The sequence below is a fragment of the Carica papaya genome, chromosome 5 (genome assembly GCF_054855325.1).
Source record: "Carica papaya isolate Zhongbai chromosome 5, ASM5485532v1, whole genome shotgun sequence".
Classification (NCBI taxonomy): Eukaryota; Viridiplantae; Streptophyta; class Magnoliopsida; order Brassicales; family Caricaceae; genus Carica; species Carica papaya.
In genome coordinates this window covers 41,476,875-41,749,725 of record NC_142313.1, presented here as the reverse complement: position 1 = coordinate 41,749,725, position 272,851 = coordinate 41,476,875, and the positions used below count along the sequence as shown (strand labels likewise).

The 272,851-nt window shown below is 35.1% G+C and overlaps 32 protein-coding genes, 2 long non-coding RNA genes and 2 pseudogenes across 62 annotated transcripts; 16 read left to right on the top strand and 20 right to left on the bottom strand.

Annotated features, from left to right (window-relative positions):
• The first annotated feature begins 7,278 nt into the window (after nt 1-7,278).
• Nucleotides 7,279-13,158, top strand: LOC110821186 (Peptidase S24/S26A/S26B/S26C family protein). The gene is made up of 8 exons (XM_088221081.1): nt 7,279-7,455; nt 9,209-9,321; nt 10,718-10,789; nt 11,243-11,278; nt 12,016-12,061; nt 12,160-12,247; nt 12,446-12,503; nt 12,749-13,158. The coding sequence occupies exons 1-8, from the start codon at nt 7,377-7,379 to the stop codon at nt 12,797-12,799; spliced, it is 543 nt and encodes a 180-aa protein (XP_088077207.1). The 5' UTR covers nt 7,279-7,376; the 3' UTR covers nt 12,800-13,158.
• Nucleotides 13,159-13,706: 548 nt separating this feature from the next.
• On the top strand, nt 13,707-17,597 carry LOC110821108 (Tetratricopeptide repeat (TPR)-like superfamily protein). The gene is made up of 3 exons (XM_022050839.2): nt 13,707-15,742; nt 16,041-16,149; nt 16,764-17,597. The coding sequence occupies exon 1, from the start codon at nt 14,370-14,372 to the stop codon at nt 15,567-15,569; it is 1,200 nt and encodes a 399-aa protein (XP_021906531.1). The 5' UTR covers nt 13,707-14,369; the 3' UTR covers nt 15,570-15,742; nt 16,041-16,149; nt 16,764-17,597.
• Nucleotides 17,598-17,889: 292 nt separating this feature from the next.
• On the top strand, nt 17,890-22,305 carry LOC110821169 (Pentatricopeptide repeat (PPR) superfamily protein). 5 transcript variants are annotated; one of them, XM_088221075.1, is made up of 5 exons: nt 17,890-20,762; nt 20,864-21,054; nt 21,700-21,770; nt 21,857-21,945; nt 22,060-22,305. In XM_088221075.1, exon 1 carries the CDS (start codon nt 18,061-18,063, stop codon nt 20,524-20,526), a length of 2,466 nt encoding a protein of 821 aa, XP_088077201.1. In that variant the 5' UTR covers nt 17,890-18,060; the 3' UTR covers nt 20,527-20,762; nt 20,864-21,054; nt 21,700-21,770; nt 21,857-21,945; nt 22,060-22,305. The 5 variants fall into 5 exon arrangements, with proteins under 5 accessions (XP_088077201.1, XP_088077200.1, XP_088077199.1 ...); XM_088221074.1 differs by having other exon boundaries at nt 21,857-22,305; XM_088221073.1 differs by lacking the exons at nt 21,857-21,945; nt 22,060-22,305 and having other exon boundaries at nt 21,706-21,822.
• A 671-nt stretch (nt 22,306-22,976) lies between these two features.
• Nucleotides 22,977-27,805, bottom strand: LOC148266114 (O-fucosyltransferase family protein). Of its 4 annotated transcripts, none has more exons than XM_088221076.1 (6): nt 27,559-27,805; nt 27,212-27,291; nt 26,220-26,290; nt 26,033-26,121; nt 24,034-24,255; nt 22,977-23,918 (listed from the first exon to the last, which is right to left on the bottom strand). In XM_088221076.1, exons 1-6 carry the CDS (start codon nt 27,681-27,683, stop codon nt 23,186-23,188), a joined length of 1,320 nt encoding a protein of 439 aa, XP_088077202.1. In that variant the 5' UTR covers nt 27,684-27,805; the 3' UTR covers nt 22,977-23,185. The 4 variants fall into 4 exon arrangements, with proteins under 4 accessions (XP_088077202.1, XP_088077203.1, XP_088077204.1 ...); XM_088221077.1 differs by having other exon boundaries at nt 27,212-27,288; XM_088221078.1 differs by lacking the exon at nt 27,559-27,805 and having other exon boundaries at nt 26,220-26,324; nt 27,212-27,288.
• Nucleotides 27,806-30,665: 2,860 nt separating this feature from the next.
• On the top strand, nt 30,666-32,366 carry LOC110820997 (glyoxylase I 4-like). The gene is made up of 3 exons (XM_022050646.2): nt 30,666-30,990; nt 31,153-31,258; nt 31,960-32,366. The coding sequence occupies exons 1-3, from the start codon at nt 30,836-30,838 to the stop codon at nt 32,212-32,214; spliced, it is 516 nt and encodes a 171-aa protein (XP_021906338.1). The 5' UTR covers nt 30,666-30,835; the 3' UTR covers nt 32,215-32,366.
• A 22,560-nt stretch (nt 32,367-54,926) lies between these two features.
• PDF1A (peptide deformylase 1A) lies at nt 54,927-58,084 on the top strand. Its single transcript, XM_022050651.2, has 4 exons — nt 54,927-55,481; nt 56,259-56,348; nt 56,460-56,527; nt 57,598-58,084. The coding sequence occupies exons 1-4, from the start codon at nt 55,080-55,082 to the stop codon at nt 57,836-57,838; spliced, it is 801 nt and encodes a 266-aa protein (XP_021906343.2). The 5' UTR covers nt 54,927-55,079; the 3' UTR covers nt 57,839-58,084.
• Nucleotides 58,085-58,232: 148 nt separating this feature from the next.
• On the bottom strand, nt 58,233-62,004 carry LOC110821202 (Pectin lyase-like superfamily protein). The gene is made up of 9 exons (XM_088221069.1): nt 61,688-62,004; nt 60,599-60,730; nt 60,293-60,457; nt 60,180-60,200; nt 59,864-60,071; nt 59,311-59,392; nt 59,131-59,239; nt 58,904-59,020; nt 58,233-58,819 (listed from the first exon to the last, which is right to left on the bottom strand). Exons 1-9 carry the CDS (start codon nt 61,892-61,894, stop codon nt 58,538-58,540), a joined length of 1,323 nt encoding a protein of 440 aa, XP_088077195.1. The 5' UTR covers nt 61,895-62,004; the 3' UTR covers nt 58,233-58,537.
• Nucleotides 62,005-74,929: 12,925 nt separating this feature from the next.
• Nucleotides 74,930-75,822, bottom strand: LOC110821087 (MAPK kinase substrate protein At1g80180). Its single transcript, XM_022050809.2, has one exon. The coding sequence runs from the start codon at nt 75,652-75,654 to the stop codon at nt 75,211-75,213; it is 444 nt and encodes a 147-aa protein (XP_021906501.1). The 5' UTR covers nt 75,655-75,822; the 3' UTR covers nt 74,930-75,210.
• A 3,594-nt stretch (nt 75,823-79,416) lies between these two features.
• On the top strand, nt 79,417-83,585 carry PSF1 (partner of SLD five 1). Of its 2 annotated transcripts, XM_022050901.2 has the most exons (7): nt 79,417-79,713; nt 79,946-80,168; nt 80,615-80,682; nt 82,177-82,290; nt 82,398-82,569; nt 82,951-83,100; nt 83,207-83,585. In XM_022050901.2, the coding sequence occupies exons 2-7, from the start codon at nt 80,094-80,096 to the stop codon at nt 83,231-83,233; spliced, it is 606 nt and encodes a 201-aa protein (XP_021906593.1). In that variant the 5' UTR covers nt 79,417-79,713; nt 79,946-80,093; the 3' UTR covers nt 83,234-83,585. The 2 variants fall into 2 exon arrangements, with proteins under 2 accessions (XP_021906593.1, XP_088077194.1); XM_088221068.1 differs by lacking the exons at nt 82,951-83,100; nt 83,207-83,585 and adding an exon at nt 82,690-82,922 and having other exon boundaries at nt 79,422-79,713.
• A 153-nt stretch (nt 83,586-83,738) lies between these two features.
• Nucleotides 83,739-89,699, bottom strand: LOC110821024 (uncharacterized). Of its 2 annotated transcripts, XM_022050700.2 has the most exons (3): nt 89,554-89,699; nt 87,602-89,481; nt 83,739-85,971 (listed from the first exon to the last, which is right to left on the bottom strand). In XM_022050700.2, exons 2-3 carry the CDS (start codon nt 88,646-88,648, stop codon nt 83,878-83,880), a joined length of 3,141 nt encoding a protein of 1,046 aa, XP_021906392.1. In that variant the 5' UTR covers nt 88,649-89,481; nt 89,554-89,699; the 3' UTR covers nt 83,739-83,877. The 2 variants fall into 2 exon arrangements, with proteins under 2 accessions (XP_021906392.1, XP_088077192.1); XM_088221066.1 differs by having other exon boundaries at nt 87,602-89,696.
• Nucleotides 89,700-90,445: 746 nt separating this feature from the next.
• On the bottom strand, nt 90,446-91,718 carry LOC110821194 (F-box/kelch-repeat protein At5g43190-like). The gene has a single exon (XM_022050934.2). The coding sequence runs from the start codon at nt 91,628-91,630 to the stop codon at nt 90,512-90,514; it is 1,119 nt and encodes a 372-aa protein (XP_021906626.1). The 5' UTR covers nt 91,631-91,718; the 3' UTR covers nt 90,446-90,511.
• Nucleotides 91,719-92,940: 1,222 nt separating this feature from the next.
• LOC110821094 (uncharacterized) lies at nt 92,941-94,946 on the top strand. 3 transcript variants are annotated; one of them, XM_088221065.1, is made up of 3 exons: nt 92,941-93,171; nt 93,567-93,798; nt 94,473-94,645. In XM_088221065.1, exons 1-3 carry the CDS (start codon nt 93,080-93,082, stop codon nt 94,503-94,505), a joined length of 357 nt encoding a protein of 118 aa, XP_088077191.1. In that variant the 5' UTR covers nt 92,941-93,079; the 3' UTR covers nt 94,506-94,645. The 3 variants fall into 3 exon arrangements, with proteins under 3 accessions (XP_088077191.1, XP_021906511.1, XP_021906512.1); XM_022050819.2 differs by having other exon boundaries at nt 92,956-93,171; nt 94,463-94,946; XM_022050820.2 differs by lacking the exon at nt 92,941-93,171 and adding an exon at nt 93,256-93,397 and having other exon boundaries at nt 94,463-94,946.
• A 940-nt stretch (nt 94,947-95,886) lies between these two features.
• On the top strand, nt 95,887-101,799 carry LOC110821093 (aspartate-glutamate racemase family). Its single transcript, XM_022050818.2, has 2 exons — nt 95,887-97,571; nt 101,296-101,799. The coding sequence occupies exons 1-2, from the start codon at nt 96,858-96,860 to the stop codon at nt 101,575-101,577; spliced, it is 996 nt and encodes a 331-aa protein (XP_021906510.1). The 5' UTR covers nt 95,887-96,857; the 3' UTR covers nt 101,578-101,799.
• A 1,849-nt stretch (nt 101,800-103,648) lies between these two features.
• Nucleotides 103,649-106,050, bottom strand: LOC148266113 (zinc finger CCCH domain-containing protein 39-like). Of its 4 annotated transcripts, XM_088221061.1 has the most exons (3): nt 105,860-106,050; nt 104,928-105,696; nt 103,649-104,011 (listed from the first exon to the last, which is right to left on the bottom strand). In XM_088221061.1, exons 2-3 carry the CDS (start codon nt 105,640-105,642, stop codon nt 103,827-103,829), a joined length of 900 nt encoding a protein of 299 aa, XP_088077187.1. In that variant the 5' UTR covers nt 105,643-105,696; nt 105,860-106,050; the 3' UTR covers nt 103,649-103,826. The 4 variants fall into 4 exon arrangements, with proteins under 4 accessions (XP_088077187.1, XP_088077186.1, XP_088077188.1 ...); XM_088221060.1 differs by having other exon boundaries at nt 104,928-106,050; XM_088221062.1 differs by having other exon boundaries at nt 103,649-103,945; nt 104,928-106,050.
• Nucleotides 106,051-106,394: 344 nt separating this feature from the next.
• Nucleotides 106,395-108,636, top strand: LOC148266112 (uncharacterized). Its single transcript, XR_015819135.1, has 2 exons — nt 106,395-107,369; nt 108,415-108,636. It is a non-coding gene; the product is annotated as an uncharacterized LOC148266112 (long non-coding RNA).
• A 3,609-nt stretch (nt 108,637-112,245) lies between these two features.
• Nucleotides 112,246-120,526, bottom strand: LOC110825878 (Single hybrid motif superfamily protein). 2 transcript variants are annotated; one of them, XM_022056407.2, is made up of 9 exons: nt 120,323-120,526; nt 116,996-117,172; nt 115,478-115,557; nt 114,254-114,313; nt 113,898-114,140; nt 113,764-113,826; nt 113,008-113,076; nt 112,836-112,881; nt 112,246-112,745 (listed from the first exon to the last, which is right to left on the bottom strand). In XM_022056407.2, exons 1-9 carry the CDS (start codon nt 120,483-120,485, stop codon nt 112,675-112,677), a joined length of 972 nt encoding a protein of 323 aa, XP_021912099.1. In that variant the 5' UTR covers nt 120,486-120,526; the 3' UTR covers nt 112,246-112,674. The 2 variants fall into 2 exon arrangements, with proteins under 2 accessions (XP_021912099.1, XP_021912098.1); XM_022056406.2 differs by having other exon boundaries at nt 116,990-117,172; nt 120,323-120,525.
• A 2,350-nt stretch (nt 120,527-122,876) lies between these two features.
• LOC110825873 (Ran BP2/NZF zinc finger-like superfamily protein) lies at nt 122,877-124,335 on the bottom strand. The gene is made up of 4 exons (XM_022056398.2): nt 124,181-124,335; nt 123,672-124,060; nt 123,183-123,296; nt 122,877-123,040 (listed from the first exon to the last, which is right to left on the bottom strand). Exons 2-3 carry the CDS (start codon nt 124,037-124,039, stop codon nt 123,203-123,205), a joined length of 462 nt encoding a protein of 153 aa, XP_021912090.1. The 5' UTR covers nt 124,040-124,060; nt 124,181-124,335; the 3' UTR covers nt 122,877-123,040; nt 123,183-123,202.
• Nucleotides 124,336-127,519: 3,184 nt separating this feature from the next.
• Nucleotides 127,520-134,331, bottom strand: BRCC36A (Mov34/MPN/PAD-1 family protein). Its single transcript, XM_022056396.2, has 11 exons — nt 134,013-134,331; nt 132,602-132,727; nt 132,173-132,260; nt 131,974-132,059; nt 131,672-131,887; nt 130,015-130,199; nt 129,146-129,304; nt 128,956-129,036; nt 128,827-128,881; nt 128,339-128,576; nt 127,520-128,006 (listed from the first exon to the last, which is right to left on the bottom strand). Exons 1-10 carry the CDS (start codon nt 134,121-134,123, stop codon nt 128,370-128,372), a joined length of 1,314 nt encoding a protein of 437 aa, XP_021912088.1. The 5' UTR covers nt 134,124-134,331; the 3' UTR covers nt 127,520-128,006; nt 128,339-128,369.
• A 1,072-nt stretch (nt 134,332-135,403) lies between these two features.
• LOC110825876 (Pentatricopeptide repeat (PPR) superfamily protein) lies at nt 135,404-139,333 on the bottom strand. Of its 2 annotated transcripts, none has more exons than XM_022056403.2 (5): nt 136,885-139,333; nt 136,652-136,778; nt 136,524-136,557; nt 136,402-136,438; nt 135,404-135,830 (listed from the first exon to the last, which is right to left on the bottom strand). In XM_022056403.2, the coding sequence occupies exon 1, from the start codon at nt 139,251-139,253 to the stop codon at nt 137,187-137,189; it is 2,067 nt and encodes a 688-aa protein (XP_021912095.1). In that variant the 5' UTR covers nt 139,254-139,333; the 3' UTR covers nt 135,404-135,830; nt 136,402-136,438; nt 136,524-136,557; nt 136,652-136,778; nt 136,885-137,186. The 2 variants fall into 2 exon arrangements, with proteins under 2 accessions (XP_021912095.1, XP_021912097.1); XM_022056405.2 differs by having other exon boundaries at nt 136,528-136,557.
• A 229-nt stretch (nt 139,334-139,562) lies between these two features.
• Nucleotides 139,563-140,690, bottom strand: LOC148266111 (late embryogenesis abundant-like protein). The gene is made up of 3 exons (XM_088221058.1): nt 140,534-140,690; nt 140,221-140,337; nt 139,563-139,995 (listed from the first exon to the last, which is right to left on the bottom strand). Exons 1-3 carry the CDS (start codon nt 140,594-140,596, stop codon nt 139,747-139,749), a joined length of 429 nt encoding a protein of 142 aa, XP_088077184.1. The 5' UTR covers nt 140,597-140,690; the 3' UTR covers nt 139,563-139,746.
• A 1,310-nt stretch (nt 140,691-142,000) lies between these two features.
• Nucleotides 142,001-151,277, bottom strand: LOC110825874 (WD repeat protein). Its single transcript, XM_022056399.2, has 12 exons — nt 151,060-151,277; nt 148,921-149,025; nt 148,711-148,826; nt 148,203-148,357; nt 148,040-148,128; nt 147,426-147,954; nt 146,888-147,004; nt 145,342-145,583; nt 145,170-145,252; nt 143,939-144,050; nt 142,877-142,951; nt 142,001-142,783 (listed from the first exon to the last, which is right to left on the bottom strand). Exons 1-12 carry the CDS (start codon nt 151,147-151,149, stop codon nt 142,610-142,612), a joined length of 1,887 nt encoding a protein of 628 aa, XP_021912091.2. The 5' UTR covers nt 151,150-151,277; the 3' UTR covers nt 142,001-142,609.
• A 2,263-nt stretch (nt 151,278-153,540) lies between these two features.
• On the top strand, nt 153,541-156,051 carry LOC110825872 (laccase-17-like). Its single transcript, XM_022056397.2, has 6 exons — nt 153,541-153,730; nt 153,813-153,964; nt 154,079-154,323; nt 154,417-154,545; nt 154,639-155,598; nt 155,703-156,051. The coding sequence occupies exons 1-6, from the start codon at nt 153,611-153,613 to the stop codon at nt 155,831-155,833; spliced, it is 1,737 nt and encodes a 578-aa protein (XP_021912089.1). The 5' UTR covers nt 153,541-153,610; the 3' UTR covers nt 155,834-156,051.
• A 711-nt stretch (nt 156,052-156,762) lies between these two features.
• LOC110825875 (sarcolemmal membrane-associated protein) lies at nt 156,763-167,152 on the top strand. The gene is made up of 5 exons (XM_088221056.1): nt 156,763-157,178; nt 160,068-160,647; nt 161,024-161,169; nt 161,264-161,343; nt 166,417-167,152. The coding sequence occupies exons 2-5, from the start codon at nt 160,088-160,090 to the stop codon at nt 166,813-166,815; spliced, it is 1,185 nt and encodes a 394-aa protein (XP_088077182.1). The 5' UTR covers nt 156,763-157,178; nt 160,068-160,087; the 3' UTR covers nt 166,816-167,152.
• A 699-nt stretch (nt 167,153-167,851) lies between these two features.
• On the top strand, nt 167,852-171,543 carry GRX4 (glutaredoxin 4). 2 transcript variants are annotated; one of them, XM_088221057.1, is made up of 7 exons: nt 167,852-168,206; nt 169,219-169,328; nt 169,832-169,966; nt 170,103-170,202; nt 170,645-170,711; nt 171,106-171,184; nt 171,316-171,543. In XM_088221057.1, the coding sequence occupies exons 2-7, from the start codon at nt 169,257-169,259 to the stop codon at nt 171,370-171,372; spliced, it is 510 nt and encodes a 169-aa protein (XP_088077183.1). In that variant the 5' UTR covers nt 167,852-168,206; nt 169,219-169,256; the 3' UTR covers nt 171,373-171,543. The 2 variants fall into 2 exon arrangements, with proteins under 2 accessions (XP_088077183.1, XP_021906362.2); XM_022050670.2 differs by having other exon boundaries at nt 167,922-168,187.
• A 635-nt stretch (nt 171,544-172,178) lies between these two features.
• Nucleotides 172,179-182,825, bottom strand: PWP2 (periodic tryptophan protein 2). The gene is made up of 7 exons (XM_022050753.2): nt 181,278-182,825; nt 180,459-180,710; nt 180,243-180,335; nt 179,707-180,078; nt 173,284-173,628; nt 172,819-173,046; nt 172,179-172,711 (listed from the first exon to the last, which is right to left on the bottom strand). Exons 1-7 carry the CDS (start codon nt 182,484-182,486, stop codon nt 172,541-172,543), a joined length of 2,670 nt encoding a protein of 889 aa, XP_021906445.1. The 5' UTR covers nt 182,487-182,825; the 3' UTR covers nt 172,179-172,540.
• A 429-nt stretch (nt 182,826-183,254) lies between these two features.
• On the bottom strand, nt 183,255-188,082 carry LOC110821200 (alpha/beta-Hydrolases superfamily protein). 6 transcript variants are annotated; one of them, XM_022050940.2, is made up of 10 exons: nt 187,892-188,082; nt 187,176-187,273; nt 186,862-186,976; nt 185,687-185,723; nt 185,515-185,584; nt 185,087-185,191; nt 184,564-184,714; nt 184,358-184,440; nt 183,739-183,832; nt 183,255-183,649 (listed from the first exon to the last, which is right to left on the bottom strand). In XM_022050940.2, the coding sequence occupies exons 1-10, from the start codon at nt 187,942-187,944 to the stop codon at nt 183,562-183,564; spliced, it is 894 nt and encodes a 297-aa protein (XP_021906632.1). In that variant the 5' UTR covers nt 187,945-188,082; the 3' UTR covers nt 183,255-183,561. The 6 variants fall into 6 exon arrangements, with proteins under 6 accessions (XP_021906632.1, XP_021906634.1, XP_021906635.1 ...); XM_022050942.2 differs by having other exon boundaries at nt 187,176-187,225; XM_022050943.2 differs by lacking the exon at nt 187,892-188,082 and adding an exon at nt 187,726-187,856 and having other exon boundaries at nt 187,176-187,225.
• Nucleotides 188,083-194,376: 6,294 nt separating this feature from the next.
• Nucleotides 194,377-199,703, bottom strand: LOC110821090 (Rubredoxin-like superfamily protein). Its single transcript, XM_088221053.1, has 6 exons — nt 199,363-199,703; nt 198,848-198,933; nt 198,556-198,606; nt 195,776-195,842; nt 195,547-195,626; nt 194,377-194,711 (listed from the first exon to the last, which is right to left on the bottom strand). The coding sequence occupies exons 1-6, from the start codon at nt 199,535-199,537 to the stop codon at nt 194,649-194,651; spliced, it is 522 nt and encodes a 173-aa protein (XP_088077179.1). The 5' UTR covers nt 199,538-199,703; the 3' UTR covers nt 194,377-194,648.
• A 552-nt stretch (nt 199,704-200,255) lies between these two features.
• On the bottom strand, nt 200,256-211,841 carry UVR3 (DNA photolyase family protein). Of its 2 annotated transcripts, XR_015819475.1 has the most exons (16): nt 211,364-211,841; nt 210,009-210,080; nt 209,788-209,868; nt 209,388-209,567; nt 209,245-209,316; nt 205,762-205,848; nt 205,535-205,633; nt 205,379-205,462; nt 204,705-204,791; nt 204,426-204,497; nt 204,233-204,346; nt 202,491-202,578; nt 202,307-202,402; nt 201,317-201,541; nt 200,858-200,924; nt 200,256-200,542 (listed from the first exon to the last, which is right to left on the bottom strand). XR_015819475.1 is itself a non-coding variant. In XM_022050798.2 (15 exons), exons 1-14 carry the CDS (start codon nt 211,715-211,717, stop codon nt 201,363-201,365), a joined length of 1,665 nt encoding a protein of 554 aa, XP_021906490.1. In that variant the 5' UTR covers nt 211,718-211,841; the 3' UTR covers nt 200,256-200,924; nt 201,317-201,362. The 2 variants fall into 2 exon arrangements, 1 of the variants encoding a protein (XP_021906490.1); XM_022050798.2 differs by having other exon boundaries at nt 200,256-200,924.
• A 348-nt stretch (nt 211,842-212,189) lies between these two features.
• Nucleotides 212,190-214,378, bottom strand: LOC110821188 (BIIDXI-like protein At5g11420). The gene is made up of 3 exons (XM_022050924.2): nt 214,209-214,378; nt 212,923-213,435; nt 212,190-212,834 (listed from the first exon to the last, which is right to left on the bottom strand). Exons 1-3 carry the CDS (start codon nt 214,279-214,281, stop codon nt 212,296-212,298), a joined length of 1,125 nt encoding a protein of 374 aa, XP_021906616.2. The 5' UTR covers nt 214,282-214,378; the 3' UTR covers nt 212,190-212,295.
• Nucleotides 214,379-218,004: 3,626 nt separating this feature from the next.
• On the bottom strand, nt 218,005-218,967 carry LOC110825301 (plant/protein). The gene has a single exon (XM_022055747.2). The coding sequence runs from the start codon at nt 218,598-218,600 to the stop codon at nt 218,223-218,225; it is 378 nt and encodes a 125-aa protein (XP_021911439.1). The 5' UTR covers nt 218,601-218,967; the 3' UTR covers nt 218,005-218,222.
• A 703-nt stretch (nt 218,968-219,670) lies between these two features.
• LOC110825299 (putative histone H2A variant 3) lies at nt 219,671-223,505 on the bottom strand. The gene is made up of 2 exons (XM_088221051.1): nt 223,260-223,505; nt 219,671-220,213 (listed from the first exon to the last, which is right to left on the bottom strand). The coding sequence occupies exons 1-2, from the start codon at nt 223,365-223,367 to the stop codon at nt 219,917-219,919; spliced, it is 405 nt and encodes a 134-aa protein (XP_088077177.1). The 5' UTR covers nt 223,368-223,505; the 3' UTR covers nt 219,671-219,916.
• Nucleotides 223,506-231,664: 8,159 nt separating this feature from the next.
• LOC110821041 (uncharacterized) lies at nt 231,665-240,557 on the top strand. Of its 2 annotated transcripts, none has more exons than XM_022050739.2 (8): nt 231,665-231,800; nt 232,232-232,378; nt 233,151-233,286; nt 234,290-234,371; nt 238,773-238,948; nt 239,270-239,407; nt 239,486-239,625; nt 240,120-240,557. In XM_022050739.2, exons 2-8 carry the CDS (start codon nt 232,261-232,263, stop codon nt 240,380-240,382), a joined length of 1,053 nt encoding a protein of 350 aa, XP_021906431.1. In that variant the 5' UTR covers nt 231,665-231,800; nt 232,232-232,260; the 3' UTR covers nt 240,383-240,557. The 2 variants fall into 2 exon arrangements, with proteins under 2 accessions (XP_021906431.1, XP_021906430.1); XM_022050738.2 differs by lacking the exon at nt 231,665-231,800 and adding an exon at nt 231,823-232,164.
• A 352-nt stretch (nt 240,558-240,909) lies between these two features.
• On the top strand, nt 240,910-244,734 carry LOC110821159 (putative disease resistance RPP13-like protein 1 pseudogene; annotated as a pseudogene).
• Nucleotides 244,735-245,243: 509 nt separating this feature from the next.
• On the bottom strand, nt 245,244-247,005 carry LOC148266110 (uncharacterized). Its single transcript, XR_015819474.1, has 2 exons — nt 245,909-247,005; nt 245,244-245,790 (listed from the first exon to the last, which is right to left on the bottom strand). It is a non-coding gene; the product is annotated as an uncharacterized LOC148266110 (long non-coding RNA).
• Nucleotides 247,006-254,857: 7,852 nt separating this feature from the next.
• On the top strand, nt 254,858-260,956 carry LOC110821037 (putative disease resistance RPP13-like protein 1). 5 transcript variants are annotated; one of them, XM_088221046.1, is made up of 4 exons: nt 254,858-255,055; nt 255,854-256,023; nt 256,335-256,619; nt 257,125-260,956. In XM_088221046.1, the coding sequence occupies exons 3-4, from the start codon at nt 256,616-256,618 to the stop codon at nt 260,832-260,834; spliced, it is 3,714 nt and encodes a 1,237-aa protein (XP_088077172.1). In that variant the 5' UTR covers nt 254,858-255,055; nt 255,854-256,023; nt 256,335-256,615; the 3' UTR covers nt 260,835-260,956. The 5 variants fall into 5 exon arrangements, with proteins under 5 accessions (XP_088077172.1, XP_088077173.1, XP_088077176.1 ...); XM_088221047.1 differs by lacking the exon at nt 254,858-255,055 and adding an exon at nt 255,095-255,487; XM_088221050.1 differs by lacking the exon at nt 254,858-255,055 and adding an exon at nt 256,996-257,036 and having other exon boundaries at nt 255,095-256,023.
• A 7,801-nt stretch (nt 260,957-268,757) lies between these two features.
• On the top strand, nt 268,758-272,589 carry LOC148266109 (putative disease resistance RPP13-like protein 1 pseudogene; annotated as a pseudogene).
• The last annotated feature ends 262 nt before the right edge of the window (nt 272,590-272,851 follow it).

Genomic DNA, 272,851 nt, shown 5'->3' with positions numbered 1-272,851 from the left:
TTTCTTTCAAATGAGTAACCTTAAGAAACACCCAATCATCTTTCTCAAATTTCAAATCTCTCATTCGAGTATCCATATAACTTTTGTGTCTGCTCTGAGCCGTCTGAATGTTCTTCATGATCTTAACTATTTTGGTTGCAGTCTCATCTACAAGATCTAGACCGAATAATTTTCTATCACCCACTTCTTCCCAATATATCGGCAATCATCATGGACGGCCATACAACACCTCGTACGAAGCCATGCCAATACTTTCTTGGTAACTGTTATTGTAGGCAAACTTTATTAAGGGTAAATGATCATCCCAATAGCCCCCGAAATCAAGAACACAAGCTTAAAGCATATCCTCCAGTATGCAGATCGTCCTTTCTTATTATCCATCGGTCTGAGGGTAGAATGTAGTACTAAGGGACAGTTTTGTTGCCATAACTTGTTAAAAACTATACCAGAATCGAAAAGTGAACCTGGGGTCCCTATCAGACACTACTGTCACTGGCACTCCATGTAACCTGACTATCTCCCAGATATATATTTTTGCTAGCTTGTTCAGAGGGTCGGTCATCCTGATGGTTAAGAAGTGGGAAGACTTGGTGAGTCAGTCAATAATTATCTAAATTGTATTATGTCCCCAGTATGTCCTAGACAATCCTGTCACGAAATTCATTGTGATATGTTCTCACTTCCACTCCGAAATTGATAATGACTGAAGTAGCCTGCCTAGGCATTGATGCTCTACTTTGACTTGCTGACATACCAAACACTTGGAAACAAAATCGGCCACATCTCTTTTCATCTCGTTCTACTAAAATTGGAGTCGCATAATTTGATGCATCTTAGTCTTTCGGGATGCATGACAAACTTTGAGATATGGGCCTCTGTCATGATATCCCTTTTTAACTCACTGTCACCTGAAACATACACCATGTCCTGAAATCTAAGCACCACATCGGCAGAGACTCAAAATTTTGAATTAACTCCCTATTTTGCATCTTTCTTAAGGGCTACTAGGGTGGAATTGGTGGACTGAGCTGCCTTTATTCTCTGAATCAACTCGAGTTGAACAGTTAGGTGGGCCAAACATGTGACTCTCTTAAGGTCCTAAAGTCGTACTTGTTGTGCGGCGCCTATTACCTTGCATTCTGAAACCATCAAGTGAGGTAATATACCTGCACTTTTTCTACTGAGTGCATCGACTACCACGTTGCCCTTACTTGGGTGATAAAAGATGTTTCAATCATAGTCTTTGAGGAGTTCTATCCATCTTTTTTTACGTATGTTGAGATTCTTTTGAGTGAATATGTATTTCTAACTCTTATGATCGGTATAGATCTGAAAAGTCTCCCCATACAAGTAGTGGCGTCAAGTCTTCAAGGTATGAATAATCGCAGCAAGTTTTAAGTCATGGGTGGGGTAGTTTTTCTCATAATTTTTTAATTGTCTAGACCCATAGGCTATAATTTTCTCATGCTGCATCAGAACACAACCCAACCCTAGGTAGTAGGTATCATTATAGACTGTATATCCACTTGACCCGCTTGACAAGGTCAACACAAGTGCAATACTCAACCGTTTCTTTAGTTCCGAAAAACTCCTTTCACAGTTTTCGTTCTACTCAAACTTGACATTCTTCTTTGTGAGTCAAGTCAAATGAGCAATTAGGCTAGAAAACTCTACCACAAACCTGCAGTAATAGCCTATCATCCCTAGAAAGCTACAGATCTCATTGAGCGAAGTCAATTTTTCTCAGCTGAGCACTACCTCAACTTTTTTAAGGTTCACTGACACTCTATCCTTTGATATGATGTGCCCTATAAAGGTAGTCTGCTCGAGCCAGAACTCACATTTACTCAAATTTGCATACAACTTCTTTTCTTTGAGAACCTGCAAAATTTGAGTCAGATACTGAACGTGTTCCTCTCTGCTTTTTGAATAGAACAGAATATCATCGATGAATACAATGACGAACTAATCCATGAATTGTCTGAAAACTCTGTTCATCAAATCTATAAAGATGGCTGGTGCATTAGTTAGTCCAAATGGCATGCCCATGAACTCATAGTGTTCGTACCTGGTTCGAAATGTTGTTTTGAAAATGTCTTATGCCTTGATCTTTATCTGATGGTAAGCTGAATGCAGGTCTATCTTGAAGAAGACCTGGGCACCCTGTAATTGATAAAAAAGGTCATTGATCCTGAAGAACGAATACTTGTTCTTGATCGTGACCATGTTCAGACATTTGTAATCGATACATAACCTCAATGGCTATCTCTCTTTCTTGCAAATGTGACTCCAGCATCCCAAGGGGACACACCGTGTCGGATGAATCCACTATCTTGCAATTTATTGATTTGTTTTCTCAGCTCCTCCATCTCAACACGGCTCATGCAGTAATGGGCAACCGAAATAGATTGGGTGTCTGGCTGAAGGTTTATCGTGAATTCAACTTCTCTGTCCACTGATAGTCCTTGTAGTTTATCCAGGAACACATCTAAGAAGTTTCAGACTACCGGAATCTCTTGAATGCAAATTTTTTTATTTGGTTTGCCTAATTAGAAAAAACAATCGGGTTAAAGCATTTAACAATAGAAAAATTTACCATGAGGGAACAAATGTTAAAGAATTTTATTAATTTGTAAATGACTCCTCATTATGAGGGTTGAATTACAAGCTTTTTATGAAAATAATCTACGGTGACGTGATACGACGCTAGCCAGTTCATTCTTAGAATTACATCAAAGTCTCTCGTACCAATTTTTATTAGGTCCACATTCAATTTTCTATCTATTATATCTATGACACAGATTCTATATATAACATCCCCCCAGTAGTGTCCTACTCTCAAGAGTAGACACAAGCAACACAGAATCAAGTCTTTCAGGTAATATATTCAATTTTGATGCAAAAATATGTAAAACAAATGAATGTGAGGCGCCAGTATCAATCACAACATGTGCAAGACGATTACAGATAGTGTACGTGCCTTGTACCACGTCTAAGTTGGCTTCTGCATCTTGTTGAGTGAGGTTGTAAACCTTGCTTTGGATAGGAGGTCTGGCTTAGTTCTGGTTCCTCATGCACTCTCTCACATAATGTTGGACACTCCCACATATAAGATAAGTATTGTTGAGACGATAGCAAGGTTGGTCCCCATGATTCATGTCACAGTACTGGCAAATCCTACCGCATCTTGTTGTTGGAATCTGAGGGGGAGTCTGAGTCATCGGCCAAGGTCTCTTGTTCCATTGAATAAGTGCAGTAGACGCTAGTCTGCGGTGTGAAGCCGATGGCCTGAGGTTCCCTACTGCTTGAGGAAAAATGTGAAGGTTTCTCTCCACTAGCTATGCTTTGACCAGAACAGCCGAGTAAGTACTGAGCTCAAACACATACAGCTACTGTATGATCTCAGGACGTAGACCCCACTCAAACTTTTTTGCCTTTCACCTTCATCCATCATGCTCTTAGGGGAATACCGGCCCAGCTCTATGAACTTTCGAGTATATTCTGATACAGTCATGTCACCCTGGACAAAGTGTGCAAACTCCATTTCCTTCAGATATCGGAGATGCTTTGGAAGATACTCTGCATTAAAGGCCGTCAAGAATTGTTCCCAAGTGACTGGAACGGGCAGGGTGGCCTATCTCTCCCACTAGCATGTAGGTGGCAAGTATGACTCTCTGTTCGGGAATCACCCCAAGAGTCGTGAAGGTCTTCTCTATCTCAGCCAACCAGCATTCGGCCTCTTCAAATGATGATGCCTCTGTAAAAGTAGATGAGTTTAGTCTTTTATACCTATCAATATAGTCTGGGTCCATCATGGGAGGAACTAAGTCCTATGGAAGAGGGACTGAATTGTGATGAGGATGGACTGGATGGCCCTGCGGTAGTACTTGATGATATAGTGGAGGCACCAGATTGTACTGTGGTGGTTTTGGGTGATGCGGTTGGGGCACCAGGCTATACTGTGGTGATGCAGGGTAGTACTATGGTTGGGATATTGGATCATACAGTGGTGGTGCTGGATGGTACTGTAGAGGAGCAGGGTCGTACCGGGATGGCTCAGAATCCTCTTGCTGCAGGAGTGGCTCAACTTGTGGCAGCGGGAGAGGGTTAGGTATCTCCCTCCTTTCTTCCTGGGCCTACTGGGCAGCGATGAATCTCTCAAGCATTTCAAATAGCCGGTCAACATTCTCTCGAAGTGAACCCTCCCAAGCTGCTCAGTTTAGTGGGGGTCTTCATCTCCTCATCTATCTGTACCTATATTTCACAAGGAACAGTTGAGTGATAATTTATGATTTTTAATATTTCCTAAGGATTTTGTGTAAGGAATGGTTTTGAGAAACGCGACTCTGATACTAACTGAAATGACTCGTGAACTTGAAAAAAAATAAATTATGTATTGAATACAGAAGTGAAACAATAAATTAAGATTTATATTCCTTACATAATAATTCGGAAAACCTAATAGGGTTATGAGAATGACATTTCTAAAAGAACAACTAATAATCACATAAATAAATGAAAAGTAAACAAATTGAATGTCCTACTTGCAACTCTCTTGTGGATTGAACTCTGGATCTTGGTCCTCTTGATTTGAAATAATTAATGAAAGAGTGAGTTACATTAACCCAGTAAGAATATCACGCTACTCACCGACACAGAAATGAAGGTTAGTAGAAATCATAAAAATAACTAATGGAGCTCTTAATTTAAGTAAAATTCATTTATCATAAATAAAATCATTTACCTCATATTTACCATAACAATATTTTCAAAACTGACTTATAGAGTCAATAATATAAACAAAATCATAATTTTATTTTCAATCAGTCAGAACGACCACTTTCTCATTTATTAGCCAACTGATATCCATGGGGGTCCATAGGGATGTCCCTATTATGCGTGGACTCTTTTTCAATATTTTTAACTAACAGGCCGTTCTTATATCCCGTCCGGTATGAGCGCCAAGAAATATCATCATTCAATATCCCGTCCAGTATGAGGGTGAAATGGGCTGTCTCATACCTCTTCCAGTATGAGTGCCAAATTACTAATCTTCGATACCCCGTCCGGTATGAGGCAACGTTCACGGTAGGGTTCTCTATTTACTCAATCCGTCCACCATCTCCCAAGATACCCAGTAAAGCTACCATTCATTTAATCAAACAATTTTTCATTTATCTTTAATTTCTAATTTTTCAATTAACTATAAATCACGTAAAACGAACAATTCATGTATCAAGAAAACACAATCGAATTATCATACCAATTTCAATGTATTATCATACAGTCGAAACTATAAATCAATCAATTAGTGAAACATGGCAAACAGTAATAAATAACCAGTTCCGGCTTTTTTAATAAACTTTAATTATCAATATTTCTAAATTACGTAAAATACCATATTATTTATAATAAAACTTTAATTCCATAACATGAAATAAGGTGAGGGATTCTTACACAAATTGATGTCCGAAATGCTAAACTTTCAGCTGCACCTACTAGCAGTTCCCGGGTTCCCTGAATTTTCTTTCGGAGATTAAAACACACTTCAAGTACTTAAAAATACCTAAAAAATCCAAAATCAGTGTTATAAATCCTTTTTGGCCAATTCTGAAATTTTGGCACCGCGGCTCCGCCGTGCTTTGGTGACGGCACCGCCACCTGCAGCAGCAGTTTGCCTCGGGTTGGCTATTTTTGGCCAGTTTCGGCCGATTTTGGCCGGTTTTGTACTCATCCCTGCGAGAAAACATGTTAAGGGACCTCGTTGGCCGAAAAAAAATCGAAAAACCGAAGCATACCGGCAGTGAGGTTTTCCGGTGCGGCAGCTCTGCCGTCTCACCTTCGCGGTTGGGTGTTTGCTTCGATTAACCTGTAGAAAAAGGAATGATGATTACAATGGTGGAAAAATTATATGAAATGAGAATCGGAAAGGGTCTCATCGGAGGCAGTTTTTGCTTTTTCCCGCAGCGGCGCCACCGGGCTTTACCTGCAGTTTTCAGGTCATCTGCCGGTTCTTTTGCTCCGATTTGGCCATTGGGGTGTTCAAAATTAAATTTCAAGTGAATGAGAAATTTTTTACCTCTTTTGGCGGTCGGAAGTGGCTCCGATGTAGCGGCGGGCGGTGGTCGGCTCCCTTATTGGAGATTGGCTCTTCTTCTCCGGCTGGGGGTCTGGTGGATAGGGTTAGGGTTTAGTGTGAAGATGAGTATTTATATCCGTCTTTTTTTAATCTGGATCGTTTATCGTGTTTGATTTTGACCGTCCGATCACATTTAAATAAGAAGTGAATCTGAACCGTTCATCACGATTTGATCTGGATCGTATGATCGTGTTTAAATAGGAAGTGGATCTGAATCGTTCAGTGCGTTTAATCGCGACCATCTGATCGCGTCTGAAGAGGAAACGAATCCGGACCGTACACGCGCGCGTGAACAAATTTAGACCGTCTGATTGTGGGCATATGGATCATCAGCGTGGCCTCCCGCGTGGCACTGTGTCAGCGTGCCTTACCAAGTGGCGTGCTCCGGTTCGTCGGGGTTGCTAACTGGGCGTCCTACGTGGCTTATTTTTTTAAAATTGTATTTTGACTCCAGTTTTTTATTTTTCTTTAAAAAACACCCACAGAGTCCTAATTTTCATCATTTTCTCTTAAAATTATTTTCAATTTCATCATCTACCCATTTGTTTTCAAATTTTACATTAAATAATAATTTATAAAATTAAAAATTAAATTTTGAACATAAATTTTGAATTTTACAAATTAATTTCAGGTATTACAAATACAATCAACAAATGAAAAATCTAACAATTCGATTGAAGGTTTTATATATTAAAGAGACTTGGGAGGATGAGGTTTCTGTAATGAAGGAATCTAATTTTTGATTGATGGTGGTAGCAATTTTTGACCCGATGTTTCAAGATTGAAGAATAAAACGAACTTTAAACTTTTAAGTATAGAGAAAATAAAAAATAAAAATTAAGTTATATATATTTTTTATGTTATTATTTTAGTATTTGGGAAAGAAAAAGAAAATGAGATTTTTTTTACTTTTCTTAATAATTCAAATATTATTTTATAAAACAAATATAATATATTACATGTCATGTGAGAATCACATGACCACGTCAACATTTATTTTAAATAAATATAAAAAAACAAGAGGAAGATTTATTTGAGCAAATTTTTAAAAATATTGATTTAATTTAAAGACAAAAATATCATAAAAAGGAAAAAAATATATATTGAAAATGGTCAAATTATGTATTTAAGTCTTTTTATAAAAGCAATAGGTGCAAAACAGTGAGCCGAGACGAGAGCAAACCCCCAGAAGCCGCAGAGAGAAGGAGAGAGCGGAATCAGAGAACGCAAAGCAAAAATGGGTTGGATCGGGGATTCTATTGACTCCATCAAATCCATTCAGATCCGCCAGCTCCTTACCCAGGCCGTCAGTCTTGGTTCGCTCTCTCTCTCTCTCTCTCATACAAATCTATATGTGTATATATATATATATACACGCAAATGTACAGAAAAATATAATGAAGATTTTATATGCGCGTTATGTTTTAGGGTTCATCTTACCTGGAGGTTTTGTATTTTGCCCCATTTGGGTGCTGTGGGGGGTTGCTGCTCAATTTGAATTCGGGATTAATAGATGCCTTACCATGTCAAATATAAGTTTTCCAATTTTTCTTTAAATGGTTTCTGCAAAGCGGAAGGGAATTCTTTTTTGTTTCTTGGGCTTGGGCGGGGGTGGCTAGAATAAAGCGAAAACCTTTCTGATTAAGAGCATATCTCCACCGTGTAAAGGAGATCAGTTAGTCTGAATTGCCATTGCCCATTCTACGTTTAAATATTGGGTAGCTTCTTGGTGTTCTATTTTTTGATATCATTTGTTGAGAGAGCTTGACACTTATAATTTTTAATTAAAAAATATTTTTTTATGTAGTGTTTAATTTTAGAAGCAGGTTAACTTCGTGGAATGTTTAAGCACTTATAATAATTAAATTTTCAATATTTTTTTCTTATTTCTTCTAATTGGTTTATTTGCTTCCGAAAGATTGGTTTCATGCCACAGTTAGATCTCACTCAATAATTTTGTGTTCTGGTCAAGTCATATTATTTGCTTATCACAGCATTATTAGCAATTTAGCAAAGCCTCATTTTATCTAAAAATTTAAAGGTTGTTTTAGAGGGGGAATGGCAGGACGGAACAGAACATGGGTTGTTTATGTATCACAGCAAAACATTAGTTGGGATTAATTTTATCCAAATGAAAATAACACAGTGAGAAAAAATCACTAATCTGCCATGAGGATGAAATTACACTAATCCTTTCCTCTCCCTTCATTTGGATCCATGGAATGATAATGAATTGAACGATTCTGAATTCATTTAAAGAGCCATTTGTTAATTTTTTTAGTTGGACTTGTTAAATCAAATAACACTTTACCTGTTAGTATAATAGTAAGTCATTGTACCAAAAGCATGTGGCCGTATATAGTGATTTTGGATTAAGTTCCTTATCAAGTCTCTGAATGCTATACGGATTTCTATATATGTTGAAGTTTAGGAATTTGTAGTGTCGAGGTTATCATCTTCATGGTGTAAGTTCTCTCTTAATTTAAGCATTTGAATGTTCCTTATATGATGAGATTGTACTAATTTCCGAACCTTTTGATTTAGTAAAGTATTTAATCAATCTAAATACAACTATAGGAGGTGGGAGTTTTGAGCTTTCCTCATTCTATGTTTTAGTGTTTAGGAGAAGCTGCTTGTTAGTTCATATGCACATTATCGCATGATAATGGCAGCATTTGACAAAATTAAGAATTTATATAGAGAACTATCATTATTGCTCTGATCCAATGCTAAATACTGTCAGAAATCCATACTGGAGTCTAATCCCAGTGATTGAATTGATTATATTCATGCATGAAAGACACTTGATTATATGATATGAAGTATTCAAAGATCATTACAACTAATCTCCAGCTTTATATAGTATATAGTTAATCCCCATTAGTTAGTGATCCAGTTGTCTTTTCTATTTTGATTTACCTCCAATTACTCGTTAGGGGTAAAGCTAAGTGACCTTTCTTCCATTGGTTTACTTTCCGTTTTCTGCTTAACTAGCTGCAACTTAGAGCATTGTTCATATCAAATTATGGGAAGGCCACTTTTCAATCTAGAATATGCTTTCTGTTTCAGGAATGATTGTTACATCGGCCTTGATAATCTGGAAGGCATTAATGTGCATTACTGGCAGTGAATCTCCTGTTGTTGTTGTTCTTTCTGGAAGCATGGAACCTGGTTTCAAGAGGGTAACTTGATCTTCATTTGTAAATAATTTATGATATTGCATCAAATGGTTTCATCAGTGAGTAAAAATTCTAGGATTTTTGTATCAAAGATTGTGGTTGGATTGTGCTTCTTGTCTTGTAATTTTGGGTATAAAACAGAGCAATTTGCATGCGAAATGGCACTATAAATTTAAATCTTTTTGGATTTTGTGATTGATTATTTGCTCCTCACAGCGAATAGATTTCTTATAGTGCAATGTGCTCTTTTGGAAGTGGATATTTGTGGTTGAATCCCAGTTTAAGGTGCTATAACTAAGATGTGTAAGGCTTCTCGAGCGCCATACTTTTAGAGAAAAATAAAAACTTAGCAATTTTTTTACGAATTGTTATTCTGAATACTTATGGGGTTTTTGCCATATTGTTTGAAATTTCACTCTTCCATCGGAAGCTTCTTTTTATCACTTTTGAGCATGGAGCTTGCTTCTGGTATTGAGGCTAATGATCTAATATCACATAGCGATTGGTTTGCATGTTATGTGACAATATATCTACATATGTGACTGCTACTTAGTACGTGCACCAATACTTGCACACTTATTTAGAGAAGGTATACAATGAAATAAAAAATAACTTCTACTCTATTATCAATTGCAGATGGAACATACTATGGGATTGAAGAATTTTAGGAAATAGAGAAATAAAGTAGAGATATGAAGAGTAAGTAGGGAAAGAAGAACTTGAACCCGTCCAGAAAAAGCATAAAGAGATTATATAAGGGAAATTTAGAAACCAACTGCTTTCCTGCATAGCAATTAACAAGATGTCACTTGCATGCTGGCTTGCTGCTAATAGTTGCCAAAGATTAATTACAATTATTACTTTTGTCTGTATACAATCAATTATCCAAAAAAGAATCAGTTTGCCCAATTTCTTATTCTGGGTATGTTGTAAAATCCAACAACTGACGCTATTCTCCAACTTACTCATTTTTCATGTTTGATTATCTTTACTCAATTTTCATAGGATTAACCTCACTTCTAGGATTCCCATGTTTGTACTGTTTAATGCATTGACAAATAGTGTTCATCGTATCATATATAAGATCCTTGTTCAAAAAATATGTATATAAGATCCAACAAAAGCTATTCTGCTGTTTGCACACTTTTCATGTTTGATTATCTTAATTCAGTTTCATACTTAATTTCAAATTTAGGATTTCTCTGTTTGGCTTTTGATCTAATGATAAATAGGTTTCCTTATATTAATATGTAAGATCCATCAAAAGCTTGTTTGCGGTTTCCACAATTTTCATGTTTGATTATCTTAATTAGATTTTCATGGAATAAACCTCACATTGATTCCTATGTTTCTGATCTTTTCATATTTTGATAAATTATGCTCATTATATCATGTGCAGGGTGATATATTGTTCTTGCACATGAGTAAAGATCCTATTCGTGCTGGGGAGATCGTTGTTTTTAATGTTGACGTAAGTGCCTTTTTTGTTTTTTTTTTTCATTTTTTTCAGTTCTTGTTTGTTATATGATTCGGTAAGGTGGTTGTATTACTCGTACCAATTTATATCATCTTACTTATCAAAGACGCTTCAGAGTATTGCATTTCCACTTCAGTAGCTTATGGATATTTTTATTACTTGCTTATGGTAGTATTTTCAAAAGAAAAATTACTTGCTTATGGTTGTTCTTTTCAGTGATTAGAATTCTAGATACAGCAACTATTTGTTAATTACATTGTTTTACTGTCTACCATGGTCTTGTAATGGCTAGTTGTCCTAAAACTGTGCATGTTAGTTACCTTGGCTGATCTCTGATTGTTTTCATTTGAAAGCACTAGCTTTTCTTTTTCCTGCACCTAAAATCAGGAGATTTGCTTCTTCCTTTCTCTTTGTGCTAATTTTATTGTCTAAAAATGTTTGTCTCAGGGTCGTGAAATTCCAATTGTCCACCGCGTAATTAAGGTATTATCTCTTAAATCCCCTTACTTTACACGTCATGTCACAGGTGATATTAATTGATTACTACCTGGGATCATTTATGAACAATAAGTATAGGAATGGAAGCTGTCCTTTCCATGTGGGTACATGCACTATGTGAACATCTGTATGAGGAATGGAGATGTAACCAAATGCTACATTTTTGTATATAGTAAATATATATCACAGATTTGAAAAAAAAATAATGAATTTCTCAGATTGGCTGTTGGATAATTGCCAGTATGAATTGTCTGCCTCAGAGTTCATGTTTATAAATACACACCCATCTTTCTTTTACTGAGCCAAAAACCTGTTGACCTATGTCAAAGGGCAGAAACTTAACCGGAAATTTTGATTAGTTATGCATAAGTCTAATCTAACCTTCCTAATACTACATACCAAGGAACAAGCTTTATGGGCAACAATAAGGCGTGCACAAACAGATGGAGATTTACAATCGTATCATATGGACTATATCACTTTGTATTTGCATCTACATGGTTTGTTGAACTCACAATCCTGATTTGTTCTTCCTTTCTGTGTATGAAACTACACTGTTACACTGTCTTTGTTTTCAACTTTGTGGGTTTTATTAATTTTATTGGGATGATTAGATCTTTTGTAAAATTATTTTTCATTCTCCTATGCTGTTTGTTTTGAAATTTATTTAGTTGAGAATAGTTGTGGGGGTCTGATTAATCTTGATACTAACTGTATCTCAGGTTCATGAACGGCAAGATACTAGAGAAGTTGATGTCCTCACGAAAGGTATCAATTTCTTGAATATGAGCTAGTTTTACTAAAGACTTGTGGTGAGAGCATCTTTGACTAGTTATTCTTTCCTTTTATCTATTTTACTTTTATAGGAGACAACAACTATGGAGATGACAGACTTTTATATGCCCAAGGGCAGCTCTGGCTTCAGAGGCAGCATATAATGGGCCGAGCTGTGGGGTAAAACCTCTGTTCTTAGCCTTTCTTTGTGTTATTACATCCATTTAATGTGGACATGTGAAGTTTTCTGTTTATGTACTGAAATGAGAAGAGTACTAACACTCACATACCATGTTTAACAGGAAGTGACTTGCTAAGTTGTTGTACAGAAATGTTTTTTTTTTTAAATTTCCTTTATTTTTCTTATTTCTTGTGCAGGTTTTTACCTTATGTTGGTTGGGTGACTATTATCATGACGGAAAAGCCCATTATCAAGGTTGGTTTTCTACCGAATATGGTCTCTAACCCATACTAGTTTCTAACTGTTTCAACATTTGATTGCCACAAGCACTGATATGAATTGGGTTGCATCACAGCACATTATATCGCCATCTCAGACCTGTTTTCTTTCATCTTTTTCGTCTCGTTATCAATTATAATTAGATATTCAAAAAGAAAATAACATCACTGTAGCTCAAAATCTATCAGATAAAACTAACAGGAGTTTTTTGTTTGTTGCAGTATATTCTGATAGGTGCACTTGGGTTACTGGTTATTACTTCCAAGGACTGAGAGTTGAAACAGATGCGAGGTTTAGTTAAACTGGAGGAAATAGGTTAAAAATTTACAAGCTGGTGGCAGCCTCTCCTTGGATTTGGTAATTCCTGTGATTTATACACCGGATATAGAGTACTTGGTTTTTGATTTTAAAGGGTTAATTAGCCACAATACATGTGTATGACTCGGAAGAATTTTGTTTGGAGTGGAACCATCATCTGTCTTAACCTTCTTGCCCATTACCTCTGCTTCTAAACTTCCATTGAAATGTCATAAAGTTATGGTCAAGCTAAATATGCCCTTTGGGAAGAACTTTCTGATGAATGAATGAATGAACCAGACTTATATCATATATCCTCTTTGAGGGTATATTACTCTGAAGTAAATTCAAAATTTTTTTAGAATTTATTTGTAAATTCATAACTAGTTTGATTAGAAAATAGTAAAAATTCTTCTTGAAATGAAGAAGTGATTCCACATAAATTTTATGTAAATCTGGAATGTAATTTACTCAAAGTTCATAATATTTTTGAAATATATCCCTATGCCCAATTAAGATTAATATCTAATTTACATTAAATTTAAAATGGTAAGCAGTTTGAACTGTAAAATTTTATTTTTTTTTATACTTACATATAAAACATATGAACAAGAAAAATTAACACAATTGTTAAATATGATGTTTACAAATAGAACTTATGCAACAATTAAAAAAAGTTTCTAATAAAAATAAAATAAGTGCATTGACAGAATATTATATCATTTGAATTTATATAAACGTAGTGTAAAGTTCAGTTATAATGTTTATAATTTATATATATATATATATAGAGAGAGAGAGAGAGAGAGAATAATTATATCAGCCACTTTATAACAATTTTTGTTGCGTTCTGGACTGGGTCTGTCCTTGGCCTTCTAAGCAAACCATTTTAGGAGCCCAAATTCACGAACTCTGTATCATCACTTCATGGAAACTGCACTTTCTTGCCTCTCCGTAATAGAAAACCTAAAACCCCAAAACCCTCTGGCAGAGCTCAAAGACCGTCCAGATAAAATGAGCTCTTCCTCAGATCCGTTCGTTGGCTCTCGGTAATCCAACTTCCGCTCGCTTTCGGTTATTCTCAAATGCAAGAATACAACTTGTTCATCGTTTTAAATTCATATGGTCTCCAACCACGTAAACCTATTCATATATTCTATTTGGTGTATTGGGATCGATTCTAATTCACCATTTGACATGTTTCAGTCTTCTTATTTGAGGCTAACTTGCACCAGGCACTGCCTTGATTTGTTGTTAAGAGTTCTCTTACAAAATCTTCAATTTCCGAGTGTTGCTGTTTCTGGGTCCTTAAATTTGATACGTGGATATTGAGTGATTTCTCCAGCTAGTTCCTGAAAGCTTTATTTAGAACATGAGTTTGCTTATTTTTGAGGTTAATCGTCTGGGAGTTCTTCATTGTTTACGTTCATGTATTTGAGTTTGCCATTATTGTTTTGAATGGATAGCAAAAGTTTGAAAACTTTAGCGCATAGAATCTGGATTTCAGTATATTGGTATGTTTAGGTTTGTGGAAAAACCTGGAACATGCTCTTTCTGCGACTTATTCGCAGATTATGCCATGCCGCTGTTGCTGATGTTAGATCGAGTTATAGCCCTGCAGTTGTATCGAATCACGCTAAAAATTCGAAACCATTGGAAGAACCTGCTCTTCTTAAGCTCAAAGCTGAACGAGACCCAGAAAAGCTGTTTAATATATTCAAGGCTAATGCTCATAATCAGCTAGTTATTGAGAATCGTTTTGCTTTTGAAGATACAGTTTCTCGGTTAGCTGGGGCAGGTCGGTTTGATTACATAGAGCATCTACTTGAGCATCAAAAGACTCTGCCACAGGGTAGGCGTGAGGGCTTTATTATAAGGATTATAATGTTGTATGGAAAGGCAGGAATGGCGAAGCATGCTATTGATACTTTCTACAACATGCATTTATATGGATGCGGGAGGACTGTCAAATCTTTCAATGCTGTACTTAGTGTTTTGGCACAAACCCGTAATTTAGGAGCTATTGATTCATTTCTTCAAGAGGGCTCCGAGAAGTTTGGCATATCATTGGATATATTTTCAGTTAATATTGTTATTAAAGCTTTCTGTGAAATGGGCATTTTGGATAAAGCATATCTTGTCATGGTAGAGATGGAGAAGATGGGAATACGGCCAGATGTAGTTACATACACTACACTCATGTCAACATTCTATAAGTACAATCGATGGCAGATTGGCAATGGACTTTGGAATCTTATGGTGTACAAGGGTTGTTTACCAAGTATTGCAACATTTAATGCTAGGATTCAGTTTTTAGTCAATAGTAGACGGGTGTGGCAAGCTAATGATCTAATGCGGTTGATGCAGAATCTTGGGATAATGCCTGATGAGGTGACATATAATTTGATCATCAAAGGTTTCTGCCTGGCGGGATACCTTGAAATGGCTAAAAGGGTTTATTCTGCTTTACATGGCAAGGGATGCAAACCTAATGTTAAAATATACCAGACAATGATTCACTATCTCTGTAAGGGGGGAGAATTTGATTTGGCATATACAATGTGTAAAGATTGCATGAGAAAACATTGGTTTCCAAATATAGACACGATCTATTCATTGCTTGAAGGCCTTAAGAAGAATGGACAACTTGATAAGGCTAAGCTGATCATAATGTTATCTCATAGAAGAAAACCTCCTTTTTCTCCCAAACAATTCGGTTATTTGCAATCCATAATCACGAGTTAACTTCTTGTGATGGACTCATAACATTTGACAAGAGCTAGTATTCCTTCTATTCAGTTTGGTAAACACGCAACAAAAAGAACATCCTCCTCTTCTTTTTTCAGTTAATTTGTTGTAGCATCTCAATAAAGGTCGTGAGATAAGAGTTCTAAGGAGCATTGCTGACCTAAATTCTTGTAAGTTATTACCTTCTTTTCTTCTCTCTAGATTCAGTCAGGGTGCTTGCTTAGCATTCTGTCTGTTTGGATATTTGTAGCTACAACCATCCTTTTATGTACTATTATGCATGTATAAGTGCTGAATCTAATTTGGAGGAACTTTGGTTGAATGCCTTTGTAGGATATGAATGTCTATTTTCAGCATATAAATGTTCATCTTCCATATTCACCATCAATTCCCTTTAGACTGGATGTCTGGTATATAATATAATATGTCTTATTATTCTTACATCTTTATGTTTGATGGTTGAAATAGGTTTCTGAGATTCTGCATACTTCATTCGGGTGTTCAGCTTCAGCAATGAAGAACAGAATGGCTATGGGGAGAAGGAAAACTCATTGATTGTTATCAAATGCTAAAATCAGTGAGTGTCACATAGTTTGCTAATCTCGTGTTTGATTGTGTAATTGAATTTCCTTTTTTATAATGAACTGTGGGCCTGCAGCATTTTAAATGCCCTTAGATTTGGGATTTGGAGGTTAATATACAAAAAGTTGAAAATTGTCAGTTTGATAATTCTAGATGATGTTTGATTGTTAAGTTGCTGTGGCTAAAAGTTCCTGTGGTGTTAGCATACCCCTCTTAAAATCTTGAATGAAATAAGAAAAACTTGTCCAGTAAATTCATGTGGTTGTGTGTGATATTTATTAAGTTTGCATGTAATCTATACTTGCATGCTTGACTGATATTTTATGCTAATTCTTGTTGAACTGGCCAAAAGCTGTTTTTTCTAAAAGATGGGAGCACATTCTTCATGATAAAGTACGGTACTGATATTTTTATGCTAATCTTTTATGAATGTAAATTTCCTGGTATACAAGCAATCATTTCACCATCTTATAATAACTCCTGAAATGCGGTATATATTTTGTTGGCGATGCTTGTTTGGAAATTCTTGTTTTGTCATGAATAATCTTGTGCAGAAGTAAGAATAGAACAACGAAACTTTATAACTTGTGTTCCTGTTTCTATCTGCAGTATGAAAGTTTTGACTGTCAAGCAGAACTACCTCAACTGATGGAATTGCTCCAACAAAACAGCCCCTTCGATGGCACTGTAAACAAGGGAATATTAGCAGATAGCAGGATCTGCTGTAGCAATTTTTCTAAGCTAGAACTGAGTGCTGACGGGCTGCAAGGTGGGGCTCTAGATCATTTTGTACCGAACAATTTTTGAAACTGAATAATGCTGCTCTAGAAAGTAGATGAACTAGTGTGAATAGATAGACTTCCGGAGCACTGTCTAATTGTCGGCAGCACCATAGAAAGTGGTTCAAACATGTGAATAGATGAACCACGAGTGTAGTTTAGGTGCCTGAATAAGGGATGTATATTCCAAGATTTTGAATCGGCAAAGGTTAGTCGGTCTTCTCATTTGGGCAATGGGAGGTTTCAGAGGTCAAAAATATGAGAATGGCTTCCGGACCAGACTCTCTGTTTAAAGATCCTGGAAGGAATTGGGATTGCTGTTATGATGGAATCAACGAAGGATAATCGGAGATCATACGATCATACAAGACCACAAATTATAGGTCACACTTTTCTGTGTTACAATTGATTCAATTTGTTCAACATATTAATGATTCTTTTTTTTTTTTGGGTAATAAAGGAGATCATGTTGTTTCAAGGAGAAAACACAGTTTTGTTTAGCCTTAGCTTTTGATTTTGGATCAAATCCTGGATTTGTTGTAGAGTGATGATGTGTTTTTTCTTTTTCCTGATTAGTTGTTGAAGCTTATAAACTGAGAGGACCTCTGGAAAATTATATACTGATTGGAATATATAGTTCTATGTACAGTTTTTTTGTTTATAATTTTGCCCCAGTATACATACTTATTGAAGTCTTAGTAGTTTTCCAGGATGATCAACATTAAATATATGCTGTATACTAACACATAATTACTAATTTGTATTATAAATAAATTTTTTAAATAAAAAATATATATTTTATTAATTAAATCTCACACACATAATAATAATAAAAAATATAATTTTTTTACCGAACAAAATAAAATATATGTATTACATTGTAGTAAATAATAATTACCAGTTCATCCATGGTAAAAATCACAATTCATATCCTAAAAAGCTAAGTGAGAAGAAAATTGCAAATACCGTCTAGTTTTTGTTTTTCAGTTTCGCCCAGAAAAAAAATAAACGGCAATGGGTTCTGCAATTTGACTGAAGAATCACCCTTCATCCAATATCTTACAAAGTTGAAACGACCATGCGAATGTTGACTTCAAGAAGCCCCAATCCCAGTCATCGTGTGTCTCATGTCTAAAACCCTTCTCTCTCGCATTAAACCCCTTCACAACTCCAAACTCGGTTCAACTTCACCATATCTTGTCTCGCCACGGACCAAGAAACTCGTTAATGAAACTATCCACATCCTTAAAACTCACCAGCAATGGCAAGAGTCCATCGATGCTCTTTATGCTGACGAAGAAACCTGCGTTTCAGAGATTTCCCATCATGTTTTTGATCGACTTCATGACTTGCAGCTGGGCCTCAAGTTCTTTGACTGGCTTTTTAAACAGCAGCCACGGCGTTTTCCGTCAAATGGGTATGCTTATTCTTCGTTTTTGAAGCTTTTGGCGAGATTTAGAGCTTCTGATTATTTTGAAAATGTTCTGGAGAATATTAAGACAGAAGATATAAAGCCTACGCATGAGGCATTAAGTGCCGTAATCCGAGCATGTGCAGATTCTGGGTTGGTTGATAAGGCTATCGAGTTGTACTATTTTGTGGTTGAATTATATAATTGTGTGCCTAATGTGTTTGCTTGTAACTCCTTGCTTGATGTGCTTGCGAAAGCAAAGAGAACTGAAGTTGCACGCCAGGTGTATAATGAAATGGTTGAGCGAGATGGCTGTGTGGATAACTATAGTACTTGTATAATAGTGAGGGGTTTGTGTAATGAAGGGAAGGTTGAGGAGGGTAGAAAGCTCATGGAGGAGAGTTGGGGAAAAGGTTGTGTTCCAAACATCGTGTTTTATAATACACTCATCCATGGCTACTGCAAGAAAGGTGATGTTGGAAGTGCCAATTTGCTTTTTAAGGAGTTGAAAATGAAGGGTTTTTTAGCTTCCCTGGAGACATATGGAACAATGATAAATGGGTTTTGCAAGAAAGGGAATTTCAAGGCAGTTAATGGACTTTTAATGGAAATGAAAGAAAGGGGCTTAAAAGTTAATGTTCAAGTATGTAACAATATTATAGATGCTCAGTATAAGCATGGTTTTAAGGTTAAAATGGGAGAAACTGTCAGATGGATGATTAAGAATGATATTGAGCTTGATATTACTACCTATAATACCTTGATTAATAGTTCATGTAAGGATGGGAAAGTTGAAAAAGCAGATCAACTCTTAGAACATGCAATTAAGAGGGGACTAACGCCAAATAGATTTAGTTATACTCCTCTTATACATGCCTATTGCAGGAGAGGGAATTACAGTAGAGCTTCCAGTTTGCTAATTGAGATGACCGAAAGAGGACAGAAGCCTGATTTAGTCACTTATGGATCTCTTATTCATGGGCTTGTTACTTCAGGAGAGGTGGATGCTGCATTGACCGTTCGCGATAAGATGGTGGAAAGAGGAGTAATGCCTGATGTTGCTATTTATAATGTTTTGATGAATGGGCTTTGTAAGAAAGGAAGGATACCTGTTGCCAAACTCCTCTTCGCGGAGATGCTTGACCAAAAATTGCAGCCAGATGCATTTGTTTGTGCCACTCTTGTAGATGGGTTTGTTAGGAATGGTAATATTACTGAGGCAATAGAACTCTTTAAACTGACAATAGAAAAGGATGTGGATCCTGGTGTGGTGGGATTCAATGCCATGATTAAAGGTTATTGCAAATTTGGAATGATGGAGGATGCTCTATCTTGTATGAATAGATTGATAAAAGGACAATCTGTACCAGATGAGTTCACTTATTCCACAATTATACATGGATATGTAAAGCAGCATGACATGACTAGTGCATTGAGGATGTTTAGGCAGATGGTGAAACAGAAATGCAAACCAAATGTTGTCACCTACACCTCTCTTATTAATGGATTTTGCAGCAAAGGAGATCTAACCATGGCTGAGAAAACCTTTAAAGAGATGCACTCATGTGGTTTGGTGCCTAATGTAATCACGTACAGTATACTTATAGGCAGCTTCTGTAAGGATGGTAATCTCAGAAAAGCTGCCTTATTTTTTGAACTAATGCTGATGGCGAAGTGCATTCCAAATGATGTTACTTTCAATTATTTGGTTAACGGATTTTCAAATAAAGCACCAAGTTTAATTTCTAATGAAGCAAATGACTCTCAACAGGAAAAGAAACCTATGTTTCTGGAATTTTTTGAAAGGATGATATCTGATGGATGGGCTCAAAAACCTGCTGCCTACAACTGTATCCTTCTCTGTCTATGCCGACATCGGATGCTTCAAACTGCTTTCGAGTTACGGGATAGGATGGTGAGCAAGGGTTTTCTTCCAGATTCTGTTTCTTTTGCTGCTCTGCTTCATGGGATATGCTTGGAAGGAGAATCAGAATGGAGAGCTATGATCTCTTGTGATTTAAATGAACATGAGCTCCAAATTGCTGTCAAGTATTCACATATTCTAAACCAGTATATACCTGAAGGAGAGAGATCCAAAGCCTCACTTAGTTTGCAGGCATTGGTTGAACAAAACAAGTCTCAGAACCAACAGGTGCATGATCTGAGAGTCTTAGTGCAATAGAAGATTAAATGAGGGAAGGTCAAAGAAATTGTCTAAAACTATATAAGACAATGGGAAATCATCCCTGGTTGGCCCTTCAGTTGAGGAGGCCAAGTGATTTGGGAACCCTTTGGAATGAATGTTGAAAATGAGAAGCAGTGATCATGGATGTATCCTCATCATCTGGCTGCACAAAAATCAATCATCTCAAGTGACCCCGAGAATTTCAGTCCTGTGAGAATTCGGGATAGATCGTGGTAAGTGAACTCATATCAATTCTTCACCTTATTAAATTTTAATTGTGGGAACAAGTGCCTATGATTACACAAGTAACCTCCATTAATTCTGATTTTTGCAGGGAATTAAATGTACTAGAGAGCAAATATGCACATACTTACTGGAAGAGCTTTTTCTTTCTCTGCAAAAAAAATTTGAGGGGTATGGATTATTAACATGGTTAATCTCCATGAGCATGATCATTATAATGCCCCAGGAATGTATTAAGTGATACTTGCTCTTTGAGCAAGTCATTCACGTGTTGGATTCCGAGTAAGTAATCTCATTCCAAGAGGATACAAGACAACTTGAAAACTTGGATTACAATTTTCATATGTATGCTTCTACTTCAAAGAATTTATGGCTCTAGCAAGATAGCTAAGCAAGCACAAATATGTATATAGTCTAATTTGATTCCAGTTTAGTTCAATTTGATCATCCATAGTGGAATATGATAAAAGAAAGGCTTTAAGATGAATTTTGAGCTGGTGCTGCTGTTCAATGTCACTGGAAATATCTAGTCATCCTTGCTGTTAACTTTTGAACTGCAGTTGTCTTGGGGCTGGTTGTTGAATAGGTAGAAAAATTATACCTGATACTATCTTCTACATTACTCAGTAGATTTATACATATGCTATTTTCTTGTGTCTATACTGGGTGAATATTCATTCGCAAACTACTCGAGTGAGTTTTTGTCTTCTTTATCTGATACCTTATAAGAGGGACGTTGTCTGTTTAATTACCTTTTTAAGTGCATCTTCTCAGTTCTCAATTCAAAAATGATACTTTATCTCTTTTAAATATATAATTGATTTAACAAATTAAAAGAAAAACTATTATATCTTTTATTTTAAATTTTAAACAGAAAAATCTGCTTATTTATACTAACCAAAAGCTACTGTAACTCCTCTCTAATAGTAGCAGTTGGTACCAGAGAAGAATAGGCCCATAGATGACAGATGGTGCAACTCAATGAGAAGATAGTAGCTGTAAACCCAGTAATTTTACCTGGCAAGAAACGAGTTTCAAGGTTCCTTCCTCTTTAGTAACTTTATTAACTCTATTTTCTGCTCAGCCTTTTGAAGGACCACTTTGAGGTTTAACAATTCAAAAATGATTGGCAATTGAGAACTCAAAGTGAAAGGTTACCCTTGCATGAACCAGGTGAGATCAACACACTTCTAATCGACTTAACCTCTTACTTTGATTACATCTGCTGCTTCAGATTTTAAGTTGTCTTCTGGTCTTCCATCTTGCTAATGTCCTCTGATGTGACAGGTGTCTCATGTTCAACTCGTGATTTGATTTCCCTTATTTTTCCTTTCGGTATGTTTTGGTTTCCTCGTCCTTCCGTTTTGCAACCCAAGTCAATTTCTTTTATGACCTGCAAATTTCATGAAAAACTTCTTGTTTTTCATTTACCATTTAGTGATTTATAATTATTCTAACATTAGGTTAAGAATTTTCTAAGTGCTTTTACTTTGAGGTATTTAAGGGAGACTAAAAGGTGTTATTTGTTGGTTAGTTAGCATATTACTAACTCGATAGCGCATTTGCATGATTCATCAATACTCTTGGATGTTCTTCCTGTAGAGCAATATTGTTGATATTTTTACATGAACATCTTTAAACTATCCATTTTTGCTTTTTTTTTTTTTTTTTTTGTAAATTTGGTGTGGAAAAGAAGTTGTATCCAAATGATAAAGTTTATCATGATATCAAATTTAAGAAGAGTGCTACAAATATATTTCCTTCTTTACTTTAAAAATCACTGAAATACGAGGATAAACATTAAATTAATTCGTCTCTACTTCAGAAGGTATGTGTTTGATCAGTTTGGTCTAAAAATTTCAAATATACTTGAAAGATAGTGACCTCTATAAGGGTTCAAACACAGTGGAAGCTTGAAAATGAAGAAATATAGATGTGATACAGATTGATGGAGTTTTTGTTATTGAAATTCTTAAAACCTTCATTCTTAAAACCTTTATTCTTAGTGATTGTAGGCTTCCTAGTGGACGACCACCCTAACTTTGCCTTAATCATTTTTGGAGGAGAGCAGAACTTTTCTGCTGTTAGAGATTTTTTTGATACTAAATAGAAAATTATTTGTATTCATAACCACTATTATAGAAGGAGACTGAAGAAGAAATGAAAAAGAACACGATATTTGGGAAAAGAAATGAGCACTAGAGTGATAATAAAGATTCTCTAATAGCATAACAATCACTTCAATGAATGTCTTTCAAACACTTAAAAAGAGAAAAGAATGCTCCTCCAAAACTTCTCCAAGAGATCTCAAAAAAAAAATGCACCGATAGGGATTTCAGCCATGTCACCAGAGACTACCAAAGTAGTGTTTGTTTAGATTCAGAAAGACAAGCAAAATAAAGGGTGTGTAAAATTACAATTTGAATTCACAGAAGCAGTCAGGTAGAGCAGATCCCCTTCCCATTACAAAATCATCTTTGTGAACTTTCCATAGGGCTTGCGTCAACTTCTTTCCTTTTAATCCACGTAGTGTAAGCTCTGCAAAAGCTCTTCTGCTTAAAAAAAGCGTTTTGTAGAGACCTGCATATGCTCGCATGGCAGCAACCATTTTATCCATGTTTCCAAAGTAAGTAGCAATGTATGAGTTGCTATTGATAGATATATAATAATCCAAAGCTGCTTTTGTGTTTCCATGCATGCTTGTGAAATCCTCCCCACTAAGTAGAGCAGATTTTGTAACCACATTTGTGTAAACAGATGTTAGGCCCTCAATTTCCATCAAACCATCACCAGCTGCCAAATAAATATTTGTGTCTGTAGGGATTGAAAGTGCCTGGAGTATTAAAGATGTCTCATTAGGCGTTAGAGGACATTTCCCACGTTTTCTCCATATGTGGGCAAATTCCCCGGTCCATGGTTTCCTCTCTCCCCGTGCAGCTTCAATAGCCTTCATCGAGGCAGGAGAGAGGCCTGAATATTCACACTGGCTGTAGGCTACCATGTCAGGTTCAAATCGAAGGTGAAGTGAAAGAAAAGGCTTAGGTATAGCTTCGAGAAGCATAGTGGCTTTCTTCTCCAAGGACCTAGTAAGATGCAAAGCAGAATAACAAGCTTGGCAAAGGGCAGCTTTTGCATGCTTAGGATACCTACAAGATGTCATGTTATGAGAAGGCATAAGAAGGAAGGAAATATATGAAATCTCATCATGCAACTGGCTACTGAGATAACCAAAATCCAGGGAAGTATGAGAGACAATAATACCTGTCTCTCCTTTGGCTCATTGCTGGAGTGATTGAAATGTAATGATTTTCCAACAAGGATGGAAGGACACTCTCAATATAATCAAATTGGCCTTTACGTTTGCTACAATCTACTCGAAATGGTTCTTTAGATGCAATCTCTGGTGGCAGTTCTTTGACAACTTTAATAAAGCCATTCATCTGTTCAATGAAGTAATCAACATCAAAAACATCTGCAAAGCCACTGCACCCAAAAATGAGGAAACAATTGAGCTATATGAATGTGTAACTGATGACAAAACTGAAAAGCATGAACATATAAACGCAAGAGCAGCCATTAGCCTCTTAAGTGCTGGAAATATCTAAACAACAACCTTGATAACACTCTAAATAACTTCAAAAGAAACAAAAATGAAAGTTCACCAAATATAATTAGAATATCAATGACAAGTGCCCAAAAATTTACTACATTTCATGAATTTCTTTAGAATTTTAAACTAAGAAAAATAATTAAACGCCTTTTTACCCCAGTATAATTTCCTACCACAGTTAAATTTGGTTTCATTTTTAATTAAAAATTCAGAAAGCATTTAAGGAATAAATTACAAAAGATTTATTTTCCAAAAACAATATTGTGCTTTGGAAAAAAGCACTTGGAAGCACGACCAAAAGGAGCCCTGATCTATTGACAAACTCCAGACTGACCAAACAACTATAGTAATTCTCCTCTTCGTATAATTCCATCAAAGAATCTCCTTCGAACCCTTAAAAGTCATGGCGGCCCCATCTTGCAGCCAGTATTATTTGCCTCCTTAAAAAGGTCCACCCTGAACTCCGGATAACCAGGAAGACAAATTTTGATAACAAATTAATATGATTTAAGGTCATTCATGTGGTATTAAACTTTTTATATGCTAAAATCTTATATTGAGTATGAAAAAAGGGGTTTCTACCTGATCCAAGATTCTTTTGTTTTGCTCCTTCTAGATGGACAATATAATGGAAAGAGATGTCGCTGCTCTAACTTTGTCCCTTTCTCTTCTCTTACAGAGGCCTATTGAAGTAATGATCTTACCAAAAACTGGACCACCATTGCCCCTGTCCTACATCTGCCTAACCATTCTGTTACATTTCTCTCAAAAAAAAAAAAGTTCAAATCCAAATAAATCTTATCCTCAAACACTATATGCCCAAAGAAGGCCACACCATTAAGTCATATCCCATGTTTCTTCTATTTGACACCAACTTCTCTGTCTCAAATTTTGGATAACTGTATTCAGATACTTCTCATATTTAGTTAATTTCTGGAGAACACTGAAAATCAGCAACAGACCATAAAACACTCGAGGTTTTGAATTCCTTGTTAATTACATCCATAAAGCTTGCTAGTTAGGCCATTCTATAAGCCAAAAGGCATTACAAGAAGCTCATGTGCCGATATTGCACCCATAAAAGAGTCATAGTCACATCCTAAATCCTATTTCCAACTAATGAAACCAAGATGAAGGTCAATCTTCAAGATTACCATATAAGCAGTCAAATATGTGATCCTAAAAAGACATTGGACTACATCCTAAATCGCCAAAGGTCAGTTGACAGGACTGTTACATAAGTAACAAATATAACAAGGTAGAAGCAAGTTCATATTTCCAGTTCAATTTGAACATATGCTAAGAGAAACTAAGATAAATTAAGAGTTCAAGATATTTGCAGCACGCATCCATATGTGAGCTGATAAAAATTCTCTCTATATAAACAGATATAGTTAGTACCACCATCTTTCTGAAATTTATGTGGGTTGTCACATCAAAAACAATGATGTTTGACATTGTATTTCAAAGCTATTTATCACAGTGCTAATTCCAACAATGTTTCCATTTGCTACTAACAAAGAGAAAAACATAAATCACAGCTTAGGAAAGAAATCACTTTGCTACTTCAATATAATAAAACAAGAGAAAGACATCCTTAGAAAAATTATAAAAGCTTTATGAGAATTGATACTGAGAACCAGTAATTACCTTGATTCATTCCAATAAGCAGCCACTTCAAACTTTGGCAAAACTAGAGTAGCATTTAAAAGTCGGGCAATACCAACACCATCACACAACTACATTAATCACAAAATCAATTTTTAATTAATAGAAAAATTAAAATAAAGCACTGGATGCAGAGAAATTGAAAAACAATCATAAAAACCTAACTTACATCTCTTCTCATTTGATTGAGGCCACCAAAACAGTCCACACGGATGTATCCATTACTTTGGGCTGGTAGAGCTGCATGATTTCAACAAAAAACCAATGCAATTGTCTGCAATGAACACCGTGTGAAAATGACTCAGAATATCAAAAATCAAACAAAGATCATCAACCAAACATATGCCCCCTCTCTCCCAAAATGCTCTAGAGTTACCATGATCATTTCTTTGATTTCAAGCTCTCATCAAATGTTGGGTCACCTATTGAATCTTGATATGGAGAACCTTTCAACCTCGGAATAATAAGGACTCATTACAAATGAACCTTTAGATCTCTTGGGAATGAGAAGGACTCAAAATTTTTACTAATTGTCAGCACATCATTTTGTTTCTTTCAGAACCGATTATGAATACATACATTACAGGACAACACAATAAGAACATAAAACTACCCTCAAAGGAGTAGAAAACTTCTCATAACTGAAGTAACCCAATCCAAATATAAGACAAAAATGCAGCAGATAAACATAAATGAGAAATAAAATTGCAGCAGATATTGATAAATCAACAAACAGAACGTTCTCCACACAACAGCAGGCCATCCAGTTATTTCCAGGTTTAAATATCCTAGTGAAAATACTGTCACCACCTATTTAATTTTGTTATAGATTATAACATGAAAGCAGAAAAATCAAGCCTGAAATAAACAAAAATTTCACTTCAAATCCCTTGTGTCACTTTAAATCCCTTTATTCTTTTTTCTCCAAATTCAAGTGAATCATCTTAAGCTAATAACATTGAAGCTATATCAGATATATTTCTCTATCAGTACAAGGTGAAAACAAACAGTAATCTCCATCCTATGTCAACCAAGAATTTCCTCAAACAAATCCGTTATATAGCTTGAATATATAATTCTCCTTATTTGCTAAATTACGATGGTTGTAAAATTTATCAGGGAGATGCTCTAAGTACTTAAAGGAAAAAAGGTCAAACTTACTATTGAGATGTCCTTCAAGCCACCATTTGCACGGTCTCCATTCCACTATTCTCTTAACACTCCATATATCCGAGTTCCTGCTGAATAATATAATCATATCTGAAAAATCAGTGTATCACCCAACAACTTCTACAGAGAATTACGTGACTTCTACAGTTAGGTTTACTGAAACAAATTCGACCTGTTAAATAGCTTAATAACTGAGCTAAAGAGGTCCAACTAGAGGGACTTGATTCAGAATCAAATCAAATACGAAACTGGAAAGTATAAACTAGCTTTCCCCTTATCCTCCCTGATAAATCCCGGGAACCAGACAGAGATGCGAAGAAAATCAAGAATTTACTTACAGGGGTGAATTGGAAGTGATCCAGATCTGTGAAAATGGATTGGGTGGAGAGAGCAGAATGACAGCGATGAAGAGAGAGAACAGGAAGATGACAAGGAACGATGGTTTGACAGAGACCGCAATCATTTGATTAACGGTCTTTCCAATTTAGTTTCTTACAAGTAAAGATAAGCAGATCAATGGAGGGTGTCAGTGGAGCAAAAGAAAACGATGGCTCATGGTTCTCTTCGCTGCAAAGGGCGGTCGGACCCTGGAAAGAGAATTGAAAATTATATATACATATATATATATATATATATATGACCCCGTTTCATACGAGTTGCTCGTCCGTCAAAACCGGCCGCCCGGATGGGCTGGGCCGGTATGGGCCGGGCCGGATTTTCTGGGCTGAGTCATTGCGTGTCATACTGGACTTCTATTTGGACAATGTTTAGGCTCGTCAAAAATTAATATTTTTTTAATGAAATTGTAACAAAAATAAATAACATAACCCACATAGCCTCGATAAATTATGTTGAATTTATTTGTAATTTTATTTTTAATTTAATTAATAAAATATAAATTGTATAACTCATTTTCTTATTATTTTAGTTGAGACTTCTATTATTTTTTAATTAAAAAATGTGAATACACAAAGAAATTCTATACAAAACAAATTTTGAGTTTATTCTAAATATAAATTTTGTTTAAAACAAATGTTTAACTTTTGTAGTCATTAAAATTTTATGCTTTTCTCAAAGTTATCGCTTCATTAATCAATAATAAATGAAATAATCATGTAAAGAAATAAAATTATTATTTAATTGGGTTTAATATATTTTTAAAATATACTTGGGTTGTATGTAATAATTATTTTAATAAATTAAATCTTCTTTTGAATGGACTTTTTCTAATTAAACGTGATTTTACTAATGGTAAGTATAGAATATTAAACTTACAAGTATATATAAGATGCTTTTAAGTTTGATTATCAAGTATATGATTATTTTCATCTTAAGTTTTTAAAGATGAAAATGCAAGAGTATAATTTATTTGGTATAGTATGTTAATTTCGTAAGAACATTTTTTTTTTTATAAGAAAAATTATAAAAATAAAATAAAATAATTATATTTATTTTAATAAATTTAGATTTCTTTAGTCGTTTTTTGTATTATTACACTTGTAAGCACGGTGTATTGTCATAAAAGTTAGGAAAAGCTGGAAAACATAAAAATAAAAGAAATAAAAAAATTAGGGCAGTCATCCATAGAAAATAATAAAAAATGTGATGGAGCCAAGAGGATACGAAGACGATGACTTATAAGAGAATCTTTTAAGGATGTCGAAGTGTACGTTTTTAATTCTCTAGTGTATTAGTATAGTTTTTGTAACTACGTTGACTGACTTTGTTACATAACATATCCGAATGAAATAAATATTGTATGACGATTAAGTTTTATTAGTTGGTGTATTCTTTATTTTTTTTAAAAAAAATATAACAAATAATGATATAATTATAAAAAATTTATTGTATACATATAGCGAAACTATTCATACACTATTATAATCTAATGTTAGGCACCTTATGGATGGTGACTCCCTTAAATAATCTTATAATATATGAACAATTAAATAAGAGTCTTGTTTATCTCTTAATTACTCTTTGAATGTTTTTAAACCTTATTTATAAGTTCGTACTTAATTCAATTACAAATGATAAAAAAATTTTAAAAATAAAAAAGACATGAGCTCAACTAACAATTTATATAAAATTAAAATAATGTATTTTAAATTTTAATTTTATTTTAATTTAAAAATTATTGTTCGAATTCGAGATTAATTTCTAACGATATCACCATCGTTAATTAAACTAAGTACAAATTTACAAACAAACTTTACATTTTTTTTTTGTGGAAATTAATTACAATTACAAACCTTATACTACTCGTTAGAACTTTGTTTGGAATTTTTTTTTGGTTTCCTTTTTGAATTTAATGGTGGATGCCTTCCTATTCAAATAGCATGATGTACATTGCACTCTCGTGTACGATAGAAAGCATAACACATATATATATATATATATGTATATGTGTGTGTGGGTCATATTAAGTTAAAAAATTAAATTTAATTAGTCATACAACACTCAATTATTTTGTTTTACTCTTTAATTAGAAATCACATGCATATGCCGAATCCATCATTAGATTATTGTGCTCCAACAATGAAACACACCATCAAACAAATATTTATTTGAAACAAGATTAATTTATGTGGGTGGTTCTATTAATTAATCATATGTTTAGCACAAATCCCAATTCGCAATTAACTAATTTGGGGTTTAATTAATTTAATTTTTTTTAAAAAAAATTCATATTCTAATACTTTAAATCAATTAGGTTATGATAATAACACATAATCCATAATGATAATCATTCAATTAAAGAATGATTTATTTAATACTTTATTAGCTCAAATCCCGATTGGATTTTCTTTCTTAAAATAATTAAGATCATTTAAATATTATTATATTTTTTTAAATCTGAAAGTACAATCATAATTAAGAACACTAAAACCTATTTTTTTTTTCAAATTTAATTCATCCACTAATTATTTTAACGTGCAAATCATTTTACATGCATCTCAAGTGTGTGTGTGTGTGTGTGTGTGTGTGTACACATACATACATATTTTACACATTATATACGTAAATCATCTTGTTAAAATCATAATTATAGTATGGATAATAAATGTTAACCAAATATTTACAAGCTAATTGGCAATTTTATTACGTTTTATACAATTTTAAATTTAAGTTAAACTATATATTTAATTATGTTCTTTGTTAATGTACATGTATTTTTTCCTAAAAACATTTTAAGAAAAAAAAAAAAAAAAGGCCGAAAACAAAAGGAAGCACCAAATAGGAAAGTGCCGGATGGATTATAGAAACGGCAGAAAACAACAAATAGGAAAGCAATTGGATTAATGACGTGGCAACAGGGGTGAGTCGGTAGTGATGGTTGTCCTAGTCAGCACGTACAATGACGTGGCAAACTAATCGTGATGACGAAGTCAAAACGTGTCGTATAGGGACTACAGCTGTGGGGTCTATAAAATCCATCCCCCAACCCTTTCGCCTTCTAAGCTCTTCCCGTGAATTTCTGTCCTAAGCCAAGTCTTGATCTCTCCCTATATTACTCTTCTGCTCTGCGCACTTTTCTCTCCACTTTACTTCGAATTGCCCTAACTTAGAGAGAAAAACTCTTGTTTGGCATTCAATTTTCTCGGGAAAAACAATATGAAGGAAAGTGCTGGAAACCCTCTCCATCTCACGTCCTTGAACCACATCTCGTTGGTGTGCAGATCAATCGAAGATTCAATGAGTTTCTACCAAAATGTCCTCGGTTTTGTCCCCATCAGGAGGCCTGGCTCTTTCAAATTTGATGGGGCATGGTAATTAATTGATTCATTAACTTGGAGGTTTCATCGAATTTAAGGAATTAAGATCAAGAACAGGATAAAGAATTGAAAACGATGTCTTGATTTTGATCTCTCCGGAATCTTTTAGGGTTTCCTGTTTCGAGTTTGTTAATTTTCGATGTCTGATTTACGCAGGTTGTTTGGACATGGAATTGGAATACATCTCTTGCAATCGGAGGATCCATCATCATTGCCGAAGAAGAAAGAAATCAATCCCAAAGACAATCACATTTCTTTCCAGGTAAATTTTCAAAACCTAATCTCTTTATTTGTTTTGAGTTTACGTGATTGATTTGACATCACGATAGTTTATTTAATAATGCAATTCTTTATGATTTCGATTTTGATGTCATGTGGAGGCAAAGTGGATCACGACATTGACATGGCTTGATTCATGTATCACCATAATACGTACAAGAAAATAAGAGCCTCACAAATTTGCAGGCAGAGGAGTCTATGAAAATATTGTTTGATTCAGAATGCGAACAAATGGAAAAAGACAAATTTCAAGAAAAAGAATATGTTTACGCAAATCTTTCTTTCCAACAGCTTATAATGAATATATTGACTATTTTTTCTTTACTTTCCCATCACTCGAGAACGAACAAAACAAACATCTTGTTCTTTCTTTAATAAATTTCTAATCACTAGTGGAGTTCTCAGTGACATCTTGTTCTTTTTTAATAATTTTTTTTTTTATCTTTAATGGAACTCTCAGTAAAATTCGAACCCAGATGATGAATTTTTGATCATATGTCACATAAAAAAAAAGGAACGGATGAGTCTTGTAGATTTCTTCTTTCTGAAATAGTTGATTATTTGTCCGCTTTTCATGTTCTGTGGATAATATCATAACATCTCACGTACCCCCGCTCAGGTTTCCTTTCTTTTCTTTCTCACTTAAACAATCCCTCATTTACGTGAAAAATATTGAATGTGCAGTGTGAGAACATGGGAGCGGTGGAGAAGAAACTGAAAGAAATGGGGCTTGATTGCGTGCGAGCGATTGTAGAAGAAGGTGGAATAAACGTGGAACAGCTGTTCTTCCACGACCCAGATGGATTCATGATCGAGGTATGCAACTGTGACAATCTACCAGTGATCCCACTTGCAGGGGAGATGGTGAGATCATGCTCGCGGGCTAACCTGCAGCTGATGGCGCAGCAGCAACAGAACATTTCCATAATAAAATCATGAGCAGATGCTGTTTTGTTTGTTGAATTGATTTTGGTCGACCATGTAATAAGATACATTCCTCTAGATGTGATCCATGATAGAGAGAGATGATCATTTTTCCAGATCTACTATTTTCTTAATTAATTCAATGTGAACTTCTTCTTCCTTGCTTATTGTGGTGTTAATTGGTATTATTGTTCTCTCTCTTTTGCTACATTTTAGACCGTACCTATGTAAATGGGTAAATTATATTAATGATTAATTAGGAAAGGTAATTGGGTATTAGCAAATTCAAATTTGCTGTATACAGTTTTTTAATCTAAAACATTTAAAAGGGTGTTTACTGTTTTGGACTTAAACACTGTGATTATTAATTTGTATAAAAGTGATGATTTATAACTTTTTAAGATTAACAAAAAACTAATTTTTTAAAAATTTTTTTATAAAAAAGTAAGTTCTCGTTCATCTTTATATCTATAAAAATGTTCGTCAACATATCATCATATCATAGATCGCATCTACGAGTGCACGTAAACTCGTTACATGGTCGACCAAATCAATTCAACCCAAAACAGCAGCTGTTTGTGATTTTGGAAATGTTATATTGCTGTTGAGTTATTATCTGCAGTAACACCGTGATATTAAAATGTGCAAGGATCGGTCGAAGAAGAAGAAGATCATTGAAATGTGTAACATTGTAAATTTATATTAAAAAAAAGTAACAATGTAAATTGAAATGTGTAACAATTTAAAATTATATTAAATTTAATTTCTGCTTGATCTAATAATTTGGACTGATTTTTTTGGGTCTAATATGGTCTAGATTTCTTTATATTTTATTTAAAAATTTTATAAAGAACTAGGTTTACAAGGGATAAAAACAAAAGGCATAAGCATAATATATATATATATATGCACACCCACACCTATGTATATTTTTAGGACTAAATATCTCTTCAGTTTAATCCGACCCAAATGATCAGAATTTATGTATCTTTAATTAGGAATTTATAAAATTCACTTTAGTTTAATTATTTTATAGTACTACCTCAACAATCTTTACCAAGTTTTACTTTTGCCAAGAAGCGTGACAGGACAATTCAAATATTGATGCATGGAAAGATACCATCATTTATAATTATTTGAATGCAGTACATAATAATTACCTTAAAACTTATATATAAAATGAAAAATATTTAAAGTAGAAGAAACGTGAAATGAATGTAATCAAGTGGCTACCACAAACTTTAACATGGCAATAAATCTTTTTAAAATTACCAAAAAATTGGTAAAAATAATCTACAACAAAGTAAAAAGTTTGAAAGAATAAAATAACATTTACTATTACATATAATAAGGTATGAATAAATTAGTTATTTGACTGAAAATACAACCATATCATTTTATCATCCAAACATAAAAAAAAAATTTGTCATTCTCATCCTATGTCATTATCATTCAATTACTGTTATTGTCATACATTAATTACTTGTAACGGTCCCGAAATTCTAAAGAAAATAAATCATAAAATTAAGTGCATAAACGAAATAATTAGTTAGTGTAGCACCCGGAAAGGAGGAGGAAAAAAAAAAAAAAAGGGTCACGTCAGCAGCCACGTCAGCAGGCTCGGTCAGCAGTCCCGGCCAACCGGGGCCTGCCACGTGGCAAGACCACGTCACTCCGAAGGGTAGCCACGTTGGCGATCCGCGTGGGTGAAATCCGACGGCCCAGATCAATCGCACGATCGGACGGCCCAGATACAATCGCACGGACGGCCCAGATTCAATAAAAAACGAACAGCTCAGATTAAAACAAAATGGACGGCTGAGATCAAAAGGCAAGGGGTTATAAATAGAACCCCCACACCAGACCACAAACCCTAGCTGCCTGCCGCTCGCCGGAGAAGACGAACCAGAGGCCGACCGCCGCCACCCGCCGCCGCACCGGGGAAATTTCCGACCGCCGATCGAGGTAAATTTCATACCCCCGACTCGTTTTTCCACGCTGATTCCTCCTATGGCCAAATCGAAGCCGAAATCCCGGCCAAACGGCCGGAATACGCGGCCGAAGACCAGCGGCGCCGCCGCGCCCCCTCTCGGTTTTTGCCTCCGACGAGGCCCTTCCCGGCCTCCGTTCGATGCAATTTTTATATCACCGTGATCACAATTCTTTTCTCTACAGGTTAACCGGAGCCGAATCACCAAAACACGAACCTCGCCGGAGAGCCGCCGCACCCGAGAGCGCCGCCGCCGGTAAGCTCCGTTTTTCCGTGATTTTTTGGCCCCCCGAGGGCCCTAGGGTTGTTTTCTCACAAGGACCGATGCGAGTGTGGCCGAATTCGGCCGAAAACGGCCGAAAACAGCCAACCTGAGGCGACTCGCCGCCGCCAGCGGCGGCGCCGTCGCCGGAGCACGGCGAAGCCGCCGTGCCGGAGTTGCGATTTGGGCCGAAAGAGGCCCTGGGCCTAATTTGGGTTTTTTTTTGGAACACGTGCAGGTACTGTTAGTGTGTTTCAGTTCTCCGGGAAAAATTCAGGGAAAATTAGGGACGGCCTGCAGGCGCACTGTGAATCGTATTCGGATCCTGAAAACAAGTAAGGACCCCTCACCCTATTTCCTATCACGGTATTAACGTTCAAAATGATAAAACGGTATTTCTTGAATTAACGAATGTGTGAAATTGCTTAAGGTGGCTAATGGAGCCCGAGTCTAGTGTGATTGGTGATTTACTGTTATTTGGCCTGTTTACAGCTTTAAATGCAAAATGAGGTTTGATGTGTTCATTTTACAGATTTGTGTGCATATACTACGTTTTTATTAATCGTGGATTGAATGACTGAAAAACTGATACTGTATGTTGTCTGTTTGGCATGAATTACGATTTGCTTGTTTAAATGTGAATTGATGATGCTGACTGAGGAAAAGGAAAATGAAAGATTGTGTAGACTGATAATTGTATTATGGGGGTCAGCCTGACTAGATATCCTGGGAGATGGTGGACGGACCGGGTCCGTAGGGAACCCTACCGGGATTGTGGTCTCACATGCCGGACGGGGTATGGAGATCTTATGGTTTTGGCGCCCATACCGGATGGGGTATGGGGACGGCCCGTTTCACCCTCATACCGGACGGGGTATTGAGGTTTATGGTTTTGGCGCCCATACCGGACGGGGTATGGGGACGGCCCGTTTCACCCTAATACCGGACGGGGTATTGAGGTTCATGGTTTTGGCGCCCATACCGGACGGGGTATGGGGACGGCCCTGGAAACTGATTATGAATGTTAAAGGTTAACGGGTAGCGGAACCCCTATGGACCCCCACGGATACTAGTAGGCTGGTAAATGAGAAAAAGATATGTTGTACAATGATTGAATTACAAGAGGCGTGATAAGTGTTATGTTTTACAGCTTATATTATTCAATGATTATGATAATGTTATTGTTTTTCTTATATTGTTTTCATAAATTCCACCGAGGTAAGTGGATGGTAAAGGTTTTCATGTTAATAAACGAGTTTGTTGTAAATTATGCTCCATTGGTTTTTTTGTGTTTTTCGACCCACCTTTACCTCCGTGACGGTGAGATATCGTGATGTTCTTACTGGGCTAGTGTAGCTCACTCATTATTTAACCATTTCAAATCAGGAAGACATGGTTCCCGAGCCCGTTCCGCAGGAGGACGACGAAGGGGATGCCTAGAGACTCTGTAGTCATACTCATAGTTTTATTTTCGAGTTTCTCTCTTAGTTAGTTTAATCTTTTATATTTTAAGTACGTTTTTGATTTTTCGTGTAAGGGATGTTAACTGAAATTTTGATCTCGCTTCCGCATTTGATATATTTAAAATACTCATTTCATTTTAATATTTCTGGGGCCGTTACAGTTGGTATCAGAGCCGCATTTCCTCGGACCCATCCCTTACACTATAGTCCTTTAAAGAAATACTCACCGATTGTTCGTTACTCAACCATTCCTTGTAAATGCAGGTACACAGAAATGAGGAGAGGAAGGCCCCCACTAAACCGAGCGGCCCAAGATAATTCGCTTCGGGAGGATTTGGACAGATTATATGAGATGGTGGAAGCTCTCGTAGCTGCCCAGCGAAGGCAAGAGGAGAGAAGGGAGTTACCCGGACCTCCTCCGCTAGCGCAGGTTGAGCCCCCGCTACAGCAGGCTGATCCCGAGCCACCCCGGCAGGAGCCTGTTCCTCCACAGTACCACCCGGCACCACAGCCGCGGTACGACCCGGTACCACAGCCACAGTACCAACAGGTGCCGCCACAGCACATTCCAGTGCCCCCACCACATCAGCAGGCGCCACCACAGGGTCCCCCAGTTCACCCTCAGCCGGTCCTAGTCCCTCTACCTCGGGACCCCGCTCCTTCCTTGATCGATCCCGGCTTCATAGAGAGGTACAGGAGACTGAACCCTTCTACTTTTGCAGGGGGATCCTCTTTTGAAGAGGCCCAATATTGGCTGGCAGAGACTGAGAGAGCCTTCGAGACCTTGGGAGTAGTTCCTGAGTAGAGGGCTGCCATTGCCTCCTACATGCTGGTAGGGGAAGCAGTACGCTGGTGGGAGCTCAAGCGGGCCACCCTGCCTACACCAGTTACTTGGGAGCAGTTCCTAGCAGCCTTCCATGCGGAATATCTCCCTAAACACATCCAACATCTAAAGGAAATGGAGTTTGCTCAATTGGTCCAGGGAAATATGACAGTGTCAGACTATGCTCGTAAGTTCCTGGAGCTGGGCCGACATGCCCCGGAGACATTGATGGATGAGGGCCGAAAGGCCAGGAAATTCCAGTGGGGTCTCCGCCCGGAGATCAGACAGCACTTACTCGTGATGGAGCTCGAGACGTATTCGGCAGTCTTGGCTAAGGCGCAGATCATAGAAAGGAGCTTTGACACCCGCCCTCAGCTAGCGGGAAGTTCCCGACTCTCAGCCCCGCTCCGCAGGCCAGCACCTATCATGCCTGTCCAACCCAGTAAGAGGCCCAGACCTGCCGTCCAGGCCCCTCCTCAGGCTACGGGGGCAGCACGTGGGAAGATCTGCCAGTACTGCGGCAGGGATCACGGGGACCGACCCTGCTACCGCCTCAACGACACCTGTCGCATATGCGGTAGTGCCCAGCACTATGCAAGGGAATGCCCCAGGAACCAGAATCAGAGAAGGCCTCCAATCCAAGGCAGAGTTTACAACCTTACCCAGAAGGATGCCGACGCAGACCCGGACGTGGTACATGGTAAACCCAAGAAAGAAGTTTGTATCCAAGAGATTCCAGTAGTCCGAGACTTTCCAGACGTATTTTCGGATGAACTGCCCGGTCTACCAAGGGACAGGGAGGTCGAGTTCACCATAGACTTACAGCCAGGTACCCAGCCCATCTCAGTAGCTCCTTACCGAATGAGCCGCATTGAGATGGAAGAGCTAAGGAAACAAATCACTGAGCTACAAAACAGTAGCTTCATTAGACACAGCATTTCCCCATGGGGTGCCGGGGTTACTTTTGCAAAGAAAGGGGATGGAACGTTGAGACTGTGTATTGATTATAGAAGGATAAATAAGGTAACAATTAAAAACAAGTACCCTCTTCCCCGGATTGATGACCTTTTCGATCAGTTGCAGGGTGCACAGGTCTTTTCTAAAATAGATCTACGATCAGGTTACCATCAGGTAAAAGTGAGAGCAGAAGACATCCCCAAGACGGCATTCCGAACTAGGTACGGACACTATGAGTTCCTGGTTATGCCATTTGGGCTAACCAACGCCCCGGCCATCTTTATGGATCTAATGAACAGAATCTTCAGAGAGTTTTTGGATAAATTTGTCATCGTGTTCATCGATGATATCTTAGTCTACTCAAAAAGTAGAGAAGAACATGCTCATCATCTTGCCCAAGTCCTCCAGGTACTCAGGGAAAAGAAGTTGTATGCAAAGTTGAGCAAGTGTGGATTTTGGCTCGAGCAAACCGCCTTCCTAGGACATGTTATATCGAAGGAAGGGGTGTCGGTGAACCCCGAAAAGGTTGAAGCGGTACTTGGTTGGAAAAGGCTGACAACAGTTAAGGAAATTCGCAGTTTCCTAGGGATTGCGGGTTATTACCGCCGGTTTGTCGAAGGGTTCTCCAGTCTAGCGGCCCCTCTAACCCGACTCACAAAGAAGAATGCAAAGTTTGATTGGAATGAGAACTGCGAAAGGAGTTTTTCAGAATTGAAGAAGCGACTGACTACTGCACCCGTGCTGGCTCTACCGAGTGGATCAGGAGGGTATACAGTTTATAGTGATGCCTCCTATCTGGGCCTGGGTTGTGTCCTGATGCAGCATGGAAAGGTTATAGTATATGGGTCTAGACAGCTAAAGAATCATGAGAAGAACTATCCTACCCATGACTTGGAGCTTGCCGCAATCATACACGCCTTGAAAATCTGGCGCCATTATTTGTATGGAGAGACCTTTCAGATCTACACCGATCATAAGAGCTTGAAGCACATCTTCACTCAGAAGGATCTCAACATGCGTCAGAGAAGGTGGATGGAACTCCTCAAGGACTATGATTGTGACATCCTATACCATCCAGGTAAGGGCAACGTAGTAGCCGATGCCCTCAGCAGGAAGAGTGCAGGCACCCTAGCCCATCTAATGGTTTCAGAATGCAGGTCCATTGGGGCTACGCAGCAGGTTTGACTGCGAGATCTGAAGAGGGCCACATGTTTGAGCCACCTAGCAGTCCAACCCGAGTTAATCCAAAGAATAAAGGAAGCCCAGTCAATCGACCCCGCCCTAGTAACCCGCAAGAAGGATGCAGAACAGGGAGTGAACTCAGAATTTCAGATCTCTGCCGACGGATTGATTTGTTTCAAGGACAGAATGTGTGTCCCAGACGACAGTGAATTAAAAAGAGACATCATGGCAGAGTCCCATAGTTCAAGGTTCGCCATGCATCCAGGAAGTACAAAAATGTACCAAACTATGCGACCTCGATTCTGGTGGAATGGGATGAAGAGAGATATAGCCGACTTTGTATCTAAGTGCTTGGTATGTCAGCAGGTCAAAGCAGAACATCAACGCCCAGGGGGGTTGCTTCAGCCTTTACCGATTCCAGAGTGGAAGTGGGAACACATCACCATGGACTTCGTATCGGGACTACCCAAGGCACGATCGGGACACGATGCCATATGGGTAATTGTTGACCGACTCACTAAGTCTTCCCACTTCCTGGCCATCAGAATGACTGATTCTTTGGACAAGTTGGCAAGAATGTATGTCCGAGAAATAGTCAGACTGCATGGAGTCCCAGTAACAGTGGTATCCGACAGGGATCCCAGATTCACTTCTCGGTTTTGGAATAGTTTCCAGCAAGCTATGGGAACAAAGTTGTCCCTTAGTACTGCCTTCCACCCCCAAACCGATGGACAATCAGAGAGGACAATCCGTACGCTGGAGGATATGCTCCGAGCTTGTGTCCTTGACTCCGGAGGCCATTGGGACGACCATCTACCCCTGATAGAGTTTGCCTACAACAATAGTTACCAAGCAAGCATCGGCATGGCCCCATACGAGGCGCTATACGGGCGTCCATGCAGGTCACCGATTTGTTGGGAGGAAGTGGGCGATAGAAGATTGTTTGGCCCGGATTTGGTGGAAGATACCACGTCCAAGATAGTTAAGATCAAGAAGAACATCCAGACAGCTCAGAGTACGCAGAAGAACTATGCTGATACCCGGAGGAGAGACCTGGCCTTTGAGAAAGGTGACTGGGTGTTTCTTAAAGTCACCCCCTTCAAGGGAATTAGTAGGTTCGGCAGGAGGGGAAAATTAAACCCCAGATACATTGGACCCTTTGAAATCTTAGACAAGATTGGTACCACTGCCTACAGACTTGCACTGCCTCCTGAGCTCTCCCGGGTTCACAATGTGTTTCATGTATCTATGCTGCGCAAGTACAATCCGGACCCTTCTCATGTCGTGGCTCATGAACCGCTTTCACTCCGAGAGGACTTGTCTTATGAAGAAGTACCGGTCAGTATCACGGACCGAGAAAGCAGAATACTTCGTAACCGGGAAATATCATTTGTAAAGATCTTGTGGCAGAACCACACGCCTAGGGAGGCGACTTGGGAGCTGGAATCAGAATTTAGGGCCAAATATCTTCATCTGTTTGATCAAGAGTAATGAGGCAAATTTGGGGACCAAATTTCTTTATGGGGGGGAGAGTTGTAGCACCCGGAAAGGAGGAGAAAAAAAAAAAAAGGGCCACGTCAGCAGCTACGTCAGCAAGCCCAGTCAGCAGTCCTGGCCAACCGGGGCCTGCCACGTGGCAAGACCACGTCACTCCGAAGGGTAGCCACGTTGGCGATCCGCGTGGGTGAAATCCGACGGCCCAGATCAATCGCGCGATCGGACGGCCTAGATACAATCGCACGGACGGCCCAGATTCAATCAAAAACGAACGGCTCAGATTAAAACAAAATGGACGGCTGAGATCAAAAGGCAAGGGGTTATAAATAGAACCCCCACACCAGACCACAAACCCTAGCCGCCTGCCGCTCGCCGGAGAAGACGAACCAGAGGCCGACCGCCGCCACCCGCCGCCGCACCGGGGAAATTTCCGACCGCCGATCGAGGTAAATTTCATACCCCCGACTCGTTTTTCCACGCTGATTCCTCCTATGGCCAAATCGAAGCCGAAATCCCGGCCAAACGGCCGGAATACGCGGTCGAAGACCAGCGGCGCCGCCGCGTCCCCTCTCGGTTTTTGCCTCCGACGAGGCCTTTCCCGGCCTCCGTTCGATGCAATTTTTATATCACAGTGATCACCATTCTTTTCTCTACAGGTTGACCGGAGCCGAATCACCAAAACACGAACCTCGCCGGAGAGCCGCTGCACCCGAGAGCGCCGCCGCCGGTAAGCTCCGTTTTTCCGTGATTTTTTGGCCCCCCGAGGGCCCTAGGGTTGTTTTCTCACAAGGACCGATGCGAGTGTGGCCGAATTCGGCCGAAAACAGCCAACCCGAGGCGACTCGCCGCCGCCGTGCCGGAGTTGCGATTTGGGCCGAAAGAGGCCCTGGGCCTAATTTGGGTTTTTTTTGGAACACGTGCAGGTACTGTTAGTGTGTTTCAGTTTCCCGGAAAAAATTCAGGAAAAATTAGGGACGGCCTGCAGGCGCACTGTGAATCGTATTCGGATCCTGAAAACAAGTAAGGACCCCTCACCCTATTTCCTATCACGGTATTAAAGTTCAAAATGATAAAACGGTATTTCTTGAATTAACGAATGTGTGAAATTGCTTAAGGTGGCTAATGGAGCCCGAGTCTAGTGTGATTGGTGATTTACTGTTATTTGGCCTGTTTTCAGCTTTAAATGCAAAATGAGGTTTGATGTGTTCATTTTACAGATTTGTGTGCATATACTACGTTTTTATTAATCGTGGGTTGAATGACTGAAAAACTGATACTGTATGTTGTCTGTTTGGCATGAATTACGATTTGCTTGTTTAAATGTGAATTGATGATGCTGACTGAGGAAAAGGAAAATGAAAGATTGTGTAGACTGATAATTGTATTATGGGGGTCAGCCTGACTAGATATCCTGGGAGATGGTGGACGGACCGGGTCCGTAGGGAACCCTACCGGGATTGTGGTCTCACATGCCGGACGGGGTATGGAGATCTTATGGTTTTGGCGCCCATACCGGACGATGTATGGGGACGGCCCGTTTCACCCTCATACCGGACGGGGTATTGAGGTTTATGGTTTTGACGCCCATACCGGACGGGGTATGGGGACGGCCCGTTTCACCCTCATACCGGACGGGGTATTGAGGTTCATGGTTTTGGCGCCCATACCAGACGGGGTATGGGGACGGCCCTGGAAACTGATTATGAATGTTAAAGGTTAACGGGTAGCGGAACCCCTATGGACCCCCACGGATACTAGTAGGCTGGTAAATGAGAAAAAGATATGTTGTACAATGATTGAATTACAAGAGGCGTGATAAGTGTTATGTTTTACAGCTTATATTATTCAATGATTATGATAATGTTATTGTTTTTCTTATATTGTTTTCATAAATTCCACCGAGGTAAGTGGATGGTAAAGGTTTTCATGTTAATAAACGAGTTTGTTGTAAATTATGCTCCATTGGTTTTTTTGTGTTTTTCTACCCACCTTTACCTCCGTGACGGTGAGATATCGTGATGTTCTTACTGGGCTAGTGTAGCTCACTCCTTATTTAACCATTTTACATCAGGAAGACATGGTTCCCGAGCCCGTTCCGCAGGAGGACGACGAAGGGGATGCCTAGAGACTCTGTAGTCATACTCATAGTTTTATTTTCGAGTTTCTCTCTTAGTTAGTTTAATCTTTTATATTTTAAGTACGTTTTTGGTTTTTCGTGTAAGGGATGTTAACTGAAATTTTGATCTCGCTTCCGCATTTGATATATTTAAAATACTCATTTCATTTTAATATTTCCGGGGCCGTTACAGTTAGGGTTTACATTCCTTACACAATAAATTAAAGTACAAAATAGTGCTACGAAAATTACCCTTTTGAATGAAATACAAAAAAACTAAGGAAATAAACGGAAAATAAAATAAACTTGGCATCCTACTCGCAGCACTCTTGTGGATCGGATTCTGGATCCTGCTTCTCTTAATCTGAAATGGTCAAATAAGGAACGAGTTACACTAGCTCAGTAAGAATATCATACTACTCACTGATACAGAAATGAAGGTTTGTAGAAAAAATAAAAAACAACTTATAGAGTACTTAATTAAGCAAATTCATTTATCAATAATAAAATTATTTACCGTCCATTTACCGTGGCGAGATTTACAAAAACAATCTATAGAGACAATAGCATATCACTTATCATGATTTCATATTCAATCGATAACATGCACATATTATAATTTCATATTCCATAAATCAAAACAACAACTGTCCATTTTCATCAGTCTGCTGTTATCCATAGGGGTCCATAGGGATGTCCCCACTACGCGTGAACTCATTCCTTTAACATTTTCAATTAACGAGTCATCCCCATACCTCATCCGGTATGAGCACCAAATTACTAAATCTCAATACCTTATTCGATATGAGGGTGAAACGGGTCATCCTTATACCTCATCCGGTATGAGTGCCAAATTATCAAGTTTCGATACCTCATCCGGTATGAGACAGCGTTTACGGTAGGGTTCTTAATGGATGCGGTCCGTCCACCATCTCTCAGAATATCCAGTAAAGCTGTCGTTTCGTCCATTCACTTAATCACACAATCTTTCATTTACCTTTATTCTCTAGTTTTTCAATTCAATCGTAACCATACAAACAAACAATACATGCATTTAAAGCTATAAAGTTGATCAATCAAATACTATCATGCATTTAAACTGTAAAATAAATTAACAAAATCAGCAGTGAATAGTTTTCGGTTCTGGCTCCATTAGTAACATGTAATTAATTATAAATGTTTTCTAAATTGCACAAAATACCATATTATTATTAATTTGACTTCAATTCCGCAATAGAGAATAAGGTGAGGGATTCTTACTTAATTTGATCCCGAAAAGCTAAGTTGTTGACTGTGCTTACTGGTGGTTCTCGGGTTCCTTGAATTTTTTTCGGAGATTAAAACGCGCTACAAGTACTTACAAATATCCCAAAAAAGTCAAAAATAGTGTCAGGATCCCTTTTTGGCCAATTCTGAAATTCCAACAGGGCGGCTCCGCCGTGTTCTGGCGATGGCGCCACCGCCCGCAACGGCAGTCCGCATCGGGTTGGCTGTTTTTAGCCATTTTCGGTCGAATTCACCCAATTTTGCATCAATCCCCATGATAAAACACGTTAAGAGGCTTCGGTTGGCCCAAAGAAAAATGAAAATCGAAACTCACCAACGACAGAATTCTCCAATGCAGCGGCTCTGCTGGCTCACTTTGCAGTTGGGTGTTTTGCGCCAGTCAACCTGTAGAAAAGGAAACAATGATCACAATGGTAAAAAGATTACACATAACAGGAATCAGGAAGGGCCTCATTGGAGACAATTTTTGTAATTCTCCGTGGTGGCACTGTCGGGCTTTGCTCGTGGTTTTCGGCAAATCCGCCAATTCTTTTACTCCGATTTGGCCATGAGGGTATTTAAAATTAAATTCTGAGTAAATTTTTTTTTTTACCTCTTTTAGCGGTCGAAAAGGACTCCAGCGTAGCTGCGAGTGGCGGTGGCTTCCTTCTTGGCTACTAGGTCTTCTTCTCTGACGGGAGGGGGGGGGGGGGGTCTGGCGGATAGGGTTTGGTGTAAAGAGAGTTATTTATATCCGTTCCTATTTAATCTGGACCGTTCGTCGTATTTGATTTGGATCATCCAATGGCGGACACGCGGATCGCCCGCGTGCACCGCGTCAGTGTCCGTTGCCACGCATTGCATTCTGGTTTGTCGGGGCTGTTGACTGAGCATCCTACATTATACAACTTTTTTAAATTATATTTTGACCCCCAGTTTCTGATTTTTTTTTCAAAAATATCTTCAGAATCTAAATTTTCACATCTTTTTCCCAAAATTGTTTTTAATTTTGTCCTCCATCAAATTTTCTTCATTTTTACATTAAATTAAAATTAAAAAATTACAATTATAAATTAATTTAATTTACATTAAATTAAATTTGGGCATTACATTACCCATCATTAAAATTTATCCAAACATGACCTAAATAAAAGGTGGCAAAAGCATTAGGTTGGTAGGTAAAGTGGTGAAGTGTTGCATCTTAAATAGTGTGAGTCTAGTAATCCAAAATATCACTAGTTTATACTTTAATTCGAGCTAGTATGGGATACATAGGATCCTATGTGAGCCAGAAAAGATGACCTCACAAGGCTAGATACTTCAGATGACCAATATTGAAGTAGTATTGTAAAGGAATAATGAAAAGAACCTCCCAGCAATGCATGAAATAAAATATAAAACTATAAAATCTCAAACAGTAGGAGAATCCCAAAACTCGACTGTTTCCCTATTGAAGAATGAACAGACAACTCATAGGCAATGACTTCGTTAAGGGAACCCACCAGAGTCGTAACAAAAGTGAGTCTTCATAGAGCAATTATCATTACTTATGGATCTTAACCTTGGTGATTTATCCATAATTAGGGTGAAACTTAGGTGAAACTAAGTAAATATTCGAACCGACTTAAGTTACGACTAAGAGTAAAATATTACTCGAACCCAAAGTTAACTGGTTCTCTTTAAAATTAATTAAGATGCAACAGTTGACTGAACATATATAAATAAAATATTGTCTCGATACATGCTGCAAAAATTATATAAAAAAAAAATCAATAAATATAATAATTACTATCAGTAACCACATTCATACACCACAAAGTATTTATGGCATATTTTCAAATTATAAACTTAAAATATAATTACAGTCAATAATTATATATATATATATATAACGTGTTCTTGAATTATAAATTTTTGAAAGGTAAGTTTCATTATAGATTTTTCAAGAGAAAATCATTATCAACAATTAAACATGACTTTCACTACTTCCTAAGTTTTAAACATAAAATTTTACTACTTTATAAAATTATTCGTTCTTGTTCTCTAACCTTTATTTACTATTTTAGTTATTTTTTCTATTAATTTTGAAATATTTTATGTTATTTGAATGTAGTTTTTGGTGTCAATTGCATTTTGTTCATGTATATAATTTTTTTGGGTGTTAAAAAAATCACACCATTAGATTTTTCCAATTAATTTTTCACCAACGAAAAGTCATTATCATCCAATCACTGTTATTATCATACATTAATTACTTGTAACGGTCCCGAAATTTCAAAAAAAATAAATCATAAAATTAAGTGCATAAGCGAAATGATTAGTTAGGGTCTACATTCCTTACACAGTGACTTAAGGTACCAAATAATACTACAAGAATTACTCATTTGAAGAAAATATAAAAAAACTAAGGAAATAAACGGAAAATAAAATAAACTTAGCATACTACTCGCAGACCCTTGTGGATAGGATTCTGGATCCTGGTCCTCTTGATCTGAAATGATCAAATAAGGAATGAGTTACACTAACTCAGTAAGAATATTACGCTACTCATTGATACAGAAATGAAAGTTGGTAGAAAAAATAAAAAATAACTTATAGAGTACTTAATTAAGCAAATTCATTTATCAATAATAAAATTATTTACCGTCCACTTACCGTGGCGAGATTTACAAAAATAACTTATAGAGACAATAGCATAACACTTATCATGATTTCATATTCAATCGATAACATGCACATATTATAATTTCATATTCAATAAATCAAAACAACAACTGTCCATTTTCATCAGTCTGCTGATATCCATGGGCGTCCAGTCTGTTGGTATCTATGGGGTCCATAGGGATGTCTCCACTACGCGTGAACTCTTTCCTTTAACATTCTCAATTAACAGGCCATCTCCATACCTCGTCTGGTATGAGTGTCAAATTACTAAACCTCAATACCTCGTTCGATATGAGGGTGAAACGGGTCGTTCTCGTACCCCATCCGGTATGAGCCCCAAATTACCAAGTCTCGATACCCCATTCGGTATGAGACAACATTTACGGTAGGGTTCCTGATGGATGCGGTCTGTCCACCATCTCTCAGAATATCCAGTAAGGCTATCATTTCGTTTATTCACTTAATCACACAATTTTTCATTTACCTTTATTCTCTAGTTTTTCAATTCAATCGTAACCATACAAACAAACAATACATGCATTTAAAGCTATAAAGTCGATCAATCAAATACTATCATGCATTTAAACTGTAAAATAAATTAATAAAATCAGCAGTGAATAGTTTTCGGTTCTGGCTCCATTAGTAACATGTAATTAATTATAAATATTTTCTAAATTGCACAAAATACCATATTATTGTTAATTTGACTTCAATTCCGCAATAGAGAATAAGGTGAGAGATTCTTACTCAATTTGATACCCGAAAAGCTAAATTGTTGACTGCGTCTACTGATAGTCCCCGGGTTCCCTAAATTTTTTTCGGAGATTAAAACGTGCTACAAGTACTTATAAATATCCTAAAAAAATCCAAAAATAGTGTTAGGACCCTTTTTAGCCAATTCTGGAATTCCAGTAGGGCGGCTCTGCCGTGCTCTTGCGATGGCGCCACCGCCCGCAACGACGGTTCACCTCGGGTTGGCTGTTTTCAGCCATTTTCAGTCGAATTCACCCGATTTTGCATCAATCCCTATGATAAAATACGTTAAGGGGCTTCAGTTGGCCCAAAGAAAAATGAAAACTGAAACTCACCAGCGATGGAATTCTCCAATGCAGCGGCTCTGCTGACTCACTTTGCAGTTGGGTGTTTTACTCCAATCAACCTGTAGAAAAGGAAACGGTGATCACAATGGTGAAAAAATTACGCAGAACGAGAATCGGGAAGGGCATCATCGGAGGCAATTTTGAAATTTCCTACTGTGGCGCCGCCGGGTTTTACTCGTGGTTTCAGACAAATCCATCGATCCTTTTGCTCTGATTTGGGCATGAAGGTGTTTAAAATTAAATTCTGAGTAAAGAATTTTTTTTACCTCTTTTAGCGGTCGGAAAGGGCTTCAGCGTAGCTGCAAGTAGCGGCGGCTTCCTTCCTGGCAACTGGGTCTTCTTCTCCGACCGCGCAGGAGGGGGGGGGGGGGGGGGGGGGGTTTGGCGGATGGGGTTTGGTGTAAAGAGAGTTATTTATATCCGTTCCCATTTAATCTGGACCGTTCGTCGCATTTGATCTGAACCATCCGATCGTGGGCACGCGGATCGCCCGCGTACACTGCGTCAGCGTCCGTTGCCACGCATTGTATTCTGGTTTGTCGGGGCTGTTGACCGGGTATCCTACATTATATAATTTTTTAAAATTATATTTTGACCCCCAGTTTCTGATTTTTTTTTCAAAAATATCTTCAGAATCTAAATTTTCATATCTTTTTCCCAAAATTGTTTTTAATTTTGTCCTCCATCAAATTTTCTTCATTTTTACACTAAATTAAAGTTAAAAAATTACAATTATAAATTAATTTAATTTATATTAAATTAAATTTGGGCATTACATTACCCATCATTAAAATTTATCCAAACATGACCTAAATAAAAGGTGACAAAAGCGTTAGGTTGGTAGGTAAAGTGGTGAAGTGTTGCATTTTAAATAGTGTGAGTCTAGTAATCCAAAATATCACTAGTTTATACTTTAATTCGACTAGTATGGGATACATAGAATCCCGTGTGAGGTAGTAAAGATGACCTCACAAGGCTAGATACTTCAGATGACCAATATTGAAGTAGTATTGTAAAGGAATAATGAAAAGAACCTCCCAGCAATAAATGAAATAAAATATAAAACTATAAAATCTCAAGCAGTAGGAGGATCCCAAAACTCGACTTTTTGCCTATTGAAGAATGAGCAGACAACTTATAGGCAATGACTTCGTTAAGGGAACCCACCAGAGTCGTAACAAAAGTGAGTCTTCATAGAGCAATTATCATTACTTATGGATCTTAACCTTGGTGATTTATCCATAATTAGGGTGAAACTTAGGTGAAACTAAGTAAATATTCGAACCGACTTACAGTGAAAAATCACGAGTAAGTTACGACTAAGAGTAAAATACTACTCGAACCCAAAGTTAACTGGTTCTCTTTAAAATTAATTAAGATGCAACAGTTGACTGAACATATATAAATAAAATATTGTCTCGATACATGCTGCAAAAATTATATAAAAAAAAAATCAATAAATACAATAATTACTATCAGTAACCACATTCATACACCACAAAGTATTTATGTCATATTTTCAAATTACAAACTTAAAATATAATTACAGTCAATAATTTTATATATATATATATAACGTGTTCTTGAATTATAAATTTTTGAAAGGTAAGTTTCATTATAGATTTTTCGAGAGAAAATCATTATCAACAATTAAACATGACTTTCACTACTTCCTAAGTTTTAAACATAAAATTTTACTACTTTATAAAATTATTCATTCTTGTTCTTTAACCTTTATTTACTATTTTAGTTATTTTTTCTATTAATTTCGAAATATTTTATGTTATTTGAATGTAGTTTTTGGTGTCAATTGCATTTTGTTCGTGTATATAATTTTTTTGGGTGTTAAAAAAATCACACCATTTGATTTTTCCAATTAATTTTTCACCAATGAAAAGTTTTTTGTTTTTTTTTTCCCAATTGATGAGATTTGGATTATAAATAAAATTAATTATAACGAGATTGATAATAAAACAAGACTTATAACTCAAATTTATTAGTTAAATGTTAATGGTTTTCTTCCCTAGTAACTTTATATATTTTTTAATTATGTAATATATATATACACACACACACACAAACAAAATACTATTCGATTCGAATTCATAATTTCTTATAAATTAAAAAAATATAAGTATAACAACTATTCAAATAAACATTAATTGACGACGAAATTAATTCCGTGTTATTTTTGTTATTAAAATTAAATATTTATTTATTTTTTGAATTAATTCGGGCCGGATTGTTGTTGGATTTGGGCCATGCTACCAATTATAAACAGCAATTATAAACTGTTATTAAATTTTTTAATCACAAGCCAATTGAACAAATGGTTCTTGTGCACTATCAATATGTATATATATGTCTGTATGTAAGAAATGCATGTATTGCCAATTATAAAAAATGAACAAACCAACAAACAAGGAAGAAAGATGATAGACAATATAAACTACAAACTAAATAATCATACCATATATATATATATATATGTATATGAATTAAGGTAGAACAAGAAATATTTTTATCACACGAATAATATTTACATAGATCAAAATCAAAATAATCAAAGACCTCTTAAAAGCATTTGCTCATAGTTCTCCATAGATTCAAGCCTTTGAAGGAGAAGTTGGTGTTTGAATTTCTTGATAAATGCTTCTGCACTTTCGTTGATATCCATCGATGGTTTACTCTCTAGCTTATTTGCAGTCGCAACAGCTTCTGTCAGTGATGATGATGGTATATTCTTCGACTTGGTTAAAACTTTCTTCTCTCTGTCCGCCATTGTAGATCTACCATGAGAAGGACGCATGGAAAAGTTGCTCTTCGTTGTTGGAAATTGCTGCTTGGTCTGCTTTCTCTTCTGGCTTAGCTTTTTATGGTTCTTGTATGCTCGTGAACCCTCTTATTTATAGTGAAGCCAAGCCAATGATTATAAATTTTATATTATAATGTGTGTGTGTGTGTGTGTATATATATATATATGTGTGTGTGTGTGTGTATATATATATATATATGTGTGTGTGTGTATTACATGTGGGAATTTTTTTGGGATTGGGTGGCCAAATCTGAAAGTTGAATGATGACCACAATTTTCAAAACCAATGAATAATTACATAATTAACTTTTTCTTCTTATCGTTTTTGATTTAATTGGTTGACTTTTTTATGGGGTCAAACTAAGCAGCAGCCTCAAGTTACGCACACGCATGTGGCTTAAGCAAATTTTGACCCAAATATTTTGTTCTTGTCTACCAATACAAGTTTAATTAATTAATTAATTAATTAATTAATTTAATGAAGACCATTAAACTCTAATTATAAACACATCATGCATGCAAACAAACTTTATATCATCATTATCAAATTTATGTTTTATTTATATATTTCTATTCAAATTCATTAAAAGATATATAATACAGAAAAAAAATGTCGAAATTTATTATTTTACATAAATTAAAAAATAATTAACTACTAAATTAGGGATAATTAGTTCTTTATTTTACATATTTATTAAAATAAAACAATTAAATATCGTCAAATTCACTATTTTATTATTCAAAAATTAGTTTTTATTTTTTATTTTTTTTTTTTATTTTTTTACTAAAAAACTATTTTAATCCATATCAAAAATTATCGATTCGATCTAATAAGAATTAAAATTAAACTAATTTAACTTCTATCCTCAATATATTATTAATATTATTAGATCTATTTTGATTTCAGACTGATAAATACTTTTAACAAAATTATAATTTGATTTTTTTTTTATAAAAAATGTTACGATATTTATGTAATTAAATAACATGTTAAATAATAATTATACATGTAGTATATCAAATAATAGTTGCATTTTCAATATTACTAGTAAAGGTAGTCGTGGCAAATTAAAAATCATGGGAGGAAGCCGAAATATAAGGTGGTGAATGATTCCAAAAATAATTGAATATAATTAGAATTTTATAAAATGAACTACAAGAATTATTAGGTGTATGGCATCTACACCTAACTCTTGCCTAACTGTAAATGATTGATTAGTACACTATGCGCACGTGCTGTATTATTAAATTCTTAATCCTTAATTAAGTATTGTTAATTAATTAATTAGTTTATTATATAATATAATTAGATTAAATTAAATTGGTACATTGCACATGATTGCCCTCAAATTATGTTTGTGTCATGTGTGACAAGTTGTCATCTTAGGGATGGTTTAATTATGTTTATATGGCCGGTCGGTCCACATAAATTATGCAATAAGTTGCAAAACTATTGGTTACCAAACATGAGTTTAATATTATTTTATTATTTATTTATATTATTAATTAGTTTAAAATAAGAAAATTACAGTGGACCCTCTACCTAGTGGGTCCGATTGTTATGTATTGATTCGTTAAGGCCCAACTCCACATATATCTGCGAGCCCAATAATTATTTAATTTTTAAAAAAAATCATATTATTTTGTTATTTAAAAATAATAATTTAATTATTAATCGACTTAAAAATTATAAAAATTTAAAATAAAAATATTATTTGTTAATTAATTACAAATACATACAGTAATTATATATTAAAATTTTATTTAATCGTAAACCCTTAAATTATATATTATACAAACTTTTATTTTTTATATCTTATGTATCATACAAATTATTCATTATACAACAATGCATGGGATTTTTTTTTTTTATATTTTAACAAAAATATTTACTTCAATTTATTTTTTATACAATTTTTCTAGAATTAAATTCTATATATATTATAGACTAATCTAATCAAAATTAAAGTTAACTTTTTTAAAAAAAATACATAAATCCAGGAACAAGTTTTCAAGAATTGCTTCTAATTTTAGAAATACTATGTAACACCCAAATCATTTTTTTTTTGTATTATTTTTATTTTTATTTTTGTATTTGATTTTTAAGATTTTAATTTAATTTAATTTCTTATTTAATGAAAATAAAAATAATAATAATGATAAAATTGGGTAAAATTATTATTTGGATTTAATTGAAATTGATTTTGGGAAAAAATGGTGAAAATTTAGATTCTGGAGGTGTTTTTGAAAAGAAAATCGGAAATCGGAGGGTCAAAACGCAATTTGGAAAAGTTGTGCTACGTCATCAGCTACGTCAGCAACCCGGTCAGCAGTCCCGACCAACAAGGACACGTCGCGTGGCAAGAAAACGCTGACACGGGACGGGCCACGTGGGCGATCTGCGTGCGCGCGATCGGACGACCCATATTCGTTCCCGCGCGCACAGACGGCTCAGATTTCACACGTACGGACGGCCCAGATTCAATCAGGCACGGATGACCCAGATTTAATCTTGATGGAAGGTTGAGATTAAAAAGTGAATGGTATAAATAACCCCACCCACACCTGACCACAAAACCCTAGCCGCCAGTGCCTCGCTGGAGAAGAAGAACCAGACGCCGGAGGAGCCGGCCGCTGCCACCCGCCGCCGCACCGGAGAATTTTACGACCATCAATCGAGGTAAATTTTCTCTCCCTGGCTCGTTTTTTGATGCCGAATTCGCCTATGGTCAAACCGGAGCAAACCACCGGCCAATTGCCCGAAAAACCCCACCGAAGTCCAATGGCGCCGTTGTGGCTTCCCTCTGCTTTTGCCTCCGATGAGGCCCTTCCCGGTCTCTGTTCGATGCAATTTTTATACCACTGTAATCACCGTTCTTTTCTCTACAGGTTGACCAGAGCAAAACATCAAAACGCGACTCACGCTGGAGAAGCCGCCGCACCCGAAAGCACCGCCGCCGGTAAGCCTCGATTTTTCGTGATTTTTTGGCTCACCGAGGGCCCTAGGGTTGTTTTATCGCAGGGACCAATGCAAGTTTGACCAAATTCAGCCAAAAACGGCCAACCTGAGGCGGATCGCGGCTGCAAGCGACGGCGCCCACACTGGAGCACGACGGAGCTGCCGTGCCAGATTTCTGATATTGGTCGAAAGGGGGTCCTAGGTCTGATTTAGGATTTTTTTGGGATACGTGCACGTACCGGTAGTGTGTTTCAGTTTTCCGAAAAAATTTTTTAGGAAATTTAGGGATAGTCCGTAGGCGCACCGTAGAATTGATTTCAGACCCGAAACAAGTAAGGACTCCTCATCCTATTGCATATCACGGTATTAAAGCTTAATAAATAATTATACGGTATTTTGAGACTTGATAGATGTATAATTGATTGAGGTTGCCAATGGAGCCCGAATCTGATACATTGTTGGTCAATTGTTGTTTGATCTATTTTTCAGTATTAAATACAGTATGATATTTGATGTATTTATTTTATGGTCTTGTATGCATGAATCATTGTTTCTTTTATTATAGTTTGTATTATGCTGAACTCGATACTATGTTGTCTTGTTTGGTGCCAATTTCTGGTTTACATGTTTGTGTATGATTGGATAATTAAGACCAGAGAAAATGGGAAAAAGGATATGTGAAGTGATAAGTAGATAATGTTGACAGCCTGACTAGATATCTTGAGAGATAGTTGACGGACCGAGTCCGTAGGAAACCCTACCGGGAACGTGGTCTCTCATACTGGACGGGGTATGAAAACCTTATGTGTTTTGGTGCCCATACCGGACGGGGTATGGGGACGGCTCTGGAATCATGTAATTAATGTTAATGGTTCACGTGTAGCGGGGACCCTTATGGATCCCCATAGATACTAGTAGGCTAGTAAAAGATGAAATTTATTGTCTGATTATTGAAGTGCAAAAGTAGGATATGTGTTCTGTTACAAAGTGTATATGATTTTATGATGATTATCATGTTATTGTTTTCATAGGTTATTTTCATGAATCTCACCGCGGTAAGTGGATAGCAAAGGTTTTGATGTTAATAAATGAGTTTGTTATAAATTATGTTTCATTGGTCATTTTTATTTTCTACCGACCTTTACTTCTGTGGCAGTGAGATAGTGTGATGTCGTTACTGAACTAGTGTAGCTCATTCCTTACTTAACTATTTCAGATCAGGAAGACGTGGTTCTCAAGCCCGTTCCGCAGGAAGACGGCGAGTTAGACGTCTAAGGACCTTATAACTCTATTCATAGTTTTTATTTCGAGTATCATTTTTAATTAGTTTATTCTTTCATGTTTTGAGTACGTTTTTTGTTATTGTGTAAAGGATGTTAATCAAAATTTTTATTACGCTTCCGCATTTAAGATTTTTAATACATACATCTTCATTTAAATTCCATGGCCGTTACATAATATCTATATAGTTTTCTAAAATTATATTCATTAAAGTTTACTAAAATTTAAATTTAATTTTTTTAATACTGAAATTTATATTTATAAAATATATTTGCGTAGTAAATAATTAAATTATTTACTAAAAAAATAAATAGTTTTTAAATTAATTTCACGCTCACAAACACAAGCACCACTGTAGAAGCTGCGAAAGCTGCGCATCAGTGGCAATTTCGTAAAATCATTCCACGATCTCTCATCCTGAAATCAAATCCAACGGCCATGGAAATCCTCAACAAATTCTCACTTCTGTCTTCTACCTGAGCTTCTCTCAGCCGCATCAACGGCCATGGAAGCCCTCCACAGATTCTCACTCCGTCTCCTCCCGATATCTCTCGCTGACAAATGCATTAGACCTTCCAAATTCATCCCGACATCCCACCCGATTATAGTGCCCATTTCCACACCGGATATCCTTAATCGAAGTTCTAGAAGAACCTACACTTCTTCTTCGTCTTCGTCTCTGACTGCTAAAGCTGGTTGGCTTCTGGGTCTTGGAGAAAAAAAGAAAATGAGCTCGCCTGAGATTGTTAAAGCAGGAGACCCGGTCTTGCATGAACCGGCCCGAGAAGTTGACCCGGAAGAAATTGGCTCTGACAGGATACAGAAGATAATCGATGATATGGTTAAGGCTATGAGAATGGCGCCTGGGGTTGGTCTTGCTGCTCCTCAGATTGGGATTCCATTAAGGGTTAGTTTTCTACTATTGGTTTGAAGTCTCTTTTTTTCCCCTGTTTGGTTGCGGAGAAAGTTATGTAGACCTGTGATTGCTGAGAAGTATTTTAACTTCTATCTAACTTTCAATTAAATTACCGGTGATTGTGAGAGAATCTCTTGTCTTGAGGAGTCAAACCACGAGTGTCAATGTGGAATTCCCACATTAAAAATGGATGGAATTAGAAATGCATTACTGTAGTTCAATGTCGAATTTCACATTAGGTCAATCTTTGTCATTTAAAAGAAGATTTTCATCATTTTCTAGTTAAAGAAAACGTGAATTTACAATGAAGTTCACGAAATTCCTGGACTTTTTCCAGACATAGGCATAGTTGGTGACATAGCTAATTCGATTCATAATGCATGTACTGTAGTTAAGTATTATAATCCCATATGAAGAATACTACAAAAAATCAATTGAAAGTTTTGATTGCAAATTGACTATCAGAAATTATATGAATATAATTTGTAAATATTCTTAAAAAGAACTATTTTTTGGAAAAGAAAAATCTAATATAAAACCATAATAAATTCAATAAATGTTTTCAATTCTCCATTTTCTTATGCATGTAATATATTATATCATGACCCATGCAAAATTTTGAACTAAAATTTCGGAGTCAATTACTATGAGGCTACCATTTGAAATTTGTCAACAATAGCTGTGCAATTATTTATTCTTAAGAGGCAAAACCGGTGTTGAAGTTCGGGGATTTTTTTAACATGGTAGTTACTTTTTTTATTGGCATAGATCATAGTCTTGGAAGATACAAAAGAATATATTAGCTATCAGCCCAAGGAAGAGGCGAAAGCACAAGATAGGCGCCCTTTTGATCTCCTGGTATGTCAGTTATCTTAATATATATTTATCAAATTTCAGAATGTTTTAGATCATCAATACGTATAGCATTCAAGAATTTTCACGGTACTATTATTAGTTCTTCTGAGTCAGGTGATCTTGAACCCTAAGCTTAAGAAGAAGAGCAACAGGACTGCATTCTTTTTTGAAGGGTGCCTGAGGTAAGATGCCAGCAGCAAGCTCCAACAGCCTAGCTTGTTTTATTTTATTTTTAACCCTCACTTGCTTCTTTACATCATGAAAAATCTAGTCTTACATTTGATAGCATCACTGTTTATTTTGTTATTCACTTAGTGGCTTCCTTTTCCCTCAGTGACCAGTATTTGGGTGCAAGAGCTACTACTAAATAGCGTAGGAAACTAACGGGATTTAGTTCTAATGTAAAATTAGAACTGATAACATTTTTTTGTTTGAAAACTAGAAAATTTTTGTAACTCGTAGTTTCTTGGATAACATTCAGTATCATTGTAACAGATATTTGGGACCAAATGCAAGTTTGATCGCTTATAAAATATTTTTGTCAAGCAAAATTTTATGTTGTGCCTTTTTTAACTAATTGCTGAACAATTATCTAGTAGCTTGATCCGGATTATTCTATGCTCAATTTTCCTGTACATTCACAAAGAATAGGGTATCATGGACAAATGAAGTTGCTCACATCTTGGATAGCACCTACAAGAATTGCTACTGTTTTCACATGTAAATTTGTTGCACGTGATCCTTCACATTGATTTTTTTATCGCAGACTGATTTGCTTTTAAGGCACTCTTAAGGATAAGATTGAGTAGTATAATGGAGGAAATATTTTATCCAAACGTATAGAATATGGTACATAATTTGGACTCCTGATCCAATCAAAATACTTCCTTGGATATTTATGTTATTAGGATAACCGTTTCCATTTCAATCAATTTCCAGCACGGTAGGAACTGAGTTAAAATTGTTTGTGGATTGTCCAAATTGTGATCTCTGGACATCTCTAAATCTTGGGAATCTATTTTGTTTGTGGATTGTTGAAATCTTTTAATTCATAAGCAATTAGGAGTTCATAGAAAGAGAGATGTATTTTATATTTGAAAACATGTGGTGGAGATTTGGACTATGTATTAAGCTCTGAGGTAGTGAATGATATTGCTGAAGTTTTTAGTTGAACCTTGACGTTGATCTTGACTAAGATATCAGTTACTTTCTGCTTCAATCTTACAGTTCTCTTTATTGCTACTAATTTCAGTGTGGATGGATTCAGAGCAGTAGTGGAGCGATATCTTGATGTTGAGGTTACAGGTTTTGGTCGTGATGGTAAACCAATCAAAGTAACTGCTTCAGGCTGGCAGGCACGTATTTTGCAGCACGAGTGTGATCATTTGGATGGAACTCTCTATGTTGATAAAATGGTGCCTAGAACATTTAGAAGTGTCGAAAATTTGGACTTACCTCTAGCAGAGGGCTGCCCCAAGCTTGGTACCCGCTAGCTGATGATGGTCAAAATTGAGTTTGCAATGATCGAATTTCAACTGATGATGAGGAAGATGATGAAGGTTTAAGATTTTGTTGTTGCTGCTTTCCCTAGAATACAGAGGAAAGTACATGCTTTATCGTCAGTGTATTTTTTATTCACGAATTATGTCATTTATATTGAATGCCATCTGTAAATTTGATATTTAGGCTTCAAGTGCCTTTTTGCCATCTTTGGAATGATTTAAGAAGTTGGTTGATTATTTCGGTCTCTCCCTCTCTCTCTCTCTCTCTCTCTCTCTCCTACATCTCATAAAAAAAATAAATATATCAACTATTTAATGAAGTAAAAAATTAGTTAGCTAGACAAAAATTTAATTGATCACGAAAACCAAAATTTTAATATATATATAAAAGAAGCTAATAGATGATATAATTTTTTATAGATAATATCAAACGCAGCTCAATTATATACAACAGAGAATAACCACTAAACAAGGAATTTAAAGAATCTGAGGTGATCAACCATGGTAGGCTGCAGTTATTTGGAGGTAGTTTCCCTCTTGTTCTTTTTTTGCATTTTCATTCATTTGTCTATCTTGCCATGAGCTGTTTCTTGCCGTATTGAGGAAGGGAACAAATAAAAGAAATTGAATGAAACAAGGCAAAGAATCACTGAACTTTCTGCAGGTTGGCTTTCGATGTAAAAATATTCTTCAAAGTGATTGAACTGCAGATTTGAACCAGAATTTCTGGTTAATGAAGCTTGAAAAAGATGAGAAGCATGGGGGAGGATACACGAGGCCCGAAGATGAACCATAGGAATCCCAGCAAAAAGATTCCGTAATTCCCCCAGAGACTGATACAAGTTGAATGTCCTCTAAATATAACCCTTCACAAGGAAAGGAATCACTGCAAGCAAATATCATTGCCTCCTCTGTAGCAGAAGTTCCTCTGATGTGCACAAAAGATATATTCTCCACTTTAACAGCTGAAGACTGCATTGCATTCCATCCGAATCAATAAATTATAAGACTTCCAATCTGGAGAAATGTTTTAAGCAATTGTATGTTTGTTCTTACCTGGTTTGTACAAGGCAGCTCCGAATCACAGTAATATTGATCTATTATAATTGGGTTTAATACATTCTCCATCAAAATATTCTGGAATTTGATATCAGAAGCAAAACCATTACCTCCCTGGTATTTTAAGAAGAAGCAGAATTCAAGTCAACAACAGATAGATATCTCATTTTACCCCTCTAATTTATCTAACTATCCACATATATGAAGGACCTTGGGAATGGTACCTGCCATGTTTTAATCCGCAATCCATTATCAGTGTTGAACAGGAATGCTCCATCAACCTTTACATCATGCACCTGTACCCATGAGCCCGATTCCCCTAGGCTCCCAATGCTAATGGAAGCAAGACAGTTAGTTCAGAAGATCAGACTACCTTCAAGATGATTAGAGTAAGGTTTACTAGCCTTATGCCGTGGCCTGGCCCACAGAAAATGTTTCTGATTTGGATCTTTGAGGAATTGCTGACTATTGAGATGCAGTCGTCTCCTGGATGCATAATTTGAGTATCAAGTGAAAATTACAAAAGTCACAACATTCAATTTTTAGAACCATCATCTTCATAATCCACGTTTCTAATCTCATGATGGCAAAATATAATTTTGATCCCTAAGTTTTCATATTTCTGACTCTGGATTAGGGTTGATCTAACATGATATTTGCATCACGACTATAATAAATTTTTCGTATTAAATCCAAATAGAAGAGTGAATTGCAGTGAGTAAGCCCAGTAACACTTAAAATATGATTACAGAATCATGGCAATCACTCTTTGGTAGACACATTAGGCAAGAAATTTTCTAGTATCTTTGTTTAGCATGTTGCCTATGCTACAAAGACACTGCAAAGGTACAAAAAGATACGATTCCATTTGTTACAATACTTTCAAAACTCGGATGGAAAAGAAAGCATGTCGTTTCACAGCCAGCAGAAAACTTGTCAAGAGAGAATTTTGCCAACCTGTTCTGACGATGCTATTTTTGATCTTAACATTATGAGAATTACTAATGTGGATTCCATCCGTATTGGGGCTGGAAGCAGGTGCTATAACTTCAAGATGGGATGCCTTAACCTGATTGCAGGTAGTGAATGCTATGTGCATTTGCTGACTATTTATCAATTTAAGGTTATGCACTTTCAAATTCTTGCACCTGTGGAATGTCATGGCCTGCAGTATAATTGTTAACAATATGAAGCCCATGGCAATACCATTAGAAAGGGAAAGAAGAATCCAATATTGAAAAAGACAAATGGAACAACAAAATGAGGCTCTTACTGTTGGGGCACGATGATAAGGCTGTGAAAAATAACACGAGAGATGTTAGAAAACTGCACAGATTAAAATTCAAGAAGACAGAAGCATGGATTTAGGAATGTAAGGCACGATACACTTGTTTTATTGACTTTGCAGTCCCACCATTTTTGTCCCCTTCCGTTGATAGTCCCTCCCCCTTCCACTTGAAGATGGTTCACCCCATGGAAGTAGAGCCACTTCCGAGGGTTTAAGCCAGTCCAGGATTCAGGATTTTTCGGAGAAACAATAGCACCAGATATCTATTAAAATAAAACTCCAACATAATTACCCAAACCAAATAAAATAAAACTCCAACAAACCTTCGCTGGAGAGTAACGAAAAGATAAATTACATAGGAAAAACCAATAATCAATCCAATTAGCTTGGCATCCATAACTTACCTGCAGAGTCACTTTTGACCTACATGGTCCAGCAAAATCAATAGGATGGACTAGCGAAGTAAATCCAGCTGGTACTAGGAGAATTGACCGAGCAGGGCAAGAACAAGCCATCTTCCAAGCATTTTCAAAAGCCTAGAAGGGTGAAATTTCCATGGTATACGGAATTAGTTTTTTCTCGAACAAGTTACATAGCCAAATCTATTCAAAAACTGCCCAGTTGCATGTAACAATCTTCATTATTATCTCAGTATGCATAACATTGCCAGAAAATTATTTAACATGAGTGAAAGAGAGGGGAAAAAATATATTTAAGTTATTCCTTAGCCAAATTTCCTATTAGAAATAATGACAGCTACAACAATAAGGGATGTGAAGATGCTCTTTCCTTCATTTTCCAAGAAAGCATATTAAAAAATATGAATCAGTGATCAGGTGCTCTAAGAAATGCCAGTCAAAGCTCCAATCTCCATTCTCGGCATCAGATTTATATTTCTAAATTGTATAAATTTTAAAGAACTATATTTATGAGCCCCACCTTCAATGCAAATCAAGATAAGCAAAAAGATACTTTATTATCAGATTAAAGACAGCATGCCATGTTAGGAGTGTTATCTAACAATATTTAAGTCAAATATCAATAAATAACAGACAGCATATCTTCAATACCTTCATTCTATAAAAATATAATAATAGTTGAAAATATAAAAGAATTAATTGATTGCAGAATATAATATTAACATTTTTCCTCATTGTGCCAAGCATTTCAACCAATATGATCATCAACCCTCATTTGCCCAGACTATTTCAGAAACATGAATTTATCACTGTAACAATCAAATTTGCCAACTTATCATGATTCCAACAAATGGGTATCACATATAAACATCATAAATATACTTTACATGTTAATCCACTGAAGAAAAATGGAACAAAACTTACTTACATAACCGGAAATTAAAGTAATTTTATTTCTTTTTTTTAAAAAAAGATAACAAAAATCATCAACAGTTACCAGCATCATATATTTATATATTGAGAGATAGAGAGAGAGAGAGAGAGAAATAAATGGTAGGAGAAAGTAGTGGGTACCTGAGTATCATCAGTAAGACCATCTCCTTTGGCACCAAAATCAGCAATGGTGATGACCCGTGAGGATCTGGGTCGGATTTCGGAGGACCCAGAACGTGGGAGTTGTAGCAGAGTCTCAAATCCTTCAATTTTTGAGGAGAGAAATACATATAGATAAAGAAAAATAAGAAGAGATTTAGAAGATAAACAAAATCCCAAGTTCTTCATATTGTGTTTGGAGCAGAACAGATTGAAGACTCTTCCAAGTTGGGTTTGGCTCCAGATCCTTGGGGAGAGTGAAAAAGAGAGAGGTGCTTGGAGAATGTAACAAGTGTAAGTAAGTATTTAAAAAGAAAGAAAAGAAAAAGGGCATTGCTCTATAATGATTTACTAATTTAAAAATAAAATAATAATAATAATAATAATAAAAGAGAATCTCAATAAACGGGTCGGATTCGGGTGAATTTCATGAATTTTTTTTAGTTGATTGAATTTCATAAATATTTTTTTGTCATCTCTAAGTTCAAGTATACGTCTTAAGTTACAAGAAAAAATATATTAGTACACATTGTATTTTTCTATAAAATTTCTAAAATTATATTACAAGTTAAAAGAAAAAAATTAAGAATATTTAATTCATATAATATAATATTCTGATTATCGAGATAATGAATAGAATTTAAGTCACATTCATACCATGTCCTAAAAAAAAAAATTCTTATTATATAATTTTCACCTTCAACAGAATAATTTCATACTCTCGTTTATTGATTCTTCCTTCTACTGGTATTATAAATTTACTTTTACCTCTTTCTTAATCAATAAAATTTTAATTAATGCATTTCTAGATTTTTAATTTTGACCTATACTTTTCTCTTTATTTTTTCTTGGTTGGTTTTAATATATGGGTTGTCGAGAAAAGAAAGATAAAAGAAAATTCTACAATAATAATAATAACGAAAATAATAGTGAATAATAATAATAACAAAAATTTACCTTAATAATGATGGTGATGATGATAATAATAATAATAATAACCAGCGCCTTGTACTTTTATAATTATATTAAATTATACTATATAATTCAATTATATCAATATACACTTCACACTACCTCTTTGTATTAAATCAGCAATTATGTTTTGAATTTTTTATTTGTCATAACATATATATCATACATGCGATATGTGCTAGAGTTCAAGAAGTATTTTTATTTACTGGCCCTTTAAAAATATTTTCCATAATCATTACCAATTTTTCATATCCTCGGACCTCTAAATCGTCGAATCAAACCTCTTTGATCTCTAAGCCTCTCTAAGCTTATATCTCTCTCTCTCTCTCTCTCTTTCTAATTGGATAAAAAAATATTGAAACTAATAACTTTCGTAAGCAGAACGATCCTAACGTCTTCCTTACCTCTCTTCAATATAATCATCGGACACCTTAACTACATCATATTTATTATATAAGTTCATCGAAACTAAACTCATTTTAATCAAATAGTTAATTCTAGTTGAGAGCCCAAATATCTTCGTGATTGAGATATATCTTAATGATTCTTTGATATATCTTAACAATTTTTTTCATCCCGTTGTCCAATTTTGTGCAAGAAAGAATATAAAGATTTATCGTTCAACTAATAAGTCCTTAGTTAGGCAAATAAATAATTGATTGGCTAGCTAATTAACTGAAAAAAGAATTATTACTAGTATTAATAATTTAACATATTATATTAAATATTAATTGACTAGTTGTTAAATAAAAAAAATTAATAAAATAGATGCTTAGTTTTGGTAATTACATTTGAAAAACACCAATATATAACTTATTATAATACTTAGTTAATTAAAAAATATAAATCATATTATACATTTGAAAATTACTAAAACATGTGAAAACTTGATCAAGTCAAAGGGGGAAAATCACATGGCAAAAACACTGTTCAACCATAAAAGTAGTAAATAATTAATACGATTTGATGAAACTTATTATTTTCATCAATTAAGAATACTCACTATTTCTATTAGTTATCAAAATCTATTACCTCTATAAGTTACGAATGCTTATTCAAAAAAAAGTTATGAAAGATCAGATATTATGTTATGTCCAAATTTATTTAATTGTAAATTAAATTAATTATAAATATAATTTTTTAATTTTAATTTAGTGTAAAAATGAAAGAAATGTGATGGATGATGAAATTGAAAACAATTTTAGAAAAAAAATGTGAAAATTTGGGTTATTGGGGTATTTTTGAAAGAAAAATCAGAAATCGGAAGTCAAAATACAATTTAAAAAAGTTTTGCCACGTAGGATGCCCGGTCAGCAGCCCCAACAAATCAGGACGTGCCGCGTGGTAACGGACGTTGACGCAGTGCCACGTGGGAGGCCACGTGGGCGATCCGCATCCCTGCAATCAAATGGTCCAGATCCGTTCCCGCGCACACGGACGGCATAAATGCGTTCCCTCCCCAAACGCGATCGGACGGTCAGATTTAAATGTAATCAGACGGTCCAAATTAGATCGCGATGAACAGTACAGATTAGATCGCAATAAATGGTCCACATTCACTCCCTATTTATTCGCGATCGAACGGTCCAGATCAAACACGATTGACGGTCCATATTAAATAGAAACGGATATAAATAACCCCCTTCACACCAAACCCTAAACCCAACCGCCAGCCACCCTTGCTGGAGAAGAAGACCTAGCCGCCGCCGCCCGCTGTCGCACCAAAGCTGCTTCCGACCGCCAAAAAAGATAAAAAATTTCTACTTTACTCAGAATTAAATTTTAAACACCTCCATAGCCAAATTGGAGTAAAAGGACCGGCTGATTGGCCGAAAATTGCAAGCAAAGCCCGGTAACACCTCTGCGATAAATTTCACAAAATGCCTCCGATGAGGCTCTTCCTGATTCCCGTTCGATGTAATTTTTCTACTGTTGTGATCACCGTTTCCTTCTCTACAAGTTCACCGAAGCAAAATACCCAACCGCAACGTGAGTCGGAGGAGCCGCTGTACCGGAGAGCCCCGCCGCCAGTGAGTTTTGATTTTTTGTATTTTTTCTGCCAACCGTGGCTCTTTAACGTATTTTCTCGTAGGGATCAATATAAAATTGATCGAAAACAACCAATCTGAGGCGTAACACCGCCATGTCAAAATTTCAGAATTGGCTAAAATTGGACCTTGATGCTAATTTTGGATTTTTTTGGAACATTTGTAGATATTTATAGGGTGTTTTAATTCCTAAAAAAAAATTCAGGGAACCTAGGGACCGCTAGTAGGTGCAGTCAACAGTTTAGCCTTTCGGACATTAAATTAGGTAAGAATCTCTTACATTATTCCCTATTATGGAATTGAAGTTTAATTAATAATAATACGGTATTTTTTATAAATTAGAAAATATTCGTAATTAATTACATATTACTAATGGAGCCGGAACCGATTACTTATTACTGTTTACTATGTTTAACTTATTACCTGATTTTACAATTTTAATGCATAATAATATATGATTTATCGATTTTATGGTCTGAATGCATGTATTGCTGTCTTACATGACTACTGTTAAATTGAGAAATCGAGATATGATTGCATTCTTTGATGCATGTTTGTTTGTTTATGTGATTACGGTTGAATTAGAAAATGAAAACTAAAAGAAAACATAAAATTGTATGATTAAGTAAATAACTAAAACGATAACCTTCTTGGATATCTTAGGAGATGGTGGACGGATCGGTTACAATAGGGAACCCTACCATGAACGTTGTCTCATACCGAACAGGGTATCGAGACTTAGTAATTTGACGCTCATACCGGACGAGGTATGAGGACGACTCGTTTTAACCTCATGCCGGACGGGGTATGAGGATGACCCGTTTTACCCTTATGCCGGATGGTTTATTGAGATTTAGTAATTTGATGCTCATACCAGACGTGATATGAGAATAGCCCGTTAATTGAGAATGTCAAAGGAAAGGATTCACGTGTAGTAGGGACATCCTTATGAACCCCCATGGATGCCAGCAAACTGATGAAAAGTGACAGTTATTGTTTCGATTATTTGAATATGAAAGTATAATATGTGTTATGTTAATAATTACATATGAAATCATAATATGTATAATGTTATTGTTTCTATAGGTTATTTTTATAAATCTCGCTACGGTAAGTAGACAGTAAATAATTTTATTATTAATAAATGCATTTGTTTAATTAAGTGCTCCATTTGTTGTTTTGATTTTTTATCAACCTTTATTTATGTGTCAGTGAATTGCCGTGATATTCTTACTAGGCTAGTGTAGATCTTCCTTATTTAGCCATTTTAGATCAAGAGGACCAGAATTCAAAACCAGATCCACAAGAGGGTTGCGAGTAGGATGCTAGTTTCATTTATTTTTCTCTCATTTCCTTATTTTGTTATATTTCCTTTAAAAGGGTAATTTTCGTAGCACTATTTGGTACTTTAAGTTATTATGTAAAGAATGTAAACCTTAACCATTTATTTCGCTTCTCTAATTATGTTATAATTTATTTATTTGGACAATCTGAGATCGTTAGAGTCGGTATCAGAGTCATGTTCCTCGAACTCATTCCTTACACAAAAGCCTTAGTAAACCCCAAAAATAATGAATTGTCACTCAACCATTCCTTATAAAATGCAGATACAGATATATGAGTAGAGGAAGACCCCAACTAAATTGAGCAACCGGGTAGGGTTCGCTTAGAGAGGATGTTGACCGGTTATTTGAGATGGTGGAGAGACTTATTGCTGCCCAGCAGGCCCGGGAGGAAAGGAGGGAGCTACTTGACCCTCCCCCGCTGCCACAGGTTGAGCTACCCCTGCAGCGGGAGGATCTCAAGCCACCATGATATGACCCTACTCTTCCACAGTACAATCCGATGCCTCCATCGTATCATCAAGTACCACTGTAGGGTCATCCAGTCCATCCTTAGCTCAGCCCAGTCCCTCATCCACGGGACTCAACTCCTCTCATGATGGACTCAGGCTACATAGAAAGGTATAAAAAACTAAATCCTTCTATTTTTTTAGGGGGATCCTCCTTTGAAGAGGCCGAGTTCTGGTTATCTGAGACAGAGAAGGCCTTTAAGACCCTCGAGGTAATCTCCAAATAGAAGGTCATCTTTATTACCTACATGCTAGTAGGAGAAGTAGACCGCTGGTGGCAACTCAAGCAGACCACCATGCCCTTTCCAGTCACTTGAGAATAGTTCTTGACGACATTTCATGCAGAGTACCTCCCAGAACATCTCTGACATTTGAAGGAGATGGATTTTGTACACTTGGTCCAGGGGAATATGACTGTATCAGAATATGCTCGCAAGTTCCTAGAGTTGGATCGATATTCTCCTGAGAGCATGATGGACAAAGGCTAGAAGGTTCGAGTGGGGTCTCCGTCCTAAGATCATACAACAATTATTTGTGCTCGAGCTTAGTACTTATTCGGTTATTCTGGCTAAGGCACAGTTAGCGGAGAGGAGCCTTCGCACCTTCCCTCAAGCAGCAAGGAACCTCAGGTCCTCAGCCCCATACCGCAGACCAGCACCTATTGCACCTGTTCAATAGAATAAGAGACACAGTTCGATGACTCAGGCTCTCCCTCAGGTTCCGGCAGCAGGACGCCGCAATAACTGTCAGCATTGTGGCGAACATCATAGGGACCAACCATGCTATCGCCTCAACAACACATGCCGCATATGTAGTAGCACCCAACATTATGCAAGGGAGTACCCGAGGAACCAGAACCAAGTCAGACCTCTTATCTAGGGTAGGGCTTACAATCTTATTCAGCAGGATGCAAAAGTCAACCCAGACGTAATATAAGGTATGTACACTATACGTAACCATCTTATTCATGTCTTGATTGATACTGGTGCATCACATTCATTTGTTTCACATATTTTTGCATCAAAATTAGATGTATTACCTGAAAAACTTGATTTTGTGTTATTTGTGTCTACTTCTGGGAGTAAGACACTACTGAGGGGGATTGTATACAGAGCTTGTGTCATAGATATAGCAGATAGGAAATTGAATATGAACCTAATAGAAATTGACACGGGGGACTTCGATGTAATTTTAAGAATGAACTGGCTAGCGGTATATCACACCACTGTAGATTATTTTAGTAAGAAGGTTGTATTCAACCCTCATAATGAGGAGTCATTTACAAATTAATAAAATAGTTTAACATATGTTCCCTCATGGAAAATTTTCTTATTAGCAAGTACTTTAACCCACTTGTTTTCTCTAATTAGGCAAACCCAAGAAAGAAATTTATATTCAAGAGATTTCGGTAGTACGAGACTTTTCAGATGTGTTTTCGGATGAATTACCTAGACTGTCAGTGGACAGAGAAGTCGAATTCACCATAAACCTTCAGCCAGACACCCAGCCTATTTCGGTTACTCCTTACCGCATGAGCCGCATTGATATAGAGGAACTAAGAAAACAGATCACTGAATTGTAGGACAGTGGATTCATCTGATATAGTGTATTCCCTTGGGGTGCCGGAGTCACATTTACAAGAAATGGAGATAGGATATTCAGGTTATGTATTGATTACAGAGGTCTGAACAGGGTCACGATCAAGAACAAGTATCCCCTCCCTAGGATCGATGACCTCTTTTCGAAGATAGACCTGCATTCAGGTTATCATTAGATAAAAATCAAGACAGAAGACAATCCTAAGATAGTCTTTCGAAATAAGTATGGATAATATGAGTTCCTGGTCATGCCATTTAGACTAACCAACGCTCCAGTCATCTTCATGAATTTGATGAACAGAGTTTTCAGACAATTCTTGGATCAGTTTGTCATTGTGTTCATCGATGATATCTTGGTCTATTCAAAGAACAAAGAGGAATACGCTCACAATCTGATTCAGGTTTTACAGGTTCTCAAGGAGAAGAAATTATATGCAAAGTTGAGTAAGTGTGGATTCTGCCTTGAGCAGACTACCTTACTAAGACACATCATATCAAAGGATGAAGTGTCAGTGAACTCCGAAAAAGTTGAAGCAGTGTTTGAATGGAAAAAATTGACATCGATTAAGGAGATCCGTAACTTTATAGGGATGACAGGGTATTACCGTAAATTTGTCGAAGGGTTTTCGAGTCTAGCTGTTCCTCTGACTCGGCTCACAAAGAAGAATGTCAAGTTTGAGTAGAACGAGTACTGTGAAAAAAGTTTTTTAAAACTAAAAAGACAGCTGACTACTGCACCTGTGTTGGCCTTGCCGAGCGAATCGGGTGAATATACAGTTTACAGTGATGCCTACTACCTAGGGTTAGGCTGTATTTTGATGCAGTATGGGAAAGTCATAGCCTATGGGTCCAGACAGTTGAAGAGTTATGAGAAAAACTATCTCATCCATGACTTAGAACTTGTCACAATTATTCACGCTTGAAAACTTAGCACCATTATTTGTATAGGGAGACATTTCAGATTTATACCGATCATAAGAGCTTGAAACACATATTCACTCAAAAAAATCTCAATATGCATTAGAGAAGGTAGATAGAACTCCTCAAAAACTATGATTGTGATATCATGTATCACCCGAGTAAGAGCAACGTGGTAGCCGACACACTCAGCAGGAAAAACACAGGTATATTAGCTCATTTGATGGTTTCAGAATGTAGTCAGATAAGGACCACACAATAGGTACGACTTCAGGATCTGAAGAGAGTCACATGTTTGGGCCACCTAACTGTTCAGCAGAGTTAACTTAGAGAATAAAAGAAGTTCAATCCGCCAATTTCACCCTAGCAGCCCTTAAAAAAGATGTAAAATAGGGAGTTAACTCAGAATTTCGAGTCTCTGTCGATGAGTCGCTCAAATTCTAAGACAGAGTATGTGTTCTAGGTGACAATGAGTTGAAAATGACATCATAACGGAGGCTCATAACTCAAAGTTTACCATGCATCTTGGAAGCATTAAGATGTATTAAAGTATGCGACTCCGATTTTGGTAGAACGGGATGAAAAGAGGTATAGTTGACTTTGTTTCTAAATGTTTATAATGTCAGCAGATCAAGGCAGAGTATCAACGCCCAAGTGGGCTACTTCAGCCATTACCAATTCTGGAGTGGAAGTGAGAACATATCACCATGGATTTTGTGACAGGATTGCTTAATGCACGGTCAGGACATGATGTCATCTGGGTAATTATTGACCGGCTTACTAAGTCTTCCTATTTCTTACCCATCAGGATGACCGATTCTTTGAACAAGTTGACAAGAATGTACATCCAAAAAATAATCAGATTACATAGAGTGCGAGTAACAGTAGTGTCCGACAGAGAACCCAGGTTCACTTCTCGGCTCTAGTCTAGGTTCATCAAACCATGAGAACGAAACTGTCCCTTAGTACTATATTCCACTCTCAGACTAATGGACAGTAAGAAATAACGATCCGCACACTTGAGAATATACTCCAAGCTTGTGTTCTTGACTTTGGGGGCTATTGGGACGATCATCTACCCCTGATAGAGTTCGCCTCAACAATAACTACTAAACAAGTATTGGCATAGCTTCGTATGAGACATTGTATGGCCGCCCATGCAGATCGCTAAATTATTGGGAAGAAGTGGGTGATAGAAAATTGTTCGGTCTACATCTCGTAGAGGAGACTACAACTAAAATAGTTAATATCATGAAGAGCATTCAGATGACTCAGAGCAGACAAAAGAGTTATGCGAATACTCAGATGAGAGATTTAGAATTTGAAAAAGGCAATCAAGTCTTCCTTAAGGTCACTCATTTAAAAAAAAATCAGTAGGTTTAGCAATAAAAGAAAACTAAGCCCCCAGTTTATCGGGTCACTCAAGATCATAGACAAAATTGGTATCATCGCTTACGGACTGACACTACCTCCTGAATTTTCAGGGTCCATAATGTGTTTCATGTGTCCATACTATGCAAGTACAATTCGAACCCCCTCTCATGTCTTGGCCCGCGAGTCACCTTCACTCTAAAAGGATCTGTCATACGAGAAAGTACCGGTCGGTATTGTGGACCAAAAGAGCAGATTACTCTGCAACTGGAAAATTTCTTTCGTTAAGGTCATGTGGCAGAAGCACACACCGAGAGAAGCCACATGAGAGCGAGAATCAGACTTCATAGCCCAATATCCCCAGCTATTTGATTGAGAGTGAGAGAGACAAATTTGAAGGACAAAATTTCTTTTAAGGAGGGGAGAGTTGTAATGCCCAAATTTATTTAATTGTAAATTAAATTAATTATAAATATAATTTTTTAATTTTAATTTTATGTAAAAATGAAGGAAATGTGATGGATGATGAAATTGAAAATAATTTTGGGAAAAAAGATGAAAATTTAGTTTCTATGGGTATTTTTAAAAGAAAAATCAGAAACCGGAGGTTAAAATACAATTTAGAAAATTTTTACTACGTAGGATGCCCGGTCAGCAGCTCCGACGAACCAGGACGCGCGACATGGCAACGGACGCTGACGTGGTGCCACGTAAGAGGCCACGTGGGCAATCTGCGTGCCCATGATCGAATGGTCCAGATTAGTTCCCGTGCGTACAGACGGTTTGGATGCGTTCCCTCCCCAAACATGATCGAACGGCCAGATTTAAACGTGATCAGATGGTCCAAGTTAGATCGCGATGAATGGCCCATATTAGATCTTGATAAACGGTCCAGATTCCATTCCTATTTAATTGCGATCAGACTGTTCAGATCGAACGTGATGGATAGCTCAGATTAAATAGAGACGGATATAAATAACTCCATTCACACTAAATCCTAACCCTAGCTGCCAGCCACCCTCACCGGAGAAGAAGACGCACCCACTGGAAAGGAGAGCCGCCGCCACCTGTCGCCGCGCCAGAGCTATTTCCAACCGCCAAAAGAGGTAAAAAAAATTTTTTTGCTCGAAATTCAATTTTAGACACCCCCGTGGCCAAATTGGAGCAAAAGAACCGCTCAATTGGCCGAAAACTGCAGGCAAAGTCCGGCAGCCCCGTCGCGGGGAATTTCAGAAAACGTCTCCAATAAGGCTATTCTCGATTCTCGTTCGGCGTAATTTTTCTACCGTTGTAACCATCGTTTCCTTCTCTACAGGTTAACTGCAGCAAAACACCCAACCACACGTGATTCGGAGGAGTCGTCGCACCAAAGAGCTCTGTTGCCGGTGAGTTTCGAGTTTTTATATTTTTTGGGCCAATCAAGATCCCTTAACATATTTTCTCGCATGGATCGATGCAAAATTAGCCAAAAATAGCTGAGCTAAGGTGGATCACCATTGTGGGTGGCAACATTGACGTCGGAGCATGACGGAGCCATTGTGCTGAAATTCCATAATTGGCTAAAATTAGACCCTGAGGCTGATTTTGGATTTTTTTGTGACATTATTAGGTACTTATAACACGTTTTAATTTTTGAAAAAAAAAAATTCAGAGAACCCGGGGACCGCCAGTAGGCGCAGTCAACAATTTAATCTTTCGGGCATCAAATTGAGTAAGAATCTCTCACCTTATTTCCTGTTATAGAATTGAAGTTTAACTAATAATAATATGGTATTTTTTATAAATTAAAAAATATTCGTAATTAATTACATGTTACTAATGGATGTGGAACCGGTTACTTATTACTGTTTACTATGTTTAATTGATTGCCTGATTTTACAATTTGAATGCATAATAATATCTGATTTATCGATTTTATGATCTGAATGCATGTATTGATGTCTTACGTTACTACTGTTAGATTAAAAAACTGAGATATGATTGCATTCCCTTATGCATATTTGTTTGTTTATGTGATTATAGTTGAATTTAAAAATGGAAACTAAAAAAAAAAACATGAAATTATGTGATTAAGTAAATTGATGAAACGACAGGTTTACTGGATATCTTAAGATATGGCGGACGGATCGGGTACAATAAGGAATCCTACCATGAATGTTGTCTCATACCGGACGGGGTATCGAGGCTTGGTAATTTGGTGTTCATACTGGACGGGGTATGGAGACAATTCGTTTTATCCTAATACCGGATAGGGTATTAAGGTTTAGTAATTTGATACTCATACCATACGGGGTATGGGGACAACCTATTAATTGAGAATGTTAAAGAAAATTGTTCACGAATAGTAGGAATATCCCTATGAACCCCCATGGATACTAGCAGTCTGATAGAAAGTGATAGTTGTTGTTTCGATTATTTGAATATGAAAGTATAATATGTGCTATGTTACCGATTACATATGAAATCATGATATGTATAGTGTTGTTGTTTTTATATGTTGTTTTTGTAAATCTCACTACGGTAAGTGGACGGTAAATGATTTTATTATTAATAAATGCATTTGTTTAATTAAGTGCTCCATTTATTGTTTTGATTTTCTACCAATCTTCATTTCTGTGTCAATGAGTTGGCGTTATATTCTTATTGGGATAGTGTAACTCATTCTTTATTTAACCATTTCAGATCAAGAGAGCCAAGATCCAGAGTCCGATCCGCAAGAGGGTTGCGAGTAGGATACTAGTTTCATTTATTTTTTGTTCATTTCCTTATTTCGTTGTATTTCTTTTAAAAATGTAATTCCCGTATCACTATTTAGTAATTTAAGTTATTGTGTAAGGAATGTAAACTTTAACCATTTATTTCACTTTCACATTTAAGTTATAATTTATTTCGTTAGACATTGCGAAGTCGTTATGTATTAACACTATAAATATTAGACATTTTAAAAATAGAGATCCTTAAGTTGTCATTATATTACTTAAACTATATCTTTTCTATATTAATCTATTATTAATTTTGAAGTTAGAATAATCTCGGTATTGGAATGATCTATTTTGCCAAAGGGTTATTGTCATTGTTGAAGTTACATGACATAACTGAGCTCACTCATATTTATCATAGTACATTATTTCATATGTTATATAAACTTTTTATTTTTAGAGTTTGTAATTTTCACTCTAGTATAAGATTTCAATTTATTAGATATTATAGCTTTTGTGAGGTTTTTTTTTTTTCTTCCCTATTCATTTACTTTTGCAATTATTATTATTATTTTTTATTTTGAAATTAGAAGGATAAGGTTGTAATGGATGGCATACATGGAAGTCCATATTTGATATGATTGATTTACTTGATTCATTACACCTTTAATAAATTAAATATTAAAAAATTAATTTTCATTTAACACAAAATTAAAATATATATTATGTTATAATAAGAAAAAATTATATTATTTTTTATTATGTTCTAAAGATGATAAATAGTCAATTTTACAACAAAAATATTGTAATATTTTAAATTATAAATGCTATTAGTATACTATTTTAATTATTAAATCTTATTGTAAAAATCAGAAATCAAGATGATGAATAAAGTTTAGTTAGTAACAAAATCAGAATTCAACACAACCTTTTTACCAACATTAATTTTAATAAAATCAAAATTCAACTCTAAGAAAATAGTCATAGATTCTTATAATTGCACATTTAGGTGCCATTATATATATATATATATATATATATGTATGTATATGTATATGTATATGAGTTAAATATAATTAGCTGTCACCTAGAGATTATAACTTGTAAGAAATCAGAACATGACATGATGATGTTTTCAAAGATGTGGATTTTCCTAAATTGACCAATCTCACATTCCCACCTTGCCAAATCCAAATGTTTTTTTTTTTTAATTTTTTTAAAATTACTGTGGTGTATTACAAATTTGACCAAATTTAAAAGAATTTAAATTAAAAAATTCTTAATTATTTATTAATTATGCTATTAAATTTATTATAATTTAATAATTATTCTCAAATTATTGTGTTTGTTACCCCCAAAAAAAAACCCCCTTTGTTGATCCCTAAGAATACCAAAACCAGTTCTGCTTCAGCAGAAGCTAAAGCTGGGAAGGAAGATTCTAACATATTCTTTTTCATTCCAACTTTTTAAAGTTTTGAGAAATTGTAATTAAAAAGATTTAAACCATTTTAATTAGTACTAATCAGATGATTATAATTAATTACAAACAAAAGCATGGATCCCATCAAGTTCAAGTTGAAAATTAATAACCCAAGAAAGATGATGATGATGATGGTGATAATATATAGTTACTAGGGGAGAAAGAGAGACCCAAAATCAAGATTTTCTTTTGTACAAATTGGAATTTTCTCAGGAACCAAACAAGGGTATACACACATACATACATACATATATATATATATGTATAATTACATATAACCCAGACAAAACAACAAAACCCATATGCAGAATCTATTCAAAAACAGAACAAGAACATGAAACCAATAGAGTCTAAAGTAATACCCACAGAGAAATCAAAGCATCCCATGAACTTGTTTTTATGTTTTCCAGAAACTCCTACAATCTCTCAACTTTATGTAGATGAGATATGCAACTTTTGAAAAAGGAAACCTGCTAAACTAAACCGTTTCAAAATAGGAAACAGAAATTAATATTATATATCTCACACTAACGCTAACGGAAATCGAGGTTTCATCGGCGGAATATCCTACCTCGATCTACGCTTACCGGACTTGGCCGCCGTCCGACGATTATTTCCTTTAGGTTTGTTTCCAAAGGCGTTGCAAAACCCACATGCAGAGACTCTGGGGGAAGGCGGTTCTATCGCCGGAGACACCTTGCCGGTGCGGTAGCCTCGTCCTCCGCCGTTGGATCGGCTTCTATCGATGGTCCTGATTGGTTCAAGTCCTCTGGATGGCTTGCCATCTTTGACATCAACCGATTCCTGCTGTGAAATTTCTTGGCGTTGATTTAATTCTTGTTGCTGCTGCTGCTGCTGCTGATGATGATGATGATGATGATGATGATCTTCTTCTTCTTTTTGCTGATTGGCTACTTGATTCAGCTCGCCTGAGATGAACCGATCATCCCAAACTAGTCCTGAAGATCCCTGCCTCCTGAACGAAACTGCGGATCTCTGCAGACCAGCCATGGAGGAGACTTTCTCTCTTTTTTCTCTCTAGAAATTTTCTTGGGAGCCAAACGTGGTTTTCTCTAAGCCGTTAGCTGCAGAACATGACAGTTTTGTCAAGCACATGTATTTATTTACAGAGAGAAATGGTGGAGAGTGGAAGATGACAAAAAGATATTGCGGAGAGCGAAAAAGTCAAAACAAGGCAACTCGGTCAACATTTTCCTGAACTAATTTACTTCAACTGCTTCTTCCTTTATTAATTTTTAAATATTAAAAAAATTAAATAAAACACAAATTTATAATTACTTATTTATTTATACATAAGTTTAATGAATACTTTGGCATTTCCACCCACATAATTTATTTGAATTTCTTCTATTATTATTATAATTATATCTCAAATATTTGCTGTCTTTTTTGTTAATTAGTGGGTGTGTATTATGTATATACATATACATATATATATATATAATTATATTTTAAAAAAATAAAAATAGAGAGAAATTCCCGCATGCCTTGTAATCTAAATCACCATCATTTAAATTTATAGTGATTTTTGGCAATTCAACATCATCATTAGAAATCATATTATGTTTTCAAATATATAATTTATTATAATTTAGATAATAAATAAGTACAAACAATAACATAAAAATACAATATTTTACGTAAAAAAAATCTTAAAATAAAAAAAAAAATTACGAGTCAAAATATAAATAAAATCCCATCTTATATTATATAAATTAAAATATAATATTATATCATACCCTTATGATATTTTATTCCATAATTTTTTATCATAATCTTATATGTGTGTGTATATATATATATATATATATTCTAATCATGGTCGTATTGGTGTGTGATTGTTGGTATACAAATAAGAGCCATGATCTCAATTCAATATATCTAATTATAGCCATAATATTCACATAGTGACTCCCATTCAAACATCTCATATGTTAATTTGCTTTCACTCCAACTTTGTATCACATATACTTTTAATCATATATCAATATTACAAACTATATTTTAAAACTATTTTTAATATAATCAAAATTTTATGAACTAATTTATAATATATATATATAAAATAATAAATTTGTATATTTTTAATGAAATATAAATTTGTAATATTTAAATAAAATATAAAAATTTTAACTATTAAATTATTATATTAATATTTAAAAAATATTTATAAATTAGTAATAACTTACGTGACACACATACATATATGTATATAAATGTTCTTGGTCCCATTAGCACAATTGACATCGCAATTTTTTCTCCCATTTCCTTCAAGTTTCCTTTTCAAACATGGCAGCTATTAATATCTTGAATGAAGTCAAATAATGTTTACTTTTAAAGATTGTTATGCTTATATATATATATATATTTGGATATATTCATATACATTTATCCATCAAACTACATGAAAGTTTTATTATTTTGAATAGCACTCATTATGAGGGTTTGAAATTTGGTGAAGTAAACACGATCAAAGTCAATAAATACTTTACATACACACACATATATATACATATATATATAGATAAACAACTATTATGAAATTGTATGTGATCCTACACTTTCTTTTTTTCAATTTAATTTCGATATTTCGATTATCATAATTAATTTTTTTATTGTATTTGAAATCATTCATTTAATTAACATATATAAAAATGTAATAAATTTTTAACATACATTATCACGATTATATTATCAAATTATTACATGGTATTATCAAATCAATAGTTGTCGTATAAACTATTTAAAATCTTACTTTATTTTAAAATTTTCAAAACTTTATCGGTTAAATATATATATATATATATATATATTTTATCTTATGCTTTTACCCTTTTCAATTCAAAAATATATAAAAATACTTTATTTAATTTTTTATAACATAATTATCAAGTAAGGTGATATAATTAAAAATATTTATTTTATTCAATTAAATTACTTTTTTTTTTCAATTAAATCTCTCTACATGCATGTATATGTATACACTATACGTGTATACCTATATATATATATATATAATGAATTTGAAGTCAGGAAATACCATAAATCACCCTATCTCTAAATGTCTTTCTCATCATTATCATCATCACATCATCAACACTATCATTTTGCATATAAAAAATGAACAATCCCTCTACAATATACATGCTGGTTGCCATGATTGCTCAAATAATGATTGTATGTATACGTACATATATATATATGTGTGATGGTATGTGTCTATATATATATATATATATGTATAAGCAATAATAAGAAGATGAAGAGGCTAATTAATGTATGGTATATGGGACCATAATGATAAAGAGCAGCCATCAAGTTGACCATGGTTTTGTGTTTGTCTTTTTACACACACCTACATGACATGACCAAATAATAATTATGAAATGGAACGATATATTGAATGATAATTTTATAGATTTATTTTATGTTTGCAACCCATTAATGGTCGTTTAAAGCTTATACAAACTATTATTTTTAGATTTTTTGAAATATAAATTTAACTTAATTTGTGGTTTATATTAAAATATAATTTAGATTGATTTTTTTAAAAAAAAATAATTTGTACGTAATTATATTATATATATATATATATGGAATTCTAGATATAAAAACTAAATTTTATTTCTATAAACAAGTTATTTGGCAACTAAACTTGCATAGTAAGCTTTGGTTGCCTTTAAATTTTACTAGAAGTAGAATTTTATCTCTATTATTAAAATATAATATCTTTAATTACATATGTCTCGTGTGAAATTTTTTAATACGTAATTTTTTCTGATAGATTTACTTTCATTTTAGATATCGTGGTAGTTGAAATATTTTTAATTTAATTCTCGGACCTCCTTCTCCTCCTTCTTCCCATGCTCACTCCCAATCACATTTCATTCAATATCGTTTTGATGGTCGAGAATTTTAGCCACATTTTGTACACATCGCATTTATAGAAAAAAGTGTTATAATTTTTCATTAATTATGTTATATAAATGGAAAAAAAAACAGGAAAACACATGACTTTAGAAAGAGTTTGAGCAACATTGTAAGGGAGAGAGGCATAGCATGGCTCTAATGACCACATAAACTAGACTCTCTATTATTCTCTTGTTCTCTTTCATTATAAATACCGAGTCTTTACGAGATTTGTGTTTACTTTCATTGGATCCCTCCCATTCGGAGTGTGGGAGAAAGAAGAAGAAGATGAATTTTAGGAATTTAAGAAAATTAGATTTTTTTTTGTTTATTTTTTATATTTAGATATGTTTAAATTAATCCAAATTAAATAATTTAACTGTTAAGTAGAATTTAACGTGACAATTTATCTACTGAAAAAATATTATGTGTTAAAAAATTTCATAATAGTATATGAAGTTAACAGTATTAAATCTTAATAACAAGATATAACTAATTCAAATCTTATATGAAAAACAGATAGATTAAATTGACATAAAATTAAACATAATAAATAATAGGTGAACAAAATTTCTATTTTAACTTTATTTTTTCTAACATTTCGTCGCTCACAAAAAGTGAAATATTTTTACAAAATTTAAACCTCATAAAAATTTCGCAAAATACACACAAAAAATACAATCTGATTTGAATTCACGACTTTATAGAGACGGGTGCGAGTACTAAAATCTCAGTTAAAAAATAATTAATACTTTATGCAAAGCAATAATTAACTTTACTACTGCATAAATTTGTAAAAAATGAGCTATTTAAATAAGTTTATATCTAATTATGTCATGTATAATTATAAAATAAAATAAAAACTTGCTAAAAAAGAAAGGATCTTTGTTGAATCCCAGGTCTCATCTCATGAAATTCTGCAAAATTAGTCCATCTTCGTCCTGTCTCGACATAACTTGAAGTAACCTGCGATGCGGTGCAAAATTCCTAACTTTTCAAATACCCCACAACAAAGAGAACCCCTTAATCATCCCCGCTTTCTTCCCTAACTGAAGTGAATTTCCTGTATCTCCCTCTTATTAGGATTCTTGGAATGGAAATCCCCATGGAAGGAAATTCAAGAATCGCATAAGATCTTAAGTAAGTGTCTCTCTGGACTAGCTAATACCTCTCAAATTTGCATACTTTTGTGGTAATTGTATGGAATCTTACTCCCACTCTGTCTTCATTGTCAGTTTTTTTTTTTGGTTGTTGGTTGTTATTGGGTCTAAGGAAGAATTCTTAGATGTTTTAATTTTAATGTTCACATGCGTAAGTAGATGCTTATATTGATAAAGATCGAATATTTAGCGAGTACATGTTCATTTTGCAGATCAAAGTAGCGACTTTTGCTTTTAATAAGTTGGTCTAATAGCGCACAACCCGTTCGATAAAATGTTCCAAAGAATATTATGATTTGTCTTAAGTGGTAGTAGATTTGAAGACTAAGGAAAGTTGCTGGCAGCTTGTGGTTTCAAGAAATGTACGGAAGAAAGGGATACCAACTGGTGAAAGAATTTGATAGTGGCGAGAAAGGGCAGCTCAAGCCTTTCAATGTAAGTTTGCTGCTTGCTTTCGCAACCAGGGTTTCTATTGTTTGTGTGTAAAATTGTTAGAAATGTCAACTCTGCTAATTCACCTATTTCTTTTTTTTTTTTTTCGAAAGGAAAGGTTCTCTTGCTTGTGAATCGCTAAATGGTTAGCAATGGGGTTATTTCTCAAATTGTTTCGTCATATTTACTTGATGGCTTTGTCTCTCTGTGTAATTGGTGATTTAAGTGGCGATGCGATGATATTCACAATTTCCTAATATAATTCCAAATAATTTCTTACATTTACATTTCTGGTTTTCATGTTTTTTATGTACTGTGGTCGATTCTTTGTCAGCTTCCTTTTTTTTCCTCCTTGAACCTCCTGTCTTTGGATCTTCATCATCAAAGTTCATATTACTGTGGGTATGAAATTTCTGATTGATTTTTAGATTATCTATATAACCTTGTAGAGCAAGCTCTTTGACGAAGTAGTAGAAGAATGCAGCCAAAATCATCTTGTGCTCCAGTCCTTGATAAGGTATTCCTGTTTCGCCATTTGGTATTTTGCTTTTAACTTTATTGAAAAGCACTGCAATGTAGGCAGTATCTGAAAGGAGCCTCTTGGAGAACCTGATGAAACTAATATATTTTGGGTGGAACAAGTTTGCAGTCTTTCATATTTTGTATGTCAAAGATAATTATGTGTGTAGAATATAAAAGAGCTTTAGATATACTAGAGCTTTAGATTTCTTGAATTTCTTGTAAGGTTTAGGAATTAAGGATTTCAGGAGTATGTTTGCTTGTTATAGAGGATTATGAAGTCTGTGAGTTACATAGTGAAAGGTTGCCCTTTCCATTCCCTTATTGTTCCCAATTTCAGCTGCTGAGTAGTGACAGTTCATCAGATGCGTCACAAGTGACATTATTAAACAAAGTTTGTAAGCACTTATATTGAGAATATAAGGTACTTCCTGTAAGCAATTAGGAGTAATACTGAGATTCTCTTTGCTTTGTTTTTTTTTTTTTTTTCAAGACTACTCACCTTGGAAAAGAGGAATGATGAAAGAAATTCTTGAAAAAATAAAAAGAAAGGCACAAAGAGGGATGGAAATGTTAAGAACCATGCCCTGGAAAACACTATACCAAAGGTAGATGTTTTCATCCCCTCTCTTACAGCTAGACTCATGGTTGGAGGGTGGAGCCCTCAGAGGTTAGTATCTGCAGATTTTTGCCACAGTAAGACAGAAAGACACTCTGGTGAATGAATCTTTTAGGGATATAGGCGAGGGGGTGACTTAAGGAGTGGCGGGATGTATAGAGACACCTCAATTATTGGAAGATCAACGAATATGAGAACCTCCAATGTACCTTGTCTCTCATTGACTCGGATCGTAGTAACGATCAACCTATATGGAATCTTACTGAATGTGCATCCCTTTCGGTCAAATCATTTTACAAGCATTTGACTAAGCAGGAAATTGAAGATGGTGAGTTTCCTTTTAGACAGATTTGGAAGGCAAATGCTCTTCCAAGAGTGGCTTTCTTTGCGTGAGAAACCAGTAGAGGTTGCATTCTGACGGTTGATAAACTGATGAAAAGGAGAATGGTATGGCGATCAGGTGTTACTTACGTAGAGGAGCTGCAGACGATTCATTAATGGAAGTATGATTACAAAGTACCAAAAAAATGATCGACTGTTACCTTTTTCTCTCTTGCTCATGAGGCATTGAGTAATTAAAGATGCAGATCTTTCCTATTAATTAAGGCAATAGTACCTAGCCTAGTGAAGAAGAGATCTTGGTTTTAATTTTTGGGCCTCAAACACTTATTTGAAGGAAGGAACAAGAAAGAGAGATCTTGGTTAGAAATATCAGGATCAAGTGCTCTTAAAAGGAAAAAATATTTCTTTTTTTTCTTTCACAATTCAATATTATACTAATGAATTGACTTGCAGTCTCCTGGAAACACACTTTTGAACATGTTTTATCATCAAATAAACCTTCATGTGATTCAAGACATGGTGTTGCAACAGGAAAATCCAGCAGGAAGGATTGGATGTTCAGACAACTAGAAATGCGGACCACTATGGAGCACTCATCCATCACCTTTCTTTAACTCGTAACAAACGCTGCCTAATGGCTTATGTGTAAGTATTCATTGTACATTGTTTTCTTATTTTCTGAGGGAACATTTCTGAGCTAGTTTATATATGGCAGGAGGTTATCAAACTGATTGAAGTTTATAACTATGTAGGTTCAACCGAGCAGAAATTATACAAGATCTGGCATGGAAAGTAGGGCTTGAACTTCTTGACCTTCCAACAGAAATTCAAGAGAAGCTCACTCAATCGGAGAAAGAGTATTTTAAGAACCATTCTATCGCTCTAAAGTCATGCATGGGGAAACTAGGCATCGAACTGAATGTGGTAAGTCATTTTTCTGTGTCTCTCACATGAAAGAATTTGCTGCTAATAAGCGTTCGTCTGGAAGAAACGGGCATGGTGCACATAACAGTGTAAACCCTTTCTTGGTGTATGACTTTCTAGGTTATAGTTAAGATGATGACGAAGTTTGTGGGCAATTCACCTTCAAGGGTGAGTTGGCTTGAATTTATTGTTTATTCATCTTAACAAGCTGCCTGCTGTTAAGCGGTGTTTGCATCTCATAGGAAGGCTGCTTGGTCATGCTCAGCTAGTAAATAATTATTTTGCTTGGAATATAGTTGCTACACTAGGCGCCATTATTTTGTATCCACAAGACCTACCCTTAAACCAATTGTCTAGATCATCACTTATATTCTTTGCCAGGATATGGTGCCACCCAAGGATCCTTACATCAAGGTCAGAGTTGTTGAGAATATTGATGAAGGAATAGTGCTCAGTGATAAGACAACCAATTTTGCGAGCCACTCAATGCACTTCCTGAAACGAACTGATGCTGAGCCATACATTGCTCGGGTGAGTTTAGTTACTCATTTGATTCAAGTAGCGTATCAAATGGATCATAAGAAAAAAGGATTAAAAAACATAGGTCCTTCAACTTTTCATTTCTCTGCACCAACAGGGCTTGATGGAGGAGCTTACAGGATGAAATACCAGTAGTAATTTCCTTGACCATCTAATCAAATTTGAATGTTGGTCAAGCTGTTCCTCACTAACAGGCGTGGATAAGCTGATTGACCTCAACTGCTTTGCACTTCGATGGGGTTGGCCATTCAATATGAAATCATATCCAATTTCCTCATTTGCCCCATGTAAATTTAATTAAGTACTACAGAAACAATTGCAAAGAAGAGATTTAACTTGTGACTCTGTTTTTCTTTTTCCCCGTTATGTTTTCTAAATTTGGTTTGTATCTTAAGGTGATAACAATTGGAACAAACCTCAAGACATTATTATTTTTATGATGAAATCTTCTCAAAGTCATTCATAATTTCAAGTAATTCATATATATTCTTTCTAATTATTAGAGTTTAATGAATAATTCATAGTAAGAATCGAAAGTATTTGTTTCAAACTTTACTTTTTACTTTCACTGAAAAACAATGTACAATTTACTTTTTAGTCAACAATAATTGGGTATATATTATCATAAGTTTAAGTTTAATGATCATAATGGTATGCATTAAAAGTAATCATTACACACACAAAGTTTGAGATACAAAATAACAGAAAAAAATAATTTTCTGTTTTCCTTCTTCAAGAGGAAAGACAAAAAATAATTTAGATATACTTTTACTTTCTATATCTATTATTGCCACCACTACTACTACCTTTTGAGTTTTCGTACACACAAGCATCAACGGCTACTAATATACGAGTTTCAAACTTGTGGCCTTTCAATGCTGTCCTAATCTTCTTCACTGCTTGTTGCTTCATCAGCCTCCGTTCCGGCACAGTAAGATGCTTACATTTATCCATTCCCTTGAGGAATCCAACCATAGTTTCTCCAGAACCCCCACTGGCTTTTTCCTGTTTCACTAGCTTCTCCACCACTTGCAAAGAAAACATCTTCTCTAAACTGCTTTTGTTTCCTAGCTCAACAAAATCCAATATGCAATTAGTGGCTACTTCCCTTGTCTTTACTGATCTGCTGTCAAGTGATTGAGCTATTCTGTCTACGAGACCTATCTGAAAGATCTTATTCAACACCAGGACTCCACCATTACCGACTAGCATTTCGTGGAGTGCTGTATATGCTGAATCCTGCAGCTCTGCAATTTGGCATTGCATCATCTTTACCAGCTCAGGAATGATACTATACTCGAGAAATTTCCTGATGAAGGGTTCGCCACCAGAACATGCTAGTTTCATCAGTAAAAAAGCCGACTCGGATCTTATTGAGTTTTGTTCTAGATGCCCACGTTGCAGAAGTTCTGACAGTCTTCTCACAAGGGGACTTTGTATTATCATTTCTCTGACTCTCGAGTCCCCTGCATTTTCAAGAATTGGTATCAGATCCTGCATTGCCTCCAGGATCCGCTTACTATCACTTTCTAGCACCTTATGAACGAGGCCTTCAAAAGTTTGTGGCTCTGGAGAGGGTTGACCTGCATTACTGTCTGACAGAACAAATCTTTCCAAACGAAGCCTCACTTGCCATGGAAAAAGGCTTAGATTTGCAGGTCGTAGAGAACCATTTGCAGGACCACTCAACTCATAAAATGCCTTCAAAGTGACAATTGCATGGTGTTGCACGACTTCAGACCCATTCTCAAGAAGTTTAATTAAATTCTTATCAATTTCAAAGGCAAACATTCTCTCAACAGCTTTTGATTTTCCGGCTTTCATCAATAATGTCAATATTGTAAAGACACTCTCGTGCAGTTCCTCTCTGTCAAGAGAGAGCAACTCTCCAAGATAGTTAAAGGGAATGCTTTGAAGCACCTTATCGACAATATCCAGGCTTCCAAACTCAGCAAGCTTTGCAAGGACAGTTAAGATGTTAGCTTGGATAGTTGGATCGTCACAAATCTCCAACACATTTGCTAGCTTATCAACTGCACCACTGGTTTCAAGCAAGGGAAAATACTTCGAATAGTCACTCCCACTAAAAATATTAGCGATCGCACTTGCAGATGTTGCAATCAAACCATGCGAATTAGCTGATATTAAGTCTGCAATTGTTGGTCCAATTATGCTACTAAAGCTTGCTCTGCTAGCTTCAAGCTCAGAAATGGATTTGCTAGCCATTAGGGCCTCGACAATGGCTTCCAAAGTGATAACAACTAGCTCTTCTTCTGAAACATCAAGGAGAAACTCTATCCTTTTCTGAACAATTTTCTTTATGCTCTCTTTCCCAAAAATAAGAAGCCATGGACAAATAAATGCTGTGCCTCCAGATGTAGGTTCACTTAGCAGAATTTCAACTGAATTATCTATCTTGCCATCAAGGTACAGAGAAACCATGTCATGTACTTTATACAAGGGGTCTGTATCAGTTTTCATCAGCAAGGAGCCTTCAACAAGCTTGCACACTACAAGAGGGAACAAGCTCTCCTCTCCAAGCACTGACCAAATGGACTCTAGACAAGATTCAGGTACAGGTTCTACCCAGCATAGAGCAGCAAGAGCTATGAAGAATTTTCTAGACTCTCCGAGCATAGCTTCTAGACTGAACTCAAATGAACCAAATATGGTCAACGTGTTCTCTGCTTCTTTCTCATTCACATAGGAAACAGGACCCGGTGCACATGCTGCGTAAGTAGATAGGTTGGAGATGGCCTTCTCCCATTTCTCAGCTCTTGTTTCTTTCCTCAGAGCCTTACCCATAACAGCAACTGTTAGAGGGTGGTGCCCACATCTTTCAAGCAAATTACTTGCCATATCCTATAGATAAGCAAATATTAGGCCATAATAAGAAAATCATCATAGAAAAATTGCAAATATCAGGGAACATTAGGAGCGCAAATGGCATAATATTATCCAGATGACTGCATCTAAATCAAACTTGATTTTCATGTTTTCATTTAGTTTACTTTATTGTTTCCAGTTTTAACTTGTATCTTTTTCAGTTACTTGGGAAGCATTTTTAGCTTCCAACTTTGATGATGGTTTTTTTCAAGTTCACAAAAAAGCATTCAATTCACGTCGAAAAGTTGGTGGAGAAGTTTCCTTGAGGAAGGGCTGCCACAGATGAAAACTTTATGGAAATGCCCTCATCAAATGTTTGTTACTCCTCTCCAGAGCACATAATCCATCATGCTTCGAATTTGCTCTGGATTTTCTTAGGAGTGAGATTTCTATTTCCTTAATAGGAAATTAAATAAATTAGATAAAGAAAAGAGGAGATACGATGTATCTCAAGGAGGGTAAGCTATCCTTCAAAAATGAAAGTAACAGAAAAACAAAAACATTGCAATCAAAACAAAAGCGTATAGTTGCTACAGGCTCAATGCAAATTAGAAATTAGAGATTTCCAATTTTTACTTCTCCATACAGAAGTTGCAGATGACTTGCACATAAAAATAAGATTGTAATTCTACATACTAAGACTAGAGTAGCAGATAGATTTAGGGATTATTCCGGAATGGAATTTGAATTGAATAAAATAAGAACTTAGGAAGGAAAATTTATCTGAATTATCCAAACAACACTCATTCTGGTTGATTTTACTACTTCTATACAAACTTTTTAGAGCATTACCGTAAAGAGATTGTCAAAATAAGACTCCAGAAACCCTTTGCTAGATAAAATTATTTTGTAATTTCTATTTTCTTCAATGCATATTATTTTATTTTCCAAAAAACTGTTTTCATTTTCAAGGGACCATTTCTATGTTTTTTTTCATTGTATTGGTAGAGAAAATGAAATTAGAAAATTCTCATGTAACAAACAGAGTTTTAAGGTTTTTATTTCATATCAGATAGAGAATCAAAAGCCAAAAAAACATATAAACTAAAACAGTTGGGAAAAAAGAGGCTGAGGTAATAATGGGGATGGATAACCAAAAGGACGCTTAAGAGGGAAGCAACTCAGAAATTCCTTTTGGCCCTGCCTCGTGACAAATAAGGAGAGAACTAGAATTTTTGATTCATTACTGTCTACTAAATGATCCTCAACGATCCTGTTGAAGATAAGATAATAGCATAGGATGATGAGAAGAAAACACTTAGCCTATGGATGGGAACCAGAGAGCAGCTACTACTGAGTTTGTACAAGTGAAAGGTTTGAAACCTGTATGAGATACATAGATGGAAAATTAAGAATGGAATGGTTTGGCCTAACAAATGCTGGAAAAATGTCAATTTCTGTCCACATGATGTCATTTTCAACTTCCGAAACAGATTCCCTTATTTAGATATGAATTATGTAATGAGGAGCTGCATTATAGATTATGTAGCTTAAAATCTACTAAGGATATATTGAAACAATATAGAGCTCTTTAGTAATGATAAATGCATCCTAGAAATGGATATATACGTATATGTTTTATAAACGTTAGATTGATATTCCATACCGGAAGTTCTTCTTCACCAAGGAGGCTATGGTAGAGTAGGATTGCCTTGCTTATCTCCTTAGTGTCATCTTTGCTTAATTCAACTTTCTCAGCCTCGGTAATTTCATAGACAGCTTCATTTCTTGTTGTTACTAGATACTTGGAATCATTATCATACAGATTTGCAAACCGTTGGACTATGTCCTGCTCCCATACATCATCAAGAAGGATTAAAATGCTCTTTCCATACAAGGCTTCTTGAAGCTTAAAACAAACATATTCAAGATCTCCACTGTTTTCATCTTTAGTGTTTTTCCAAAATCCAATCTGTACAAGAAATCTACTGATTTTTCTTGCTAAACGTTTTTCATACTCAGCTTTGCTTCCATTGCAAGCAGCTCGACAGCATGCTTGCCCAAATCCAAGTTCAACTGCACCATCCACAAATTTCATTGGCAGATCAGAAGCCACTTGACGAGCCAAACATGACTTCCCAATACCAGATAGTCCAACAATTAGAACAACCCGATGAGAATCTTCTTTTTCCAGTAGATTCCTCACCAACTTACATTTACTAGAAAGTGGATAGCCCTGATCAGTTTTTATTTTCCATTTAATAGGCGTATCTTTTGCTGTTGACTCTATCACTTTACCTATATTTTGGGCCAATGTTTGAGATTCAAGCCACCAATCCAAGTCATTCCTCATTGAGTTTATAAACTTTGTGAGTGGGTCTCCAGCCATAGAACTCCATACTACCTTAGCTACATTTTTAATTTTACTCTTCGAAATAGTCCTTCTAGCCTTTGTTAGATTCGTGCGCAGCTGTTTTATCAAGGTATTCAAACTTTGAATTTGGTAATTCAACTGTGGGTTATGAAGCTTATGGCCTTGTTTATTCTTAGTTAGCCGTACTAAATTTTCGAGATCTCTCAAAAATTCTTCTATGTATTGGATTTTTTTTGGAGCTTCATCAAGATCCCTAGATGCTTGCTCTAGGGCACCAACAGCCCCTACCATACATGAAATTATTTGGGTAGCTGAAGAAATGACTTGCAGGACGTCCATACCACTCAAAACACAGATTGGCAGTGGCACACAAATTTAATCAGTAAACTGAAGTTCACCAGAGCGCCAATGTAACTACCAAGTGCTCCCTAGAACCTGAGGCAAACTCCCAATTCATATAATCTCAAATGCCCTTAAAAGAAATATCATCTTTACATGGTAAGAACCATTGAGATGGGAGTAAACCAAGTGAGAACCTGTTTTTCCCAGCAACAAGAAAAACCAAGTAACCACGCAACTTTGCCAACATAAAACACAAGACTGGAAACAGAGATTTAATGAGCTCTCCACACTACCAAAGATGCCATTATCCAGAAACCCAGATGCCTCCATAATTGTTACTTCAGAATTCTTTGACCAATCAATCCAGCGAGTACAAAAATTAGAAGGTCAAACTCCAGGCACAACATTGCAAGTAAAGCTTCAACTAAGTAGCGGTTGCTGAGAGTTAGGATCAAATCCAACTCATCAAATTGGTAAAAGAAAATGGCAAGTTTGAAGAAATCGATGTCTCCTTCATCAAAAGACTACCTAATTGCAGTCAGAATCTATTTCCAGCAAATGAAGATATAAATGACCCCCAACATAAACACGCTTAAAGTAGATCACTTAGCATCAAAACTCGTGAATTTTAAACAACAAAAACTATAAAGCTCAAGAGAAAACTTGCGTGAAATGTGACATGTGATCTTTGGGAGTATGAGAGAAGCAGTTTATTCTTACAAGAACACCCACAAAAGTCAAACCCAGTTCTTCTTTTCCCTCAAAGGTCATCGAACACGAGCAGAAACTATAATTAGAACAAAGTCAAGCCAGTATCCGGAAGAAGAAATCTGAGAGCAAGCAGGTTTAAGAATCAGAAAATTGTAGTGAGAAGCGTAGCAGAGCGCAAAGAAAAGAAGTACCTTGGGTGGGTTAAATGCTGAAAGGAAAAGGTAAAGAGGAGATTAGGAGTGGACTGCGCAGAGGATTTTTTTCAAAGTTTACAAAGAAATGAAGAAGAAGAGCAGACGGCGAAGAAGAAAAGTCTGCGTGAGCATCAGGAGGAAAATTTAAAGAAAAAAGAAAAGTGAAGATTTTTTATTTTTCTTAATTGACTATTTTTACAAAGACAGATAGTTAGTACTAATTATTTAATTAAATAATAATAATTTAGTATTATTAATTTTTAATTTTTTCTATATTAATGTTTAGTTTTTTTTTCTATAAAAACTGCTTTAAATGAAAATATACCATGTATACATTTTAAATTGTATAAATATTCTCTTAAAAAAATTATGAGTCTAGTCAAATATGAAATAAAAAAATTATATTAAAGCAATTAAGGTAATATCAATTATTTGAAATTAATTAGTAAATTAAGTATAAAGTATGTAAATTATATAATTATGGAAAATAATATGTAAGATTTAATGCACCTAAAAATTTTTAAATAATAAATTATTACTAACTAATAGCAAATATTGATAATTCTTTACTACGATAAATATTGAGAGGGTAATAGATAAAATATTTTATTTATTAATTAATTCATATGTTAAGATAAATAATTTATATACAAAGAAAAGACGAGTAAATAAGTAAATAAATGAAATTTCTAAATTCATTGAACGAAGATGGAAGAGGAAGTTGCGGTTAACCTAAAGTTTGAGTGAATTAAATATGTATCGGGTTTGAATTTCTTGCAGATATTTTTATAATCCTCCTTGTATTTTTTATTATATATATATATATATTTTTTTATATTTGCAATCGGGGTTTTTAATCGTATATTTTCGTTTAGATTTATTTTAGATGTTTGTTAAAATATTATGAAATTTATTGATAGAAATTTACCAACTTATACAATGTAGATTCACTTGTTCAGAAAATGGAAGATTGGGAAAGATTAGGATTAATCATAACACCTTTAATTCCAAAGTTCAAAACCCTTTGACCTTTCACAACTTCACACCCTTCCACCCAACACCATTCCCATTTCCTCTTCTCTCCATCTTCTTCTTCTTCTTCTTCTTCTTCTCTCCAAACCACCATTCCACATCCAACTTCTCTGTACAAACATATTCTCCCTTCACCCCTCGCACACTTACTACTACTCCAACTCTTCTTTCCCTCCAAAAATCTCATCCCCAATTCAACCGGCACTGTCCCAATCATCACCCATTTTTCGCCCTCATCTAGTTCCCACACGCAACACCTGTCCCTCCACGTCCCCCCCACCACCGTCAACCTCTTTCTCCGCCGTGTCAGTGCCGCGAACTCGAGCTTCTCCGCCATCGGAACTCCCAACTCACGCCAACTATTCGACTCAATCTCCACACCCATCACGCTAAACGCCCTTGCAGATGTCATCCAGTAAAGAACCCCGTTACAGTACACGCTCTCGTTCGGTGTCCAAACCGTCAATCTCACCGCGAATTCCATCGGCATCGGATCAACTCTTACCCACTTGTTTTGCTCAGAATCGTACATCTCCATTGTCGCCTCGTACTTCGCTCCACCTCCCGCCGCCGCCGATGACATTCCACCCGCCACGTAGATTCTAAACCTCGGAATTTGCTCATCTAAAATTACAACACCAATAGCCGGGTTGGTCCTCGAGATGTTCAATAGCGGAAGGTATTTATGCTGCCTGGTGAAGGGGTTACATATAATTAGGTGTGGTACAGTAGAGTTGGTGGATCTGAGGAGAACGAGGCTGCCGAGTAAGGAAACGGGTCGGGTCGGTTGGGGTAGAAAGTCGAGAGATAGTTGGTGCCAAGAATTCGTAATCGGATTATGAAGATAAGAAAATAAGCCATGGCTGCGAGTGGGAAGAGCGAGGAACCATGGTGGGTGGCGTTGTGGGGAGAGGGAGTTGAATGGGTAGGTGGCAGCACAGACATGCCAATGGCGGCAAGTGGATCTGGCTCGAGCTAAGGAGTCCGGCGAGAGGAAGGAGAAGATGTTGGCTAAGAGATCGAATGGAAGGTTGCTCCACATCTGTGACTGGAGGAGATGATGAAGAGTTCTCCAGGAGAATTATATATGAACATATTTATAGCATATTCTGGATTAGTGCTAATTAATCTTTCTTTTTTAATTATACGAGAGTAGGCGTGTTTGTGTATATATATATATATGGTTTTTGCATAACAATACAAATATAAGTAATTAATGTGTAATATTTTATATTTAATAAATATACATACATTGTTAATTTTTTTATCGTAAAAATTTTAATTTAAAAAAAAAAGTCAAAACAAAAATATATATTTAATATAATTAAATACGTAATGGTGTATGAAAAAATTATTTAGTACGTACATATTTTTTTTGACGGAATAAAAGTAGAAAATAAATAAATAACTATCTTTTTTATAACTGCAATTATTGGTGGGGTGATAAATAAATAAAATAAATGATGACATGATGTGACGTTGGAATGCGGGACCCACATCCACGTGCGATTTTGTTGTGGACAAATTCTTTATGTCGTTTTGCGTTTATTTGATGGTCGTACGTTTTAATATGTTGAACTTTGGATCCTCTGCTTGAGTGTGTACAGTCAGATTCTCGTCGTCTTAAATTATTTATTTATTTTTATTTTTTAATTTAAAATATTACGTTATTTTTAATTATATATATATATATATTTTTTAAATTTTAAATCCAATTAGTTCTATATTTTTTTTAAAAATATTGTTTGATAATATTAAATATTTTATTTATAGTAATTCATTTGAAGAACACGAAAGCTAGTTGAAGTATTCAGCCACCTAATATTCGAATGAATGCTGATTACTTCAATTAAAATAATAATATTTTATTTAGTTAAAATTTTAAATAGTTTAAAAAATATTATAATAAAAATTGACCTTTAAAATCGATACTAAAAAGAACATATAAACTAATATTTAACGAGTTCGATCGTTGTTTATAATTACAACTTCCGTATATATTTTATTTATTAGAATGATCCCCTCTCGATAAAATATAAATTAATTTCTGAATTTTTCTCATTTTTTTTAAATTTTCTTTTCGTACTTTACTTTAATTTGTATTTATGGACTAAGTATTATCCGTAATAAATTATTAAAACAAAATTATTGAATCTTATATTTTAATGCACAATTAATGAATAAAACTATTAATAAAACTTTATATCATAACTAAAATAAGTATATAATTTAATATTTTTGTATTAAAAGTCAAACCTTTGACTCCCGCCTTCCACGTGTGTGTATATATATATATATATATATATACTATAAAAAGAAATAATCTTGGGTTTTCCTTCCTTCCAAACAGAGTCTGCCTAACGAACCACTATCACGTAAAAATAGGCAATACAGATTCACTACAAACAACAGACGTAGACGATAATTTAAAAATTTCCCGGCTGCCATTTTCACATGTTGGCCCCCAAATTTTCTTCCGATTTTGAATCCAATGGCTTCTTCGAAGAAAATGGCAACCATGATATCTTCCATTGCGTCATGCGTATATTTCCTTGTCATCGTATTTCAGGTCCCTCTTTTCAGGTTCTCATCGTTTTAACCCTACAATACAATCATCTTCATGATAATGATAACGATGGCTGCCTCATTCATTATCATCCAAATAAATGGTATTAAAAGGAACGAAATGTTGCTTTCGTTTCTTCTTTTTTCTTTGGCGATCCTCCATTTGTTTTTAACCACATTTTACTGGAATGCTACATTTTCTCTGCGAATTTGTTAATGAATACGACTCTGATTTTGATTTTAGGTATTTCTACCCCCTTTACCCTGTCAAAAATATACGAAAACATCTTATTCTGCCCTGTATATACTTGTAATTAATATATATATATATATATATATGTTATGGTGTTTGAATTTGTGTAGCGATGTGTGGGAGATTTTGAAATTAGGGTTTATATATATGATTTTTACAGAGTACCGTGTCGAAGAGGAACGTGTGCAACACCAATGGAGGTAGCATCGTGCCAGTTGATGGCGACAAGAGTTTTTCCTGAATTTGTGATAAAGGCTCTTCTGTATCCAGGCGCCATTGCGAAGGCTATCATCACTCACACAACTATCCCCACCTTTGACAGAATCTTCAAGTTGTATAACTTGGCCTCTGTCAAGAGACCCTCTTCTGCAACTGATCTCCATCGCCTAGAGGTTCTTACTCATTCTTCCAAGGGTGTCATATATATATATATATATACATATATGCATGTTTATTCATACACCATCTAATTAGGCAACCATGTAAGTTTCATAATTGGAGTTGAATTACAAAGATCTTTCAAGCGAAACTTCATCTGTTGCAATAATAGAGTATTACTTACATATCAATATTTGCATGAGAACAGAATTTAACTCTTAACTTACACCCTCACAAACAGGAGTAAAATTACTAATTCTTGAAGTAACGGATAGTTGGTTTTCATTAGATAAATTTTGTGCAGGTTATACCCGAAAAATAATATTGAGTAGGCTATATCTATGTTGTAGTTTTCTTATTATGTTAGTTTTTAAAGTAGATTACATCCCCCAAAAAACAATATTTTGATTCCCCTTGAAGAGATGAATTAGAATATAATATTAAAAATTAAGCTATTCTTGTCAATTTAATCCTAATAATCAATCAAGAAACTAAACTATGCCGCACAGACACCTAGTTTGCTATCAAATCTGTTGCACAAGAGAAAAATCAGTTCATTTGAACTCATGCCAAAACGGATTAAAAGCTCTAGCAAATTAATTACCAATTTCATGTGCATTGACCAGAATGATCTCTTACCTTACAGAACTCCACTGGTATATTGATATCATGATACAGGTTCTTGCAGGAAGCTACTTGTGTGTTGCAGGAGCATTTTTGAGTCTGATAAAGCCTGGAAGAATTAGTTTATTTGGAACACTTCTAACCTTATGGGGACTTGCAAGAGAAATTCTTCTCAAGAAAGTGGGTGAGACAATATTCCACAAAACTTCAACAGTTGATATCTATCCAATGATGTTAGTTTCTGTGTCTTGTGCTTTCTTGTCCGTAAGGAGGTACGTAAGAAGAATCGTCGGAAGTTCGAAAGCAAAATTAGACTAAAATCATTTAGTACAACTTCTAACACATCTTCGTAATTTATTTAACAGTACGAATGTATTCTTGAAATTGTTTCGAATTCAGAGTAGGATGCCAGTTTTTAACTTGTGTTAACCTTCAATTAGGAGGAATGGAAAAGGTTTTTTTCATATGAAGATATGTTTTGGGTGCCTTGTGTTAGACACTTTCTGTTTTACTGGTTATAATTTGGTTATTTGGCTTAGAGTGCCTTGGGATCTTGCTCTTTCAATCTATTTAATCCATACACACACACACACACACACACATATATATATATATATATATATTTCTTTTTTTCTGTCTTAATTTATTGAGTAATGATACCAAAGCATGGAAGATATTTAAAGGGTTGTATGAAGTTAAGGATGCCCAATAAAATAAATAATGATACAAAATTCAATACTTGTATTAACAAAATGAAGAAAACAATTATATTAAAATAAATAATGTAAATTATTTTAAATATTTTTCAGAAAAATTTAATATTATTTAAGTAATTATAATTATGTAATTATTTTTCATCATTTCCTTATTATATTATAATAATACTATATAATATTATAATATAAATAATATAATATAATATAATTAATAATATTAATTTATATTAATAAAGAGAAATTAAATTAAAATTATAAGTAATAATTTGATGAAAAATTGAGTCAGGTGACTAATTTAAACAAAAATAATATATAAGGATAAATAATTATTTTAGTCTATACTTTTTGATAATTTAACCATAATCATTATTTTTATTAAACATAATTCTAACTTTTTTAAATTAATAATATTTTTATAATTATTTTTATTATATATTAAATAATTTTTTAATAATACTTTTAAAATTTACAGCATAAACTATACATGATACGTTTTTTCATACATAAATATATTTAATTATATATATTTTTATTTATTATTTATTATTACATAAAATAAATTAAAAACAAAACAAATAATTTAATTAAATATACCATTCTACTAACACAAACAAAGATAATAATAATTATTATATGTTAATACATTATTTTTTAAAATATAATATAATTTTATTATTATCATATTTTATTATTACTATATAATAACATATATTAATAAATAATTATGAAAGTCATCCAACCATCCCCTTGTTTATACCAATGGAGCAATAAATGGAATTGGAGAAAAGAAAAAGAAAAAAATGGGTGGCGGAGGTTCGCTGAACGAAAGAGCCAAAAATCTAACAGAGGCATTTCACTGCAGCACAAACACCTTCCAGCTCCCCAACCCAACAAGGTGCAGATTTGTGGATGCAAAACACACAGATGGGGACATTTTTATTTCCATATTTTCCTTTTGTCTGTATATATGATTCTCTCTCCTTTTTTCTTTTGGAGTACATAAATTCTATCTGAAAATGAGAGATAATACTTACTTAGATTCCTTACACTTGCTATGACTAGTTTGCATGATTGATCCATCAATTATTTTTGCGGCATGTGACTAAGAGAAAGTCATCTGATCAAAATCCCACTTGCTAAAGCTCATTTTCGTCTTCCTATTATCTTTTTTTTCCTGTTCGTTGCAAGTAGCTTTACAATTCTCAAAGATAGACAGAAAGATTTCAGGGTTTTAGGATTTTGCTGTGTATACGATTTGTGGAGGGGGTATCTATTGCTTCACTTTCCTATCCTTGTCGTCTATTTTGAGACTTTGTTGAGAGGACCCAGTTAGAAATTTGCATTCTTGAGCTGGGTTTTTGGTTATATGGTTTCGCCTTTCAATTTATGAACCCTAATAAAGTTTAGGGCAGGAGCAGTGTTGAAGTTTGACGCTTATTTGGAATTGGTTTCTGGGTTGGAGGGCAGATTTTGAGTACGAAGACACATATAGGGTCTCTTGAGGATTTTCAAGCGAATTGGAGATCTTATTTCAAAATCCTTTGGCTTCCCTTAGATGGGTTTTTTTTTTGGTGTTAAATAGAAACTTTGCTCAGTGCTAAGAGTTCATCCGGTGCTAAGAGTTGTGTTTTGGTCGTTGCGAAGAGCTGATAAGTAAATTGAAGTTGAATACCTGTTCATAAGAAGTGGAGCTTGAAAAGTCTTAATTGACTGGTTTGCTTTGGCCCTAAGAGATGTTTGATAGAAGCTTGTCAATGTCGTTTCATTCATTGACTTATCCATCTAATACACTCGGTGTAAATGTGCAGAGAAATTCACATAAAAGAAGTTTGAATCCATTACTAGCTATGCCACCATCATGTATTCTCTTGCCCACAGGTGATGGTAATTTTCCTGAATCTAAGAAGGGTTCTGGTTTAAGTACAGGTTCAACAGTCAGTCTTTCTAATTCTTTACTCGGCCAAGCAAATACAGTAGGTATAATTGGAGGGGTATCAGTTGTTTCTACTTTAACCTTTTTGCGAAACCTAGTCGAGTGGAGTTCAAAGGACAGTCAAAATTCCTTGCCTTTTGTGCTTTGTTCTGATCCTTCCTTAAATAAGGAACTTATATCTCACGAGAAGAATTTATTTCCTTCCTTTAATAGAAGTGATTCTAATCCATTGGATCAAATGCTCATTGTGGAGAATCTAAAGAGTAAGAGAATTTTTCTTGAGAAATCAGGAGCTCGTTGCATAGTAATGCCGTGTCACATCTCACATATATGGCATGAAGAGGTTTCTAAAGGGTGCTCCGTTCCTTTCCTTCATATGGGTGAATGTGTTGCAAAGGAGCTCAAGGAAGCCAAGTTGAAGCCGCTTGAAGCTGGGAGTCATTTACGAATAGGGGTGCTTGCGACAAATGCAATTTTGTCTGCGGGATTTTATCAAGAGAAACTTCAGAATGAGGTAATCCTGCAACTTATTACATTTTCTTTTTGGCTGCATGAAATGTGCTTAGGATGTGATGTAGAGTGCATCATCTGCAGATATTTGTAAGCTTGTTATGCTGAAATGTGTTTGTGGTAGAAGCTTTGTTGTATGGTGGAAAGTTGGTAACTACTACTCAAAGATAGATATGATGCAGTGCGGCTTTTGTTTGATAAGTAGCATTTGTATTAAGAGACCAAAAGAGGCATCTCAAGTGTGTAACATGCATATATAGAAATTCTATGGCAGGAGAAACAGAAAAGATAGAGAGCGGAAGTGAAATATGTTAGGACTAGATTAACCATCAATAAAAGGAAGAGGATATATGAGAAATTCCACCATCCAAGAAGTTCACACAAACAGTTCTTTTAGTATTTCGCTGCATTCCTCGTGACTAAGTTCTCTTGTTCCTTTATAAAGCCACCAACCGAGTGTTACCATAATGCTTGAATTGAATGGAAGGTTATTCATGCCTTAAAAACCAGCAATCATTTGGTATAAACACAAATTGAAGTTTTTATGGAAGGAAAGCAGGTAAGAGTAAAATCTAGTGAGCTTTAATAATAGACATACTCAACACACAGATTTATCTTTGGGCCTGGCATGGATTGACTGAGGTAGGCATATAAAGTTCCGAGAATGGGAAGTATGATCCTTGATAGTTGAATATCTTTTGCCATCAATATTCCTATCCCTCTCTCACTTCAATGTTGTATATACGAAAATTTATCAGGCTTGGAGAAGAGGAGGGAACAAGAGAGAGGTTAATCACGGAATTGATCTTTTATGGATCCAAAATCCAGATATTTTATTCGAAATTCTGGTTGTCCAGAAACTAGGAGAATATTCTCTTGAACTTGCCTGTTATGTTAAAACCTGAAGATTTTAGAAACTTATGGACCTCCACTAATTCTACTCTTATTAAGAAAAGAAAATAAGATAGCCTGTCATCTCATGCTACTTTAATTCCTTCAAATATTTACTTCTTGTAATGCGTGATGCCTTTTTCTCGTAGTTCTTAAGTATTTGGCTGTGATGCTAAAGGAAGTTAGACTTTGAACCTTGTAACAATGTTGTTGCAAAGACTCCATATACATTGGCAGAATATGGGAGAAAGTCAAAGTTTTATGACAAAATTCATTTCCTTTTCTTTTTTTCTTCTTTTAGATTAAATTGGTTTTAAAAGAATCTGAATACCTTGAATTACACACATTTCCCATGTCCCTATTTATCTGCTAGCCTGCTGTATGGTTTCTACCTAGGGTATCCCCTTGCAGAGGAAGGCTATATGACATTAGCTAAGTTTTTTCTCAGAGCTCTTGAGTCTGGAGGTCCAACTCTTATGTTTGACAGAAAAATTTAGGTGTATTATTGTAATGGTTTTCTTTATCTAGTAAGAACTAGTGTTTCCTGATCAAAGGTGAAAAGGTTGGAGCCCAACTGATCAGATCAGAATAATATGTTAAGATTCATGAGCCTATTTGGATCCACAACAAAAGCTTCTTATTGGCACCCAACTCATCTGCCAATGAGCTTGTGATGAACTGGCACACAACTCGATTTCTCTGTCTTACCCCAGACTAGACAAGCAGATTATTTCAAAATGAAAAATAAGTATTTTCTCAAGGATGTTACGGAAGTTCCATTCTCATGTAGAAACTCAGAGCTTGTAACATCTTAGAAGAAACTCAGAGCTTGTAGCATCTTAGAAGAGCTTGTTTCTTTCTCTCAAGTCTTCTCTGGGGAAGAGGTTGATTTAAGGTTACAAAATTTTTAGTTTGTAATTCTCAATCCTGCTAATAGGTTTATGACAGTTTCATTTCTTCATATTGCCAAATAGGGGAAGCGAGAATTCTGAATATTGACCAGGAGCTTTGAATTACTACATTATGATGATTAGGGTCATAGATTTGAGTTTTTTTACTTCTCTACCTTGCTCATCTTCAATACAAATTATTGTCTTTTAATTTTCAGTTCAGAACATTTCAAGAGGAAAGAGAAAAAGGATAAGTCAGGACTTGTGTGATGTATATTATATTAACAAGGTACCAAAACAGGGGTATCGCTCATGTACAAAAGATTTACATAAGAGTTAGTATATCAATGACATTTTCAAAATCTTTATCACTAATAATATCATGACCTAACAAAATGGTTCCAAAATAATGCATTCATTTATCTTTTAAAGTATACAATCCACTAATTTTATCGTCAAAAGCCTCTAAAATTCCTTTCTTTTCAAATAACCCAAAACATAGTCAATAGAACAATATTAGCAATATTTCTTTTTATGCATAACCCTTCCCAAGCTCAAATTTCCCCATAAACCGAACCCGTCATAACCCACTCGATTCCCAGTAAGCCATAGATCATACTCCATAAGTTATGTGCAGCAGGACACCAAAACAGTAAATGGTTGCAGGATTCCTCACCCTTCAAACACAGATAACACCCATTCACAAGGATCTGTCCTCTTATTCTAAGTTTATCAATGGTGAGAATCTTCTCCCGACAAGCTTCCCAAGTAAAAAATGCAACCCCCAGAGGGATCTTGGTTTTCCAGATTTGCTTATAGGGAAAATTCAGACAACCCTCAGTAGAATCCTCCATTAAGAATTTGTAGTAAGATTTGACAGTGAATTTTTCAGGCTTCTCCAATTTCCAAACGAATTTGTCAGATGAAATTGTGATCTGCTGTGATGATAAAATCTTAAGTGTGTCCACATAATCACTGATTTCCCAATCATTTAAATTTCTTGCCATATTTATGGACCAATTTATGTTTCCATTAATCTTTTGGTAAGCATCTTCAATCAGCATATTCCTGGATTAGACAATACTGAATATCTCGGTAAACAACACTTGAGACAACCCAACTCCAGCCATTCGTCAAGCCACAATCTAATCTTGTTCCCCTTGCCAAGTTTCCATTGTGAGCAAAGTTTGAAAAGAGGCTTGCCGGATGGAAGCGTAATTTCCTCTCAAAGGGAGGAAGATACACTTTAATTAAGAGCACAATGACCAATTTTCCTATCTACTATCTTTCTACTATTTCATTTCCGGTGAAAGTGGCTAGGAAACTGGAAACAATTCAATGTCGCTTTCTTTGGGGAGATGACAATGAGAAACATAAATATCATTTGGTAAATTGAGAGGACATCAAAAAACCAAACAGAATTGGAGGGCTTGGTATAAAATCTATGGTGAAAATGAATGAAACTCTTCATGGTAAATGACTCTGGAAGTATATGAGTGAAGATAATAGACTGTGGAGAAATATTGTGGATGCCAGATGGGGTGACCCCAACCTGGCCATTAGGGGCATATCAACTGCCCGCATGGTCGAGGCTTATTGAGGAAAATCTTAACAGTCTATCCATCTTATTTCCTCTGGGACTAAATATTGTTCCCACATTGTAGTATGTTGCTTCTCCATGTAGTTTACAGTTTCCACTTTTTACAAGCTTCTATTGAGTATTGACTTTCGTTTTTGGTTTTATTGTCTTGTAGAAGATTTTTTCATCTGTTCTTTGTTTATATTAAATTTTATGTGAGTTCTTTAAAATTCTGGGACGCAACAGACCTTCGCTCCTTAAAAGACTAGATCTGTTCTTTTCTTAATTTCTGCAAGAAAATCATGATATCTATAACATCATCTAGGAGTCTAAATTGTTTTAGTACTTACTCCCTTTTGTATATGCAGGGATTTGAGATTGTGCTGCCTGATAAAGCAACTGTGGAGCGTACTGTAATACCTAGTATTGAAGCTTTAAACAGAAAAGACATGGAAGGGGCTCGCAATTTACTGAGAATTGCGCTCCAGGTTCTACTGTTGAGGGCAGTGAATACCATAATCCTTGCATCTGATGATATGAGGGATCTCCTGCCACGGGATGATCCTCTTCTTAAGAAATGTACTGATCCAATGGATGCTTTAGTCCGCTCAACCATCAAATGGGCACAAACTGTCGAAAAAGATATGTAAAGAAGATGCAGAATATAACTAGCTTTCTCTCTTTCCTTCTTTTTTCTACCCTCGTTCTTGCCACATATTCTTGATGTAGAATTTTAGCTTTACAAAAATTTACAGGGAAAAATGTATCTAAAACTTTCCCTTGCAATATTGTGCATATCTCTGCTTTGATTGTTGTAAGAGTGGAGGTTTTTGATTCTTTTCAAGAAAAAGAAAGAATAGAACTTTGCTTGATGCATTGTTGCCTTTTAGATCTTTCAAAAGATTGTAATCTGCAATCTTTGAGTTGGTCAACTTGTAGAACCCAGTGTTAGAGTTAATTGCTAAATCTATGTTTCTTCGGGGAAACATAAATGTTTCTAAATCTTAGAATCTGGAAACAATCATCAAGAAAGCATCATACAAACACATGGCTCCGTTATAATATCTGGACGCATCATAAGAGATAGTTTCCAACAACTATTTCGGCTGCTTAACTTCATTCTTATTTTCATTCTTATCTCAAGTTGTTTATGTTCTCAAGGATTGTCCTCTCACACTAAGGATAAATGATGTGTACGTGAAACAATGGAATGGAGAATGTGACTTTGTGATGTGGTTGTATTAGTAGAAAAATAAGAACTCTTTCCTTAGATGATTTGTCATGAAGGTTGCACTAGTAGGACTGAATAGTACAGCTGCTTTTTAGCTACTTTTTTCGTCGGTTCAGTCTCCCATTCTATTTTGTGGAACTTTTGTAATTTATACTCCAGTGCTTATATTACTACTTTGTAATTTGTGCTGTGTATTTCTAAGTTAGCAAATAACAAGAAAAATCAGTAGCCTTTTGCAAAGATCTCTTCCATTTTGTGTTTTAACAAATTAGATCTTGGATGCAAAATTCTCGGGTAGCACATGTCAAACTAATTTGCAAATGCTCAAGCCATCAAGCTAGGTTTTAAGTGTAAAAAACAATTCCTAATGATTAATCATGATTTACCTATGACCGAATCTCTGTTAACATAAGTGTTACTGGAAGTAGACACATGAAGCAGTCAATAATCAGTAAAATAACAAAAATCTTTTGGACTACTAATAGAAAACAGAACCAATTAATTCTATCACTTCTATGTTTCCCATGGTTGCTTTTCAAGAAAGACTATAGATCTCTTTTGTTGGCAAGTTTTTTATTTTAAAGAAAAATAGTGATATTTGGTGTTTAGGTTTATGTATTTTTATGTACAATTGAATGGCCGTACCTAATGGTGAGCAGGTATTAGATGCCTTGCCCTCTCATATATAAAGTAGGTACCATAGTCGAATCCTTGTTTGTAATACCAAATGAAAAGCTGAAGAAGTAACATATGCAGGTGATTTCGGTAACGAAAAAAAACATGAGGAAAAATAACATATACGAGTTGTGTCACGTGATCCTGAACTTCCGTTCTATTTTGACTTTCACTTTGTGGTGGTTACCATCACACAGACCTTAGTCGATCCCTAACTGAGAGTCCAGCAGATAGCCTGGTTGAACTGCTATCAAGGATTGAGAAACATATATAAGGCAGTTTTGCAAGAGGAAAAAGGAAGTGAAAAAGGCCATCAGGATGAAGGAAAAATCTGTAAGTACTCTAATGGAAAGGTAAAATGCCATCAAGATGGATCTTCATTGATGATGAACGACAAGCGTGATTATTTGGGAGGCATTCTGCCAAATTGGCTTCCCTGTGTATGATTTAAAAGTCTCATCGCTTCATGGTAGGAATCAAAGGAAGTACAGTAAGAGTTGTGTCCATTTCTCTGCCATTCACCATCCCAACAGACCCAAAACAGGGCCCTGCAGGTCAAGATTTGATGCTGGAAATTAGATTGGCCTACAATGTCATTGTATGCAGAACAACCCTATACATTTTGAAAGCAGTTGTTCAAACTACCATTTGATGATGAAAGTCCCTACATTTCACAGTATGAAGAAACTCAGGGAGACCAAGATCAGTTCAAACTAAGGATTTACATTCAGTCATCATTGATCTTGGATCAACATTGTCTACCCATGAAACTTTAGACAAGAAAATAGAGAGAAAAATCATATATAGCTTGGAGCTTGGAAAATCAAGGTAACTAATTCATATTATTGTAGTTACAGTTGGATGAACATTTTGATTAAGATCGTCAAACTAAAAGAAACTAGTATTTGGCTTATCCAAGAAAAACAAAAATCTTCACTACGCGCTAGCGTTGTAGTAAAATCTGAGACAAGTAACATTTATGCTTCATTTTGTTCAATCAGCTGCCAATAGGGAAAGATCGTCAATCCAATCACCATATATACCACTTATCTTCTGAATTTCTGTCCACTTCAATATGCACTTGCCAGTCTGATTCTTTGAAGACACACAACCTTTTGAAAGAGTAGGTTCCAAATTTTCAGATTCCACTGCAGTGTGAGTGTCATGCTTCTGCAATTCTGTTAGTATAAGTAGCAGCAGCCAACAACTTAGAAAAAAGGATCCTTTCACTTTTTCTTTTATTTTTTTGAGAAGATACTCTTATCTCATGAGATGCCTCAATGATCCAAAGGGGTCAATCAAGGAAAATGGACGAGTACTGGTGTAAATAAATCGGTTAATTCATCCTCAAACTAAGGATATAGGCCAATGTTTTTCTATTGGCTTAGACCCGTGCATTGCTCATAATAACTAAAGATGAACGCCAAAGCACTTGCTTAATTACATAAGCATGTTGGTTCCCTCATGCATAATAATAGATTTTAACCTTCAAATGCAATATAAGTTTTAACGAGCATCTAGTGCCTGTTGACACATTAGTCCCTCTAGATTACTATGTGCATCAAGTAGCTAGCAAAACTTATCGTCGTATTTTACTAAAAGTTTTAAATACTCCAGTTCTAAACATTTAGATCAAAATAAAGTAACAAAAACTACATGAACTAATTACTATTTGCACAAATTGTTGAGGTTTATGGATATGATAGCATTATCAACTAGCTCTAGTTTACAATACAGGAAACATTTTCAATATATAACCTTTGTCGAACAATGTTTATATGTTAAAACTGAGAATCAGAAGAAGGAAAACCACCCAAATTTTTTCATGTCAATGCAGAAGATCTTGACATGAAACAACATTTTTGGCACTCTGAATCACCCGTATAAACTATCTAAGGCCAAGGCACTTAGCAGAAAACCAAACTTTAAATGCAGTAACTAACAATTATGCTATGAGATAAACTGACAGTAGCAAGATAGAGTTACCCCAAAAAATGTGCTTGAGAAAACAAAATTAGAATAAAGCAAATCAAAACATTAAAAAATGAGCATGGATAATAATAATAATAATAATAATAATAATAATAATAATACCTTCTTGTCCATGAGCGAAGATACAAGCATCGCCATATGAGCAGCATCCTCTCATCTTCCAGTTCATACACCGCTTCGTTTTCCATAAAGGTGGCTTCTGATTCACATGACCATCAGAAATCCTGGACTTGACAGGCCATTTGCATCCCAACTGACTAGACTCATTTGCTCGATTTCCCCCATGTCCACCAGAAAGAATGCTTGTTGAACAGTTCTCTCTCAACCTGCTGACCTCTTGCTTAATTTTCTCAGGAGTTGCATGGAGAAAACGGCACCTATCTTCATATGTGCATCTTCCCCCACTAGAGTACATTCTGCACAGTTTAGTTTCATTTAACACTGGAGGACTTCCAGGTAACTGTTTATCATCCTTCATTGCTTGCCAGTGAATCCAGGGAGGTCCGACATGTTCATTGCCATGAGAAAATTGACAATTTCCCCTAAAATTGCTGTACCCCAAGCTAGATTTTTGGCATAATCGGCTCTTGAAATTGAAACCACCACCGTTGGCCACTTTGTTCAGTGCGAAACACATTGTCGGATTGGCGATGGAATCTTGACGGACTCTCTGTTTCTTGGATGAAGGGTAATCAAATCGAGGAAAAGTATCAACTTTTCTCTTTTGAATTGGAAATTGAATCTGCAATTTTGGAATATCATAGCAAGCTTTAATGGGTGTTGGGAAATATTTGCAGGTAGGAGCAGTAGCTCTCATCTTAGTGAAATATTGCTACAGAAACCAATTGGCTTCCGCAGTTGCCCAATCTTCCTGTCAGAAACACGAAATGATGAAGGTGAAAATCTTGAATGAAGAATGGTTTTACTCAAACCAAGAAAACCCAGATGTTGTCTGCCCGCATCAACTTGTTTTTAAGCGAAATATACGATCAAGCAATATTAAGGAAGAATAATGTGTTTCTGTTGCTATAAACCTGTGTATCAAGAGGACAATCTGCAGTAAGTTTTTGAGTTGCAGGGGAACCCTAACCCTCACCACAAGTCGATTTGGGCGGGATCATTCGATTACTCAACTACGAATTTCTTCTCCAAACACCGCATTCTTCTTCTATGGTAGCCTAGCACGCTCGCGCGCGCAACTATATATTCGACTGGTTTAAGACTAATATTTTAATTCAACTATACCAAAACTTTTCTTATATATATATATATATATATATATATATATATATTTCTTATAATTTTTGTAATGTTATCAGATATGGATATTGAACTTTTTTTAGATAAAATATTTTTTTAAGTAAATATTGTATATATGTATTAATTAAATAATTTATAAATATGAATAATAATTTTTAAATAAAAAAATACATAAAAAATAACTTCAATTTGAACATAAAATTTCTTGTAAAAAAAATAATTTATTTATTATTAAATTAATTAGTGGTATTAATATTGTAGCACCCGGAAAAAAAAAAAAAAAAAAAGGGGGGGGGGGGGGGGGCCACGTCAGCAGGCCCGGTCAGCAGTCCCGGCCAACCGGGGCCTGCCACGTGGCAAGACCGCGTCACTCCGAAAGCAGCCACGTTGGCGATCCGCGTGGGTGCGATCCGACGGCCCAGATCAATCGCGCGATCGGACGGCCCAGATTCAAACGCACGGACGGTCCAGATTCAATAAAAAACGAACGGCCCAGATTAAAACGAAATGAACGGCTGTGATCAAAAGGCAAGGGGTTATAAATAGAACACCCACACCAGACCACAAACCCTAGCCGCCCGCCGCTCGCCGGAGAAGACGAACCAGAGGCCGACCGCCGCCACCCGCCGCCGCACCGGGGAAATTTCTGACCGCCGATCGAGGTAAATTTCATACCCCCGACTCGTTTTTCCCCGCTGATTCCTCCTTTGGCCAAATTGAGGCCGAAATCCCAGCCAAACGGCCGGAATACGCGGCCGAAACCCAGCGGCGCCGCCGCGCCCCCTCTCGGTTTTTGCCTCCGACGAGGTCCTTCCCGGCCTCCGTTCGATGCAATTTTTATATCACCGTGATCACCATTCTTTTCTCTACAGGTTGACCGAAGCCGAATCACCAAAACACGAACCTCGCCGGAGAGCCGCCGTACCCGAGAGCGCCGCCGCCGGTAAGCTCCGCTTTTTTCCGTGATTTTTTGGCCCCCCGAGGGCCCTAGGGTTGTTTTCTGACAAGGACCAATGCGAGTGTGGCCGAATTCGGCCGAAAACGGCCGAAAACAGCCAACCCGAGGCGACTCGCCGCCGCCAGCGGCGGCGCCGTCGCCGGAGCACGGCGGAGCCGCCGTGCCGGAGTTGCGATTTGGGCCGAAAGAGACCCTGGGCCTAATTTGGATTTTTTTGGAACACGTGCAGGTACTGTTAGTGTGTTTCAGTTCCCCGGAAAAAATTCAGGGAAAATTAGGGACGGCCTGCAGGCGCACTGTGAATCGTATTCGGATCCCGAAAACAAGTAAGGACCCCTCACCCTATTTCCTATCACGGTATTAAAGTTCAAAATGATAAAACAGTATTTCTTGAATTAACGAATGTGTAAAATTGCTTAAGGTGGCTAATGGAGCCCGAGTCTAGTGTGATTGGTGATTTACTGTTATTTAGCCTGTTTACAGCTTTAAATGCAAAATGAGGTTTGATGTGTTCATTTTACAGATTTGTGTGCATATACTACGTTTTTATTAATCATGGGTTGAATGACTGAAAAACTGATACTGTATGTTGTCTGTTTGGCATGAATTACTGTTTGCTTGTTTGTATGTAAATTGATGATGCTGACTGAGGAAAAGGAAAATGAAAGATTGTGTAGACTGATAATTGTATTATGGGGGTCAGCCTGACTAGATATCCTGGGAGATGGTGGACGGACCGGGTCCGTAGGGAACCCTACCGGGATTGTGGTCTCACATGCCGGACGGGGTATGGAGATCTTATGGTTTTGGCGCCCATACCGGACGGGGTATGGGGACGGCCCGTTTCACCCTCATACCGGACGGGGTATTGAGGTTTATGGTTTTGGCGCCCATACCGGACGGGGTATGGGGACGGCCCGTTTCACCCTCATACCGGACGGGGTATTGAGGTTCATGGTTTTGGCGCCCATACCGGACGGGGTATGGGGACGGCCCTGGAAACTGATTATGAATGTTAAAGGTTAACGGGTAGCGGAACCCCTATGGACCCCCACGGATACTAGTAGGCTGGTAAATGAGAAAAAGATATGTTGTATAATGATTGAATTACAAGAGGCGTGATAAGTGTTATGTTTTACAGCTTATATTATTCAATGATTATGATAATGTTATTGTTTTTCTTATATTGTTTTCATAAATTCCACAAGGTAAGTGGATGGTAAAGGTTTTCATGTTAATAAACGAGTTTGTTGTAAATTATGCTCCATTGGTCTTTTTGTGTTTTTCTACCCACCTTTACCTCCGTGACGGTGAGATATCGTGATGTTCTTACTGGGCTAGTGTAGCTCACTCATTATTTAACCATTTCAGATCAGGAAGACATGGTTCCCGAGCCCGTTCCGCAGGAGGACGACGAAGGGGATGCCTAGAGACTCTGTAGTCATACTCATAGTTTTATTTTCGAGTTTCTCTCTTAGTTAGTTTAATCTTTTATATTTTAAGTACGTTTTTGGTTTTTCGTGTAAGGGATGTTAACTGAAATTTTGATCTCACTTCCGCATTTGATATATTTAAATACTCATTTCATTTTAATATTTCCGGGGCCGTTACAAATATGTTACTATGTTATCACGAATGCAATGTGTTATTAGGAGTATTCATTAGTGTAACGACTCCGAAATTTTAAAGTAAATAAATAATAAATTAAGTACGAAAGCGAAATAATTAGTTAAAGTTTACATTTTTTAGACAACGACTTAAAGTACTAAATAGTGTTACGAGAATTATCCTTTTGTAGGAAATACAAAAAATTAAAGAAATAAATAGAAAATAAAATAAAATTGGCATCCTACTCGCAGTTCTCTTATGGATCGGGTTCCGGATCCTGATTCTCTTGATCTGAAATAGTTAAATAAAGAATGAGTTACACTATCCCAATAAGAATATCACGCTACCTACTGACACAGAAATGAAGGTTAGTAGAAAAATAAAAAATAACTAATAGAGCACTTAATTAAGTAAATCCATTTATCAATAATAAAATTATTTAACGTCCACTTACCGTAGCGAGATTTACAAAAACAATCTATAAAGACAATAGTATAACACTTATCATGATTTCATATTCAATCGATAACATGCACATATTATAATTCCATGTTCAATTAACCAAAACAACAACTGTCCATTTTCATCAGCCTGCTGGTATCTATGGGGTATACAAGGATGTCCCTACTATGCGTAAACCCTTTTCTTTAACATTCTCAATTAATAGACCATCCCCATACCTTGTCCGATATGGACACCAATTTACTAAACCTTAATACCCTATCCGGTATGAGGGTGAAATAGACCGTCCCCATATCTCGTCTGGTATGAGCGTTAAATTACCAAGTCTTGATACCCGTCCAGTATGAGGCAACATTCACGGTAAGGTTCTCTATGTACCCGATCGGTTCACCATCTCTCAGAATATCCAGTAAGGCTGTCATTTCATCAATTCACTTAATAACACAGTTTCCATTTACCTTTAATCTCCAGTTTCCCAATTCAACCGTAATAACATAAAACAAACAAAATATGCATCAGAGAATGCAATTACATATCAGTTTTCTAATTTAACAGTAGTCACATAAGACATGATACATACATTCAAAACCATAAAATGAATCAATTAGATATTATCATGCACTCATACTGTAAAATAAATTAACAGAAATCAACAGAAAATAATTTCTGGTTCTGACTCCATTAGTAACTCGTAATTAATTATAGATATTTTTTAAATTACACGAAATACCGTATTATAATTAATTTGACTTCAATTCCATAATAGAGAATATAGTGAGTGATGCTTACTTAATTGATGCCCGAAAAGCTAAGCTGTTGACTGCGCCTACTGGCGGTCCCCGGATTTCCCGAATTTTTCTTTGAGGATTAAAACGCACTACAAGTACCTACAAATATTTCAAAAAATCCAAAAATAATATCATGACCCTTTTTTGACCAATTTTGAAATTTCGCACGGCGGCGGTCCGCCTCGGGTTGGCTATTTTCGACCGATTTTGCATTAATCCATGCGAGAAAACACGTTAAGGGGCCTCATTTGGCCGTAAAAAAATTGAAAAATCGAAACTCACCGGCGGTAGGGCTCTCGGTGCGACGGCTCTGCCGGCTCACGTTGCAGCTGGGTATTTTGCTCCAGTCAACCTATAGAGACAGAAACGGTGATCAAAATGGTGAAAAAATTACGCAGAACGAGAATCGGGAAGGGCCTCATCGGAGGCAATTTTTGTAATTTTTCACGGCGGCGTCGTCGGGATTTATCTACGATTTTCGGTCAATCCACTGGTCATTTTGCTCCTATTTGGCCATGTGGATATTTAAAATTGAATTCTGAGCAAAGAAATTATTTTTTACCTCTTTTTGCGGTAGGAAATGGCTCCGGCGCGACGGCGGGTGGCGGTGGCTTCCTTTTCGGCGGCTGGGTATTCTTCTCCGGCGAGGAAAGGGGGTGTCTGGCAGCTAAGGTTAGAGTTTGCTGTGAAAAATGTTATTTATATCCGTCCTTATTTAATACACGCCGTCCATCGCGTTTGATGTGTACCGTCCGATCGCGATTAAATGGGGAGTGAATCTGGACCGTTTATCGCGATTTAATTTAGATCGTCCGATCGCGTTTAAATAAGAAGTAAATCTGGACTGTTGATCACGTTTAAATCTGACCGTCCGATCGTATTTAGGGAGGGAACGCATCCAAGCTATTCGTGCGTGCGGGAACGGATCTGGGCCGTTTGATCGCGGGCACACGGATCGCCCGCATGGCACCGCGTCAAAGTCCATTGCCACGCGTCGCGTTCCGATTCGGGGGGCTGCTGAACAGGCATCCTACGTGGTACAACTTTTCTAAATTGTATTTTGATCTCCAATTTTTGATTTTTCTTTTAAAAATACTATAAAACCCAAATTTGTATCTTGTTTTTTCAAAAATGTTTCCAATTTCATCACCTATCAAATTTTCTTCATTTTTACACTAAAATAAAATTAAAAAATTATAATTATAAATTAATTTAATTTTTATTAAATTAAATTGGGCATTACAATTAGCCTTAAGCCAAATCGAATTGAACCGAATATATTTGTGAATTAGTTTGACTTGATTTGATTAGATAAAATTAGATTAATTTTTTAAAATTATTATATTTAATTTAAAAATATTTGATAAAATCAATAAGAATTAAAATAAAATATTCATAAATTATAATCATTCATAAATTTTATAATTAATTTTATATATAAAACAAATAATAATTTATTAAATATCAATCCCTAATTAATCAATTAGTTAATTAATTTTTGAAATTTTGCATCAGAACCTAAATTTTCAATTCCTTACTTTGAATCGAAGATCAAACCAGACAATACTTGGTGTAATTTGATACAATGCATTATATGGAAGGTACCATGTTTGTGGTGTAGTGAAAGAGAAACTTACATTTACATATTCATTCATTACCCTTCTGCTCAGGCAATATAGTTTTCCTCGCCCTGTGACCTTCTAATGCACAGTGTTCATCATCCATGACTACCGGCATGAATTCAAGATACAGTTTCTAGACATAAACCTTGAAGACGAAATGCTGATATACGATATCATATTTTGATTTTTGCAATTATTATTACAGACTCGTTGTATTATCAGAATCAAATTATTTTTCTTGATGTTACTTTAAACTTGTAGGATTTTTTAGTATTCCTGAGATATTACTTTCGACGAGCTTCTTGTACTGATTCATTGCAGCAGAAGCTGGCAAATTTTTCGTCAAACAGGTAAGGATCTCAACCAACAGGTTATTGAAAAAGTAAGGAGTTAGAATGCACCGTTCATAATATCTCAACGCAAGGTTTTGGTACTGAAAGAGTCGGTTTGTTAAATTTAAAAGTGCCTGCACAGAAATGAACCCTCAACAAACCAGGAGCTACTGGTTGAATATTATGAATCCCGGCAACAAATTCCTGCCCTGATGGATATTCATTGCTAGGTTTAGTGTACATTGTTGCCAGCTTGACTATCAGCCCACTAGAGTAGAGTAATATTCATGTATTGCTCACAACTCAATTACAGAGGAAAAGAATTTACTGCAATTCAGTGCTCTCTCAGAAACATCATTCTAGGTACAAGCGTTTTGTTCCAGTGATCAATGATCAAGAAATCGAGTATTCAATTTGATTGAGCAAGCATAAAGTGCTTAGATTTTTGTTGCTTGGTACAAGAAATCTACTTTTTTAACAGTGGCTTAACTGATCAAAATTACCAGTTACTGCACTAAACTGCTGGAACAAGTTACCGCAGAAATGTAATTGTGAAAATCAAAACTTGGCAAATACCCACAAAATAAAAAGTAGGGATAACAAAACAAAGCATTATGATAATTCCCACCAGCTTCGAATACTTTCCTAAAAACTCATCCCAGAAGAAGCTCTCTACCATTAAAACTGACTTTCCTAAACTTCTTCTATAAAGCTATGCTATTAAAGACGCTAGTATGTACTAGTGAAGGGCGTACATTCTGTCAATACTGCTGCTTCAGGGTACTGCTAGGATGATTGAAGAAGAACAAATCAAATGGTCTATTGAAGCTTCTTTATCCCAGGAAAAGAAGGAAGAATTGCAATAAGAGCATCATTGTATCCTACAGGCTCTGTGGGTCAAACAAAATCCATAGAAGCATGTCATCTGGAGATATCAAGAAAAAGAGTTTTGGAATAGAGAAAATATCTATTAGACTTACCTCCATCTTCTCTTAGTATTTTAACAACCTCCCCAGATATATCAGACTGGAAAGAGAGTGGAGAAGGAAAAATCAGAAAGTGATATTAAAAAAATGTATGCAAAACATGAGGATGGTAAAACCAGGCCTCCTGGCATTTGACTCATATAATATAGCAAGTCAAAATTCAAACCTCAATTGGGATTTCAGCACCCAGCTGTTCAACATAGCATATAACTTGCCCCTCCTTCACTGTTTGCTTCTGTTTGGAAATCAACAAAAATGCTATGAGAAGAGATTCACACTATGCCATGGAGAAGCCATTATCACTTGATGAAAACATTTTCTAATTTTTATTTCCAGTTATACATGTTTATACATGAGATCCATAAAACATACAAGGATGTATATTTGTAGAATAATTAAGTATAAATAAAAATAATTTTTTGAAAAGTAGAAAATAGCTTTTTATTCTTTTCAAACTCCATCTATATTTTCATTCTCATTTCAGTATCATTCCACTCCATGAACACACACTACTATCCATGTTTTAATAAAGAAACACATGTAAGAATCTATACAAGTTTAAGAAATGAAAACTAAAAAATGTTTTCACATACTACATGGAGCCTAAAATATCCCAAAAAAACCAATAACTTACTGGAATAGCTAGTTTAATGAAAATAAATCTACACATCAGTATTTCCTAGAGAGCAAACAGACAAAATGTATATACTTCTGACAAAACAAGTTCCACAAATAATTATAGTTCAATGAATAAGGCAAGCTAAGAATGACAAGCTTCAGATGATATTGCCAAAAATAAAGAGAGAACTTCTTGGTGTATAACCCCTAGTTCACACATGAATACATTCAAATGCTTTGTTTGATTTCTTTCCTAAAAACGTAAAAGGTAACAACATAATCCTTTGCAGACCCTCATGAATACCTCTTTACATGCTGGTGGAGCACGCTTCCCCTTAATAGTTCGAGATCTTCTGAAGAATCCCACCTGCACCATTTTTATGAATTTAGAGGTCTGAGTTAGAGAAGATGAAAGTATTTTAATTCTCAACTTGTCACCTTTGGAGACTGAAGTATCACCAAGCCTTCATCTGCGGCTTTGTCAAGCAACATTGGAAGATTCTGAACTGCCTCTGAAGGAAATGTTGTTTTTGTGATGGCCAAAGAGGGAGCGGAAACCAATTCATTTGAATCTGAAGACTCAATGGTTGAAGTTATAAGGACTGGTACAGAATTTGGTGCAGGTGAAGGTACACTTTTCTCAGTTAAGTTCCTCATTACATATAAGCGAAACCCACCAAGCTAACATAATTAAGAAATAAAGAAATCATTGGCAAGAAATATAAGACATCAAGCACCTTATCTGAAATGAAGTGCAGTTCAATGTACAACAACAGCTTAATTAAACAGATTACCTTCAACTCAAACTCTGCAATTGAAGTTGTATTGCATATTTCTGTTACCAAAGACTCCACCTGCATATGAAATTTGAGTAACATAGATTTTAAACTTCTCAATAATACGCACATCTTATCCCAAAGGTTGAAACGAGACAAAGAGGTTGACTTGCATCTGCCATCATTAGAAGTGTTAGCATTAGCATAAAGTGGAACTAGGTTTCACGATTCACCTAAGCCAACAACAATATCAAACTGCTTAAGTGTTATTATCATCAAAACCATATTGGAAAAGGAAAATAGGATAACAAACTTCCAGAAAATCTTCCGCAGAACGTCTAAGCCTAGTGGTTCAGCAAGGACAGAGTTAGAAGTTTTAACTGTGGGATCGATAAAATATAATAAAGATAGTAAATCAATGGGGTAAGAAATTACTAAAACTATTAATGGGTCAAAATCATCTTTTACCACACTTAATGGGATCAAAATGATTATTTATTATGATTTATAGCGTGAGAATTACAAAAAGATAAAAATCAAAATCATTTCTTTATTGAAGATGTCCTCATATGGTGCATTCTTATTTTTTTTTTTCAAAATTAAGGTCAGTTGACCCCACTTAGAGGAGCCTCCCACAGTTGAGTTGGTATTTTCTCTCCAAATAGAGTTTCATGGTGTGGATCCAGTCCCACCTTAAAATGCAAGATTAGACGCCATTTGGGATCCCGAAATATTTTTAGAAAAATTTGGTGAAGTTCAAGAACACTGTTTTTCCCCTCAGGAAAGAAAGAAAGGCCACTACAGGTTATTCAAGAAACATGATAAGGATTACATAGTGCTAAAAAGCGACTTCAAACTCGGAGTGGAGACATAAATATTAGTTTATCTAATAATAAAGGAAAATATTGAACAAGAGTTTTGCAAATCATCAATTTCAAACATGAAAATAGATCTAGCAAGCTGGAAAAGATAATTATAAAACAACGGACTTTGAGACCTGGTCTAGGATTACTGACTACACAGGGAAAAATGAACACTTCCTTTTCCTTAGTAAATTAAATCATTCATCTGTAGAACACTTGATCTGTTACTGAACAAGAAAAGAAGAACATGCAATAAACCAGCCAAAGTTTGGAGGACTAGGTTGATGCATGCTGAAAAATATATGGCACTGCAAAAATTAATACTGGATAGTAGAGACACATCCAAGATCTACACAGACCATAATAGTTAAGAAATCACCTTATATGAACTTGGAATGAGCGGACTTGTCAAACCAGATGATTTAGTCTCTTCAGCATCATTTACTAACTTAGTGCCAGCTGCAATCGATAAAGCATGTGAATACAAGCCATACAATGATAGAGAAACATAAATCTTACTGCCTAGTCAGTAATGCAAAAGAAGAGACTTCTGAAGAACAAACAATAATGTGTTATAGAAAAATATTGTAGTAAAAGAGAGTCATAAGGGAAAAGGAAGTAATCATTTTCTCCATCCATTAAGTAATTCTAGTTGATTTAAACTCCATGAAGACAAAAGAAGCCGTCCTTGAAGAAACTACAATAAAAACTTTTTTGTAAACAACATTTAATCAAAGCTTGATTATTTCTTAAGAACTAAAATTGGAGATCTCAGATCTTGATAGTCAGGTCAATAACTCAGTATTTATATAATAATCTTATGAATAGTTTACCTAATAACTAAACTAGAATATCCTATTTATAGGCACTAGAATATATAATCAAAGTAAGAATTTTAAAGTCTACACAAGAATTTTACTAATAGGAAAAGAAGTTAATTAATTGAGCTACTTATAATAGAGAATAAGTAAATAGCATTCTAAGAAAATAGGAGTACAAACTCATACTAATAATAAACCTATAGTCAATAATTCCTAAATAAGCTAAATATCTTAATAATACATAAACATTATCAGTAAATGAATATCTTTTATTTATGAAATATGACCTCTTAGGGTCTTCTTATTCTGCATTACCAGGACTTCTCTGCTCATCAAAAACAGATCAAATACTCTCCTTGTTGTAATATTAAGAATATTAAGAAAAAAAATGATGAATGAATGCAATAATTGTTGCTAAAACACTATTTGAACAATTAGCTTAAACTAGCAGAAGATTTTAGAAAACTTAAGAGAATATGTGAACAGTTTAAAAATTGAGTTAAATTTTAGTCCTTTGGGAAATGTAACGCTTGTTCTTGGTAAATCTGACAATAACATCATGAAAGCAGAAACATTTAAAATAAATGTGGCTGCACTATAACAAAATAATAGCATGCATTGGAGGAGGTTCCCCACCTAAATTGTTTCTCTTGTTTCCTTTCAGTCATTTAGATAATAAAATTATTTCAGGAATCATTTCTTTCGCTGCAACCAGCCCATCTTTTATTCCCAGAGAACTATTAGGATTATCTTCTACTTAACAGAAATCACTGATGTTTCAGTAGAATTATAATAACCAAAATCTAATTCTCTAGCTGTATAAGTGAGTCTGATGATTACATTATCACTATAAAATGAATAATATTTTGGGGGCATTCAGAACTATAATTTATCATCTCCAAGCTTTATGGTAACATCTATTAAGGTACAAGCAAAGGTTTTTTTTTTTTTTTTTTTTTCCATATGTGCAGCACCATCAGGAGTCTGGTAAAATGTAATTCATCAACAGATGCATTCACAAAAAGGAAAGACCTATGGATCACAAGAGAAATAAAGAAAAATAAACTTACACTGACCCTCCACACAATGTACAGTGAATGGCTTCATCAATGGTCGTGATATTGTTAAACTAGTGCACTTTGGAGGTCTTTGCCCAATCAATGGTATTACATCATTCCATTTTTGTAGATTAGGAATTCTTATTTGATTAAAATTCAATGTCGGAATTTTAACATTCGAAGCTCCTAAACCACCTGAAATGAAATAAAGAACAGTAACCATCAAATAATCCAAATCAGAGATAGGCATTAATTCATTATGAAGACAAATTCATACCACAACTTTTTAAAATATTCTGCACATGTAAATCATAGGCATTATCTCAAAATTTGCAAGCATAAAATGCACAAGCACGAAATATATTCACATGAGAATGTCTAAAAGAAAAAGCAGTAAAACAATTCAGTTACTTAGTAGTCACATCATAAATCTACTCATAATTCAATAATCACATCATTCTAAGTTCACTTCTCTTTCTTGTTTTCCCACAAGTGATTACTACTGAGAGCTTGTGTAAATTGAATCTCACATGGGATTGCAATAAATTTTATTAAGATGTACTTTACATAAGGACATCACTGTTTCTGCCAACTCAATCACCCTTCATTATCCGTCAAATTTTCAATAAATCAATTGCACAACCATGGACCCATCATCAAAGAGAATGCATAGAAATAAGCATATTCGACTTCAGAAATATGCTCAGCAACAAAACTAAATTAATATCAATCTAGAGCATCAACTATGACTGTATGTCTTACTTTTACACCAGATATTTCTGTACGGTAGGTCTCTCTTTGGCACTGATGTGCCTCACAATTCTAGTGTTTTAATTAAACATTGCGGCATGTAATTATGACATAAATTATCTAATTACTCACTATCACAATAGGACTAGTTGATGAAGCAATCAATTGCCATGATGAAAGAAACTGCTAGAGTTTAAGTCTCTCTTGAGACCCCCAATGGAGCCTATAAATAGATTAATTGTTTCAAAAAATTTATGAGCTTTGATTGAGAGTTAGATTGTAAGACAGAAAATTTTTAACACTACATTGATTTTAGTTTTGGGTGATATTGTTTTGGTTCTTCTAGTCAACTTTCAGCAACATTACTCAAGCAATAATTGCTATGAAATTTTTGCTACAAATATTATGTGCATTTGGTATTAAATTCTAACATTTGGTACTAAATCCTGGTTTTGTCATGCCTTATGCCTGAAACTCTTCATTAGGGTGTTAGCCAATGCTTTACGAAAGCATGCAATTTGTTCCTTAACAGGTTTCACGTAAGCTCTACCCTTATCGCATTTTAGGATTGAATACTAAATGATTTTGCTGTGCAGGATTTGATGAGCATCACACTTATACAATTAGATAATTCCTGGCAATCATAAGCAATCCTCTTGTTGACATACCTGATTGAGTGAAAATGGATGGTTTACCCAAAGTGCCAAGTCCAAATTCATACACTCAAAGGTCAAAAGGATTCGATCATTCCCATGAAAATAATTATCAGCATATGGCTATGGAATACAAGAACTAAATAGAAAGTTACAGAAAAGGAATTATTACAATATCAAGGATGGGCATCTATTGATGCTATGAAGACAATTGTAACTCAGACAATATACATGAATCCAAATCAGAAAATGTTTACTTGTAAGTTAATGTCCATTAATCTGAAATAGTTTTCTTCATAGAATTAATATGAAATTTCCTGGTATCATAATTGCCATATGATAATTTAGAAGATGTGCTTACATGAATTAATGTATTTTTATCTCAATTACAAATTTCTTCATAGCAATAACGTACATGTTCTTGTTATTGTATTTATTCCTACTGATTATTTTTCTGTATATTTCTCTTATTTGATGAAAATTCTTCAAATTGAGAGGATCAACTATTTTTAACTTTGGGATGTATAAATGTGTACTCAACACTTCATGTAGATGAACCAGCCATTGTTATTGAATCAGGTATGGAAGTAAGAGGGTAGCTTATGAGCAGAGGGAGTGATTCAATCGTTTTTAAATGTTATTCTCATTAAGCAGAGATCAGCAGAAGTATTAGGGGTTCAATCCTTTAATATGAAAAGGCTAAAATTTTCACTGAAAGTTACTGAAGAACAAATCTTAAGTTCGGAAGAATCATTGGCCAACACCTTAAAGAAGAAGCTTCAGGCATAAGATATGACAAAACCAGATTCTGACACAAAATGTCAGAATTTAAATCAATAATACAAAAATTGCAGCAAAACTTTTCACTTATGAATACCTCCAAACAACTGTTGCTCAAGAAGTATTGATGTAGCTTCAGTGGAACAGCAAGATCCACCACTTCACTTAAAATTAGAATCAATATTGTGTTTTATCATTGTCTAAGAGTGCCTTGTAACCTACACCTCGACCAAATCTTGTACTCTTCATAAAACATGACAAACCTAGGTTTTAGGATCTACCTATAAACTTAAACTCTACCAATTCCCTCCATCAAAATTACTGATTTTATGTCCATAAGGTTAGACTTTATTCATATCTTCTATCTCGATAATTTATCTGATAGGTGTCTGATGGTTACAGAAGATAATTTAATCAAAATGCAAGGACCACATTGCCCTCTAAAAGGGACATCTTAAAATTTTCGCATCCGATTCAGCACTGAGGCTAACTGAAGTGCATCTTAAACTTACTGAAGTCAACTACCTTTCACCGAACCATTTCATCCATGAAATCAGAAGTACTACCTTTTCCTCCCAGAAAAACTACTGCTTGTTTAAATTGAATGCTTTAGTAAATTACTGTACATATAGTGAAGGAACCCGGTCTTTATATAAAGCAACTCTAGGGTTCATAAGCATCTAAAACAATGGAAGACACTAAAGAAGAGAAAAACATTATACTTTTGGCTACTTCTGGTCATCCATAAAGGCAAAGGTGATCCAGACAGAAAAGAAGAAAGAAAATGGTAAACCAAAACAAGGCAATCCCAAAAAATTATAACAAGTTAATAGTTACAGCTGAATCCGGAAACGTCATATGAAAAAAAAAAGTTGGAATTTATGAAAAACAAATACTGATTCTACTAAAAAACGGTTCAACTTTCCACAAAGTTTGAGCAACCCCAAAACCCAGAAAACCCCTCCCTCCCAAAGACTAGTTTATTTAACAGAACTAAAATTGATCAAGTACCGGTTCCTCTATTTGCAGAGACAATGTAGCAGGCAAACAAATATGCGAAATGAAATGAAACATAAGACCCACGTGTGATCAAACTTGGAAACATAAAAGAAAAACCCATTTGAAATTTTAATTCAACTTAGAGAGGGAAAGAGAGACTCACATGAAGCCATGGAAATCTTGGAGAGTTTGAGCACCAGAGAATGCAGATAAGAAAACCCGAGATGAAAGAAAAAACAGAGAGAACGACAAATTGAGAAGAAGGAAGAAGGAGAGGGAGAGGAAGAGGAGGAAGGGAGAAAGTAGAGTGAGTATGTGAAGGGCATTAAACGTGAGAACAGAAGCAGAACGCACACGTTGTACAATCAATTAGTACATATTGAATATACATTAAATTTATAGCTATTGTACATACATTGATAATGATATTATCAAATTATAATATATTTAATAAAAATAAAATAAAATTTTATAGTTATTAATTTAGAACCCTTGATATACACAAATATCTTAATTTTTTTATTTATTTATGTAAAAAATATTTACTTAAATTTGTGATACTAATAATATATATTTATATAAGATAATATTCAATCATACAATTCTAAAATAAAAATTAATATAGTTATATATTTTTTTTTACCTAAAATTAAGTAATTAAAATTTGATTGCCGTTAATATTTCTCTAGATGAAATATGAGTTACTCGATTACGTTTTTTAGTGATCTATTAAAAAAGAAAAATTAATACAAAATTATCTCAGAACATAAATATCATCCGTCAACACAATAAATTCGGAGTCCAACGAGTTTGCTAAGAAGTATGGATTATGTATTGACTTTGTGTCATCTTCCACAATTAGATATCTAAATCCTCTCATATATATATATATATTAGTTTCAAATCGAATATAAAACTTGAAGTTCTATAATTTCAATAGACATCTTTCTCATTCATACTTTTATTACCTTTTATATGAAGTCTTATAAAAATATGTTATACTTGTCAATCCATCTTTACCAATTAATGTTTTTGAGTTGACTTTACAAAATCTCGAACGTAGAGGAATCGACTCCGCCCATGTCATTCTATTCTTGCCATTTCTCTTCTTTTTACTAAGATTCTTTACATATATTGTCTCAATTTCGAACAATTATTTTGAAATCGGTAAATAAGTTAAACTACTTTTATCTATTTTTTCTTATGAATCCACTAATTCCGACTCTACTAAATTCTTCATAAATTTTTTTTTTTTCTTTTTATCTACGATTAGTAAACTTAAAATGTACTTCTTTTGTATATTGAGAGAGATTTATAATATCTTATTATTTATTTGAAATTTGTTAACTAAAACTATATAATTTTATCTTATAATTTAATAAGAGCAAGAACAAGTTTGTTACCTATTAATATAAAATGTGTGCATATAAATACACAATAAATTAATAAAGGGTATATATATATATATATATATAGTTAGGTAAGAAATAGAGAATGAGTGGAAGTAGGGAAAACCCATGTTGTGGCAGGCTGATGATTAAAGGCAGCAAACTACATAAAAAAGATATGAGCAAAAATTAAAGTTGGTCAAAATTGATGCATGCTTTTTATAACATTCAACTAAAATTTTGTTCATGCTTTTCTTTAAAAGGAGTTCAAAGCCATTAATCCAAATTGTAAAGTAATTATGTATCTATATGTTATATCTATGTACAAAATATACATGGATGTGTAACACAAAGCAAATTAAAAGCTTATATAGCTAGGTTAAAGGTAAGACAAAGAATCTTGCTTAAAGCATTATCACTAATGCTCGAGGATATACATACACATATACATATATACATATACATATATAATGTATAGGCAGGTGCTTTTGCAAATCCTCATTTGTATACATGATATAGAATAAGGTCAATGGAGGGAATCCAATGTGATTGATTTGCCTTAATATATTGTTTATGGCAAAAGAAAGCAAGAGAGACTTATGGGCATACATAGTTATATGTATTTCTCAAATGATTCATTATACATATATATTTTTTTAAGTTATAAGGCTAATTTTGTTAAATATTTATATGTTGAATAATTGGTATTTTTTTTTTTATAAAAAATAAATTCGAGTTAGATTCACGAGTTTTATGTATCTATTTGATAATATTGTATTATAATTTGTGTGTATGTGCATTTATAAATTTTTATTTTAAAAAATTTATAAACAGTTTCATTGAAACAATGGCTGGAACCCTAGTTACAAAAAATTATATATGATATAGACGTGTAGATATTCTTTGATACTAGTTGTTGGTTTAATTAATTCACTAAAAACATAAGATTAATGATTAAGTTGTTGATTAAAACACTAATAATTAATTAATTAATTAAGAGAGAGCTGTGAGGTACCACTAGATCTTTGTGTCAGGCTTTCCCAAAAGTAAAATAGTTATTTGATTTGAACCATGACTGATTATTCCTTTACATGGAACAAACCTGATATTTGTTTCCTTTTCCAGCTTTTCAGATTCCATATATATATATATATATATATATATATATAGACACATATACGAATTACCATTTTCACAGTGAAGCAATAATATTTGAGGTTTTAATTAGAATAAGAAATATAATTATGGTTTACTTATAATTAAACATGGTTAACTAAGAAATAGGAAACTCAGAAGAGGAAATAAAAGAGATGAAGGAGAATGAATGAATGAAACCGAAATAGGAAACTGCTATAATTGATGTTAATTTTATATGGAATTAAATATGCCAAAGTAGATTAACTCCAACCCAACAACAAAACCCTACAATCACCCAAAACTAATCACCAAAAAGTAGCAGCTCTCCTCATTTTCATACTCTCTCTGCAAAACACCTGCACACACATATATATATATATATGTATGTATGTATATATACACACACACATATATATATAAGTACCCATTTCAAGATTAATAAAAAATTATATAATAATTAATGGGTAGTATATAGTTATTGTAATTAAGTATTCGTACCCAAAAAATGGAAGAAGAAATTAGTATGAAGTTCTGGCTAGGCTGAAGTCTCTTGGAGCATTGCATCTGAAGCATTCCATTCTGCTAGCAAAGTTGTGCTCATTGCAACCTGACCTGCATATGTACATATATATATATATATATATTTATTATATATGTGAATGTATACATACACACACATATATACACACAGATATATCAATGAAACAGCAAGTGCATGCAGCAGATGAAGAGATTCTCATAAAAGTATATATCTGACTTTTCCCAAAGCAAAGCAGTCAAACAACAACCCAACTCAGTCCTTTTCAAAACTCTGTGCCCACCATCTAATTCCAATGACCCACAAAATCATTTAACCTTCCCCATCAAATAAGAACGTGTATACATATAATATGTATATGTAATATACGATATAGTCTGATGGGGCTAAACCTAAACTATACCATATAAAATAAAATATTAAAAAATGTAGGGTAAGAGAAAAATGACCTAGTACAGATCCAATCTCCATATTTCCATCCAGAGCGATTAACAGACCCACCAAAAGCTGACCCTCTGGCGCGCGGGATACTCTCACCATCAAACCCTCCGCCGCAATCCTCCTTAAACGCACCGCATTTGAAGCAGCTGGATCGGCTGGCGAAGTTATGAGCGCCGCAGTTCATGGCGGAGCAGTACCAGTCCCCGGGTCGAACATCCGACCCGGTTATGAACCCGAATGATGAACCACCTGACCTCCCACCGTATCCCCCAAACTCACCGGAGCGAGACTCGCCGCACCGCTGGCACGATTCTCGCCTCTGAAAATTCAGATGCTGGCATGACCGACAATTCCAATCTCCTGGCCGACTGTTCATCTTCCTCAAATTTTCTCTACGCTGCATTATTAATGAATTAATTCTTTCAATGTTAGTAACAATTCAGAAAAAAAAAAAAAAAAAACAAACAAACAAACAATTAGATGATGTTTCAGAGAGATTGAAAGGAATAGTACGAACCTGGTGAAGAGATGGAGAAATGAAAGAGATGGAGGTGAAGAATGGATGAGGAAGAAAGTGTTTATATACTGGTTAGAGAATTGGAAAAGGAAAACAAAAAAAAAAAAAGAGGAATATTAATGGAGATCGAGCTGTGAATATCTGCTTTTTCGTGTTCTTCACCCTTGCAAACTTTGATAAATGCAATCACCAAAAAAGAAAAATTGAAATTAAAATTAAAATTTAAAGGAAACAGAAAAGAGATAAAGAGAAAAAAAAAAAATTCATTCCATTTGCTGCGATTCCAAGGACTGGAAATTTTGGAAAGTACAAGACATTCAAACTAATTAATAAACTCATAATATTAGTTTGCTTCTTTTTAATTTGTTTAAGTTAATCTAATTTCATTTATGTCCCCACCACCAAATGTTGTTTGCTCAACTTGAATGCTTAATATACATATATTATATATATATATATATGTTACATATATTTATGTTGTGTTTACTTTAATAAATGAAGATTCCACCAATATAGTTATGAAATAACGAATTCTACGTTTTTTTTATGAAATTCGAACTTATGACAATTTATTTTAAAAGCCAAACATATATAACATGAGAAAGTTGTATACATATTTTTATATAAATTTAATTAAATTTTAGAACGAAGATTTACAATATATATATATATATATATATTATTTAGATTGACATGTGGGTGAACGGTAATGGACGATGAAGAATCAAATTGGGAATATTTTCTATTTGTTTTTGTTTTTACATCACTTTAATAAATAAAGATTCCACCAATATAGTTACGACATAATGAATTCTATATTTTTTATGAAATTTGAAACTCGTAATAATTTATTTCAAAGGCCAAACATATATAACAGGAGAAAAGCTGTACATGTTTTTTTAAATAAAATTAATTTAAATTTTAAAGCAAAGATTTACACTATATATATATATTATTTAGATTGACATGTGGGCGAACGGTAACGGACGATGAAGAATCGAATTGGGAATATTTTCTATTTGTTTTTGTTTTTACATGTAATGAATATTCTGAACATAAAAAACCCTAGGGAGGGCCACATATATTCCAATTATTTTGCTCATGTCTCCTTCAACTATACTTTGAGAATAAGATATTGATAGTCAAAGTGTCAGGTAAAATTCTTGTTGCTTTATAAAATTTTGAATATTCTACTTTCTTCTTGTACTACTCTCAAGCTTCTCTTATATATCTCTATATATTGGCAAGAAAATTCTTTTCATTTAGTAGACTTAAATTAATTATCGCAAAATTACCCACAAAACCCTGAATTCAATTACCACGGTCGGTCCTTGAATTTTTTTTAAATAATATTGAGGGCTTAAGTCGGATTATACATATTTATATTTGTCTTCGTGAAGAAATCAATATGTTATTTCCTTATTAAAGGTGGTAAGAAGATGTAAGTTTAAGTACCAAATGTATGATTGAATTAACCATGAGAGAATTAATATAATTTAGTAGATACATGACTATATCAAGCAAAGTAAGCTTCTCTTATTTATTTATACTCCTTTTTTTTATGTGTAAGAGATATATTGTGACTTAAAGAACTAATATATAGTAAATTAGAAGAAGATATATATATATATAGGTATGTATATGATGGGATGGGTATAAATAATATATAGTAAATTAGAAGAAGATATTGGTGAAAGAAAACCCAAGACAAAAAGAGAGAAAAAGAAAAGGTGGCAAATGGTGAGGTTGGACATAAAAAAGATGATTTGGTTTGGTGGGAAAAACAAAGACTCGGAGGTTTTTGTTTTGACCATCTTTTTCTTTTTCTTTTTCTGCGCCTGCTATTTCTTTTTCTCTCTTCTTTTTGAAAAACAACATATGTACAATATGCATGTATACAGATACATATAGTACATATATAGATAAATAGACAGACATAGATGTATGCATGAAGTGAAGAGATCTAGGAAGAAAGAGTTGTATAATTAGTAATATGATATATGGGTGGCGGCCATTCTCTTGGGGAGAGGTAAAGGAAGAAGAAGCAAACTGTAAAGAGAAGTGGAGTGATTCGATTCTGCTAGGGAATCCCGCCCATGCATGACCACGACCAACTTCCTGTCTTTTCCTTTTTTTTTTTTTAATTTTTTTTCCTTAAAATTTCTGCCTACTATCACTGTAATCACTCATCCACTTACGTACGTGTGTGTGTGTATATGTGTACATACATATATATATATATATATATCTTTGTCGTCTCTGCCTGCGTGCATGCCCTTCCATAAAGGAATTTAAATTAATTACTTCCATCGATAATTATCTTCGGTCCCTTTTGAATGTCACTTGTTCTCCCTCCCGGAGTCACCTTACGTTTGGAACTGTGCATAATAATGAGTTAAAGTAGATTAAGATAGTTTAATAGATCTTAGAGTGAATTAGTCATATATATATATATATATGCATATGCATATATATATATAGGTATAGGAAGTGATTATCATATGTTTGGAACTATAAAATTTTAATTTATATAAATAAATATTAATTATAATAATAATGATAGTGGTAACGATAACAATAATAATGATAATAATAATAATATTTTAAATATTTTTTATAAATAATGTCCTATATGATATCTAATTATTCAAATATATATTTTAAGTATCCAAGAACACTTCTACATATTCTAAATAATCAATTTTATTTTTAAATATTTTAGAAATTAAAAAACATATTTGAGACTATGAATTACTAAATATTCCAAAGATTTAGAATTGTTTTTGTACTTCTGAACACTCGAAAGTGTTTCTCGATATTCAGAATAATATGAACTACATCAACATTTTATTATTTGAAGATATTTATATGTTTCGTGGTACTTAAAAGATGTTTCCAAATGATTTAAACACTTGAAAGTACTTCAAAGTATTTCGAGTACTTAGCGTGCAATTGGAGGTACTTTGAGCTCTTTCGCAGTTTTAAAACCAATTTGGTACCCCCATTGGATAGAACATTCTTGACGCCATTGTTTCAGAAAATATTCCTGTGTTGCTGCTACAAATGAAATTTTCCACAAGGGTCAGGAATAAAGAACCATGCAGCAGCCCAAAGTCTGGGTATGAGGAGCACCGAGCCATCCCATCTTTCACAATATGGGGAGCTGAGTTCCTTCGTTGACTGATTAACATCCTCGAGAATAATGACGCTATATTATGTCCTACATCGATATCGCAACAAAACTTTTCTTCCTAAAGAGCAAATTACACCTTAGCCTATATTCAGAATCAATTCAAAATTTGTATAGACTTCATTTGTAAATTCATAGTAACAGCTCTCTGAAGTAAAATTACTGATCATGCCATAGAATGATGGTAGAGTATTATGAATTAATGGAGGCACCATAGACTTTCCCACAGAAGAAAAAATGCAGGTGCTCGCTCCTTTTCCCTTTGGATTAATAATCATGCACAATTTTCCATTTGGGACACAAACCATAGTTTGAGTACAGAATTGTTTGTCACCTACGTCCCTGACATGGGAACTATCCATAAAACTTAAAAAAAGAGATAAAACTGCACCACACATGCCAGCCTGACATTATAAAACCAGGTAGCCTATATACACCAACATTCTCTTCTTTAACCACTCTCCCCCCATCACCCATCCTCTGGATGCATGCTTCTCTGGGACTCAACAAAGTTGATCAGACTCAAAAAGAGAACTCTCCTCCCTCGCCACATGTCACTACTCCCGTTATCTCTGGTTCTTATTGCAAACCCAGATAAATTCAGCAAACTCAAAAGCATTCATCACCTGGTGTCATCTGGGCATCATATGAACAGTATACAAGTGGATTTAGGAAAGTATTGGATTGAATTCAAGAGCAACTCTGTTTACTAGGGGAATACTTTATATTTTGATGACACATTCAAATTAATACTAATTTTCTAACAAAAATGTGAGTATCTAATTCTTAAATTTAATTGACAGTTTGTAGTGAACTAAGGAAACTTTGATAATCATTTACAGGCACTAGACAATGGAAAGGATTCTGATATTGTAGAATTCAAAAAATAGCACCATACTTTATGAGATATGATCAGAAAAGAAATGGAGAAGGGAACAGTGACAACAAAGATGACAGTGAGGACTTACAGAATGTAGAGAGGGGGTTTAAGTCAGAATTTTAAGACCCTTTTCTGCTTCGGCTACCAGATCCAACGGCAGTCCTCAAACTGCTGGTGTCAGCTACGTTCCTTGAATCCCTCTGACCACTCAGAACATTTCCTCGGAGTCCATGAGATAGGCCAGCATGAGGAGATCCAATACTTGATTCACTCCCTCTGGAGACCTCAACCTCCAAAGTCTTAGCTTCATCAATCAGCCTTGCCAGCTATTTCCAGATAGTTTAAATTAGGAAAATTATGATTTATCCCATGAATAATAAAAGCGAATGATCCATAGCATTAATGCCTCAAGGACAAGTATGAGGTGCCATTAGTTGTTAGCCCACCAAAATAGGACACCACTAAAAACTAGATGCAATCATAATCAGCTACGGGAACATTGAACCAACACAACCCTATTCAAGATTACTACTTGGTTAACAAGCAATCCTTAGAGCTAATTCAGTAATTCCATACCTGGATTTCATTTTCCCTCAACCTATCTTGAAGTGCATTTATGGCAGGACTCAAACTGCAATGAAGTTCATAAGTAGACAACATAGGATAAGCATATACATAAGTGAGAGGTAGGCATCTGTTCCTAACCAATATTCAATTAATTTGCACATGGAAGCCTGATATGTTGATGTATGATGAATGAACATAAGAGGGTGCACTTTTCCTTCCCTGAAAAGAAAATGAAATTGCAGAAAATCAGAATACAATAACTGATGAGAAAATTCACAAAAGAAAGAACAAGAAAATGCATGCCAATAGTTTAGCATCAAATAAGTACCTCATATGTTGCAAAATAGCTTGGGTATATGCTGCTCGCTCCTCCTCATATAACACACGTTGCAAATCCGTAAATGATGTTAAAGGTGACTCAAGTTTAAGAAGAGATGCGGTTGGCAAAACATGAAGAGGAATTTCTTTTCGGACATACTCAGCACCACTGCACCACGCATACATCATGAGTACTTGAACTCGAATATAAGTGAAAAGGGAAACCAACAATAAATTGATTAAAGAAAAATTAAATAAATCTATAACATATGCTAACTTGGGAGGTAACCAAGTAGGATGAGAAAAAAAAAATGAAAAATAAATGTCATCAGAAATAGACAACTGCAAAAACATTCAACTATCTGGCATTGTCATAACCACTAACTCCATGGCCCATAATACCATACCAAGACATGCTATCACACATTACAATATAGCTACATACAAATACCAACACTGGTGCCATGTGCATGAGATAATCACTAAAATATGTTCCACACATAAAACTTGCCTACATGCCAAAAGTAAGAAACACCTGCTGAACAGAAACAAGAACCAAAGAAGCAATTTTCCAAGTAAACAACATCACAATAACTTTCAAACAATAAAGAAGAACGCAAACACAAGCATGATTCAATTTTGGGTCCTCCATTCGTCGAACTTCTGAAACACCTACAAAGTGCACTTCATGTTTTTTTTTTCTGAGGAAGCCCTTCATGCATTTTAGGTAGAGAGAATCCACTAAAATAAATTTCATTTCGCACTAGCATCTTGAAGAAACATGGATACAACAGCATCAGAAAAAGAAAACAATAGATTTAACATTAATTTGAAGAAAATAATACCGTAATAAGTAACCAACAACATACTCAAGTATACCTCATGTCCAAATTTGATCGGTGCATTGCTTCTTGCATACCTGCTGACATATCCATTGGGTCTATTTCATCAATGTTATTGCTTAAGTTATTAGTATTATAATTTCCCCCAGTTTTCTCTCTCCCAAGAGAGTTAGCATCAGCATTAGCAAAGAACACCCCCAAGTCTGAAGATCGTCCCCCACCCTATGCAATCATATACACATTTTTTTTTGAGAGACATACACAAAATGTTAGTAACAGTATCAACTAATATTTCAAAGATATAGTATGGAAATTTTAATCAACAAAGATAGTCGAATCTCATTGGTTGGCTCCACTGGAAAAAGAAGAAAAAGAAGAAAAAGAAAATGGAATAAAAGAAATAGTTCCTAAAAATTCATACTAATATTGCTATTCTTTAGAGCAGGAGAGCGAAATGAAACGTGATGGCAGGTGTAGTAATTTTTACAGGTAACCAGTAGGTTGACTATCTTTATGCCAAACAAAATATACTAATAATCCAGATTAAATTGGCAAAGCAGCTTCGATATGTTATTCACAAAAAGTAGAATATGTAAGATACTGCTGCCTTTAGACCGGATGGTTTGACCTGCTTTCTTTACCAAGGGGACAGGAGTTAAAGCCTTATGCTCCTCTTTGCAATTTATTCCGTTCTAACTAGCTACTTCGAGAATTTATTAGGGATGCTTATTCAAAGATTAAAATTTTCCTTCCAAGACTATAGGAGGCAGGCATGAGAATTCTATATCCTAGGTCTTACAAACAAGGCATTCCTATTTTTTCATATCCCCAACTTAATCTGGGATAGCATAACACCTGAAAGAATTTCAACATATTTAATGATTCTTAATTTGAACACAAGAGACTAATAGTTGAGGAATTTGTTGACAAACTTAAACAAAACCTTTTATTGATCATATATTTCACGAACTTTCTCTCATGTGGAGGAAATTAAACAAATTCAACAAGTCAATTATCAAAACTAGGTCAACCCCTCAATCAACACAGTACACGTAAATTTCACAGCAAACCTAGTCATATTTTCTTTTATGTGTGATAACATAGAAATGGAAAGTCACTGTGCACAAAACAGTATGCATTATCCCTAAGATGAATTTCTAATGAAAATAAAAATGTGTTAATCATGCTTGATATTCAAGCAGGAATTTGGTTGAGCAGTCAAAAAGCAGAAAATGCCTAAAAGTCTGATAACCAATCAGTTCATTTATTATGTGGAAAAAAATTATCATCACAAAAAAGAGCATTTTCAGACTTTAGCAGTGAACAGTAACTCAAAATGTAAGCTGTGACTGAAAGCATTGGGGATTACTGGGTTCATATGTCATTATGTGTCTGCCTACGGACATAAACCTTGTGAGTGAGAAAACAATAAACAGAAACTTGCCATATTCAGGAAATGGAACTGCTGAATAGCTGGATTCATATGCTTGCTAACTAATTCACTTATTTGGAAATCACATCCACCACAGCAAAATGACTAGGAATATAACATGACTAGAGCACCAGCATCAAATCCTCAATTTTTTTTTTGAAAGATAAAATCCCAACTGTTGTAGAAAAACATATTCCAGTCATATTTTATAAGCCACTAACATCATCTAAAAGAATTCTTCGAAAGTATATGCTGGTTGTACCTTAGATCCTGAAATTGTTCTGGAATCACCAGTGTCTTCTTCAGGACTATCTGCTCTAGCAAGAGCAGATCTCACAGATGTATTCTCTGAGGAACTCAAAGAGGATTCAATATCAATCACTGAACTGTTATTTACAGGTGATGGACAAACAGGTCTTGGCATAAGATTTTGCTTCCCATCCAAGGACTGGAAAGCAATGACTTGGATTCTTCCAACCTAAATTAATCAAAGCATGATTTGATGATATTAAAAAAAACATTTGAATGATTCTATTTTCCATTTATCATGCATTGGATCTGAACCTTGTTTATATCTTCACTGAAACACGAAAATATCAGCCCAATAAATCCAGAATCTAGAAGCTGATACATTCCTTGCGTTCGCACATCTGCAGTACAGGTAGGTGTAATTTTTTATTCGAACAATCAACAGAAATTGCAATAATCAAACCAAAAAAGGAGGAAGAACATGCAACAGAAATAATAGTTAGTCAATCCATACCAACATGGGAAGGAAGAACTGTAATATGAGGATGTGAATGGTACCATCCAATCACTCTTGTTGTTCTTCCAGTTGATGCAGTCATTCTGTGCTGTGAAGTTAATTACACAACAAAGCTAACAATCTTGAAATGCAAATGCAACAATCAGATAAATGTACCATATTCACCTAGCAATACATTTAAAAAGAATATAGCAGAAGTTCACAAACAGGCAGCCATCTAAGAAGAAAACTCAGTGTACTATGTATACTATATGAAAGTCTTCCCATCATATCAGGAAATATTTGAAAGTAAAGAAGTAAAACTTCTCTAAGAACTTATTTAAAAAAAAGAAAAAAAAACTTCTCTAAGAACATTAATGTAGTATCCCATGGTGGAGATAAAGGGCCAAAAGATGAATTTTCAGAGAAGACAAGAAACAAGGATATATCAGCTTGTGCTGATGCAGCAGCTAATTGTTCAGGAGTTGTCTCCACTCTGTCTTTTCGCCGATCAGATCGTGACTGTGGTGATGCTCCCCAGATCAAGGCAGTTACACTTCCATTTTTTGAGTACTGAGATGTTCGAAACAAGTAACCATTGGAAGTGAAAGAAAAAAGGTGAATAATTTATATATATATATATATACACATATATACAAAAAACCAAGAAAGACATGTTCAAAAGACAATCCCGACCTCCCAATCATGTCCTGTCAAAGCAACAATTTTAATAACCAGATATATAACAAGTTCTAGCATATCAACAAAGAAATCAATGTCATATTTTCATCACAAACACAAGATAGGTGGCAGAAGCACCAACAAAATCTCGAGATACTTCTGATTTCATAAGTTGCTAAAGTTCCTTTTTTAATGGAAAAAAGAATTACTATTAAGAGAAAGGAGAGAACATTACAAAAAGTACATTGGATAAGTTATCCAGCTGATGAAAAGATAAAGAGACAAACACAGCATACAAGAAAAATAATTATCATAAAAAACAAAAGATTACATGAAAATAGCATCCTAGTTCCTATGAGCTGCCAAAATTCACATAGCCATAACCACTGTCAGCTAAAAGATAGTAATTTCAAAGGACTAAAAGCTGAGGAAGTACTTGTACAGTTTTCCTCCAACAGCGAGTTCCCGAAGATCGGATGTAATGCAAGTTAAATTCAAACTAGAAAAGAGAAAAGAATTTGGATTTGATCGAACCATGTCAAGAAACTAAAGACAGAGATAGAATCGGCCATGTAAAATCTTCTAACATAAAACAATTATAAATACACAATAGGAAAGAAAACCATTATGCCCATTTCATCCGTGGTGGAAAGTACTTAGAGAAGAGGTTGACCACAGAGAAAACAAACAGCTCGATTTCTTATTTTCCAACAGTAACAATAGTCCAATTCAATAAGATTCTGCGCCAAAAGCAAAACCTCAATAGCCCCAAGAAAAGAAACTTAAAAAATGACGACGACAATAGCAAAATGCCGCTGACTTCAACTGAAAATAAGTTCACAAGTGTATCAAAACAAAATCAAAATCCCAAAGCCAACTGAATTTCATCCTATTTTCGCTGCAAGAGCAACATTTCCAGGAGAAAATACAACTTCAAAACTAAACAATATTTTCAAGAGACAAATCAATAAAATCTTTGGGCGACGGATAACTTGGGTTTTCGCAGGAAATCTAATTTTCAGGGCGACGTGAATCAAATCAAACTTTGTCTAACATTTCCAAAACCCAAACAGTTCCAGTTTCAGCATCACCGCTGCATATATTCACAAACACATACACCGATACATGATCGACGAGCTTAAGAAAACAAAAATTGGATAGGTAATTGAAATCAGACCTCAATATCACCGAGAAGAAGCCCCATGATCTCTTCGGTCTCAGTTGACAATGCATGAGTGAGACACGTTAACCACACATCCTCAGACATCTTCACGCACGTTAGAGACATTGCTATCTTTCTCCGTCTCGCTCAATAAATCTTCAAAACATCCAAAATTCTATGTCTATCCGGAAAATCTAAAAGAGATTACAGTCGTATTAGGTTTTCAGTGCGTTTGTTGGGCTTCTTCTTGCAGTAAAGGAAGAGCCTTGGATCTGTTTAATCATGCCCTAAAACTTTTTAGACAGTTTTGGGATAAAAGACTTAAAATGCTATTACACAACTTCACTCTCCCCCAAGAGACATCTTGAAAAATAACTAACTTTTGGTCACTAAAGACAAAATAATTTACTACAATATTATTACCATATTTCCCTATTATAGTTGACCCTATAATATAGGGTCGTTATCGGTTTAGAACTAGATTGAATTAAATTAAATTATTATTTTATTTTAATTTCGACTAATAGTAAATTAAAATATACTATTTTTTTTAAAAAAATAAAACTTGTTGTATAGACCGAGTGTTTGATCTAGTTTAATAAAGTCTGATTTTTTCGTCTAAACAAAAATTTGATCACCTTTACTCCTATAACCATCTTAGTAACCATATAAAGATATGCAAAGTTTACATTAGAATTAAACGTTTTATACTCTTACAAGAGTGTCTCTCAAAAAACTTCGAGTTTCACTATTTGATCGTTTATTTATACATTAGGATGGATAAATAAAAAATTATCATCTCAATCTCTCGAGAAATTTTATAATCATCATATAAATCTAAATTATATAACTAATTTAATATTGAAGATAATAGTAATCAAAATTAATATAATAATTGTGTTGAAGAAAATTTTTAAGAATTATTTATATTGATTAAAATGAAGATTAAATATTTTACCTTAGAGTTATTTAAAAAAATATATATTTTATTTCATGAAAATATGTCCTACAAAGAGTCTGATGAAGGGTTTTTTTTATTCAATATAATTAATTACTTAAAATTTTTATTTAACTATATTGAACCTTAGCCGGCTTGATACTAATGTTGACAATTATCATAAATTAATCAAGAGATTTAATTATAGTAGAATATTTTTGTATAATTAAATTAAAAGTTTCTTAATTGGTCATAATTTTTAATTAATTCTAACAACTAAAAAATTTAAATCATCAAAGGACTTAATTTAGCCCATTTTTGATGTAATTTATTAAAGAAAAATATGCACTGACAGTTTTTCTAAGAAGATAAGTTGCAACATAGAAAACTGGAAGATTTACAAAATGATAGTAACAAGATTTGTGAAGCAATATACCAATAATAATGATAATAATAAAGCAAGTAGATGGAATTTGAAGATCAAATTTGCAAATTCACCATGAAGTTTGAACAGGAATGAAAATGGTCTCAGACCAATTTGAATAATCATGAAAAATTCTTTGGGTCACAGATTCATCAGACAACTGGAGAAGAAAATACATAAGTAATGGTTCAGTGAGAATTTGAATAATTCTAATCTTTGTATTCTACATCTCTAACTACATCAACTTACAAGAGAGGGGAAGAGAATGCCAAAGTCATTCAAACAACCTTCTGTAACATCAAGACTTCGCAATTAAGGCTTCAATGTCTTGAAATGGAAGTTTTTTGCTTTCCGAATTCAAAGGGATACTGATCTTGTTTTCTTGTCATCCTTTGCGGAAACCTAATGATATGTTATTGTTCTTCCTCCATTTCTCAGGTACATTACTTGTAAGCCCGAGTTTGGTTAAAACCTAAAAATTCATAACAGGAAGTAAGTATACATGGGGAGAGAATGAAATATCTCCAGGAACTGCAGAATAGCATTTAAAATGAACATAAAATAAACTTTTTTGAAAAGAAGTTTTTGTATAAAGAAGAAAAACATTGACTATGTTCATTGTACAGAACACTAAAGAGCATCGTTTCCAGCCATTCATGCCAATCCTATCAAGCTTTCTTATTCTGATTAAATAAATCGCTAAACATATAGTAAGAAATTTCTTTAGATAACACATTGTAATCGTGAATTTGCTAAAATAAATGAAAACTCAAAATACTTGTAAGTCATTCAAAATCGTTTGCTAACATAAATACACAATAGATAATGCTAATTCATGTTCCAGTAACTGAAACATAAATTACAAAAGCCCAAGAGTCGATATACATTTTCTTAAAAGCAAAAGGCAAAGTTATGTCATTATGTCATAGATTTAGAGGAAATGTATACAAACAGAACTAGAGAACTCAATAACAAGTTTTTTAAAAAGAAACAAAATCAATGGTTTAGATCATATAACAAGAAACATAGGAAAGGAAACTGACAATCAGAAAGAACTATATTCCCATTGTACTCTGTGACCTGTGCAACCAAAGAAAAAAAAAAAGATATTAGGAGAGAAAAAGAAGTCAGATGCCAATAAAAGGTGAGAAGGAAAGAGACTTACAGACCAATTGTATTTAAGGTCCTACGTTCGAGATCTGTGCAACCAAAGAAAAAGTAGAAGGAAAAGAATCAGACGCCAATAGAAGGGATGAGGCATACAGAAGGACTAAGACTGGGACTAAAGAATACCTCTTATTGGTTGTGGATTCGAGTCGGGTCATATGTTTCCTTGTGTCTTCATAGGAGTTTGTTTTATGAAATGTATGAATTTCGACAGGAAAAAAAAAAGTACCTCTCATCTGTATTGAGGCATCCTCTATAAGTCCAAGCAAAGCATTTATAGTCAGGAAAATGTAGGAAAAGGACAAACAAAAGACTATTTGAAAAATCTAGAGATGAAAAACCCAATAACAAAAGAATACCTAAATTCAGCCAAGCTGTGGCTTTGGATCTGGCAATTTATTTTATCTTTTGTAACAAACTTGCAAGACCCAGATTTGGATGTTGAGGAGGAAGGGCATAAAGTTATCCTTGAAAATCCATTTTTATGCCATAGCCTGTAATCTCAATGCTATGAGATAATATAAAGAGCTCATATTGCCTCTAAGCCTCATTGTTTATCACCTTTGTTCTGTCAGTGTGGTTGGTTTATTAATCTGAACATGACCCTTTTGGTTCCGTTTCAGCTTAAGCTTTATCCAACCAAAAAGTTCAAATAATAATATCACCAATAGTCTTTGCATGAACATGATCCCTCAACAAAACAATGAAATCGGTTGTTATCCCTGACAATTATCTTTCTGCCAGTAATATTGGAAATAAGCTTTATGGCCTCATGACAATCACCACATACACGAAGGTTTTTCACTACCCTAATCACATTCGTAGGAGCTGTGCTGATTAGACCAAATGCAATAGCCAGCTTTTCACTGTGGAAGCCAAGCATATGCTCCTTCTCCTCCTCTTCTATGTCAAACAGCACATAATCCGTTGTAGGGACAAAACCAGCTGCTTTCAAGCCCTTTGCTAATTCCTCAAGTTTTGCATATATTTGCTCTGTTAAATGGTGGGATTTGTCACCCACAAGGAATTCATGAACAACTCCTTCTACTTCAATCCAACTGCATCCACGAATTTTTTGGATCCCTCTTCCCTTCATGATCAGTCTAATGTTTGCAGCATCATCCCATTTGTGACTCGCTGAATATATATTTGATAAGAGAACATAATTTCCAGAATTCCATGGTTCAAATGCAATGAGTTGCTTCAGTACATGTTCTGCTAATTCAGTATTCTTATGTAGCCTACATCCACCCAACAAAGCTCCCCAAACAATGGCATTAGGCTCCATTGGCATATCTTTGATCAATTGATGAGCTTCATCCAAGAAACCTGCACGGCCAAGAAGATCCACCATACATCCATAATGCTCAATCGTGGGAGTCAAGGAAAACACACGTCTCATGCTACTGAAATATCTACGCCCTTCATCAACCAGACCGGCATGAGTACACCCACAAAGCAAAGCCACAAAAGTGTTACCATCAGGTTGAATACCTGATTTCTCCACCTGGCCAAAAAGAGCAAACGCAGGTCTAACGTGTCCTGTCATGGCAAGCCCAGAAATTGCAGCATTCCAAACCACTCGGTCTCTGTCCTTCATCTCTCTAAAAATTTGCCAGGCTCGAGCCATGCTCCCGCATTTTGCATACATGTCGATCAAAGCAGTTCCCAGAACTGCATTAGACAAGAAATCATTTCTGTCCATCAAACTGCTGGCCCAGTCTCCTAATTCTAGAGCTCCAAGCCTGGCACAAGCAGAGAGAAACCCAACAATTGAATAACAATCAGGCTTTTGATTTTCTCTCAGCATCTGGAAAAAAAAGTCTATAGCTTCTCTTGGCAACCCATTAAATGCATAACCCTGAACCATAGTACTCCAAGAAACTTCATCCTTCTCAGACATCCAGTCAAACACAACTCGAGCTTTCTCCATTTTTCCACACTTGGCATAGAAATCCACCAAAGCAGTAGCCACAAAAACATTTCTCGCCATCCCAATCTCTGATACGTATCTATCTACCCACTCCCCACTTTCCAAATCCCCTAAATGAGCACAAGCAGACAGAACCCGAACAATCGTAAAACTATCAGGCTTCACACCTCTTTTCAATAACATACGGAAAGCATCAACAGCTTCCTTATACTTCCCAGCCTCAATATACCCACAAATGATTGCGGTCCAAGAAACGACATTTTTGTCAGGAATATCGTCGAAAACCTTGAGTGCATGATCCAAGCACCCGCATTTAGCATACAAAGAAAGCAAACTGGTCTTAGCAAACACATCGTAATCAAACCCCGCTTTGACTACAAGAGCATGAACTTTCAGCCCCAGTTCAAGACGGGAAACTCTCGCACAAGCCTTTAGGACGAAAGGGAAGGTGAAACTGTCGGGCATAAAGCCATTCCTCCTCATAGAAACAAAAGAGTTAATAGCTTCATGAAAGCAATCGTTAGAGACGAAGCCGCGAAGCAAGGTGTTCCATAAAAAGATGTTGGGAGTTTTAATCTGAGAGAAGAGGAGGAAAGCGTACACTGTGTTGCCGAAATGAAAAATGTGCTTGAAGATCATGTTGAGGAGGTAGTTGTCTTGGTCGAGGCCGAAACGGAGAAGCATTGCATGGACATGCTTGATCTGCTTGAAGGAGGTGAAGCCTTCAAGAAGGCGTTTCTTTATCACTGAGACCTTTGACAAGGTAGGAGAAGATGAGGTGGAGAAGACGCTCATGATCAGCCGTCTGCCCGCCAAAATGGGCAACGAGCTTCTTGTCCCGGTTCTGAATATAAATACTGGTCTGTCTGATGTTTAATTAATTAAATGTATAAACTTTTTAATAAATCTTTTGCCAATAACTTTACAGAAAATTTATGTTGTTTTCTAAATATAAATTTACAAATATATTTTATTAAAATTTTAAATTAATTTCAAACATAATTAACCTTTTTATTTTTATTTTTTGTGGATTTCACGTAGTTTTTTTTATTTGCAACTAATAAATATAAGCAAGTAAAAAACAATTTACCCTTTGGAGACGAATGAAATCAGAAAACTTATGATATTATATTAATTAGAAACATTACACAGCCACATCTCCATGGAGGAGAGGGATGAAGAGAGAGAATACATGCATCTCAACAACTTCTTATTACGAAAACCAGAAAAGAAAAATCGAATCAAATCAAATAAACTCCCAATAGAATGATATGAGATGTAGATTTCTTCAAATCCTGGTAGATGGATTTGGGTTCTTTGAAATGTGGGAGGAAGGATTCTTTGAGTTGTGGGAGGAAGGATTGTTTGAGTTGTGGGAGGAAGGATTATTTGAGTTGTGGGAGGAAGAATTGTTTGAATTGTGGGGGGAAGGATTGTTTTCGTTGTGGCCGGAAGGATTGTTTTCATTGTTCATTCCAAGAGTGTTCTTCACTGCCTCAGCTGCTCCTTGTGCCATGTTCTTCACTTGCTCTCCTGTCTGCAAATCCATACACGTAAATTTCGATTACTATACGTTTCATTTGGTTCAAACCTATTGTTTTCTCATTTTAAGTTTTGGGTTTTGATTATTTAGTAAAATTATTAAGTCTCTATTTAGTGTATGATAATAAATTAAATATAAAATTATATTGGTTGGGAATATATAAGAGAGAGAGAGAGAGAGAGAGAGAGAGAGAGAGAGAGAGAGAGATTTGAGTGCTGCCTGTTGAAGGAAGTTGGTAGCTTGGGAAGCATAAGAATTAGGGTTGTTAGCAGACTGGTTTTCAGTTGCCCTGTTCATGGCATGGGATGTCTGGTTCAGGCACTCCTCCTTCTTCATCTGCAAATTATAAAACCCATTTAGGTTAATTATCTATATATGTTTAATCCATTAGTTGCTTAATCATTTTCCGGATAAATAGTCGATATTTTCTTATTTTATAAGAATTTGTAAGTTCAAGTGAAAATCCGTGTTCTCATGTGTTATTATTAATAAAAAATAAAATATCAATTGTGTAATAAAGAGAAGAGATGACCTGAAGATGGCCAGCAGCTTCACCAGCCTTGTTTGCCAAGTTGTGGGATTGTTGGCTTGCCATTTTCTTGACCTACTTGAAGAATTTGGTATTATAAATGTGTGCATATATAAGTTTGAATTGTGAATGAAATGAAAGCTGATTGAAAAGCCAGGAGACATGAATGGTATTTATAGGTAATGGATGAAACTTATAATCCAACACTTGGCATCTCATATTCCACCATTTTTGCAGGGTTAAGACTCAGATCATCGTCTGACAAATTTTGCTTGGTCAACATGGAGATTCTCGCCTTAACCTTCGCCAAGAACTTAATTTCAATCAACCAGACAGATCCTAATGGTTGGTTACCATTCACATGAAATACCCACCTACATATGTAGGTAACTATATATATTTATATATATACGCCTGATCGGTTTTATAAATTAGATATTGTATATCAATTTTCTCATTTTGTTCTGTATTTTATATTGTAAAAATAAAATATATATATATATATGTTAAGAATTAAAGCTAAAAGCTAATGAGAGAAATATTTGTTTCAAAATGCTTCATCATTTCATAGTTTAAATTGAATTCCTACAAGTTCATTTATTCCATCACATATCCTATATCTAAGTGTATTAATTTATCTGAAAAAGACATCTTTCTCTCTGCGTCATCTCCGATAGCCCCCAGTGACCACCCAGGGCCGCTGGACCACCCTCCAGACCCCATTCCCCATGGCCCTGATCCAGGTAGCTATGCTCAGAAAGATGAAGAGAGACTCAGAGGACTCAATCAGCACTCTTTAACCAGAAAATAATAGCAGTCTACGTGACTACTCTAACATGCATGGCACATGCAACATCGTGGAAATGAACTCTTGTCTTCATAACAGTGCTGGTTGACGTTGAGATGTCCACAGAAACATCTCAGACTGGTAAGCTGCCCCCTCCTGTCGATGATGATGAGGTAGACGAGCAAGATATTCTACCCAATAGTTCGCTTGACGGCAGACAAAAAAAATTCAACTATGGAAGCCTTGGAGCAGAATGTTAGTGATCAGATTGCTGGGAAAAGGTCAACTTTCACTACGTAGAATAGAGACAGAGACAACTATGCTCGTCTCCAGGATCCTACAAGTTATTAATCTCGGGAATGACTTCTTTCCGGTAAAGTTAACCAAGGAAGAAGATTATGAGTACTACGGTCTCACAGAGGGACTGTGGATTGTCTCTCCTCTCCAACTTCCATTTACATAAACACACATTTCAAGTTGAATACGAAGGCTTTTCAATTGATTCAATTAGATTAGTATAAATTTTCCCTGGATGTTCTCTTACAATGAGGAGGCTTTTGATAGCGCCTTTGTAGGGTTAACGTTGAATTGGTAACAAGTTTATTATATGGAAGAATCTGTGCATATTCTTAACTTCGTTTCTTAGATATAATCTTATATGTTATGTCTTTTGAACATCAAAATTCTTGAATAAAATTAGCAACTAAATTCCAGATAATGCTAGCCAAAGGCATACAATTCAAATGATATAATAATTTCACACAAAAAATGACAGTTCTATAATAAAACTGATGACTTGAATCTGAGTCATACCCCTGTTCCTTGGCAATTTAGTTCCTGCCTCTTCGCTATGATAAATGCTACCCACAAGTTTGGAGCCACAAAATCCACTAATCTCTTTGGCTGGACCTGAACAATCTGGGTTCCCTCAGTTAAATGTCCTACCTCTATATTGCTAGCAAACCACAAAAAAAAAAACTCTGATAAAGAGAAAACATTGAATTGAATGGTAACTAATTAAGCTAACCCCTTTCGCTATTATAGATTAGTTGCCTAAGTATCCGAGGACGGCAGGACTATTCAAACTCTCATAACAGGCTTTAGCCTCGACAGCTCAATTTCCAACCAGTTGCAAACTCAAGCTAGGCAGTGCACAACCTTAGCTATAGCCATTGTCAGTCTGCTTTCGACTTCCTTGAGCTTGGCACATGTTCCCATTGTGGTTGAATCGTGTAAACAACTTTCAGTTCATATTCTCAAAAAACTGAACCAGAATAACCTTATTTTAACCGTCATTCGCTCATGTCATCAATTTCTTCAAAATCACTAACCCCATCAAAAGCTCCCTCTTCATTACTATCATCATCAGTTTCCATGGCTTCTTCAGATTCCTCTTCATCACTTTCATCCTTGTCCTCATATATCACAGGGATAGTGTCACTCTCTTCCACCTCATCACCCACAATCTGTCAGCAAAAAAAAAAAACATATATAAAAACTTCAAGACTATACCTGTACAAACTCACTTGCTATAAAAGATACATTACAAGGAAACATACCCCTGAATAAAGTAAGTCCAAGCAACTAGAGATTTCTAGAGCTGATTGAAAAGTTGCAACTCTGGATTCAATTAGCTGCATATAAAACGAAGAAGAAAAAACAAAACAAAATTATGCCCCTTATGATACCTGCTTAAGGGTGCATGGTGCTTAATAACAAAAAGAGTAGAAGTGGCCATATAGCGATGCAGAATGGATTTATCATAGATTTTTGGATAGTTTATAAATTATACTTCTTTAAAATCTAGATTTCTTGTATCGCTTAGGAGTTTATTATTATAATTTTAGTAGTATTAAAATATTAGTTAGAGTTTCAATTCTTTTAAGTTAAATAAGTTTTCTATTAGTATTCTTTAGTTAGAGTTAGATTTGTACTTATATTTTGAGCATCCCAAGTTGCACAGGTGCCTACCTTTGAACCTTGCTAAAAGGTGGAGGATGAGACAAGAGGAGGATCAAGAAAGAATCACCAACCTAGCTCATGGTAACAAAGGACTCTCCTCTAAAGATTTTTCTATAGAAGTTTAGTGCATGGTGGAACTTGGGTTATCAAACCCGACTCATATGAACATGTCACCACATGGGAAATTAAATAGACTTATATTACATGCCAAGCAAGTCCACCTTGCGAGCTGTCACTGAAATTTTCTTTGTTTATTTTTTGTCTGGAGAAATGTGACTGAACATCTAACTTGAGCCGTTTCTGATGAACATGTGCTTTTGGAAGAACCTAGCATCCAACTTTGTATAATAGTCGTTTACAGAAAAAAGAAAGGTATGAACCAAAGAACCCATCACAAGGCCAGAAGGATGCTAATTTCTTTTGCTACCCTTATCCTAGTTATGATTAAACTCTATGAAGAAATATGATGGAATTATGACCTAAATAAGAGACATTATAAGAAAACCAAAATGACATCTCCTTAATGAAAGTAATGAGATAAATAGAAGAGATATGCATGGGAAATTTCATTTTGAATGGGAATAGGGGAAGTGAGAGCATCATAATTATCACTGATTTGCACACAACTAGTGTAAACATGTCAAGTCATAATTTCTAACCTGATAGACCGAGTTCAGTGCCAGTAAAGATGATTCCTGGGACATGATTCCACTGGCATGTTGAAGTAGTAAACTTTTTATCCATGGAAGAGCACATGCCAAGACTGCACCCCTGCAGTGAAACATAAAAAATCATTTTAACAGCTCAGACCAAAGCAACAAGTTAGATTTGGGGACATCAAATTGAAACATGATCAACTTGCAGATGTGCTAACAAAGTGACTCAGTGGTGTGATATTTGAATGGCTTATCTCCAAGCTGGGAATCAAATGTGCATATTGACCAGCTTTTTGTTTTTCTTTTTTTTTTTTGGTTGGGGGGGGGGGGGGGGGGGGCGCGGTGTTCAGGAGAGTATTGGAAAATCCCTCAATCTTCTGTCCTAATATTAGGAAATTAATATTCCTAAAAATATAGGATACCAGTTAGAGAATCCCATGGATACAGAGATTTGATGTAATTACTTTTCTAGTTTTTTCCTCTTTGTGACAGCTATATAATCCATGTATTTCTTATTCACAACATACAAGAATTCAGTTTCTCTCTAAATTCTACAGGAACACTTCACAAGCTAGTCAACACCTCTACCATTGGCAAATATCAACACTATTTGAGTTACATTTTTTTCTTCTTTTTTTCGCACTTTTAAGTCCATAGGGATTTTGGCTCATAGCTTATAGAATGTTTGGATACTTGACTTTTTCACCGATCTTCAAAACTCTAGTGTCAAGTATTTGGAAATATTAGACCTTGAAACTAAAAATTTCAAATGACAAAAAAGACAACATTTTTTAGCAGGACAAAAAAAGACAACTTATTACTCCGACTAAAAAATTAGTGAAATTTATTTTAAAGTTTAATTATAGGTTTTTTCCCCCTAAAATCTTGGTCAAATCAGCTTTTTATTTCTCAGTTAAAAAGGCAAAAAATTATTTTTTATTAAAATTATTTCATAAAAAAGTAAATAAGGAGAGCTTCTCCCAACAAGATGTTCATCTGCTCCTGTAGTTTCATAAACTACAAATTACCTTTACCGCCAACAATTATCTACTTACTGCCTTTTTCCTTAATTTTAAATTGTATTGTGTAAATAAATAGCTATGCTAACTATAGAGACAAGCAACACAAAAAATAAGCAGAAAAGAGATGGACTAATATCATTTTGATTCAAATGAAAATAAATGATTTGTTGCATGCATATATGCACACACTCATTAACCAAATGATGTATTACCTTGACTGAATTATTGAGACAAGAGAGTTCAAGAGCTTTAGAACATCAGAAGAATTCAATAATGAGATTGAATTAGCAATAACCTGGAAAATGACGATACAATCATATGTAAGTTAATGCTTATGGATAATTAGTCTTGCACTTCATAATATAATCTATAGCAGGAAACCACCTTTTGATCTTGGTTGTACAAGCAATCCAACAGAAGTGCACGGTCATCAGCATGGAGTGCTTGCTTAAGCAAAATATTAACTGAGTCTGCACTGGGAGGCTTTGCACGAGGAGAGGAATCTTCTTTTTCATGGTTTTCAGTCTTGTCATTCTCTAACAATTTTACACTTGCAAGTTTCTCACCCATGGTTGGCTCATTTTCATTGTTGTTGACGAGGACCCCATCCACATCCTCACCATGACCTATATCCAATAGTGCCATTCTGTAACTCTTTAGAAAGCAGATGAAAGTTCTCACAAATAGAGTTCTTATAACAGAAACCTTAATGGACTAGAAATAAACAGTAACACAATGTTTCAAATAAATTATGAAGCTTTCTCATTTCTACTACTTACAGTTATAGCTGACATCTTTTCTTTTGAAGCATAAAATTTGTGGTAGAAGTAGTAAATTTTTTTTATTAAATTGAGTACAAAAATTACATTCTTTGTTTGAATAGTTCTTAACTTGCAAATCCCACTAAAAGAAGTCCAACCAAATGACACCTAGACAATGCTCCCTATTCAGTTTATAGGAAAAAGGGAAATACAAAGACTAGTTGTTGCTCATCCACAGAGTAGACCACAACTATTGTTAGAACACCATGATAACCAAGAATAGTTTCTAAAATACAATTAGACAGTGACATCAAGAAACTCCAAATCCAATGATTTTTAGGAATCGACACTGACCCAATCAATGATAGATTGTGTAAATAGATTATTTGCAAATGAAATTGCATAGAGGAGAACTCTATGACAGAAATGAGAGGAGCACATTATATGCTTCAGTATTTCTGCTCTTAATTGTTAAACCAAAATGCTGGCTGCTTAGCTGAGGAGCAAACTTTATATCAAAAAATCAGAACAGAGAGAATATTTTTTTGTCTTTTGGGTAGGACGGAATAAAGCGAAAAGTAAGCAACATTATTCCATGGGAATTGGCAGGAAAACAGGTTGGATTTATCATGGCTTTTCACCACTAAAAGAACTGTAGGACAATCCAAAATAGTAGATGGTTTCACAACAGTGACATCAAGAAACTCCAAATCCAATGATTTTTAGGAATCAACACAGACCCAATCGATGATAGATTGTGTAAATAGATTATTTGCAAATGAAATTGCATAGAGGAGAACTCTATGACAGAAATGAGAGGAGCACATTATCTGCTTCAGTATTTCTGCTCTTAATTGTTAAACCAAAATGCTGGCTGCTTAGCTGAGGAGCAAACTTTATATCAAAAAATCAGAAAAGAGAGAATATTTTTTTGTCTTTTGGGTAGGACGGAATAAAGCGAAAAGTAAGCAACATTATTCCATGGGAATTGGCAGGAAAACAGGTTGGACATTATTCCATGAGCAGTTTTATGATTTATTCCTTAATTAGTAGTGACAAAACAACTATCATAGATAACCTTCCATGGCAATCAATCAGATTAAGATTCAACCTAATCAGAAATGAGAGCTTGTTGAAAAAAGAAACAAGGACCTATAGATAAACTTTACCAGCATCATCCACTCCAATTGCAGTTGGGAGATCAGGATCAGGTGCAGTTCGCTTCTTATTTGTTCGTCTGCTTTGTGGTGGAGTACCTAATGTTTCCGGCAGTGAATTATTCAGATCTGCAAGAACCTTTTCGCTAGTTATATTAAGAAATTAAATATATTCGTTTATGTGAGAGGAAAATTAGTTCCACTATGATTGTTATTATTACATTGAGAATAACTGATAATATCATGATGCCATAGCAAAACAATAGAAATAGATTCCTAAAATCACAATCATATGAAAGCTTTTTGGTTAGGAATGATAACTAGTAACAATCACACCCAGACATGCACATAAGGAAGGTATTATCCAAGATGTTCACTATTACAAGAAATGAGACCGGGGATAGCAAAGATGCAAAAAGATAAACTACAGAAAGCAAATACAAAATGAGGAAGAAACAGCAAAGAGGCAAATAAGACTAAAAATATCAAGAGAAACTTTCAGATAGAAAAAGTACAAGAAAATTAATTAAAATAAACATTTAAAACCCACCTTCCCCTGCAGATATTCCATTTCCTTTGTAAATTCCAGACTCATCTCTAGCTGTTATAACAATGTCATCCCCTGGATTGCTCACATTGACCATACTGATTTGTAGATATACTGTTGAACCATAAGCAACAAGTGCTATTATCCGTTTTTCTTCTACGGCATGTAATCTAGCAGTCATAATAGAAGTGCTACTTTTCTTTCCACTAGAACTATTTTGATTATCTGATTCTGTTTTGTTAGAATTTACTGTGATCTTTGCTGGAGTCACCTCCTCCTGTGAGGTCACCTTCAAATTCCAAATGTAAGCTACACCAGATTTAGAAAGTGCTAAGACAACTGGACCATTCTGCTCATTGGTACAAACTTTGCATTCCAATGCTAATGGAGAACGTGCCATGCTAAGAACTGGACCCTTAGTAATAGTCTTGGAGCTCAAATCACAACTCCACACTTGAAGATTTTTTTCCCCAGCTTCTGATGTAACAATCATCTTGGCATCATCAGATATGGATATGTATTGCAAATGACCCTGCAAGAGCAAAGATATGAGAGAAATAAACTCTTAAAGATAGGAAGAGTTTGACAAGAAATTACAGAGAATTATACAAACTCACCAAATCATTTGAATATTTCACAAGTTCCTTTCCATTTTCCAAATCTATGATCCGCATTTTACCACCAGCTATGGCAACAAACTTCTCATCTGGAACATGTAGAGAGGTAATGAGTCAAACAAGAAAAACAGAGTAGATGCGCACAAAAAGGGACAAAACCCACCACAAGAAAAAGCTAAGGAAGAAATGGGCCCTTTTGAAGCTTTAAACTTCTTTATTAGCTCTCCAGTTTCTGAATCCATCACAAATGCCTTCCCATTAACTCCAACAGCACATAGATCATGACCTTTCTTCACAAAAGTGAGACCAGCAAATCCACTGTACGGATTAAGATGAACTGAATTACTCATCCATCAAAACAAGGGATTTGTATCAACATCTATCAGACCCTTTTTTCCAAAAAGACAAAACAAAATCATTTAACTTTGTATAGAAAAGACATAAATATCAGACTTGTTTTGAGAAGAATAATAATTTCATTCGCCACACAAGTTCCCAAGAATATAAAAATAGAGAGTTGAAGAGGATAAAAAATTTTGTATTATATCTATCACTCTTAGGATCAACTCAAATATAAAGTTATATATAAATACTAGCATATGGCTTTATGAACATGAAGGGTAATAAATGCTCTTTGCCTACAAGATTTCTTAGTAAATTTAGTCACATACTCACGGCAGCACTCCATGGATTTCCACTTGCTTTCACCAGTTAAAGCATCAACAGTCCAGATGTCCCCATTACTTGTCCCAAAAGCTAATAAGCACGTGCCTTGCTGCTTTTTCCTCTAATAATTTAGAGATAGCACATGTGAAAGTGAATAAGGTTAGTAATGAGAACAAATCAACATCTGAAAGACTTAATCATGGATATGCTGTTACCTTCTTCCCAAGAAAGCAACACGCCATGCATGAAAATGCACCAATAAGACCATCATCTGACCACTTCCACTCTGCTAATAAATTTCCATTGCTTGTCTTGCAGATCTATAATTAAGAAAGAGAAAAAAAATTAAGAACAGAGGTAAATAAACAAACATCGTTGAAAAGAACATGAGATCAATTACTTTCTTCAAATTAAATATACATCAGTAATTTATTACTGAGAAGGTGGCAATGCAGCATTACTTTATGGTCAAAGCAGTACTGCAAAGCATCAAATACTCATAATGGAACTATGAAAGTGATAGTATTATGTTTAATTGAGAAAGGCCTGGGGTTAGAATAAAAAATCAATAGCATGATTGAATCATGTAAGTTCCAGTGCTTTTTTTCTTCCTTCAGATTTCAGATATCCCTTCACCAAGTGTTGCTTTTAAATTACAACATAAATTCTCCATTAGTTAGAACTACATATTAGAGACTCAATAACTCTTTTGTATATAGTATTATAGGGTAACAAACATCCATTGACACATAATTAAAAATATAGATCCAATATCACAGAAATAAAGTCTTGTCTTACAACATGAAGCAAAGTTATGGTCTTTCACTATCACGACACCAGTATTTGTGAATATATACCACTAGGCCACTGTCATCTATGACATTTGTTAACTAAGATATCTTTTCTGCATAACAAAGCTCAGTCAAAAGCTTTCAGCCTTTAGATCAAAGGGGGTAAAAGAAAGCTCAGTCAGATTTATACCTAAAATCTCGACCATCAATCCTATAACATTTGTTAACTAAGATATATTTTCTGCATAACAAAGCTCAGTCAAAAAGCTTTCAGCCCAAAAGGGGGTAAACAAAAGCTTAGTCAGATTTATATCTAAAATCTCGACGACCAATCCAAATTGTTTCTCCTTAGTCTGTTGAATTATCCAGAAAATTTCCAGATAAGAAAGAAAAATTACCATAAGCATGGCACAAGGGAGTACCACTTGTATACAAGAGAAGCTTACATATTACCAAGAGAAAACAAAATATCTATAAGCTTTCCTAAATCATCTCCACTGCTGGGAGGGTGGCCATTAAACAATATACACAAGTTTTGGAACCATTAACCTATAATGATCGGAAGATGAGAGCTAAAGCTTCAAAACCTCTAATTTTTTCCTTTTATATTTTCAATTTTCCCAAATAATAGCAACAGGAATGAGGGAACTTCAAAAAAAAGGCAATAGGAACGAGGGGGCCTGTTCCTAGCATGCCATTCCGCACACAAAATTCGTCAGCCATTAAACAACTAGATACTCATGATAAATTCAGGAAAAAAGTGGCCCGAACGCCTTCCTTCTAGTGTCTAAGCACCAAATTACATAATTCACTCTCATGCATGCACAAGGCAACCACTGTTGGTGATTCTGCCTCTTCTTCTGGAGTTGTCAAAAATGAGAATTTTGCACAAGTGGCCTCTGAGGCAAAAAAGCCTTGCGTACCATCCTCCTCATATATTTCAAATAACTCGACCACAATAATCCATGAACAGAATCAAGAAAATCTAATGTAAAATGAGCGGTTGAAATGCCCTAAGGATAAAGCTGCTCAGACAAAGAGGACTTGTACATTTGCTTTGCCAAGCAGTCTCACAATGGATGCTTCTGTATAATCCTTATAGAAGTGGGGCAGGAACAGATAATGCCAAATTTTGCCAAACAACCTTCGTAACATACTGCTCGTGCAATTCATTTGGCTGAATTTTCATCTCAAATACCATTAAAACTTCAATAAATGTCTTTAACCAGGGAAAAATATTTAGAGAGAAGGCCTAACTTCAGCTGAATTTAAGTACAGCAAAAGCTTCAGATTGACAATCATCAACTAGAGCATTAGCTACATCCCAACAAAAACAAAGGCTCATTTTAGTTACCACCAATAGAGAAAAGCACCAAATTTCACAGACATCATCACTTGAAAGGCTATTTCTCGATTGTAATCAGTACTAATATCTACTCAAAAATTTACAACGTAATCTGTGAACAGTAACTGAAAGTTTTCCACACAAAAATCGACGACTCTTGTAACATAAATCAATTACAAATACATATTGAAAATATATATAGAAGGAGAGACGAGTACCTTGACAGTCCCACTTGGGGAAAAGATCGCGAGGATATCACCGTCGGGAGTGAAAGATGTCAATAAAGGCTTCAATTTCTCCTTGGCCATGGCAGACCCTGAAACGAAGGAGCTTGTAGAGGGGAAATACTTCCGAAAGAGAAAGAGCAGAAGGGGAAGCGGGAGAGCTGCGGGGTTTAAGACACGAATGGAAGCAGTTCCTGGTCCAGGGTTTAAAAAAAATTTCTTTTCTTTTAAACTTTAATTATTCAGCGGGTCGGTTATTCAGCGGGTCGGTTATGAGCGGCCCGGAAACAACACTTTGTATAGTGTACATATATATATATATATATATATGTATGTAAATCGTAAATTGCATTTTGTAATTGGGGCATATTATAATATACAAAAATAGTTTTATTTTCTAAAATTAACAAAATACTATTTTTTTTTTTAGTAAAATGACAAAATTAGATGAAATTTCAGCATATCTCATATTAACTATTACAAAAATATATTTATTCATATGAAACAACATAAATCAAAGTAAGTTTACCAAATCAACATAATTAGGAGATGTCAAGGAAGATTTGTGATGATACGAAAAGTCTTAATGATGTAAATACTTTCCGAAACTTCTTTGATTGCAAATCGTTATAAATAGTTATAATGATTTGGTTGAGAAGTACTTTAAATGAATATAATTATTTTTCTTCTCTTACCCACTCAAATGTTGATTTCGGTATTAAGGTTTGAGAATATCGAACTTTTACCAAACTCATAAAAGAATTATCCTAGAAATAATCACGTGTAAGTTATTAGATTCAATTTGAGTAAATAAGTATCAAGTTCAATTGAATCTGATAAAATTTAGAGAATTGAATCGGGTAAAAAATTAAAAATCTTACAGAATAAGAACTAATTAGAATATAATCTGAATACTCAATCACCTCAATAAGATTAAACTAACATTAAATCTGATTCAGGTTAAGGTGAGTTTAGTTTTTCTTCATCCTCAACCGAGAAAATTAGGTTTTTAAAAATTTATTCCCAACGTAACTTATTTTATCGTGTTTAGTAATCATAGATGGTGAAGTAATTAATATTCGAAACAAATTTTCAAAAAGATAAGAATCTAACTCTCCTTTATTTTTTTTTTCTCTCTCTCTCATCCTTGTTACTTTGCTCTTTCAAAAAACTCATAAATCTCTTATTCCAAAGAGGAACATAAGAATGAGTTTGGCAGGAGAAATATGGAAAAGGAAGGTAAGATGGAGGAGAGGAGGGTTTTAGTTTTCATTATTATTATTATTTAATTATAGTGGGTTTTTCAGATAAGTAGTAGGTACAACTAAAATATTATAAGTATATACATATATATATATATATACAAGGCTGTGAATTTAGTATTCAGATCTCATTTCCTTCACTATAATCAACCTGCATTGTATATATCCATACACACACAAGAGATATACTTTATATAAGTATGTGGGTTATCTTATGTGCATGTATGTATGTATGTATGATTGACAAACATTTCTTTCTGTCTGCTTGAGCAAAAATTTGCTTTGTTGAGTAAAACTATGGTCTGTTAACATTGACAATCTGCTATCCTCTCTTCATGGACACATATATGTATAGATATATTATATTGTATGGTTATGTAATACATATATATAGAAATATATCATATATCTTTCCACATCTAACTTCAAAAGTGACTGATGGGAACCTATGTTTGTTTCCTAGCTTTATCACTCAACCATAAAGATTGAGACTATTATTTTTCATAATGCAATTTCAATAGCTTAGTCAACAATCTCCCAATTCCCAAACAAACTAAATCATATATGCTGCAATAATATTTGACAGAAATATATATTCAGTTTTGTATATCAACACCCATATGTTGCTTTCGTAAACTAGTTTTGGCTTGAAATTTTGCCAATGGTAATTATGTAAATAATGACATTGTAACCAATTACAGGATATTATATACCCAAAAAAAAAAAAAAATTACATCTTAATTAAGAATTGTTAAGTAAAAATATATATATTTTATTAATTATATAATGCCTGTAAATATAGTAAAACCAATAATTTTTTGAATAAAACCGAGATATACAGTTTAATTTGAACTCATACTCGTATAAAATGTTAAAAGTATTACAAATTTTTTTTCTTGTTATCTTTTTTTTAAAAGATAATTAGTATAAAAGCAAAGTTTGCAATTGCTAAATTAGTTTATAACGAGGTTTATTGTAATGGGTTCTGTGTAAAAATTAAAAGACTAAAAAGTTTGAATTGAAGAGAAAGTGGATCAAGGAATTAAAAGTTGATTATCTTTGGCATCACTCAAAAGTTGTTCTACACTACCAAACAGGTCAAAATCACAGTAGCTATATTGAACCAATTCTATGTTTCTCTCTATGTATTATACAAGCAAAACCATATACACCCTTCATTCACTTGTGTATATATATATACCCATTACATTGTAAGCTTTTGCAGTGTATGTACATTAAGATAAGTAGTTAATTAAGTATCAGAAAGAGAACATTGAGGAAAAATGGGAGCTTTTCTTCTTCTGCCAAAAGCATTTATGGGAGCTTTTCTACTCTCATTTATCAGCATATGCAGTCTTCTTCCACAGTCTGCAGTTGGGATCACCAGGCATTATAAGTTTGATGTATGTGTCAGTCACATTTCATCACCAGTTTGCTTTAGTTTGTAAATTTTTTTAAACATTGCTGCAAATTTTTTTATGGTAGATCAAATTGCAAAACGTGACGCGTCTCTGCCACACAAAGAACCTTGTATCAGTAAATGGCAAGTTCCCAGGACCTCGGATTGTAGCAAGGGAGGGTGACCGTCTACTTATTAAAGTTGTTAACCATGTCCCAAATAATATCTCCATCCACTGGTAAGTATCCATGCTTAACATCATGTACATTGGTTAGGAACTATTCTTTTTCTTGTTGTTTGAATTGATTATCTGTTTTATATGGACATCCCTTTTATGAATTCTCTGAAACAGGCATGGGATTCGTCAGCTTCGATCAGGGTGGGCTGATGGACCAGCTTATGTGACTCAATGTCCTATACAAACTGGGCAAAGCTATGTGTATAACTACACTATTGTTGGCCAAAGGGGAACTCTTTTCTGGCATGCTCACATTTCATGGCTAAGATCAACTGTTTATGGTCCCTTGATTATTCTTCCCAAGCGCGGCGTTCCTTACCCATTTCCGAAACCTCACAAGGAAGTTCCTATGATTTTTGGTATTCAAAAAGCTAGAACTCGAATTATCAACGACTGTATAGTTTATGTATAGAGGACATGAATAGCTAACATACATCAAAACTGATTTGCAGGAGAGTGGTTCAATCAAGATACTGAAGCAATTATTAACCAGGCACTCCAGACAGGTGGGGGTCCAAATGTATCTGATGCCTATACCATCAATGGGCTACCAGGACCATTGTATAACTGTTCTGCTAAAGGTATGATTTAATTACAAATGAAGCAAAATCATAAATGATACAAATTCTCCAATTCTTAATTTGATCTAATCTTGTGTGAATGGAAAATTGCAGATACATTCAAGCTGAAAGTGAATCCTGGTAAGACATACCTTCTTCGCTTAATCAACGCAGCACTCAACGATGAACTCTTCTTCAGCATAGCAAATCACACGTTAAAAGTTGTTGAAGTCGATGCTGTTTATGTCAAACCATTTGAAACCGAAACCATTTTAATTTCACCTGGACAAACCACAAATGTATTGCTCAATACCAAACCTCACTTCCCAAACGCTACCTTCTTAATGACTGCTAGACCATATGTGACAGGCCAAGGCACATTTGATAATTCGACAGTTGCTGGTATTCTGGAATATGGGTTCCCACTCAATGGAATTCACTCAAAAGATCTAACTCTCTTTAAACCAATTCTTCCTCCTCTAAACGACACCTCTTTCGCTACGAATTTCACTAAAAAACTTCGTAGCTTGGCAAACAAGGAATTCCCAGCAAATGTTCCCCAGAAAATCGATAGACGATTTTTCTTCACAGTTGGTCTAGGAACTAATCCTTGTAAGAAGAATAACACCTGCCAAGGACCTAATGGAACCATGTTTGCCGCCTCAGTTAACAATGTGTCATTTGCAATGCCAACAACAGCTTTGCTTCAAGCTCATTTCTTTGGACAATCAAAGGGTGTTTATACTCCTAATTTTCCTATAAGCCCAATTATTCCATTTAATTATACAGGGACTCCACCAAATAACACAATGGTTAGTAATGGAACAAAGTTGGTGGTACTGGATTTTAACACTAGTGTGGAGCTAGTAATGCAGGATACAAGCATACTTGGCGCAGAAAGTCACCCACTTCACCTCCATGGTTTTAATTTCTTTGTTGTTGGTCAAGGTTTTGGGAATTTTGATCCAAATAAGGACCCTGCAAAGTTCAACCTGGTTGATCCAGTTGAAAGAAACACCGTAGCAGTATCCCCTGGTGGTTGGGTAGCAATTCGATTTTTGGCAGACAATCCAGGTTCGTCGGTACAAAATACAGATTAATTGACACAATACAGAAATAAGATTAATATATATATGAGGAATATTTACAAGTTCTGCTAACTTATTGTGTATTGACAGGGGCATGGTTCATGCATTGTCACTTGGAAGTTCATACTAGTTGGGGTCTGAAGATGGCTTGGGTGGTCTTAGATGGAAAAGAACCCAGCCAGAAACTACTGCCTCCGCCGCATGATCTTCCCAAATGTTGATCATCACATGATTCTCTTCTTCTTGGCTTAAGTTCATTTTGATTCTCCGGCTTTTTATTTTTTATTTATTTTTTTGTTTTTCCAACTTACTTCGAGTAGTTGTTCTTGTAAGATGTGAGGGAAAAAAAGAGGGGATGATTTTTTTTTTCTTTCAAAGATTATTCTGTAAAGTTTATGCTAAAATATCTTAATAATACTGCCTAAAGGATTTTAATTTATTCTTCTGTTTTTCTTTCTTTGTATATATATATATATATATATGTATTATTAAAGTAGGTAAATTAAATTTCGATCATTTCTTGATTTGTGCGTATTATCCTTGCGCAACAGTTCTGTTCTGCAGGTCGAACTTTGAAGAGTTTACGATGACCTCTAACTCATTTAAAATATCGTGTATTGTAACATAATTCTTGAAGTGAATAGTTCTTTAACGATGCAATTACTCATTAAAGAAGATTATAGAGTTAATGCACATATTATCGTTATCCGTGCGATCAATCATTTATTAATATAAATTATCGGATCCACATTTAACATATTTAATACGAAAGAAATAAAATGCTGATTGATTGGCGAATACTGATTTTTTTATAAGATGAGTATTTACCTATATGCTTAAGTGCCGGAAGATCTCCAGCAGTTCATCGCCGATGATATTATGAGAGTTTCTTAATACGTACATGATGATTTTTTAGTTTTTTTTAATTTTTATATTTTTTTGTAATAAAAAAAAATAAGTAAATTAAAATCTCATTTTGTATATATAGCACATAATTAATTAATTATAGATATGCATTGATTCTAATTTTTTTAATTAAAATTTTAGCAATATTAAAAATTAATTTATTATATGCTCAATTATAGCTAAATATAGATTTAAAAAAATTAATTTCAATTATAAAAATACATCAGATTTATAGTTTAAAGTTACAGCACCGAGTTAAACTATACGGCGACGGATTTCAGCCCACTCTTCTTCATCCCATTACCAAAACCTAGACCCATCGCCATTATCCTCCATTCTCACCTCGCCCAAATCCCTCCGTCACTTAGCTTAGCAGTGGGAGGTAGACTTTGTTCCCTTTGTTTTTTTCTTTCTTCTCTAACGCGCAAAACCTAACATCTCTTTCTCCTCCCTCCGACGCTCTTGAATTCAAGGAAATAGCACCTTCTCATGGTCAACCTCCATTATCAGCTAGCTCCAGCTTGCCGTTAAGTACCACTGGATATCACTGCAATTCGCAGCCCCGCTTCATATTTTTCTTGGAGCAACCAAAGTTTCCACATACTCACGCTTCTCTCTTTCACCAATCTTGCATCGGAGCATCATCCTCTCGTGCCCAAGGTATCCTCTTATCCATTTGGCTCTGGTAGTTTTTTTTTTTGCATGTGGATTTTAATTTGTAATTTGTTGATGACATTTTTGCAGCTTTAAATTGTTTGCCTCTTCAAGTTTTGGCGATTTTAATTTGTTTGTTCTGCTTTTTTATGGTTTTGAGAATGACATATTATCGATAATGGACGGTGTACGAGGTTGTGGATATCGGAGTCTTTGATAGTATTAGATAGTCATTGAGGTTGATGTGGAAATTTGTTGTATAACCAATATCTGATCAAGTAAAATTTATAAATTGCCTCAATTTTGAATGTGGGTATTAAATATCTTATAAGATGATCAGAAGAAAAAAACCTTCATTGTTATTGCTGGGAAATGTGGTTCATTTTATATTTTCTCCTCTTATTATTATTACTATTACTTTCAAAACATTATTGTCATTAATACTAAAAAAAACTAATGTAATCCTTCAATGAAAATATTCAAGAGCTGCCAAAAGCTGAGGATATGGATCTTGAACGGAAAAACATCATGATGGGAAAATATAAGGAAGATAAGCAATCATATATAATGTTTAGTGACTTAATTGTGTGTTGTATAAGGTAAAAACGATCACTTTGATTAAAGATAAAAGTTTGCATAGGAAAGAGGGATTTTGGTTAAAGAAAAGTGCAGGTGATATGTCTAGAACTAGCTATGAGATCGTTGCTCGTGTTTGGAGCAATGATGATGATTGCAGAAGTTGGAAGTAGGAAGTAATGAATGATAAATAAACCAAATGTTATTAGAAGTATCATTTCTATGCTCACTCTCTGATTACAACCTACCTTCATGATCAAATGGTCATTAGAAAAGTTTTCTGTTGTGAGACTGAGGCCTTTTTGGGTTTTTCAACACCTCTGTTAACTCCATTCCCAAAGCTTGGTGTTTTGGGAAAACAAATGAAATATCAAGTGTGGACTTTGGTCCTTTCAGCATTCTTTCCATTGTATATTCAGTGCCTTCATCCATTGACCTTGTCTAAACTCTTGCAATTTTCTCCTAAAACTGAATTCAAGAAGAATCTGTCACGTTTTCAAGTTTTTCTTTTTTTATTTTTTATTTGAAATTAGAAATATGAATGGAAATCTGGAAAGTACAGATTCCAAAATATTCTTAAACATTATACAAAAATTTGACAATCTTTGATGAAATTTTGCCATGAATGTTTTAAATATCTTGGGGTCCCGCTAGGTGCAAAATACAAGGATAAAATGTCTTGGGAACCGGTGATTGAATTATTTGAAAGGTGACTTGCTGGGTGGAAGAGAAACTTCCTATCAAAAGGGGGCAGCTATATTCTATTGAAAAGCACCTTGGCCAGTCTTTCAATCTATTATCTATCGACCACTACAATACCAGTTAGTGTTGCCAAGAGGTTTGAAGTTTTGCAAAACAGATTTTTATGGGGGGATGTTGATGATTCTCGCATGTTTCACTTGGTAAAATGGGATGACATTAAAAAACCGGTTGATGTTGGTGGACTTGGAATTAGATCTATGGTCATGAATGAAGCGCTCCAAGGGAAGTGGCTTTGGAGATTCCTTGGGGAAGAGGATAGATTATAGAGGAAAATTCTTTGTTCAAGATGGGGTGATCCTATGACAAAAAGTCTAGATGGCAGGATTGGCACTCCTCATGGAAGAGGGCTATGGAGGAAAATATTAATGCAGTGGCCACAGTTTCAGCACTGTCTAAAGTGGAATCTGGGCAGAGGAAATAAGATTAAATTTTGGTTGGATATTTGGATTGGTGATGGGAACCTTATGGGGTGTTTTCCCTGGATCTACTCTATTGCTCAAAGAAAAAATATGACTGTTGAGGAAGCTTATAAAATCACTAATGGAGAAATTGTTTGGCAGATTGAGGTTACCAGGAATTTAAATGATTGGCAAATTTGTGAATATGAAGAACTTCTGAAGAGTATTGAGGCGCAGCAGGTGAAACCTGCAGCGATCAGGTAGTCTGGAAATGGGAAAAGAGACGGGAGTTTACTGTTTCCTCTTATTACAGATTCTTATGTAATTGGGATAGGAATTGTAGTTCTGATATCCCGGCTGTGCAAATCTGGAAAACAAAGGCTCCACCGCGTTTTGCTTACTTAGCTTGGGAGGTATCTCTTGAGAAAATTCTAACCATTGACAAACTCAGAAAAATAGGACAGATTCTGGTCAATGGGTGCTATGGTTGTTTACAAGCAGAAGAGACGTGCAATCATCTATTGTTGTGGTGTCCTATGGCTTATAGTGTATGGTGTATGGTGTATGGTGTATGGCCTCTTGGGGATTGATTGGGTGATGGCTGGGTCGGTTAGACAGGAAATTTGGTCTTGGGGTGGTTTGTATGTAAAGGACAACATTGTTAATCTAATTCCTTTGACTGTTTTCTGGACTATATAGAAAGAGAGGAATATTAGAGTTTTTGAGGATGTTGAGAGTAGGACATACAAGATAAAAGGATAGGTAGATTCATTATTTTGGGTCTATTTTGTAGGTCATGATATGATTAGTGATGAGAATTTTAGAAATGCTATAGATACGTTAACACTACTGTAAAGTTCTTGTAAATGGGCGGTACCCATTTTTTTGGTACCATGTTAATATATACTTCACTTTTTATTTCAAAAAAATCTTTTGCCATGAACGTTATTGTTCTCTGTCAGGGTCATTCTGCTGAAGTTATTATCATTTGATAGGGATGAACTAGTTGAGTAGTTGGTGAGATGATGAATTATTTTACTTAGGATTATGTGGTTAGATCTAGGCGTTGTATGATGCAACCTTAAATTTCCCATTCTTAATGATATTTCATTCCCTATGTAGGTCCTAATTAGCCAATTCTTTGTTTTTTGCTGAACAGGTCATACTTAGTTACATAAAATGGGAAGCAAAGGTCGAATTCCCCCTCCTCATTTGAGGCGTCCCCATCCAGGCCCTGGCATGGTACATCCTGATGCATTTGCTGCTGGAGTACGTCCAGCACTAGGTGCATTTTCTCCTTTTGATATGTTGCCTCCTCCAGAAGTTATGGAACAGAAGGTTGCTGCACAACATGTGGAGATGCAGAGACTTGCTACAGAAAACCAGCGACTTGCGTCTACTCATGGAACTTTGAGACAAGAACTTGCTGCAGCACAGCATGAATTGCAGGTATTGCATGCTCAGATAGGAGCAATGAAATCTGAAAGAGAGCAACAGATGAGGGGCCTCATGGATAAAATTTCGAAGATGGAAGCTGAACTAAAAGCAGCGGAGCCTGTCAAGTCCGAATTGCAGCAGGCGAGGACAGATGCCCAGAACCTGGTTGTGGCAAGGGAGGAACTTATGTCCAAAGTCCATCAATTAAGTCAGGATCTTCCAAGAGCTCGTGCAGATATCCAGCAGATGCCAGCTCTTATTTCAGAACTTGAGAACCTCAGACAGGAATATCAGCACTGCAGGTATTTGTTTTACCTTATCTATGTTTATTTTGTAATTACATGAAAAATACAAACTCAAAATGGATGGCAAAGTAAGTATAAATATCAATTCTAATGCTTGGACTTGTGAATTGAAGAGAGTGCGTTTTTTGGATTCTGGAAAATGATTTCCAAGAAATGTCTAGAAACATATTTGCATGTATTTATTATTTGCACTTTTGTAAATTTTGTTTTGGTTCAACCTTGTCATTGCTGTTTTTATTTATGTAGTGGTTTGTTCTGTACAAGTTCTGTCCTTGGTTACTCTTTCCTAAAGTTGCAATGAGGGAGTACTTGCTTTCTGCTGTTTTGATTGCATGTGGCATTCAAAATGATCTCTCATTTGTTGATAATGCAGAGCAACGTATGACTATGAGAAAAAATTTTACAATGACCATCTTGAGTCACTTCAGGCAATGGAAAAGAACTATATAACAATGGCAAGGGAAGTAGACAAGCTCCGGGCAGAGTTGATGAATGCTGCAAATGCTGATAGAAGAGCTGGTATTCTACTGCAATCCATAAGATTTCCTCTTTTTGAGCTCTTTGTTTCTTTTCACTTGTGGTGCCGATAGCTCATGTTCATGACCAAATGCAGGCGGGCACTACAATGATAATGAGGGTCCTGGGCATCCATCTGGACACAATGCTTATGAAGATGGTTACAGTGTTCCCCAGGTATGTCATCCGCCAAGTGATTTGTTTGGCTTGGTTTTGATTTCAATATATATCCTAATAACTTTTATATGGGTTAAGAAAATGGAGCGAAAGCCTGTCTCATTTTTTTTATATTAATCTATTTTTGCCTCTCAAGATACTCGAAAAACTTTTTTTCACTTGTACTGAAACATTTCTTCTGCTTATTGAAGATTGTAGATACTCTCATTTATTACTGACAAGTCAAAGTCTTGTGGGGCTGCTGGTGTACAGTTTTTGGATATTTGGAGCAAATTCGTGCTTGAATTTAAAAATGCTAGGATAGTAAAGTTCTACTCTCCATTTTGTGAATGGTCTTGGCATCTATATTTTTAACGGCCTTCAAAACTCAAAAATAGTCTTTAAGTTACAGGTTTGACATCTGTAGTAGGTAATATTCTTGTAGGTACAGAAATTGATGTCAAACTCTCTTCACATATGTTTTCTCAGCATGTAGTCAATGTTTACATGGAGTTATGGAAATTTATTATTTAAGATTTAACTTCACTTACATTTGGTATGATTTTTTTCCTAAGCTGTTGCTTGTGTTTGATATGGAGGTAGGCAAAATAAGGGACTTTGCCTACCCTATCCTAAGTTTGGAATCCAAAATTGATGGAATGGGATAATCCAGTACCTTGCTTAGATGCCCATCTCTTACTCACCTATAAGGAGTGAAAGCACTACTAAAGCAAGTAGTGCAAAATAATTTATGTGGTCTTATTTAAATGGAAAAATTATCAAAACAAGACTTAAGTTTATAATAAACTACATAAACAAGGTTGTGTTTTTTGGAAAGAGAGAAATTCAAGTTTATGATCTATGGACTTCTATTTATGGAATGTTGGGAATTAAATGGGTTATAACGGGGTCGGTTAAGGATGAATTGTGTGCTTGAGCTAGATTGTGTGAGAAGAAAAAATATTTAATGCTGATTCCATTTTCTCTAATGTGGGTTGTGTGGAAAGAGAGAAATTCAAGAGGTTTTGAGGGAATAGAAAATGATTTTAACAACATCAAGGATAGAGGGTTTCATCTTTTTGGTTCTTTATTCTTGGAACATGATATTCAGGATCTTGAGGATTTGGGGATGGTTTTAGATCATTTGATTGAGCTGTAACTGTTGTATATTGAGCGGTACCCCCTTAATCCCTTTGAAATGATATTTTTTTTTTTATTTCAAAAAAAAAAAACAAGGTTGTGTTTTTGGAAGTATAAAACCTTAATTTATCTGGGTCATAATTTCAACTTACATTACATAAACAAGCTTGCATGTAAAGATAGAAAATCATGATTTTTCTGATTCATTTTTTTTTGAGATAAAAAGTGTGAAGTATGATTTGTTCTGATTCATAATTTGAAGTTATGTTACAAAAGCATGAGATATAATATTCCCTTTGACTATTAGTTACGGTCAATAATTTTTTTATCATCAATAAAAATTGACAAAGAAATTTTCCGAATTACCCTTTCTGCTCCAATCTTTTTGATCATTGCTATCCTTCTACTACTCATCCTCTCTACTGTCCGCACATGGCCTGCACGGAGAGGATGTTGGCCGTGACCTATGCTGCTTCTTCCGCAATCCCAACGAATATTTGAATATCTTGAGCTGATTGTGGTTATTGATTTCTAGAGAATATCCTGAACCAGCTTGGGCTAATTTTCAGTACTAGCTGACATTAATAAGAAGTCCACTTTAGATATGCACCCAAAAATAAATTTATGTGAAATATCAATTAGGGCATCAAAAAATAGGGAAGAACTTTAATAAAGAACTATCTTTCTTGGCACCAATTAGTTAGAATGCAAACAGTCATCTAAAAATCTTTGTCAATCCAAACAACAATGGACTTGGGACAACTTTTCTACTCAACAATATGCTTAGGAAATTGACTTTGGAGATGGTAATAACCTATATGGCTGTTGTCTTAAAAAAAAAATATCCTATATGGCTGTAACCTCACTTGTGAGTGATGGTATACACTTGGACTTATCAAACTTTCGCAAATATGAGAAAACAGATCAAGAGGTAGCAAGAATCCTCAATAAGGTTATAAATCTAAACTTCAAAAACATCTAAAAGAAAAACTCATATTATTAGGTACATCGAGAAGATATATAATGTCTTATATTTTTTAAGGATTGGGAATGGCGAGGAGGAGGGAATGCAACAAGTTCAGTAAGATTTTTACCATCAGAAAGTCACCAACTTGAAAAGACTTATCAATAGAAGAATGAAAAGCTGGCCCTTGGGTGTAGTTAAACATGTGAGAGGTTTATGAGGGAATGATAGGGATAGTGTCAAAAGTTGTAGCAGGTTGGGCCCTAATAAACTTGAGATCACTAAGAAAACAGCTTGGTGATAAGACAACTGACAATATGTTCATTATCTGAGTAAACATCATCACCTGAGTAGGACTAACAATTTGTGTAATAACACTAGGACAAGGAACGACTAGATTACATGCCTGAGAGTATGAGAAGCCTTGCTCATGGCTCTGATATGAAAGAAAATAAAGAGAAAGAAGGGGGAGAGTCGGCTGAGAGAGAGAGAGATAAGATTCACTTAAGATAAATTCATTTTCGATGCTTTATTAACAGAAATCATGACTATATAGGCTACAATGGCGGAGGGCTGGAGGTTGCAACGGCTTGAACAGCAGGCGGGCAAGGGTCCCAATATTCACTTGTTTTCTGTTTCATTTTTTACTGAACCCTAACCCTAGTTGCATGATGTTACAATGGAAAAGACTCTTCTATCCCTGCACAATTTGTCTCTTTTGCCCTTGTAAAACCTTTTCCCTTTTTATCCTTTCTTCTATAATAAACCTTAAGTGGTTTGTTTACAGAGAGCCAACAAGTTTAGCTGTAAAAATGGAGGAAGAAATTGGTTTATGATTGGAGTATACTCGTTGATGTAAGATAAATTAGGTTTAGGTTGCTTGCTTAGATATTTGAAAATTTTATGGATACTAAGTTAACCTAAAAAACTAGGAGTTACATCTATTTAGAAATTATAGTTCATGTACATTCTCTATCAGTCTTCTTGAAAGATGACACTCAAGGAGTATTAAGAAATTGGAAAGATGATACTCAATCGAGCTAGATAATTAACGCATCTACACTATTAGATAATTGCCTCAACTTTAATAAATTCTCTAAAAGGCAATTTTAATAGTGGTTAAGGAGCTATTTTGTCTTTGACTTCTCTCTTCCAAGTCGCCCCATAAGAGTCTACTCTGAATTGCTTCCAATCTCTTGGCAACGCCTCACTGGGATAGTCAAAAGGAACATATAATAAATGGGGAAGCTGGCCAACTTACTTTAATTGAATCAGCCGCCTGCCTTGGATAATAAATTTCTCTTCTACCCTGCCAGTCTCCTCTCGAGTCTTGCCACCACATGGTCCCCTGTTCTCACCTCTTTGTAGTTTGCTCCCAAAGGCATCCCTAGATATTTAATCAGCAACTCAACCCTCTACCATATTTTATTTCAAAAAAATTTTGTTTCATAATGTCCCATTGAATAATAAGTGGATCCCCTAAGTGATCTATGTTTTGCCTGACAGATTGCCAATGCTTTTAGCTGAACCGACAAGACATTCTAAGTTAGACATGTCATACCAATGAAAATCATTTTCTAGGGTATCTAACCAACCCAAGAAATAATGTCTAATCCACCATCACATAAAGGAAGATCAACCTTAACCCTCTTACTGATGTCTTGGTGATCTCCATGAGCACGCCTGGTAGGTTGGGATGAAAGCCGGACATTCCTACTAGGGATTCTACCATGATAGTCTTCCTTCAGGGCACGTCAAATGGATCATATCTCAACCATCATTTTCAAGAAGATTCCTTCCCTGTGAGATCAGGGTAAGGTGCCTAAAAGTTACCTAGAATTGACTCCAGAGGAAGTTCATTATTTCCTAGGAACAGGAGTAGGAAGAATACCTTGTGCAGACTCTTATGAAGAGGATGATCAGGTTGCCTAATGCACCTAGGAAATAACGCACTTCCTCTTGAGTCAATTCTAGATAACTTCTAGGCACCTTAGCCTGATCTCAAAAGGAAGGAATCTTCTTGAAAATAATACCTTGTGCACACTCTTATGAACATTTGAGGATGATCAGGTTGCCTAATGGAACGTAGGCTGTTTTTCTTCAACGCGTTGTTGCAACTGTTTAATGATTTGAGCTATTTGTAGCTCTAACTTAGTGTTTCTAGGTTTTTTTATGACTAGGAGAAGTGGAAGCAGTACAATCTGGGATGGAGTTTAGGATAGGGAAAAAAATAGATCCAACGAATTAATTGATGCTTGACCGACAAATGCAAATCAAAGTGAAAATTAGTACCTCATGAGGAAAAATTCAGTCTCTGCAACAAATTTTTCTTAGGTCGATGCAAATGGCTTGTCTTGGCTGGGCTCAGATGGATCAATGGCTCACCTAGCTCAGGTTCACTTGCAGACATCAGTATATGCAACTCACAGGTGGCTTCACTAACTTTTATGACCTAAGCTTCTGGAGAATGAAGATCTGTGACTCTTTTGTCCTGACTGTGGTGTCAAACAATGCTGTCTTCTTTTCCGTTAAATATGCTAAATATAATGAAAGGGAAGAGGGAAAGGAATGGCAACGGAATTCCAACGGAATCACAACGGAATTATTGTCATGTTGAACAGGAAAAAAATGTACTGGGGTGAAGCCTGTCTTCTTCTTTTCCATGCATTTTTCTTTCAAAGTTTGTTTACTGCTTGGCGAAGTGTTTTTTGTACCATCTCGTAAATGATGATGTCAATGATGAAAAAATATATTATGGAAGGGGTAGAAAGTTGCTTATAATTGGAATATCTTGTTGCAGGTAAAGTATATTAGGTTAAACAATAATGCTTTTGAATTCTTTTGGTACAGAAAAGTTTTTGGACAAAGGGGCCTCTTGACAATATCTTGTTCTTTTTGAGGAAGACCCCTTTGCCCGTATCTGAGGGGAAATATCATCAGCATGCTTTTATCTGGTGTGACAAAATATTCATTCTTTACTTTTGTTACAGGGGCATGGCCCTCTCTCTGCTGCCATTGCTGCTGCTGCTGTAGCAAATGCAGGTGCCGGTGCCACCTATGTCGGATCTCAATCTGGACCCACTGCTGTAAGGGCTGTTTATGATGTACCTAGAGGAGGCTATGATCAGTCGAAGCTAACTGGATATGATGCACAGAGGGGTGCCAATAATGATAATATTCAGAGAGGACCTGGTTACGATATGCAGAGAGGATCCAGTTATGACATGCAGAGGGGTTCTGGCTATGATGCACCAGCCAGGAGTGCTGCTGGGCCGCATGGACAATTGGCACACCACAACAATGTGCCGTATGGGTCTGCAACGCCGCCTTCCCGTGCTGGAACTGGATATGAGGCACCACCAAGAGTCGGAAATCCTGTTCGAAGATGAATATGAATTGTTACATCGACATCAGAAACAATGTAGCTTTATCTCCCGCATAAATCTGGTCAAAAATATTTTTCAGTTCATATACGATTCCTTTCTCATGCTTAGGGGAGATGCAGCCATCTTGTAAAGCATCTGTCCGAGCAGTTTGTTACCCGTCTTGGGGGATAGAAATCTACGAAGATTCTTTAGGTATCTTTCTCCTAGGTATTTGCTGTTATTTGCCTTAACTCTTACAATCTTGTATTATTTGGCAGAAATTTTTAGGCTGTTGGCAATGATGAAAGGTGCTGGCGATGAGCATCTATCGAACTGGGGTTTACCAGTTCACTGTCTTTAACGCAAGGTTTTGACCCTCGCACGTTAGTAGGAAAAACGCTTAAAAGGATACGTTTGGGGCAAATGAACTATTTTTACGAACTTTTTTTTAAAAAAATTATATTTAGTTCGACTGTAAGATGATTGAAATTATTTTCAAAGAGTACAATTTTAAGTTAAAAAATGAGCCGTAGCTAGCTTTATATCCAGGTGGTCTTTCATATGAGCTAGCACCTTTCTTTGATTGCTCCAAATAAAGGGATTGCCAATAGTCCAGATCCATAAGTCCCAAATGACTGGCAACATCATTGAATTTCACCGAGAGCTGGAAGTATGTGGCCGGATTTTGTTTCTTTCTACTGAGTTTATGACCATATTAAAATCCCCCACCACTAACCACGGTCAGAGCATTGGTCCCCAAGCTTAGGGAGTTAAGATAGGAAAACATGTTTCTGTGAACGATACGGCGGGTCCCTACACTCCAATAGAGACTCCAGATGATGGTTTGGAGAACCATGCAAGAACTATAAAAAAATTATATCATATGTCTGGAAATACTGTATCTTTCTAATGATTGCAGTTCTATGACAAGAGGTTGCTCTATGATGAAGTTATAAAGAGAATTAACTGATTGATTAATGAAAAAATTATGTAGAAACACAAAAGATAAACCGATCAAGTGAAGGAATTTAGTCTCGACCCAGACAAGAATGTAGAAGAGGTATTGAGGGAGAAAAATCAAAGAGAAGAGTTCCAGAGAAAGTTGAGCTAGGGTTAATGGAGAATAGAGAAGAAAAAAAAAAAAAAAAAAAAAAGATTATTAAAAATAATTATTTGAAGCTAAATAATAAAGTTGAAATGACATTTTTGCCATTCAGCCGATCTCGTTTTTCTCCTCAAGCGGCTGGAATCACCTCCTGCATTTTTCCACTTCTTCAGGTTGGTTTCCGGTGCTCTTGAGGTTTTATTCAGTGGACGTGATAAATTATTTTCCCGTATCTGATCCAAACCTGTTCGTCTGCTCCAAATCATACTTCTCTTCAACAGCCGTCGCGAGGTTTTCTAAATTTTCTCTTGTATTCTTCTTTTGCTTGATTTTATTTAAACTTATTGTTAGCGATTATCTCTCTGTTTCTGCCTTTGATTTAATGAGATTATCTGGTATATGCTATGAATATCTTACGATTCTCTGCTTTCTTTCCCCCCTTTTTTTTTGTATTCGATGAATTTCCTGGCCAGTTATTGTTTTTGTGTATGAATTTTATTGTTCTATCATTCAGCTTTCTTCATTTTTTGTCGTTAACGAATTTTCTATTATCTTCGCGAAACAGTTTCTCCAATTTTATCGTTTATTTGGGACTAACTTACTGTGGAAATTGTACTGCCATTATCTCCTCTCTTCTTTACTTTGCTGCCCTGCCATTGAACTTTTTCTTCATCGCCACCACGAACACCGGTTTGAGCAACTACCCCGGAACTTGGGATCAAACTCACAGTTCCAATGCCACTTCAACGCCAGCAACACCCAGGGCCACTAGTTTTGTTTTGTTTTTTTTTCTTTCATCTATTTTTAGTTTGATCTAATTCTTTCCGTCATCCTCCGCTCCAAGTTAACAAGGCAACAAGAACACAGATAAAGGAAGGAAAAAGCGACTTCCTTCCTCTCTCTCTCTCTCTCTCTCTCTCTCTCTCTCTCTCTCTCTCTCTCTCTCTCTCTCTCTCTAGAGTAGAGATGAAAACTCAATGTTCTTTATTGAAATTTCTTTCTGTAAGCCACTTCTATTCAGCTATTATTATCCCAGACCCAGTTAGGATTTTTGCTTCTTTCAAATTTCTCCAAAAGTTAGATAATATTAATTCCATTATTCTCTGTTCTTTCATTTTCTACTGCAACCAAACAGTTGATTCTGTCATTTCTTTTTTGGTCCTTAGTTTCTTTACAGTTTAGTTCCTCATACTTCTTGCAGTTAGCTGGTGTTTGCTTTACTCTAAGGTTTTGCATAATTTGTACTTGAAATTTGAAATTTTCGATTGCTGTTTACATGCGAAGACCTGTGGTACCCTGCTCATGTTGTTGATATTGTGCAGATAATCTTGTAAGTTTGTTAAGCTCAGTAGTGAAGGACATGGCAAGGTCGTTGTCGAACATACTCTTGAAGGGAATATCAAGTCTACCAGCTGCCCGTTCTGGTAGAATTGTAAGAATCAAGAACTTTTAACTCCTTAACAATTGATTATACGGTCAGATTATCGCAGGATGCAAGAGAATAGTTTTGCTTATCAAGAGAGAATAATTTTGCTTATCAAGTACTTCTAGCTCTTTTAACATGGCAAGATAAGGGCAGTTATCAAGCAAAGTACTAAGACAGGATAGGCAAAAATGATTTTTTTTTTTTCGCTATTTCAGTTGTTTGACTGTGTAGATTCAGTTGGTTTTAACATCAATAAGAATTTGGGAGAACATATTTTAGTTATTGTTGGCAACATATTCTATCCTATCAAAGATATACAAAATTAGCAGGAAGTTTATGCTTATATTTCCATTTGTGTGAGTTTAACAAAAAAGAGGATCAAAGTTTGGGTTGAGAGCTCTCCGAGGTGACGGCTTGCTTATGGGATCAACTCAGTATTAAAATTTTTATAAATCATAAAAATAGAAGCAATAATGATACATCATAGTTTGTTTTGAACCTACTGGCAGGTATCTGGAGCATTATATCAAAATGGAATAAGATATTCTACTTCTGAGACCAATGATCCTGACATGCATGAAGACTTTAGACCCACCAATAAGATTAATAATTCAGCTGTGTCCTTGAAGGATGTAGTGGAGCAGGTGGAGTTATCTTCTGTCTCTTTTTTTGTTATGCAGATAAGCCTATTATGAATGTTTGACCATACCTTATTATTTATAAAAGGGCATTTTTTCACTTGTAATCCATGTTTAATGATAGTGATTTTCTTCTGGATAGGATGTTAAAGAAAATCCTGTTATGATTTACATGAAAGGAGTGCCCGAATTTCCTCAATGTGGATTCAGCTCTCTGGCAGTAAGAGTGTTGAAACAATATAGTAAGCTTTCATAGTTTGTAACTTGAATTAATCCATTGTGTAGTTGAATTTTGTGGATGTTCATGCACAGACGTAAGAAGAGAAGGATTGTGTGTGTTTGCGTGCATGCATGCAAGAGTCCTTTATTGTGTCCGTATGTGCATGCTGCAGGTTTATATATGTTCTTAGTAATTCCAATTATTTGATTCTACAGTTGATTTTATGTCTATGAGAGATAGAGACGGCTTCCTTGTGTGTGAGAATTAATCCATTTTATGTATCATATTTGTATGGTGAATTAATTTCCTGGGGGCTGGATGGGAGGAAGGGAGGAAGAGAATGCATACACCGAGCCGTTTCTATAAATATATACACACACAAAAAGTTGTAGGCTTTTAACTTTTCCTATCTAATGCGTCCATTGGTTATGGTATTTCTCTCATTTTGGCTGTGATCTCTGCAGGTGTGCCTTTAAATGCTAGAAATATCCTGGAAGATCCCGAGCTGAAAGGTGCTGTAAAAGCCTTCAGGTAAAAGAGCTTAGATATTTTTTCTATTCACAAGTGAAGATACTCCTGTCATGATGACTTGACACCACTAGAAAAGGTAAAAGAACGGAAAAGAGAACTGCTGTGTGGAGTTAAAACAATTTTTTAAAAGCCTTTAATCTGTCAAGAATCTGAATCTTGTTCTTTTCCATTCCTCTTGTATCTTCAGTCTTGTTTAAAATCGGGTATCGAATGTGTCATATACAGATCAGTAAACATATTGAATATAATGATCATATTCATCCCGTATCATTCGACTGCCAGAAAGAATTGTTTTTTAAGGATTTTTGTATCTGTCTTCTAGTAAATTAGTTTGATAATTATCATCTTAAGTTTCACCTGCTTGTTTCTGAACTTGTGCACGTCTTCTATGCAGCCACTGGCCTACATTTCCTCAGATTTTTATCAAGGGAGACTTCGTTGGAGGTTCAGATATAATCCTCAACATGCATCAGGTAGTTTTCTTGTAAATAGAAAAAAACAAAAAAAACAAAAAAACAAAAAAACAAAGAAAAAACAACCGGTCATTTTCTTCTTATTTGGAGCTGCTTTTTGGACTACCCTAATACAATGAGTTGCCTTGTAGACCGGTGAACTGAAGGAGAAGCTCAAAGATATCAGTGCCAGCCAGAAGTCTGAATGAGAAATGGTTGACCATGAAGAATGGTTTAGCTGTTAGAGCCTTTCTGTTTCCTTTGGTTGTTATTACTGCAAAAGAAGGGGAGATTTATTTTGTATTGAGGTTCAAATGACAAGTTTTGTGGAGAGATAGACATTTAGTTATCATAAATAAATGTCAACTTTTTTATTTCCATATGTTGAGAGTCGTCTGCTTTTTGTTTTGATTCTTGTAGTTGTCAAAAGAATTGTTGAAACAATTCTTGGAGTGATCATTGCTTCTTTAATTCTGTCAAGAACTACTATAGAATTTAGGGATTAGTATTGCTACTTACCAACAGATTTTTATCACAAAAAGTAAGATGGGAAAACAAAAGCAAATCAGTTGGATATATATATATATATATGTATATATCCTTTGTTCCTTGAAGAATACAGTTATAAATACTAGTACAGTACCAGAATATATATCCTGATTTTCTTGCTGGATCGAATACCTGAAATTTGAAGTTTATAGAGTTTCTAAGAGATCTCTTGCATCTTAGATTCAACTAAAAACATATACCAAGTTCAACAACATTTATACCAATATAATCCTAATACAATCCCCTATGAGATAATCCCCACACAAAAACAAAATGCACTTCACAGAATTGTATGACCAGAAAATATTCAAATCTCATTTCAATGTATACATAATGTTCTCAAAACTTTTATGAAAGCCAATGAGCATCTTTTTGTCTAACATGGAATGGAATTAGCATGTCATAAGAATAATCACCGCCAGACTCCCAGTTAAATAAACATATTAAAGTCCTGAGAGAACAATGATAAAAGAAGTAAAATCAAAATTTCCATCAAATTGCTTTGTTTTCGGCTTACAAAAGAATTTTTATCAAAAAATAGCAAATTACAATCAAATCTCTCCAAGGGCTCTGAATTTGCAAGCAGAAAACTCGAGACACTACAAGACTACCGCATTTGAACCATGGACCAGAAAATGCTATATCTACTTCGGAAGTATTGATGGTGCACTGAATATATAGCAAAATCTTCAGCACGCAAAAGCACCAAAGCTTCTCACAACCACTTTAGCTTAAGTGCAAAATCTGGGTCCACGCTACAAGAGGTAACTGAGAATATATTTTCTTCCTCATCATATTTTACAAATTTCCAACTAGCTGTATTCTCCATTAGTTTTTTATGTTCATGGAGCATAAATATCGAAGCATATATTCATTGGAAGAACACATAGCTGCCAAGTCCTGATGGATTCTAGTAATTGCCTTCTGCAAGGATTTCAAAGAAGGAAGAAGATTTCTGGAATTCTGCTGAATGGAGCTACCATGAGCTTTGCATAGTTCCTGCAATAAACAGTCACAGCCAATCTAAGAACTAATACCAGAACAGTGATTATTTGAACCTAGATTTAATTTGAACCAAGCAGGTTGCAATTGCCAACAGGGAGTACCTGACACCAACAAAGGATGAACTCCAAATGTGGGCAGCTTTCTAGGAGATCAGCTAAGGCTTCCACCAGCCTTTGCAAATACTTTAAAGGAATTGATGAGACAACTGCTGGAATATCAACCGGAGCAACAGCAAAAATGCATTTTTTTATAAGAGCATCTTCATTTAAACGCAGGCTAAGAATCAAAGCCCTATTTGGTTGATCTTCATTTAGTGCTGCATCAATGGCCTATACAAGAATGTATTCACAACAATAAATAAATTTAAATCAATGAAGGAACTATGTTAAAGGTCAGTGAGCCGTATCTTCAAATGCACACTGAGCCATATCTTAAAACAGAGGAAGGAAAACTAGTTATTATCTTTCTCCTTTGAGTTCCTTTTCCTATTAATTTATCAAAAGCAACAGTTTTATTGGGTAGAAAACTAAGGCTTAGACATGTTTAGAGAGAGGGAGAAAAGATACCTCAGGTGTAACATCCATGTCAAGATCAGTGGGATCGAAGATAAAAGATTCATCAATTGAATAAACTAGAACTCCCTCTGTTGTTGCTGCTGCAAAGCTCCTTCCAGTTGGTGCAATTCTAAGGCATTTTGTTCTAATAATAGGCCTCCCACGATTGGGCATGGATCCTGGTAAATCATAACCTAAGTCTCCTCGGGTTTGTTTCTCAACACCTTCTTCCGTATCACTGTTATCATCATCAATCAAGTCCAGTGGGCCAGCATCCGTCATCTTCTTTGAGTTTAAGAAGTCTAGAACTCCATCTAGTGAGAGATTGTGAGTTATCTGAAATCTACGTAGAAGAACCTATGCAGTAGAAACATAACACAACAGATGTTAGTGAGAAACCTTTCATATGATTGAAAATTCGAAAATTAATATCTCGGTGCCAGAAATAAGTAAAGAATAAAGGTCAATTTGACACACCCATGGAGGAGTGACCAATTTGCAAACATCCATATATGTACAGAAAAGCAAGTATCAACAAGAGAAACAAAAATTCCGTCAAAAACATGCTTAAGATTTATTGATTTCTGATGTTTTAGCTCATCTTACACAGTTTTTTTGAAAGAATCTTTCAGAACAATAGTTCATGGCTAGCTCAAATTTCGTCCATTCAGAACATATATCCCACATAAAGACTATCTTTAGACAAATCCAGTAAATTCATTTACAAAATCATACTTAATTCAAGCTCGAGATGATGTAAATACTATTAGAAGATAATAAAAATTGGTCTCATATGGAATCTCATGTGTAAATTGAATTATGAGTTCTAAATTCTATTAATTTTTGTTAAAAGGTAAATTAGGTTAAAGAGTAGTTCTAGGTTAATTGTAAACTCTTTAACAAGCTCTGTTTGACCTTTATTGCCGAAATAAGAAAACCCTAAAAGGGGTCAGCCTTCATTGCCGGTCACCACAACTCCAGTTGCCGGCCACTACAGATCGGCCATCTCCACCACAAGCTAACATCTTAGCCAACCATCTCCACCAAGACTGGCCTTCATTAGAGGATCTAGCTCCTTAACTGCAACCAGCTGCTGTCGCCCTCAGCCGCACAATTCACCTAAATGCGCAGCCCTAGCCACCACCATCCATGCATCCCTTAGTCACGGTCTCCCTCAGTCGCGCAAACACGCAAACCTAACAAGACCAGCCTGCTCCTCTATGCACTGCTCACACATCCGTCCGCTCTGTCAGTCCAGCACAGCCACGACTCTCTTCTACCACGCCTGTCTGCATTTGTTTGGAAGTCACTGTATCTCCTGCCATTCCTAGCACAGTTGCATCTGTCTGACCACACAGGACAACCCTTCCTCTGGTCAATTCCAGTCCATTCGCACAGAATAGAAAGCTCTGTTTGTCCGCACAGCAGCTCTGGCCAGATACACACAGACCTAACAAGACCAGCCTGCTCCTCTGTGCACTACTCATGCATCCGTCCACTCTGTCGGTCCAGCAGAGCCACGACTCTCTTCTACCACGCCTGTCTGCATTTGTTTGGGAGTTGCTGTATCTCCTGCCACTCCCAGCACAGTTGTATCTGTCTGACCACACATCACAAACCTTCCTCTGCTCAACTCCAGTCTGTCCGCATAGCACAGCAAGCTCTGTCTGTCTGCACAGTAGCTCTGGCTCATCAGGCTAGATACACACAGCCGTGTATCCTCCTCGTAAAATCCTTCCTGTAATTTTTTATTCGATCATAATTACCGTAAAACTCTCAGAGGGTATCAGATATATTATCTCAAAAGACTGACACCCACTTTCACATGGGGAGTACCACCAGTGAATTTCAACGAATCCCGGCAGCCTAGCACTTCATGAGAAAGGATTATCTAAGCTGGTGAAACTACTCTAAGAGGAATGGGCAATCTCAACTATCTTCTTAGATCAGACCAAATCCCAGAGACCCCACATTTCATGCTTGGGACGAAGAGGATTCTATGATCATGACATGGCTTTAGCACTTCATGATTCTAGAAATCAGCAAGACTGTGATGTTCCTGCCCACAGAAATAGCAATGTAGGATGCAATCGGCGAAACTCACTCTTAAATCAAGGACTTCGTACAGATTTATAACTTGACTGTCAAGACATAGTTGACCAAACAAGGGAATAGGCCAGTTATTGAATATTATAACATGTTAAAAGCTAGTGGCAGAAACTGGACCAGTACCAGTCTTATTGTGTACTGCAGTTGAGATGTAGCCCATCTCAAGAAGTTTGTAAAAAAAAAAAACTGTGCATATCAATTTATGGCAGAACTAAATCCTGAATATGATCAAGTACAAATATAAATTTTAGGAAAAGAGGAAATAACATCACTTAATGAAGTAATCTCAATTATAAAAATGAAAGAGAGAAGAAGAATGGTCATGATAAAATCTCGCTCCACCAATAGTTTAGCCTGGCCACACGAGATACCAAACCTCGTCAACATACAAAGAACGTAAGTCACTCTGAGAAACGACTCCGGAAGTGGATAACAGAGACAATCTTTGGCGTACCTTTTGCAAAAAGCTTAGATACACCAAATAAAAATGTCAGGAATAGCACGGCGATCCTAGTACTTTCAGTAATCCTAGAACATGACTCCGGAAGTGGATAATAGAGACAATCTTTGGCGTACTTTTTGCAAAAAACTTAGATACACCAAATAAAAATGTCAGGAATTGCACAACAATCCTAGTACTTTCGGTAATCCTAGAACACGACTCCGGAAGTGGACGACAATCCTAGTACTTTCAGTAATCCTAGAACACGACTCCGGAAGTGGATAACAGAGACAATCTTTGGCGTACCTTTTGCAAAAAGCTTAAATACACCAAGTAGAAATGTCCGGAGTTGCACAGCCATCCTAGCACTTTCAGTAATCCTAGAACACGACTCCGGAAGTGGATAACAGAGACAATCTTTGGCGTACCTTTTGCAAAAAGCTTAGATACACCAAATAAAAATGTCAGGAACTGCACGGCAAATCCTAGTACTTTCAACAATGAGTGAGAATAAAAAACTACCCAACCGAACATTCACAAACAGTCAACCAACAGGAAGAAAACACATCAGGTCTCACTACTTTCAAAGCTAAGATTGAACGACTGCAAGATCGATTAGAGGACCTTGAGAAGTCTATACGTATAAGTGCAATAAAATACTTAGTTGTGCTTTTCTTTTCACATGATTTAAATGTCTTAGATAAATCCTTTAAAAAATTTTAGATTATAGACTCATAACCCACAGGTCATATGATCAATAATTTAAAATATTTTCACACATATGTTCCCGCCCAAAGAATTAGAAAATTGTTACTGCTGATGGTTTCTCAATATTGTTGTAGGCAATGAGAATATTAAGCTTAATCCTATCCTAATCCTAAAAATGTGTTGCATGTTCACAAACTATGTACTAATCTTATGTTGATTAATGAATTATCACAAGATTTGAACTACAAAACAATATTTGACTTTTCTCATTGTGACTTTCAAGACTGGAACTCCAGAAAGATGATTGAATGTGTTGAAGCTAGAAACAGAATCTACTACTTGAATGCACCTTAAAGATCCTTTATTGTAACTACTTACCTCACACATGATTTTGCTCTACTATAAGAGACTCGAGCACCCATCTTTTTCATCTTGAAGATTACATTTTTTTTATTATTTAAGAATTTAGAATATGAAAATTTATACTGTAATATCTATAAGTCTGCAAAACATACCGTGTAAAGTTTTCCGTTAGTAACAAAAAAAGTTAGTTCATTTTTCATAAATCTACAGTGATATTTAGGGACCAACTCACACACATAATATTTCTCGAACTTGATGGTTTATTTCGTTTATTGACAACTATACTAGTCACCTACTTATTTTTACTTAAAGGCAAATATGATATTATTCATATTACATTATAGTTCTGCAAGATAATAAAAACTCAATTTGAAGCAGACATAAAAAGATTTTGCACTAACAATACTAAAGAATTTTTAACCACAATTTCATCATTCTCTTATCAAGAAAGTATTCTTCATGAATCATCATGCGTCCATACTTTAGAGCCCACAAAAAATTCATCCACTTAAGAGATCATACCAAACTCTAGATTTTCTCAGGTGTATACAAAGAGGAAGATCTTGAGTTCTAAGCCTATGTCAATCCAAGCATCTGATCTTGATACTGGAATTGAGGTAAGTCCGAAAAACCTATACAAATTGATAGTAATATACTTATTGTACTTTGTAAAGATATCAAAAAGTGTACAAAATATTTTCTTTATCCTATCTCACAATTTGTATCGTTTTATAAGTGTTCCCCATCCCATAAAAATTTTCTCACAAATTTGAATACAGATTTTATTGCTAACATAATACTGATGCATTATCTTATGAAAAATAAAAAAATGCATATGAATATGAAAATTAAGTACTTGAAACAAACCAGACATAGGAAATTGAGAATCTACCTAAAACAAAAAATCGGAGAGATGTAAGCGAGTCTTTACAATCAAATATAAGGCAAATGGGACAACAAAAAAATATAAAGCAAGATTGGTGGCAAAAAGCTATACACATGGGATCGTTTGCTAAGAGACATTTACACCAGTAACTAAAATGAACACTGCATTTTTTTTTTTAAATAAAACATTATCTTTTTATTATAACTACTCACTCTGATTAGTAACTTTAATAATTTGATGTGAAAAATATCTTCCTGCATAGAAATTTAAAAGAAAATATCTATATGATTATTCCAGCAGACTTCGTCAAAGAAACAAGGCCAAATAAAGTCTATAAATTGAAGAAAACATTGTATGAACTCAAACAATCGCTAAGAGTATGTTTTGACAGGTTCACAATGGTGATGATAAACCTAAAATTTAAGCAGACTCAAGTAGACCACATTCTATTCATCAAGCACTCAGAAACTAGAGGAATTATAGCATTCCTAATATACATTGATGACATTATTATAGATGAGATGATGAGAAAGAAAAAACTAATGTTAAAATGGTATTTGACAAGGGAATTCAAAATTAAGGATTAGGTAAGTTCAAGAATTTTCTTAAAACCGAAGTCAACTCCTTAAAATCTGGATCTTTATTTCTTAGTAGAAATACATTTCATACTTGTTGGAGATACTGACAAGTCAATATGTAAACTAGCTAGTACTCATATTAATCCCAATTGTAAATTAGGAGTAACAAAAGAAGATACGCTAATAATCAAGAAAATGTATAAGATATTAATTGGAAGACTGATATACCTATACTACATAAGACCAAACATAGCACATGCATTAAGTGTTGTAAGTCAATTCATGCACAGTCAAAAAAAAAAATGCACTTACAAGCAGCCTACAGAGTACTGTATTACTTAAAAGAAAAAAAAATTATGTGTAGGAAGAGTGATAGACCATCCCTATAAGTCTACATAGATGCAAATTATAAAAGATCAATTGTAGGCAGAAAATCTACCAGATGATATTATATCCCTTTTGGCAACCTAATCATCTAGAAAAATAAGAAACAAAATGTATTTGCTAAATCAAGTGCAAGATCAGAATTCCGAGCAATTACACAAGCGATATGTAAACTATTATGGATAATAAGAACTTTAAAAGACCTAAAAATCAAGTGAAAAAATCTCATGCGCCTGATAACAAGTCAACCATAAGCATTGCAAATAATTCAATGCAACATGATCGAACCAAACATACCGAGATCGATAAACACTTTATCAAAGAAGAACTTTATAATGGCCTAATATTTACCCCATGTATCTCTACCATTCTCAATTGGCAAATTTATTGATTAAAGATTTGAGCAATCCAACATTCTGAACTCTTATTGACAAGCTGGGGATGGACAACTCTGATATCTAGCTTAAGAGGGAGTGTTAGAGAAAGGTAAATTAGGTTAAAAAAATATAAGGGTAAAATACTCTATATCTAATTTATTGTATATTTCCTTTCCCATCTTAGAAAATTTGTATATACAGAACTATGATATTCAATAAAATACACATCAAACTATTCTTAATAATTTTTATAGAATTTAACATTCATTATTCCAGTTCTACTTGTAATTCCATATAAGATCAAATTTTTGTATTGTAAGAAAGAATTCATCATCTTCTAGTAAAATAAATGCAGATTTATAAATGAAATCTACAAAAGTTATAGATTTGTTCCCAAACATGGCGTAGTAGCTCAGTGACTTCAGTCTACTATAAACCATCTTCTGCACATGGAAACTTTTATGAAATTGTTTGATTCATGCAGAGGGGATTGCCACAAAGAAAAAACAAACAAAGGAAAAAGATACAAGAAAAGAAATGGGAAAACCTAAACTTTCGATAATTAAAAAGCGAAACTAGAAAACTAACCTGATCAGCTACGTCATACATACAGATGTATCTGCTACTTCCACCAGCTAATATGTAACTGCCGTCAGCAGAATAACATAAAGTTGTGAAGCACTTCCCAGAAGTGGAGTTAGCTGCTGATCTGCGATCGGTCATAAGTCGTCCTCCAGCAATATCCCTACGGCCCTCAATTGTGTACATCAATAATCCATTAATTGGATCCCAGAAATGAATCTGTCCATCTAGTGTGCTGCAAGCCAATTGCTTTCCATCTGGGCGATAAGTTAGTGTAAGAACATCATGAGTGTGAGAAAAAGTTTCAACAGCACCTTTCCCTTCAAAGACATCCCACAGCCGAACAGTTTTATCCCATGAAGATGAAGCCAAGACCGACTACACAGAGAAATACAACTTATTAAACTCCTTATGAACAACTTGAAAAAAAATAAGGCCAACAAACTGAAGAACTGTTCACGTTTGCTTGTTCAGTATGCAAGTTAAAACTAAAAAGTATATTTAGCCACTGCAAATAAGACAAGGAAAATATTTGCCCTTACATTCGTAGGAGAAAACATTAATCCATGAACAGGACCTTCATGACCACTGAGAATATCCAACAAACGGCCAGTCTTCATTGACCAAACAAAAACCTACATAACACAAAAAAGAAAGGACAAAAGATTATCCTAAAAGAATTTTTTAACAGAAGAAAAAGATAAAAGTACTTTGGGAAGAACGGATAATCCGCAAATCATGTTAAAATATGAACGCACCTCAAAGGAATCAAGAGTTCCAGCGCAAATAACTTCACCACTTTGATCTGCTGCTAAAGAAACAAACTGTCTAGAAGAAGGGGTAGTAAATGTCCTAAAATTCCGATAACGTAACAAATCCCATGCACGAACAGTTCCATCCAGAGAAGCACTTAAAAGACATTGGTTGTTTGCCATAAAATGGAGAGCAGTGACAGCATTAGTGTGTTCTGAAAACGTGACAAAGCAAAAGCCAGAAGAAACTGTCCAAACCTGTAATAAGCAGTCATTATTTTGCTCAAATCAGTAAATAAAACATCAATCAAAGTTATGCAACTAAAAAAACTTCGAGTCCCAGGTAAAACATGATATACAGTAAGCAGAGCTCCAGGACCATTATGTTTATTGCTATCAAACAATTTTCTATGCAAAAGTCATAGAGAAGATGTCCAAAGGTACTATGGAAAGAACATAACACTCAGGACAGAATACAATTTGAATGAAGACATGCCAGAATAGCATGCTATGCATGCCATTTGAAAACCCATACAAAATAAAATAAAAGTCGCAAAATTGAATCTTGCAAGTCTAAAACAGACTTAGACAAAAAATTTGAAAGTCCACAATCAGCATATCCAAACAAGGCAGAAACCCCTACAGACATTACCAATACATGCATTCTTATATACCGATCATATGCACAATAACAGAAACACCGGAACAATAAGGAGCAACAATTGATCGCAAATAACAAGCAATTTACTCATTCCAAAGTAAACTAAAAGAAAAGCTGCATATAAAGTAAATCAGTTTTCGCAAGACCATCGAAGTTCTCCTTACCTTGACTTTATTATCATCAGCACCAGTAGCCAAAAGCTGTGAATCCGGTGAATAAGCAAGGCAATTAACATCAAAATAATGTCCCTGCTGCTTCAATATATAGCTTTCAGATCGCCACTCCCAAACTAACAACTGCCCCAACTTTGCACAACCAAATGTCAACCAATTCCCAAGCTCATTGAACACTGCTGTTGTAATTTTTTCTCTTGACATTGAAAGCAAATGGAGACAAACAAAATCGGGCATTTGGTAAAGCCCAAAAACACCATTTGAGAACCCCACCACCAAAAGGTCAAGGCCCCTATGATAATCACATGAAGTCACCTTCGCTGATCCCTGCATAAACCCGTCTTTCCTCAACCTTTCCCACTTCCCTCTATGCAAATACTCTTTTTTCTCCAAAATACCATCAAAATTCTTCCTTTTCCTCACATTCCCATCTCCACTACTCTCTATATTCTCCTCCATATCCCTCTCTGGCGTACCTGGTGAGGGTGGTTCAGAGTCCTCCGCTCGTAATTCATCTAATTTAGGATCACTTCCACTATAACCCCAGCTAAAAATATAACAATCGCGTGCAACGGTGTATACATTATTTACCCTATTACTCTGCTTATCAACACCAAAAAAGCAACCCACAACAGTATCTCTATGACCCAGAAACAAAAATGGCTTATTCAAGGCACCCTTTAGTTTCTTAACGTAAAACAACCTCGCAGTCAGGTCTTTTGACCCGACAAGCAAATACTCGGAATCTAAGCTCCAATCTATAGCAACAACCTTATCATCAAACTCTGCAAATGTTCTTACTAACTCAAAAGCGAAAACCTCTCTCCTGAAAGCCGGAGACCGCCATATTTGAAGCAACTTACCAGTACCCACTGCAATAAACTTGCCGTCAGGGCTAAATTTCAAAGCATGCACCTGATTCTTGAACGTGATTCTGTGAAGGACGACTCGGCGAGGGACATTGATGAAGAGACAGCGGTTGTTCTCGTCGACTGTGAGGAGGAAGGTGCCATCAGGAGAAGCTGCCAAGCGACAAATGTTGGATGAAGATTGGACAGGGAGGGTTATGGTTTCGGATTTTATTAGGTCAGTGATGGATACCCGGTTACCGACTGGAGAAATCAACTGAGTATTTTTCGTGATAAGTGTGTTGCCTCCTCGATAGGGGGCACCCAGGAGGTTATGGAAACGATAGTTCATGACGTTTGTTCGCTCAGAAAACAAGGAAAAAGAAAGGAAAGAGATCAACCGGTGACACAGAAATAGTACAAGAATCCGGAAAAAGAAGAAGAAAAAGAAGTGCTGAGATATGATTTACAGCAGACTTAAGCCTATAATTTCCCCCTAACCCACCTCACACTGAACGAACTGTATCAAAATATTACAAACAAAAAAAAAAACAATAAGTTAACGACAGAATGTCTTTCTTATTCAGTTCATATTAGCCTCCACTGATTTTAGTACGGTTACCAGCGAGACGGGAGCGAGTCTTTATTTAGAAGCTCGCTAGGGTTTTAGGGGTTTAGAACAGAGGAAACATGAGCCAGGTAAACATTTTATTAAGATTAGAACTAAAATATTCCATTAATTATCTAATTTTATGAATTAAAAAATTAATCTAAATTATAAATCGATTAATTTTTTAAAAAATAAAAATAAATAAAAAAACTTCCTTCTAAAATCTTTCTTATTTAAAAAATAAAGCAAATCAATAATTAAAAATTTTACTAATTTTTTAATTAAAATATTTTATTAAATTAATTTTTAATAACACTAAATTATAAAACAAATTTACAATTCTTATTTTTAATTAATAATTTCACTCCTCTATATAAAATTATAAATTTTAGTTTTTGATTAAATTATTTTTTAATTAAAAAATTAATTATATTATTATCATTAATATATATATATATATAAATATCAATTAATTATGAAAACATATATAAAGTTAGTATGCTATTGATGTATCACCAAAATTCCCTTAAACTGAATATAATTATCTTCACTAATCTCATCTATGATCAACTACAGGGCAAAAGAACAGGAAATAAACACATCAAAAACTTTATTTTTAAAAACAAGCAAAAGGAAACTAGGAACATTGGCTTAAACTATACCATATACCCTCTCAATCCATTGTATATATACTACCTACTTTTACAGATGCATTTGTTTCTTTCCCCCTCCCCCTGCCCCCATTATTGTTTTCCCCCCACTCCCCCTGTTGTTCCTCCTCTCTGTCTCCAACAGCAAATGGATTCCAGTCTACCAATTAGGCCCGGGACCCCTCGAGTCCTAGCCTTGCGGTAAGCCAGTTGCACACCTCGTCCATCTCTTTAGGAACTGTGTAATGGCCAAGCCTGCAAATACAGATTTACCCACTTAAGAAACACTGATTACTTGTGTAAGTACAAGTCATTTCTTCCAAATAGGTGAATGTAAATTGTACCCTTCATAGGCTTTAAAAGTAAGGTATCGGAACCCTGCTGCACTTAACGTATGGGCAGATTTCTCTCCGTATTTACATGGGACTACGTCGTCAGCTGCAAAAAGTTCATTAGAGAGCTGGTTTGGTTTCATGAACAAGTCAAACGCTTTCATGCATGAACACACAGCATTATAATCTATAATCAGAAAGTTTACGAAATGATTCCCAGGAAACATGGCTTTTGAGAGAGAGGAAAAGATCAATGACCAGAAAGTTAAGACAATGATTCCAGGAAACATGGCTTCTGAGAGAGAGAGGAAAAGATTGACTTCTTAAAATTCAAGGGAAAAGATCATGAAGCATCATATGCATCAGATCAGGTGACTGATAAGGGTTCAACAAATTCTAAAGGCCCCATAGATTATGTCGTTAGTACCATAATTTTCGACAAATTAATGCAACGAGATCAATGGAGTTGAATTCATGAAAGGATTTTCTGCAATTTTAGGGGCGACAATTAACTTCGAAGTTTCTTCTGCTGCACATGATACTGCTGCTATATTTTTTTGTTGCTGAAAAATTCAAAACTATTTGAAGTTAAAAAAACCTAGGTTCACTCGTTACAAATGAAGAAACATACAAGTGCCATGGGCCAGAAAAATGGGCAAGGACGCAGCACGCCTAGCAGCCTCGTGAGACCCTTCTATTTTGTTCTTTAAGCACCTGCATTGAAATAACATTTTATGAATTGAAGATGGGAATGTTTTGCGGGAAAATATTCATTCCCAGCATAAATAACAACTTCTAACAAAAGACGATTCAATAGATAAATTCCGAACAATGTACCTCGAACCTGGGAGCCAGCCGCTTAGCCCCACCACTGCCCTCAAGTTGAGAACGTATGGATTCCCATTTCCATATCTTCCAAGAGCACAAGAAGTTGCAGAGTAAAGGGCCGTTGCAGCACCCATACTGAAACCTCCAATGCCAACTTTGACTGTCAAAAAGAACAAAACAGTATCAAATCATTTGTTATAATAACAATTCAGTTTGCATGTTATTTGAAGACTAGTTATTGTATAAGTATATTTCACCATGTATCATTTCTGACCCAAAACAGATAGGGCATACTCTTAAATTTTCATATTCTGAGGTAGACGAACTTTTTAGTTACGAATTAAGACAGGGAATACCAGAAAAAGGTTACGATGAACTGCTTCGTAAATATATAAGCAAATATTACCTTCAAGGTGAAATCTGGGTTTTTCATTTGAACGGAATAACTACCTTTTGAGTTGAACAATAATTTTTTATGGCTGCAAATTATGTCTTCCAGGCTTTAAAGTTAGTATCTTGCAAATTCTCTTACCATCAGCTGGCTCAGTTGACAACAGATTGGCAATGTGTGTTGCTGAGGAATCTAAACCCTCCCAGTCATCTGGGCCATCTTCAGAAAGCTCCCCAACATCAAACCCTGATATAGAATATGTGATTATCTTCAGTTACTATTTATAGTAGAAATTGCCAAAGCATATAGCGTTTGATTCATCATAAAATATTTGAAATAGGATATGTAAGATATACAACACATTTAGGTGTAGAAGAGTTTTCTGTTTCCCAACAAAAAAATTCCATTATTTAAAAATAAATACAAAACAAAAAGAGTTCCATTACTTAAAGCTTTCTTTCCAATTTAGAAAACAATCTAAAGATATTTTCAGGTTTTCTTATAACTTGAAAAATGAAAATCTTTCTTTTTTTAACTAAAAACTCTAAATCAGCCCCAACAAAACCTACATGCTGTGCAGGGAAATCCACCAAGGATCGCTACAGGGCGAGTTGGAGCAGTTGGGCAAATCCACTTTATCTGCATCATAACATCAAGACGTACATGTGATTATCAAAGATAACATCACCTGAACTCGTGAAAGAACACAAACTTAACAACAGTGGAACTGGGTATGCTCACATTAGGAAGAGGAAGGCTTTCCAAGAGCTGAGACCAGCTGCAACCAAAATAATTAATTAGAAAAAAGTGCACCTTCAGCTTTTGCTTTATAGACTATTCACTGAGCAATATGCAGTAATTTTAATATGCTAAGCGGTAATATTGTAGATGGGACCTTTGCAAACTTTTTGAAATTATTAGAAACTAGGAATCAACTGCTTATCATATTTGGACCATCGCTAGTTGAGAGAAAATAGTGCCTTAACGATAGAAAACATAACACATGCTTACTTAAATGTCTGTAAAATTCTTGACAATTAAAACATAGAGCCAGTTTCAACATGAATTTCAGATCCAAAGGGCAAACAAAAGCATTCTGGAACAGTTTGTATCATAATCATGAATATGCTTATTCAAAAGATCATGAATGGCTTGCTCATTTTGGCAGGAAAACCAAGTGCTTAAGTGGTCCCCTTCAATGAATATAGCATATACTTCTTTTTATCTTTTCTCATGTAGCTTCTCAAGCTAAGTTTAGCATCAAATAAGACAATAAGTTAAAGGATGAAAAATGGAATCTGCATTATTTCGCGGCGCCACTGCTCTTTCCCACCAAAGACATTTGATAAGAATCCATCAAAAGAAGCTGAACCTAGAAAATATTAAACATCTGATGGCCCAGCAATAGGATACAACATGCCAAGATGTTGACATTTTTAAAGTCCTTTTTTCTCCTTTTGAAAACTAAAAAAGTGCAGTCTTACAGCACATGCTAGTACTCAATTACAAAAGGAAATCACAGTGCATCTCCTGTTTACGAGAATTGAGGAAATAAACACCGAGTTCAGACAGTTTTTAAACTGTAACCACATCCTAATCACACTGTTGAGTAATACGAGCTTGCTGAAGCTATGATCTGCAGCCTGGTCACTTTATTGGCATAGATATGGTTAGTTCACTAACATATGGACAACCCCATCAATATCAAAAGCACAATGTATCAATTATTGAGCTTATCCGATAAACAGAAGTACTTGAGCAAACAAGATAGATGCTTTAATCACTTGACTCGTTAAAGGAGTTTTAGAAACAACTGTTTTAAGTACTCAACCACAAAAGTGTGATAAACAATCGCAATCACGCATCAAAAAACTGAAAGAATGGAAATAGAAACAGAGAGGCAACAAGAAACATACCTTGAGCCATTATCTCCCAGGCCGTGTAACCAAACTATAGTAGCCTGGTGTTTCCCTTTAGGCCTCACCACATGTGTCCTTCCAAACTCAAATGTCCTTCTAGCAGTTCGACTTCCTAAAATTTGCGGCAATGAAGTTGTAATCAACAAGTTGAGAAGATAAATATTGCTAGAGCATTGTGAATAAACAAAGAAATCAGCATTCATACAAGAGGGTTTAGGAATCTAACAAGAACATATAGAGAAAAAGGAAGAACGAACACACAATCACAAGCAGCTAAGAAGAACATGTAGAGGAGGATAAAAGGAACAAACCAGAGCCCATTGCATGATTTGAATAGCTCATTTTGGCAGATGGATGAACACTGCAGCGAATAATAGCAAAGCAATGCAAAAAAGAGTGAGAAGAGGTACTGCAATGATGAGAAAAGAGAGAGTTATAGTGTGTATTTATACCCAAAAAGGTAGTGTGAAAATGGAATAAAACAGGTGAATATGCAACATCACTATATTTGTGTAATGTGTACACAAACGTGACTAAAACCTCCTAGAATAAGAGGCATCCGAGAAAGGGGAAAAAAGTAAAAAATCTTTTAAACAACAGAGAATCCAAGAACAGAGCACATTCATCTCTTCTGAGGCTCACAGCTAGGAAAGAGGAAGAAGAAGAGGAGGACGACTGTTGATTTGCAACAACAGAGAATCTATGCTCTTGCGGGCAGTGGCCGAAAAATAAAGCAATCCCAACAACAACTCAGTAAGAATATTACTGAAAACAAGAGAGAATAATCCAAATTTGCTAAAGTAAATATCTTTTTTATTTCAATCATTTGCTTATGAAGTTATCAGGTGATTAGATCGATACCCATTAACCAGAAAGTTGAAAAGTTTCATCTTCCATGACAAGCAAAATTTAATACGAGCGACATAACAGCAGAAAACTGGGGTTTTAGGTTTTGTATTTTCCCGTGAAGTTCCTTTTTTTTTTTTTTTAAATACATACATATATGTATATAAAGATCTATACATACATAAGTTTGATATGATTTTGTGATGGACATTTGTGCCTGGATTTCTTAGGCATGAAAAAGCATGTGAACTTTTTTCTCTTCTGCCATCATCTCTCCTCTTGCTTGCCAGTTGCCACTAGAAATTTTTTTTGGTGGCTCAAGTCCCACCAGTGAATGTTTTTGTTTGTTTATGGTATTGGGAGACACCATGAACACACAGAAAGTCCAAAACTTTCCCTTCTACCCAAAATAAAAAGTCCAAAACTTTAACCTTGATACAGAATAAAGATGATCATAATTATAACTTGGCCTTACCCAATTTAATAAATTAAACTTAATTATTCTCATCTTTTACATATTTTATTCCAATTAAAAAACTTAAAAGAAATCTTTAACTCTTAAAACCCAATTATAATAAAAAATTTGAAGATTAAAATTATATATACATATATGTAAATTTTTCTGAGAATACAAGTTTAATGTAAAAGTAGATCAAAAAAATTTCATATGCAGAGATCCACCAGTAAGTGGGTTGAAAGAGAATTACTCTGAACCCACTATGCACACCACCACTATGTATATATAGGTCCCCTATAGGAAGCAGCCTTAATGCACCAACCAACCCAGCAGGCATTTTCTGCAGAGAAAAAATTTGTTTCTAATGCACACACTATCAGCTTACTGATTCCAGTTGTATTCAATTCCAAAAAAATTAAATAAATTTTAATTCCCCATTTAATTCAATTCGATTCATATCCTTTTATCGATTTGATTCAATTCAATTTCTCTCTCTCTATATATAAATTTAAAAAAAAAAAAAATCACAGCATAAGAATATAATTGAATTGAACTAAACTGACATCCATTTTTATTTCTCATGTCAACTTGCTATATAATTATAACAATATATACCTTACCCCACCATTAACTTTAGGAGATTAAAGCTGCACCATTGTCTTACTCTAAGAATTGGGTTTATACATATACATTTAATGAGATAGATTGGTAAATAGATATATTATCAAAAGCCAAACTCTATATTAAACTGGTTGACTAAAAACTTTGAAAGAAATGTATACATGGATGACATATGGCAGATTACAATTAGGTTATGAGAGTAAATGGCAGCAAGTGATTTCCTTTTGTGAGAAGCAATTAAAAATAACAATAATTTTCTATGCTTGAGGAAGAAATCTTGAAGTGCATGCAAATGCAATGCAACTTTTTGTTTGTCAACCCCTCCTTTACCCCACCACACTCAACAGGGCAAGAATCAGTCTCATCTGTAGAAAATGGTTTGATTCTAAATTTAGTTTAATGCTTTTCTTTTCCAATTTTCTAAGCTTAATTAATTAATTAACAGAAAGAGGAGACAGACAGATGCTGCTGGCACTAGTATGAAATAAATTTCAAGATTAAAATACCTCAACATGGCTTCATTTTGTTTTTTTTTTAATAATTAAGCAGCTAGTTTTCCATGAAAAAATCAATTATTGTTTTATAAGTTACTTCAATGAAAACCTAATCTACCACGATCATTCTTTAGTCATCACCTAAGTTTTCTTCGTTATTAAGTTGTGTTATATGTATTACTATTAGTGAGTTATTTTGATATTTTTCTTTTTTTTTTCTATATGAATACGTGAATTCGAATAATGGGTATCTAGTATATTCTAATTATCAAGTTGTATTATATGTATTCGAGTCAGTGTGTATCTCGTGTGTCTTCATTATTGTACTGTGTTGTATGTATTATTAGTACTAAGTTATTTTGATATATTTTTTTCATATGGGTACGTGAATTCGAGTCGTGAGTATCTTGTATATTATCATTACGAGATCGTATTATTGTTGTAAGTTATCTTATTATAAATTAGTATATATTTCTCAATTATTTAATAAAATATACGAATTTTTATAAATTAAAGTTTTAATTTGTTTATGCAATGTTGCTTTATTATTATTTTTTTAAAAAAAAAATTTATATATTTGTGTTGGATAAATTTGCATGGTTAGCACCCACCAACTTTGCTTTACATGAGATTTGAGAGCCATTAGGGTAAGGATTCAAAGAAATAATTTTAATTTGCAGACAAGAAGCTGGTGCTGGTGCTTCTTGTTTCTGACTATAAATTTGTGAACCATAATCAATTCTAGATTGCTAGGTTTCACCCTAATGTTTCATTTTCACTCATTTAATTTAATTAGTGAATGTGGCTTGAAGATGCAAAGATGTTGAATATAAATATTTAGATATTTAGATATGATATATGTATATGTATATGTATATGTATATGTATACTTAATAGTTTTAAAACAAATACAAAAAGAGATTTAATTAGTGTAGAGCACATAAATTAACTCTAAGCCACAGTTCTACTTTTTAGAACTATTTCAATAGAGAACTTAAAAAAGAATTTGTCATTCAAAAACTCACTTTAAGTGGATTCTCTGTCAAGTCCCAATTTATTTTCAAGAGTATAAAAAATATTCTTTGTTTTTAACCACTTCAATATATATATATATATATATAATAATTACAATATTTTAATTTTTATTTTCTGAATTAAATAAATAAAATGGTTAATTTGGATATATATATATATATATATATTGCTTACAAGGATTAAACCTTAATTTGTGGTTAATTCTTTTTTTTTTTTAAATATTGTTTGCACTTCTGAGCTGCTGCTGCTGATATTCTTATTTATTTCTTAAAAATAAGAAACAAAAGAAAAGATATAAGAAGATACTTTTTTTTTTGTCTTTATAAATATCAGAAGGAATAAAATACAACCTTTTTGGACGCTTATAAAGCTGGCAGGCATATCTATATATATATATATATATATTATATATATACATATATGTATATGTAGATATTGTTTATATGAAAAAATTAAACATTCTTTCCAAGAATGATCTACTATCTATACCTACTCATTATATTTTAAAAACATATTCTTTAAATTAATTAAAAAAATGTATACATCAAATTATTTTTTTAATAAATTTATACATTAATTAATTAAATAATACATATATACAAATCACAAAAAAAAATAAATAATCTCTGAATAAAAACAAACACAAAAATTCAATTTAATTTGAACCCGCATAGAAAAAATTAATGTATCAACTATTCAATTAAATAATAATTATATGTATATAAATTATTTCTTAAAATTTATCAAAATATCATTTTTAATTAGAAAAATAACTATTTTAGTTATAAATAGATAAAATTTGTCATATACAAAATATATAATTATGTAAATTATTATAGTAATAATAATAATTAGTAGTTAATTCTAAAACACTTAATTTTAATAACTAAAAAAATTAGGGTTTCAACAATGACTACTTCAATCCATGTAGTAGTCTGGCAAAATATTGATTTATTATTGGATAAAAATTTGACAATATAGATTTAATTATAATCAATTATTACACAATAAAAGCATAAATATAACATATTTAAATAGCTATACATAATAATTTTTGGTTGGTTATATATTTGAAGTTTTTTTAATACTAATATAAACTATATATATACATGTGTGTGTATATATGTATGCAATTCAAAAATTAAAGAAAAGAACAGGTTTGAAGTATATCCATGAATAGTCAACAATATGTTAAATATATATATAAAAATTGAAAGTAACCCTTTCTTCTGTTTTACCTATTTAAGTTTATTAGAATTAAAATATATAAATGTTTATACATTAGAATTAACTGCAGAAAGATAAATTATGGGAATGTAGTTTAACAATACATATATGCTGAATCACCATGAAATATATGATGGGTATGTATATATCTATATATATATATATATTTATATATATATATATAAGTGAAGATACATGAAACGAACCCATGTGTACATATCAACCGAGCTAGGGTTGTACCTATATTTGGTATTGGGTTTCACTAATAATTAATATAATAATTGGTGAATGGAAGTTAAAGAAGATAATTAAGCAGGCAATTGGACGAGTGATTAGATGTAACAATATGAATATATATATATATATGTATGCATGTATGTAGTACATATATATATATATATATATATATCTAATAACATAATAATATGAATATATTGTGGAGGGAACAAATTAAGTAGGCAGTTGAATTATTTTATACTAAGAAAGAAGATGTCTTTTCAGATGATTTAGATTAATGGCTAATTTAATCTTATATATTCTTCTGCAACTGTTAAATTTATTAAATAAATAAATTTATATGAATTAATGACATATTTTAAATGCATGCATAAATGGTAGAACTCTCTAAAATGGAACAAAACTTCTCAACTAAATTTAGTGGCTAAACAAAATTATGAGTTCTAAATCAGTATCAATTTATATATTATATATGTTTATGTATGTATGTAAATGTATCATTTAATTCATAACTCTCTCTCATTCATGGCTGCTTCTGCTTCATGTGTAGAGTAAAAGTTATCATACATATCTGTGTATGTACGGGTGTATGGACTAGGAGAAAAGGGTGATTGTTGTGACACGTGAAAAGGGTGCTGCGAGCAACATACATGAAAGTGACAAAGGAAAAATCAGCTGGGGAAACTGATGAATGCATCAGCGAACGTTCTTCATTTTTTGTAAAGGCAAATGGAGTATTAAGTCATGGAGTGATGTCTCACATCTTGCTCACGCTGGTTTGGATCCAGTGGCGACTCCATTCTTCCATCCAAGCTTTGATCAAAATATGTTTTTCCAGCTAATATGAATTTTCTCATTGGAAAACCTCGATGGGTATTATTGTTACTTACCCTCTAGCAAAATGAATTTGTTTCTGAATAACGAAGGCTTCGTGGGTATGGACAGATTTTATATTTGATATATTATTCAGTTTTGTGTTCTTGACGAGTTAATATCTCTTACCATATTCGATATAAGTGTCTTAGTTACCTTCATTCCCTTTAAAAATATGGAAATCCAAGCATATATGAATGGAGAATGTCGTGCAAGGGAATACTACTCGGACAAGATGAATTTTCTTGTGCGAAATAAGAATGCACCAAGTGGAAGGTCTCTCCAACTTTGAAAGAGAGAGAGAGAGAGAGAGAGAGATAGCAATATTGCATTCTGACTTTCGTTTCTAATCGCTAACCATCCTTTTCTATTCTTTGGAATCAAACTTCAAAATATTGCTTCATTTTTTTTTTTTTTTTTTTTTTGCTTTTTCACGCTCGAGACAGTGATGGGTATCGTAAGTTACACCCTTTCTTATAAACACACAAATATACTTACATGTATATAAAGAACATGTTTATATATAATTGATCGGATTCTTCAGTAATGTTCTTGATGGAACTTTACAGGGAAGGGGTATTAGGTAAAAAAAGAGTTTAAAGAAAAGTTGTGGGTGATGGAAAAGGATACTTTTTTACATTACAGATTTACCACAAAAAAGGCAATTAAAAGGTATTGCTGAGGGGGAATAATAAAAATAACAATGGATTATTATAATATGCAAATGAAATATATACATATATATATAGAATATATATATTTGTCTCTTGTTGTAAATGGAAAAAGAGAGAGGCAGTTATTCGTTTGAGGGTTGGTGAAGAGTGTGATAGGAATCACGAATCAATTCGGTGATGACACCCACAAATTATAATGGACAAATAACAGCTTTTGTAGTTGCTTCATGTATAATCCTTTTCTTTTGGCCACCAAGTTTTTCACATCTATCAATTTTATCTTACATTTTGATGGTCCTTCTCAGTATATACATACACATCTAAGTAAATATATATATATATATATCTATATTCGGATTATACGTGCTATTTTCTTTGATTCTCATTTTAATGTTTTATTAAGTTGTTCAATTTACACACTTGAGTATTAGTTCTCATTTGCACTCCCAAATATTACACCTTATCATCTGAGGTATTATATATATAAAGAATACATGCACTATATATAACTAATGTATATAATAATATATAAGATATATGATATAATATATATTGGTCCAATCAGTTAATATGATTTAGTTTATTTTCTCGCTACTTACAAATTTTAAACTGAACTACCTAACAAAGACATAAAATTATTATATTCCAAATCATATTTATGACTTGCACACAGAGAACTACGTCAAGAAATACATGCAAATAACACCTTCCCGTTCTTTAAATGTCCAAGGCAATAAATAATGTAACTCCTCCATCTATGCTTCCTCCACAGAAGCAAACAACGATTTCTCAGAAGGATTTAATCTCAGGTCAGTTTAAAATGAAAATCTTTGGTATATCTGGAGACCTGGTGACAGAAACAAATGATTTCTTACCACATTATATATATATATATATATATTCCGCAAACAGCAAATTCCTCAACATTACTGGAAGAAACTATCTTGTACACCCAAAATCCCCTTATGTTCGTGCTTTCACCAAAAAAAGAAAATATAACATGCAATACATGAAAAATCCAAGGGATGATTCTTGCCAAGAAGTTGCATGACAGAATAGAAAGGTTGCCTTCGAATTATTTGGCACTAACATTGAAAGAAAAGGCCCTAACAAGATTCAGAATTCCAAAGTACCCACAAAAAAGAAGGAAGTGAAAATAGAGCAAACGATCTCAAATGTTGGCAGCCCAACAGCCCAAGTGTACTAGGGGCCAATTGAAAGCAACTAAAAGAAAAAGCTTTTGATTTTAAGCTACAGTGTATTCTGGAACCGTCTTAATTTTCCCCATGTTTATTTCAATAGGAAAACTGAAATCTGCAATCAATGATGATGTTCTTCATCGCCATGTCCATCTGGAGGTCCACCAGGGCCCACTACTTCCAACTGTCAAATGTAGAATACACAATCAGAGAAAATTCCGCAGCATGGAAAACAAATGGGTGTTTCTTTTATTTTCTTTTTTTCTTTGTTCTCTGTGGCATATAAACAAGCCCTTTGACTGATTCATCAAATCCCAAATGTTATGTCTCCCGCGAACCTCAAAAAACTCAGCTATTAGTTACAAAACAAGACACTATAATCCACATGCCAATCTTATTAAGGCCCATCCATTCATAATCTGAATCCGTAAATAGGAATGAAGTAAAACATCGATCACACTGACATAACCATTCCGGCCTGACTATGATCATGGTAATTACTTTCTCAAACAACAAAACAATACTTACGATCTGCAAGTTTCAACTCGGACAAAGGGTGGGGGGGTTTAAGGGCTACTGCCTTCTTGTAAGTGGGTATAGAACCCCAAGACTTTACACCCACAAATGAATATTGGTACAACTATAGCCATGGTCAACTCAGACAAACTTTAGCACGAATCATAAGTGATGAGAAGAGAAAGCTTCAAATATTTGCATGAGCACATGCATATTTCATAAAATCTCCTCTAAAAAATGAATTACAAATTATGAACAGTTAAACTTCCTAGAGTAAGGTATATCCAGAAATAAATAAAGTGAAAAAAAAAAAACAACTCCCAATATATGCTTGTTTATGGTCGAGTGCACTTAAAATAGGTACTTAAAGACCCATGTATGCATAAGTCGAGCGTAAGCCACAAAGCATTTAAAATGAAGGGACAGAACTCCATATATATTCAATGCATTCCTCAGAAATAGAGCCAGAAAAATATTTACTTAAAGTTTTATCCTCCACTTACCACAAAATACTGTGAGCAGACTGGGCATTCATGAGGCTGGCCTTTCTCCAGCCAAAACCAGACAACATCATGCTCATCCTCTGCATTGCAGAAGTAAGAAAATTAAACTAAATGGGATTTTATGCAGGAAATCACATTCATTTCTCCATAAAGCATTGAAAATCAGCTGAAAAGGCATGTACATGCAGCCACCAAGGGATAAATAACCAAGGAAAAGATAAAAACCCACCTCCTTCACCCCCAGGGCATCCAACTATTCTCTTGTCATAGTACGACTTAATAACTGCAGGGGATTCCTGTCAGGGTGAGAAAACAAATCATAATAAATTATCAGGTTCGTATACTTAACCCCATCCATCAATATTCATAGAGAAATATCCTGTACAAAAGGAATTAAAGGTAGAACATGATCAATGTGAATTATGGATCAAATAAATGCAAGCAGCCTTTGGATATATTAAGATATCAAACCTGAAGGTGCCACTCAAATTTTTTAATGATCTCATGCAACGTGGACATTTCAAAATGCAACTAATGTTTCAAATGACAAAAGTGTCCATATTGAACCATCCATAAGTAGAAAGGAAAATTCAACCATAGATCCATTCAGAGTCTTTTAGGATGAATATTTATCCTCGCAGATAACTAATTTTGTTAAACTGCATACTGGAGAAAAAAAAAAGTTAATCCTATCAGTTCGACGCACTGATAAAACCATGTAGGACATTGCATTGATTGAAAAAGAAGAAAATGCTAATTTGTCAGCAACCTAGATGTTAGGTATATCTGCTTCTCTAAATAGAGCAGTTGAGTGTATAACAATTATGCCAGGATGTTGGTGATTTCTCATTCCCATCCCGAAAACCCCAACCAACAAAGCACGCACTTATATAGAAGGTGAGACAAGGACAATCGCAGAATTTCCTAGGGAAATTAGTTGGTATTCCATATACAACGAGAATCGAAGATAATGAAAATAGTATCTTTTCAAGATTTAAACGCCATAGATAATTCTATTGAAAGTCAGACAAAAAGAACGCTCATATACTTGATAAAAATCAGGTCTTATTTTCTGATTATTGTTCTGAATTTGTGGATGTATAAGTTCACTTTCAAATGGAAAAAACTTCTATACAGCACCCAGATATATTGCATAAGGATGATATGAGAATTGAATGAATATGACAATTCACATTGTAAGTAACCCATCAAGAACAAACAGTTGATCAGACAAGGCAATAATGCTAGAAAAGACATTTAAAAATAGAAACCACAGCACTTAGACAGTCATTTTTCTAAAGTTATTCTTACACATGCTCCACCAAGTGGCATTTCTCTAATATATACAAATAAAAACTAAAAGCATGTATCTAAGTACAGAAAGTTGCAAGTTTGAGTATAATCTGTATCTTTAATCAGCCTAATTCTGCATTTTTTGGATACATAAACACTTGATAAAAATTACATACTAGATGCGTAATCAGCCTACTTTCACTAAATCCCAAAAAACCATATCACAGGTACATTTTTATGGCGAATATGCATAACAAATGGTAATTTCGATAAACTATGCACATGATATTCCATAACAGATGTTCAGAACCATAAAATTCTAACCTATACAACCAACTGTAGCAAATTCTACCTCCTAAAAACAAGTTAAATTAGGATACAACTCACTACTGATAATCTTATCCAAAAAGAGGAAAAAGAAAAGAAAAATCCACTGCCAAGAAAACAAATAATAGAACAACATCCAGATACTGTTCACATAGAACTAAATATACAACTGTCTTTTCTCTATGCAACCGTGTCAATAAATTCATGTAAATAGTTTAATCGATTTTTCACAATCTACAGCCTCATAATTTATTACTAAAATATTTGATCATCATGAAGAATGGATAATCATACGAATTTGAATCAATATTCTGTGAACTTTGATTATCCTTTCTTATATAGACTAAAGCTCTAGACTCCAGGATTGATAGCAAATATGTTTGGGAACAACTCATAAAACTGTAAAATGGTGTAGAGGCCATTACTGGGGAGAAAAAGATCATTGATTTTTCAAAAATATTTTATGGCTGAAACTGCCTAGAAAGAAATGGAATATTCTTTCAGAGAAGCTGCCAGAATATACAGTGAAGCCAAGATTAAATCATATATGAAAATTCAATACATGCATAAATGTTAAAGTTATAGGATTTCATTCTCATTAGTCCGTAGATATTAACTTTACAGCCAACTAGGCAATCAGAATCAACAAGCCTATTAATTAGATAATGTTCATCTAAGAACTTGCCTCAAAGATTTGGAAACATTATCCTGAAATGACTCTTGACAAGATCCATGGTGGCCCATTTGTTATAAAGTTATCAAAATTATCAAGAAAAAATGAGTATTCCTCATTGAACAGCAAGAAATATTAGATTTTACTCATTTAATCAATTATGATAAAGGCAGTGAAAGAACAATATCTAGAGAAATCTAATCAAATCAAATTATCATTATGATTTGACGGTAAAGTGAAATGGACACACAAGACTTGATTGGGAATCTTTTAAATGAAAAAAAAATTTAATTCATAGAAAAATTTTGAGAAAAATGTTTGATCCCTTGTGCCTAAGAATGAAAGAAGAATATTGGACAAGTCAAGTCAAGTCAAGTCAAGAATTTTTTACAGTTAACTGGAAATGCAGACCAGATGCTAAAATATCAATTACATGCATTATTCTTACTAAAAATATACAACTGAAAATCGGTAATGTTCAACTTCTGCAATGATCCACGAGTAATTTTGAAATAAAATCAAAAGTAGAAAGAATAAAAAATAAAAATCCAGAACACAATTACTTTGGACAAACATCTAAGATATGTGTGGTCTCTTCACCCCAAAAAATTGCCACTTCAAAATTCAACATGACCTAAGCAGAAAAACCCATTTCACTTGCATGCAATGCAAATCAATTATTATCATTCTATTTCTAAAGAGCAGATTGTACCAACCTTTGTGCCGAATGGACCAACAGGATAGTTTATTTCAAGCAGATCTCTTCCCTACAAATCCCATTCACCAAAAACTAAAAGTTGTCAAAACCTCAGAAAATAAGCATAATCATTTACTTAATACAAATAACCACTTAGCCATAACAAGCTTGTCATTTTCAACAAACTAAAATGAATTAAATACTAAACAACATTGAATTTTTCTTCTATCTTGTCCCGTGGTGTATATTAAGCTTGATATCACCTTTGGAAGGAATCAAAATTCGGAAAAAGAAATTGAAAAGATAATCACCTCAAGCTCCGCTTCAAGTTCCTCTCTCTCATGTCCAGTTGCAATAGGCATTACATCTTCAACCCTCTTCTTCACAGAAGTATTTGCTAGAAAAGAAATTGAATCGAGGTCATTCTTCCATCTATATATATATATATTCACAAGTTCACAAGGAAACAACATAGACATCTAAATGCACATAAGATTCCAGCACATCACTTCGACATTTACAGCTACGGTTTTGGACTAACTATCTACTTTTTCCTCGTTAACAAATTGTAATATAGTTAAAGAACGATGAACGTATTTTGGTACATATTATTGTATGTCCCTTAGTTTGAAAGTAAGATAACATGCGGTTGGATAGACAAGCAAGCACTGGCATGAAATTATCTCCTGAGAAACAAAATGTTTAAATGAAATTACCGGTAAACTCTTAATCACATGCACATTTACATAGAGAAGATCTCTTACAGATTGGTTCAGACACGTCCATATGCAAAGATCTAAGCGACGAAATCAGAGTAAGTTTATACCTGCATCCGAACTGAAGTGGCGAGCGACGAAAGCGGAAGAAGGAGAAATTAGGGATCTGTTAGCAGATAGAGAGAGTGTAGAAGATCTGATTAGAGCAGATCGGCAATAAGGAGTTGGAGGCGAAGCGGCAGCAGCTAGGGTCTTGAGGTGTGAAGAGAGGATTCTTCTCCACATTATGGTTGGCTATTTGGGGTTAGGGTTCTGTATGATCTCAGGTCACGCCTGTTATGGAGAGAGGTTGCCTCTTTGATTCACTCGTTCTCTCAAATCTGAGACAGAGACTGGGAAGGGTGTGGTTTTACCTGGAAATGGGGAGAGGAGAGCCAAAAATGGGGCAGACGAATGGGGAGCAAGGCGATGGCTGGCTTGATTGACTTCACACGTGAGGTCTGGTTAGGCACGTGTTACGAAATAGCAATTTCTTCTTGTTAATACATACTAATTTGCTGACATATTCTACGGGTTATCTTAAATAAATTTATTTTATTCCATTTTTGAATTTTTACATTAAATTTAAAAGATTTTGCAGAAAAAATTATAAAAATTATGCTTTTTAAATATTAATAATATAAATTATTTATTTCTGCAATTCCGTATAATTTAATCCGGTATTGGTTATAATTTATACAAAATAAAAATATCACATACATTTTATATATTAGTAATAATAACTTAAATACATTTTATTTTTTAAAAAAATATATGACATAAATTAAAATATTATTAATTAAAAAAATATTTTAATAATACCTAAAAATAATAGACAATATATACTGCACAGAGTACAAGTGTCGAACTAATTAAAATTGATGCATATAAACAATTAAATTAATTATATGATATGGACATGTTTATATTTATTGAATCATATTAATTAAATACACAATTAAACTATGTAAATTAAAAATAATTAATTAAATTTATATATTAAATTACAGCGTTTCGGAATTCAGTAAGCAGAAAATGACCTAAAATGGGGAATGGACTTCGAAATATCATCCACCAACATGGGTAAGGTTTTTTCCACTTAAATACATACTCACACCAGGTGATACTCAGACACTCAAATATCAAAACTCTAATCCTCTGCTTCATTCATGAATGTCCAAGAAATTAAGAGGATGTGTTGACAAAATGAGGGGTCACTTCTCTAACTCGTGTTAAACCTTATGCTGAACCCTGACTAAACAACATAAAACATCAAGCTTTGAGAGTTCGTACTCCAAGAGGGCCCCTAGAAAATATATGAATTAAATGGATCTGTTTGATCATGTTGCTATAGAACTTAGAAGCAACAGAAGTCAAAATTGATCCCAAATTTGTTTCTTCACCATTAAGGATGTGGCATGGGAGCTGCACTCACCACTTTCTCAACCCCAGATATTGAGATCCAGATCCTCATAAATGATGTTGGTAGTCATAGAGTTTTGAACTATTTCAACCCTTTTCCACCACAACATTGAATGATCGTGTATATACAGCTACATGAGTTACTTGCCTTTTCAAACCAGGGTTAAGCTAAGGAAGTCATTCTGCTCCAGAAATTTCTGGACTAGATTATCTGCAACGCAACATATTCATGAGATGCAAACATTTCATAATGGAGCCAAAACCTTGAGGCGAAAATTAAAAGCCAACATCCACCCATAAATGGTGCATACATTTTGACAGAAGGGACTCTTCTAGGTTGAATTAAATCTTGCACATAGGAAATAGGAAAAGTAAAGAGCTAACTGAGGCAGTGCTTCAATAGAGGGTGACCACTCAAAAGGCAATGGAAGCATAGACACAAAAGCAATACGACATAAAACACAAAGCTGAATAAATGAAATGGGATAAAATATGAATCAATTTTTTCACCAACAGATTACTGCTAAATTATATGCCTCTGGCATGCCACTTACGAGATAATAGAATACAGCAGCTGAAAAAATTGGCCAGAAAATATGTTACCTACTATCCTCTGGTTCCAGGGATCATGGCTGAAATATTTCCAACTTCAGCAAAGCTTCTTTTGTTGCTTTCTGCTTTTGAACTCCTGATCCTTATCTGCTTCCAGTTTTCTCCTTAAATTTTTTAAATCTTCATCACTTACGTGACCATTCAACTTTTGATTCAATGCATATGCTTCTGCCAACTTTCTTTTGCACTCTTTGCTGGCAGAATCATGAGAAACCACTGAAACACAATGCAAAAAAAAAAAAAAAGAGGTTAGGAAATTTTGAGGTAAACACACACAAGCCTAAAACAATCAATCAGAGAAAAATTGTTGTGGTGAAGATAACAATATCTTTTGGGGAAGATACAACAAGATCAGCTCAACTGTGGATTTAACTGCTGCTATGAAATGCTTAATGAAATGCAGCAACTTGAGTGATCAGCTCAAGTGTGGATTCAATTGAACCATTGCATCAACTTGACATTAATTATTTATTTCAACTGATAAAATGCAGTAGCAGTGTCAACCAAAAACCAATTATTCTTCAGTTGAAAAAGAATCAGGAAAAAAGTCTGCCATCAGAAATTAAGTAAAAACAAAAGATATGTATAAGACAATTATTTACTTGATCATAAGATGACAAAAAATTGCAATCAGAGTAACTAAAGTGTGCCCAAGTTCTAAGGCTAATTAGAATATCTAATGAGCCAAATAAAGACTGAGAACAAAAAGGAGCAACAAGATGCTGCTCCATAATCAGATTTCCAATACTGCCTACTGAATGCACCATAAAAGCAAAATTTGGCATTCAAAAGCATGGAGATGCTTTCGTTGAATCATTGTCATTCTACTAAATGTGCACAGGATGGCTTTTACATGCAAACACAGTCGATCTACTAAATAACCCATAAAAGATGCATCCAAAGAGAGCTTTTCATTGAATCATTGTTCATTCCAAAATAAAAAGTCAAAAAAGGCACAATTAAGACCATAAGATAACTAACCTGGCTTTGGGTAGTCTTCTCCGATTATGCACTTTGCTTTCTTTTGAATGCTTGCAGGAGCTGTCCATGGTTCATAAATATACTCCTTCGGCATATCTTGTAAATGAATGCAAAGTCATCTGAAATGCACGACAAACTATGTACAGCTAAAGAAAATTATGAAAATAGGTGGAACTACAAATACCTTTGAGTACTGGGAGAAAATGCCTAATGTAATTGCCATCTGGGTCATATTTTTTCCCAAAAGATACTGGAGAGTAGACACGATTATACTGGACCACAGAAATATTAAATGCAAAATTTTGAGTTAAGAGTTATTCAGCACTGCAAAACAGCCAACTCTGAAGGAAAAAGCACAGAATTTAAGCACCCAACATATATACACAAGCAACTCTTGTTCACCATATTTAACACGCAGATGAAAGATGTAAATGAAGAAATATTCTTTGTTTTATAGTTTATACTTATCACTAACATTATATTATTTGCATCATTAGAGTTATACTAAATATTTTGTAAGATTAGAACTCTACATCTTAATGTCTTGTAATATTATAAGTAGCACTTTCATATGATAAATAAAATTACCTTTTGATTCATATCTGCACATGGTGTCAGAGCATATTACAAGAAAAAAATTCTATCTTCTACCTGTTAGGTTTACATTAAAAAAAATAAAAATAATAATTCTCATCTCTCTATCAAACACGCAGCATTTTACTCAATCTCCTCAGGCGCAAATCTCCCTCTCTTCTGCCATCAGATACAATTCTGTGGTTCCCGTTTCTCTCTCTCTCACACATTGCAAAAGTGGTGCTGGTCTATTCATCAGCACCTCCGTTTCCCGCCAACCTGACTAGTCCTGAGAATTTCTTTGCTATCAATCAAGCTCGCCAAGATATGCGCGAATCTCGTAATGACCGTGTTCAGGCTGTAAACATGTATTTTCCTACATACAGGGTACTTTACATTGTGACTCTTACTTTCACTCTGCTATGTGTTTAGTGGGACCCCTGAATGCAGACTGGGCAGGATATCCTGACACCTGCTGGACCACCACGGGATATTGCATTTTTCTTAGTACCAATTTGATTTCTTGGTGTTCCGAGAAGCACACTATAGTCACTCGTTCCAGTTCTAAGGTTGAGTATCATATTTTTACGGCACCAGTTTCTGACATATCCTGACTATAGAATATGTTTTGGGAGCTTCATTTTGCTTCAGTTGAATCTCCTATCTTATTTTGTGACAATGTCAACATCACCAACTTCTAATTTAATCAATTATACTTCTCCTAAGCATCTAAAACTGGATATAGATTTTGTTTGAGAAAAAGTACAAGTAGGAAAGTTAGTAGTTTGATATATTATCAGTCAAAATCGGTTACCTGAAATTTTCACCAAAAAATTCTCCTATGTTTTATTTGTATCATAATTTGTTTTATCAAAAACATTATTTTTTTTTTGTATCATTGGGGTTCTATAACTTAATTTTTTGTGAAATTAGAACTCTACATGCTAGTACTTTCATATGATAAATAAAATCACCCTTTGATTCACATTTGCACAGGATGAAGATAAATCACAGATTGCTCCTTGGCGCATTTACAGAAAAGTTCCTAAAAAAAGTGATTATAAGAAAAATGACAATATGAGTTTGAATCCCCAAAATTTGACGACAAAAGATTTTCTGAAAGACAATTTTTGTACTATTGCTAGTCCATCATAGCAGGTCCACAAACAATATCCAAAATTATCCCCAAAAAAGTTGTGCTGATAGTAATGTTTCTACTAAGTTTGTGATTGACCTGGACTGCTGAGCATAAATCATTTGAAGCTTTGATGCTCAGATGCAAATTTTTGCCTATTCATAGATTGTTAGAGGAACTTGATTGTGTTTGAGGAAAGGAAAAATACATATATATACCTGGTAAAAAAAAGATGAACATGATAGCCACAACCAATTTCCATTATTAATTGCCCAATCTGAATCGATCAAAAGTCTCTCAAAGACATCGCGCCCTTTCTCCCAATGAACAAACTATCAGCAGAAACAATTCATGTCAAGAAAAAACAAGGATAATGAGAATACTGATTCCCATAGAAAAAAAGTAGTTTACCAGATCTCCACGAGTTAGAAAACAAGCGACGCAATGTCGTGCTAGGTGGTGTATCCAACCCCATTCGCGGAGCTAAAGCAACCAATACACAGAACTTCAAAATCAGTTCCTCAAATCAAATTACATGATAAATAAATTAGTATGTACTACTTTATGCCACGACAAAACAAAGGATTGTGAACTACTTTATATCACGACATAACAAAGGATCTGTTGGTCACAATATGACACTATATATGCCATGTTAAGCAAAAATTACTTATTGTACCACAATCTAACCTGGACCATGATAGCATCAATCCAAGGATATCCTGTCCTAGCTTCTCTCCAAGCATCCAACAGGTTATCATCATCATTCCAAGGTATCTACATTGGAAGTAGCTTTTTCACATCAATTATATGAAGGATGACCGGACTATTTAATGTGTTTTTAACCTGCCAAAGTTGACTAAATTTTTCGAAAAAAAAAGATCAAAGGTATTTGAGTTTGAAATGTTTTATTCAAATCTGTGATCTATCAGTGATGCATATAAAAAAGTGGAATGAACTGAAAAGTAGTAACCCTAACAGTGCTCATCATGCTGCCCATCAATTATGAGAAGAGCAATGCATGGGCTTGAGGGTCCAGCAGGTTCTCTCTGAAGAGAATCTTCTCCCAAAGAAAACTTTTTATCCAACTCAGGCACAAATTTTGTCAAACAAAACTTTATGACTGAAGCAGGCATGAATTTACAAAACAGAAAGACAAAAAGTGAGATTACCGGATCTTTTTGTTTTTATCTTTCTCCCTTTTTTATTTTTGTTTCAAAGACTTGTATATTGATTGCGTTTCTCCAATTGGAAGAGAAGGGAAAGGAAAAATAAAAAGTAAGAGATTCCGAAAATAGTCTGAAAGAATCTACAAAAGGAGAAAGAAACAGAAAGCAGCAGAGAAAACCACTTGTTTAATTTACCTGCTTACATATTCTGTTATCCTTCATTTGATCAAATTTGGGAGTACCAAATGCTACAGTGTAGAAAAATTCTCTCCATAGCAACTGCAGAAATTGAAGTTACATATCATTTTTCATATTTAAAACCAAAATAACCAATAAAAGAATCAGACTGACCTGCCCAACAAGTGAAACTGGTGGTGATGTATGTCTTATGACATTCTTATAAATATCTCGAAGACACTGGTAGAAGTACCTGGAAGAAAGACATCCAAACTGCCAACAAGATTTTGAAAAGTATACACATGAAGAAAAGTTAAACTCCCATTGAGTTCAAGTTTTCAATACTCGGCAAAGATAAAGTAATATCAATAATGAAACAGCTCAGGTTTTTCATAACTCACTTTCAAGTAAGGTGACAGAACAGTTGTTGCAGGCTTTAGATATGCAGATGGATCACCCTTAGGTTTCTCAAAATTTGCCACCCAACCCTACATTATGAAGCAACAAATAAAGCTTCATTAGTGCTAGCTGTGGAAAAATCATGAAATTCTTATACATTCACATTTAAGGATTACAGAATATACCCAATTGGTATAGTTACAATCTAGGCAACTACTTAAACTAAATCCCAAACAATCAGAGATACTACTATCACAACTAGATTATTCCCACAGCTCTTATAATTTAGGATCGTTATACACAGTTCTCCTTATATAGGATAAACTGTGTAATCTTTTCCACACTTTCCCTCGAGCTGGTGGATAGATATCAATTATTCCAAGCTTGCAAAAAATCATTTGGAATGGTGTATCAGCCAACCTTTTGTTGCCCATAGATACACATGGAGTACATATCAACCAACTCTAATTTTTCTTTTATAGAGTGTATGTTCACCTCCAAATGTTTAGTTCTATCATGTTGCATAGAATTATGAGTAATACTAATAGCTGATTCATCGTTGCAGTATAATTCTGCCGGCTTGTTGCCCATAGATACACATGGAGTACATATCAACCAACTCTAATTTTTCTTTTATAGAGTGTATGTTCACCTCCAAATGTTTAGTTCTATCATGTTGCATAGAATTATGAGTAATACTAATAGCTGATTCATCGTTGCAGTATAATTCTATTGGTAAATTCCATTTAACTCTCAAGTTAATTTTGAACCAAACAGTTCGCAGATTCCTTGAGTCATTGCACGAAATTCAGACTCAGCAATTGACCTTGCTATCAAATTTTTTTTTTACTTGTCAAAGTTATAGAATGCCCAACAAGGAAAGTACAAAATCTTGATGTTGATCTCTTGCCAGCCACTGAACCTACAAAATCAGCATCAATGTATGCTTCTAATGTCACATATGTTGCTTTCTTGGAAATATTCCTTCTTCAGATATAGCTTTTAGATAATGCAAAATTTTTGTGAGCTAAATGAAGATATGCTTCTTCTGGATTGTACATAAACTGACCTATCATACTCACTGCAATACTCTGTCACTACATGTTTGAGGAAGATAAATCAACCTCCCAACTAGCCTTTGGGGCACTGCCCTATCTATGGGTCCCTCTTTATTTGCTTCGCCAAGCTTTGATTCAGACCCATGAGTGTACCTACCGGCTTGCATTCCATTCCCTTGTTTCTTGCAATAGATAAGGATATATTTCTGTAGTGACACAAATATCCCTATCTTGGACCAAGCAACATCTATTCCTTTAAAGTAATTCAACCTCCAAAGCTCTTTTATTTCAAATTTCTTAGCCAGACATGGCTTGTTCCTTACTCATTCCTGTTTACGATTATATTATCCACATAAAACAACAATGCAGTAACTCCTCTTAAGTCAGAACGTTTGATAAATAGGCGATGATGCCCTGACTTTGTTTTTACCTACCAAACATCATAACCATGGCAAATCTCCCAAACCATACACGTGGGAATTGTTTTAACCCATATGAGTCTTTCTTCAATCTGTGTTTCCATTCCAATTACATCAAAACCAGGTGGTAGATTCATAGATTTCTTCCTCTAATTATCCATGCAGGAATTCATTTTTAATATTAAACTATTGTAAATCCCAATCAAACTGAACAACCAAGGCAAGTAACACTCTTACAGTGTTCATTTTTGTCAATGGTGCAAAGTAACTTGGTAATCAACTCCACAAATTTGGGTGAACCCTTTTGAACCAACATAGTTTTGTATCTCTGCAAAGACTTATTTGCCTTATATTTCACTGTAAATCCCCATTTAGACCCTATTAATTTCTTTCCTTTAGGTAATTCAATTAGGCCCTGAGTCCCAATTTTTCTAATGCCTCCATCTCGACACTCATAGCTTATTTCAGTTCCTCAGTGTTTAGTGGCTCAGATGCTGTTTTGATATGGCTAGAGTGTTAAGGTGAATGAGGAAACTTCAGTGTGATGGTGACAAGTTCTTGTAAGGCATGAAATGAGGAAAAAGGATATAAAGGGCAACTGGTACTGGTGCCTTTTGCAATGGGAAGGTCTAGGCCATTGTCCTTCGGTTGATTAGTTGCTGGTACGGTCTCGACTGTTGGTCTACTTTTAGTGGTTTTGATTGGGGGAGCCTGACCCAATTCTTCAACATACTTAAGAAGTTAAACAAGATACTCCTTTCTAGAGTAAACCTGAGTGATGATGGAAGGAGGAACCGGTTCCCTTGAGCCAGAATGAGGTCTAGGAGCAAACTTAAGAGACAAGAAAAGGATCAGATTCCCTGGATAAAGAAGACAAGTCTACTAAAGAGAGAGAGTTGCTTTATCTTCCAGAGGTGATTTTCCCGTGTCTTTTTTCCGCACTAGCCACACATAAGTTGCTTGAAGATTGAAAACAAGGGGCTGCTAAACCATTTTTCCTCTGTGCCTAGTATGTATAAAAATATAAATAAAAGATTATGTCATTTTTTATTAACTTAGAATTTAAGGAAAATCAATCGCCTAATAATTATTTCAGAAGATATCAGAGTACTTGTCCAGAGTTTGGATCCTGATTGTGGTCCCATTTATAAACAGAGTTTGGCCCACTGCATGCAAACCTATACTTGTTTAGCCTTTTAGCTAGGCGAATTTTCGTGTAAGAGAACGCACTAGAATATAAATAATAGTTTGAATCTTTTTATATAAGCTTAAACTTTTGAAATAATTATCAACAGTTTATTATTTCATATGGTATTGAAACTAGAGGTCTAGAGTTTAAATGTTGACTGTCATCCTACCTTTGTTAATTAAATTTTAGCATAAAGTATAATGGGCATAAGTTAGTGAGCCTATGAGCTAGACGTCTTAGACTCTCTCCCTTAATACAAACTCTACAGATCTTAGCCTATGAACTACATCTTTTTGTAGACATATGGCAACAAGAGAGCGGTAAGGTGAGAAACTATAACCTTTTGTAACCTAAGTAAGAGAGAAGTTTGTAGGGTTTAAGGGGTATATGATAGAGACTTTCTACATGTTTCTCCCAGTGTAACTATTCTTAATTGGAATATAGTGATTCTAGTATAGGTCGGTCAAAGGACCAAACATATTTTGTGATGTTTTTTCTTTCTTAATTTTTCTACAAATCCCTATCATCATGAAAGAACAATGTGGTTGGAAAAAATAGAAATAACAACGGTTTAGAGGATCTCAAAACTTTATGCAGAAAACTGACAAAAGAAGCATACATATTCTAGGATATATAAACATAGGGTAAGGCAAAGAGTGGATGTCTTCTAAAAGTTTTTCTTATCAGAGTATGTGCATCATCTGTAACATGCTTAAGCATAAGTAAAATAAAAGAGTTTAACGCCAAGCCAATGAAATTCTATGAAAGGCATTTATACAACTCACATACTTGGCTCAGTGAGAAGATGCTAAGACATACCTTGTTGCTGATTGATTCTCTCAGTCTCTTCAATGCTTCTGATTCACCACCTCTAAAAGGTGTAAATTCATCCTGCAGAGATTAAGCTGATGAAAAAACAAATCTAAAGGAACAAACATTTTGGAAAACTGTTAGCACCAAACCTGTTCATTGTGTTTGTAGCCAAGGTCTTCAATTGTTGGTACTCCTGAAATCTCAGAATTTCCAACATCTCCAACTGGAGGAAGTGAAGAAGGTGAAGTGAAAAGTTGTAAACTCAACCATGAAGGTTCCCCAGCTAGCTTCAGAAAGGACTGGTAAGTTAATGGCGGCTTTCCTCCATTCTTTATTGATGGCAGTTTTTGCAAGGCCATTAATTAGCAAGGAATACATGAATAAACAGGAAATGAATTCTCCCTATTCCTTGATTAAGTAGCAAAATAAGATAGTCTTTTTCACTTAGAAACATTAACAGTGACAAATATTTAAAGCATGCCTCAAAAATAACCCAACTGATACTGAAATTCTTTTCACTAAAAAATTGGTATTAAGATTCTCACATACTTTCTTTATGATGTCCTCAGGGTTGAAGAGTGTATGACTCACAGGAGAGAAAACTTCAATTCCAGCTGAAGAAGCATAGCTCTGTTGCAAAAGAGAGTGTTTCTTTCTCATGACAACTTACGTTTTAGTTTTTTGGATATCAAAGGGAATATAAATTATGATACGTCTATAAGAAGGAAAAAGTTTGGATTGTTCTCCACCTTGAAGATATAATTTCTTACCTTTATTTTAATATCCAAATCTTGGTAATAAGGATCCGTATCATATTCAAAGCAAAGCTTTTTGACATCCCACTGCAAGGACCAAAAAAAGAGTAGAAAATATGATACAATATACTTCAAAACAGTCAGTTTAGAGGCCTAAAAATTAGTTTCCCTTAATAAGCACAGCACAAGGAAATGATATGACCACTAAGGCATTCATACACCACATGCTTATTAAACTTCACTAATTTTGCTCCAAATAGTGCTGCATGATCACAACCACATATCGGTCAAAGGACTTGTTTCGATCACACTTAACTAGATTATTTGGATGCTTCACAGCTAATGATTGGCTCATCTATCCAACAAACTAAACCCCCCAATAAGTTGGTTGAGTATGCACAACAAGTACCACAACTAAAAAAATTCTATTTGATAATGAGCCTCCATAATTTAAGCATGAATTCCATACACATTTAAATAGGCTACACATGTTTGCACCAATCATGGCAGGTTAAATTATCTCCTGATTCTTTCTTTTGCAATTTGAGAAGAATGGCTCTCATAGCAAAATACACTATTTGTTAAGCTTAATGAGAAACAAAGGGGTGAATAACAAGGGTTGAGATTCCTGCCATTAGAATGAAGAACGTAAACTTGAATTCCACATTAAATAATTGCTTACTGACCAGTTATCTTGGTACTTAAGCTGGAATAACAGGATCCACCTTATTATTTATATTCTTAAGTGTCTGACATAAATAAGCAGCAAAAAAGAGTAGATTTGACTTTAAGTTTAGAGTAGAGAATAATGAGTTGGCAGGAAAAAATAGTTCGTAGCCATCAACAAAATTTTGGTACCCCAAAGTTTAAAAATCAGTTTTTTTAAAAGAAATTCTTAAAATTCAATTGGATAGTTTTTAAATAAAAAAAAATTAATTATCATTTTTTGACAGTCTACTAAATTTTAGCTTAAACTCCAAAACTTACCAAACACTTGAAAGCTTTTTGAATGGTGAAAAGGTGAAGTATCCAAACACAATGAAGTTTAAAGCTTGCTAGTTAACAGTAATCTGTGCTTAAAACATAGAAATTATGAGCTTAATCTCCACAGAGTACAGAACGATATCTTCTTACAGTATAGAACAGCACATCTCAAAGCCACTAATCAATTTTCTTGCTCCTAGTACTCTTAACTCCTTTAAAGCACATGGAAGTTCATGCTAATTTTTCTTCAAACTTAGATTCCATTTCCAACCAAGTATAGTCCTAGTAGACCACAAGCACAGGATTCAAGAACACCCAAGCAAAGTATACAACTAAATATATATATATATATATATATAATACACACAATTTAGAGAAGGTTCTACCTGCTGCAAGCAACGAATCAAAACATCACTTGGGTCACCCTTCAAAATTAGCAAGCGCGACCCGAGCTTCTTGAGGCTCGAATCAAGATCCACAAGACTCTCGAGCAGGAAACGAATCCTATTCAGACCTGCCCGAGTCGACCCGGGAGAAAATGCGTTAGGGTCCGGCTTCACGTAATGTGGATCTATCACGAACACGGGGTACACAAACTTGGATCCTTCAGAAGCGTACTCGAGAGCCGGGTTGTCGTGGATCCGTAGCCCCTTACGGAACCAAATCAGAGAACCCGACCTATTTGCCATGGCTACTGGACTGAGACGGTGAGGAGACGGAAGAGAAACTGCAAATCGCATGAAGGCGAAGAAAGCTAATTCTTTCGCGCCATAAATGTTAAGAAGGCGAGATGTTGCTTAATGTGCGCTTGGCATAGGATAAGGAAGGTGATGGATTATTGTTTACTCGCGAAAGCACAGGGTACGCACCGTGCGCAATTTAGATTCGAGATACGGGAGTTATAAGCGGTTAAAATGGCGCCACGTTGTGCCTTTGAAATTGAGAGACGTTAAAAGCTGATTACAATTTTGATAAATCGTGTTTCAATTGTAATTTTTGTTTTTAATATTTTTCGTATTTATTTAAAGTTTTAAGTTGGTCTTGTTTTTGTGCATGTATAATTTATTTAATAAAAAATTAATTAAATTTGATAATACCGTAAAATAATAAAAGAATGAGCAGATTTCATCCGGAGATTAAAAATTAAAGCTACTCGATCTATTTTTAATTAAGATACATAAAAATAAAATAAATTATCGACATACATATAAGTAGTAAAAATAATTCTCTTGCTCGTATTGCAATGCTGCTCAAAATGTGTAAAATTTAAATAGAAAAGCTAAAACATTGGAAGAAAGCAAGCCCACATGGTATACAATCATATAATACGTGATTTTTTACGAATGCTAACGAGTCTTACATCATCTACAACAGGACCACAAAGGGACCCAGAATTGTCACCGGCCATGGTGTAAAACGTGCTTTGTAACACCACAGTTGTACGCTCAGACACAGCCTTGAACAGTAGTCTAGCACGCTTGAATCCTCCTGTTCCCTTTGACTCGTAAGGCACCTTAAGGGAGCCTTTTCCAGCAAATGCTTCCACGATCATGGAACCTTCACATGTGTTATTAGCATCACCCACTGCAAATGTTAAAGCATACATTTTGTCTTTGATGGTTTTGACCACTTGGGCAATGGCGCTCTCACTTCCGGCAACTAGCTCCACCGCTCGTTTTCCTTCTGGCACCGAGAAATGTTTGCTGTCGATGTACTTGACGGCTTTGAGAGATTCGATTGTCCAACCGGGTAAGGGGCTGTGATCATCTTCAATTTGAGGTGGAACTAGGACTCCCCATGATGCGTTTGGAAACACGTATGGCCCCTCTTCAAAATTACCATTCTTTAACATATTGACTGCAAATACACAATCAAATTACATTAGGGTAAGGTAAATAACGAATTACCCAAGCAATATGAACCAAGAGAAGAAAGTTTATTTTACCTCTGGTACGCTTAGGGGGAGTTAAGAGCTTCAAAGCAACAGAGTCAATAAGCGGACCGCAAGCCGGATCCTCCTCTAAATCTGGATTATGAAGAGAAATCTCAACTTCATCTGCATCGGCTTGAAAAGCCCATGAATAAGAATCCCAACCATTGCTACTATACGTTGTTTGAATCGGAAGCATCCCCCAATCGTGCTTCTCCGAATTAGGTGATACAGACACATTCAACCGCTGGGATTGTGCACATGTACGAGCTGCACTGAATGTAATTGAATAAAACACCCCCTTAATCACCTTTACTTTCTGTTTAATCAAAGCCTTGTTTCCTAATCTGACAGCAAAGGCTCCTTCCGGCACCACCAGCAACATGTCACCTTGGGTGTGTCCAGATTTTATGTACTCCACGAACCCTGCTATTTCCCAAAATGGTATTGCGGTTTTGCTCGTCACAACTGTGCCCTTCATTTGTGATGCCTTTGGACCGTACTCGAAATTCCCATTTGGTAACAAGCCTGAAAGTAATTATTTCAAATAATTATAACCAATCTAATTCGTCATGTCACTATAGCAATTCAATGCTTCAATATTCTGTACATCTGGGTATCTTCATATTCAATTAAATATAACTGCAGGGCAGGTGTACGTGTATGTATATATATAAATGTGTGTGTATGTATATACTGGTCCCATTTGTTGGTGGGGTGGTGGGGGGGGGGGGGGACCAAAATTTACGTACTCTGATTTACAAAAATGGGGGATCTATATAACACACACTGGCTTCAGATTCTCCTATAAAAGGATTTTAAAATTTGTTTGTATTACTTTAATTTTTTCTTTCACTTCTTTTCATTTCAGATCTGATCCAATCCTTTATTATGACCTTGGAAATAACGAATACATGAATTAAATTGAAGGCTTTTGAATATAATTTGACTAATTTTTTACGCATTAAAATTAAATTTTTTTATTCAATCGAAAACAACTAATTTATGCAAAAATTATAAAATTTAAGAAAAATTCCTAAAATCTTACTGAAAAAAAAAATCAAACATTTGTTTATAAGAGAATTGACTGTTCAAAGTTACTCTGAACTTAATCGCGATTCAAAATAAAGAAGATCAAATATGCATCAAAAATTGCCTCTACTGTTCAGGTTTAGTGTGCAGGAATATGATATTTGCTAATCTCTTCGTGAATGTATGTCTACATGTACATATATATATATATATAAGCTTCTCAAGCAATGCCTTGGCTGACATGAGCTATGATCAAATACGTTATTTACCGTCTGTAACCGATATGGCGATTTGACAGGTGGCGCAGAGTAGTGCTAGTAGCACCGTCGCTCTGTACATCATCGTTACTCTACAAGAGAGAGAGAGATGGAGAGGGAGAGGGAGAGAGAGAGAGAAGCCTTGACAGGCAGCTCGTGTTGAAGAATGACGATGACGATGGAGGGAGAGGAGAAGCTGGTTTTATTTCTTCCCAACTAACAAAACGCCACTGATGTTCAATTAAATTACAATAATACCACAAGAAGTATCCTCTCCTCCCATATAGTTTTAAGTAGATTTAATTTCAAGGAACTACGTTTTATATATTCCCTAAATATCTGTCCACATCGCAATGAATAATAAATAAATAATTTTAAAATAATAAATATATTTTCTAATATTCACAAATATCTTGCCTCCATAATATTTATTTATAATAATCAAATTTAAGTAATTAATACAAATTATTTTGACATTTAAAAAAATTAAAAATTCTCTATGAGGAGAACGTAACCAGTAAATTTTTTTAAAAAATTAATTAAATAGAATTAAAGTTTGAATTTAATAATTAATAAAATGGAAAAACATTTAAAGATTTGGTGTGATCTTCTGGTGAAGGTTGAAACCTCAAGCTGAAGGGCAAAATATTCAAAGCCACATGGATTCGTCAGACAACCTGTTGCCTTGTCGGTCCAAGGCTAAATATGTCATTTTACCCTTTTTCAATATTTTTCTACCGTATGGATTAAGAAATAAGAGTTATATGATGTAATGTGCACAAATTTGTTCTTGTATTTTTTTTTTAGTTTATAACAAAATTTATAGAGATAATATATGATATACGCATACCATTTTCAAGTATAGTAATACAAATTACATTTGTGTTTTTTTTTAAAAAAAAAAAATTGAATAACGAGAGTTATTATTATTTTTATCAATTAATAAATGGGTCACGTTATTTGAAATGAATGATCCTAAAAAATCGATTTTTCTTTTTATTTATTGAATTTTTTTAATTGATCAGCGTCTGATATTCTGAATTCTTATTATTAATAGAATCGAATTGAACTTTAAATTAATCATTTTACACAAAACTAAGTCTTACACAATCGTATTGACTATTTAACTGTACATTTGTTAACTGACTGAAAAATCGATCATTGTTTGCTAACCACAGACACATCCTCCTATCAAATCCAAACAAATTGATGCATTTAGGGGGCCGTCTTGAATTATAATGAAAAGTTGGTTCAAACAATAATAGAGAAAAAATTTGGCTAAGTGAAATGACCAAAATGCCCATGGATTTGGATGGGTGTAAAAAAATTACACGTGGGTTTGATTAAAGAATGGTTTATAGGGGGAAGGAGAGAGGAAGTAATATGGGGTTAGCTGTGCGTTGCAGGGGGATTAAGAGGTAAAGACAGGGAGCACTCAAAATCTTGTCCCGGTCAACACATGGGGGTCTGCATGTGCAGGATGAGCTTATTATGTTTATTTTATTTTTATAAATAAATTAAAAAAAATTAATTCAAATATACATATTTTTTTATTATTATTACTTGTTTCTTAAATTAAATAATTAAATAAAATTTAATTTAATTTATTAATTTTATATTTTAATTATTAATTATGACCAGCCATCTCTGGTAATACTACCACCCATTTCCTTTTGATAATTTTATTGGTTTCCGGTCGGCAATCATGCACCGTTTTAATATTTTCTTTACATGTGCAGCAAACTTGAATCGAAATTTGGTGAAGAGGGAGATTTGGAATTATATGCTCTTCAATTACTCTTGTTTGGAGAGAGCTTCTAATATTTTATTTTTGTTATGGTTAATTTGAATTGCATGGAAGGAGGACGTAAGAACCAACCACGCGCGTAGCCATTTGGGTTAACATGTTCGTTCATATATTCGTGGCACAGAATTATAAGGGTATACAAGGTAAGGAGAGTAAGAACTATCTCAAAGACTTTTGTCATAATAGCAGACTATATATGTTATGTTTATGCAAGACGTGTCAAAATGAGTGTATGTTATCTTAACTTTTAAAATATAAGTTTTGAAAAGCAAGATTGAGTTCATTCAACTTAAGTTTAGAAGTTGATTCTAAATTATGTTTTACGAGTGACATGAATGTTTAAATTACGATCACTACTGACCATTTTGTTCGTATGATTGTCTACGATAATGCAAGGATGAACTTACTTTACCTATATGCATTATTGCCTTTCTCTTCTTAATAGACTTCAAATTGGGCGACAAAATGTTGTAGAAAAGATGTTTGAGTCGTGGATCATAACATAAAACTTTAACAATGGCGAATAGCTCTTTAAGGATTATAATGCAGTTTCATAATTATGGTTTAAAAAACTTAAATACTCAGGATTTCATGTGTACCTAAATGGAAACAAGGGAGGCTTGGGCTAAGAATGTATAGTTGGTAAAGTTATCATGAATCTCGAATGATTCATTTCATATGCAAAATTTGGTAGAGTTGTTGTAAATGTTATATGAAAAATATTGTAGCCCATGTTATAGAACATTTCAAGAACTATTTTTCACATCAAGATATACATGAATCTAATATACAATTGAGAGCTTGCTCGAGATTAAAGGAAAAGTGTGGTGGAGGCATTAATTTGTCATGTATCATTCGAGAAAATTAAAAGAAATACATGTTTTATGGGTTCCTTAAAAATTATGTAGTATTATCATTTTTCTAACTATTGTCTTTTACGAGAATTGAGATATAACAATCTCTTTACTTTTAAAATTATAAATGATGCAATTGATTAAAATAATTCCAAAACTTATTAATTTAATAGTAGTAGTACTTGTGAGAAGCCGCCGGTGTTTCCACAGGAGATGAAGATATGAACCAGCAAACAACAATCGATGCGTTCTCTTCTTTCTTCGACTCTCAATCAAAGAACAGATAGAGCTACGATTCTCTGAAAAACTTACGACAGATCTCTCTCCCGCAGTCCAGACTTATCCGACGCAAGTGATTTTCTTGAGGAACCTTCTCCTTTTCGAATTCTTGTTTTTGTTTGCGAGGAAAATAGAGGGAGAACGGAGGGGAATCTTGGACATTACGTTTTGCGTTTGCGATCTTGAAGAATATCTTTCAATCATAAGGATTTGTTTGGATATGATAATTTCTAGGGTTTACGTTTTTTCATCTTGCAAAATTTCAGGTTTCTCTCTCCTTATGCTGTTCGCTCGTTTCCATGGCTGCTGGTTCATATCTTCATCTCCTCCGGAACATCGGCGGTCTTCTCACAACACTCGGATGCTCTGGAATCATATCGTCCAAACTAGATTGATTACACTTCCACCATTTTAGTATAGTTATGATCCTTATACCAGTCGATATGATTGATTTTGTCCGAGAGATTTTCCGGTTTTAATTAATTATAATTAGTCGATTAACCAATTTTTAACTAATTCTAATTAGTATTACACTTCATTACATCTTCCTGCGCAAATATAAAATATCACTGTAAAAAAAAAAATGAAAATAAAGAGAATAATTTCTTTCCTAAAACTCTAATAATCACATGGTATAAACCTATACTTATATAAGTAAAAAATTATAAATATTTAAAATTAAATAAAATTATTTCTTAAATGATTTTACTTACTCAACAAGAAAATAATTATCCCATTTAAAAGTTAATTGTAATAATAATAGTAATAGCAAACCATGAAAATCACAGGAAATTGGGTTAGTAGATCGTGATCATCATCATTATCGGACGGTCCATTATACTGCCACGTCAAATGTGGGTCCTCGAGAGAGAAAAGCAAATTAGATATCAGAAAAATAAGAACATCCACACACACTGTGTCAATCTAAGGGTTTGTAAAGCAATACACAACTAGTCTCGACCTCACTTAATAAAAGCCATGGATTGGGGAAAAAAAAAAAAAAAAAGAGAAAATAGGATAATATAATTTCGACAAATTTTACAGGCCAGCATACCCGACGACATTGCCGGATCTCCGTCGAGATTTTTACTCGCCGTGCCAACTCGAGGCTTCTGAAGCAAGACGAGACGCGATGGCCGAGTGGTACATCATATCATGGAATGAGGAGCCCTCCATGGTCGTTTTCCTAAGCTGCTTCGCTTTCTCTTCTGTGAAGCACCCGAGCGGGAACCTGGGTCTGTGTCGACCCATTTCGTTTTCCGGATCCGACATTTGGATCTTCTTCTCAGGCGGTTCATTTGTTAAGGCAGTGTTGATGTAATCCGGATCGGCGGACCATCCGAAGAGCGGGGCCCACCAGGTTGAGGAAACGGGTTTCTTGTGATTCAAGTCGGGTTTCTTCGAGAGGGAACCGGAGGAGGCTCTGATCGCGGGGGGGAGAGAGCAGGCGAGAGAGGTAGCCATGCGAAGGTCGATGGAGAGAGAGAGAGAGAGAGAAAAGGAAGAGAATGGATTAGAGATTACTGAGATCCAGTGCAGATGCGTCTGAAAATGGACGATAAACTAGAGTTGGGGTCTGGTAATTTCTATCACCTGCATCTCCAACACATGGAACCTCGAGGAAAAAAGACGCCGGAAAGTTAGGGACCACGAAGGTTAACAATGGAATAAAAGTACAATAGGAGGAAGGGAAGGGAATAGTCACCTGCATCTCGCTTGAAAAAGTTGTACTTTAGGGACCTATGAAGGTTAATAATGGAATAAAAGTACAACAGTAGGAAGCAGAGGGAGTAAAGAGGGGAAGTGATTTGGATAAGGTAGGACACGTGGAGGACATCGAAGGAGGTGATGTGTTTTGCGCTTTTTTCTTGATTGATGTGACAGCTTTCGACTTTCGTGCACTTTGGGAAATGCTGACTTGGCAGATTAGAGAGGAAATATTTCCATTTGAAGGTTCGGTTTTTTGTACGTTAGCGACAGAAACGAAGGGCAAAATGGTAATTTAAATTACAAAAAAGTTCACAACAGTATTTGTAATAATAATAATAACAATAATAATAATAATTAAATAAGTTTGGACTTAATCTTTTAAGTTTAGAGTTAATTATCACCTTATAATTTATATTATAAAAAAATCAACACGCGTTAATTTATTTAAAAAACTTTAATACATTATTAAACTATATTTTTCATTTATAATAAAATTGAACTTGACAAAATTTGAATTTTACATAGAAAATATATATAAATTCTGAGATTTGGATAATGACTCAACTCATTTTTTATCAATACCTTAAAGTTGATTTAATATATATATATATATATACTCGAATACTAAAATACATATATATATATATGCTAATCATAAGTATTAAAATCATTATTAAACTGAGGAATAAAAGTAAAAATAAAGAAATGAGACAACTATAAGGATAGAAGAGAAAACCAGATCCGCCATTGGTAAATGACAAGGGAGTTTTCTTGGCAGCACGACCATCCTCCTACCTACAATAACAAGACATGCCATGCCTGTCTACTCAAACTCAATAGAACAGATTTTATGCAGAACCATGAAAGAAGAGATATCAGATTACACAACAAAAATCCATGCTTTCAAATATCATACCTACCTGCTAAAAGAAAAAGGAACTAACATTTTTCCTCACAAGACTAGGTAAAAAACAACTTTATCATCACAAATTTCAGAGTCTGCCATACATTTCTCTCATCTCTGTAGGGGTAAAAAGAAAAAGAAAACATTTGGAAGCTCATTCCGCCGATCACTCCTTGGAGGATTTGTTGATGAGTGATTTGTGAATGTGGGGGATAACTCCTCCACCAGCAATAGTTCCTTTGATAAGGGTGTCAAGTTCTTCATCACCCCGGATTGCGAGCTGCAGGTGCCTTGGTGTGATTCGCTTAACCTTCAGATCCTTGCTGGCATTCCCTGCCAACTCCAGCACTTCTGCTGTCAGATACTCTAATATTGCTGCAGTGTAAACAGCTGCTGTTGCTCCAACCCTTCCATTTGCAGAAACCCTCGTTTTCAAAAGTCGGTGAACTCGACCAACTGGGAACTGCAAATGAGATTTACAGTAACATTATTATAATGGAGAAATATCAGCATAGTTCTCAAAATCTAGTACAGAATTGCAATTCTGTTTAACTGAGAGTGGATTGGAGTCAGGAATATTTAACTGAGTGGATTGGACTCTGGAATATCATCATGATTTTTAATAAGAATGATAGAGACATTTATTATTATTTCTACTCATTGGGAACATAAATGGAAGATTACTTGCAAATGACACTATGTTTACAATCAATGCACAAAAAAAAGGCCACAGTTTTAAGGTTTGATGAACCTAGAAGCAAAAATTGTTCATATTCAAACAACCTGCATTCGCGAGCAACTTGATTCAGAGGGGAGTTTTTTAGTTACTGAAGAGTTTCAAATCAGTTTCTTCTCAACCAGGTACTTGTTGTAATATCTGGAGAAGAAGAAGTCCGATTGGTGGGTTTCACTTACTAATTCTTTTTAAGTTTCTAGGACTAAATTAGCGTTTATTTATATCCTCAATTTCTTTCAAGGGAACAGAGTGAGCGAGCAAATTTACAGCAATTATATTTTAACATGAGTGTAATGGCAATCAAACCCAAGCTCTGATGCTTAAAATATCATAGGCATGATGCCTATTTATTTTTCTCCCAAAAGCCGATCAAATCCTAAATCACAAGTTCTAATGGTGATACTTAAAGATGTTTTTAAGGCCTATTTTTCTGAGAAAGCAGACGATTTCTAATTTGTCCTACCTCAAACTGATTTGCAACTTGATCATTAAGGAACCCACAAACCTATAATAAGTTTAACTTCGCTGTCTCAGAGCCTTACAGCAGTGATTTACTTGGTCTTATCACAAAGAAAAGCATTACCCTGGATTCAACTAATATATATCATTGATAGGTACAGAAATCAAACAGACATAAAATATTGAGATATGTTCCAGGAAACCTAGTCAAGTCGCTGTGCGAGGAGTAATCTCAGTTGGAAAACAACCAGTGAACCACCCGCCAACTTAAGCCCCCCCCCACCCCCAATCGATACAGAGTAAAACCCACATGAAAGGATTAGAAAATCTCACATTGCAATCCTGATGCATGTGTCAGAAACAACATATGAGATATGTTCCAGGAAACCTAGTCAAGTCGCTGTGCGAGGAGTAATCTCAGTTGGAAAACAACCAGTGAACCACCCGCCAACTTAAACCCCCCCCCCCACCCCAATCGATACAGAGTAAAACCCACATGAAAGGATTAGAAAATCTCACATTGCAATCCTGATGCATGTGTCAGAAACAACATATGAAGCGGTAATCATAACCATAACAAAAATCTCAACTACTAACAGCATCATATTTTTGAAATATCTTTTTTTGAAGATTAAAGAAGTTTTGAAATATGTCTTTACTTAGTATCAATACATGTCCCTCATTATTCATGTGACAAAACATCAGAAACCATTAAGCAATGTTGTTCATAGAATTGTAAGAGGACTCGCATTAGACCTTACATTTAAATACAAGGCACAGACAAGTACCACAGACTTCAAAGGGCTTTGGATAAAAATATTTAGCCTCTCCTCGTTGACTCTACTGTTTGACACAGAAATGGGAGGAGTCCAACTTATTTCTTAATGGATTTCAGGAAACATAATCTGTCGCCCTATCCAGAAAAGTGGTTGATTGGCCAGATGAAGGGAACGGATGATAGGAAGGCCATTAACAAAAAACTTTACTTCTAACTACTCATGCTGATGGCAGAATAAGATTCAACAGACAAAATGAAATAATGAGGGCAAATTCAGGATACTCCATGACTTTAAATTCTAAACACTGCAAGACCAAATGACGTGCAATATAAACCTGAAAGACCAGATCAGCCAATAGACCTTTCTTGCTAAGCATTATCACAAGCATTATACCACTACATGCTAGTATGATTAGGCCCTATACAGGACTGTTTAAGATAGGACTGCTTTAGATAAGACTGATGTAGGATGGTAGACTATCATTTAGATGCTTCAGGCAAGATCCCAGTTAACAATGATGAGCGCATCAATACAACTAGCTAAGGAATAACATAGAAGGAAAAAAGAAAATATATGAACTTTCAAACCATGGACATGTTTGATGTGTTACAGAGAACAGTATTTTATCCTGAAAAAGAGAAAACATATTTTTTTAATATGTTCAACATGTCTAGACTTGTTATCTCAAAACCCAAAAAAGAAAAAAACAGAAAAAAAAAGCAAACAGGTCTAGCTTTCTACTTGAAAAGAAAACAGAATTTCTTTCAAGAACACTCCTTTTGGATATTGATGGTGATTCCTAAGACTGTACTCAGAGAATTTCCAGCATAACAACAAAATATAATGTTCCATATAGAATTATTTTGAAAAACATGATAAAACAGAGAGCATACAGGTATCTCATTAAGAGATTACCATGAGCTATTAAAAATGGATCTTATATAACCGTGAAGAGAACTTACTGCTCACCTAAAAGAAAATAAGACTATCAAGAAAAGAATTTTTTTTCCACTAATGAGTACCAAAAGATAAGAAACTCTTTAAGACAAGTAACCGAAAAGGCAAAAAGCAGTAAAAATACCCTTTCGATTTTGTTAAAAACCAAATTTTATAGCACAACCGAAATAGCTAACCCTAATATGGACTCAATATGAATTGAAAATTTTATAACTCCTCGTCGTAATCACTTTAACCAAAAACATACCCAACAAAAACATCAAACACGATCTTCACGCAAGATTTTTCCATTTACTGGCATTAACTCAAACCTGCAAACCGCAAGTAACCATTAATCATAAACAAAAGTCCAGCACAAATCCACCTCCGGAAAAGGAAGAGTATCAACGTATCGCTCCCTTGTATACTAGTGTGCAAGTCAGATACAAGTAGATATGACAATATATCGGCCCTTAATGCACCATTAATCCTCAAAATTTCAACATCATAAAGACTCCCCCATTAAACAAAGCGGTGCCCATTTATATTCAAACCAAGTCTCAGGTGGAGATACAGATAAGAGAGAGAAAGAGAGAGACCTGGAGACCAGCGCGAGAGGAGCGAGAAACAGGTTTCTTCTTGTCCTTATCCTTGTTGCTGACGCTCGATTTGCCTGTAATCAGTCCTTTTGCTCCCTTCCCTGACATCTTCACTAAAAAATTTGCGTCTAGTTGTTTGGAAAATCGAAACAAGGGCTCGGTGTTAGAGAGAAGAGAAGATACGAAACAGAAGCGAGTGAGTGAAGACAGTTAAATAGGAGGAAGAGGAGAAGACGAGTGGACTCTTTGAAGATTTAGATGTTGACTGTGAAGGGGGTCTCTTGGGTGTCAAGCAGTCACACGATCAGCCATCTTACTTGCAAATTTTTGACCGTTGGATTTATTGAACTTATCTCATATTTAGATCTTTTCATAAAGTTACTCACAAATCTTTAAATAAACAAAATCTCAAAAAATCAAGACAAAATATTTTTAAATATTTTCGGATTTTTTTCCGCAAAATTGAGGATTCTTTAGATTCGATAAAAATAAAACGGTCGAAAGAATTACTATAGACCCATTGGGCTCAAGAATGAGCCCATGCGAATTCGTATTTTCATGTAAAACACAATTGTAATTCATGTGGTTTATTGGCAATCCAAAAGTCTAAATCAATGCCCCTTTAACTTTTTTAAGCTCACATTCTCTTATTAGTTTAGACATTAATGAAATATTAAAAGAATTAATGTTACATGTGTAAGAATAGTCACATTGTAACGGCCCCGAAATTTAAATGAAGATGTATGTATTAAAAATCTTAAATGCGGAAGCGTAATAAAAATTTTGATTAACATCCCTTACACAATAACAAAAAATGTACTCAAAACATGAAAGAATAAGCTAATTAAAAGAGATACTCGAAAGAAAAACTATAAATAGAGCTATAAGGTTCTTAGGCATTTAACTCGCCGTCTTCCTGCGGAACGGGCTTGGAAACCACGTCTTCCTGATCTGAAATTGTTAAGTAAGGAATGAGCTACACTAGCCTAGTAAAGACATCACACTATCTCACTGCCACAGAAGTAAAGGTCGGTAGAAAACAAAAACGACCAATAGAGCATAATTTATAACAAACTCATTTATTAACATAAAAACATTTACTGTCCACTTACCTCGGTGAGATTCATGAAAATAACCTATGAAAACAATAACATGATAATCATCATAAAATCATATACACTTTGTAACAGAACACATGTTCTACTTTTACATTTCAATAATCAGATAATAAATTTCCTATTTTACCAGCCTTCTAGTATCCATGGGGATCCATAGGGGGTCCACACTACACGTGAACCATTAAATTAATAACCTGATTCCAGAGCCGTCCTCATACTACGTCCGGTATGGGCGCCAAGACCATAAACCTCAATACCCCGTCCGGTATGAGGATGAAACGGGCTGTCCACATACCCCGTCCGGTATGGGAACCAAAACACATAAGGTCTCCATACCCCGTCCGGTATGAGAGACCACGTTTCCGGTAGGGTTTCCTACGGACCCGATCCGTCCACCATCTCTTAGGATATCTAGTCAGGCTGTCCACATTATCCACTTATCAATTCACATAACCTTTTTGCCTTTTTCCTTGGTCTCAATCATCCAATCATACACAAACATGTAAACCAGTAATTGACACCAAACAAGACAACACAGTATCGGGTTCACCATAATACAAACCATAATAAAAGAAACCATGATTCATGCATACGAGACCATAAAATAATTACATCAAATATCACACTGCATTTAATAATAAAAAATAGATCAAACAACAACTGACCAACAATGTATTAGATTCGGGTTCTATTGGCAACCTCAATCAATTATACATATCTATAAAGTCACAAAATACCGTTTAATTATTTATTAAGCTTTAATGCTGTGATAGGAGGTAGGGTGAGAGATCCTTACTTGTTTCGGGGTCTGAAATTGGCTCTACGGTGCGCCTACGGGTTGCCCCTAAATTCTCTGAATTTTTTTTCGGGAAACTGAAACGCACTACCAGTACCTGCACGTGTCCCAAAAAATCTCAAATCAGACCTAGGGCCCCTTTCGGCCAATATCGAAATTCTGCCGCCGTGCTCCGGCGACGGCGATCCGCCTTGGGTTGGCCGTTTTCGGCCGTTTTTGGTCGAATTCGACCAAACTTGCATTGGTCCCTGCGCTAAAACAACCCTAGGGCCCTCGGTGGGCAAAAAAATCACGAAAAATCGAGACTTACCGGCGGCGGTGCTCTCGAGTGCGACGGCTTCTCCGACGTGAGTCGCGTTTTGATGTTTTGCTCCGGTCAACCTGTAGAGAAAAGAACGGTGATCACAGTGGTATAAAAATTGCATCAAACGGAGACCGGAAAGGGCCTCATCGGAGGCAAAAACAGAGGGGAGTCGCGGCGGCACTGCTGGACTTCGGCGGGGTTTTCCGGCCGATTGGCCGGTGGTTTGGCTCCGGTTTGGTCATAGACAGATTCAGCATCGAAAAACGAGCCAGGGGGAGAAAATTTACCTCGATTGGCAGTCGGAAAATTCTTCGGTGCGGCGGCGGATGGCGGCGGCCGGCTCCTCCAACGTCTGGTTCTTCTTCTCTGGCGAGGCACTGGCGGCTAGGGTTTTGTGGTCGGGTGTGGGTGGGGTTATTTATACCCTTCGCCTTTTAATCTCAACCATCCATCAAGATTAAATCTATACCGTCCGATCGCGATTTATTTGAGATTAAATCTAGACCGTCCATCGCGATGTGATCTGAGCCGTCCGTGCCTGATTGAATCTGGGCCGTCTGTACGCGTGAGATCTGGGTCGTCCGTGCGCACATTTGATCTAGGTCGTCCGTGCACGCGGGAACGGATCTGGGCCATCCGATCACGCGCACGCGGATCGCCCACGTGGCCCGTCCCGTGTCAGCGTTTCCTTGCCACGCGGCGTGTCTTGGTTGGCCGGGGCTGCTGACGTGGCACAATTTTTTCAAATTACGTTTTGACCCCAGTTTTCGATTTTCTTTTCAAAAACACCCCCATAATCCAAATTTTCACCCATTTTTCTCAAAATCAATTTCAATTAAATCCAAAAAATAATTTTACCATATTTTATCATTATTATTATTTTTATTTTCATTAAATTAAATTAAATTAAAATCTTATAAATTAAATATATAAAAAAAATTAAACTAAAATTCAAATACAAAAATAAAAATAATAATTTGGGTGTTACACACATCCTAGTTTGATTCAGTCTATCTTCTCTATTATTATGAACAGTTTAAGTTGGATCAAAACTTAATAAAAAAATTTAAAAATTTAATCTGTCCTTTGTATTTTAAATTATTTATTAATATTTTAATTATTTTTCATTTTTTTATATTATTTTGTTTTGTTTATTTATTTTTAATAAAGATCTAAATTTTAATTTTTTTAGATTTGGTTCAATTTAGACTTATGCATGGGTCATAAACAATTAGGCTAAAACAAGTTATATTTTTGTTGAATACACTAGCAACCTTCAATCTAACTAACCATCCAAATTAGTCAAGCCTAGCCAAAACTTTAATCACCATCAATTGTTTTTCTCCAAATCAACATATCATCTTCCAAGCAACACTTCACAACTCCTTCCTCCATTAATGTCTCCTGAGAAGATAAACCCACCTCCGACCAGTAACAACTCGATCCACACAGCAAGAGCACATCCTAAAAATCTTGATGAGAAGTTTAACAAACGAGTCTTAGAGGTTATAGATTTGTAGATTAACTAAAATTTGTAGATTAAGATCTAAATAAATTGAAAATCCACATGAACAAAGAGGATTAGAAGTATTGGATTTCACATAAACTAAAATTTAATGAAATCACTACAATAATTCTATTTGATTGTATAAACTGTTTTATAGATTTGTAGATTAATTAAAAGTTATTGTATTTGTTGATGTTTAGGGGAGAAGAAAGAATGAAACTAAGATAATTTTAACTTCCTACTCATTAGCCTAATAAAATAAGAAAAAAATCATTTATAAATAATAAGAAGTTAAATGATGGTGTACTTTTATGCATTTTAGTACCATGCAATATGTTAAACTCCTTTACCTTGTAAAAAATCCTCGAACAATGCTTATGTTCAAAGAATAAATAAATAAGGAGATAATGACTCTTGTTGTCTTAACCCTCGATAACTATGATCATCCTTGAATGGATAACCATTTATTATAAATTTGTTAGAAACTATTACTATGAATTGGTAGATAAGTTGAGTTACTTGATAATCTCATTTTTGAGAGAATTTGATCTAGGAATCCCATTCTACCATGTCCAAAGTTTTTTCTACATCACATTTCATGGTCATTAACTTTTTCTCCATTTCTTATACTTCATTGAGTGTGTTAGTTTATGAGCCACAATATAATTCTCTTGTATATGTCTTTCTTTTTCAAAATTTTTTTGCATGAAATAATTTTATATATAAATCTTATGAGAAGCATTATAAGAAAAATGTTGTTGAACTATGTTTTATTGGTTTGATTATTAACGTAAACTTAATTTTATACTAATGATATTGATTTTGGGTTTTTAGGTTAACAAGTGCAGTATGATTCAAAAAATTGAACATGAAATATGAAAAGACGATAATGCTATTAGAAAAAAGAGAACGAATTGAAGACCAAGAGTAATTTCTTTTAAATGATCTTTTTCTTCTACATAAACCAGGTAGATTATTATTGAAGGCTTAATGTATTCAAGTTTCCTTAACTCATGATAATTTTTTTTGGGAAGTACTTTTCACTAATCTATCAAAGAATTGATCAAATTGAATAATAATTTTTTGAAAAAAATTAAAATTAAAAGCTAATTTATAAATTTCCTCAATGTTGAAACTGTGTGTAAATTATTTTTTGTGTGCATTCAAATGGATATTTTATTTAAAAACAAAGGTGGAAGGAATTTCAAATAAGTAAACTTTTATTAAAAATAAGTATTTTTACTGTGATGTGATACAATATATAATTTCGTGCATCACACATTTTGAAGCACACAAAGAAGACGTTTTAAGAATGATGTATCAGAAAATATGATTTTATAATCATATTAAAAATTACAAGATTTTTAAAATATGTTTTTTTAATCCTGATGTGTCAAATTATGTGATACACAGGATCATATACGAAATAACATTAGATTATATTTTAAAAAATATGCAATCGAGACTATATTAAATGTTCGGATTTCAATTTTTTTTTTTTATCTTAACCAACTAGTTTTTCTTCATCTTTTAAAGACACTTCTACATTATGTAGCAAGTTTAACAGGAGATTTAAAGAAAATCTTAAAATCTCTCTTTCATCTATGAGTCATCTAAGGTGCTTCCATTTATATACTCATCATTTAAGAATGATTCGTAAGAAAAATATTTCAAAACTCATTTGGTAGTATTTCTTCATTAACAACTTTGAGGGATTATTTGAGAGCTCAAAGTGAATTTTTTTTTTCTTATTTCTTAAGCTACTTTTGAATCCTCTAGTGTTCTTCTACTTGCATATTATTCTCTAAGAATGAATTTTTAAGGTAATCCTTTAAAGATTCTTTTAGTTTTTAAATATTTTTTATCTTCTTTATTTTGATTAGAATTTTTCAAAAAATCCAAGTAAAAACTATATCTTTATAGCAAAATTTAGAATCCCAAGAGGAATTCCTTAAGATAATTTTCTAGAAATTGTTTGGGTCTTTAAATATTGTTCCTTTTATTTATTTTCAATAAGATTTATTGAAAAATTAAAGAGACAAAATTCATTTTTCTTAACCTCATTTAAATATCCATTCGAGTTCCAAGTTGTACATCTATCTTTATGAGAGAAGTATTTATAAATTCATCTTAATTTAGTCAAATATTTTAAGAAAGAAGTGTGTATTCATTTTGGTATTTAGGTGTGTTGAGAAGGACACTTAAAAAATGAAGTTAGATACCTTAAACAAGTATATTATAAGAGAGGAGTGGGTAGTCCTCTTGGTAGATAAATGTTTTGAAGGAAACACTTGTATGATGGAGACACCAAATAAGCAGACATTTGTAAGTAACTCTTGAAGAGTGGGAAAATTCTCAAATTGGTGACTTGAGGACACGATGTTGGCTCTAGTTAAGGCAAAATCCCCATAAACCGAGTTTACTCTCTCACTCTCTCACTCTTGTATTTACTTCTGTTATAACATTCTTTATTGTTTTGAAGTGAAAAATAAGTTGAATATTTATTACTTGAAACTCATATTTTGTATCTTTACAAATTATTTAAAATTCATATTTTTACTAGTACCATTAGTTACTTATACGCGTTTTGCAAAAATATTAATTGTTTGGATTGATATATATGGAAGTACATTCGTTGTTTGGAATTTAAATGCTTGTTAGCATAACTACTTAACTTGAATCTCGTAATTTTGCTAGCATATTAATTATTTGATTTACACATTTGATAAGGATTGGTTTACTTGTATATTATTGTCGAAAAATTGATTAAAAAAATACAATCTTAAAAAACCTGATTCAGCCTCCCTTTTATGTTGCTCTATATATTTGGGACAAGAAATATAATTGAATTATCTTAATAGTAGTAGCATCTCATCACATTTTGGAACAAGGAAAAGGTTGGTTAAGTAGTTCGACCTAGAAAAATTTTTCAGGTAGCAGATGACATTAAGTTATATAATATACTAGAAAATTTTGCATAAAAGACTACACATTCCATTTGGACCTAAAGGTGGTTTGTTAATTTTTTTTTTTTTTTTGCGATATGAACTAGATTGTATAGATTAATTTTCGTTCATTTTGAATTTTCTCAAGGTTTCATTCTCTTTATTTGAAATTCATAGCTAAAAATGTGCCACCAAGATCTTTTAGAGTTAACGACTAGTAGGAACATATCTCTCCTTATTAAATCTTCTAAATAAATATGTTATGTTCTCTTGTATTGTTCCATGTTCATCCTTGGTGCATTTAATGTGTAACTTTTATATCCAAATAACTTTCTTTTATTCATAGATTTCTTTACACTCTAGTTATAAAAGCATTTTGAGAGAGAATTTCTAGTTGAGAAATTTGTTGATGATAATTAACAGCTTCATCTAACTCCTTGATATTGTCTTCAATTTTTGGATTAACGGTTCTAGCTCAACGTAGCTTTTCTTTATAATTTGATTTTCTAACAAAGCTTAAAGCATAATAACAACCAAGAGGGTATTTTAAGCATGTCGTACTTGAGATTGCTAGCATAATCTCTCAACTTCACCTCTTTAAAGTAAAAGGATTTTTAAAGCCTTTTTCTTATGATAAACCCTAATCAATATAGGGTAGTGGTTGAGAAAGGATAGTAATGGATAAATAACTATAGCTTTTGGGAGAAGAAGATGTCACTCCTCGTTAAAAATATTGTCATTTATTTTGGCTTTTAAATTAGTAATGTCATTTCTTTCATTACGCTACATATATTGATTTTCACAAAACTCGAATCAATAAGCCTAATTGATTAACTACTTACACTAGTTTTATATTTGTTTTAGCATATATAAGTTTTTGAATGCTAACTCGTACTCATAATATAATCAAAATCATTGATTATAATATACGAGAAATAATAGTTTTATTAATTCAAGAAGATTTTTTTGAAAACTTTATTTTTTTCAGTCAAGCAAGAGTTTCATAAAACCTTATGAGAATCCATGATTCGTAAAAGGATTTTGTCATTAATAAATTGTTTAAGTTGATGATTCCACTATTAATATTGTTTTCGGTGCCTAACACAATCCATTTTTTTGGCTTGTAACCTCCCAAACAACATGATGAGAAATTCACTATAAGCATATTGGTTTCAATTAAATCTCCATATTGTTTCGAATCAAATTTATCTATGTGTTTATTACAACTTACTAGATTAGTTTGTAAAGAGTGACATTTATTACAGTATGATTCATAATATTTTTTATTATGATTAGTCCTTGATATTTTTAATGTATTTTAAATATTTATTTTTTTTATTTTTCTTAAAAAAATGTTCAAATTACTTAAATAATATTTGAATATTTTAAAAATAATTTTAATTAATTAATTAAATTAATAAATTACGACAATATTAGATATATAATTAAATTTCCATATGCTTTGTGTTTATTTCGTCTTTATAGCTTTTTATCAACGTCTACTATATAACTTGTTAATTTAATATTTTTATCTATTTATCTGAAATAGATGAGAACATATTAATAGGTCAGGTACCTCTATACCCATCTCTCGAATTCATAAAGATACATAATATTCTATCTAAATCCACTATACAACCCGTTAGTTTTAAGATTTTTATCCATTCTATTTGAAATAGACGGGGCGAATCAACAAGTCACATACCCTATTATGCTCATCTCTAGTGTTCGTTCATAAGGATACATATGCATACAATTTATGATTTTAGGGATTCCAAATTGAGAGATATAAAAGAACTGGTCATGTTTATAAATACGAAAACTAGAAGCCCTAGCGAACAAGAAAATCCCCAATTCCCGTACTTCTACAAGTAATCAGCTCGTCACTCCATGCTCTTCTGCCCTTTTTTATTTTTCATTTAATTGATCTGCTTCGCTACTAGTTAGTGTTTTTTGTTTTTGTTTGTTTCCTAGGAATTTGATTTTTCATAGACAAAATTTTCATAGCTCTAGCAAATAAAAATCCCATATCAAAATATTAGACAAGAGAAAAAACGAAAATCCAATCAATCAAATTCTTCGGCTAGGGTTTGCTTTTAAATTCACTGTAAAGAAACCGATATAAGGTTCTCGCATGAACACTAGTTGTGAAATTCATAACTCTATTTCTCCTTTTTTATTCAGAGTGTTCCTCATTTTCCTTTTCGTTAAGAGCTTGGTAGTGGGCCTATTTTTGTAAGTAAGATATACTTCTGTTTGCTTGTTCGATTTGTTGAGGTTTTGATCGAGGCGTTGTTGTTAGGTCCTCATTGTATTTATTGAATTTGAGAAATGGACAAGAAGAAATTGGCTGTGCCGCTAGTGTGCCATGGGCATTCACGCCCTGTCGTCGATTTGTTTTACAGCCCGGTAACCCCAGATGGGTTCTTCCTTATTAGTGCTAGCAAGGGTATGCTCTTTTTTTGCTCTTTCTGTTGATTATGAATTTTGATCATATGGTATAAATTTCGAATTTTTGTAAAATTGTCATTGAGGGTGATCAGTTTGTTATCAGCCTATTTTTGAAATTTGAATTCATTCATTTAGATTTTTGATCTTTTTTCCCCTCTAGGTTTTTATGTTTTATCTTCAATTGTAACTAATCTGTTCGTTGTAATTTGGCATTCAATTATCTATGACTTAATTTAATACTCATTGATTCAATTTTTCTATAATCCTTAATTTTGGTACAGCTGTGAATTTGAAGAAAAAAATATTCTTTTCTTTAAACAGCAATCTAATGCGAATGTGTTTTTTCGGCTACATATTTGGAAATGGTCACATATTTTTCATTAGTTTCTTTATATGGCCATTTACCGATTATTTTCCGCTTACTATCTGAATTTGATCACATATTTTTCATTAGTTTCTTTAGATGGCCATTTATCCATTATTTTTCCCGGCTGTCAATCATAAATATGGATCGATTATCCTTTCATTGGTTCTTTGCTGGTCAGTGTGTTAATTGTAACTATAAATTTCAATTCAACATCATAGTACAACTTGCATTTTCTTAAGATACTAACTTAGTCATCACTATTTATTTACTGTCTTATTTGGAACTGGCATTTTCTTTTTTAAAATTTGACTTCATTATGCCAATGTTCATCGATGGATCTTATGCAACATTACTAGTAACTAAATTTGTAAATATTTTTTGACATCTACTTGCTTAACTTCAGATTCTAGTCCAATGTTGAGAAATGGGGAGACTGGGGATTGGATTGGAACCTTTGAAGGGCATAAGGGTGCTGTATGGAGTTGCTGCCTTGATACAAATGCTTTGCGAGCTGCATCTGCTTCTGCAGATTTCACGGCGTATGTAGTTGACCTTAATATTGTTAAACATTGTTTACCCTCAATTTTTATATTCAAGTTCTATTTGCAAGAAGAAAACCATTCTAATGCCTGTTAGTGTTTCCATTTTCGCATTAGAAAAAAGAAAAATTGTAAGGATTTTCATCTTTCATACTGGACAATACAACATAATCTAACTGGGCATGAAAGAAATATACAGTAGTAAATCAAATGTGTATATGTGTTTTTCATTTTGTGTGGAAATTTACCAATCTTACTGCTTTTTTTTAGATATCTGTCGTTCCAAGTTTTTCTAGATTTTATTCTACTGTCAAGTAATTGTTTGGATGCTTTCTCTTAATATTTTCTGTTCTTCAATGAAAATTGGCCCCATTAGTTCATAACTTTCATGATCTAATGCCATTTAAATATATCTGGTTAAATATTTTACCATAAGTGTGCAAAAAGTTCGATTCAACAATCTATTTATGGCCTCATTAATGTTTAATATTGTAGATCAGTTGGATACTTTTCTCTTTGAGAGATTTGAAAATACTTTGGTACTTGGGCGGCAATCCCCTTGGTGCCTTGTCAATATTTGTCTTTTCTTCTCTAAATAGATGACTATCTCCTTGTGGGGTCATTAAAATTGCATATCCTAATGGAGATGGCGAACTCCAGCTAAACTTTTTATATCAACAATCACAGTTTTCATCAAAGCATTTTTTTCTCCACATGTATGTGTTGTCTCAGTTTGCTCAGAATAACTCGAGAAATGTGAATTATGATAAGGGATTCTGTCAGCATAATATAGATGCTATAATACATGCCAAACGATTATGGATGTTTTTCAAATTAGGAAAGAAATGGTTAATCACTTTTAGACTACTAAACCTCTCTCGTCTCTCTCTGTGTCTCTTTCTCTGTCTTCATCTCTCACATGCAGTAACTGTTAAGACAATGTGTGAGTATTATGACCACTTAAGGGAGCACTAAGATATGCTACTTCCTCTATCATTTGCAGGAAATTGTGGGACGCATTAACTGGTGATGAATTGCATTCTTTTGAACACAAGCATATTGTTCGGGCATGTGCATTTTCAGAGGTAGAGCTGACTTGTTTTTTCTTCTTTAGCTTTACCTTTTATCATTTTGAAAATTAACTTTGAAAAGGAACTAGTTGTCTTGATATGCCTGTGAACATGCATGTTATTTGTAGGATGAGATGGTTGGTCTAACTTATGCGACTTTTTCAAATAAAATTCCTAATAGTTTAAAGAATTGAAACCATTTGATTTCCATTTCCTATGGATTTTGGGGTCTTCTGGTTGACCTCGGACTCTCTTGAAGTGTCTGCCATTGTATTTTACTGACCCCTACTGGATCTTCCTTCTCAGCATAACATCTTTTTCATCTCTACTTTGTTTTCCTCGTTAAACTTATATTCTTTGGAAAGAATTATCAATTGTCTTAAATTTGTTTTTCTTTTTATCATATCATTGTAAATATTATATAACCACATGTTGATTTTCTGAAAGTGATGAAGCAAGCTTTTGATGGTAAGTCGGATGGTATTAGGAGAATAATTTAATTGTTTATTTACATTATTATAATCTATTAGTATTAGTATTTTATTGTAGTTTAAATTCTTTTATATTTTTATATTTTCGATTATAATTCTAGTTTAGGGTATATTAGGATTAAATTAAAGCCCTATATATGCCATTTGTATGAGCTGCCATTACTATTGCTCTAAGGAGTTTCTCAATCTTTTGGTTGTATGGTACAATCTGCAATTGAGTTTGATTCTCAAGAACTCCTTTCAGTTGATTTTGATGCTTAAGAACTCCTTTTCCCATTTGTGATGTCTAAGAAGCCTTAGACATCATTTTCAGGTTAATCCCATTAGGCAAACTAATTCCTAGGCTTTGTTCTTTGATTTGGAGGAGCTGTCCTTCATTTTTGGTTTGTGTAACCCGGTTTGGTGCAGAGGCAGTAATTTAACTTCCCAAAGGGTTTGTTGGGAAAAATTGGATAGACGTACCTCTATTCCGAGGGATGTCAACATTTTATTTTACATTAGCCACATAAAGATCTTCTGTTATCCAATGCTCGGTTCACTTGCTTGTTCAGTGAGGGTAGGATTGCTTATTTCCATATCAATCTTTTTTTGATGTCTAATAGCCGGCAAGATAGCTCTCCTGACTTGGTGCAAAAATTCTTCCTCATTCTTTCTCGGACCGTTTCCATATCCTTTTAGATATTAATCATTGGATATATGGTATATGGCTACAGCATCCCTATTTTGTGCAAAAAGCAAAGGAGTCATGGGATGGGTGTGATGTGGAAGGCTATGAGCGTTTAAGTTCATAAAGCAACTCCAGTTTCTGAAAGGTAAGCTTAATATCTGGAATTAAGTGTTATTTGGTGACATTGGTGTTAAGGAAAAAGAAAGAAATTTGTGAAAAAATCTCTTTCCTCAATAAAGTAGCCTTTGTCAATGGCATTTTTGAAGACCAGATGAGGCTGATTATCATCTTTGAGAATGAGTTTGAGGAGGTTCTTGTTAAAGAGGAAATCACTTGGATGTAGAAGTCTGCAATTAAATGGTAAAGGATGGTGATGCTAATGTGGATCTCTTTCATAGGATGCTAATGAAAAAGGAGGAAAATTTGCATCAAGGAATTTAAGATAAAGGATGGTAGAATTGTAAGACCTTTCTCTATAGGAAGGGATCTCATTGAACTTTATAGGAATTTATGAGGATAATAATAATCCCTTCTTGGAGGGCATTGCTTGGAGTTCTATAAGTGGGGAGAGATTAGTGATTAAAGAGACCTTTTAGTTTAGAGGAGGTAAAGATAGCAATTTGGGCCTTGGCTTGGGTAGGGCTCTTGGCCCAATGGTTTCTCCATTATTTTTTGCCAGAACTTTGGGAATTGTGTTATGAGTGTTTAATGAAGGTTTTGAGGAATTGTGTCCTAATGGGGAAATTACAAGCATGAACTCTACCTATGTTTCTCTAGTTCTCAAGAAGGAAAGGTCTAAAGTCCTTAATTTTCACCCAACCATCCTTGTGACTAGTGTCTGCAAAATTATACCTTTCGTGGGGATTGAGAAACATGTTGAGTGATAACATTTCCTCTAATCAAAGTGATTATCTTTATGCTTCCCTCATTGGTAATGAAGTGTAAGAGGATGTCGAGAGGTCTAAAGTTAGTTTCAAATTTTGACTTTGAAAAACCTTATAATAGGAAAATTGGACTTTAGAAATGGTTTAGTGATAGGTGGTGGAGGTGGCTTGCAAGATGCTTAACTTTAGTATTTTTGCAGTCATTGTCAAAGGAGAGCCAAAAGCGTGGTTTCGAGTGCAGAAGTGGATCAGGTAGGGGACCTTCTTTTCCTGTTTCTTTTTATGATTGTGGTTGATGTTCTTAGTCAAATTTTGATTTTGGGTTTTAAGAGGGGTTTGCTGAAAGGAGAAAATGTTAGGTAGAGAGAATTAAAATTTCTCAGCTGTGGTTTGCAGAAAATACTATTATGTTTTCACATGTGCTGACCCTATTGCAAGTTCTTGAGAGCATTTCAGCGTTACTCATCAACTTAACAAGAGCAGCCTTGTGGGAACTAATACTTAGGATAGTGTCATTAGAGGGTTTGTTGGCCTAATTGGATATGGAGTGTTCTTTTGACCTCTAAACTATTTAGGAATTCTTTGGTGGTAGAGTTTTCAGGTGATTTCAGTGTTGGAAGGGAGGGTTTTTCTCTTTGGGAGGTAGGTTATTCTTATTCATGTTTGTATGTCTAGTATTTTCTTATATTGCCTCTTTGTTTAGGATCCTTAAGCTGGGGGCTGAGTAACTTGAGAGGATCATAAGGTCTTTGTCATGGTTTTTTGGCTATTGAAATGTCTGGTGAGATGAGATGTGTGTGTCTTTCTGAAACGGATTGTGGATTGGGTATTGGGAATGTTATGTCTAGAAACCTGTATTTTTCTTCGGAAACCTTTTCTTTGTGGCACAAGGTGATTAGGAGTAAGTTCAAGTAGCAGAGAAATGGTTGGGTTATTAAAAAAACTAGGTGTACCATGATTCATGGGAATCTCTTCATTCCCTTAACCTACCTAAAAGTGAGTGGCTCAAGCCTCTTGTCTTGAAAAGATATATGGATCGTTGATCTTCCCTTTGCTAGCCTTTTCCCGTACCTTTATAACCTCTCATCTCATCATAAAATGCTCCTATCTATCACTACATTAATCATCTTAATAGTTACATATCTTGGAATTTCTTTTTCTTTGGGAATTTAAATGACCAAGAGTCAGATGATATGCCTTTTTCCTTTTAGTCATATTCTTGAGCCCTTTATTGTCTTTCCACATTCTGATAGCAAAATTCCGATATTAGATTCCTCGAGTGTATAGACCTGCAAGTCCCTTTTTACTCATCTTACCCATAATTTTAGGTCTTAGAATGAGAATTTTCGCTACTAAATTTTGGAAGGCTAAAGTTCCTTGTAAGAGAAAGGTTTTTGTTTGGATTGTTGTTCTTAATTGCCTCAACACTTTTGATCTGTTACAAGAACTCTGGCCGAACTATGTTCCCTCCCTGATGTGTGTATTATGTGGTTCAAGAATGTAGAGTCCAATGGCATCCCTTTTAGCATTATGAGGTGGCTGAAGGCTCTTGTTCAACCTTTTTAATACTTTTGGCTCTATCTGTGTTTCTCCCACTTCCCTTGATTTTTTCTCACTTTGTCCAATCTGGCGCTAGATAGGGGAATTGCACAAAGAAGGAAGCTGAAGTGCTTTGGAGAAGCTCTTTTCACTGGCTTATTCGTATTATGGTTGGAGTGAATGCTAGACTTTTCAAACATTGATGCTCCCCTCAACTTTTCTTTTGGTGAGGAATGATATTTTTTGGGTGGGTCACTGCTGATGGGTTCACTTAGAATGTCCCTTTAGTTATATTGCCAAGGGACTTGATTATGGCTCTGTGTTAACTTTTATGTCTTTTTTTTTTTTTTTTCAAGGAACAAATTAATTTACCATTTTTGTTTGAATAGGAGGATTTCATCAGAAAAAGATAGTCTAGTTTATCCTATGTCAATTGATAAAAAAACCAAATCTTGATTTAGTATCACATCCCGAAATCTCAAAACCTTTGCCATACTTGCGAAGCTTAAGGAATCCAAAGAATGACTTCAAATTAATTTTCTATCATTTTTTATTTATCTAGAAAAATTCTATTATTTTTTATCCATCAAACTCATAACCCTATATTCTTAGGTCTAATATCTAAGAATCCCTAGTTTTAACACAAATCCCCAAGTAGGCAAATTTAACCATAGTTTGTGCTATGTCATTATGTCTGTATGTATCCCTTAAGTCTCATGTTTGTAACAAAATTATCTTTTGGTTATGATATTCATGATATATTTATGGGTGAAGGTGTATGGTATCTCCAATGTTTGCTATATGCATCCGTTGCCTAAATATGATCTTTGACCAGGACACGCACCTACTACTCACTGGTGGACTTGAGAAAGTTCTCCGTGTATTTGATTTAAATCGTCCAGATGCACCTCCCAGAGAAGTTGACAAGTCTCCTGGTTCAGTCAGAACTGCTGCCTGGCTTCACAGTGATCAGACAATATTAAGTTCCTGTACTGATATTGGTGGCGTAAGGTACAAAATATAACTCAAAGTCTGTCTGTATGTGCTCTGATTTTCTAGATTTTGCCAGCTGCTTTTCTCTCTACGGTTGGTTGGATTGGATCTTTATGTTGGTTTCTCTATTTCAAATATTCACAAGATATTAACTAGTTTCTGTTCTTCTTTGCATCCGTTCTAGCAATAGTCTAAAACTTAGTTGTTACTATATAAATCTAGATGTAATCTACTTCAGTTTGTTTTAATATTCAAGTTACTGTCTTATTTGCTTTATTATCCTCTATAACTTTGCATTATGTGTTCCTTTTATTTTCCTGTTTGCTGGTGTTCTTGTAGGTTATGGGATGTAAGAAGTGGCAAAATTGTTCAAACACTAGAGACCAAGTCACCTGTAACCAGCGCTGAAGTGAGCCAGGATGGACGCTATATAATCACTGCTGATGGATCTACTGTTAAGTTTTGGGATGCAAATCAGTAAGTTTTAGATAAGATGCTCTTAACTCTTGTCTTTTTTGGAATTTAGCTGATCTTTCCTTTTTCCCTGTTTTTAAGCTTTGGATTGGTGAAGAGCTACAATATGCCCTGCAATGTTGAATCAGCTTCATTAGAACCAAAGCTTGGGAATAAGTTCATTGCTGGGGGAGAAGATATGTGGGTCCATGTGTTTGATTTTCACACTGGCGAGGAGATTGGTAGGTCATTTTATGTGTTTTTCTTTTCATAAAACATGCATGCCAGTAAGTGTTTGTGGAATAAGAATGAGGATGATAGTTGAAATGAAATCAGAGTTTGGAAAGAACAAAATGTTTTCAGTGATATTTAAAAAACTATTTTTGTTTGTGCCTCATTACTCAAACACGCATTAGTATATATGTTTTCATGAGTAACACATGTACAGACATGTATGAATTCAAAAAATAAGAAGTAAATTATGTATGCATGTATCAAATGGAACCTAGTTATGCATTTACTATCTGTTCGATGCATTTTTGCAAATTGCTGTGTTTACTGTTTTTAACTAATATGGCAACGAGTTGGAGGAATTTAAATAGCTCTTTTGAGATTAAATGATTTGCATTCATTTGAATGCTCCTTCAAGCGAATACATATTGTAAAACTTGTTTTGTAGTTTTAAGCTTTTTCTGACCATGTAACAAACATGTAAACATTTTTGCTGTGGATGAAGGATGCAACAAAGGTCACCACGGTCCTGTCCATTGTTTGAGGTTTTCACCTGGAGGGGAATCATATGCTTCAGGGTCTGAAGACGGTACCATCAGAATATGGCAACTTAGTCCTGCAAATCACGAAGAGCATGACTCACATCCGGGGAATGGGCCAACTGGGAAAGTAAAGCTTGTAGCTGATGAAGTTGTTCGGAAGATAGAGGGATTTCATATCAACAAGGAAGGGAAGAACGGAGAGAAGGACAAGGCAACAGATGCCTGACATAGCCTTATGTCTCTCAACTGAAAAAGAGTTTGCTTCTTGGTTCATTACAGGTCTTTTGGGTGGGACATCCTTTGGATTTTTGTGTGAAAACAAAATGGACTCTTTGTTCTTATTTCTATTAGGTTCTGTTTATTTACCTGAAAATTAAATTTGATAATTTTTTCTTTCTGAATCCATGTTTGGTTGGTAGGAAAATGAAAAGCCAATAGGAAAAACTTTCATACTCAAAAGAAAGACAAAATATTTTTTTAATTAGAAAATCAGAAAGAAACTAAACATAAGAAGTGTTAAAATTTTAAGGATTAATTTAATAATTTAATTTAAAAATAATTAAAAGATAAATAATCCGGTTGTACTAAGAATTATTGCTATTTCTTATGCCTTTTCTTTTCTGTTGATTATTTTAATTTTATTATTGAATTTTCAAAATAAATTTGGTAAGTATTAATATAAATGAACAAGTTCTTCATATTATTATCAATAATTTGTATAGTTTTTTATTTTCTGTACAAATTAAAATGATTTTAGTTTAAGTGTGCAATAAAAGAAAATATTATCTACATAACAATAAATTTGAGTTGCATTTTTAATAAAATAGATAAAATTATTACGTAAATTAAATTATAATTAGTTAAGAAAATGGATTCAGTTTACTGTATATCAATCCCTTCCACCTTCTCAGAGTACTTTTCTCCATCGCAACAATGGCTGCATCCATGGTTGGTGGAGCTTTCCTCTCAGCTTTCCTCCAGGTTCTGTTTGATCGGATGGCTTCTCGTGAGATTTTAGACTTCTTTTGCTTCAGAAAACTCAACATTGATTTGCTCAAGAAGTTGAAGCTCACTCTGCTTTCCATTAAACCCCTGCTCGATGATGCTGAAGATAAGCAGATAACGGATCCAGCAGTCAAAGAATGGCTTGATGAACTCAAAGATGCAGTTTATATTGCAGAGGACCTCCTGGATGAAATCGCCTTTGAAGCTTCACGGTGCTTGTTGGAAGCTCAAGACAAAGCAGATTCAAGCCAGGTATGGAGTTTCCTTCCGTCTATTCCCAGTTCAGTTGACAAGGAGATAGAATCACGTTTAGCAGAGACACTTGACACACTAGAATATATTTCTAAGCAGAAGGATGTACTCAGTTTGAGAGAAGGCGTTGGTCGAAACCTAATTACAAGTTTTCCAACGACTTCTCTGGTTGATGATTCTTATGTATTTGGTAGAGATGAGGAGAAGGAGGCAATCATTAACTCGTTGCTGTCTGATGATGCTAGAGACAGCAATATAGGTGTGGTTGCTATCGTGGGCATGGGTGGTGTTGGCAAGACCACCCTGGCTCAGCTGGCATACAATGATTGTAGAGTGAATAATTGTTTTGACATCAAATCCTGGGTATGTGTTTCACAAGAATTTGATATATTTAGAATTACCAAAACACTGCTTCAGAAAATTTCTTCAGAGAATTGGTATACCAACGATCTTGATCACCTTCAAACTGAACTGAAGGAGACTTTGACAGGGAAGAAAATTCTGATTGTTCTTGATGATGTTTGGAATGAGAATTATGTTAACTGGGAGTTCCTAAAGAAACCTTTCTCATCTGCAGCTCAAGGAAGTAAGATCATTGTGACAACACGAAATGAAGGTGTTGCATCAATGATGCAAACTATTCCCACTCGCCATCTGGAACAATTATCAGAAAATGATTCATGGCTGTTATTTGTGAAACATGCCTTTGACAACAGAAATTCAGAAGCATACCCAGATCTTGAAGCAGTTGGCAGGCAAATTGTCAAGAAGTGCAAAGGCTTGCCTCTAGCTGTGAAGACACTAGGCGGTCTACTGCGTTCCAAACGAAGTCTCGAGGAATGGAATGAGGTTCTTGAAAGCAATATCTGGGAATTGCCAGATGATAAGAGCAACATTTTTCCAGTTCTTAGACTGAGCTATCTTTTTCTCTCATCAAATCTAAAGCAGTGTTTTGCTTACTGTGCGATATTCCCCAGGGATTACGAGTTCAACAAGGAGGAACTAATATTATTGTGGATGGCGGAAGGTCTTTTACATGAGCCTAAAGGAAAGAAGAAGATGGAAGATATAGGGGATGAGTACTTCAATCATCTGACATCGAGGTCCCTTTTTCAAAAATCAACTCAATATAAATCTCGATTCATTATGCATGACCTTATTCATGATTTAGCCAAATCTGTGTCAGGGGAATTCTGTCACAGTTGTGAGAGTGGACCTTCACATAAAGTTGGCAGGAAGACTAGATATAAGTCTTTTTCGAGGGAATATCACGATTATGATAAGTTAGAAAAATTTGAGATATTTTACGAAGCCAAGTACTTACGCACCCTCCTTCCATTTCATTCATTGTCATATTATGACAGTTTTATTGAGGTACCAGACGACTTGTCACGGAAACTTTGGTACCTTCGTGTTCTCTCTCTGTCTCGTTATCACATAAAAAAGTTGCCTGACTCTGTTGGAAACCTGAAACATCTACGATATTTAAACCTTTCTGACACTCAAATTGAAAGTCTTCCTGATACTATCTGTACTTTGTTCAACTTGCAGACATTATTATTGTCAAATTGCTCTTGGCTCACAGAGTTGCCTGCTAACATGGGAAGATTAATCAATATGCGTCATCTCTATAATAGCGGAACTAAGTTGGAAAAGCTTCCTCTAGAAATGAATAAACTAAAAAATCTCCGAACATTAACTAATTTTGTTTTGGGAAATGATAGTGGCTGTGGGATCGGGGACCTAGGGGTTCTTCAGGATCTCCATGGAAACCTTGCCATTTCTGGGTTGCAGAACATTGTTCATGTGCAGGATGCATCAGTGGCCAAGTTGAAAGATAAGAAGTACATTAAGAAGCTGTCTCTGGAATGGAGTGGTTGTACAAGCGATTCACAAATTGCTAGAGAGATTCTGGACAATCTTCAACCTCACAGAAATCTGCAAGAACTTGTCCTTGCAGGGTATGGGGGTACGAGATTTCCAGATTGGCTGGGAGCTCAGTCATTACCTAATTTAGTATTTCTTTGTCTCTGCGACTGTGACTTTTGCGTTATCTTGCCGCCACTTGGGCAATTACCTTCCCTCAAAGAACTCTGTATCAAAGGAATGAAGAGTGTGGTTGCTGTTGGACCTGAGTTTTATGGAAACTGTTCTGTCGGAATTCAGTCATTTCAATGCCTGGAAATTTTGAAGTTTTCGGGCATGGAACAATGGCAGGATTGGTTCTTTCCTGATGGAGAATATAGTACTGGTGTTTTCGCTCGTCTACGGGAGCTTTATATAGCAAAGTGTGACAACGTGAAAGTAGATATTCCTTTCTATCTTCCATTCTTGGAAAAGCTTTTGATTGATGGATGTCAAAAGCTTGGGGCTTCACTTCTAACGGCTCCACCAAACAACTGCTGCTATGAATTCCTTACAGATTTGGAAATAAGTTGGAGTTTGAAGTCTTTTCCATTTGACTTGTTTCCAAACCTTAGGCATCTTGATCTCATCAGTTGTAGGAAGCTTGAATCCTTAACATTTTCGAAGAGCAGCAGTTTCCATGAACTTAAATCACTATCAACAATAAGAATAGAAGAGTGCCCCAATTTTTATTCTTTTCCCGCTGGGGAATTTCCTGCTCCCAACCTGAAATTTCTTATTCTCAGAAACTGCTGTAAATTGAAGTCATTGCCTGAAAGCATGCACAGGTTACTTCCATCACTCGGCAGTTTGAACATATTGAAATGTCCAGATATTGATTCATTTCCAGAAGGAGGCCTTCCCTTCTCTTTGAGTTGCATTTCGATACGTCACTGTGACAAACTTTTTGAGCAGCGAATGAAGTGGGATTTGCAAAGGCTCACCCATCTCGCGTCCTTGTCAATCAGTTCTGTAATTGAGGATCTGGAGTCCTTTCCAGATGAAGGACTGTTGCCCTCCTGGCTAGAACGTCTCTATATATCAGAATGTCCAAATCTGAGGAACCTGGATGGCTTGGTGCTCGGGAAGCTCACATCTCTTCAAGAATTGGGGATCTACTCTTGCCCTGAGATTCAACGGTTGCCTGAAGAGGGGCTACCAACCTCTCTTACATATTTAAAAATACAGTCTTGCCCTATTTTAGAAAAACGGTGCCAAAGAGAGGAGGGTAAAGATTGGCAAAAGATTGCTCACATACCTGGACTAGATATTGGTTACTAATCTTTGGTGTGATTATATATTCTTTATCTTCAACCTGTATTTACAAGTAGCTTTAAGTCACAGAGTATTTGTCCGGTGGGTAGGCACATTCCTATTTGGCATATTATACACCCTATGAAGTAATCTTTTTCACCATCTTCTTCTCTATTTATTTTTCAGTTCTCCAATTTTTTCAAGCTTAAAATTTTACCATTGCATTATGTTTTATCGTAATTGGTTTTCCATTAGTTCTGTTTATTGAAATCCATGCCTGTAATTGCAGAGTCAGTTTTATTAAGACATTTATGGAATAAATTTTTCTAAAGGTATAATGTACTACAGCTTGATATTTCATACTTGATAGTTCTCCAAGGCATATATTTTTTTTTCCCTCACCTCTGTATTGTTCAGATGTGATGAATTTTGTTATCTCTAATATGAATTATTTATATTTTTATATGATTTATTTAAAAATTCTTCAGTTTTGGTCAATTTACTTCATTTTTGCTCTGATTTCTTTAAAGCAAGAATGTATAATTTTCATATTTGGACCAAATTTAGATCTCAGAATGTATTCTCAAGAATAATTCACTTGCTCCAAGTATATTAACTATCTGATAACAATTGTTATGCAATTTAAAGCTCTTTTCTCTGCTAACAGCAAATGAATGATAATCTTATTTAAGCAAATAGAATCCTTCGATTCCGAGTTACAAAGTCTACAAGTAAATTTCCTGCGTAATTAAGTTGTTTCTTGAAGTAATTTCACTCATCCATCTTCTACATCATTTTGAGAAACTGAACGAGGAATCAACAAATAGCTCACTACAACTTTCCTACTCCTTTCTTTGCTCAAAGTGGAAAAAAATTCTGGTTCTTTTCGCCGAATATTTGCTCACAAGTTAGTACTTCCCAAAATGCATTCCCAAGAGATGAACAAGCATCGTTGCAATCAATCATAATGGAAAGGAGAAACACTTCCCATCCTGTTAATTCAAATCGGAAACGGATCACCCTTGTAACGTCAACAATATTATTGCAATTTGGTTTTCTAGACTGATGGGCAACCAATGATTATGGTTGACACCAGCTTGCCATTCCGCAGTCTTTGGATACTCTGGTGAACATCATAAGCTGTTTTTGTCAATCTAATTGATTAGCTCATGTTCTTCAACCATGGCTTTTTTGTTTCATGACCCACCCTAATTAAACCTGTAGAACCATAAAATTTAGCAAATTTCACCAGGAAAATGGAGAAGCTTTTTACTATTTTCCAAATCTTACGAGTTTCCAAATCGACAAACAAGTAACAAGTGCTGTGAATTCTTACTTTATTGCCACAGCACAAGGGAATTATTTTAAGAGGCATGTTTAATTGTCCCTCTCTAAGGGTGTAGTCAGGCATCTTCAACTGCCCAAGGCCTTCAGCCACCATTCAGAGCATTCTGACACTGTCCTCACCAATAACTGAAGATGGCTAAGATGAAGGGTTCTTGAGAAACCTCTAGGACCTTAAGTTCAGGGCCTCAGGGCTCAACAACAATCCAAGCAGCTATATGCTGAACCAAAAAATTTCCATTATCACAAAACATAGTAAATCAGATCTTAAACAACATTCTGAAAGAAAAATCCTTCAAGACACTTCTAATAAATATAAAAGCATCTAAATATTCCTCCATCTTGGAACTAGTTGTTCAATCAATCATTGAACAACCTGAAACAGAGATCTACCATATAAGCATGGGATGTAAATCCCATGATCACCAAAGCTTTCTTCGCCTTCATTTATAACAATAAACCTCATTAACTAGAGTATAATCAACTAAAACTAGTAAAACTACATACAAAAAAATGTATAACAGTTAGAACACCATTTTCCTGTGGAATACAGGAGTGACAATTGTTTCAGAGAAAGAGTCAACAGAAGGGAAAGTATAACAAAGTGTTAAAAAGAAATGCAAAACAAAGCAGAACCCAACAAAATATGGGAGAAGAAGAAGAAGATGAAATCATAACAGAGCAGAACAGAGCAGAGAAGAAAATATGGGAGAAGAAGACAAAAATTTTTGTTATATATTTTTTCTCACACTAAGCAAATGGGTTTTACCACTAGCACATATATACAGACTGCTAAACACCTACAGCCAAAGGGCAACATCACAAATAAATGAAAAACAAAAATAACAAACTTTACATGTCATCAACAAATACAAAAACTGTCATCAGTAATCTTACACAACGCAATAAGAAATACATATACCTCATGAAAGAATTGTTGGTCGAGTATAATTAATTGTATAAATTAAATCAATCCCAAATTAATTAGCAGAAATTAATAACTATAATCTTAAGTTAAATTAATGCATACTAGAAAAAAGATAATAAATAAATACGTGTTGAAAAATTAAATAAATTTAGAATTTATTAAAAAATTCTTCAGTGTAAAGAAAAAAATCACAGATTAAGTTTAGAATCAAATATACTATTAATAAAATTAAATATAAGATAATCCATTAAAAATTAAATCCAAAACAGAAAGAACAACATTTTTTTGGTGCAGAACTAGAAAAAAGAGGGAAACAGAATCAAGTTTAAACTTCCATTAGAAAATGAAGAAATTGCTGATGTCTGCGATAATATCATCAAGGAGAGAGAATGAAAATCACTTTTTCTTTCTTCTCTTAGTAGCCACTCAACTTATATATATGTGTGTGTATATATATATAAGTTATCTTCTTCATTTCCTCTTGCCGCACATTCTTCTCTCTTTCTCTCTAACTCTCTTTTTTTTTTTTTTTTTTTTTCCTGCAGCACACATATATATATTTATATCCAAAAGAAAATTTCAACCCTAATTCTTTTTTTTTTCTTTTTCTTTTTTTCTTTTCTTTTTTTTTTTGAATTACTGATTTACCATTTTTTTGTTTAGGCTGGATACATAACCAACAAGCTCTTCCTCCAGCTTATGAAGAGATGTATACCATACATTGCTCAATATTCAATCAATCCCACATTATTGGTGCAAGACGGATACTTGTTACAATTCACTATCTTGGTCAACATGTCGATTTTTATCAGTGTAAATATTTTTCAATAACATATCTTTATTATTCATTACATTTCGTATCCAATAGTATCTCACGTCAATATCCTTCGTACGACAATGATATGTGACATTATTACTCAAATATAGAGCACTTTGACTATCATTATTCATCACATATTCATCTTGTTTCAAACTCAACTCTTCGAGAAATCTTTTCATCTAAAACATTTCTTTACCTGTTTCAGTTAAAACTATATACTTTGCCTCAGTTGTAGATAAGATAACACATTTTTACAGTTTAGACTACCATGATACAATTCTCCTTGCAAAAGTAAACACATACCCTGAAGTAGACTTCCTGCTATCAAGGTCACCTGCCATATCTGCATTTGCATATCCCTCTAAAATTGGTTCTGAACATTCAAAACATAAATACATCTTAGGAGTACATTTCAGATATCTAAAAATCTATTTTACTGTTTTCCAATAACTCTTACTAGGATTAAAAATAAATCGGCTTGTCAAACCAACATCATGAACAATACTTGGTCGAGTGCAAACCATAGCATACATCAAACTCCCAACTGCAGAAGAGTAAGTAACTGTAACGGCCCCGGAAATATTAAAATGAAATGAGTATTTAAATATATCAATTGCGGAAGCGAGATCAAAATTTCAGTTAACATCCCTTACACGAAAAACCAAAAACGTACTTAAAATATAAAAGATTAAACTAACTAAGAGAGAAACTCGAAAATAAAACTATGAGTATGACTACAGAGTCTCTAGGTATCCCCTTCGTCGTCCTCCTGCAGAACGGGCTCGGGAACCATTTCTTCCTGATCTGAAATGGTTAAGTAAGGAGTGAGCTACACTGACCCAGTAAAAACATCACGATATCTCTCCGTCACGGAGGTAAAGGTGGGTAGAAAACACAAAAAGACCAATGGAGCATAATTTACAACAAACTCGCTTATTAACATAAAAACCTTTTCCATCCACTTACCTCGGTGGAATTTATGAAAACAATATAAGAAAACAATAACATTATCATAATCATGGAATAATATAAGCTGTAAAACATAACACTTATCACGCCTCTTGTAATTCAATCATTGTACAACATATCTTTTTCTCATTTACCAGCCTACTAGTATCCGTGGGGGTCCATAGGGGTTCCGCTACCCGTTAACCTTTAACATTCATAATCAGTTTCCAGGGCCGTCCCCATACCCCGTCCGGTATGGGCGCCAAAACCATGAACCTCAATACCCCGTCCGGTATGAGGGTGAAACGGGCCGTCCCCATACCCCGTCCGGTATGAGGGTGAAACGGGCCGTCCCCATACCCCGTCCGGTATGGGCGCCAAAACCATAAACCTCAATACCCCGTCCGGTATGGGCGCCAAAACCATAAGATCTCCATACCCCGTCCGGCATGTGAGACCACAATCCCGGTAGGGTTCCCTACGGACCCGGTCCGTCCACCATCTCCCAGGATATCTAGTCAGGCTGACCCCCATAATACAATTATCAGTCTACACAATCTTTCATTTTCCTTTTCCTCAGTCAGCATCATCAATTCACATTTAAACAAGCAAATCGTAATTCATGCCAAACAGACAACATACAACATCAGTTTTTCAGTCATTCAACCCATGATTAATAAAAACGTAGTATATGCACACAAATCTGTAAAATAAACACATCAAACCTCATTTTGCATTTAAAGCTGTAAACAGGCCAAATAACAGTAAATCACCAATCACACTAGACTCGGGCTCCATTAGCCACCTTAAACAATTTCACACATTCGTTAATTCAAGAAATACCGTTTTATCATTTTGAACTTTAATACCGTGATAGGAAATAGGGTGAGGGGTCCTTACTTGTTTTCGGGATCCGAATACGATTCACAGTGCGCCTGCAGGCCGTCCCTAATTTTCTCTGAATTTTTTCCGGGGAACTGAAACACACTAACAGTACCTGCACGTGTTCCAAAAAAAAACCCAAATTAGGCCCAGGGCCTCTTTCGGCCCAAATCGCAACTCCGGCACGGCGGTTCCGCCGTGCTCCGGCGCGGCGGCGAGTCGCCTCGGGTTGGCTGTTTTCGGCCGTTTTCGGCCGAATTCGGCCACACTCGCATCGGTCCTTGTGAGAAAACAACCCTAGGGCCCTCGGGGGGCCAAAAAATCACGGAAAAACGGAGCTTACCAGCGGCGGCGCTCTCGGGTGCGGCGGCTCTCCGGCGAGGTTCGTGTTTTGGTGATTCGGCTCCGGTCAACCTGTAGAGAAAAGAATGGTGATCACGGTGATATAAAAATTGCATCCAATGGAGGCCGGGAAGGGCCTCGTCGGAGGCAAAAACCGATAGGGGGCGCGGCGGCACCGCTGGTCTTCGGCCGCGTATTCCGGCCGTTTGGCCGAGATTTTGGCTTCGATTTGGCCATAGGAGGAATCAGCGTGGAAAAACGAGTCGGGGGTATGAAATTTACCTCGATCGGCGGTCGGAAATTTCCCCGGTGCGGCGGCGGGTGGCGGCGGTCGGCCTCTGGTTCGTCTTCTCCGGCGAGCGGCAGGCGGCTAGGGTTTGTGGTCTGGTGTGGAGGTTCTATTTATAACCCCTTGCCTTTTGATCTCAGCCGTCCATTTTGTTTTAATCTGGGCCGTTCGTTTTTGATTGAATCTGGGCCGTCCGTGCGATTGTATCTGGGCCGTCCGATCGCGCGATTGATCTGGGCCGTCGGATTTCACCCACGCGGATCGCCAACGTGGCTACCTTTCGAAGTGACGTGGTCTTGCCACGTGGCAGGCCCTGGTTGGCCGGGACTGCTGACGTGGCTTTTTTTTTTTTTTTTTCTCCTCCTTTCCGAGTGCTACAGTAACAACTGACATTTCTTCTTTTTCTTATTGAGTAACAGGACATAATTTCTTGCTAAGTGTAAAGTGATTAATAAGTGGTGTGCTAATTGGCTTAGCATTCTTCATATAAAATCTGTTTAGAACCTGCTCAACATACCTTTCTTGCGACGACCATAATTTTTTAACTTTCTTGTCACGAGTAATCTGTATACCCAAAATCTATTGTGCTGGTTCCAAATCTTTCATATAAAAAAAGCCAAACAATTCCTTTTTTAAACCATTAATCTCTATAATATCTTGTCCTACTATTAACATATCGTCAACATAAAATAACAGAACGACAAACTTACCATATGAGAATGTCCTGAAGCACATACAATGATCTGCATCTATTCTGGTGTAACTATGACTGACCATAAAAGAATCAAATTTCTTGTACCACTATCTCGGAGCCTGTTTCAATCCATATAAATTCTTTTTCAACATGCAAACCATGTGTTCTTTCCCTTTGACTTCAAATCCTTCTGTTTGGTTCATGTAGATTTCTTCCTCCAAATCACCACGAAGGAATATTGTCTTCACATCTAGTTATTCAAGCTCAAGATCTAAACTGACAATTAAATCAAGAATTACCCAAATTGAGCTCATCTTCACAACAGGAGAAAATATCTCATCAAAGTCAATTCCTTTCTTCTGATTGAAATCCTTTACTACCAAACAAACCTTATATTTCATTAGCTTCTCACTGTCCATATTAAGCTTGTATACCTACTTGTTTTTCAAAGCTTTTCTGCCTTTTGGAAGTTCAACTAACTCGTAGGTATTATTCTGATTCAAAGAGCTCGTCTCTTCTTCCATTGCTTTCAACTACTAAGACTTTTCTTGATGGTTCTAAACTTCTTGAAAGCTTTTTGGTTCCCCCTCTTCAGTAACTATAATATACTCAAAATTGGAGTATCTGATAGAAAGATAATATGTTCTAGTTGATCTTCTAAGCTAAGGTTCTTCTGTAACCTGGGATGCAAGGGGCTGCTCCCCCTGCTCAATATCATATGGTACTGAGATATTATCAAACCTTTGATCATCATGTAACTCTCTCTCGTCTGTGGCATCTCTGATCGAAGGATAAACTAGTGTAGGAAGATGAATATCTTCACTTATAATCTTTTATGTTGTCTCAAAATCTAATAAGGTCTTGTGCTCATCAAAAATCACATCTCCAGACCTGACGACCTTTTTCTTCACTGGATCCCACAATCTGTATCCAAACTTTGTATCTCTATAGCTTAAAAAAATACATGAAACTGTTCTATCATAAGCATTTATCTCTGCTCCTTAGGTATATGCATAAATGTCTTGCAGCCAAATACCTTCAAATGAGAATAATTGACATCTTTCCCAGACCATGGAGATCGATTCATCAAGTAGCAAACATTGTATAGTGCTTCACCCTAAAATGATTTTGGTAAATTAGCCATTTTCAACATGCATATGACCTTTTCAAGGAGAGTCATGTTTGTTCTTTCAGCTACACCATTATGCTGAGGAGTACCAGACATTGTCTTCTCATATCTAATTCTATGCTATAGGCAATAATTCTCAAACTTCTTTGAAGTGTATTCACCACCATTGTCATTACGAAAATACTTTAAATGAGTTTTTTTCTCTCTTTCCACCATGACATGAAATTGCTTAAAATACTGAAAAACCTGGTCTTTTGTTTTCAACACAAACACTCAAATCTTTCATGAAGTATCATTAATAAAAGTAAGAAAATATCTGCTACCTCCTGAGGTTTCTACATCAATAGGACCATACACATCAGAGTAAACTAATTCAAGAACATTCTTTTTCTTTTCAGATGAGCTAGTAAAAGAAATTCTCTGTTGTTTACCATACACACAATAATTACAAAGGTTTAAACTCATACCTTTTGCAAAAGGAATAAAGAACTTCTTTGCCAAAATCTGCAACCCCTTCTCACTCATGTGAGCCAGCCTCTTATGCCACAAGTTTGGTGAAACATCATCTACAGCTGCATTCAGTGCACCTCTAATAATATTCATCTGAGTCTTGTAAAGTGTATGACACAATTTGCCTCTAACAATTATAATTGAACCTTTAGTGAGTTTCCATTTTCTACCACCAAATAGATTGTAATAACAATATAAATCAAGAGCATTTGTAGAGATCATATTAAAATGTAAATCTGGTACATACCACACATTCTTTAGATTCAACGTGCAACCAATATCTGTCTACACACAACCAATATCTATCTACACACAAATATCACCAATACCTATAATGTCTACATAGCTGGTATTACTCATTTTCACTATGCCAAAATCTCCTACTTTGTACATAGTGAAGACATCTCTTCTAGGTGTAGCATGATAGGATGCTGCAGAATCAACAATCCACTCAGTATCAGAATCAGTGACGTGGCTATAATCTTCAACAAATGAAAGTACAACCAGTTTTTCATTATCATCAGCTACAGTTGCAGTAGTGTTCTGATTATCTATCTTTTTCTGATTTTGTTCATTTTTCCAAATCCTACAATTTCTTTTTATATGTCCCTCTTTGCCGCAATGATAACAAGTGAACTTACTGTTCACCTATGATTTACATATGGATCTATAGCGCCCCTTAGGACCTCTACTTTTACTTCTATCCCTATTCTCTATTATTGTAATAAGTGCCTGTAAAGTCTCAATACCCATATCTTTTCTTTTAGTCTCTTTATTGTGCAGATTATCTATTACCACAAGTAAAGACAAAATACCATATGGAGCAGAATTGTTAAGAGACACTACTAAGGTTTTTCAACTGTCTAGCAAAGAGCTTAAGAGCAATAACTTCTGCAATTCATCATCTAGAGCCATTTTTATTGTATTTAACTCATTTACCAACTATTGAAATTTACTGAAGTGTTCTGCAATGATTGTCCATCTCTCAACTTCAGATTAACAAGCTTTCTAATAGTAAAAGTCTTATTCCGAGCATTTTTTATCTCATACATATTTTTCAATTTGTTTCATAAAACCTGTGCAATTACTTTTTTATTTATGTAATGATAGACACTATTATTCACCAACTTTCAGATAGTTCCTACAGTCTTTCAATGTATTTTCTCCGAATCATCATGTGATTTTCCCATTAGCTTAGTAGTTCTTAATTTACTCGGATCATATAAACCCCTAAAATAAAGAAAATCCTCCATCTTTGACTTCCAAATTAAATAATTTGAAGAAGACAATTTTATCATAGTAGCAGCAAATTCTTTCATTCTATTTCATACAATTAATCTCAGATCACAAATCAATTAACAAACTAGTCAACCTGGCTCTGATACCACTTGTTGGGTTCCGAACAAGAATATAATTAACTGTGTAAATTAAGTTAATTTCAAATTAATTAGTAGGAACTAATAAGCATAACCCTAACTCAAATTGATGCACAATGGAGTAAAAATAATAAGCAGATAATAGTTGAAAAATTAAATCGATACATAATTTACGTAGAAAATGTTTTAGTGTAAAGGAAAAAACCACGGGTCAATATTCAATCAAATACATTATTAATAAAATTAAGTACGAGATAATCCACTAAGAGTTAAATTCAAAAAACAACCTTTTTTTGTGTGTAGAACTAGAAGAAAGAGGCAAACAAAAGTAGAGAGAATGAAAATCATTTTTTTTTTCTTCTCTTGGTAGCTACTCAACTTGTAGATGTATATGTGTATATATATATATATATATATATATAAGTTCTCTTCTTCCTTTCCTCTTGCGGTACACTCTTCTCTATTTCTCTCGGTAAAAAGTGAGAAAGGTAATAAAAGAGTTTTTAAATATTTCTTCTGTTCCTTCATTTATGGTGCATAGACATGCATTTATATACTAATCGAGAGAGAAAAAAAATCCTAACAGATACAACCACCCAATATTCATTTTCGATCTTGACCATTCATTTTCTTCGAAAACTCTAGCAGGGATATTTTTCAATCTTTTACACTCTCTAACTCTCTTTGTTTTTCTTTTTCTTTTTTTTCTTTTCTTTTTTTTTTTTTAACTACTAATTTGCCCCTTTTTTTTTGTTTTTGTTTGGGCTGGATACATAACCAACAAGAATCACAGTCTATGGACACCATAGGCAGAAAACTGACCCCATCACAATATACAAGAACTTAATGGCTTGCAACAAACTTCGCAGTTCTGCAGTGCCTATGAATAATTTTGAAGTTACTGAATCACAAACTCATTTATCACCGATCACGCACCTTTGGTATAGGTAAAATGCAAGGTGGGGCTCCCTCATTGTGCAGTACTTTGTAATAAGTATCTGAAATGGAACTCAACCACTAAACCAGATTTCTGTATCTCTACAAGAAGCTCTTCTGAACTCCTTTGTGTTACCTTGCCCACAATGGCCTCTGATTAATTCAGTATATGTTACTATATCCGGATCACATCCCCTTCTCACCATTTCATCATACAGCTGAAGGGCATAATAAATGTCCTAATTTAAGCACATCGGGGAAAACACCTTTCTGTATCATCTCATCGTAATGCTCCTATTTATCACTAAATTAATCTTAGTGGTTACATATCTTGGAATTTCTTTTCCTTAGGAATTTAAATGACCAAGAGTCAGATGGCATGCATCGTTTTTTTACTCATCCTTGAGCCCTTTATTGTTTTCCGCATTCCAATAGCAAAATTCCAACATTAGATTCCTCTGAGTGTATAGACCTGCAAGTCTCTTTTTATTCATCTTATCCATATTTTTAGTTCTTAGGATGAGACTTTCACTACTATGTTTTGGAAGGCTAAAGTTGCTTGTAAGATAAAGGTTTTTGTTTGGACTGTTATTCTTAGTAGCATCAACACTTTTGATCTGTTGCAAGAACGCAGGCCAAACTATGTTCCCTGCGTGATGTGTGTATTATGTGGTTCAAGAAGGTTGAGTTCATTGGCATCCCTTTTTGCTTTAAAAGGTGGCCTGAAGGCTCTTGTTCAACATTTTTTAGACTTTCAGCTTTATCTGTGTTTCTCCCCCTTCCCTTGATTATTTTCTCACAAAAAAGGAATCCAAGGAACTTCAAATTAATTTGCTATTTATTTTTATCCATCAACTGATAACTAATATCTGAGAATCTCTAGTTTTAACCCAAATCACCAAGTTAGCAAATTTAACCATAGTTTGCCCTATGTTATTATGTCTGTATATATCCCTTAAGTCTAATGTTCGTAACAAAATTATCTTTTGGTTATGATATTCATGATATATTTAGGGTGAAGGTATATGGTATCTCCAATTTTTGCTATATGCATCTGTTGCCTAAATAATGATCTTTGACTAGGACACACACCTACTACTCACTGATGGACTCGAGAGAATTCTCCGTAATTTAAATCGTCCAGATGCACCTCCCCGAGAAGTTGACAAGTCTCCTGGTGTAGTCAGAACTGCTGACTGGCTTCACAATGATCAGACAATATTAAGTTCCTGTACTGATATTGGCAGTGTAAGGTACAAAATATGACTAAAAGTCTGTGCGTATGTGATCTGATTTTCTATATTTTGCCAGCTGCTTTTCTCTCTACTGTTTGTTGGATTGGATCTTTATGTTGGTTTCTCTATTTCAAATATTCACAAGATATTAACTTCTTTGCATCCCTTCCAGCAGTAGAGTAAAACTTAGTTGTTACTATATAAACCTAGATGTAGTCTACTTCAGTTTGTTTTTAATACTCAACTTGCTGTGTTATTAACTTTATTATCCTCCATAACTTTTGCATTATGTGTTCCTTTTATTTTCTTGTTTGCTGGTGTTCTTGTAGGTTATGGGATGTAAGAAGTGGCAAAATTGTTCAAACACTAGAGACCCAGTCACTTGTAACTAGCGCCGAAGTGAGACAGGATGGACGCTATATAACCACTGCTGATGGATCTACTTTTAAGTTTTGGGATGCAAATCAGTGAGTTTTGGTGAAGAGCTACAATATGCCCTGCAATGTTGGGAATCAGCTTCATTAGAACCAAAGCTTGGGAATAGGTTCATTACTGGGGGAGAAGATATGTTGGGTCCATCCATGTGTTTAATTTTCACACTGGCGAGGAGATGGGTAGGTCACTTTCTCTGTGTTTCTTCATAAAACACTTACCGGAATAAGAATGAGAATCATAGTTGAAATGAATTCAGAGTTTGAAGAGAACAAAAATTTGTTCTTAGTGATTTCCAAAAAAACTACGTTGTTTATGTTTTCATGCATAAATATATATGTTTTCATGTACTGTATGTGAATTTAAAGAATTAAATTAAAATTATGTTTACAGGTATCAAATGGAACCTAGTTATGCATTAGCTTTTATAATCTTATTAACCATCTGTTCTAGACATTGAATTACATTAAACAAAAAATAATTGAATTAATTTTTATGCATATATTAGGTATATATTAAATTAATTATTTTTTTTATAATTTTGTTTGACGCGGACAGGATTTATATAATCCATTAACATCTCCCATTTGCTACTCAACGTGAGGCCGCCCACCTTCATCCCTGCTTGCATTATTATTATATTAATACTTTCCAGCTTCAATTGTTTGAATACTTCTATCTTCTCAGTACTTTTCTTCATCACAACAATGGCTGCATCCATGGTTGGTGGAGCTTTCCTCTCAGCTTTTCTCCAGGTTCTGTTTGATCGGATGGCTTCCCCTGAGGTTTTAGATTTCGTTCGCTGCAGAAAACTCAACACCAATTTGCTCAAGAAGTTGAAGCTCACTCTGCTTTCCATTTATCCCGTGCTCAATGATGCTGAAGAGAAGCAGATAACAGATCCAGCAGTCAAAGAATGGCTTGATGAACTTAAAGATGCAGTCTACATTGCAGAGGACCTCCTGGATGAAATCGCCTTTGAAGCTTCACGGTGCTTGTTGGAAGCTCGAGACGAAGCAGATTCAAACCAGGTATGGACTTTCCTTCCATCTATTCCTAGTTCAGTTGACAAGGAGATAGAATCGCGTTTGGCAGAGACACTTGACACGCTAGAATATATGGCTAACCAGAAGGATGTACTCAGTTTGAGAGAAGGTGTTGGTCGAAACCTCATTACAAGTTTTCCAACGACTTCTCTGGTTGATGATTATTATGTGTTTGGTAGAGATGAGGAGAAGGAGGCAATGATTAACTTGCTGCTCTCTGATGATGCAAGTGACAGGAATATAGGTGTGGTTGCTATCGTGGGCATGGGTGGTGTTGGCAAGACCACCCTGGCTCAGCTGGCATACAATGATTGTAGAGTGAATAATTGTTTTGAAATCAAATTCTGGGTATGTGTTTCACAAGAATTTGATATATTTAGGATTACTAAAACAGTGCTCGAGACAATTTCTCCAGGGATTGTGGATATCAAGGATCTTAATCTGCTTCAAGTTAAACTGAATGAGACTTTGAAAGGGAAGAAATTTCTTATTGTTCTCGATGATGTTTGGAATGAGAATTATGATAACTGGGACTCCTTAAGGAAACCTTTCTCATCTGGAGCTCAAGGAAGTAAGATCATCGTGACAACACGAAATGAAGGTGTTGCATCAATGATGCAAACTATTCCAACTCGCCATCTAGAAGAATTATCAGAAAGTGATTCATGGCTGTTATTTGTGAAACACGCCTTAGACAACAGAAATTCAGAAGCATATCCGAATCTTGAAGCAGTTGGCAGGCAAATAGTCAAGAAGTGCAAAGGCTTGCCTCTAGCTGTGAAGACATTAGGTGGTCTACTGCGTTCCAAACAAAGTCTCGAGGAATGGAATGAGATTTTTGAAAGCAATATCTGGGATTTGCCAGATGATATAAGCAACATTCTTCCAGCTCTTAGACTGAGCTATCTTTTTCTCTCATCGAATCTGAAGCAGTGTTTTGCTTACTGTGCTATATTCCCCAAGGGCTACGAGTTCAAGAAGGAGGAATTAATATTAATGTGGATGGCAGAAGATCTTTTACATCGACCTAAAGGAAAGAAGAAGATGGAAGATATAGGGGATGAGTACTTCAATCATCTGACATCGAGGTCCTTTTTTCAAAAATCAACTCGAGATAAATCTCGATTCATTATGCATGACCTTATTCATGATTTGGCTAAATCTGTGTCAGGGGAATTCTGTCATAGTTTTGAGAGTGAACCGTCACATAAAGTTGGCAGGAAGACGAGATACAAGTCTTTTTCCAGGGACTATCATGATAATGATAAGTTAAAGAAACTTGAGACATTTTACGAAGCCAAGTACTTACGCACCCTCCTTCTGTCTCCTTCATTGTTATATAAGTGCAGTTCTATTAAGGTACCTAATGACTTGTGGCAGAAATTTCGGTGCCTACGTGTTCTCTCTCTGTCCAATTGTCACATAAAAAAGTTGCCTGATTCAGTTGGAAACCTGAAACATCTACGATATTTAGACCTATCCTTCACTCCAATTGAAAGTCTTCCCAACACTATATGTACTTTATTCAACTTACAGACATTGTTATTGTTTTACTGCCGTCAACTCTTAGAATTGCCAGCTAACATGGGAAGATTAATCAATTTGCGTCATCTCTATAATACCGGAACTAAGTTGGAAAAGCTTCCTCTAGAAATGAGTAAACTGAAACATCTCCAAACATTAACTAATTTTGTTTTGGGAAATGGTAGTGGTTGTGGGATGGAGGGCCTAGGCGTTCTTCAGGATCTCCATGGAGAACTTACCATTTCTGGGTTGCAGAATATTGTCCATGTGCAGGATGCTTCAGCGGCCAAGTTGAAAGATAAGAAGTACATTAAGAAGCTGTCTCTGGAGTGGAGTGGTTGTACAAGCGATTCACAAATTGCTAGAGAGATTCTGGACGAGCTTCAACCTCATGGCAACCTGGAAGAACTCGTCCTTGCACAGTATGGGGGTACGAGATTTCCAGATTGGCTGGGAGCTCAGTCATTACCTAATTTAGTATCTCTTTGTCTCTGCGACTGTGACTTTTGCGTTATCTTGCCACCACTTGGGCAACTACCTTCCCTCAAAGAACTCCGTATCAGACGAATGAAGAGTGTGGTTGCTGTTGGCTCTGAGTTTTATGGAAACTGTTCTGTCGGAATTCAGTCATTTCAATGTCTCGAAATTTTGGAGTTTTTGTACATGGAACAGTGGCAGGATTGGTTCTTTCCTGATGGAGAATGTGGTAGTGGTGTTTTCCCTCGTCTACGGAAGCTTTACATAATGCGTTGCGACAACCTCAAAGGTGATTTTCCTTTCTATCTTCCATTATTGAAAAAGCTTGTAATTGAAGGTTGTCGGGAGCTTGTGGCTTCACTTCAAACCACTCCAGCTATGTGTAAATTTCAAAGATTCCAGGATGAGAAGTTTCAGCTCCCAATCAGCTGCTGCTACGAATTCCTCAAGTATCTGGTAATAAGTTGGAGTTTAAAGTCATTTCCATTTGACTTGTTTCCAAACCTTAGGCATCTTGAACTTATCAGTTGTAGGAAGCTTGAATCCCTAACATTTTCGAAGAGCAGTTTCCGTGAACTTAAATCACTAGCAACAATAAGAATAGAAGAGTGCCCCAATTTTGATTCTTTTCCTGCTGGGGAATTGCCTGCTCCCAACATGAAATCTCTTACTCTTAAAAACTGCTGTAAATTGAAGTCACTGCCTGAAAGAATGCACAGCCTTCTTCCGTCTCTTGACTATTTGTGCATATTGAATTGTCCGAATATTGATTCATTTCCAGAAGGAGGCCTTCCTTTCAGTTTGACTTGGATGACAATAAATCAGTGTGACAAACTTTTTGAGCAGCGAATGAAGTGGGGTTTGCAAAGCCTCACTCATCTCACGTACTTGTCAATCGGTTCTGAAATTGAGGACCTGGAGTCATTTCCAGATGAAGGACTGCTGCCCCCCTGGCTAGAACGTCTCTATATATCCAAATTTCCAAATATGAAGAACCTTGATGGCTTGGTGCTCGGGAAGCTCACATCTCTTCAAGAATTGGAGATCAGCTCTTGCCCAAAGATTCAACGGTTGCCTGAAGTGGGGCTACCGACACCTCTTAAATCTTTAACTATACGGTATTGCCCTGAGATTCAACGGTTGCCTGAAGAGGAGCTACCCACCTCTCTTACATCTTTAACTATATGGTTTTGCCCTGAGATTCATCGGTTGCCTAAAAAGGGGCTACCTACCTCTCTTACATATTTAGAAATACAGTCTTGCCCTATTTTAGAAAAACGGTGCCAAAGAGAGGAGGGTGAAGATTGGCAAAAGATTGCTCACATACCTGAACTATGGATTGGTTCTTAATATTTTGTGTGATTATATATTTCTTTATGTTCAACATGTATTTACAAGTAGCTTTAATAAGTCACAAAGTATCTGTACGGTGGCTTATAACTTCAATGATATTATAACCATTTGGTTTTCCAGACTGGTGGGCAATCAATGATTATAGTTGAACCAACTATAAACTTGCCATTCTGCAGTTTTCCGGAAACTCAGCTGGACATCATAAACTGTTATTGTCAATCGAGTTGATTAGCTCACCTTCTTCAACCATTACTTTTTTGCTTCATGGTCGACCATGATTGAACCTGTAAAACCATAAAAATTAGCAAATTTCAGCAGGAAGTGGGCAAGATTTTTACTAGTTTCCAAATCGACAAACAAGCAACAAGTGCCATGAAGTCTTACTTAATTGCCACAACACAAGGGAGTTATTTTAAGAGGCATGTTTAACTGTCCCTCTCTGAGGGTATAGTCGGGCATCTTCAACCGCCCAAGGCCTGCAGCCACCATTCAGAGCATTCTAACACTGTCTTCACCAATAACTGAAGAAGGCAACGATGAATGGTTCTTGAGCAACTTCTAGGACCTTAACTTCAGGGCCTCAGGGCTCAACAACAATCCAAGCAGCTATATGCTGAACCAAAAACTTCCATTATCACAAAACGTAGTAAATCAAATTTCAAACAATCATTTTCTTGGCAGGCATATTGTATTAGAATAGTAATTGATGAAGAGCATGAAGTCTTGGTGTAGAGGGGTGACCAAGACGGAAGTGCCACAAATTTTGCAAATTAACAACTGAAGGTGAATCAAAAGAATTTGATTTTACGACAGAGTTTACAGTATGAAGTTTATTGGTCTGTTGCACTTCAAGAGGATACAAGCCATGTCTCTCCTTAGCTATACCAATCTTTTTTCTGGTTGTGCATATCCTGAATAGTACAACAATTACTAGTAAATGTCAAGCAATATTTGGAAGAATGCAAAAGACTACTGACTGATATGATATTGAATGAAAATTCTGGCACAAACAAAACATTATGAAGCATCAAGGATGGTGAAATATGAACATAACCAATATGGGTAACAGTGGCTGTTTGAGAGTTAGGTAGTTTTACGTAGAGATTTCCTACTGGTCTGCATAAGGCTAACAACTCAATATTATTGACTACATGATCTGTGGCCCCAGAATGAACTATCGAGTTCATTGTGGCATTAAAATGAGATGATGAGGAAAGAATAATACCTAGATCACCAAGTTTTCTGAAAATTGGTAGTCAATGTACTAACTTGAGGTGTACATACTGGATTGGCTGTGCAGGTTGAATCAGAGGGTTGGATAAGGGCTAAGATTTTTTTCGTACTGGTCTTTTGTAAGGCTCAGAGGCAATACTGCCGAAGTGTCATCCTGAGATTGACGTTTAACTTTGGAATTAGTCAGATTAGACTCTGTTGCTGCAGTTTGAGCACTACACTGATTGACAGAAGCCCTGGACTTAGGCGGACTCTCATTCGGAAGTAGACAAAAAGGATTTACGAACATGTCCTCGAGTTTTGCTAAATCTGCATTAACAGAAGTATTCTCCATACTGAAACTTGCGGGACTTTGCATGAATCACCTTGCCAGAAGAACTAAAGAACTTTTATTGCTCTGATAACATGTTAGATTTCATGAAGAAATCTAAATGATTTAAGCAGAGAAAACAATTAATGTGACGCGATTTTGTAGAGAATGGAAGAAGATTCAGTATGAAATTTCTGGAAATAAGCTGAAGTGTTGAGAGAGAGAGAGAGACTCAAACAGTACAACTGAGAGAGATTCTGTCCTTTAACTGTGGTTGAGAGAGTATTTATACAGAGAGTAAACCCTTTTGTATTTATACAAAGTGCTCTGAATTTTAATGATTTACAAAATTACACATAATTATCAAATCGTCAATTACTACTTGACTTTATTGAGCCACCTGAAACAGAGATCTATATAAGCATGGGAAGAAAATCCCTTGATCACAGAAGCTTTTTTGGCCTTCATTTATAATAATAAACCTCATTAGATAGAGTATAATAAACTAAAACTAATAAAACTATGTAACAGAAAAAATGTATAACAGTTATAAGACCATTTTCCTGTGGAATTTCAGGAGTGACAATTGTTTCAGAGAAGGATTCAACAGAAGGGAGAAGTATAACAAAGCAATAAGAAATAGACATGCCTCACGAAAGAATCACAGTCTATTGATCCCACAGGCAGAAAACCGGCCCAGTCACGGCAAAGAAGATCGAATTGCTAGCAACAAACTTCCCAAGTGCACCGCGTGAAGCCTATCCTTCCCAAAGATATACTTTCCCTACAAGATAAGGCAAGTAACAGAAATATGTTGTCGGTTCTATAACTCATGAATCATTTATGAGGTACTCAAAATACACAACATGGATTATCTAAAGCTCTTATTGGAAGGTTAATCCTAATATATGGTACAAACTTATAATCAAATCCGTACAAATCAAAAGTTTTCAAAATACCAATAAACAAGATTCTTTAGACATCCTCATACACATAGGAATTTTATAGATTAACAATTACCTGCATGAGCAACAGAGCTATAATGAGTCCAACAAACAAATATCTAAAGAATCTTACAGAAGACTAAATCCAGTAAACAAAGGAAAGTTATGCTCCAACAGACGGAAGAAATTCAATTTTAAACTTCCATGTGATAGGAGTCTAGTGGAACAGCATTTTTTTTTTTGATCATTCTATTTTCTTGCACAAGCCGTCAAGTTATGCAGGCAAAAGAGTCCATGCAACTCTGTTTCAAACTAATCCAAAACTTTTCAAGACAAGACTCTTACCTCATTGATTTCAGACGCTCTAAACTGTCCTTTAACATTGCATTCAGTATGTTAAAACTGCTTGTGGAACTCCCTCATTGTCATAACATTTTTCGAAAATCAGTTCTTAGTTTTCAATGGATAAGGATCACCAAACAGCCCATTGTCATCCCTAGAAGATGTTTCTCAAGCATTCAGGTCAACGGATTATGAAGAAAAATACAACGCAATTAGAGGCAATCTCTTTCTTGGTTCTTAGAGACCCAAACTAATTGAAAGCCTGCCTGCAGCTATATTGGAAACTAACCCAAAATTTCTTATGAATTCTAAACACGAGAAAAATGAGCTAGTGGAATTTTCGACTTCTTCTAGTTAAAGTAGGTAAACTAGGTCTTAATTCTAAATGAATTCCACAAAGATTGCTGGTTTGTTCCAAACATGGCCCAATAATGGTTCAACAATTCTTCTTCCCCTTCTTCAGCAACTCAAGGAAGTGAAAGAAATAAAAATAAAAAGTGAAAATAAATGCACCAGCATGAATAAAAAGAAGAAAAAAAAGTGAACAACCAACCTAACGTCAGAATCGACACCAAGGTTACAGCACAGAACATTCTGCATGATGGAGTCGAGCACTTGATTAAAAAATCGAAGGATATTTAAATGGGATGAAGCAAATGATGCTTCTCCGCTAGCAATTGATAGTTGCAATTACAAGTTACAGTTATACTAGACAATTGACAATATATATTAAAGGATTGTAATGTGTTTATGACATGTAGCGAAAGATATAAAACGATTTAATATGATATATTTGTATTTCAAAATTATATTATAGGTTAAAAATCAAAATTTAAACATATCTGATAACGAGTTCTCAAATTAAAATTTTTTGAAAGTACGAAAATTCTATGTGTATTTATATTGAAACTAATTTTTCTAATCAACTCTTTAATCAATAGATCTAGCAACCAAATTGAAAAATATTTGTGTTAAAATTTCCTCAATTTTTCTCTTATTTTAGTGTGTGGCTAATTTTTTTTCAGCTGCAGACTTTTTACCGGCGCTCAAACCATGCAGCTGCATGTTTTACCAGGGACTGAAAATGTTTGAGTGCACTTTTAGCAGCGCTTAGCTGTACTTTTTACCGACGCCTACAGACTTGTAGCTTTTATAACCGTGGATATGCGGCTGCACTTTGTGCCGCGACTGCGGGTGTTCGGCTGCACTTTTTGCCGTGACTGCGGGTGTTCGGCTGCACTTTTTATTTTATTGCTGATATGCCGCAGCATTGTTTGCTAGCGCATGCTTATATGTGGGTGCACTTTTTACCAGCATCTAAAAATGTGCGGCTGAACTTTTTACCATATATTTTCAGCTCACCTGTTATATATATATATATTATTAATAAAATATTTTACAATTCAATCCAATTCTAAATTAGATTTTACAATAATCTTGTTATTATAATAGTCATATTTATTATATTATTACACTAATAATATAATAATTAAAAAATATAAATATTAATTTTTTATTTTGTGCGACTCTATAAATTCAATATTAAATCGGTAGTAAATCGGTCAAACCAATTTGCTAACTAAATTTATCATCTAATAATACTCCTTAACGACCGGATAGTATGAAATGTATATTTAAGAATCTGATAAAAAATAATGTAATATTTCATTCTATCATTATTGATTCAGATTAACCCTACAATATGGTTTAACTGTCAAAACTCAATCGATAATTAATTATGTTTCATATCAATTAAATCTGACCAATGAATAAGATAAGAAATTTTTTTATTCTTTCATTCAATTGTCTGGTACAAAATTTTAATGTAGTCATCATAATAAATGATAAAATAGAGGTTAAATTTATCAACAGAATTAATAGATTTTATCTTGGTCAATAGCTAATTGTACAAGTATTTAATCACACCCAATATGTAACAGCTCCGGAAATTTAAATGAAATATATGTATTAAAAATGTCAAATGCGGAAGTGTAATAAAAATTTTGATTAACATCCCTTACAAAATAACCAAAATATACTCAAAACATAAAGGAACAAACTGACTAAGAGAGATACTCGAAATAAAAACTATAAATATAACTATAAAGTCTTTAGGCGTCCCCTTCGTCGTCTTCCTGCGGAACGGGCTTGAGAACAACGTCTTCCTGATCTGAAATGTTTAAATAAGGGATGAACTACACCAGTCCAGTAAAGACATCACATTATCTCACCGCCACGAAAGTAAAAGTGGGTAGAAAACAAAAATGACCAATGGAGCATAATTTATAACAAATTCATTTATAAGTAATAAAATCATTTACTGTCCACTTACCTCGGCGAAATCCATGAAAACAACATATAAAAACAATAACCTTATAATATCATGAAATCATACACACTTTATAACATAACATATATCACACCTTTATATTTCAATCATCAGGAAACAGATTTCCTCTTTTACCAGGCTACTAGTATCCTTAGGGATCCATAGGGGGTCCCCTCTACACGTGAACCATTAATATTTACAACCTGATTCCAGAGCCGTCTCCATACCCCGTCCGGTATGGGCGCCAAAACCATGAACCTCAATACCCCGTCTGGTATGAGGGTGAAACGGGCCGTCCCCATACCCTGTCCGATATGGGCACCAAAACACATAAGGTCTCCACACCCCGTCCGGTATGAGAGACCACGTTCCCGGTAGGGTTCCCTACAGACCCGGTCCGTCCACCATCTCCCAAGATATCTAGTCAGGCTGTCCACATTATCCATTTTACCATTTTTCTTGGTCTCAATCATCCAATCATACACAACATGTAAATCAATAATTGACACCAAACACAGTATCGGGTTCACCATAATACAAATCATAATAAAAGAAATCATGATTCATGTATACGAGACCATAACATAATTACATCAAACATCATACTGCATTTATTACTGAAAATTAGATCAAACAATAATAGACCAATACTGTATCAGACTCAGGCTCCATTGGCAACCTTAATCAATTATACATCTATAAAGTCACAAAATACAGTTTAATTATTTATTTATCGTTAATACCGTGATAGGAAATAGGGTGAGGGGTCCTTACTTGTGTCGGGGTCTGAATTCGACTCTATAGTGCGCCTATAGGCTGTCCCTAATTTTCCTAAATTTTTTCCGGGAAACTGAAACGCACTACCAGTACCTGCACGTGTCCCAAAAAATCCCAAATCAGACCTAGGGCCCATTTCAGCCAATATCGCAATTCCGGCATGGTGGCTCCGCCGTGTTCCGGATACCGGCGGCGATTTGCCTCGGGTTGGCTGTTTTCGGCCGAATTTGGCCACACTTGCATCGGTCCCTGCGATAAAACAACCCTAGGGCCCTCGTTGGGCCAAAAAATCACGAAAAACCGAAACTTACCGGCGGCGGTGCTCTTGGGTGCGGCGGCTCCTCCGGCGTGAGTCATGTTTTGATGTTTGGCTCCGATCAACTTGTAGAGAAAAGAACGGTGATCACAGTGGTATAAAATTTGCATCGAACGGAGGCCGGGAAGGGCCTCATCAGAGGCAAAAATCGAGGAGGGGCGCCGCGGCGCCGCTGGGCTTCGGCTGGGTTTTCCGGCAATTTGGCCGGTGGTTGGCTCTAGTTTGGCCATAGGCGGACTCAGCATTGAAAAACGAGCAAGGAGGAGAAAATTTACCTCGATCGGCGGTCGGAAACTTCCCCGGTGCGGCGGCGGGTGGCGGCGGCCGGCTCCTCCGGCGTCTGATTCTTCTTCTCCGGCGAGGCACTGGCGGCTAGGGTTTTTGTGGTCAGGTGTGGGTGGGGTTATTTATACCATTTGTCTTTTAATCTCAACCATCCATCAAGATTAAATCTGGACCGTTTGATCGTGATTTAATTGAGATTAAATTTGGGCCGTCCATCGCGATGCAATCTAGGCTGTCCGTGCTTGATTGAATATGGGCCGTCCGTGCGCACGTTTGATCCGGGCCGTCCGTGCGCGCGGGAACGGATCTGGGCCGTCCGATCGCGCGCACGCGGATCGCCCACGTGGCACGTCCCCTGGTCAGCGTTTCCTTGCCACGTGACGCGTCCTGGTTGGCCGGGGCTACTGACGGGGCTGCTGACGTGGCACAACTTTTTTAAATTGCGTTTTGACCCCCGGTTTCTGATTTTCTTTTCAAAAACACCTCTAGAATCCAAATTTTCACTTTTTTTTTTAAATCAATTTCAATTAAATCCGAATAATATTTTTACCCAATTTTATTATTATTATTTTCATGAAATTAGATTAAATAAAATCAAATTAAATTAATTAAAAATAAAAAAATTCCAATAATTACAAAATAAAATAAAAAAAATAATAACACTTGGGGTGTTACACAATATCATTTCAACTATAGTTCTATTATCATAAATGTTCAAAATCAAAATATGACAAATGACTTATTAATTACTATAATGATCTTAGGTCAAAGTAAATTATTATATATCATTATTTTAGAAAAATATTCTATTAATAATTTAAATTGATATTAACTACTAAAAATTCTCAATTAGGTGATCATATTTCTATATGCATAATTTATATATGTGATTTAATTAATTAGATCAATTAATTTTTATCTTATAAAGACCATCACATATATATTAATTTTATCAGATGATTAATTTCTTATTATAATTATTCAACGATAAAAAATATTTTATATAAAATCATAAAAATTTTTACTTTTATTATCATTTCCATATTGATATAAAGTTTTCAAATTTAATTAATAAATTTATCATATAAATTAAAAAAATAAGATAATAAATATAATAATAAAAATAATATTAATTATTATAATATTATTGCTATACATTAGAATATATTTTTTAAAAAAATATATTTGATATATTATATAAATAATTAGATTTTGAGGATAATATTATCTCTAACATATATTAAATATTTATTTATATTTTTTTAATTATATCAAATAAAAAATATTTTTTATGCACACGAATGTACTAAATTAATTATAAAATAATTATAATTTTGTTTGATGAAGAGAGTTTGAATTTGTGAGTAATCCATTTACTACTCCCATTTGCCACTTAAGGTGGGGCCTGTAGCCTTCATCCTTGCTTGATTTATTGGTATATCAGTCCCTTCCAGATTAAGTTGTTTGAATACTTTTGATCTTCTCAATACTTTTCTTCATCACAACAATGGCTGCATCCATGGTTGGTGGAGCTTTCCTCTCAGCTTTCCTCCAGGTTCTGTTCGATCGGATGGCTTCCCGTCAGATTTTAGACTTCTTTTGCTTCAGAAAACTCAACACTGATTTTCTCAAGAAGTTGAAGCTCACTCTGCTTTCCATTAAACCCGTGCTTGATGATGCTGAAGAGAAGCAGATAACAGATCAAGCAGTCAAAGAATGGCTTGATGAACTGAAAGATGCAGTTTACATTGCAGAGGACCTCGTGGATGAAATCGCCTTTGAAGCTTCACGGTGCTTGTTGGAAGCTCAAGACAAAGCAGATTCAAGCCAGGTACGGAGTTTCCTTGCATCTATTCCCACTTCAATTGACAAGGAGTTAGAATCACGTTTAGACGAGACACTTGGAACACTAGAGTATATGGCTAACCAGAAGGATGTACTCAGTTTGAGAGGTGTTGATCGAAAACTAAGTACAAGTTTTCCAACGACTTCTCTGGTTGATGATTCTTACGTATTTGGTAGAGATAAGGAGAAAGAGGCAATCATTAATTTATTGCTCTCTGATGAAGCAAGCTGCGGCAAGATAGGTGTGGTTGCTATCGTGGGCATGGGTGGTGTTGGCAAGACCACCCTGGCTCAGCTGGCATACAACGATTGTAGAGTGAATAATTGTTTTGACATCAAATTCTGGGTATGTGTTTCACAAGAATTTGATATATTTAGGATTACTAAAACAGTGCTTGAGACAATTTCTCCAGGGATTGTGGATATCAAGGATCTTAATCTGCTTCAAGTTAAACTGAATGAGACTTTGAAAGGGAAGAAATTTCTTATTGTTCTTGATGATGTTTGGAATGAGAATTATGATAACTGGGACTCCTTAAGGAAACCTTTCTCATCTGGAGCTCAAGGAAGTAAGATCATCGTGACAACACGAAATGAAGGTGTTGCATCAATGATGCAAACTATTCCCACTCGCCATCTAAAGCAATTATCAGAAAATGATTCATGGCTGTTATTTGTGAAACATGCCTTCGACAACAGAGATTCAGAAGCATATCCGAATCTTGAAGCAGTTGGCAGGCAAATTGTCAAGAAGTGCAAAGGCTTGCCTCTAGCTGTGAAGACACTAGGCGGTCTACTGCGTTCCAAACAAAGTCTCGAGGAATGGAATGAGATTTTTGAAAGCAACATCTGGGATTTACCAGATGATACAAGCAACATTCTTCCAGCTCTGAGATTGAGCTATCTTTTTCTCTCATCAAATCTAAAGCAGTGTTTTGCTTACTGTGCGATATTCCCCAAGGACTACGAGTTCAATAAGGAGCAATTAATATTAATGTGGATGGCAGAAGATCTTTTACATCGGCCTAAAGGAAAGAAGAAGATGGAAGATATAGGGGATGAGTACTTCAATCATCTGACATCGAGGTCCTTTTTTCAAAAATCAACTCGAGATAAATCTCAATTCATTATGCATGACCTTATTCATGATTTGGCTAAATCTGTGTCAGGGGAATTCTGTCATAGTTTTGAGAGTGAACCCTCACATAAAGTTGGCAGGAAGACTAGATATAAATCTTTTTCGAGGGAATATCATGATCATGATAAGTTAAAGAAACTTGAGACATTTTACGAAGCCAAGTACTTACGCACCCTCCTTCCGTTTTCTTCATTGTTATATAAGTGCAGTTTTATTAAGGTACCTAATGACTTGTGGCAGAAGCTTAGGTACCTACGTGTTCTCTGTCTGTCTCATTGTGACGTCAAAAAGTTGCCTGATTCAGTTGGAAACCTGAAACATCTACGATATTTTGACCTCTCCGGCACTCTAATTGAAAGTCTTCCCAGCACAGTCTGTACTTTGTTCAACTTGCAGACATTATTATTGTTAAATTGCTATTGCCTCATTGAGTTGCCAGCTAACATTGGAAGATTAATCAATTTGCGTCATCTATATATTAGCAGCACTAAGTTGGAAAAGCTTCCTCTAGAAATGAATAAACTGAAAAACCTCCAAACATTAAGTAATTTTGTATTGGGAAATGGTATTGGCTTTGGGATGGGGGACCTAGGAGTTCTTCAGGATCTCCATGGAGAACTTACCATTTCTGGGTTGCAGAATATTGTCCATGTGCAGGATGCATCAGTGGCCAAGTTGAAAGATAAGAAGTACATTAAGAAGCTGTCTCTGGAATGGAGTGGTTGTACAAGCGATTCACAAATTGCTAGAGAGGTTCTGGACCAGCTTCAGCCTCATGGAAACCTGCAAGAACTCGTCCTTGCAAATTATGGGGGTACGAGATGTCCAGATTGGCTGGGAGCTCAGTCATTACCTAATTTAGTATCTCTTTATCTGTGGGACTGTGATTTTTGTGTAATCTTGCCACCACTTGGGCAACTACCTTCCCTCAAAGGACTCCATATCAGCGGATTGAAGAGTGTGGTTTCTGTTGGCCCCGAGTTTTATGGAAATTGTTCTTTTAGAATTCAATCATTTCAATGCCTGGAAATTTTGGAGTTTTCGTGCATGGAACAATGGCAACATTGGTTCTTTCCTGATGGAGAACGTGATAAGGGCGTTTTCCCTCGTCTAAGGGAGCTTTACATAAAGAGTTGTGGCAACCTCAAAGGAGATATTCCCTTAAATCTTCCATTATTGAAAAAGCTTGTAATTAATAAATGTGGGAAGCTTGGGGCCTCACTTCTAACCACTCCAACTATGTGTGAATTTGAAATATTCCAGCATGAGAAATTTCGGCTCCCAAGCAACTGCTGCTACGAATTCCTCACGGATTTGACAATATGTTGGAGTTTGAAGTCATTTCCATTTGACTTGTTTCCCAACCTCGGTATTCTTGTACTCCGCAGTTGCAAGAAGCTTGAATCCTTAACGTTTTCGAAGAGCAGCAGTTTCCGTGAACTTAAATCACTAACGCATATAGAAATAGAAGAGTGCCCCAATTTTGTTTCTTTTCCTGCTGGGGAATTGCCTGCTCCCAATCTGAAATATCTTACTCTCAAGAACTGCTGTAAATTGAAGTCACTGCCTGAAAGAATGCACAGCCTACCGTCTCTTACCTATTTGCGGCTATTGAATTGCCCGGATATTGATTCATTTCCAAGAGGAGGCCTTCCCTTCTGTTTGACTTGTATTACGATAAATCATTGTGACAAACTTGTTGAGCAGCGAATGAAGTGGAATTTACAAAGGCTCACCCATCTCAGGTACTTGATGATCTGTTCTAAATTCGAGGGTCTGGAGTCTTTTCCAGATGAAGGACTGTTTCCCCCATATCTAGAACATCTCTTTTTATATCAGAATGTCCGAATCTGAGGAACCTGGATGGCTTGGTGCTCGGGAAGTTCACATTTCTTCTACTATTGCAGATCGAGTCTTGCCCTGAGATTCAACGGTTGCCTGAAGAGGGACTACCGACCTCTCTTAGATCTTTAATTATAAATAATTGCCCAAATTTAGAAAAACGGTGCCATAGAGAGGAGGGTGAAGATTGGCAAAAGATTGCTCGCAGACCTGAACTAGATATTATTCGTTAATATTTTTGTGTGATTATATATTTCTTTATGTTCAACATGTATTTACAAGTAGCTTTAGTAAGTCACAATGTCTCTGTACGGTGGCTTATAACTTCAATGATATTATAACCATTTGGTTTTCCAGACTGTTGGGCGATCAATGATTATAGTTGAAACCACTATAAGCTTGCCGCGATGCAGTTTCCGGATACTCTGCTGGACATCATAAGCTGTTATTTGTTAAAATATTAGTTAATTAAATTCTTGAAAAATAGAAGAATATGAAAGAAAGTGAAGAGGAAAAATTGCAGAAAAAATAAGAGTTTTTTGCAGGGAAAATATATATATATATATTTTTACATACATTTTTCATTAATTTCATATAAATATATACATACAAAATATAGGAAAAAATTTATATATTTCAACTAATCCTACCAA

What these genes read in the sequence shown, in the direction of transcription:
- LOC110821186 (XM_088221081.1), top strand. Translation starts at nt 7,377, where the DNA reads ATGGGTTGGATCGGGGATTCTATTGACTCCATCAAATCCATTCAGATC. An exon ending in TGGAACCTGGTTTCAAGAGG is followed by an intron (nt 9,322 to 10,717) that starts GTAACTTGATCT and finishes TATCATGTGCAG; the next exon opens with GGTGATATATTGTTCTTGCA. An exon ending in TCGTTGTTTTTAATGTTGAC is followed by an intron (nt 10,790 to 11,242) that starts GTAAGTGCCTTT and finishes TGTTTGTCTCAG; the next exon opens with GGTCGTGAAATTCCAATTGT.
- LOC110821108 (XM_022050839.2), top strand. Translation starts at nt 14,370, where the DNA reads ATGCTCTTTCTGCGACTTATTCGCAGATTATGCCATGCCGCTGTTGCT.
- LOC110821169 (XM_088221075.1), top strand. Translation starts at nt 18,061, where the DNA reads ATGTCTAAAACCCTTCTCTCTCGCATTAAACCCCTTCACAACTCCAAA.
- LOC148266114 (XM_088221076.1), bottom strand. Translation starts at nt 27,683, where the DNA reads ATGATTGCGGTCTCTGTCAAACCATCGTTCCTTGTCATCTTCCTGTTC. An exon ending in GCTTGAAGGACATCTCAATA is followed by an intron (nt 26,291 to 27,211) that starts GTAAGTTTGACC and finishes GAAATCATGCAG; the next exon opens with CTCTACCAGCCCAAAGTAAT. An exon ending in ATGAGCCAAAGGAGAGACAG is followed by an intron (nt 23,919 to 24,033) that starts GTATTATTGTCT and finishes GACATCTTGTAG; the next exon opens with GTATCCTAAGCATGCAAAAG.
- LOC110820997 (XM_022050646.2), top strand. Translation starts at nt 30,836, where the DNA reads ATGAAGGAAAGTGCTGGAAACCCTCTCCATCTCACGTCCTTGAACCAC. An exon ending in TTCAAATTTGATGGGGCATG is followed by an intron (nt 30,991 to 31,152) that starts GTAATTAATTGA and finishes TGATTTACGCAG; the next exon opens with GTTGTTTGGACATGGAATTG. An exon ending in ACAATCACATTTCTTTCCAG is followed by an intron (nt 31,259 to 31,959) that starts GTAAATTTTCAA and finishes TTGAATGTGCAG; the next exon opens with TGTGAGAACATGGGAGCGGT.
- PDF1A (XM_022050651.2), top strand. Translation starts at nt 55,080, where the DNA reads ATGGAAGCCCTCCACAGATTCTCACTCCGTCTCCTCCCGATATCTCTC. An exon ending in AGATTGGGATTCCATTAAGG is followed by an intron (nt 55,482 to 56,258) that starts GTTAGTTTTCTA and finishes TTATTGGCATAG; the next exon opens with ATCATAGTCTTGGAAGATAC. An exon ending in GGCGCCCTTTTGATCTCCTG is followed by an intron (nt 56,349 to 56,459) that starts GTATGTCAGTTA and finishes CTTCTGAGTCAG; the next exon opens with GTGATCTTGAACCCTAAGCT.
- LOC110821202 (XM_088221069.1), bottom strand. Translation starts at nt 61,894, where the DNA reads ATGAAGAACTTGGGATTTTGTTTATCTTCTAAATCTCTTCTTATTTTT. An exon ending in GGTCAAAAGTGACTCTGCAG is followed by an intron (nt 60,458 to 60,598) that starts GTAAGTTATGGA and finishes TTATTTTAATAG; the next exon opens with ATATCTGGTGCTATTGTTTC. An exon ending in CTTATCATCGTGCCCCAACA is followed by an intron (nt 60,072 to 60,179) that starts GTAAGAGCCTCA and finishes ATTATACTGCAG; the next exon opens with GCCATGACATTCCACAGGTG.
- LOC110821087 (XM_022050809.2), bottom strand. Translation starts at nt 75,654, where the DNA reads ATGGCTGGTCTGCAGAGATCCGCAGTTTCGTTCAGGAGGCAGGGATCT.
- PSF1 (XM_022050901.2), top strand. Translation starts at nt 80,094, where the DNA reads ATGTACGGAAGAAAGGGATACCAACTGGTGAAAGAATTTGATAGTGGC. An exon ending in GGCAGCTCAAGCCTTTCAAT is followed by an intron (nt 80,169 to 80,614) that starts GTAAGTTTGCTG and finishes ATAACCTTGTAG; the next exon opens with AGCAAGCTCTTTGACGAAGT. An exon ending in GTGCTCCAGTCCTTGATAAG is followed by an intron (nt 80,683 to 82,176) that starts GTATTCCTGTTT and finishes GTGTTGCAACAG; the next exon opens with GAAAATCCAGCAGGAAGGAT.
- LOC110821024 (XM_022050700.2), bottom strand. Translation starts at nt 88,648, where the DNA reads ATGGACGTCCTGCAAGTCATTTCTTCAGCTACCCAAATAATTTCATGT. An exon ending in TTGGTGAAGAAGAACTTCCG is followed by an intron (nt 85,972 to 87,601) that starts GTATGGAATATC and finishes GCTTATCTATAG; the next exon opens with GATATGGCAAGTAATTTGCT.
- LOC110821194 (XM_022050934.2), bottom strand. Translation starts at nt 91,630, where the DNA reads ATGTGGAGCAACCTTCCATTCGATCTCTTAGCCAACATCTTCTCCTTC.
- LOC110821094 (XM_022050819.2), top strand. Translation starts at nt 93,080, where the DNA reads ATGGCTTCTTCGAAGAAAATGGCAACCATGATATCTTCCATTGCGTCA. An exon ending in TTTCAGGTCCCTCTTTTCAG is followed by an intron (nt 93,172 to 93,566) that starts GTTCTCATCGTT and finishes TGATTTTTACAG; the next exon opens with AGTACCGTGTCGAAGAGGAA. An exon ending in CTGATCTCCATCGCCTAGAG is followed by an intron (nt 93,799 to 94,462) that starts GTTCTTACTCAT and finishes ATCATGATACAG; the next exon opens with GTTCTTGCAGGAAGCTACTT.
- LOC110821093 (XM_022050818.2), top strand. Translation starts at nt 96,858, where the DNA reads ATGTTTGATAGAAGCTTGTCAATGTCGTTTCATTCATTGACTTATCCA. An exon ending in AAGAGAAACTTCAGAATGAG is followed by an intron (nt 97,572 to 101,295) that starts GTAATCCTGCAA and finishes TTGTATATGCAG; the next exon opens with GGATTTGAGATTGTGCTGCC.
- LOC148266113 (XM_088221060.1), bottom strand. Translation starts at nt 105,642, where the DNA reads ATGAGAGCTACTGCTCCTACCTGCAAATATTTCCCAACACCCATTAAA. An exon ending in CTTCGCTCATGGACAAGAAG is followed by an intron (nt 104,012 to 104,927) that starts GTATTATTATTA and finishes TTATACTAACAG; the next exon opens with AATTGCAGAAGCATGACACT.
- LOC110825878 (XM_022056406.2), bottom strand. Translation starts at nt 120,485, where the DNA reads ATGCCCTTCACATACTCACTCTACTTTCTCCCTTCCTCCTCTTCCTCT. An exon ending in TTGCAGAGTTTGAGTTGAAG is followed by an intron (nt 114,141 to 114,253) that starts GTAATCTGTTTA and finishes TAATTATGTTAG; the next exon opens with CTTGGTGGGTTTCGCTTATA. An exon ending in TGATACTTCAGTCTCCAAAG is followed by an intron (nt 113,827 to 113,897) that starts GTGACAAGTTGA and finishes AAAATGGTGCAG; the next exon opens with GTGGGATTCTTCAGAAGATC.
- LOC110825873 (XM_022056398.2), bottom strand. Translation starts at nt 124,039, where the DNA reads ATGAACAGTCGGCCAGGAGATTGGAATTGTCGGTCATGCCAGCATCTG. An exon ending in GGAGATTGGATCTGTACTAG is followed by an intron (nt 123,297 to 123,671) that starts GTCATTTTTCTC and finishes GTACATATGCAG; the next exon opens with GTCAGGTTGCAATGAGCACA.
- BRCC36A (XM_022056396.2), bottom strand. Translation starts at nt 134,123, where the DNA reads ATGTCTCTAACGTGCGTGAAGATGTCTGAGGATGTGTGGTTAACGTGT. An exon ending in CTGCATCAGCACAAGCTGAT is followed by an intron (nt 132,261 to 132,601) that starts ATATCCTTGTTT and finishes ACTTCACAGCAC; the next exon opens with AGAATGACTGCATCAACTGG. An exon ending in TGAGGGAAAATGAAATCCAG is followed by an intron (nt 128,577 to 128,826) that starts GTATGGAATTAC and finishes ATCTGGAAATAG; the next exon opens with CTGGCAAGGCTGATTGATGA.
- LOC110825876 (XM_022056403.2), bottom strand. Translation starts at nt 139,253, where the DNA reads ATGAGCGTCTTCTCCACCTCATCTTCTCCTACCTTGTCAAAGGTCTCA.
- LOC148266111 (XM_088221058.1), bottom strand. Translation starts at nt 140,596, where the DNA reads ATGGCAAGCCAACAATCCCACAACTTGGCAAACAAGGCTGGTGAAGCT. An exon ending in AAGCTGCTGGCCATCTTCAG is followed by an intron (nt 140,338 to 140,533) that starts GTCATCTCTTCT and finishes TATAATTTGCAG; the next exon opens with ATGAAGAAGGAGGAGTGCCT. An exon ending in CTACCAACTTCCTTCAACAG is followed by an intron (nt 139,996 to 140,220) that starts GCAGCACTCAAA and finishes ATGGATTTGCAG; the next exon opens with ACAGGAGAGCAAGTGAAGAA.
- LOC110825874 (XM_022056399.2), bottom strand. Translation starts at nt 151,149, where the DNA reads ATGGCCAAGGAGAAATTGAAGCCTTTATTGACATCTTTCACTCCCGAC. An exon ending in CCCCAAGTGGGACTGTCAAG is followed by an intron (nt 149,026 to 151,059) that starts GTACTCGTCTCT and finishes TCTTAATTATAG; the next exon opens with ATCTGCAAGACAAGCAATGG. An exon ending in CACTGAACTCGGTCTATCAG is followed by an intron (nt 142,952 to 143,938) that starts GTTAGAAATTAT and finishes TTTTATATGCAG; the next exon opens with CTAATTGAATCCAGAGTTGC.
- LOC110825872 (XM_022056397.2), top strand. Translation starts at nt 153,611, where the DNA reads ATGGGAGCTTTTCTTCTTCTGCCAAAAGCATTTATGGGAGCTTTTCTA. An exon ending in CCAGGCATTATAAGTTTGAT is followed by an intron (nt 153,731 to 153,812) that starts GTATGTGTCAGT and finishes TTTTTATGGTAG; the next exon opens with ATCAAATTGCAAAACGTGAC. An exon ending in GGAAGTTCCTATGATTTTTG is followed by an intron (nt 154,324 to 154,416) that starts GTATTCAAAAAG and finishes ACTGATTTGCAG; the next exon opens with GAGAGTGGTTCAATCAAGAT.
- LOC110825875 (XM_088221056.1), top strand. Translation starts at nt 160,088, where the DNA reads ATGGGAAGCAAAGGTCGAATTCCCCCTCCTCATTTGAGGCGTCCCCAT. An exon ending in AAATGCTGATAGAAGAGCTG is followed by an intron (nt 161,170 to 161,263) that starts GTATTCTACTGC and finishes GACCAAATGCAG; the next exon opens with GCGGGCACTACAATGATAAT. An exon ending in ATGGTTACAGTGTTCCCCAG is followed by an intron (nt 161,344 to 166,416) that starts GTATGTCATCCG and finishes CTTTTGTTACAG; the next exon opens with GGGCATGGCCCTCTCTCTGC.
- GRX4 (XM_088221057.1), top strand. Translation starts at nt 169,257, where the DNA reads ATGGCAAGGTCGTTGTCGAACATACTCTTGAAGGGAATATCAAGTCTA. An exon ending in TGAAGGATGTAGTGGAGCAG is followed by an intron (nt 169,967 to 170,102) that starts GTGGAGTTATCT and finishes TCTTCTGGATAG; the next exon opens with GATGTTAAAGAAAATCCTGT. An exon ending in GGTGCTGTAAAAGCCTTCAG is followed by an intron (nt 170,712 to 171,105) that starts GTAAAAGAGCTT and finishes TCTTCTATGCAG; the next exon opens with CCACTGGCCTACATTTCCTC.
- PWP2 (XM_022050753.2), bottom strand. Translation starts at nt 182,486, where the DNA reads ATGAACTATCGTTTCCATAACCTCCTGGGTGCCCCCTATCGAGGAGGC. An exon ending in CTGATGATAATAAAGTCAAG is followed by an intron (nt 180,711 to 181,277) that starts GTAAGGAGAACT and finishes TGCTTATTACAG; the next exon opens with GTTTGGACAGTTTCTTCTGG. An exon ending in GAACTCTTGATTCCTTTGAG is followed by an intron (nt 180,336 to 180,458) that starts GTGCGTTCATAT and finishes TGTGTTATGTAG; the next exon opens with GTTTTTGTTTGGTCAATGAA.
- LOC110821200 (XM_022050940.2), bottom strand. Translation starts at nt 187,944, where the DNA reads ATGCCTAAGAAATCCAGGCACAAATGTCCATCACAAAATCATATCAAA. An exon ending in CAAAATCATATCAAACTTAT is followed by an intron (nt 187,274 to 187,891) that starts GTATGTATAGAT and finishes TCATCATTGCAG; the next exon opens with TACCTCTTCTCACTCTTTTT. An exon ending in CTGGGAGATAATGGCTCAAG is followed by an intron (nt 185,724 to 186,861) that starts GTATGTTTCTTG and finishes TTTTGGTTGCAG; the next exon opens with CTGGTCTCAGCTCTTGGAAA.
- LOC110821090 (XM_088221053.1), bottom strand. Translation starts at nt 199,537, where the DNA reads ATGTGGAGAAGAATCCTCTCTTCACACCTCAAGACCCTAGCTGCTGCC. An exon ending in AACTTGAAGCGGAGCTTGAG is followed by an intron (nt 198,607 to 198,847) that starts GTGATTATCTTT and finishes TGGGATTTGTAG; the next exon opens with GGAAGAGATCTGCTTGAAAT. An exon ending in ATGCCCTGGGGGTGAAGGAG is followed by an intron (nt 195,627 to 195,775) that starts GTGGGTTTTTAT and finishes TCTGCAATGCAG; the next exon opens with AGGATGAGCATGATGTTGTC.
- UVR3 (XM_022050798.2), bottom strand. Translation starts at nt 211,717, where the DNA reads ATGCGATTTGCAGTTTCTCTTCCGTCTCCTCACCGTCTCAGTCCAGTA. An exon ending in CTGAGGACATCATAAAGAAA is followed by an intron (nt 209,568 to 209,787) that starts GTATGTGAGAAT and finishes CCATCAATAAAG; the next exon opens with AATGGAGGAAAGCCGCCATT. An exon ending in AGAAGACTACCCAAAGCCAG is followed by an intron (nt 201,542 to 202,306) that starts GTTAGTTATCTT and finishes ATTGTGTTTCAG; the next exon opens with TGGTTTCTCATGATTCTGCC.
- LOC110821188 (XM_022050924.2), bottom strand. Translation starts at nt 214,281, where the DNA reads ATGATGTACAGAGCGACGGTGCTACTAGCACTACTCTGCGCCACCTGT. An exon ending in CGCCATATCGGTTACAGACG is followed by an intron (nt 213,436 to 214,208) that starts GTAAATAACGTA and finishes AATTACTTTCAG; the next exon opens with GCTTGTTACCAAATGGGAAT. An exon ending in TCCCCCTAAGCGTACCAGAG is followed by an intron (nt 212,835 to 212,922) that starts GTAAAATAAACT and finishes GTGTATTTGCAG; the next exon opens with TCAATATGTTAAAGAATGGT.
- LOC110825301 (XM_022055747.2), bottom strand. Translation starts at nt 218,600, where the DNA reads ATGGCTACCTCTCTCGCCTGCTCTCTCCCCCCCGCGATCAGAGCCTCC.
- LOC110825299 (XM_088221051.1), bottom strand. Translation starts at nt 223,367, where the DNA reads ATGTCAGGGAAGGGAGCAAAAGGACTGATTACAGGCAAATCGAGCGTC. An exon ending in CCTCTCGCGCTGGTCTCCAG is followed by an intron (nt 220,214 to 223,259) that starts GTCTCTCTCTTT and finishes TCTCATTTGCAG; the next exon opens with TTCCCAGTTGGTCGAGTTCA.
- LOC110821041 (XM_022050739.2), top strand. Translation starts at nt 232,261, where the DNA reads ATGGACAAGAAGAAATTGGCTGTGCCGCTAGTGTGCCATGGGCATTCA. An exon ending in CCTTATTAGTGCTAGCAAGG is followed by an intron (nt 232,379 to 233,150) that starts GTATGCTCTTTT and finishes GCTTAACTTCAG; the next exon opens with ATTCTAGTCCAATGTTGAGA. An exon ending in ACTGATATTGGTGGCGTAAG is followed by an intron (nt 238,949 to 239,269) that starts GTACAAAATATA and finishes GTGTTCTTGTAG; the next exon opens with GTTATGGGATGTAAGAAGTG.